Below are 288358 nucleotides of genomic sequence, written 5' to 3'. Positions count from 1 at the left end.
TGTGTTTTATTTTTCAAACTACCTCTGCTATAGGGGAAGGACATTTTCATGTTTGAAAAGCTGCCTTTCTCCACAGAAAAATCATTAAATGAAAACATCTTTTTTTAAGAAAAAAAAGTAAAATCTTTACCAAGTCTGACCTCCTATTGGGACTGTGGAGGCCAGACCCTCCCCAATGATTTAAGCTACACTACAGTAGGATCAGAGGTTGAAGGAATTTCAGCTGATGAATCCATGTAGTCATGGTTCAGCTGGCCCGAGCCCTGAAAACTTCCCTGGCCTGAACAAGTCCAGCAAAAATGTACCCTTTCTTTTTTTACTTAATAGTGTGGAGTACCCCATGGAAGGCAGTACAATTCTTCACCAAATGATCCTACAAATCATACTCCTGTCCATAGCTCTGCCTGTATATTAGAGTTGGTTAAACTGTTTGTTATAAACAATCTCAAACTTTCATCCATTTTTCGGTTTATAAATTATTTACAAAGTTTTACTGATATTTTACATTATTTTAAAATGTTTGATGAGCATTGTATGCAATATTCCAGGTATCAGCTTAGGGTGTTTTTTGTTTTGTTTTGTTTTTTTAAATGAACTGCTGAATATATACTAAGGGCCAAATTTTCCTTCCTGGACCTTCAAATCATTCTGTTCCTGCATCTGAAATTATGAACCCAGCTGACTGAAATCCTTTCACACGCGAACTTGGCATATTTGCTGTATAGGTTCTTTGTGCGGAAATGAATTACCTAGTAAACTGTCTTTAAAGTCATTAAACTTATTTTGAATTCTAAGGCAATTCCCTAATGCATTATTGGGGGGTGGGGAGAGGTTGGATTATTTATCTTTCTAAAAAACTGGTTTAAGGAGGAAGACTTCAATAGGAGTATTTGTGCTGTAATGTGCCATTCACTGAAAGTCAGAGTATCACAATCTGGACCTTTTGAAGAACAATGGAGAAGGTCTTTTCAAACCAAAGACATTTAAAGCTATGGCCTTCTTTTTTCTCACTTTTTTCTTCAATATGGTATTACATACCTGTAAGGGTGTTTAGATATGCCTACCATGCCACCTAAGCACAATAAATGAAGGCTGGTGACACTGAAACTAGGCAGGAAAGAACACAAATATATGCCAAGTCAATTTTCCATAGTAGGGAAAGACCATAATAAATCTGCCTCAAAATCTGCCTTGAGGAGGCCCCAGTAGGCTTGAGGAGTTACTGAAGATGAGAATATAGACGTGAATTTTCAAAGTAGTCAGGTGCCTAGATCCCATCAGGTGCCTTTGAAGATCTCAGCTGAGAATCCTAAACCTGAACTTCCTCACTTTTGTCATTGTTTTAGGATACATTTTAGAGTTAGTTGAGGAAATTTTGAGGTTTCATTATAATACTGTGGCCACTTTTTTTACAGAAATGTTCTTACATACATATACAATAAGAATATCATCAAGATCTACACTGAGTGATGTGTATTATATATGGCTTTTTTGTATATAAATCAAATGCTTTACTGGTTAAAGCCCAGATTTGCCTGTTCAATGGCAAGTTCTTCTGTGATTCACACAATGAGTGAGACAATAATAACCTCAATAATTAATAAAACCCTAACATCCTACTCATTCCAGCTTCCCAATGCATCAGGTCTATCCTGTGTCTGTGAGGTTTTTTTAGATTTGCAAGAACTATCTTGGGGAAGGGACCATCTTGAACAGTACTTAACACATTGTCAATTCTTAAAAAATAAATACTAAATAAATATGATTTCTAAGCACACCTCTGGAATTCACTTGAGGCATTATTCATTCAGGACCTGGTCCAAAGCCCAATGAAATCAATAGGCGTTTTTCTTCAATTGAGTTCAATGGACTTTGGATCAGCCCCTTAAGAAGCACTTGTATATCCATTCAAGAACTGATTCTGGGATCTATACACCAAGTATCTTATTATTGGATTAGGGAGCTATTTATTCAACTTAGATAAAGACAAATGAGGATTTAGGGTCTTTAGCTCTGTAGCCAGTAAAGGTACATCATCACTATCAGCTCAAGGTGCTATTGATCATGAGCCCTTCACTGGAATGATTCAAAGCTTGCTGCCCTCTTTCCATCCCAAAGGGCCCTGTCACAGGCTCCACTCATCATTAGGGGGTACCTCCTCCTGGCCATTCTGGGATTAGCTCCTTCCAGGTGTGGGGCCCCTTTCTATCTCCTGCTGCATGCCATAATGCTGCTCTCTCTTTCCCTCTCTGCATCTCTGGGTACTCCTGTGTGACTTGGCCCTCCAGCCAGGCCACAATACATGTTTCCCACTTCTCAGGTACCAAAGGGTTTCCTCACTAGCAGGCAATCTTCCTAGTCACTGCCCCTGGGGTGCCACCTCCACAGTGGCTGGCAGAGGAACCAAGGCTCCCCCTCAACACTGGGAACCTCTAGTCAGCAGCCAAGGTCTGCTCCTTCCTGGACCTTAATGCCTTTCCCTGAACCCTTTCCTTACTTTCTAGCTCTTCCCATCCCCCAGTTTGCAAGCCTCACAACTCCCTCCTCCTAGTAAGTAACTGCAGGCTTCTTGCCTCTAGAGACCCAAACAAACCTCCCTTCTCCCAGGGAGTGATTGCAGACTATTTCCCTGCACCTTCCCTCTGCTGTCAGCTTCCTATCTTTATAAACTCAGCCCAGCTCATTCCCCTTAGCTGGGTTCCCTTATTATTCAGTCAGGAGATTACTTGAGCCAGCTGGTTTTCTCAGCTGTGGCCTGTCTGGTTAATTGGCCTCCCTCTTAGCCTACATTAATCTCTAAAGGGCAAAGGTGGGGGTGAACACCCCACTACAGAAAAGCATCCCTACTGCTATAACCCTTCAGGGGATGCAGCACACCCTGATCCAGTGCAGAGAGGATGCAGGATGAAGATATTATGTAGGGTATATAAGGTGTGTGATGCTCTTTCTGCATTCTCCTATGCACTTACATAAGAGCCAGTCACAATTTGGGACTCTGCTTGCAAAAGATTGACTGTAAAAATGTAGTTCACAAGGATTTGTAGAGAATTTTTAAAAATAAGGGCTGAAGGAAAGCTGACAGGTTCAGAGGAGCACACAATTCAGGTGGAGACATCCCTTAAGGATGAAATTATTAAAGAAGGAACTTTATATCCTAGTAAAGAGGATAGGAAAGAAGTTGGTAAAGTACAGGTAGGAGCTAGTGAGGAACAGTCAAAAGTAAGAGAGTCCCATTTAAATATAACAAATGTATTAGATAAGTTTATGGAGGATAGGTTCATCAATGACTATTAGCCAAGATGGCCAGCGATGCAATCCCATGCTCTGCATGTCCCTATGCCTTCAACTGCCAGAAGCTGGGACTGGATGATAGGGGATAGATCACTTGATAATTGCCCAGTTCTACTCATTCTCTTCAAAGCAACTGGCTCTGGCCATTGTCAGAAGACAGGATAGTGGGAAGAATAGACCATTATGGCTATTCTTATGATAGGCTATAGCTCAAAACAGATGTTAATGGCTTGATGCAGGAATTACTAGGTGCAATTCTATGGCCAGTGTTCTAAAGGAGGTAAGTCTAGATTAATATAATGGACCCCTCTGGCCCTAAAATCTATGACTATATTAATAAAATAATTGAGACAAATGTGGGGTAGGAGAAACCTGGCTGCCTGTACTAACTTCATGACTTTATTGTCTGAGCTATTTGAGGAAAGTGGAGCAAGTGGGCTGAAGTGACTAAATCAAATCATTGCCATAACTTTTATAATATCAGTCCAGAAAATAATTTATACTGTCAACAATTCTATTTGTCTTTAATAAAAATATCTGTAACTCTGAAAGGGTCAATAGGTCTGAATGCATTTGTTGGTGCACTGTGCTCTTTTCATTATAGAAGTGCTTTAAATGAGAAGAGAAGATAGAAAAATGGTTAAAAATATCATTCAAACCTCATTAAAGTTTGAAAAAAAATGTGCTTTACACTGAACGTATTCCCTTGAACATTCTACAGTGCAAGAGATCAAAGTCTGTATCGTGCATGTTATTTCAAGAAGGCAATATGGCAGTTGCCAAGGCAACAAGACTTTTTTTTAAACATAAAATAAGGATGTTGCAGACATGACCTGTCTTAACAATAGCTTATGTGACCATGAAATGCAGAAAGATATGATAATCGAAAGAAAAATCCTAAAACTGTATCTAGTCTTCAAAAGAAGTTTCTTTTTCTTGTCTATCAATGAATTGCGAACCCATGCCTCAACAGTGTTTCAAAGTTGTAAATAAATATATTTGCCAGCAGTGGTTATTTCACTGATAATCTGCTATTGTGAGGTTTCTTTAAATCTGTACAATACTTCATATAAGAACTCAGCCTGTTTTTTTTTTTTTTTTTTTTTTTTTTTTCTCTAACTGATTTGATTTCTTTGGTGAAGCATTGTGATTCCTAAAGGACATGAGTACAGTGATGCGCAGGGAGGGGAGATGAGGGGAAAGGTATGTTTAATTACTAGAAAACTTGCAAATGGAAGCAAGGCACATATTTGTATGAGAACATACAACACCCATACAAGGCGCTCTTTCAGAGTAGTAAAAACATTTGCTTCTTCTACCAAACTTTTAGCTGTCTTCTCCTCTACAATTACTACTGTAGCTGAATGTATACTTGCAGTCACTGTATATGAAGGGTACATTTCTAAGTGGTTTACCCACTGTTAATAAATGATTAATAGATGTTATAAGCATGTCACTGACATCAGTAACAAATGTGACAAATATGTGCTAGAAGCACAACAGCAGAAGATGTTTTAGGTGATTATAAGCCATAGCTATCAGTGATCTATTGACCTTTTGGACTCAAAAACAGTCAATAACAATTGATTAACCATTTAGTACAACTTCAGTTAATAATTTATCAACTCCTCATAAACTATTTATACATGTAACCTTAATATAAAGGCTAGATGCAGAATAAAAGGCAATTGATGAGACCCTAGAATTGCTGTACGTTCAGGTGCCTGGATGGGCTGGCTAGATTTCTTTCTTCCAGGAGAGTATGTTCTTTTGGCTCAATTTGATTGTGAATATTTCTTCACAGTTGTATACTACTTTTCACCCCAAATAAGACCTAGTATAGCATGGAAATTGTATACTTAATATGGAATAAGATGAACTTTGTCATATTTTCCTACTGTTTGAAAAACATGTTTTAATCTACAAAATAAACGTTTACTGTTCTCTCTCTAAATTTGGGGCAATGTATAGGTTCTTGGTTATGCTAACTGGTCAATAAGAAATGAAAAAAAACATACTGATTTTGATCTGTACTTTAATTGATGTGTATCCTAAAATACTGGGTCTGATTTATCACTGCATTACATTGGCATAAAACCAGAGTACCACAGAGATGTTATGGAGTTTATTTAAGAGAATGCATCAATTATTAGAAAGAATGAGGAACAAATTCTATTGACATCTCTTAAAGTCTTCAAATCAAGGCTGGATGTCTTTCTGGAAGACATGCTTTAGTCAAACACAACTTACTGGGCTGATTGATCAGGATACACAAATGAATGAGGACAAACACAGGGATGTATTTTAAATGGCTGGCTGCAACTTAATTAAAATTTAACATTGGAGAGGGAACTATTTGCCAATCTCCCTAGACTAGGCATTTAGATTGGTCTAGGGTAGAGTTTCTATAATATAGCCCAGGGGTGCTCAGACTTCATTGCACTGTGACCTCCTTCTGACAACAAAAATTACTACATGACCCCAAGAGCAGGAACTGAAGCCTGAGCCCACCCATCTGAGCTCCACTGCCCTAGCAAGGCCAGAGCTTCAGCCCCAAGTCGGGGGCCTGTAACTGAGCCCCGCCATTCACAGCTGAAGCCCTTGGGCTTTGGCCTCAAGTGGTGGGGCTCGGGCTTCAGCCCCGGTTCTAATTCTAATGCCACTCCTGGTGCCCCCATTAAAACAGTTTGAGAACCACTGATATAGCCCATAACTCAAGGTAGACCCTCTGCTGCCTACCCCTAGGATTAAGCATTCGCTGCTCAATCCTCTCACCTTCCCCTCTGTGAAGGGGACAGAATAGCTCAGTGGTTTGAGCATTGGCCTGCTAAACCCAGGATTGTGAGTTCAATCCTTGAGGGGGCCACTTAAGGATCTGGGGCAAAAATCAGTACTTGGTCCTGCTAGTGAAGGCAGGGGGCTGGACTCGATGACTTTTCAGGGTCCTTTCCAGCTCTATGAGATAGGTGTATATCTCCATATATAAAGTATGAAAGAAGGCACAGGTCTGTATGACATTGGGTTTCCTTTTTTCCATAGATCTGGATCCACCAGTGAAATCTGCATCTCTTAATTTCTTGTTGCTGATCCTTTGGCCTTAAATCCACAGTGGACACTAGTTACAATGAACTAATGTGTATATAATACCTAAATTCTATGCCTATGTTATGAGGAAGGCAAAAAAATCTATTAGGCCCAGCCAATTTGGTCCTATTGGGAAAAATTCCTTCCTGACCCCTTGAACGGGCAATCAATCAGACCCACAACAACCTGAAAACACAGTTCCTGTACCATATAACTATAGGGCTGGAGGGTAGGTTCGAGTAAAAAGGGGGCAAGAGGCAAATGGTTGTAGGAAAAATCAGCCAGTCAGCTCACATCTCTCGAGTTGGCCAAAGGCAACGGGGCACTCAGGAGTAGGAGGGGTCCTATCCCTGTATATGCTTCCCATTTATCCTAAAGCTGTCCAGCAGCTTGCAGATCAAATCACTTTTCCCAGCCCTTAAATTGGTGGATAGCAATACAAAATAACTGGATGAAATACTGTATAATAAAGGGGTTCAGACTAGGTGATCTAATAGTCCCTTGTGGCTTAAAATCTAGGACTACATTGTCATTTACACTAATGTAAATCTGGAATAACCAAGTTGCTGGTGTTACTCCACATTTGGACCAGTACAACTGAGAGCAAAATGTGGCTCACTATATTTATCTTTGAAATGACAATGGCCTTCCCCACCCAGATTGATAAGTAGAGCCCTGCGAGGATACAAATGTATATCCACAGATGCGGATATCCACAGATATAAATCGGTATTTGCAGAGCTGCAGGGCTGTACTACGAACCACAGTGGTGAAAGGAGCAGCACGTGGGGCAGCCACTCCCAGGAGCCAGCACCCCATGCTGACAACTCCTCTGGCATGGCTGTATCATCCGCAGCCCCACCCACTGGGGTGGGCACCAGGCTCACTGGCAGCTGGCCCTAGTCCCACTCCTGTGTTCAAGTGGCACACATGGCCCCAGATAGGAGATGCAGACTGCTGCATGGAAGGGACTGAGGGCAGTACAGTTGTGCTGGAGGAGCTGCCGGTGCAGGGCGCTGCTCCTGGTGGCTGCCCCACATGCTGCTCCTTTCACCACTGCGGTTCCTGGTACAGCTCTGTGGATATCCGCATCCGTGGATATCAATTTGTATCTGTGCAGGACTCTATTGATAAGAGCTTGAATATTAAGCAATTGATGCTGGTAGTGACACAAGTACAATAATATTACAAAATAATCCAATTATCCACCTCTAAGACTAAAAGACTAATTTCTTAAAAGTTATATGCATTAAACGGAAATGAAGACAGAGAAAGAGAAAGCATCTTAAAGTTTACGTAAAATAAATTATGTGGAATTCATCAACATTTAGGCTTAATGAAATAAGACATTCACAGTTACGTTTTATGGTAATTATGGTAAAATAAGACTAAAATTAGTGTTAATGGAGAGGCCTAAAGACATCTTCATTAATCAACTCTATAGGTGTTCTGAAATAAAGTAATGATACTCCACTGTATGGTCATCCACTAAAACATTCTATAGCTCTGCCATTCCCTTTTCCAGATGCAAACAGGGTACAACTTGCTTGTATTTCCCATGTGCGTAATAGTAAGTGTTGAAGTTTATATTAGGAGGAAGCTGAATTTTGTCCATACACATCTAATTGACACATTTCTTACATTTCTTTCTCTTTTAGGTCTTGGACCAGGAATTATTTGATTAAAAAATAAACAGCACTACCATTGAAGGATTTCCATTAATCATTTTCAGTAGCAGCAGTTATATCTTTTTTCCAAACCTACTATGCCATGATATTATAGCTATGATGAACTTTATATTTAAGCCCCTGTTTTCAGGTGCCTATAACTTTATGCAAATTGTTTGACTATTGTTATTTATGCTTCAAACACAATTTCATCACTGAATATTTTGGGGGATGAAATTTATTAACACTTCAGTTGCTTTTCTGGAGCTTTGAGCATACCCCCCCCCCACACACACACACACACCACCACCACCACCACCATCACCTTTCTTCATCTTCCAAAAAAAATTCAGTTTTTATCTTGTCCCAGATAATGCAATGAAAATAAAATCATACTCTGCTTCATTCGAAACGAACTGGCTGAGAAATAAAGGTACAAATGAGCTAGCACGCATTTTGTGTTTTTTCTATTCTAAGTGTACATCACAGGCGTGAGTTCTCTCTTGCAGCAGTGAAAATCAAGAGGAACTTCACTGAAGTCAGCAGAGTTACTATACTGTAAAACTAATGGGGTGTCAAATTTAGACATTGTGTGGATAGGCAGATGTACACAGGAAAGAGCCACTATAAATCTGGATATAATGAATTCAATTCTTAAACTTCAAGGGCATGTCTATATTGCATCTGGGAGTAAGCCTCCCAGCCCGGGTCCGCAGACTTGTACTAGCAGGGCCTGGGCTAGCACTCTTAAAATATCTGTGTAGATGATGCTTCAACATTGCGGCTCAGGAAGGAGCCTGGACTTTGAAGCCTGAGAGGGAATGGGGGAAGCCTTGAGAGCCTGAAATCCAGCCTAAGCTGCAGTGTTGAAGCATGGTCTACACAGCTATTTCTTAGAGCGCTAGCACGAGGCCTGTAACCCAGGCTGGAAGCTCACTCTCAGGATGTATCTACAGGGCAAAGAGAAACCTCCAGCTGCCTTGTGCTAGCCTACTCAGACTCGCAGAGCTCATGCTTTGGAGTAGTTTCAGTGTAGACTTCCAGGCTTGGGCTGGAACCCAAGCTCTGGGATCCTCCCACCTTGCAGGCTCCTAGAGCCCGGGCTCCAGCCCCAGCCCACAAGTCTACACAGCAATGAAACAGCCCTGCAGCCTGAGTCCCGCAAGCCCGAGTCGGCTGGCACGGGCCAGCAGTGGGAGTCTAGTTGCTGCGTAGACGCACCCTCAGATTCAGTGTAGACAGGCTCCAAAATATCCTGTGCCAAGCCATCATCTTCTGTAAAACCCTTGGGGAAAAAACACATTGATCTTTAATATGGTGGGCCAAATTCCGCTCTTACAGATATAAATCTGTAACTCCTTTGATATAGTTTGACTTACTCTGGAATTAAACTGGTGTTAGTGACAGGGCAGCAGACCCAATAGAACTCTATTATCTCCCGGTCTACCCAGTTTCAAATGTTCTTCACAGTGCAATGCATTATATGGCAGATAGCCCCAAAGCACATGAAATTGGAATGGATATGCCAACCGGGGCACACACATCACTATATGTTTTCATTTAACTATGTAGAGTGGACAACAGAAATATAATGCAAAAAAACTGTGTTATGGTTTAGATTTTAATCACATACATAAGGAAAATCAAATATAACCTGCATTACCTTTTATCTTCAGAGGATTTGGCTTGTTGGCTGCTCTGAATACTACAGATGGGGAAAGCAGGGAAGCTGGCATCCCCCAGAAGCCAGAAGAGGGGGAAGTTATTGTACTCTGTAGTCATTAAAATGTGAGGAGTGGATAAAAGGACTCACACTCTGAAGATGGCACAAAAGAATGGAGCATGGAGGCTTATCGGAGGGAGCCTGGACTAGTGGGGGTAAAAGGATCTAGTTAAGCCAAATCTAAAACCAGACAAAACGTGCCTGTGTAGGACCCAGCTCAAATCCCCTCAAGAAATTTTGCTGAAACGATTGATCCTTGGTGAATTTTGCCTGTTTTCACATTTCCTTACCAAAAATATCTCACAAAGCTCTAGGTTTACTATGTCATGTCACATTACTGATTTGCAGGTAGTTGTTACCATCATCATTTCAGCTTCATGATGGACAATGACTTCATGGTGATATGATACCTGTAATGTTGTAACATTATGTTACATGGCACACATCCTTGTCATCTCTTACATAAGTGAAACGCCAGGAGAGAAAGCATCTGAATTTAAATTCTCTCTCAATTCTGTTCACTCAAATTGACAGTGAAAAAAATGGCAATACAAGAAATTTCCATTTTACATTTACTGTGTAGACACTGGCCATCATTCTAAATGTGTTGTGAGCAATATTTCTTTATTTATGTAATTAATAATACTAATAAAACTAATCAATGGAAAAAGCCAAAGCTCAGAGTGGCTTTTAGAAAGTCAATAAAATTATGAACTTGTGTATTTTAATCAGACTTACATCTATTGAAAAATCGAAAATGACATTATTGGTCCTGAGTTGTTTGTTGTCTCTCTATAAAGAGTATCATCTAACATAAATACAACTTTTGCTGTTGGCTCAAATTTTGTATTTTATTCTATCTGTCTTCTCAAAGGAATGGGAAAAAGTTCAATAGCTACTTTTGTATGTGCATTTTTGGAAGGGATGACTGTACTTCTTCAAACAAAATAGAAACCATTTTGTAACTCAGACTATATTGAAACTTTAAATGAATAGTACCTTCCCTCCTACTTTTCTTCAACCCTCAAAGGCCCCTTACATTTGTTGAAATCCAACACGGAGGTCACCAGGTCTGACAATCACAGCTGATCTGGCTACTGTCTTTAAAACTGAACAAATTTCTGGACTTTCCTGGTGCTATTAAGCTAAGAAAAAATTATCCAATGGCATTCCAAGAAAATCAAGAAACATGCAAGATTTGAATACAGCAGAGCAGCAAGAAGACAATACTAAAACTGAGACCACTGACAAAAAATGTCACCAAGGATAAGGACACTTTTGGGAGTTGCTATTTAGCACAGGGAGCAAAGTGAAGAGAGGGAATTACAATATTTTGGTCAGTTTGTGTGAGGGGGCTGCTGGCCTGAGAAAATCTGGACAGATGTAGGAAAGGAAGCCGTGGATTGGATTGCGGGGTTAGGGAATGGGAGGATGGGACTGATCAAACATTCAGAAATATAAGCTGCTCAGCTTCTTCCTTAAAGTTCAACTTGCAGTATATTCTTATAGTTAGAATGGGAAATAACGGTAGCATTGCATCATCCTGTGGTAACTGCTACCATGGTACAGTAACTTTGGTAAATTTAGAATTTTTAATGGCAACCACTTTAGTAAATACTAGAGCAGGATAAACCTACTCAGACCACGGATGTAAATCTTGAGAGTCAGATTTCTTGTTGGAATGTGAGTTCACGATTTGCTTTCTGTGGCTATTTAGCAATGTCTGCCTGATTGGCATATAATAAAGTGTCAATTTTCAATCATTTAATTAAGGGTGAGGCCTCCTCATCTTGCATAAATTGCCATAATGCAGCAGGACAAGCAGTTTGTGTACAGGTGTTATTAACAGGGCCGGCTCCAGGCACCAGCTGAGCAAGCTGGTGCTTGGGCCGGCAGATTGTTGGAGGCGGCATTCTGCCCAATCCTAGGGCGGAAGGCCGCTTTTTTGTTTGTGTGTTTGTTTGTTTTTGTTTCGCTCCGGCCGCCCTGTAGGGGGCGGCGGCGCGGAGAACCAGAGCGCCCTGCAGGGCAGTCCTCTTCCTTCCCTCCCCCCGACCAGAGCAGAGCCCTCGCAGCAGGCGGCAGGAGGCAGCGCAGCGGGAGGGGCCGCGAGGCAGCGCCCCGCTGTAGCCCTGGTCGCCCCCGTCTCTCTCTCTCCTGCCCGCTCCCTCTCTCTCCCCCCCCCCCAGGCCGGTCCCCCTGCACCCGCGCTCCAGCCGCGCCGCAGGGTTTTTTTTGTTTGTTTGTTTTTTTGCTTTGCCATTCTGGCCGCCCCGTTTTGTTTTGTTTTGTTTTTTGCTTGGGGCGACCAAAAAGCCAGAGCTGGCCCTAGTTATTAATCATCTATTTGGAACAACATGAGTCTAAGGGGTATTACAGCAGTATGGCAATGTTGTTTGCATCCAGCCAGAAATGTAGGAGATCCATTTCAATTCTGGTATCAAAACACTGTGCATCCATCTTGAGAGTGAGTCCTACAACAAAGTTAAGCTGGATCCAGTTCTGGTCTTCCAATTACTCTGCCACACTACACAGTCCGAGCCTGGGCAGAGCTGGTTGAAAAATAGGAAATTGTAACTTGGGTTTTTTTTGAAAATTCAGCCCACTTTTTTCCTTGAATTTTAAATTTCAATGAAAAAATCACATTGAAATTTCAAAATTTGAGCATATCTGACCACCTCTGTGCATGACTTTGTAAGTTTCTCACCGCAGTGGCTTTGGCAGAGCCAACATCATATTACTCAATGAATGTACTGTTAGCTTGAATGATGAATTCTTAAGATCAGTTTAGAATCAGCTGAGATCACTGTGATACTATTTCAGGTTCAGCTCACGTGACTGGTCACACTCATGATTTCATATTGGGGATGAGACGGCAAGTTAGGCAGCTGGAAATTAGGACAATATTGTTGACAGATCACTATCTCCTGCATATTCAGATTGGGGTACAAGCAGTCTTTTAGGGTGAAGGTCCTATTTTGATGATCTACTCTAAAAAGTATCCGAGGGGTAGCCATGTTAGTCTGGATCTGTAAAAAGCAACAGAGTCCTGTGGCACCTTATAGACTAACAGACGTATTGGAGCATAAGCTTTCGTCAGACACATGTAGTGGAAATTTCCAGCGGCAGGTATAAATATGCAGGCAAGAATCAGTCTAGAGATAATGAGGTTAGTTCAATCAGGGAGGATGAGGCCTTCCTTTAGCAGTTGAGGTGCGAACATCAAGGAAGGAGAAACTGCTTTTGTAGTTGGCTAGCCATTCACAGTCTTTGTTTAATCCTAAGCTGATGGTATCAAATTTGCAAATGAACTGAAGTTCAGCAGTTTCTCTTTGAAGTCTGGTCCTGAAGTTTTTTTTGCAGCAGGATGGCTACCTTTAAATCTGCTATTGTGTGTCCAGGGAGGTTGAAGTGTTCTCTAAAAAGGTTAATGAAACCAGAGTACTCCCCGAAGGTACTGGGGTAAGACACTGTTCCATCAACAGACTGGTCTGCTGTGGTTTTGATACTTGAGCGGGAGCCTTGGTATAAAAGAGGAAGAGTAATCAGAAGAATGTTCTCCAAGAGTGACCCTCAACTTTGGAACCTACTCCCTGCTTGGTCCAACAAAGCCAGAATTTACTGTCCTTGAAGGAAGGCAGTCACGGCCATCTCTATACCCAGGCTTTTGGGAGGGAGAAGCTTGATAAGAGCTGAAGTTTGTGGGGAAGGGTGTATTGTTTGGAATTAATTTAAATGTGTTTGGAAATGTTTTCCTTTTTTCCTTTTCTTTTGGGCCAGGGCAGGAGGATTGGAAATAAAGAGCTTCTGCTGAGTTTATTTTTGAGGTGATTGTATTTTTCTTGTTTTTTGTTTTTATTTTGGGGGGGGGGCAAAGGCATGTAGATTCTAGGATAGGAACTTTATTAGAAATCAAAATAAATAAATATTCACTTAAAGTACACTATTCTAATGAATGTTGCTCCAAATAAACTTATTCTCTAGAGTGGTCATAAAAAATTAAAAAGGGGTGTGAACCTTTTTAAAAGTCAAAGGAATGCTCAGAAATAATGTTTTGTGATGGAAGAGAGGAAAAGTAAAAAGGAGGATAAAAAGAGGGCAGAAAGGAGGAAAAGATAATAAGGGGAATAGAGGCTGTAGAATCAGCTGATGGTGGAGAACTAGTGAGCAGAGTCTCAAGGTTACAGGACACCACTAGTTTGCATAAGAAATGGAGATTGTAATATTATTAAGAAATAAATGAGCTTGGTTGTTGAGACACACAAAATGTATAGAAGTTCAGCAATCTTCACTGGAATTACACATTAACATTTGAAAGTGCACCTGTAGTGTAGTCATCCCAATTCTTTACTGAATGCAGCCCTGTGTGAGAATAAAAAGCTGCAATCAACAGCCAGTTTTATGTTCAACTGTCTTTTTTTCTCTGCTGTATATCAAATAATATACTGTATTGTAAAAGACACAAGCTTTCATAAGCTTGCTTATATCTTTTTGTGTCCCCCAGATCCCAGCTGGGAAATGAAGGCTAGATTCTTTTTGAGTCACATGCACTCAGTGAGCCTTCAAACAAGTTAGTGCCGGGGTCGGCAACCTGCGGCACGTGTGCCAAAGGCGGTACGCGAACTGATTTTTAGTGGCACTCTGCTGCCAGTCGGGGTCCCGGCCGCTGGCCCTGCTCAGCCCGCTGCCTGCCTGGATGAACGGATCCCCAGGCCGGCAGCGGGCTGAGCGGGGCCGGCGGCCAGGACCCCGGCTGGTGGGAGCCAGCAGATGGAACCCCAGACCGGCAGTGGGCTGAGCGGCTCAGCCCGCTGCCGGTCTGGGGTTCCAACCGCCAGCCCCTGTGAATGTAAAATGTATTACTGGCACACGAAACCTTAAATTACCGTAAATAAGTGAAGACTTGGCACACCACTTCTCAAAGGTTGCCAGCCCCTGAGTTAGTGCATCCATGCTGGATACCATCTGAGTTCTGATTATTGTCACCTGCCATCTGTCTCAAAGAAGAACTCAGATGTTCTAGGTTTTAAATCTGGTATATGGCATAGGCACGGGAAACAGGACAGAATGGAGTTTAATCTGAAAAAAGTTAATATAAATTTAGATAAGTCCCCAAAAGTTTAATTTTTTTATTTGACCCTTATGTAATTCTTTTAAAACATGCTCTTTCTAATAACTTTCAAGAACAATGATTTCTGTCTAATCTTTCATCTCTTGTCTGTTCCAAATTGGAGGTATCAATACCAAGATGTTCTTTTCCAAGCCTAGTCATAATCTCTTTTTTCGCCACCCACCCAGGGCCATTGACCGTTTCTCCAAGGCATCTGTAAAACTAGACTACAAATCATGTAAGATCTTTGGTACTTTCTGCTGCTGGTCAGACCAAAGTATAGCCAGAATGAGGAAATACAGAATCACATATACATTAAAAATCATTTTAATAAAATGCAGGAATTGTCACAAAACTTTGGTTCAAATTTTTGATCAAAGCTGGTTTAACTGAGCAATTCTACCTTCCCTAATTGTGGGGTTTCTCTGAGATACATATTTTTTAAACAAAGAGTACTTAGCATGACAAGACAGTCTGACAAAAACTTTAATTATATGGACAGCTGCATCACACATTTTCTGCCATTTGTTCATATTGTTAAGTGAATTTTAATTGGTTTGTGTTAATGTAATGGTTTCCTCTTTGAATACCTCCTGCCACTCCTCCGCATGTCACTTCACAAGGAGATTGCCTTCTCCCTTTCCAATCTAACCTCAAGCTAAAGAAATGGTTGAGTGACTTTTAACTGCACTGGGCTGATTTGGGAGTGCATCTAATTCAGCCTTAGAAGTAAAAATAAAATGATAAAGGATCTCAGATGGTAATGAAAATACAGTTCTGTGCTTGTTTTTTTCCCCCTTTCAAGAGCTATACATTTTTCAAAGCTAACTAGCTCTAATTTAAAAATCAATTCTCCAATAATTTGGATTGGTCTTCAGATCCACTATAAATTGTATACAGCAGGGGTAGTCAATAGACGGATCACCAGCTGTTTTTGAACAGACTCTGAAATCTTTTTTTTTTAAACTTATTATTGTTATTTTTTTTATTTTCCTCTCTGGAGTCTGGACCTTGACCAAGAAATTTGGACCTTGACAAAAAAATAATTGATTAACCCTGCTTTACAAGATTATTTAGGAGCAGCATGCAGGGCCGGCTCTAGGTTTTTTGCCGCCCCAAGCAAAAAGATTTTTGGCTGCCCCCTATCCCAGCCCTGGGCTCCTTGCCGCACCCCCCTGCTGCCCCAGCCTTGGGCTCTCCTCCCCTGCCGCCCCAGCTCTGGGCTCCCTCATTCCCCCCACACCATTGCCCCACACACACACCTCCTGCCACCCCAGCCCTGGGCTCTCTCCCTCCCCCACCTGCACCCTCCTTCCGCCACAGCCCTGGGTCACTGGTAACTCGCTCCCACGGCAGGTCATTCAGCAGGGATTTTAGATGTGCACAGAACACAGACAGGATTGGTTCCCATATGGTTACAGAACTGCAGTAAAGAGGAACAATTTTCAGCTTGAGTGATTGGAGGATATCTGGATGCATATTATAAGACTGTCCCACATAAATGAGGAAAAGTTGAGGTGCCTTTATTATTCTTTTGTTCCACTCTTTCTTTCTATGGGGAATTTGCCAATGCATATCACTGTCTTCCTTTTAAACAAACAAACAAAAAAGGCAATGGCTGTTGAAAATAGCAATTCCAGTCCTAATAACCAGTGGGAAGCATTTCTTGTTCAATTTTATCCTACTTTTTCTACAGCAAGTTACAGTGGATCAGTATATTTGATTTGGGAGAAATAAAGTAACAGCTGCCCAAACTGAGCTTGAGCACTGCTGAATTTTGAGGTGTTCAAATCTGGAAGGCAGGTGCTGGGGGGAGGGGAGGTCTGTGGCTCCGCAGGGGAGCATGGCAGCATGTATGCAGCAGCGTGTCTGGTGCTGCGCGGAGCCAGACACGCTGGTCTGAGTGGCACGGTAAGAAGGCTGGGGGGTTGGATGGGGCGGAGGTTCAGGGGGGCAGTCAGGGGCAGGGAGAAGGGGGGGTTAGATGGGTCAGAGGTTGGGGGGGCAGTCAGTGGTTGGATAGGCATGGGTTTGTCAGGGGACAGGTAGGGGGTGGGGTCCTAGGAGGGAACTTGGGGGGAGGGTCTCAGGAGGGGGCAGTAGGGGTCAAGGAGAAAGGAGGCTTGGATGGGGGTGGGGTCCCAAGGGGCAGTTAGGGGCAGGGGTGATCAGGGGACAGGGAGAAGGGGGGGTTGGATGGATTGGGGTTTCTGTGGGGGGCAGTCGGAGGGAGTAGATGGTGACAGAGTGGGGCTTCCCTCCCTCCCTGTGGAGTGTCCTATTTTTTGAATGTTAAAATATAGTATCCCTACTCACAGCGCAGCTTTCCATTCACAGCAGGCTGCAGCGTGAGGTCTCAGCTACCTCACTCTCTGTCCCTCCCCCTCTACTACGAGTATGAAATACACAATCTTCCTTGGTCTTCTTGATTGACCTACAATATGTGAGCGCACTGTTAGCCTAGGAAGATGTGCATATTTGTTTTAGGATCCATGGAAACTCCATTGCCCTTTCCTTCCAAGACCGTTAGGAGGGTATCCTTTAATGGTAGTTCTGTCTGCTCTGTGAATCTGTTTGCACATGTGTGCTAATGATGTCTCTCGCTCCCTCTCTATGCAGTGTGCTGGTTCTCTGCTTCTCCTCTCTAAACCATAAATAGCTCAGTGATTTTAGCATTGGCCTGCTAAACCCAGGGTTGTAAACTTAATCCTCAAGAAAGCCATTTAGGAATCTGGGGCAAAAAAAACCCTGTCAGGGATAGTACTTGGTCCTGCTAGTGAAGGCAGGGGACTAGACTCATAGACCTTTCAAGGTCCCTTCCAGTTCTATGAAATGGAGATGTACCTCTTTCCCCAAGCCACTCACCCACCTCTCAGATTGACTTATTGAATTCATTTTGACTTACACTTCTTTTTTTACTTCTCCAGAGTTCTGAAATGTGTGAAAAGAGGCAGTAGGTTCAATTAGAGCCAACCTGGAGCTAACTGACCACAGGAAACTAGGACCATGTGATCCAATTGCCTATGAAAGCCTGAGCAGGGTGAGGATAAAGCTACGACTCTATTAGAGCTCTATACATGCTTACAGTATCTGCCTGAGAAATCACCAAGCTTTTGGACTGAATTCTAAAATTCTTTTATCTTTTCCTTAGTGCATTAAATAGAACTGGTTGGAAAATGAAAAGCTACCTTAAAGGAATGTCATTCAGGCTGCTATAGAGCTGTTTTGCAGGAAATTCTGCAATTCTGACATTTATTTTCTTTTCTAATCAGAACAAAACGTCAGAATTTCCCACAAAATATTTTTAAAAAAATCTAATATTTCATTTCAATCAGAATATTCAGTTTTGATCAAAATCAAAATGTTTTGTTCTTTCACTTTAGTTTATATTACACGCAACCTCAGTTCTTCCCCTTTTGCATATGAAGTCAGACTATTGAAATCAATGGGAGTTCTGGCATTACCTTCACACCTTAGCTATTTCTATGCCCCCCGCCAGTGGCTGTTCCCATCACCAGCCCTTGATGCAACCCACCACATACATGGCCGCTGCTCTGGCAGCTTTGTCTGTGGAGGGAAGAGGGAGATAGAAGGAGGGGGAAATCACTGGCTGCCATCATTGTCCCACCTGGGGTTTCTCCCTCATCCACCCCCGCAGCTACCATGACCAATGCCTCTGGCAGCACCATCACCAGGGCAGAGGCAGCAGACACATGCAGCAATGCTGCTGCTAAGTCTTCTTGGTCAGCAAAGAGAGACAGGGTAACAAAAAGGGCAAAGAGCCCCACCCAGAAGGCTCCTTTCCCACCCCTAGTACCTTCCATGCCTTCAGGGTTACTCGTTCATCTGCCTCCAGGGCATACACGCAGGTGGCCATAGCCCTACCCAGTGCCCCTTTGTCATCTGTTTCAGTCCCTCTGTCTGCTGCTACTTCCACCTCTTTTTCCATTGAACGGTACCCCTCTCAAGCCCATGGAGGAACCAGGTGTATGGGTGTGGTGCTCACCTTCATCCCACCCTTCCTTCCCTTATCCATCTTGGGGAAACTGGTCTCTACTATCAGCCCTCTTCTCCTGGGCTATAAAGACCCCAACCCTCCATCACATGCTTTCCTTCACAGGCAAGTCACCACTCAGCAGCCGGTGGCAGTGAATGGTCGAGTGGCCAAGGCTGGCCTACTAGTATTTTGGCAGCTTGCTGCAGGATGTGAGCTTCATGGCATCCTTCTGCGAATTCTGTCTGGCCATACAGAGACACGCCTTTTCCACATCACGGAAGGTATGCACCTGGCTCTTCTGCTGCAACTACACTGGGGGGCCAATAGGAGGAGGGACATGGCAATGGAACTGTTGGTTTTGGAGTAGGAGACGTGCCTGGCTGGTCAACCCAGAGATCCATCCCTCTGCAGAGGGACTCAGGAGAGCTGGGATGAGCTCCAGGCCCTCAACCACCATTAGACCCAGGGTGCTTTTTGGATCCCATATCCAGCTCCTTCAGGAGATGTATCACAGCTCTTGCTTCTTCTGTGCCCTGGAGAAAAGGGGGTGGAGGGAAATCAAAAAGTACATCACCTGTCTTCTGGCAGAGGATGGCACCCATCTTACAGATCTAGCGGAGATGTGGGAAAAGGCAGGGCTTTCTACACCAGCCTCTTCTCCCCAGACCTGACCAACGCTGATGCTTGCAAGGTTCTGTAGGATGAAGTTCCTATGATCAGCGAGGGCAACTGAGACTTTCTAGATGACCCTCTCACTCTGACCAAGTTTTTGGAAGCCCTGTCTGATGACCACTAACAAATGGGCTGACCATGGAGTTCTACCATGCATTCTGGGACATTGTTGGCTCACACCTCACCACTATCTGGGCCGAGTTCCTTGGTGAGTGGGGAGCTTCTCATATTGCAGGTGGGCTATGCTTGCCCTGCTGCCCAAGATGAGGGACCTCCGCGATCTAAGTAATTGATGCCCAGTATCGCTCCTCAACACAAAGTTGTAGTGAAGGCCCTATCATTGCAGTTGAAATCCGTGCTGGTGGATGCTGCTCCAGTGCCTTTCAAGATTCTCTTTCTCACCCCACCCAGAAATAAAACTGTAGTCAGGCCAGTGTGTGTTTGCAACAATGCACACAAAATAGCAAGCCTACATTTCTGTGCACAGATATCGCAATTGCTGCAACCATTGGAGATATTTAGACAAGATATTTAGACACAAAAATACCCATCTACATGATATGGTAAATGCCTATGCAAATTTAGTACTACAATTGTATATGAATTTTTATAAATTCATATACAATTGTATGTGAATTTTGGCGCATCTGATGAAGTGGGCATTCACCCACGAAAGCTTATGCTCCAGTACTTCTGTTAGTCTTAAAGGTGCCACAGGACCCTCTGTCGCTTTTTGTAAAAAAAATTGATCTTTAAGAAAAAAATAAGAAACTGCTGTAAAAGCTATTGTGATAGAAAGCCTGTAACATTTAAGAACATAAGAACTGCCACAATGGACCAGACCAATGGTCCATCTGGCCCAGAATCCTGTCTACAACAGAGGCCAGTAGCAAAGCTTCAGGGGATGTGTAAAGAACAGTTAGTTGGAGTGATCCACCCCATCTTCCCTCCTGATTTCTGAAAGTCAGAAGTTTACGGTTCCCCCAAACATGGAGTTGCATCCCTGACCAACTTGGTTAATAGTCACTGAGGAATCTATGCTCTGTGAACTAATCTAGCTCTTTTTTTTTAACCCTGTTATACTTTTGGCCATCACAACATTCCATGGAAGTGAGTTCCACACATTAATTGTACATTGGATTAAAAAGTACTTCCTCCTGTTGTTCCTCCTACTGACAATTAACTTCAATGGTTGAACCTGGATTTTTGGTAAAGGGTAAATAATGTTTCTCTATTCACTTCTTCCACATAATTCATGATTTTTATTGACCCCTATCATATCACCCCTTAATCACTTCTTTTCTAAGATGACCAGAGATAATCTTTTTAATCTCTCCTTGTATGGAAGCCGTTCCATACACTCAATCATCTTTGTTGCCCTTCTCTGCACCTTTTCCAGTTCCACTATATCCTTTTTGAGACAGGGCAACCAGAACTGGACACAATATTCAAGGTGTGGGCGCATCATGGATTTATGGTCTTTATTGTCTTATTTTCTATCCCTTTCCTAATAGTTCCTGACATGTATGTAGTTGGGATTATTTTTTCCAATGTGCATAGCTTTACACTTATCAATGTTGAATTTCATATGCCATTTTGTCACCCTTTGTAACTCTTCACAGTCAGTTTTGGCCTTACCTATCTTGAATAATTTTGTATCACCTACGAGTTTTGCCACTTTCCTGATCACCCACTTTTCCGGATAATTAATGAATATACTGAACAGCGTAGGTCCCAGTGCAGATCCTTGAGGGACCTTGCTATTTACCTCTCTCCATTGTGAAAACTGACCATTTATTCCTACCCTATGTTTCCTATCTTTTAACCAGTTACTGATCCAGGAGAGGACCTTCCTTGTGGTGAAACAGACACATATGAGATTTTATATCTACTTCTAAAGCAAGATTCATTCATGTACATTTTTAAACATTAAGGAATATTTGTTTCCATAGTACAGATTAAGAACTTTAACAATCTTAAATGGATAGTTTGTGTCCTTAGTGCATTTTGAGACAGATTTTTAAGTTAAAATTCTCTGCTATGTTATTAACTTCGAATAAGGACAAACTACTACTAAAATCTTTATCAAAGGGTCAATAGCAGATAAATATTCTGGGCTAGATCCTCAACTGGGGTAAATCAGAATAGTTCCATTGAGGTCAATGGCACTAATTTGATTTACATCATCTGAAGATTTAGCCCAAAGATTTTTCCTTTGTTACAAATATGTATCATGTTTTTAAATGTTTTTTTAAGCTTTCCTACTTACAATCTAAAGATGACTGCAAATCAGAATGTTTCAGTCAGCTCTCCAACCAGGAAAAATAAAAAGACTTAAAATAAATCTATAAGAAAGATTGCTGCTAATGTTCCTGGAGAGGAAGAATGAAAAGAGGTGCCTCCTGCCTTCAGACTTCAAAGGGATAAGAGAATAAACCACAAATGTTCTCTACCATACAAAGGGAAATGTCTCTGAACTGTTTTGGTTTACTACTCCCTTAGGGATGATTTTTTTTATTTGCATTTCTTTGCAAGTAGTGTCTCACAACTGGAGATGCTCTGAAACAAACCTCTGGTCTCAGTCATCCACCAATTTTGGTGTGTGTTTGAAATTCAAACTGAAATATAGATCTGATTTTGCCAATGGCTCCTACTTATTCTAGGGTGAATTGAAACGCAATTTCTGAACTCCTCCTAATGGTGGTGATATGGATACTCATCTCAAAATATTAACTTTGCAAATACTATAGGTTTGTTTGTTTTGTTTTTAAAGATACCACCTCCTCCCTTTCTCCCCTGTGCTTTCTTTCGTTTATAAAACCAAACATAAACCTTTTCAGATTGTGAAGTGTTCGAATAAGGTGTCTTTTTTTCCCCTTGTTTTTGATTGGGGTTTTTGAACCTGAAATACCAAAAATAATAAAATTCTGCAACACAAGTTGCTCTCAAGATCTTTCCAGGTCAAGAAGCAGACGCTCCACAAACCCCATAATAAAGTCTATTTTCAGTTGGAAATCTTATGAGCATTGCCAAAGAGGTGGGAATAGTTAGAATAATCTCAGATTAGTAACAAAAAGGTAGGTTCCTTTATATAAATCACACTCAAATATTAAGAAACACCCATGAGTACTTAAGAATGATTTTAAGTAGAAGGAGTGGCATTCTGGGTCTATCTTGTAAGGTGACTGTTGGAGGATGAGCACTGCAAAACATGGGACACCTAATACTGTCTTGAGTTATGTATATGACAATACATATACATGGGTGGGTAAGCTATGATATTGATCTCAATGGGAAAAAAAATGAACACAGAAGTGGTATGTAACATCTTTGAAAAAAGAAGTGAGTGATTGACTGTATTATATGGGGCAGTTTGAGAGCATCAGGATTGCGATTTCAAACCAAACAGTGTTAGGAAGCTATGGACAGATATTCAACCAACCTCAAATTTGTCTCTAAGTTTGCACACACAGGTGCCAATTCTACTTTCACATGCACTGATGTATGAAAAAATGTTATTGATTCCATCGGAATTAATGGAGTTACATCGGAGTAAAGTGAGGTCACAATGCATTTTGCATGTGTACTCGTTTGCCTGTGTAAATAAGGCAGTCAGATACAGATGCCCAGTCCGCACCCACAAATGTCCATTTCTTAGTGTAAATGTGAGATTTAGTGAACAGAATGTGTGACTGAGCAATTCTGCACTTTCCCAATGAGAGAATACTTCTGAAAAATTTGGTCCTAAGAACAAAGGCCCAGGTTCACAAAGGTACTTGGGCAGTGCAACTCTCAATGTCTTGGCACCTAACAGATCACAGGAACAACCCTGCAATCCACAAAGCCTGAGTTAAGCACTCTATACAATGAATGGAGAGAGCCAGGCACCTTAGACTGCACTCCACAGAAGCCAGCATACTAGGCAGGGAGCCATCTAAGCAAGCCAATGGGAGATGCTGATGAAAGGGATATGTACCAAGTCCCTTTCTCAGAGACAAGGGCTAAGTCTGAGCTGCAGAGAGGCACCTATCTCTGTTTAGCAATCCATGAATAATCCAATGACTATTTAAGTAGTTTTCCACAGCTGTATAGGCCAGAGAGAAAGGGAAAGTGAGGGAAGGAGAACAAGTTTGTGACCTGGTGGTTAAGGCATCCACCTGGGAGCTGAGGGACCATGTGTCCAGTCCACTTATCCCAATCATACTTATTTTTTTATCCATAGTGGAACAGCTTCAAACGGAAAGACTGAGGGAGCCTCTCATCAGAATATTGCATAGTTCAGTGGTTAAAGCATTCTTCTGAGAGATCGTTGGGCTAAAAAGGTATAAAGGTGGGCACCACCTCTTCCTCCAGCCAGGCATTCTCAGAGGTCACCTATAGGATTAGGCTCTACACATGAGATAAGCATTTGCTTATCTATTTTCTCCCTGTTTGTCGATTGCTCTGGGGTGTAGGCAAGAGATAGGTGTCTGGATGCCTAGAGTGAGATGGTGGCAGTGCACATGCCTGGAAGCAGAAATCTAGGTGCTGAGGGAAATTTTACCCTGAAAACTTAGATGCTAAGAGAGTTAGATCCTACAAAGTCTGGATGGAGTTTTGTAGACCACAGTGGAGCCCAAAACTTGGATTTAAGCATCTAAACCATAGACTTAGACACTTAAGTCAGAGGTTTGGGTCCATAAGCCCCTTTGTAGATCAGGCCCCAAGAAACTAAAATAATTGGGGCTTGGGCTAATTGAAAGCTTCTGAGCACAATATTCTAGGCAAAACTGAAAAACTCAGTGCAAAAAGGCAAGTAGGAAAAATAAGTGAAACAAATATGGCCACATCACATGCTTTTTTTAAAAAAGACCTAGAAATAAAAAGTTAATCTTTAAAATAAATTGAGCAATTATATTGGGGTAATAAATGTATAAATATTGAAATTGTTAAAAAAAGTGATCAGAAAAGAACTTTTTTGCGAGTAGGAAAAATATGAAAGAATATGCAAGGCAGGAGCAAAATAAATCAGTAAAGTAAAGGTACACAGTAGGGTACTATTTATAAGAATTCAGAAAGGGACAAGAAAGTGTTGCATAGATATATATGAAGCAAGAGGCTAATAAAGGAAAATATAGGTCTGTTTTTTAACAGGAGAGAGAAACTCACAAGTGACAAGTAGGAGACCAGAATGTGTAAGGGTTGCTTTGCTTGAATTGTCTCTAAAAAAATTGTATAATGGTAACAATGTGCTTAATACTATAATAGCTGAGGAAAGTTACATGGCAAAATCAGAAAGGAATGTGATTAACAATGCATAGATATATTAAAATCAGTAGGGCCATGTGACAGGATGGTCCACTCACTACTAGGATGGCATCTCCTCCTGGTCACTCTGGCAAATAGGTCGTGAGGTCAACACCCCTTCCCACAGTTGCATGTCGTCCTTAGCCTCTCTTGCTGGATCTGCAACCCCTCACTTGCTCTACAAGCTGCTGCTGCCTCTTCAGGACTTGGCCCTCCAGGCAGGTCACCAAATGGTTTTCCCTTCTGGGGCTGGAAAGTCTTTTCCCACAGTCTCAATCAGTTTCCAATTCATTGTCTCAGTGCCACTTCCTCAGTTGCTGACAAGGGAACCCACTCTCTATCCTGGGCCAGGAGCTCTGAAAGTTCCATAGAAGTTGGGGGGGCTACTGTTGTCTGAACCATGCCCCCATCCCCCTACTCCCCCCAAGACCCTGCCCTCCCTCCTCTTTGCCACTTGCCCTTAAAGCAGGAAAAAAGTGATGGGGCCTTGGCCGCCCCGTTCCAGCTCAGGGACCCTTTAGCCAGCAGTCAAGGTTTTAGACCTTACTGCCCTCCCCTGAACCCTTTCCTACCATCTGGCACTAACCACTCTCTGGGATTTGCCAGCCTCCTAATTTCTCACTCCCAAGGAGTAACTGTGGACTATCTCTCCCTGTAGCCTCCAAACACTTCTCCCGGAGAATGACTGCAGACTTTCCCACCCACCCCTTCTGCTTCCAATTCCCTGTCTTTACAGTCCCAGCCCAGCTCATTCCTCCTCAGCTGGGCTTCCTCACTCAGTCAGGGGATTACTTAGCCACCTGATTCCCCTCAGCTGTGGTTTGTTGGGTTAATTAGACCCCTTTTTAATCTTCATTAACCCTTTCCGGGCAAGTGTGAAGTGAACACTCCATCACATACCAAAATAATTTATTCCAGAGTGCTAAAAGGTAGAACCATTGCTAATATAATGATCCAATCTAAAAAAAAAGAGGAAATTTGGACCTAAAATGCAATTATCTTCTGATTTGCTACATGCTTTTCATTTTGGATATATTACCTGAAAAAAACATGTTAATGTACATAAATTAAAGCAATAAGTCCAGACGGAAAATATCATTGCCATAAATTTCTTTACAGCTAAAATTGGAAAGAAGCAAGCCTTTGGTGGAACATGTACTGAAAGTGAATTATTGCATATTCAGCCTATCCAATCTGAAAAGCCAGAAATAAATGACAACATGAAATAATCAAATGTAATAGGCCAAATTATGCCTTGACTTGTGCAGTGGCAAAAGGAAGTCATCTTACTCCCCTGCACCAGCTACCCACATCACAGGTATGAACACAGGAGGGAAAACAGGCTCTGCAGAGCTGTTACATTCCCCTGACATGTAGGTGGGTAGCAGGGTGCAGAGAATGAACATAACTTTGGGTCTGCCTCCCCAGCACATAGGGGAGAATACATGATGTTGGATCTACATCTGGCCTAGTTTATGACCTCCTGGAAGTAGCAGGGAGTCTGGGAGGAAGATTTCCTGAGTCAAGGTCTGCATCCCAGCATACTCCAAGGCAGTGCAGCAACATTCTGCTTCTCACTCCAGGTGAATCATTAAGTCAGATCTAGTCCAGTATTTACTGTGGACTAATTGCTTGTTTTTCCTCGTTTTTTTCCCCTTTTGATGTCATTTTAGAAATATTTACTTCAATTTGCACTGTAATCTCCTGATTGCAATCAGTCAGTTGCATTAGGGTTTTTACAAATGGATATCGACATCACAAAAGCAACCACACAGGCCCACTGAGATCATTAATAACAATGCAAACTTAGAACACTTTTGAATGCTAGTTCATGATGAAGAATTGTAACTTCCTCTACTCCATCTTCCCCTAAAGTTATGCAATAATGCCAAGGATGAAAAAAATCACTTCACCATGTTACCATTGTTTGTTTGTAGACCACAAGGAATTAAATATCCCTACCTTACCTTGTTTAGTGAGCAACAAAACATTGTGATTTATGTCCACTGAAGAAATTCTACAATGAAAAAATCTTTCAAATTGTCCCAAAGAAGGTCATTGTGTTCCCTTAGCATGCTATTAACGTATGTTTCTGATTAGTGGTGCTTGTTATTAATGCTCTGCTGTTATGCTCATCTGATGTTTCTTTATTCAGAACAATGAAACAAAATAAACGAACCCTTGTTCAGCAGGAGCTGTCAAATTAGAAATGGTTACAAAGCAATAATTAGGGGAAATGGATCACAGTGTTCACGTTTTGGCAATGATTGTCCCTCTGTGGAGCCATTAACAAAATCTAGTCATTGGCTCAGTATACAATTTTAATGAAGCTACAAGTAAACAAACTGCAAAATGATGTGGGCTGGATTTTTGCTTGCTTTATTGGACAGTCAGCCATTTTATACTTTTCCTTTCCTTTCCTACTCCTTCAGCTCCCGTTGCCTGTATGTGTGGTAAAGGGGAATTAATGAAGACTAGTTATTTAGTGGCATGGTATGTGAAACACTGTGTCTACACTACGAAATTAGGTTGAATTTATAGCAGTCGATTTTTAGGAAGCGATTTTATACAGTCGATTGTGTGTGTCCCCACTAAATGCATTAAGTTGGCAGAGTGCGTCCACAGTACCATGGCTAGTGTCGACTTTCGGAGTATTGCACTGTGCATAGCTATCCCACAGTTCCCGCAGTCTCTGCTGCCCATTGGAATTCTGGGTTGAGCTCCCAATGCCTGATGGGGCAAAAACATTGTCACGGGTGGTTTTGGGTACATGTTGTCAGTCGCCCCTCCCTCTGTGAAAGCAATGGCAGACAATCGTTTTGTGCCTTTTTTTCCATGCAGACGCCATACCACGGCAAGCGTGCAGCCCGCTCAGCTCAGCTCACCGACACTGCCGCTGTTGTGTCCTGCATGCTGCTGTCAGCAGACAGTGCAGTAGGACTGCTAACCGTCATCATACACCACTTCCACTGCAACTCTGCTCTGCTGCTCTTGTCTCAATAGTGAATTTCTCCATGTTGTCTGTCATGTGCTCCCGGGTATGTGTGTTCTTCCTCGGGAAATGTGCGCAGTGCTAACCGTCATCCTCCACCGCTTCCGCTGCAGCTCTGCTCTCCTGGTGCCGTGAATCCACCTCGCAGGTCCTCTCGTCATTCTGTATAAATATCTATTCTCGTGGCGTCCGTCGTCATCCACCGCTTCCGCTGCAACTCTGCTCTCTTGCAGTCGACATACCATGGCAAGTATGGAGCCCGCTCAGCTCACCGCTGCTGTTGTGAGCATTGTAAACACTTCACGCATTAGCCTGCCGTATGTGTAGAACCTGCAAAAGCAGGCAAGGAGGCGACGACAGCGTGATCACAATAGTGCTGAGGACATGGACACAGACTTCTCTCAAAGCACGGGCCCTGGCAATTTGGACATGATGGTGGTAATGGGGCAGGTTCCTGCCATGAAACGCTGACTCTGGGCCCGGGAAACAAGCACAGACTGGTGGGACCGCATAGTGTTGCAGGTCTGGGATGATTCCCAGTGGCTGCAAAACTTTCGCATGTGTAAGGGCACTTTCATGGAACTTTGTGACTTGCTTTCCCCTGCCCTGAAGTGCAAGAATACCAAGATGAGAGCAGCCCCTCACAGTTGAGAAGCAAGTGGCGATAGCCCTCTGGAAGCTTGCAACGCCAGACAGCTACTGGTCAGTTGGGAATGAATTTGGAGTGGGTAAATCTACTGTGGGGGCTGCTGTGATCCAAGTGCCAACGCAATCACTGAGCTGCTGCTATCAAGGATAGTGACTCTGGGAAATGTGCAGGTCATAGTGGATGGCTTTGCTGCAATGGGGTTCCCTAATTGTGGTGGGGCGATAGACAGAACGCATATCGCTATCTTGGGACCGGACGATCTTGGCAGCCAGTACATAAACCGCAAGGGGTACGTTTCAATGGTGCTGCAAGGGATGTTTCACCGACATCAACATGGGATGACGGAGAAAGGTGCATGATGCTCACATCTTCAGGAATTCTGTTTGAACAGCTGCAGGAAGGAACTTACTTTCCAGAGCAGAAAATTACCACTGGGGATGTTGAAATGCCTATAGTTATCCTTGGGGACCCAGCCTATCCCTTAATACCATGGCTCGTGAAGCCATACCCAGGCATCCTGGACAGTAGTAAGAAGCAGTTCAACTATAGGCTGAGCAAGTGCAGAATGGTGGTAGAATGTGCAATGGACGTTTAAAAGCTCGCTTGCGCACTTTACTGACTAGGTTAGACCTCAGTGAAACCAATATTCCCATTGTTATTGTTGCTTGCTATGTGCTCCACAATATCTGTGAGAGTAAGGGTGGGAGGCTGAGGCAAATCGCCTGGTGGCCGATTATGCACAGCTAGACACCAGGGCGATTAGAAGAGCACAGCTAGGTGCCCTGAACATCAGAGAAGCTTTGAAAACCAGTTTCATGATTGGCCAGGCTATGGTGTGACAGTTCTCTTTGTTTCTCTTTGATGAAAACCTGCCCCCTTGGTTGACTCTACTTGCCTGTAAGCCAACTGACCTCCCCGCTTTGATCACCGGTTTCAGAGGCAATAAAGTCATTGTTTCCAAATTATGCATTCTTTATTAATTCATCACACAAATAGGGGGAAACTCGCAAGGTAGCCCGGGAGGGGTGAGTGAGGCGGGAAGCACCGGGTGGGGTGGTGGATGAGGGGAGTAGGGAAGGATAAGGCCACACTACAATTCAAAACATATTGAATGCCAGCCTTCTGTTGCTTGGGCAATCCTCTGGGGTGGAGTGGCTGGGTGCCCATAGCCTTCCTCCCCCCATGTTCTTGGGCATCTGGGTGAGGAGGATATGGAACCTGGGGAAGAGGGCAGGCGGTTATATAGGGGATGCAGTGGTGGTCTGTGCTCCTGCTGACTTTCCTGCAGCTCCACCAGATGACTGAGCATGTCAGTTTGCTCCCCCATCAGCCTCAGCATTGCATCCTGCCGCCTCTCAGCGTGCTCCTCCCTCCTCTCATCTCATTCATTTAACGCTTTCCTGAACTCTGCCATTGTTTGCCTCCATGCATTCTGCTGAGCTCTTTCAGTGCGGGAGGAGTGCATGAGCTCTGAGAACATGTCATCATGAGTGCCTTTTATTCGCCTTCTAATCTGCGCTAGCCAATGGGACAGAGATGATAGGGGGAGGGTAGAAACATTTGCAACTGTGGGAGGAAAAAAAGGGAGAGTAGTATTTAAAAAGATACATTTTAGAGAACAAAGGGAAGACTATTTCACACTGAATCAAGTGATTCACATTACATAGCACATGTGCTTTTGGTACAAGGTCGCACTTTGCCTCTTATATTGAGTGCCTGCCGGTTTGGTGTGAGACATCACATAGGCTTGGCTGGGCAACAGAATTCAGCTTGCAGGCAGCCATGGTAAGGCAAAGGGTTTCGGCTTCTTCAATCTTCATAACATGTGAGAACAGTTTCAAACAGCAGCGCTCTCCTTTCCCATACCAAGCAAAGCCCATTGGGTTGGCCATTTAAAAGGAGGGGCTGCGGTTTTAGGGTGAATGTGCAGCATAATCCAATCCCCCGCCCAATGCTCTGGGATGATCGCTTCACCCCCCCACCCCCCACCATGTGGCTTGTATCAGGAAAGATCCCTGTCAGCCAAATGCGAACAGCTCAGCATGAACAGGCCTCCCCACACCGCATGGCTAATAGCAGGGATGATTTCTTTTCAGCCAAAGGCAAATGGCCCAGCAGGAACGAGCACTTCTGAATGTCCCCTTAAACAAATTTCCAGTATTTCAACCAGGTGACCATGAATGATATCACTCTCCTGAAGCTAACACAGAGAGATAAAAAACAGATGTTGCTTGAATGCCACCAAAGCCCGGGCCCATTCACTGCAATGTTTTGTTCTGCAATGATTCCAGACTACTTGCTACTGGCTTGGCATGGTAAAGTGTCCTACCATGGAGGACGGAATAAGGCTGCCCTCCCCAGAAACCTTCTGCAAAGGCTTTTAGAGTACCTCCAGGAGAACTTCATGGAGATGTCCCTGGAGGATTTCCGCTCCATCCCCAGACATGTTAACAGACTTTTCCAGTAGCTACACTGGGCATGAATGCATCCCCAAGTCTTCAGGGAAAATTAATCATTAAACACGCTTGCTTTTAAACCCTGTATTATATTTACAAAGGTACACTCACAAGAGGTGCCTTTTCTGGCTTCATGGTCCGGGACCCCACCTTGGGAGGGTTGGGAGGGTATTGGCTCCAGGGTGATGAACAGTTCCTGACTGCCGGGGAGAAGGGATTCTCCGCTTGCCTGGTGTGCACTATCCTCAACCTCCTCCTCCTCCTCATCTTCCTCATCCACAAAATCCTCATCCCTGTTGCGTGAGACTCCCCCCTTGCAGGTGTCCACAGATAGTGGTGGGGTAGTAGTAGGGCCCCCCCCCCTAGAATTGCATGCAGCTCATCATAGAAGCAGCATGTATGGGGCTCTGACCTGGAGCAACCATTTGCATCCTTTGTTTTTTGGTAGGCTTGCCTCAGCTCCTTAACTTTCACATGGCACTGCTGTGTGTCCCTGTTGTAGCCTCTGTCCATCATGCTCTTGGAGATTTTGGTAAATATATTGACATTTTGTCTTTTGGAATGGAGTTCTGCCTGCACAGATTCTTCTTCTCATACAGCGATCAGATCCAGTGTCTCCCGTTCAGTCCATGCTGGAGCTCTTTTGCGATTCTGGGACCCCATGGTCACCTGTGCTGATCAGCTCTGCATGATCACCTGTGCTGATCAGCTCAACATACTGGCCAAACAGGAAATGAAATTCAAAAGTTCGCGGGGCTTTTCCTGTCTACCTGGCCAGTGCATCTGAGTTCAGAGTGTTGTCCAGAGCGGTCACAATGGAGCACTCTGGGATAGCTCCCGGAGGCCAATACTGTCAAATTGCATCCACGCTACCCCAAATTTGACCCAGCGAGGTCGATTTTAGCACTAAACCCCTCGCTGGGGAGGAGTACAGAAATTGATTTTAAGAGCCCTTTCATTCTGAAGCAAACCTAAAATCCCTGGATAAAATTATCAATTGCTGTGCAGAGAATATCCACAACAAATGCCAATAAGGAATTCAACGCAGCTTGTACATTAGTCCACTCATGTTTTCATCCATTTCAACTCTTTGTATTTGATGCCATAAGAAACTGTGGCTGTTTCAACTTCTAAATCCTGTAGAAAGTCAATTTGTTTGTTTGTTTAAGAAAGCCTTCACAACCCTGTCAGTTCATTTAAACATCCCTTGTAACAAGCTGGCAATGTTTACTTGAAATAACCCTCCTTGTTAGCAGGTGTTGATTCTGTAGAAAAAGGATGAAGTGGGTTCTCCTAATTCATTGAGGGAGAGTACTCATTACCTCGCCAGATGGAAGTGGTCTGTGGAGGAGACCAGATTTAGGGAATAGGCTGAGCAGACCTGAGGAAGGAATCCCTAAATTCATTTACGAAAACTCTGCAAGCTAATTGGTCTTCAGGGTTCAGACTGCTAGGATATTCTTGCTTGCCTTCAATGAGTCTTGATTTTGCTGATGTGACTGGATTACTCCATCCTGTTGTTGAACAACCAAAAGGGGGGGAGGCTTACGCCTCAGTCACTTGGTTTCTGAAGCAATGATAATATGGTCATGGAGACAATTTATTTTAAAGGCTCATAACATGTCTCTCTATTCCTCCTGCTATTTTCTTCCAGAAATTCCTTAACAAATCTAAATAGGGCACTACCTGGAGTTGGTAGACCAGTCATCGAATCCATTTTGGATATTTAATTTATGAAAAATGGGAATTTGGCAATATAGCTTTCTATCAAGAAAATGTTTTTTAAACTATTGAATGTTTCACAGTGCCCAGACTGCTTGTTTTGTGATCTCCAAAAAATACTTAGGGTCCCAACAACTTTGAGGAAGCCGACTTGAGTTCTCTTTAGTGATGGGTTCCATTGAGATGTTATGACAGGCCACCTTAAAATAATAAATCCAATTTAAAATTCTAAAATAAATAAAAAGGCAAAATTGACAAAAAGTTGGAACTAAATTTATTCATACTTGAGACACTTCACACTTACTCTCAGACAAACAAAATTATTCACAGATTCACTTCCTCTAATCTCAGATTGAATAGATGTTCTTTCACATTATATAAAAAGTTTGAAGTTCCCTTCATTTTCTGCTGATGCCAAGAGAACCATAACACTTGATTTAAATAATATTTTAATGAAAAGGATTTTTACTTTAAGAAAGGTCTGAGTCTTAAGCCCTAAACCTCTATAGGATGCACAGCTATGAAGTAATCTCCCAGAATGTTTTCTTCCTGAACACAAGGTGACACTATAAAATTGTATTGAGAAAGACTCACACTTTGCAAAGTAAGTGTGGATATATAAAAACACCAAGGGGAAAATGAAAATGAAATCCTCAAAGAAAACCTGTTCGCCTTCAAAAGGTTATTCTGGAAACTTAAATTCATAACTCTGTAGACACCAAAAATCATGTATTCAATAGGGGTACTGGTTTTATGGCTCGTTACAAAAAATTGTAACACACCACCCTGCCTGCTACCCCTTAATTGTCCTCTTCAGGTCCCTTATGTGTAACAATTTAGCTTTCAGTTGCCCACTTCATTTCAGTGACTGCCTAAACGTGATACCTCTGATGCTTAAAAATCTGTCCCAACTTGTATTTAGCCCAGACGCTCAGATTTCCTTTGGCAGACCTGAAGAAGAGCTCTGTGTAGTTCGAAAGCTTGTCCCTCCATCAACAGAAGTTGGCCCTATAACAGATATTACCTCATCTATGTTGTCTGTCTCATATCCTGAGACCAACATGGCTACAACAACATTGCAAACAATGCTTATTATCCACATATTTGTCAGCAGTTCCTGTCAAGAGCTCAGACTAATAGAATCCACTCTACCAGAATTTTTAAAAGACTTGCTCTGTTATTTTAATATTAACAAAAAAGTACAACTAATGGACTGAATTGGGCTATCACAATAACATCCAATTGTATAACTGTAGCCCCCTGCTGGAGGACTCCTGGTCTCCAAGCATGGTAGAGTTCACTTGCTCCGCCTCTCTAATTGATTCTATGGCCTAATTTAGGACCAAAAGATCTCAGTTCTTTGTGTGCCTGTCAATTTCTGGTCTTGTCCCTTAGACCTATTCTACATTAGGAAGTTGGACTGGCGAAACTCACCTTTTTTCAGCACAGCCAGGTTTGCATCCACACTTCATTTTGTCTCCTACCAACAAAACTCTGCACTTTTTCTGGAAGTTATTCTCCTTTCCAGAGTGACATAAGCCCCCTGTCAGAAAAGTTCTATTGAGACAGTATCAGTGTGGGGGCACACATACCTGTACCACTACAAGCAGTCCTCAAGCTGCAGTGTCCCATTAACAAGACTCTCTTCAGGTGTGACCACTCTGGTAGCACATTTGAATTCTGCTCCACAAGTATCGGGATTCACATCAATTTTAAATGCCCAGCCACTTCTCTTCCTGTTACCTGCTACCTTTTCGCTGAAAGCTTGGCTCCTTGCGCTTCGTCTCATGACGCTGCCTGGTCCAGGAGGTAGGGACTCAATTTCCTTGTACTTTGGGGAGAGAAGAATGTTCAGACCCACCTACAGCACTTCCACGGTAACAGGAATATTTATAGCAATCTGGTGAAGGAGATAGTGAAACTTAGGTAGTCCAGAGAGGATTCCCATTGCCACAGAAAAGGAAAAGAACTGAGGCAGGGGTACCAGAAGGTGAATGAGAATGACGATAATTCTGGAGTGACCTGCATGACTTGTGCTTTTTATAATGAGCTGGATGTGATATTCAGCCTGGATTCTGACCCCCTCCCATGTAACCACTGTGGACACTTCACATCCTGGAGTGGAGGAGAAAGCTCTCCCCCACCCCCTTCACCCTCAGGCCCTCCTCCTGGAGTGATGGATGAGGAAGACGTGTTCATTGGCTAAGAAGGGGAGGATGAGGCAGAGTTACACTAGCATTCCTGGTGAGTGTTCTGCCATTCTCAACACACCCAATTAACTTTAAACTCCCTCAGTTTACATCAGAAGGTGAGTACAAACCCAGATCTAGTGTTCACATTAGAATCAAGCCTCTTTCCTCCACCCCTTCTTGTCAAAATGGTCAACAAACACACAGAAAAAAATCTCTTTTTAAATAGAACTTTATCCCAAAGGCCCTGGCTGCATCAATAGCAGCACTAGGTATTGTTCCTAGCAAAGTAAATGAGGCAGTATTAATAATACATGATTTCATGAGACTGGTAAGATGGGGTTACATATACAGAAAGTCTTCATATGCAGGCAGTTTCTCACAACAGAGTATGTGCATTTTAGGCATTATATGCAGCCTGGCCAGGCACCATAAATCATGAAAGGACCATAAATCATGAAAGGAAATTCAAGGCCAGAAAATGTATGTTTCCTCTTACAGTTAGATGGCATTGCAATGTTACACTGATCTGGAGGCACTGTATACAAATTACAAAGGCAGAGTGAACTGAATCAGCAAACGTATACATAGCACATACAAGGGGTACATCTGGCACTGAGAGGATATGCAATGATTTTTGTTTGCCCCAAAACTATGATTTGTATCTGTAGATGCCATCATATGTGCTTCTACAACATCATTATTCAATGTTTGTATCCTTTTTGGTGCAACGGCCATCTTTTCTCAGTTAAACAATTAACAATGGATCACATGAACCCAACCACAGGAATTACGCACATTCTTATTAAATGTGCATAATTTCCCTGCAAGCAGTATGGGGAAATCAACAGAAAGAATTAGTACATAAGCTAAATTAGGACCAAATTAGGACCTAATTGGAATCACAGAGACACAGATAAATCTCATGACTGGAATATTGGTACAGAAGGGTATAGCTTGCTCAGGAAGGATGGACAGGTAAATAAGGGAAGAGAACACGCATTATACATCAAGAACACATACATTTGATCTGAGGTCCAGAAGGAGGTGAGAGGCAGACCAGCTGAAAGTCTCTGGGTGTAGATAAAAGAGGAAAAAAAACAATGGTGACGTCATGGTAGTGGGTCTACTATAGACCGCCAAATCAGGAGGAGAAAGTGGATTAGACATTTCTAGAACAAACAACAGAAACATTCAAAGCACAATACCTAGTACTAATGGGGGACTACACCCGGACATCTTTCGGAAAAGTAATACGGCAAAACACAAAATGACCGATAAGTTCTTGGAATGTACTGGGGACAACTTTTTGTTTCAGAAGGTGGAGGATATCACCAGGGGACATCAATTTTAGACTTGATTCTGACTAACAGGGAGTAATTGGTTGTGAATCTGAAGGTGGAAGGCAGCTTGGGTGAAAGTGATCATGAAATGATAGATTTCATGGTTCCAAGGAAAGGAAGTGCTGAGCGCAGCAAAATAAGGAAAATGGACTTCACCATACTGAATAGATTCAGAGAACTGGTAGGTAAATTCCTATGGGAAGAAAATCTAAGGGACAAAGGAGTTCAAGAGAACTGGCAGTTTCTTAAAGAGACAATAATAAGGGCACAACTGCAAGCTATCAAGATGTGAAGAAATGAGAGAAAGAATAGTAAGAGGCCAATATGGCTCCATCAGGAGCTCTTTAATGACCTGAAAATCAAAAAGGAATCTACAAAAAGTGGAAACCTGGACAAATTGCTAAGAATGAGTACAAATGAATAGCACAAGCATGTAGGGACAAAATCAGAATGATTAAGGCCATGTCAACACAAGCACTTATGTCCGCAAAACTTTTGTTGCTCAGGTGCGAAAAAAACACCCTCCTCCCCAAGTGACATAAGTTTTACCAGCATAAGCGCTCATGTGTACATCTCCCAACATAGCTACCACCACTCATTGAGCTGGTTTTATTATGTCAACAGGAAAGCTCTGTCTCCTGTCAGCATAACACGTCATGTCAGGTGATGAAACCTCCAGGAACACATCAAAGCAAAATGGCAACCCTAGCAAGCTTGTTGGTGTAGACATGGCCTAAGGTACTAAATGAGAAACACCTAGAAAGGGACAGAATAGGTAATAAGAAGAGTTCTATAAATACATTAGAAACAAAAGAAAAGTGTAAGTCTTCTACTTAACCAGGAAGAAGAGTTAATAACTGATGACATAAAAAAGGCTGAGGTGTTCAGTGTCTATTTTACTAGGGTTACCATAAGTCCGTTTTTTCCCGGACATGTCCGGCTTTTCGGCAATCAAACCCCCGTCCGGGGGGAATTGCCAAAAAGCCGAACATGTCCGGGAAAATGCCAGCCGGGCACTTCCCCTCCCGCGGCTGCTCTGCTCTTCCCCTGACTCTTCGGCTCTGTTTAAGGGGCGCTTCCCCTCCCGGGCTCCAGCTGCGCTGGGGAAGTGCCGGCTGGGGGCGCAGGGTCTGGGGGCTGCCCGGCAAACCGTGAAGCCGGTAGCGCTCGGGCAGCCCTTTTCGCGTGGCTGGGAGTGGGAGGGAGGAAGGGGCAGAGTTAGGGCGGGGTTGGGGCGGGGAGGGGGCGGAGTTGGGGCGTGCTGGGGGTGGGAAATGGGCGGGGCCAGGGCCCCATGGAGGGTCCTCTTTTTTTATTTGTTAAATATGGTAACCCTAATTTTACTTCAGTCTTCACTAAAAAGATTAATGGTGACCAGACCCTTAAAACAAATTGTATTAACAACAAAGGAATGCAACCCAAATGGGGAAAGAATATTTAGATACATTCAACATATTCAAATCCTCAAGGCCTGATGAAATTCATCCTAAGATACTTAAGGAACTGGTCAAAACATCTCTCAACCATTAGCAATTATTTTCGAGAACACATTGAGGCCAGATGAGGTCCCAGAGGACTAGAGAAGAGCAAACATAATATCTTTTAAAAAAGGAAAGAAAAGAGGACCTGGGGAATTATAGACCAGGCCACCTAACTCTGATATCCAGAAAGACATTGGAAAAATTTATTAAACAATCAATTTGTAAGCACTTAGAGGGCAATGGTGTTATAAGAAATATTGTCAAGACCAATCCAGGCCAAACCAATCTAATTTCTTTCTTTGACAGGATTAGTGGAGTAGTGGATGGGGGTGGGGAGCAGTATTGAATTTAGTGAAGCTTTTGACACAGTCCCACATTGGCACTCTCATAAGCAAACTAGGGAAATATAGTCTAGATGAAATTACTGTAAGGTAGCTGCACAACTGGTTGAACGTTCATACTCAAAGGGTGTCAATGGTTTTCTGTCAAATTGAGAGGATGGATCTAGTGGGACCCCACAAGGGTTAGTCTTGGGTCTGGTATTAGTCAATATTTTCATTAACAGCTTGGATAATGGAGTAGAGAGTATACTTATAACATTTGTGGATGACACCAAGTTGGAGCATTTGTAATCACATTGAAAGACAGGATAAAAATTCAAAATAACCTTGACCATTTACAAAATTGGTCTTAAATCAGCAAGATGAAGTTCAGTAAAGACAAGAGCAAAGTACTACACTTAAGAAGGAAAAAACAAAGGCACAACTACAGAATGGGGAACATGTGGCTAGGTGATAGTACTGCTGAAAAGAATCTTGGGGTTATAGTGGATCAAAAAGGCTATTATCATTCTGGGAAGTACTAACAGGAATGTCATATGAAACACACTGGAAGTAATTGTCCCTCTTTACTTGGCACTGATGAGGCTTCAGCTGAAGTACTATGTCCAATTCTGGGTACTGCACTTTAGGACAGATATGGGCAAATTGGAGAGAGTCCAGAGGAGAGCAACAAAAATGATAAAAGGTTTAGAAAACCTGACTTATGGGGAAAAATTTAAAAACTGCGCATGTTTAGCCTTGAGAAAGGAAGACTGGGTGGGGATCTGATAAGTCTTCAAAATATGTTAAGGCAGGGATCGGCAACCTTTGGCACGCGGCCTGCCAGGGTAACCACCCTGGCGGGCCGGGCCGGTTTCTTTACCTGCTGCGTCCGCAGGTTCAGCCAATTGTGGCTTCTACTGGCCGTGGTTTGCCGCTCTAGGCCAATGGGGGCTGCGGGAAGGGGTGACCAGCACATCCCTTGGCCCGCGCTGCTTCCCGCAGCGCCCATTGGCCTGGAGCAGCGAACCACAGCCAGTGGGAGCCGCGATCGGCCGAACCTGGTAAACAAACCGGCCTGGCAAAGCAGACAGTGATCAATTGTTCTCCATGTCCACCTAAGGTAGGCCAAGAGGTAATATGCAGAAAGGGAATTTTAGGTTAAATATTAGGGAAAGGTTTTTAACTATAAGAATAGTTAAGCACTAGCATAGGCAGCCAAGGGAGGTTGTGGAATCCCCATCATTCAAAGTTTTTCAGAACAGATTGGACCAACACCTGTCAGGAATGATCTAGATATACTGGTCTTGCCTCAGTGCAGGAAGCTGGTTTAGATGACCTCTCAAGGTGCATTCTAGCCCTACATTTCTACAGTTCTATTAAATGTCCTTCCACACTGCATTGTCTGGAACTAGATTGCTCTGGGCTATGTACATAGGGCTATCAACTGAAAAAAGTGTGGCAAACTTAAAATCTTACTATCGCTCAGTTTTCCCTCCCATCCCCAATACCCTGTATGACACACAATAAACAGCTGTGAAAGAACCCAACAGTCCTTAGTTTAATCCACTATACATTTAACACCTTACCTTATATCTTCAGCAGTAACTTGCTATTTTCTTGCTGGAGGGTTCATTGGTAGCTTGTAAATCATTCAAGAAGTTTTCCATTCTCTAGGAAATAAAGAAACAGTACTTCAAAAAGAATTTTCCTTCATCATTTTTTTAAAAAAGTGATAAAGAAGTCTCCTACGATGTGGGTCTGCATCAATGCATTGCATCTTTATAGGTTTACTACATGTTGGGGGATTGTGCTGTGAAAACAAACGTAGAAAGCCCTTGAATTGAAATGATTCTGGGGGTGGCTGTTCCTTTTGTGATTCCTTTTTGCTTTTGTGTTTAAACCACAGACTTCAATGGTAACACATGCCAAAGTTCTCCACAGGAAAGTTAGAACAGAGGCAGGGGTTTAGAATAAAATATTTAATGAAACTTGTCCTTGTTGCTCTCTAGTGGCTACAGTCTGTGTTTTTCAGCTTCACACACACTTGTATGAAAGAAATCTTTTGTTCAAGATTTCAGTGTGTGCTGCCTGTCTCCACTATGCATTTTTTAAAAAAAATTGGCAGCTAAATAAACCATTAGGTACCACTGCTAACTTAAATCCTGCTGGTGATCAGTTGGTAGGAGGCAAGTAAAATTTTACATGCTGCTATTTTCAAGGAAGTAAAGAATTTCCCACTAAAATTCTCCCTATAGTGTCAATTTAGCATTGTGTACCACACAGAGAACCAGCTCTGATACTGTCAAATGTTTTGTCTTATTTAGTCTGTTATTTACTGGGTTATTTTATCTGCAGTATATTTAAAGCCAAATGCTGCTTTTATCTATGACAGAATTCCCATTGAAATCAATGGATAATGCATATGTAGATAGAGGTTGGTTGCTCACAGACAACTTGCTGTCAACCTGATTGATGATTTCATAACAGAGAAAAATGCTACAGGACCAAACTCAAAGGTGAGTTTCAGTAAGCCAGGAGGTGTCCAGTGTAACATAATACACACCTTTTAAGAGATGCCCTGCCCCAGATAGATTACATATACCCTCTGCCAGAGGTTTCTCTTTCAAGTGTTCTCCCCCACAGCTGGCTTTTCCTAGGGTTCTCTGAAAGACATCCTTATTTCAAACTCTAATTCTGAGTGTTATGCCCACTTCTCTTACAGGCAGATTGAATTAACAAGCCCCCTGCCACAATTAGATAGCAAAATGTACTCGGCTGCTACAGGAAGGATAATAACATGAGCTGGTTGAAACATATTTGAGGAAACGAGGAGAAGGAGAACCCAAATGGTAAAGCTGACCTTTTTGATCCACAGATGGACAGCTTGACACACCCCGTTTCACAAAAAAATTCAAAAGCTTTACTTTTCACTCCAAATCAAAATAAAAACAAATTCAAAACCTCAAAAGTCTTTGTGAAACAGAATTGTCTGTCTCCCAGTCAGTTCTAGTTATAATTACTGCTAACTGTGCAGGTTAAAACCTTGTTACATATGTGTTACGCTAGTTTAGATGCCATATAGACAGACTGAGACTTAACTTTGTAGTGTAGACATAGCCTAAGTCAACTTAAGTTATGCCAACATTCATCCATCACTCTAATTAAACCACTTTTGCATGTCCACACAACACTCCTTGTGACAATGGAGCACATTCACTGTTGGTGCTCTTGCATCAATAGAGAGAGCAGTGCACCGTGGGTAGATATCCCACTGTGCAACTCACCACCATCTGCTGCTGGGTATTCTGGGAAGGGATCGTAGTGCCTCATGGGGATGGGCTCAGCATCCCATAATGCAGTTTTCACCATCCCATCATTCCATGGGCTTCCAACTACGTTTTGTGCCACTTTTCAACAGCCCCTGTAAACTGTGTGCCTGCTATCTCTGTCTGAAAGCATGGATCCTGCACAGCTCTTAACACAACGTGGTTGATCCTGCAGTATTTCATGAGCTGCAAATTTGATAATGACACTGTGATGTCTGCCCTGCAGGGTGCCCTGGACAGAAACAATTCAAGATTGCGTTTGGCATTCACAGAACAGCTGCCCATGGTGGACTGTCGATTCCAGGTGCAGGCAACAAGCACTGAGTGGTGGGATTGCTTCATTAGGCAGGCATGGGATGATGAGCAGTGGCTGCAGAACTTTCAGATGCGCAAAGCCACCTTCCGGGAACCGTGTGCGGAGTTTCCCCCTGCCCTCCAGCACAAGAACACCAAAATGAGAGCTGTCCTAATGGTGAAGGCTGGAGTGGAGCTCTGACTGCACAGTCTCCTCTCCCCACAGATCCAGCAGATCCACCATCCCCGAGGTACTCCAGGCAGGAGTCCGTTTGCTGGCATGGTCAGCTGGGCAGATGCTATGTGAGTGGTCCACAGTAAGCAAACAGGAAGAAGAATTTCAAAAATTTCCAGCACTTTAAAAAGTGTGGGGCCGATGCCTGTGTACCTGGATGCAGGGCAGCAGAGTTCAAACTGGTGACCAGAACGGTCATGATGGGCAGGGGCGGCTCTAGGCACCAGCAAAGCAAGCACATGCTTGGGGCAGCCCATTTGCAGGGGCGGCAGGGATCCAGCATGGGAGCTGAGAACCAATAGGGGGCCCTGGGAGCTGTAGTTCCTTGCTTAGCTCCCTGCCTATAAAGCCAGCCCTGGAGCAGGGAAAGAACTACATTTCCCAGCATTCCCTTGGCCACTACCAACAGGAAAGAGGAGGAGGGAGTGAGGTAGCTGAGACCTCATGCTGCAGCCTGCTGTTAATGGAGAGCTGCACTGTGAGTAGGGATCCCACTCAGACCAGTGTGTCTGGCTCCACGCAGCGCCAGACACGCTGCTGCATACATGCTGCCGTGCTCCCCTGCGGAGCCACAGCCTCCACCCCTCTCCCCCCAAGCACCTGCCTTCCAGATTTGAACACCTCAAAATTCAGGAGTGCTCAAGCTCAGTTTGGGCGGCTGTTACTTTATTTCTCCCAAATCAAATATACTGATCCACTGTAACTTGCTATAGAAAAAGTAGGATAAAATTGAACAAGAAATGCTTCTCAGTGGTTATTAGGACTGGAATTGCTATTTTCAACTGCCATTGCCTTTTTTGTTTGTTTGTTTGTTTGCTTGTTTAAAAGGAGGACAGTGATATTGCATTGGCAAATTCCCCATAGAAACAAAGAATGGAACAAAAGAATAATAAAGGCAACTCAACTTTTCCTCATTTATGCAGGACAGTCTTATAATAAGCATCCAGATATCCTCCAATCACACAAGCTGAAAATTATTCCATTTTTCTGCAGTTCTGTAACCATACGGGAACCAATCCTGTCTGTGTTCTGTGCACATCTAAAATCCCTGCTGAATGACCTGCCGTGGGAGCGAGTTACCAGTGACCCAGGGCTGTGGCGGAAGGAGGGTGCAGGTGGGGGGGAATGAGGGAGCCCAGAGCTGGGGCAGCAGAGGGTGGGAGGGGGGGAGAGCCCAAGGCTGGGGCGGCAGGGGGGTGCGGCGAGGAGCCCAGGTCTGGGACAGGGGGCAGGCAAAATTTTTTTTGCTTGGGGCGGCAAAAAACCTAGAGCCGGCCTGATGATGGGTATTGTGGGACACCTGCTGGAAGCCATTTAGGGTGACATAAGCAATGCAGTGTTTACACTAATGCTTTACCACTCTAACTACATAATCCTAAGCACTACGCCTCTTGTCAAGGTGGTTTTATGATGTTGGTGTAGCAGGAGAGTTACCTCAGCAGGAGGAGCATTTCAGTGGCTACACCTGCATAGTTAGGTCAACATAAGCCGCCCCCATAAGCTGACCCCTCTTCAGCATTAATCTTGTTCTCTGTAGAGCAACCAGAATAAGAAGTAGGTGATTTTCTGGTATCTAATAGATAAGATGCCTTATGTTGACTTAACTGTGTAGTGTAGACATGGCCTTAGACTTCCTCTAGGCTAGATGAACTTGTACCCACTTACTAACATGTAATTTACTGATAGTGGCTATATCAAGTTGCTAGCTGCACAGGGTTTGGCATACCTTCATACAGCCCTGGCAGCAAGTAATGAGCCATTTTGCCTAACACTGACTAATTACTTCAGGAATGCAGCCAGGTAAAGATCAGTCCTGCAAGAGCAAGGGCATCACTGTTGGCTTGTGCAGAAAAAGATTTCCCTCCCCTTCTTTTCCTGCCCCAATTTAACTTACATTGCTTTCATTGCTTTCATAGTCTTTGCTCTGTGGAGGGTTACAAAGAGAGAGGAGGGCAAGACTTCTTTCTCTCTGCCCTCTCTTGTGTTTTATCTGGGAATGGACCTGAATCAAAGTCCCAGATCTAAATAGCTTTTTTGGGGGGTGGGGTGGGGTGGGGGGCGGGAGAGGTTGGTATTTGAAATCAAGTCTGGATCCAGATCCAAATTTTGCCAATGGTTCACATCTTCACAAACAAAAAGTCTGGGTCCAAACAACCCTTATTTTAGTGGTGTTGAAAAATCCAAATCTCAATTTTGTAGACTGAGTCATCTCTACTCTTATCCATTCAGCTGTCTAGTAGGAAGTAAAACTTCCTTTTTCTAAAATGCAAAAAAATCCCATACCCCCAACTAACTGGTACAGTATGGTTGCCTGGCAACATGAATGTATCTTTGCAACTCAGGGATCCACAGGTTATAACCAGATGTCAACACAAAAGTTTGAGAGTCCAGTTAACATTACTATACATTAATATTAACAAGAAAAAAAAAAGACTTCAGAGAGTATTTGTGACCCCTCTTCAGCATTAATCTTGTTCTCTGTAGAGCAACCAGAATAAGAAGTAGGTGCTTTTTTGGTATCTAAAAGCTAGAGATAGCTGTAGGTAGTTTACTCCTTCCAAGGATCTGAGTTTTTCACATCAAAGAGGTCTCCAGTAACTTGCAGGGTGAGCAGATATTTGGTAACTGCAATGGAACCACTTTAAAAATACCCACAGGGCTTATGTCATGTCCCTCATTGAATTATTCCAGAGAGAAGAGGCACTATACTCCTCCACAAACATAAGGCATTTCTCACTCTCTGACAAGATCTGTGGGTTTTCATGACATCAACTATTAACTTTCAATAGTTTTAGCCCTTAAAATGGAGGCTTTGTGAGGGCAAGGGGGTTAAAAAAGTCAGAGTAATTCAGAAGATTGTCAGAAGACTATTAAACATAAAGGGAACGGGGCTTTGAAGAGAGTGTGTGTGGAGGGGTGTCTGAAGTGAACTTTTCAGGGTTCCTCACTCTCACAGGTGATTCATTACACTTCACCCAATAAATGAAGTATGGCAATCTCTCTGATGGATGATGTGCTCCTGAAGTTTCATTGTTCCATTTTTTGCACCATAAAAGTCACAAATGTACAGAAATGGTCACTAATTTTGGGTGCCTTGATTTTTGCATACCCAGCTAAAAGAATCTTAGGCCCAGATTTTCAGAGCTACTGAGCACCTGCTGATCCCATTGACTCAACTGGAGCTGAAGCATTTTACTTCTATGTTATTAAAAATCTCCATATGTTCCTGAACAAATACCATGGAAGGTCCAGAGGAAGTTTCCATGTTAGAGAATTTTTGTTTAGTCACTAAATTGAGATGGTGGCTTAGAATTTTGCAGAAATCATTTATTTTGAAGAGCTATTTCAAAGTGGTGGTTGTGAAGGGCACGGTTTGGGGAAGGTGACATCTGTTACATAGGCATAAAGAATTAGAACCTGAAGTAGAGGCCAGCACAGACGACAAGAAGATAGAAAGATTAATAACAGCAATAGCAATGAGCATGTTGGAATTAATTAATGAAGAAGTGAGAAGTGAGACATTTCCCAGAGTACAAACTGGACTGTTGTACAGCTGTGCCCCCCTGAATTTTCAACCTGGGGTGCCTTTTTCCTGTGAGAACTGACACTCCTGGCCTGTTCACACACTCCTGTTCACTCACTCTCTGGCATACAAAATCACTCCCAGCTGAATGATATGAGTGCTTCTAGCTAGCCACTTCTGAAATATGTTGCAGAGCAACACCAGCAAACTCCCAGTCCCAGACTTGTCCCTAGAAATGCGCATCTTATACTGCCCAGCTCTTTCCTTCTGGACAAAACAAGCTCATAGAAAGTCCATCATTTCATTAACAGAAAATAATATACGCAAACCCTGTTATCTTAAATGGAGGTTTCCAAACACTTCAATCCAAATACACACTGGTTTAAATAAACAATAAAACAAGTTTATTAACTACAGAAAGATAGATTTTAAACTATTACAAGTAATGAGGCATAAAAGTCAGAATTGGGTACAAAGAAATAAAAGGTAAAATGCAAACTAATACATATCTTAAACTAAGTGAACTTAAAGCAACAAGATTTTTCTCCCCATGTGTTCACAGCAGTCTGGCTGGATATTTCAGCCAGGACCCATCCCCCAGTTCAAAGATGCTTCTTTTGTCTTTCAAATGTTGTTGATGCCATGAGTAGAGATGAGGGGAAGAGAGGTAATTTGTGTCCTGTGTTCTCCCTCTTATAGAATTTCTCTTCTTTAAGAATCATCTCCAACTGTGGTTCAGGCGACAGCAAGTCTGTTTTGGATGGGAACTCCAACTGTTCCATTGCCAAAATGTAAATTTCTTGCACACACCCTTTTTCTTGCCAATGAATGGCTGCTTTAGCAGATGATAGTCTATTTGATTATGCTGACATTTGGCTGAGATGCTGACTAGCCTTTTGTCTCTGAGGAATTGGTTTGGGCTGCTTCCTCAGAATTGGAATATGCCTTAGTAACATCATGCAGTAGAATCTTATAACTTTACATACAATGTTGCGACATATATTTTACCAAGACAAGAATGATCAGTGAATGATGAGTTTTCACAAGGCATACTTTGTACAAAATTTATCATAGTTTTGTAAAAGTGGTGAACATATATATTTCTATAAATACATTAGAAATAAGAGAGAGACCAAAGACAGGGCAAGGCCATTAATCAATTGCAAGCAGGGGAGGAAACAATAATAGAAAATGTGGAAATGGCAGACATGCTAAATGACTTTTTTATTTTAGTTTTCACCAAAACGTTTAGTAATGATTGGACATCTAACATAGTGAACACCAGTGAAAATGAGGTAGGATCAGAGGCTAATCTAGGGAAAAAAACAAGTTAAAAATTACTGAGACAAGTTAGATGTCTTCAAATCACCATGGCCTGATGAAATACATCCTAGAATATTCAAGGAGCTGACTGAAGAGATATCTGAGCCATTTGCAATTATCTTCGAAAAGTCATGGAGGATGGGAGAGATTCCAGAAGACTAAAAAAGGGCAAATATAGTGCCAATGTATAAAAAGAGGAATAAGGACAACCTGGCGAATTACAGACCAGTCTGTTTAATTTCAGTACTCAGAAAGATAATGGAGCAAATAATTAAGCAACCAATTTGCAAACATCTAGAAGATAATAATGTGATAAGAAACAGTCAGCTCATAGATTTGTCAAGAACAAATCATGTCCAACCAACCTAATAGCTTTCTTTGATAAGGTAACAAGCCTTGTGGATAGGAGGGAAGTGGTAGATGTGGTATATCTTGACTTTAGTAAGGCTTTTGGTACTGTCTCGCATGACCTTCTCATAAACTAACTAGGAAAATACAACCTAGATGGAGTTACTATAAGGTGGGTGCATAACTGGTTGGAAAACCATTCCCAGAGAGTAGTTATCAGAGATTCACAGTCAAGCTGGAAAGGCATATTGAGTTGAGTCCAGCAGGGATCAGTTATGGGTCCGGTTCTGTTCAATATCTTCATCAATGATTTAGATAATGGCATAGAGAGTACACTTATAAAGTTTGCAGACTATACCAAGATGGAGGGGTTGCAAGTACTTTGAAGGATAGGATTGAAATTCAAAATGATCTGGACAAATTGGAGAAATGGTCTGAAGTAAATAGGATGAAATTCAATAAGAACAAATGCAAAGGAAGGAACAATCAGTTGCACACATACAAAATGGGAAATGACTGCCTAGGAAGGAGTACTGCAGAAAGGGATCTGGGAGTCATAGTGGATCACAAGCTAAATATGAGTCAACAGTGTAACACTGTTGCAAAAACAGCAAACATCATTCTGGGATGTATTAGTAGGAGTGGTGTAAGCAAGACACAAAAAGTAATTCTTCTGCTCTACTCCACGCTGGTTAGGCCTCAGCTGGAGTGTTGTGTTCATTTCTGGGTGCCACATTTCAGGAAAGAGATGGATAAATTGGAGAAAATCCAGAGAAGCACAACAACAAAAATATTGAAAGTCTAAAAAACATGACCTGAGAGAGAAAATTAAAAAAAAATCAGTTTGTTTAGTCTGGATAAGAGAAGACTGAGGGGGGACATGATAACAGTTTTCAAGTACATAAAAGATTGTTACAAGGAGAAGGAGAAGAGAGAAAAACTGTTCTCCTTAACCTCTGAGGGTAGGACAAGAAGCAATGGGCTTAAATTGCAGCAAGGAGGCTATACATTGTATATTAGGAAAAGCTTCCTGTCAGGGTGGTTAAGCACTGGAATAAATTGCCTAGGGAGGTTGTGGAATCTCTGTCATGGAGATTTTTAAGAGCAGGTTAGACAAACACCTGTCAGGGATAATCTAGATAATATAGTCCTGCTTTGAGTGCAGGGGACTGAACTAGAAGACCTCTTGAGACCTATGATTCTATGATAGGGTACAGTCTGTCACAGAGTTGTAAGATGTAGCTGAGGTAGCGTTTTTCAAAATTTTGAGGGTGAAGAATATAGACGCTTGAATTTGATGCAGGTGTTAAGAGGAAGTAGGATGACCAGAAGTTCTGATTTTATAGGGACAGTCCCAATATTCAGGGCTTTTTCTTATATAGGCACCTACTACCCTCCACCCCATCCCAATTTTTCACACTTGCTCTCTGATCACCCCAAGAGAGGGATTTAAAGGGTGAAGTGGCATGAGCTCAGCTGTGGACAAGAACGATTATTTTATTCACAGCAATCTGAACTGACTGGAAAAGAACAAGATGAAAGCAGAAAAGTCAGAGAGGAGAAGAATATAGTAGTTGAGATGAAGTCAACCAATTCATGGGCAAACATATTAGCCACAGAGCAGAGAGCAAGATGCATCTTTATATTTAATAAATCCTACATGAATTCTATTATCAGGAAACAAAGTAAACCTTATGAATAATCTGTTTGTAAGTTCAAGCATGATCAAATATGGTTTACGGTAAAAATCTACCTTACTGAAAGGTGGTTAGAAATAATCATGCAAGCTCAAAAAAGCTATTAAACCCTTGATAGCACCAGAAAAAAGGGCAATAAGGGCATATTCAATTTAGATTACAAACAGTGAGAACCATCATATTTTAGACTGCATTACACACTGCCCGAGGAATGATTTATCTCTTTACAGTAAGTCAGTAGCAGAACAAGAAACATTGTGTAGACCAGTGGTGGGCAACCTGTTGCCCGCAGGCAGTCCAAAGATTGCCCACCACTGGTGTAGTCAATAGTGCTGTCACTGTATATGATGACGATGTTTTCACATTTCTTTAATTTCCTTATCAATAACTTCTTCTGTGTAAGCATGAAAGCTTGTTTCTTTCACCAACAGAAGTTGCTTCAATAAAAGATATTACCTCAGTCACCTTCTCTAATATCCTGGGACCAACACAGATACAACACTACAAACAATAATGTATTGCACAATTAGCAAACATTATGAGGGAGTGTATAAGAGACAACCCCAGACATCTTTCAAAAAAGGTTAAAGGTCAAAGAAAAGAGGTTCTCGTAGTCCCAATCCTGAAAGCCTGTCCATCAACTTGGGCAAGTGGTCTAATTTCATTGTCCAAGTTCCATTCTGCAAAGTAGCAGCACAGCCACTCTGTGTCCACTGCTGCAACCTGAAAGTTGTATCAACATCTGCAACACATGTGCTTCCTTACCCCTATTGGGGAATGGTTACAGATCCACTAGCATACATCATCTCCTAGCATTGAGACACAGTGAGAACTTCCAAACTTGGAACTCTGGCAACTAGACTTGAAAATCAGCCCTATTCCCCTCTGTACAGCAAAACCTCTCTGAACTGGTCCAGCCACAACACTGGAGGAAGGAATAGGATTCACACTTATATAAAATGGTGTCATGAGTTCATGTGCTATGCTCTTCGTTCAACAAATCCACAATACATGCTTAACTAATATCTGTTCCAGTGATGTGCCATCATGGTGTGTGTGTGTGTGTGTGTGTGTGTCTGTGTGCTCAAGAGTCCCACACTGATTGATCAACAAGTTTCTTTCAAAAACCAACAGAGGGTCCTGTGGCACCTTTAAGACTAACAGAAGTATTGGTGTTAATGTGGCCATCGCTTATTTGTACGGTGGTGTCTAGGAAGTGGACCTCCCATGTAGATTGGTCCAGGCTGAGGTTGATGGCAGGTTGTCCTCGCCCACAGACAACCCGCCAACCTTAAGCATATTCTCACCAGCAACCATGCACCACACCATAACAACTCTAACTCAGGAACCAACCCATGCAACAAACCTCGATGCCAACTCTGCCCACATATCTACACCAGCAACACCATCACAGGACCTAACCAGATCCGCTACAACATCATCGGCTCATTCACCTGCACGTCCACCAATGTTATATATGCCATCATATGCCAGCAATGCTCCTCTGCTATGTACATTGGCCAAACTGGACAGTCACTACGCAAGAGGATAAATGGACACAAGTCAGATATCAGGAATGGCAATATACAAAAACCTGTAGGAGAACACTTCAACCTCCCTGGCCACACAATAGCAGATGTAAAGGTAGCCATCTTACAGCAAAAAAAACTTCAGGACCAGACTCCAAAGAGAAACTGCTGAGCTCCAGTTCATTTGCAAATTTGACACCATCAGATCAGGATTAAACAAAGACTGTGAATAGCTTTCCAACTACAGAAGCAGTTTCTCCTCCCTTGGTGTTCACACCTCAACTGCTAGCAGAGCACCTCACCCTCCCTGATTGAACGAACCTCGTTATCTCCATACTGATTTATACCTGCCTCTGGAGATTTCGATTACTTGCATCTGAAGAAGTGAGGTTCTTACCCACGAAAGCTTATGCTCCCAATACTTCTGTTAGTCTTAAAGGTGCCACAGGACCCTCTGTTGCTTTTTACAGATTCAGACTAACACGGCTACCCCCCTGAAGTTTCTTTCATACGCCTTTGGCATTTTAAAACTAAAACAAAGCATTTAGAAGCTCTTATAAAGCCTGGAGGATGCATTCACTAGCACAGCAAGTCCAAAATGGAGGCAAGTGAATGGCCCTACAGCTATAAAATTTTGTTTTAGCTTTTTAAACACCTATGCTTTAGTTATGAATTGAACTCTGGGAGGATTACAGATCACCTCAGCTACAAAGGCCAAAATCACAAAAGGCTCTTGTAGATTAAAAAGATTTTTAAGACAGCCAGAGAATCAAGTAATAGGATCTCTGTAGTGCGACCATTTGAGAAGGAAATTCATTTATAAGGCAGTACCACATACTGTTGGACTGCAAGGCAGCAGTGGCATGTTGCCTACCCCAACCCACATCCACATTCATCACATGCCTTCCTGCTTGGCAGTTCTGTAATGACCTATGTCATTTTTTGAAGTGGAGAACAGGATTGGTTGAAGGGGCAGGTTGACATCAGGATAGAAGGGATTTCCCTCTGTATTTTTACCTGAAAGCAAGGAAATACACATATGCAGAAAGCTCTGTACATTTACAGGGAAGCTGCTCTTAAGCAGAGCTGGATATATGCGTTAATATTTGCTCAACTGTTTAAATAAATTTGCTTCTTCCATATTTGCCCCCTTCGTGTGTTCACTTTCTGCAAATAATCATGCAACTGAGTTTTACTGGCATGAACATTTGTGGAAAGCATGAACAGTCACAGAAACCAAATTCTGCATTCACCTGTACAGAAATATTCCTGCTCACACACACATCCAGCCAGGGAACAGAAATAATGCATGTGACTTTTCTGGCCATAACCAATACAATTCAAATATTGAACATTCATAGAGAACTGTTGATAAGCAATCCAAAGAATTAGAAAAAAATCACCAAAAATATATAGAACATATTGAATAATGAATACATTTGAGGAAACTGAATTGCAAAATTATTTTTCTTAGTGGTACCGCTGGATGGTAGTATTTCTGGGAAAGACTTAACAGTGAGGACATGACTGTTCAACGGATAGGAAAAGAGGCTCAATTCATTGAATAAATTAATGTTATAAAATATTATCTCTGTTCAACCATTTTATTTTAACTTGACAGCAGCAACTATTACATAATCCTTTCTCCCTCTATTGAGTGCCAGTTCCATTTCAACAGATACAAACCAGTCACTGTTAATTGCATAATCTCTTGGCTCCATTGTGTATAATTCACTTGAGAGATGGCTCTCTTTGTTCAGACTAGTGGCCTTACTTTAAGCATCACCGTGTGTCTCATTTAACTAAAATGTGGCGAGCACACACAAAATACCATTTTTCTCTTTTTAAAAACAAAAAAGCTGCTCCCAGATTTTTCACACAATTCTCTCCAAATGGAAATTTCCTTGAACTGTCAAAGAAACGAAGCAGTTCTAACAGAAAGCACAAAGAAAAGGTCTGTAGTCTGTGATCAAAGGGCTCAATAATACAGAGGGCTAAAGTGCTGGGAACACCTCAACTGCCATTGCTTTGCTATTACTAAGACTTGGGCATACTCAGCATCTCACCGACAATGCTCAGCACCTTGCAAGATGCGGGGGTTAAATATTTTGTTTCCAGGCCAGATTAAGGAAATAAATATTTGGTGATTTAGCCCACACTGTTTTTAATGGAACATGTAACTATGAAAACCAGGCAGAGGAAAAGACCATTGATAGACAAGGACTGTTCTCATGCAATGGACTCCACCTGAGTAAGGAGGGAAATAGACTTCTGGGATAGAGATTGGCACAACTGATTAAAAGAGTTTTAAACTAGGAACTCAGGGAAGATGGGAGATTCTCATGTAATCTCCATGCCTGATTCTAACACTGAGTGAGAGGAAAATCAAGTAAGAGAGGATACAGCAATGGGGAAAGGAATATCAGTGGGTAGGAGAATGTACATTAAGAGGAAAGATAGTGCCGATACCACTGAAGCTAACTGTCAGGTAGGCAATACTGGCAGTAGGATGACTGTATCCAATAGGGTGAGGAATCTGGGCAAAGCCAAGAAGAAATATTTGTACACCAGTGCAGGGAGCGTGGGTAACAAAATGGAGGAACTAGAACTACTGGTGCAGGAAATGAAACCATATTATATTATAGGGATAATAGAAACATGGTGGAATAGTAGTGGAATAGTAGTCATGACTGGAGTACAGGTATTGAAGGATATATGCTGTTCAGGAAAGACAGAAATAAAGGCAAAGGTGTTGGGGTAGCATGGTATATTAACAATGAGGTAGACTGTAAAGAAATTAGAATTGATGGCATGGAGTTTGTTTGGGTCAAAATCACTTTGGGAAGAAAGCTACTAGACGTTCCCCTGGGATAGTGCTTGGAGAATGCTTCAGACACACTCCCTCCCTCCCCTCCGCCCCCGGATCCAATCTGGGTATGGATAGAGATCATCTTAATGTTTTTAACAAAATAAACACTACTAGAAATTGTGTGATTATGGGAGACTTCAATTTCCCAGATATAGATTGGAGGAAAAGTGTTACTAATAATAGAAGGTCCCAGATTTTCCTGGATGTGATAGCTGACAGATTTCTTCACCAAAATAGTTGCCAAACCAGCAAAAGGTGATGCCATTTTAGATTTGGTATTGGTGAGTAGTGAGGACCTCACAGAAGAACTGACTGTAGGGGACAACCTTGGTTTGAGTGACATGCACTAATTCAGTTTAAACTAAATGGAAGAATACACAAAAAATAGATTTGTAACTAGGGTCCTTGATTTCTAAAGGGCAAACTTAAAAAAATTAAGGGAATTTGTTAGGGAAGTGGACTGGACTGAAGAACTTAAGGATCCAAATGTGGGCTTGGAGTTGCTTTAAGTCAAAGTTGCAGAAACTATCTATCTGAATCCTGCATCCCAAGCAAGGGGAAAAAAATCAAAGGTAAGGGTAGCAGACCAGGCTGGATGATTAAGCATCTCAGACAGGTGATTAAGAGAAAGCAGAAAGCCTACAATGAATGGAAGATAAGAAGGATCAGCAAGGAAAGCTGCCACTTGGAAGTCAGAAAGTACAGGGATAATGTGAGAACTGCCAAAAGCCAAGCAGATTTGGACCTTGTAAAGGGAATTAAAACCAATAGTAAAAGGTTCTGCAGCCATATAAATAAAAAGAAAAGGAAAGAAGAAGTGGGACCGCTAACCATTGAGGATGGGATGGAGATTGACGATCATCTAATCCTGGTCCAACACCTAAACAAATACTTTGCCTCAGTTTTTAATAAGAGTAGTGAAGAGTTTAGGGGTAGTGGCAGGGTGGCTACTGGGAATGAGGATATGGAAGTAGAAATTACCACATCCAAGGTGGAAGTCAAACTCAAACAGCTTAATGGAACTAAATCAGGGGGCCCAGATAATCTCCATCCAAGAATATTAAAGGAACTGACACATGAAATTGCAAGCCCAATAGCAAGGATTTTTAATGTATCTGTAAACTCAGAGGTTGTACCCTATGGCTGAAGAATTGCTAATATGGTGCCTATTTTTAAGAAAGGGGGAATAAATTATTCAGGCGACCAACGTCCTGTAAATTTGACTTCAATTGTATGCAAGATCTTGGAACAAATTTTGAAAGAAAAAAGTCTTTAAGAACAAAGAGCTAAATGGTAATTGGGATAAAATAACAACAGGGTTTTACAAAAGGTAGTTCATGCCAGACCAACCTGATCTCCTTCTTTGAGCTGATAACTGATTTTTTAGACAAAGGAAATGCAGTAGATCTAATCTACCTGGATTGCAGTAAGGCATCTGATACAGTTCCACTTGGGAAATTATTCGTTAACCTAGAGAAGATGGGAATTAATATGAGAATTGAAAGGTGGATAAGGAACTGGTTAAAGGCGAGACTACAGTGGGTTATACTGAAAGGTGAACTGTCAGGCTGGAGGGAAGTTACTAGTGGAGTCCCTTATTTAACATTTTTATTAATGACTTTGGCACAAAAGGTGGGAGTGTGCTAATGAAATTTGCAGATGACCCAAAGTTAGGTGGTACTGACAATGCAGAGTAGGACTGGAATATCATGCAAGATCTGGATGACCTTGAAAATGTGAGTAATAGAAATGTGATTAAATTTAATAATGTGAAGTGCAAGGTCATGTACTTAGAGACTAACAACAAGAATTTTAGCTATAACCTGGGTACTTATCAGTTGGAAGTGACAGAGAAGGATAAAGACCTGGGGATATTGGTTGATCACAGGATAAATATGAGCTGCCAATGTGATGTCGCCATGAAAAAGGCTAATGCAGTCCTAGGATGCATAGGGGTGAGGTATTTCCAGTAGAGACAGGTAAGTGTTAGTACCATTATACAAGGCACTGGTGAAGCCTTAACTGGAATACTGTCTACAATTCTGGTCTCCCACATTTAAAACAGGTTAATTCTAACTGGAACAAGTGTAGAAAAGGGTTACTAGGATGATCAGAGGATTGCAAGGAGACTCAAAGGCCTTGGCTTGTTTAGCCTAACCAAAAAAGGCTACGGGGAGGTATGATTGCTCTCTATAAATACCTCAGAGGGATAAATATCAGGAAGGGAGAGGAGTTATTTAAGTTAAAGACCAATGTGGACAAAAGAACAAATGGATATAAACTAGCCATCAACAAATTTAGCCTTGAAATTAGGTGAAGGTTTCTAACCAACAGAGGAGTGAAGTTCTGGAACAGCTTTCCAAGGGGAACAGTGTGGGCAAAAAACCTAACTGACTTCAAGACTGAACTTGATAAGTTTATGGAAGGGATAGTGAGATGAGATTGGCTACCATGGCAGTAACCAATCTGTGACGGCTAGTAGCAAATATCTCCAACAGTCAGTGATGAGACACTAGATGTGGAGGGCTCTGAGTTACTATAGAGAATTCTTTTCCATGTTTCTGGCTGATGGGTCTTGCCCACATGCTCAGGGTCTAATTGATCGACATATTTGGGATCAGGAAGGAATTTCCCCCCAGGTTAGATTGGCAGAATCCCTGTTTTTTTGTTTTGTTTGTTTTTTGTTTTTTTGTCTTCCTCTGCAGCACGGGGCATGGGTCACTTGCAGATTTAAACTAGTGTAAGTGGTAGATTTTCTGTAACTTGAAGTCTTTAAACCATGATCTGAGGACTTCAGTAACTCAGCCTGAGGTTATGGATCTATTACAGGAGTGGATGGTTGAGGTTCTGTGGCTTGCAATGTGCAAGAGGTCAGACTAGATGATCATTATGGTTCCTTCTGACCTTAAAATCTTTGACTCTAAATGAAATGTCTCTATTTGCCTTTGTCTCTCATAGTAATATATTTTAGAGGCAGTAATGATAGATATCATTAAGATTTAGAGATTGTTTTAGCTGTGGATTATTCCTAAAAGATCCTTAATGCCAACCAAATCTTCCAGGAGTGATTTACACAGCAAGATGTTTGTTAAAATGAACATTACAGGCTGGCTTTAAAGTCAGTTTAATTAAATATATATGGAGTGCCTTTTGTAGCTTCTGTGTATGTAGCAGGGTGTTATTCAGTCATTTAAAAATGGCTTAATCTTCAAATTATCAATCATAGAAAAATGTAAAATGAGGTATATTGTCAATTATGGCAACTTTGTCAAAGTTAATTAAACTTTGATGAACTCAGAGAATCTCCCAGTATAATTATTCATCTGTGTGTGTGTGTGTGTATGATTCTGTATGAACAAAGGGTGTTTGTTCCTAATTCTTTGAAACTGTAACTCGTATGTTATGATTACCAAGTGCAGTAGCTGTAAAGTAGTATTCCATTACTTTTAGACTGTAAACTCTTTGGGACAGAGACCATGAGTTCCTATACATTTGTAAAGAACCTAGTATGTTGTGGCACTACTGAAATATAAACAATAAATTAAGGCCGTTCAAGAGACGAAAAGAGGAGGAAGCATTTGGATAATAGATATACATCAAATAGGCCAGACAGTTTTATGATGCTCAGTCCACTGTAGCCCTCCCTCATATTGAGGCAAATCTGTAGAGATTCATCATTTGGAAAGGCATAATTTATCACAGAATTGAGGGAGAAAATATATGCATATATGCAAGGATTATACAAAAAGGAAATGTGTATACCGTTAACTGTATTCTCCAGAAACGAATATAAATTCTTGGGGCCAGACTAAAACAAAGCCACCAACTCTAAAATATACAAGCATTAAATTACACACACATGGAAAAACACAAAATAGGGCAGGCAGAATCAAAAATTAAAGTACCACAGAGATATAATCAGGGAGATCAAAGCTGAAGACAACTGGTCAGCAAATGACATTATTCAGCTTTGGCCTCATAACAGATCTACCTTAGACAGTAGCTGCAGCCACTGGATAGACTCCTATGTTTCAGTTAAACAAACTGAGGGCCTGGCTTGATAATATATTATATACACAGGCAAATCTCCTAATGAAATGAATGAGAATCTTTGCTTCTGTAATGAGTACAGCATCAGTGTCAAAAAATTGTAACTACTTGTGACATTCCCCTGGTGTTATCTGGACCAGTGATCTGCTAGGTCACTCCAATCCTCAACTTTGGGAGCCAGCCTTACCCTGCTCTGCTGAGAGAACCCCCACTCCCGGGCTGTTCACGCACAGCCTCTAGCATGTAAGCTACTTCCAGCTATGCGAGTGAGCACTTTTGCCCAGTCGCTGCTTGGATTGTGCAACCGAATGAAACTAGCCAAAATCTCCGGTTCCAGACACAATCCTAGGAACCTCCATCTTGCAGTTTCCAGTTATGCCCGCTGGGTGCTGCAAGCTTATATGAGTTCGTCAATTTAACAAAGAAATTAATATGTACCGGGCTTGTTATTCCAAGGGGAGTCTCTGACACGCCTCAAACCAAATGCACTGCTGCAGGTAGAATAAACAGACAAATTTTTTAACTACAAAAGATAGATTTTAAGTGATTATAAGTCAAAGCACAATAAGTCAGATTTGATTAAATGAAATAAAAGCAAAACGCATTCTAAGCTGATCTTAACACTTTCAGTGCCCTTACAAACTTAGATGCTTCTCACCACAGGCTGGCTGGTTGCCCTTCAGCCAAGCTTTCCCCTTTGATCAGCGCTTCGGTCGTTTGGTGGTAGTGTCTGTAGATAGAGGTGGAAGAGAGAGAGAGCATGACAAACGTCTCTCTCTTTTATCATGTTCTTTCTTCCCTCTTGGCTTTGCTCCCCACCTTTCAGAATCAGGTGAGATTTACCTCATTGCAGTCCCAAACTGACCAAAGGAAAAGGGGTGACTCACTTGAGAGTCCAACAGATCCTTTGTTGCTGCGTAGGCCAGTGTCCTTTGTTCCTGTGAGGCTGGGCTGGGTTTGTCCCATACATGTCCTGATGAGGTGTGAACTGCCCCTCTGCTCCTGGAGAGTTTTGCCTGGGGTTGTTTTAAGCCAGAAGGACATTTTTTCAGCCTCATAACTATATACATGAAATTACAACCTATAACATTACTAGAACAACAATATGCAGTGCATCATGAGCCTTCCGAAGACACCAACATGACAAACTTTGCATTGGATACCACACAATCATATTATAAGGATGAACATGGGGGTGCAGGGTGTTCCCCCTAGCTACAGAGCATCACACTACTGTTGCACTATGTACAATTATTTCTGTCATTGATACAATGAATCTCAAGAAAATATCAATGAACTGGAAATAAACCTAATTTTAGACTTGTTTTGATGATTAACAAACCAATTTCAACTTTAAAAAAGGCAAACTCTTCCAAAACCTACTAGGCTAGACTTATCAAAGTTTCATAGACGTTTTATGGTATACCAGTGCACCCCCACTGGCATCAATGAAGTTGAATGGATGTGAGGGCAGACTGTGGCCTTATATTCTCTATATGAAGCAAGGTGGAATGGATAAGTAAGCTGTAAACATGTAACTGATGTTTGGGGCAATGGCTTCTTTCATGTCAGAATACTGTATATTCTCTTAGGTGGGGCTTCTTATCTATCCTAGGTACTTAGAAAGCCCCCATCATGTAGTATCTATGTGGGTCTCAACACCTCTGTGAGATAGTACTTCCCTATTATCTCCTTTTTATAGATGGGGAACTGAGGCACAGAGAGGCTAAGTGACTTGCCCAATGTCTTATAGGAAATCTATAGTGGAGTGGAGAATTGGGTCTTAAGCTAGTGCCCTAACTACTGGACCATCCTTCCTCTCTTACAGGTTTTCTGACTAATGTATCCTACCTTATTTCCTGTTAGTAATTATTTTATATTATAGAATGTCTCCCATTTTGAGTGACATTACTGCAAAGGGACAAAGACGTTCAAGCTACATGCCTGAACATTTCTTGGGTAGCATGACCCACAATCTTTTGGAGGCTAGAGAGTAGCATTGGAAGTTCCAAGTGGATAGCACAGTTCTGTCTTTGTACTACTTATCAAAGGTGATATTTGGAAGATTAACTTTACAACATGACAGGTCAGTGAGGGGGCACAAACAACAGGTGCATGTGGAGTTCATAGCTTTGCACAGATCCATATCTTGATAAGAAACATGCAAAAGACAGCAGCTATCAATTGATGTACAAGGGAAAATTCACTGAAATCCATCATTTGTCAAACAGTTTATATCTGCTACTGTTGTGTGACTATAGTGAATTGCCTTCACAAATTATTTTACACATTGGCTACAAGTAAGTGATACTGTTTTGTTCTCCTAAGGCACCAACAGAGAGAATGAGGAGAATAATAGACTTCACAGCTAGGTTGCAAATACATTTAAGATGAAGGATTTTCTTTATTACTTGAAATTTCTTTATATATTATAAAAAAAAATCCCTCATCTTAGATTCATCTTCTGATTTCAGTATGGTTCTACTTTTTAGTACATTTTCCAGGTGGATTGATAGAGGAATATGATGTTAAAATGGCCTGCCCCAGGCCACAAATTGAGTAAGTGGATCAAACTGGGTTAGAATTTAGGCTCCTAGTGTCTTCTAATTCGTCACACTAACTAGGCCATATGAGTTGTTTTGTATTTTTGGCAGGAGATTAAATAGATCTATATACTAGTTATCATTTCTTGTTTATCCTTATAAATGGGCTTGGAAGTATTAGATTTTTATCGGTACGTATTCACAAATGATTTTACGATACACACACAGATCAATAAAAATATTTCCATTGATAAGGAAGAAAAATACTGCTTGAGAACTTTTTACAGTTTGATAGTAAGGATATTTACTTTGTATATTTTGACATGTGATGTCAACAATTTGTGGTTTAACAGATATCGAGATTTAACTTTTTGAATCACAACTTCTACTGACATTAAATAATTATTGTTTGACTCTTCCCATCATCTGACCCACCCCATAATTTCCCACAACTGTAAAAATTGAAATAAATAGAAATAAAAAAGCTTAAAGCCCATAATTTTGTGTTACTGTGAAAATTTAAATTGATAAAAATAAAATTAAAAAATGCTTAAAAATAAACATTGACATCTGTCAAAATTTACGTAACCTTTGCAACTCACACCAGTGATATTAGCTTGCTTCACTTTATCTTTCTCATTTTTTGCAAGGTAAAATGAGCCAAGTCAGCAAAAGCTGTCACAAACAAAATTATTAGAATTCCCATCACCGGAAACAACCAAAGCTTTGTTGTTGTTTACTAACTCCTGACTCCTCAACAGTTCAGCCATGTAATATACCTTGTGTTGAGGGATTTTATAGTATTGGGAAATGTTTCCATATCAACTCACCGACCCATGTGGATGGTTTTCAATTTTCAAAAGAAATGGGCCAAATCAAAACCTTTTCCTTAATCCCTTCCTATGCCCAACACACTCAAAATACATGTGCTTCAGATTAAGACAAATCTGCAAATGAATTATCCCTAAATTTTCATTTTGCAAAACAAAATCACACCATTTGCTTTTCTTGCAAATATTCTTGCAATAAACTGTGGGTGGGGTTTTTGTTTGTTTTTTTAGCTGGCATTAAAAGTTTCAGTCCCTGTTCCCAACCTTAGTGCTTTTCAGGGAGGAGCCTAGCATCATGCAGAATCAGTCAATTAATTTACATCTGTTTCCCATTTAAACCATATTTCTGCAGTTGTGATAGCTTCAGCCCACTGATCTGATGATATTAGTACTCTCCAATACAATTAATACTAAAATTTCTTTAAAATTAGACAAATCATTAAGATAGTATATCTAAAGGGACTGAATTCAATAAATATGGGAGTACAATATACTTGAACTGGTTGAAATTTTTCATTCAGAAACGCTTTTCAAAGAACCATAGACAGTTTTCATATACATTTTAGTTTTGTTTGAGCTTTTTGATTTTTTTTTTACAAAAAACAACCTCTCTAACCCTCCCCCCACCTCTGCATTTTTCAGTTTTGGAAAACTAGAAATAGATTTATTTCCTCTTTTCCTGTTTTGCCACTGGGAAAAATGAGGAAAAGGGAAAAAGAGGGGTCTATGGAGAAAAAACTACTAAAAAAGTGAAAACCAAAATATTTGCATTTCTGAAAATCAAAAATTCAATACTGATTTTGTTTCTCATTTGGAAAAAATAAAAAAGATGGAAAATTTTGAATTTTTTTTTTGACAATTACTGTGTTTTGACCAGCTCTATAACTTCCAGCTTATCTGTGATCAAAAATTAGTTTGTTCTTAATTTCATTACTTTATCTAATCTTCCAAGAGCAATGGCCAGTGAGAATGCAAACAATGACCCAGGCCAACAATTAAATTATTCAAGTCACTTTTTTCTTTACCATTGAAGGAAAGCATCAATGAAAAAAATTGTTCCAATCCACAGCTACATGACTGATCCTAACTCTATGAATTGCCCTCTTCCTTAGACAATCAATTCCAAGTTCCAGTTCCCCTAAATGATTTACCAGGACCACAGTTAATGCCCAAGACTATACAAAAATCCTGCCTTTGCCTTTATTAGTCTGGGAGACAGGTGGATTAGAATGGCATCCATTTTACAATGACTGCAGGGCATGTTGGCTCACATTTGGGGACCAAACAGAGGAATGCCATTTTCAAATCAAGCAGTATGTAGATCCCCTTACTTATGCTGCACACTGTGATGTTCACTGTGCAGGTACTAGGAAAATGGACACATGAAGACCATGACCCCTTGTAGCTGTTATATGCTAGCTGGGTCAGTAGTTAGTCCCCATCCTACTGCTTTTGGGAAAGTTAGGTTATGATCCTCTTCTGCTGCTGTGTGTGAACAGGAGAGGGTGTTCACTTGCTAGGATCACAGAATCATAGAAATGTACAACTGGAATGTACCTCGAGAAGTCATCTAGTCCAGCCCTCAACGCTGAGGCAGGATCAAGTATACCTACACCGTCCCTGATAGGCGTTTGGAAGTTTTTAAAAGAACAGGTTAGACAATGATGTGAATTCCACAACCTCCCTTGGAAGCCTATTTCAGTGCTTAATTGTCCTTAGTGTTAGAAAACTTTTCCTAACATCTAACTTGAATCTCCCTTGCTGCCAATTAAGCCCATTACTTCTTGTCTTACCTTCAGTGGTCATGGAGAACAATTGATCACCATCCTCTTTGTAACAGCCCTTAATATCTTTGAAGATTGTTATCAAGTCCCCACTCAGTCTTTTTTTCGCCAAGACTAAATATGTCCTTTTTCAACCTTTCCTCCTGGGTCAGGTTTCCTAAACTTTGTATCATTTTTTGTGGCACTCTTCTCTACTCTCTCCAGTTTGTCCACATATTTCTTAAACTGCAGTGCTCAGAACTAGCTGTGGCTTCACCAGTGCTGAGTAGAGCAGGCCAATTACCTCCCAAGTCTTACATATGACACTTTGTTAAGACACCCCAAATGATATTAGCCTTTTTTGAAACTGCATCACTCTGTTGGCTTGTATTCAATTTGTTATCCACTATAACCCTCAGATCCTATTCAACTGCCTAGCCTGTTATTCCCCATTTTGTATTTGTACATTTGATTTTTCCTTCCCAAGTGCAGAACTTTCCCCTTGTCTTTACTGAATTTCATCTTGTTGATTTCTCCAACTTGTCAAAGTGATTTCTCCAATTTGTCAATGTTACTTTGAATTCTAAACCTATCCTCCAAAGTGATAGCAACCCCTCCCAGCTTGGTGCCATCTGCAAATGTTATAAGCATACTCTCCACTCATTATCCAAGTCATTGATGAAAATATTGACTAGTACCAGACACAGAGCAGGCCCCTGTGGGACTCCAGTAGATATATCCTCCCAGTTTGATACTGAACCATTGATAACTACTCTTTAAGTATGGTCTTTCAACCAGTTTTGTGCACCCATCTTATAATAGTTACTTTGAGACCATATTTTCCTAGTTTCCCTATGAGAATGTCATGAGGAACTATGTCAAAAGCCTTACTAACATCAAGTTATATCACACCTACAGCTTCCCATATCCACTAGGCTAATAACCCTGCAAAGAAGGAAATCATGTGGACTATTACTTATTACCCTGTTATTTTCTAGATGCTTACAAATTGTTTAATGATTTGTTACAATATCTTTCCAGGTATCAAGCTTAGGCTGATTGGTCTATAATTCCTAGCTCCTCTTTGTTCCCCTTCTTAAAGACAGCACTATTGTTTGCCCATCGCCAGTCAGATCCCATCCTCCCATGAGTTCTCAAAGATGATTGCTTCAGCTAGCTCCTTAAGAACTTTATGGTGAATTTAACCAGGCCCTGACGATTTGAATACATCAAACATATCTAAATATTCGTTAACCTGTTCTGTCCCTATTTTGGCTTTCATTCCTTCCTCTTTGTTGTTAATATAAACCATTTAAATGTTTGGTAACCATTAACTTTTTTAGTGAAGACTGAAGCAAAATAGGCACTGAATACCTCAGCCTTCTTGATGTCATCAGTTATTAGCTCTCCTCCTCCTCCCCTAAGTAGAAGACCTACACTTTCCCTTGCTCTTTATAGAATCTCTTCTTATTGCCTTTTATGACCCTTAATAGGGGTAACTCATTTTGTTCATGCTTGTGCTATTCTTTTGTACTCATCCTTAGCAATTTGTCCACGTTTCCACTTTTTGTAAAAAAAAAAAAAAAAATTGTTTTTCAGACCATTAAAGAACTCCTGATGGAGCCATATTGGCCTCTTACTATTCTTCCTCTCTTTCCTTTGCATTGGGATAGTTTGCTGTTGCACCTTTAATATTGTCTCTGAGAAACTGTCAGCTCTCCTGAATACCTTTTTCCTTTAGATTCTCTTCCCATGGGACCTTACCTAGCAGTTCTCTGAGTTTGTTAGTCTGCTTTTTTGAAGTCCACTGTCCTTTTTCTGTGGCTCTCAATACTTCCTTTCCTTAGAATCATAAAATCTATTATTTCCTGATCACTTTCACCCAAATTGCCTTCAGATTCGCACCTTGTTCCTCCCTTTTAGTCAGAATCAAGTCTAAAATGGCTGTCCCCCTAGTTATTCCTCCACCTTCTGAAACAAGAAGTTGATCCCAATACATTCCTAGAACTTGTTTTGTGTTTTCCAATAGATGACTGGGTATTTAAAGTCCTCCATTATAACCAGGTCTCGTGTTTTGGATATTTCTGTTATTTGCTCTGGAAATGCCTCATCCAACATCTCCTCCTGATTTGGAGCTCTATAATAGACCTATACCATTATGTTGCTCCTGTTTTTTCCCCTTCTCTCTTCACCCAGAGACTGTCAATTGTCTGCCTCTCACCTCCTTCTGAGAACAAGTGTGTATATTCTTGATGTATAATATAACTCCTCCCTTTTTTCCCCGCCTATCCTTCCTAAATAAGGTATGCCCCACATACCAATATTCCAGTCACTATAATTTATCCCACCAAGTCTCACTGATGTCAATTAAGTAATAATTTAGCGTATGTACTAATATTTCTAGTTCTTCCTGTTTATTCCCTATAGTCCTTGAGTTTGTGTATAGGCATCTAGGATGTTGAGCAGATTCCCCCACTTGTTTTCCTTGTTGCTCCTACAAACTTATAGTAATTTTCCTTCCCCCTTATCTCAACATCAGCCCTCTGATAAGATCACCTCTTTTTACTGTCTATCTGTAGGTTTTTATCACCTGCCACCTCCTTTGATCATCTGCCTTTATCTCATTAAATCTATTCCCTGCCATTGCAGGGGCATCAGGCATTGGTGAACACTGGTCCCTCCTATTCTCTGCCTATGGCAGTAATAGTTTACTCTCCTGAGAGAGGTAATATTTTGGTCTAATTCTAGTTGCTGGGCTTGGTGCAGGGATGGCTGAGTGATATTTGGTGGTTTATGCTATACTGAGGACCAAATGAGGTGATTTAGTGATCCCGTCTTCCCTTAAACTCTAGAAGGTCTCAGATGTCCTCTTCTCTCACTAACACAGGGGAGGGATGATTTGATACTCAGTCAGGTCCTGCTGATAATCTAAGTTTAGTCGTTATCTAAATATTGATTATCCAGTTCTTTCTGGCACAATAACATACCACAAAATATGAGCAAACCAACTTTAATTGTCCTGTTCCTATTTTAAAGTGCATATTCTTGCCCATCAAGCCTGATCAGATATAGCAAGATAAAAGGGCTCTCACCTGTCCTTTTACAATAGCATTGTCCCATTATTGTCCCATTGAATGAGTTTCCTAGTCCTATATCTCTCCCTTCATGTTCCCCTTTTATCTATTATATAGATATACCGGAGCTATTTGATCTGGCAATTCCTGAATCTTCAACTCTCGGTTCTGACTCACATATACCATAGCTTGGATTTGCAAGAAATGCTCCAAATAAATTAAAAGAAGATAGGGCCAGTAAGCTATTCTTAGATGTACCATGAAGGCACTGAGTTTTGAAGTTGATATTTAACTATGATTTGCCATTAGTAACCAAGTGAAAACTGTCTACTTAGGTGCAGAAATTGTCAGAACTGTCTATATGCTAACTGGAAAAATAAAAGTCCTGAAAGTTCTTTCTTTTCCAACATTAAAGAAAAGAGATTATTCTCAGTGTCTGCTATCTTTAGTACTGTCCTATTATTGACAATGTCAAAGGCTTCTCTTTTTCTTTTTGCTTAGGCTGTTCAGTTACTATGGCCCAATTTTACTGGGGATATTAAACATTAGTATACATTAGAGTGAGTCTGCTTATCCTATTATACACACACCTCTCTCATTTATCTCATTAGAAGTTGTGCATGAAGGGCTGATGGGGCACTGAGCATAGTCAGAACACAGGTGTAATAGAAAAGTACAGGTGGTTAAAACTTTCAAACTCAAATTTATCACAAATTCAATAAAGTTTAAAAATTCACAGAAAAGGAACATTTTACACAGAATTTTTGGTATCTTTCCTCCCTTTTTAAACTAGCTATAGCATCAAGGAAGTAGGAGGGAATGTAACTTGCACCAATATGACATTCAATTGTTGTTGATTTACAATATCCACCAATCTGCCATTCTGTAGGAACCAAATTCAACCTCTATTCACTAGGTCCCTTACAAGATGTTACTTGAGTGAGTAGCATGCTGATAACTCCAAGAGCTTCCCAAATGACATGGGTTTTTATATACACCATAGTCATTTCAAACATGTCCAGCCAATTGACCTGTACTGACCCATGCCAAACCCCTTATCTGGCTCCCTTTAGGATGTCCAATCTGCTCTGACTTCTTTTTTAGTATAATTTGTATCTTAGGGCAATTTTAATACAACACTTAGCTTTCTATTCCAGTGGTTGCCTTGCTGGAGTATCAGCCAAGAGAAGCCAACACTCCATCCCACTAATTACCTTCCTTTTTAAATGGTCATTCTTCTCACAGCCCTTTATAAGTGATGTCGACTAGACTGTGTATGGCAAGTGTTTGGGAAGACTCACTCTCCAGTCCAGGCTATACCACAAGTGGTTCATTTACAAACATTACCCTTTGAACAAACAATAAAACACCTACAGCTTCAATAAAACACCTACAGTCTAAAAATAAAACACCTACAGCTTCATTGTTTTGCACGTAAAAATTAAGAAAAGTTCTATTCAGTACCTCGTTTGCCCCCTGTATGTGGTACCAACAAATTCTTTGGAGGCCTATCAGTAAGGGGAACCTACACCCATCACAATAACTAGTATTAGATACATTAATAATCTGCAAAAAGAACTAAAATTACTAAAACCAAAGCACTCATTGATTTTTTTTCATACAATATGCAGGATAAGACAGGAAGAACATTTAAAGTTGGTGACCTGAACATATTTCTTTTCTCTAATTTATGAGTTAAAGTCTGATAGTAAGTCACTTCCACATCTTAAATATTGATATTATTCAAATGTGGATGTTTGTAAATCATGGGACTCAAGACCATGTCAAAGCAACATCCTAGAGATTGCCAAATACACACTTTTTAATTTGAAAAAATGGGACAGCCAAGACCAGCAGCTTCATTTACCTTATTCATGCATGTAGTCTTGTAGAAGTCAATGGATTTGCTGACATGAGCTGGGTGAGAAGTATTTGACAGTTAGTTGCTTAGGCTAGTGTACATAAAATATTAAGAACTAAGCTGTCTCTCAATTATTTGTCAATCCATGACACATTTTTGCTCCTCTGAAGTCTTTATTTTCAACTGCAAATGCTTCACTTACAGCTGGTAAATATTCTCCTGGAGTAATATTTGAACAAATACTCATGATTTAGCATTATGAATTAAACTATAATCCATAATTAGCATTGAAACAAGACAATGGTGGAGGTTAGTGGCAGCATAGGAGATGCATAAGGTAAAAAAGTGTCTAACAGGTACTAATTTTCAACTGCAAACACTGCATTTGCATGGACTCTCAAGTGTATAATTTCTTGGCAAGTCTCAGAAACACTGAGCCAAGTGTGAAGCTTCAGTGAGAATGATTTTTTCAGTGATAATTTTGCTTTCCCTTTCTTGTATAATTTCACTCTAAAGCTCAGTATTATAGATACAATGTATAGCTCATACTTAAAAGGATCAAGGGATTCTACCAAACTGTGACAGTCCTGTGTGATCAACCCAAAAAATCTAATAAAATCAGCATGCACGCTTGACCTCATGTTGATCACAAGGAAATCAATCACTGTAGTCATCATGACATGGCCAGGTCTGAAATCAGATTCAGAGGGATCCAGGAAACTAAACAAATCTGCTGTGAGTGGATTCACCTTCTCAATAATTTTCACTGGAAAAGGAATGATTGAGATGGGACAGAAATTGTTGAAATTGTTCACATGAAGAAGCTTTTTGTTGATCAAGGAAACCACTTTCTTTAAATGAAACCACTTTCTTTAAAGTTGTAGATAACTTACCCTCACAAATGGAAGTATTAACAATTCTCATTGGTAATGATTCTCAGATTCTCCTCTACTACTATCCCACAACTTGGTGAGTATAGCAACATCTCAGTGAAACTAGATGAAACTCAACAGAGAAAAGGATTTATTGGGTCCTTCGTATTCTGGAACTATATCCATTGTGTTGATGGATTAACTCCGATCCAATCAATCTGAAGTACATGGAAAACTTTCAGAGCAAGAAATATTCAATTCTGTTTCCATATGGAAACAAATCCAGCTCTACCTGACTAGCCCTAACACAGAATTATTTTGATCTAAACCTAAATCTCCATTGCATAACACCAATTTTAACTACTGTAGATACATTTAAAAATCAAAGGAGTTAGACCAGCATCAAACCAATGTGCCAGTGTAGAGAATTAGGCTATGATGAAGGAAAAGGTAAACATATCACCCTCCACCAGTATCAACATATAGGAAGAATCACTGACATTCTAGCCTTTTACCCTGCTGCTTAATTTGTGGCAGGACAAGACATGTGAAGGGGACAATTAGGGGCCAGTGTGTCAGTTGTCTATGTCAGCATACAAATGGAGTAACGCAATCCTGTATTGTGGCAATCTCTAAGAGGCTGGCACTGACTTTGCCTATATACCTGATTTATGCACCATTTCAATAATGCAGATTACATACGAGATGTAAATAATTGTTTCTGTTAAGTGAGGATTTGAAGAAAAAATTGGGGGTGTGAAGGTTGATTCTTTTTAAATGCCTAAATTCAAGAAGAAAAGAATGATGAACATGACTCTAATAAGCATTTGTTTGATGTAAGAATGTACTGCCTGGATACTGAAGTAAAAGGGAACACGATCAGCTGGGAAGAAATTATGTGAAAAATGTATGAAAGTCCTATGTTAAATTACTGAAGTACACCAAAGGGAAGAATAAGCAAAGAAAATAGTACTTATAGGACACCACTGTCAGTAGGAGGTTGGGAAGTATTTGAAACAAGGCTAAATAGAACAGACTTCATTGTTGTCTTTAGCCTTCACCCTGTCATCAAAGAAGAGTATTCTATGGTGTATTTAAAGTCATTACACTTTTAAGAGATACGAACTGAAATGTTATGCATTTTGTGTTACTTCTTGTGGTCATTTAAGGAGACTTTGTAAAGTAGTGATTACAGCAAAGGACTAAGATGAAAGTTCTGAGTGATAAGTTTACCTGAGGAACTGTACAACAGGATCATCAACAGAACATCATGGGCCTGATTATTGTTTACCCTCCCCCCTTTCCACGGTTCTGGCAGTGTAAAGCAACCTTAATGTGGGTATAAATTGTTTTCACTCAATTTAAGATAATTAGGTGACAAGTACATGGGAAATTATATTTTTGCAGCATACTTATGCCGTGTGGTTCAGATTATTCAAAAAAGAGAATTTCCTCCCAAGAAGTTACATCTAAAAGTTTGTCATTTAGAAAAAAAGGAAAATAAACATTTGAGACATTGACATTTTTAAGGTTGATGATGATAGTTCCTTATTGGAAGAGTATGGAAACACTATGGTTACCCTGGCATAAAAAACACAAGAACATAATAGTCTAAAGGAATTGTAGTAGAAAAAGAACTTGAGACATGAGTCCTAGTTATGAGGGGCCTAGTGTGAGGCCTAAGGCCCATACTAAAGTCAGGCCCTGCTGATATAAAACAAAGTTAGCAAGAGTCAGGCTATGTGCAAAAGTCAGGCCCTATTATAAAATATGCCTGCTTGCAGGTTCACCGTACGGAACATGAACTTGGCAAGAACAGGGTTAGTGTTGCAAAAAATACAAACACTCCTAAGAAGTGCTAGGCACAGGATATTTGCATAAATACATTCCAAAAAGGTAGTACCAGGACACCTTTTTACAAATTATGGTATAAACACATTTCCCGAAGATGATGCAGTGATACACTGACCCTTCCAAAAGATAAGTTCAGGATGACAGGATGATGGATAGAGATGTTTTGATCAAACCAATATATACAAAATAAAGGGCGGTAATAAAGAGGGGTAATACTTAACTTGTTTGTGTATAAGAGGGGTCACAAAGGGGGTGTCTTAGTCTGGCCTAGAGGGGAGCAGAAAGTCCTGCTGCTCAGAGAACTAGTCCATTGTAACGGGCATACATGTGTCAGGGTACCTGTAACCATTGAGCCAGAGCACTAGGACCATGCTTCATTGACAATAAACCTGGCCAAGCGCCTTCGATGCTGAACCGAGTCTGTGGTATTCTTGAGCAGTTGGATCGAAGTCTGTTGTATGGGCTATCTGGCCAGGGCCAGTGCAGCACGCAGAGAGAACACAAACACAGCAAACAACTGACAACAACAGGAATTAATAAGAAGATCCTATTGAGACCAGAAGTCAAACATAACACTGCTCTACAGCCAAAATGCTTCTGAAATAAATGTAGTCAAACTTTACTAATTCTGGATCACTGAGAACGAAAATGATGCTTAAAATTGTTGATTGGCTCTAGTTTTCAAGATATGCTATTGGGTCAGTATATACGACCCTTGACTTGGGAATGGCGGAGGATAAGTGAGTTATAAAGGGAAGGGATCTCAATTTAAACCAGAAATGACTAAAATACATCTTTGACTGGATCTATGAATAAATCTATGACTGGGTTTGGACAGTACTTGCTTTTTAGGCAAAACAATGAATGATGCAATCTGAAGCTGGTATTGCGTCATACATGATATGAATTGCATCATGTTATTCCTAGAAGTCATGGATGATGCAATCATAACGAAGCTTACATCACTCTGCTGAACAAATTGCCCTATATCAGCTCTAGAAATCATACAGTGTCGTGCTCTCTTATTTGTCAGTGTTTGATTTTGCAAAGGGACACATTTCTGTTTAGCCAAAGTGAGCAGAGATGCCTCGTACTTGTGTGAACAGTGCAGATAACTTCTGCTATGTTTGTGGTGAAGTGACTTTTGCATCACAAAAGCGCAGTATAATCACTATGGTTAAGAAAGTCTATCACCTTTATTTTGGCTGCAAAATTGGAGATCAGGACAAGAGGTGGGCCCCACACATATGCTGCAACACTTGTGCAACAAATCTTCGCCAGTGGTTCAACAGGAAAAGGAAATCTATGCCTTTTGCAGTGCCAATGATTTGGAGAGAGCCAACAGATCATACCAGCAATTGTTACTTCTGCATGGTGCCTCCAATTGGGAAAGGTGTGTCAAAGAAGAAAAAGTAGACTGTGCATTATCCAAACATTCCATCAGCTATACGCCCAGTACCCCACGGAGAAGGACTGCCAGTTCCTGATGCACCAGAATCATTCTCACTTGAGTCAGACGAGGAAGAGGATGAAACTTCTGGTCCTGAACCATCAATGTCACAGGACCCACATTTTCTCCCATCCTCCTCCTTTGAGTCACACCTCATAACACAAGGTGAACTGAATGACCTTGTCAGGGATTTGGAACTACCCAAGAGTAAGGCAGAGCTGTTGGGCTCCAGACTACAGCAGTGGAATCTCCTGGCAGGTGATGTTAGGGTTTCCATGTTCTGTGACCGTCAAAAGGTTCTTGTCCCATTCTTCTTCATGGAAGGTGATGTTGTAGCCTGCAACAACATCAATGGTGTGATGGCACCCTCAATATTGTTCACGATCCAGATGAGTGGAGACTGTTCATTGATTCATGGAAGTCAAGTCTTAAAGCTGTTTTACTGCATAATGGCAATGTTTTGCCATCAATTCCAAGTGGTCATGCAGTCCATATGAAGGAAGCCTATGACAACATGAAACAACTTTTGAGGTGCATAAACTATGACCAACATCAGTGGCAGCTTTGTGGCGATTTAAAGGTTGTTGCTCTCTTGCTTGGTCTGCAGACTGGATACACAAAGTACTGCTGATTTCTCTGCGAATGGGATAGTCATGCAAGAGATTCCCACTACATCAAGAAAGATTGGCCACTCCGACAGTCATTGGAGCCTGGGAGGAAAAGTGTTCAGCATCCACCACTTGTTGAATCAAGGAAGATTTTGTTACCACCCTTACACATCAAGCTGGGTCTGATGAAGAACTTTGTCAAGGCCATTGACAAAACACAAGCAGCTTTCAAGTACCTCCGTGGAAAATTTCCAAGGTTAAGTGAAGCTAAGATAAAGGAAGGTGTCTTTGTTGGTCCTCAGATTCGTGAACTTCTTCGAGATGATGCATTGGACCATGCACTGCGTGGCAAGGAAAAGATGGCATGGAAAGCCTTCCAGTTAGTGGCAATAAATTTTCTCGGAAACAACAAGGCAGACAACTACAGATTGTTGGTGGAAAACCTCCTCAAGGCATACAAAAGCCTTGGTTGCAACATGTCACTGAAGATACATTTTTTGCACTCTCATCTAGATTTTTTTCCACCGAACTGCGGAGCAGTGAGCGATGAGCACGGCGAGTGATTTCACCAGGACATTGCAACAATGGAGAAACGCTATCAGGGCAAATGGAGCCCATCAATGCTTGCAGACTATTGCTGGACAGTGACAAGAGATGCTCCATTTAATGAATACAAGAGACAAGCCAAGAAGCGCCAAGGAGACACTGAATAGGACTAAACTATGTACATAATAAATTTTATTTATATAACCCTTTTGCTGATTTTTAAAGTGTTACATAAACAGGACAGGTGAAATATTATCATGTAAAGCAACCATAAACACATGAAAAGACCTAGGTTTACAATTTATGATTAAAACTCTACTATCTACACAATATACATAGACATAAAATGTAAAAACTTAAATATCTTAGAAACAGTAGCCAATCAGTTGTTTTAATTGTCATATTTGAATTCAGCACATCAAAATACATAATAAATAGCATATTTTATCTCTGAAGCAGACGACTTCTCAAAAATTGTAGACCAGTGGAATCAAGGCCTGGAAAATTGATGAGGAATAGCCTGCTTTTACCAGTCACTAGGAATTTCTCTTAATGTAAACTAGCCAGCCACACAGCTCTCAACCCGAAGAAACTCTCTCTCTCCTCCCAGACTGTCATTAAGCCATGGACCATATTAGTTATTGCTTAAATAAAGTTACCATACAACCATGGAATTATAGGGTGGATAATTCAGGCTACCATTACTATGTATTGTTTTAGATCACCCAACTCCCCTCAGGTTTTATGTGTGTCTTGTAGCTCAAATCTATAGTTAGTGTTTTGCTCTTTTGTGATAGTGTCTGTAGTGAATTAAAGGTTTGGCAATTTCCCCAAGTTATGCAGATATATTTCCTTTGTTACTATATTCTTCACCAGACATTAGGTGTCAGAATGCAGAGCACATTGCAGGCAAGCAAGATGAGAGTTGTTTCTACAAAAATAAAAATAAAAACTGTGAAATTGATACTTTTAATGATTTAGAGTTAAGCATATTTTTGGATGTTGCAGATAATCCATAATGAGTTTGTTTTAAAAATAAAAAAGCAACAAGTTCTAACTTCTTTTTTCTACTTATGTTGCAATGATTTAATTTCTCAAAGCATATGGTGAGACTCAAAATTATCCCTTCTCCACCTACTACTGGCAATTTCTTGCTTACTGATTTCAGCACCTATTCTATAGTGCTAAAACCAATTAGAGATACATCAAAGCTTTCTCCACTAACAAAGTTTGGACCGATACACTAATATGTGTGTCAGGTCCTCATTATAGGCACGAATGTATATGATCTCTGAACTGTGTGATAAAGGAAAAATTCATAAATATGTTTTCTTTGGCAAGCTTAGTCTCCTAATTGAAAAAAAATTGCAAAACTAATTATAGTCTCTTGCAAGGTTGGAATTTGCTGTAATAAGGATTATACACAGAAGCTAAATAGTACATGACAAAGGTCAATTTTATGGGTTGTTTTCTTCCTTTTTTCCCCTCTCTCTTTCTTGGCTGCCTACTAGACTGAAAGAGAAAGTTATTTTTCAAGAAAGCAGGTTCTGACAGATGGTTTGAGGTTTCAGGAGGACTGCTAGATTAAGTTTGTTCCTGTGTTGAATAAAGCTCCCATCCTGCAAAGATATACATGCTTAACTTTTGGCACTGAGATTGGTCCTATTGATGTCCCTGGAAAACAGCTGGTGAGGGCCATACACAGGTGTGAGAGCCATTTGGGATCTGGAGTCTGATCAGGTCCATTTACCCTATATGTGTAATATTATCATCCTCATATTTTTATCATCATCTGCTACTACTACAGCAGCAAACACTGATGTTGCTACCCAGGAACAATATTATAAAGACAATAGTGAACTGGTATCATAGTGAAAGAAATTTCAACCAACTGGTCACTAAGGTTTTGAATGAACAGGGTTAATTCTTCATACTATAGTGATTTATTATTTCTCTAGGCTGTAACTGAACAGATAAGAAAAAATTAAAAAATATATATTATTAAATAGCTACATAATGGTCATTGCCTATAAACAGATCTAATTTGGCTCCATTGTAGCTTCAGTCTCAATGTCAAAATAGACAATCTCAAGCAAAATGGATTGGTTATGTTTTTCAATCCAAGCTTGATTGATATTTAAAATGATCAGCACAGAAACTAGCTTTGTCTAGCTGCACTATGTCCTGGTATGGATCTGAACATAAGAACAGCCATCCTGGATCAGACCAAAGGTCCATCTAGCCCAGTATCCTGTCTTCCGACAGTGGCCAATGCCGGGTGCCCCAGAGGAAATGAACAGAACAGGTCATCATCAGGTGATCCATCCCCTGTCGCCCATTCCCAGCTTCTAGCAAACAGAGGCTAGGGACATCAATGGCTATTGGCCAGGATGGGCAGGGATGATGAACCTTATCCTCCATGAACTTATCTAGTTCTTTTTTGAACCCTGTTATAATCTTGGCCTTCACAACATCCTCTGGCAAGGAGTTTCACAGGTTGACTGTGTGTTGTGAGAAAAAATATTTCCTTTTGTTTCTTTTAAACCTGCTGCCTATTAAGCACACTTCGTGCAAGTGTGTGGCTTCAGCTACAGTGCAGATTGGGCGGCGGGGGGTGGGGTGTTGCAGTTTATTTGCAAATTAAGGGCCATACAGCCCTGCAATCTTGAAGATCCCACCTCTCCTGCAGGGAAGGGGGTGCCATTGTTACAAGAATCCCAGCACAGTCACCCTGTAAGCTAGAAAATCCCCTGCGGGAGAGGTACAGCTTTGGGGCTATAGGACTGTATTGTTCTTGATGCAGGTCAGATACTACATGAAGAGTCTTTGGGAGGGAAATATGGGATAGCAGCTCCTTTCTCTCGGAAATTAATTCTATCTTGTTAATGAGGGAGAAACTGACCTGTTATAAAAAGAGTATGAAGGAGATTGATAAAAATTGACAATGCTTAAATGGGTTTACTACTAGCCAGGTGGCAGAAGTGAGCTCTGGGAGTTGAGTCATGCTTTGAAATCCTGCCCAAGCCAGTGTAGAGAGCATTATGTCCCAAGGGGTCATCTACACAGGGGGTAGTATTTCTCAATACCAAGGTATCCTGATTAGAAGTGTTGATTTCCTCTACTGTCCCAGATACTGCAGCTCTCCAGCCTGTTGAAAGAGCTGCATACTTGTTTAAGATTTAAAAACAAAATACTTTTTAAAGCTGGCAAACCATTAACTTTTTACACAAATCAGGAGAGTCTTAAACAAACACAGAGCTGTTCAGCAGAATTTGGTTCAGGTAATGATTTTGCTGATGGGGCAATCCTGCCCCTTCTCTGTAGGTGAGTTCCACACAAACTGCACTGTTCCACTACACACATGCACGGGGACTTAGTAAGATTGCACAGGGAGCGTGCTTCCCTTTTGCAGCATGGAACTGAGCTCTAAAGGGACATTTTGTGCACTGTTGTAAAAGAAGGGTACTGAGGAGCTGACTTTGGCCCTAGATGCACCAGCACAACCCAAGTGATTTCCAGTTTAACTGAAAGCAGAATTTGACCTCCTAAAATTTAGAGGAAAAGACTTATTAAGCCTCTTAAACAGCCCATCTATGTCCCCTACAAAAAGTAGTACTTTGTCTTGACAAGTCTGAAACGTCGTCAAGAATAAATCTTCTGTCACTTCCCTGAGGAAACTTTTCTAGACAAAACTTTTAGGAAGTTGCTGCTAATATTTGTAGGGTGTCAGCACAATAAAAAAAAATCCTGATGATAGTATATTAAATAGTTTTTCCATTTCCCACATGTTTAGTTCATTGATGACAAGACAATAGAAGCAATATCAGAAATTTAAATTTGAATTAACAGTGTAGCAAGTTATCCCTGTTTCTTTAGAGCTCTTATAATACAAATAATCTGTCTATGCATAGTTCTTTTTTAAAGTATAGTACTACCATAACAGTGACTGTCAAAATAGTATTGCAAAGTTCTTTTTATTAGATCTCATTCACTTTCATATCCAGTTTGCAATTAAAAAGATGTTATTCCAAGATACCTGATCCCCAAACCCACCCTGTTCTGTAAAAGTAAAGCTACGGTCTTGTTCTCTGACCAGTTATAAAGGTTCTGCAGCCCAAATAATACTATCATCTACACCTGTGCAAACCCACTTACAGCTCGGAGGGTCACACAGGTGTTCTGAGGGCCATAAGCCTGATTCTCACTACCTTGCATCTTGGTTACAATTTACACCTGTGCAAAGTGAGTGTCAAATGCTTCTGTAATAAAGCTGCAATTCACAGGAATGCTATTAAGAAAATGCACTTTATTTCCTGGTCCAGTCCCATGGCCTCCTTCAGGATTACACATTACAATTACATGTTTACAATTACCTCTGTCACATGGGAGAAGGAGGGGTGTATGTCCATTGATTCCAGCGTTTACTATGACAGCATGCAAATCAGAATGCTTTCTGAACATTAACTGTAAGTGGGTGTAAATGAAAAATTAGGCCCAATGGGTTTGCCCAGGGGTCACAGAGGATGTAACTTGGCCTACAAAATCTTTATCAATGAAGGTGTAAAGGTGAAACGCTAAGCTAAGGAAACTATATTGAAATTAGTGAGATACAATTAAAATCTGATTCTACACTGTGATCTTTCACAGTCACTTTTCAGGGCAAAGCTGTCCTTTAAATGTCAGTAGTTCCTTAAAAGAATACTTTCACAGCTGTATTTAGGGCCAAATTCTGGCCCCACCCCACAATGAGTAAACATGGTGCATACTGGAGAAGGCTATGATGGGGAAGGGGTCAGAATCTGGTTACTTCTCCTAGGCTGCTCCTCCTTTGTTACTGAAACTCTCAAATAGGACTTCAGAAATATCTGCGTAAAAGCACAATTAAATAATCTAATCTCTTTCTCTGTCTCTCATGCAGAGTAGCACAGAACAAATCTAATTCAAAAATGATTTCTCTGGTGCAGAAGCAGGAGCTCAAGTTTTTATAGTCCTCCTTTTTCAAGACACCCACTTACTGTAAATTTAATTTTCTTTCCATGCAATCAAAAATGAAATAATATTGATTTCTTTTTTATTGAATTCCTTTTTTTTTTTGGTATACGACAGTGAACAACTGTGTGATATAGCAACAAAACAAATATATAGCACTCCTAGATTGATTTGTTATTCCATACTACTTGAAACAAAACTATTCACATGTACATGACTGGAAAGCACTAATACTTTGTTCATCTAAGGATCAGAAAAATAATTACATACATTAACTAAACCTAACAAAAACCTTGTAAAACAGCTAATTATTAAATATATCCATTTTCAAGATGGATGAACTATGGTGGTTAACTAAGATGGTTATCTGACATTGTCACGGTAACAGAGCATATTAGTTGTACAATCTGGATTTGAACTCAGGAAACCTGACTTCCCCCTTTAACCATTACAATGTTCTCCCTAGTACCATATATTTGTACATGTGACACATGGTTCACCTGTGCAACAGATGTTACTTTGATTTTTTTTCTCTTTTAATGGTAGGTGTCATATTCAAAATTGTAACCTTTATCTTTTTTTCATTCAGCGTGGAACATATTTGCAGTTACAAAAAAAATTATATAAAAGAAAAGGTAAAATTCTTCTCTTACTCAGAGTTAGTTTACTTGATGACCTTTTAAGGATAATCTGAAATGAGACAGCAAACTATGATTAACTCTGTTGTGGCCAAAAATCCGCCCTTAATGGAAACTGAGGCAAAGAACCTGATACTAATTTCACATGTCCCAGTTTTGATACTAGTGAAATTTTACTAACTTCAAATTTAATCACTCATAGAATCACAGAAACGTAGGACTGGAAGAGACCTCAGTAGGTCACCTAGTCCAGTCCCCTGCATTGAGGTAATATTACATATTATCTAGAACATCCCAAGCAGTGTTTGTCTAACCTGTTCTTAAAAATCTCCAATGCCGCAACCTCTCTAGGTAATTTATTCCAGTGCTTAACTACCCTTACAATTAGGAAGTTTTTCCTAATGCCTATCCTAAATTTCCCTTGCTGCAATTTAAACCCGTTACTTCTTGTCCTGTCCTTAGGGGATAGGAGAACAATTTATCACCCTCCTATTTATAACAATCTTTTAGTTTGTTGAAAACTGTTATGCCCTCGCCCTCAATCTTCTCTTCTCCAGACTAAACAAATACAAGTCTTTACAATCTTCCCTTATAGGTCATGTTTTCTAGACCTTTAATATCATTTTTGTTGCTTTCCTCTGGACTTTCTCCTCATCTTCCCCAAAATTGGGTGCCCACAATAATCCAGCTGTAGACCTATCAGTGCTGAGTAGAGTGGACAAATTACTTCTCGTGCCTGACTTACAACTCCTGCTAATACAACCCAGTATGATGTTTGCTTGTTTTGCAACAGTATTACATTGTTGACACACATTTAATTTGTGATCACTATAACCCCTAGAACCTTTTCTTCAGTACTCCTTCTTAGGCAGTGATTTCCTATTTTGTATTTGTGAAACTGATTATTCCTTCCTCAGTGTAATACTTTGCATTTGTCCTTATTGAATTTCATCCTATTTATTTCAAACTATTTCTCCAGTATGTCAAGATCATTTTGAATACTAATCCTGTCCTCCAAAGTGCTTGCAACCCCTCCCAGTTTGGTATCATCCACAAACTGGTTTATAATTCCCTGGGGTGTCTTTATTTCCCCTTTTTTATGGATAAGTACTATATTTGAACCACTTAACTTACATAATGGCAGCTTATCTGTTTAGTCGGTCCCTTGCAAGAGGGAAAGAAAAAAAACACCAGTGATCTGATTTCTCTATAAACCACAGTAGGAAAGGATTATTTATTCAAATGATAAAGTTAAACAAAACACTATTACGTAATTAGAGTTAACTCAGTTTATCTTCAAGAACTCAAATTTGAAAAGCATCCAAATATAATGTCTTGTCTTAAATTTAAAATGTACAAAACAAACAAAAAATGAAAAAAATTACTAATCCAGGTCAAATAAGGTGCTTAATGTACTATGTTTCACTGATACAGGGATAAAAAAATAAGACAAGGTAGTCCTAAATATTGCATAGTTTAATTGCAGCCATAACCACTAGGCAGGAAGTCATGGTAGCATTCTACATGGCTGGAGACAGATGAGGATGGGCAAACTGTTGCCACCAGAGAGATGAGGACCAGGAGAAATTCCACACAGCTAGAAGTTTTAAAGCAATACCAGGTCCTCCATGTGGAAATTTTGGAAGATACCTCTCAATATCTGACAGGTACAAGGGAATGGAGACAAGTATAGGACACACCTATGGATGACAGCTCAGCCCAACCTGTAAGTAAATCAAGCTTGTCTGCAAAAAGTTGTTTAATCATCGAAGGAAGATAGACAATCCTTGTTGGAGATTCAATACACAGAAGAACATTCTGAAAGAGACAGGCAGACAACAGGACAGTGTAATGCCTTTTTGGAGCCAAGACACGGAATGTCATTCTAAGATGGGGTAGGTTTCTGAAGTCAATGGGCAAGGATCCATATTGGATCCATATTGGTACATATTGGCACTAAGCACACTCCTTTGAGGGATATCTTACAAATAGTAGAGGATTTCAGGGAACTTGCATGAATATTGAAGAAGAATGTCCAAGGAATCTTCTCTGAGATCTTTCCTGTCCCACAAGCAAAGGAAGACAAAAAGGCAGAAGATTCTGGTAGTGAACCGCTAGCTAAGTAAGTGGTGTATAGAGGGAGGGCTTTGGCTGTGTGGAATGTTGATCCACCTTCTATAGGGAGAAGGGATTTTATAGTGTGGATGGTCTCCACCTCAGTAGAAGGGAGAGAAAGCTCCTCAAGGACAGGCTGGCTAGAGCAGTCAGGAGCCAAAGGACACAAAGAGAAGAAATTCTTTACTTGCCTGTACACTAATGCTAAGAGTCTGGGTAATAAACAAGAGGAATTGGAATTGCTCATTTATGAGCATACATTTGATCTAGCTGGGGGTCTTACTGAAACCAGGTGGGATAATTCACACAATGGGAATCTTAAAATCAATGGTTATAATATATTTAGGAAGGACAGAGTGGGCAAAGAAGAGGGGGAGTGGCACTCTATGTCAAAAATGGCATTACCTGTTTCCAAGTCTCAGATAACTCAGAAGAAAATTATCTTGAATGCTTATGGATCAATGTCCTAGCAGATAAAGCACAAGATGGGATATTGGTATCTGCTACAGACCATTAAATCATAATAGGGAACAGGATGACCATCTTCTTATGCAGCTATCTATAATGTGTAGGGGAAAAAACTGCACATGAGGCTCTTCAATTTGAGTGACCCAGGCTGAAGGTCTCAGGTTGACAGTACTAAAACATCTTTGGAATTTCTAAACATTACTGATGACAAATTTCTAAGTCAAAAATTGTTGCAGCCAATATGGGGGAATTCTTGATTAGACCTTGTCCTAACAAATGAAGAGGAACTGATCACAGAACTAAAAATTAATGGTGGCTTTGGTACAAACCATGACTTGATTACATTTATAATGTGCAAGCAGAAAATAATACAGATCAGTAATACGTACACACATATCGGGCTTTAATAGGCCCAATTTCAGAAACAGTTATTAGCCAAATCAGCTGGGAGGAAGAATTTAACCAGAAAAATATGAATGATAATTGGGAACCATTTAAGAACATGTTAATAAATGGTCAAAAATCAAAATATCACAATTAAGGATGAAGTCCATGATGATTAATAAAACTGACCTAATTTACAGGGAAATAAAGACAGCTATAAAAATTATAACACAAATGGAAGAAAGGGGAAGTTGATAATAATGAACATAAATCAGAAATTAAGAATTGTAGAAAATTGATAAGGGAAGCAAAGGAACACAAGCAGACATTTATGGCCAGCAGAGTTAAAGATAATAAGAAGGAATTTTAAAAAATATATTAGGAACAAAAATGATCCTGACAATGATATTGGTCCACTATTAGATGGAAATGGTAAAATTATCAATAATAATGCAGAAAAGGCAAAAGTGTTCAATAAATACCTCTATTCTTTATTTGGGGAAAAAACAGATGATATAGTCTCATCATATGGTGATGATAACACTCTTTCCATTCCACTAGCATCTCTAGAGAATATAAAACAGAAGCTACTAAAGTTAGACATTTTTAAATCATCAGGTCCAGATCACTTGCACCCAAGAGTTTTAAAAGAGATGGCTGAAGAGCTCACTGGACTGTTAATGCTGATTTTCAATATGTCTTTGGAATACTGTAGAAGTTCCAGAAGACTGCAAGAAAATGAGTGTTGTGCCAATTTTTAAAAAGGGTAAACAGGATGACCTGGGTAATTATAGGCCTGTCAGACTGATATTGATCCTGGGAAAGATAATTGAGCAGCTGATACAGGACTTGATTAATAAAGAATTAAAGGAGGGTATGTAATTAATGCAAATAAGCATGAATTTATGGAAAATAGTTCCTATCAAACCAACTTGATAACTTTTATTGATCAGATAACAAGTTTGGTTGATAAAGGTAATAGTGCTGATGTAATATATTTAGACTTCTGTAAGGCATTTGACTTGCTATTGGACAACATTTTAATTAAAAAATTAGAATGATATAAAATGAACATGTCACACATTAAATGGATTAAAAATTAGCTAACTCATAGGTCTCAAAATATGATTGTAAATGGACAATCATCATTAAGTTGGTGCATTTCCAATGGGATCCCACAGTGATCAGTTCTTGCTATGTAACATTTTTATCAATGGCATGGAAGAGAACATGAAATCATCACTGGTAAAGTTTTCAGATGACACAAACAATTGGGGAGCAGTAAATAATAAAGAGGACAGGTCACGGATTCAGCACAGTCTGGGTCACTCTGTGAAGTGGGTGCAAGCAAACAATATGCATTTCAATAAGGCTAAATGTAAATGTCTACATCTAGGAACAAAGAATGTAGGCCATACTTACAGGATGGGGAACTCTACTCAAGGAAGTAGTGTCTCTGAAAAAAATTTTGTGGTTGATAATCAACTGAATATGAACTCCCAGTGTGATGCCATGGCCAGAAGGGCTAATGTGAGCCTACGAGGTATAAATAGGGGAATCTCAAATAGGAGTAGAGCGATTATTTTATCACTGTATTTGGCATTGGTACGATTGCTGCTAGAATACTGTGTCCAGTTCTGGTGTCCACAATTCAAGAAGGATGTTGATAAATTGGAGACGGTTCAGAAAAGAGCCATGAATGATTAAGAATTAGAAAACATGCCTTGCAGTGATAGATTCAAAGAGCTCAATTTATTTAGCTTAAAAAAGAAAAGGTTAAGGGATGACTTGATTACAGCCTAAGTATCTACCTAGGGAACAAATATTTAATAATGTGCTCTTCAATCTAGCAGAGAAAGGTTTCACATGTTCCAGTGGCTGGGAGTTTAAGCTAGACAAATTCAGATTGGAAATAAGGCTTTTTTTTTTTTTTTTTTTTTGAGACTGACGGTAATTAATCATTGGAACAATTTACCAAGGGTCGTGGTGGATTCTCCATCACTGACAATTTTTAAATCAAGATTGGATGCTTTTCTAAAAGATCTGCTCTAGGAATTATTTTGGAGTTCTATGGCCTGTGTTATACATCAGATCAGACTAGATCAGTGTTTCCCAAACTTGGGATGCCGCTTGTGTAGGGAAAGCCCCTGGCGGGTTGGGCCAGTTTGTGTACCTGCCGTGTCTGCAGGTTCAGCCGATTGCGGCTCCCACTGGCCACGGTTCGCTGCTCCAGGCCAATGGGAGCTGCTGGAAGCGGCGCGGGCCGAGGGACGTACTGGCCGCCACTTCCTGCAGCTCCCATTGGCCTGGAGCGGCAAACGCGGCCAGTGGGAGCTGCAATAGGCCGAACCTGCAGATGCGGCAGGTAAACAAACCAGCCTGGCCCGCCAGGGGCTTTCCCTACACAAGCAGTGTCCCAAGTTTGGGAAACACTGGACTAGATAATCACAATGGTACTTTATGGCCTTGGAATCTACGAATCATTGACCATTAAAAAGGTAATATCTTTTATGGGACCAACTTCTGTTGGTGGAAGAGAAGCTATTGAGCTCCACAGAGCTCTTCTTCAGGTCTGGGAAAGATAATCAGAATGTCACAGCTCCTTCAGCATGGCTGTACCTCCCCCAGTCCTGCCCACTGGGGCAGGCACCAGGCTCACCAACAGCTGTCCCTGGTTGTGCTTGTGTGTTCAAGGGGCTTGATTGCTCCCAGATGCAGACCGCTGCATGGAAGGGACTCCTGTCCGGGGGCATTTTGCCGCTGCAGTTCCCGGTAGAGTCCTGCAGCTCTGTGAATACTGACTTATATCAACAGATATAAAACATTCTAATAGGATCTGAACTTGCCTTTCATATGAGTTCGACAATGGAGTAATTCCACTGCCTCCAGAGACTCACTTTTGATTTTCACTGGTGTGAGAGGGGAATCAGGACCTAAGGCTGCTTATATGAAATTCCTTTACTGCAGTACCTGTGGCAGATCCATAGCAGATGCATTCTGATGGAGATTTCAGTCCCTTCTGCCATGGCAACTACACCACAGCAGCTCTTTAGTGATATCTTGAAAATCTGATGCAGATGTTTTCTCCACTCTCACATATATAAGTTTTGTTTAATAAAGCTGGGTGAGCTGTTCACAGCAAAAAGATTATTCAGCCAGGTTAGCTCCTTTTCCTGCTCTTTGAAATTATTCAGGGCATGGTTTCGACAAACGTATCAGCCTGTAGCCTGTTTACAAGCTATTTACTTTGACTATTTTTTGTGTATTTTCTATTCCTCAAAGGGCTTTTAAGATGGCTGCAGAAGAAGTCCAATACACACTCATGCAAATAAATATCCGTGCATATTTTTGTGACACTCTTTCCATGAAGATTTTTGTGATCAAAAATTCACTTGTATGAATATTTACAAAACCCTAATAAGACAGGTTACAAACAGAGCTGGTCAGATGCCAAAATTCCAATAATTTTTTTGATCAGAATTTTCCAGTTTGTAGAAATTGAAATATTTTGTGGAAAAGGTTCGATTTTGACAAAGTTCTGCCAGAAACCAGGTCTCCCAGACTGGTTTCCTGCCAGCTCACTCTACTGGTTCCTTGGCAACCTGCCCGGTGGGCTGTTGGGATCCCAGGGTCCATGGGGGTAGGACAGCCCTCCAGGCAGACTGCCTCGAGGGCTAGGTCTACACTTGGAGCTAGGGGTGTGATTCCCAGCTGGAGTAGGCATACTTGGGCTATCTCTCATAGAGCTAGCATGCTAAAAACAGCAGTGTAGCCATGGTAGCATGGGCAGCAATAAGTGGCAGCGCTGGCTAGCCACCCCAACTACAAACCAGCTTGGACCCCCTGGCAGCTAGCCCATGGTACCACTCACTACTGCCTGTGCTACTCCAGTTACACCACTGTTAGTATGCTGGCTTGATGAGCACTAGGGTGACTATGTCTAATGGAGCTGGGAATCACACCCCTAGCTCCAAGTGTAGCCTTAGTCAGGGACCCCAGGGCTTCCAGGAATATTTGTGGATAATTTTTTGGTTTTCATTCTTAATCAGAACAAAATCTAATTTCAAAATAGTGGCAACCTCCACAAAAGAAAGTACCTTTCTCCACCCAGCTCTAGTTACAGATAGCGCAGAAGCAAATCCACAAGTTTTAGTCAAACAAATGTTGATGATTAACTTTTTTGCAGTATTCAACCAACTCCATTATTAGTTTGGCCAGTAGAGGGCTTTGCTGTTGTTCCTGGAATGCAATAGGAACACAGTGAGATGAAGGGAGGAAAATATATATTTGAATAGAAGAGCTTTGAGGGTTTACATGTATTTTGCACCCTACCAAGTTCTACATGCATACAGATAAAAATTCACACTTAATGTTGGGTTGGGGGGGGTTTCTTTTTGCATCTTCATCAAAATGTTGTTTGGCTATTTTGCTAAATGCAGTATTTTGGGATAATAAATGTGGAAAGTATAAGCCCTGATCTTGCAAACTGCTCTGCATGGGCAGATCACTGCATCTGCACAAAGCCTTACTGATTTCAGCTTTTGAGGTTATTTGACCTTTAATACATAGCACAAGCTTTTAGAAAACAAATGTGTTTGTTTTAAATTGATTCACTCTTGGACAAAAACACACAAGTTGAAATTAAAGAGAAAGAAGTCAGTTTTGTGAACCTGTGCAACACCAACATTTCTTGCCATGTGAGCATATCCTTGAGCTCATCTATCAAGTTTGCCCATCCCTATTTAATATTGTAGTAATAATATTTTTGAAACAGAATTACCGTGTGGTGTATGCCATCATTTTCAAAAACACACAAGTGACTTAGTCACATAGGCTCTTAAATCTCTCAGGCATTTTTGAAAATTGCCCATATACTGTAAATAACATAGACATAATTAATGCAGCTTTTAGTATCTGAGCTTTATGATTACACAGACAAAAGTCTGAAAATATTTAAATTGTTTAATACATTTGCAAAAAAAAATATTTCTTTATGCTAGACCATTATCTTAGCTCAACAGTAAGGGAACTTAGCTAATTATTATTGTGATACAATTCCAACTGGCAACAAGAATAAAAAGATTTTGTTTCTAAGTTGTGTGCTCTGTAAGTGGTAACTTGAATTCAGAAATCATGAATCTGTTAACCTTCAAGAAGAAGATGGGTTTGCCAAGAGGTCACTGACAGATTGGCTGAAGCAGCTAACTCTGCAGACTCTCTGAGTGCTAAGTTTGTGACATCCTTAGAGCCACAGAAAAACCCAGAAGGAAATTAATAATTCTATCTTCAGAGCAGGGTTTGAACAGTGTGTAATAAATAAGGCCTGGGGCCACACATTGAACAATGAGGAGAAAACAAAATATTGATTACTTGCACCTAAATCAGCATGGTCTCTCCTGTGCACTCATTGAGGCAGGGTTCCCATAGAAAAAAATAGTGTGTGATCATGTAATTACATGATTAATTAATTAATTAAATTATAATTAAAGACTGTATCATAATGCAGTTACTCAAGGGGCTGTATTAAGGTTGCACAGAAAACTGGAATTCTGGAGTTTTCTAACTTTTGAGTGCTTGACTATGGAATCTTAATAATGTTCTTTTCCATCATGTGGCATCATATTGACACCTGCATCCATACCAGAATATCCTAGAGCCCAGTACTTAGGGAATTTACATGAGCCGTAGGAAACCCATGTTCAAATCCATACTCCTCATCAGGTAGCAGGGGTAATTGAATCAGGCTCTCCCACATTCTAGGTGAGTGCCCTGGACTAAAGGTTTTGGTTAGTCCTCCTCCCCCAATCCCAATATAGGTCTCCTTTGCTTTTGTCAAAATGTCCAGCATTAAAATGAAAGATTTTGGGTCGGGTCAAAACAAAACATGTTTGTTTCAATCCAACAACATTGTTTCAATTTTTTGAAAAAATTCATTTTTGGTTCAGTCAGAAGCAATTTTTTTTTCTTTTTTTTTGGAATTGCCAACAAATTAAAAAATCCATTATTGGCCCATCTCTAACTGAAACCACAAAACAGCCAGGATCCCTGATCTCAGTTCTGGTGGCCAGCACCCTGCTGTCCTGCTCACAGTGGCTGGAATCTTTAAGAATTAATCTGCAAAGCTCAAACAAGTCTGAGCATGTGCAAACTGCTATTTTTCAAAGGCTTATTATGTGGCCAAATTTGGGTGGATTTTTACAGGGTCAGCAAAAGGCATGTCCTTGACACAAAGGCTGCCTCCCTACCAAATTTTCAAGTCCCTGCTCCAAAGCATGCGGGGCCGGCTCCAGGCACCAGCATTCCAAGCAGGTGCTTGGGGCAGCAATCTTCAAGGGGCGGCAGTCCGTGTGTTTTTGCTGCCCCAAGCAGCGCGCCCAATTGCCGCCGTGGATGGCGGGGGCAGTCCGTGTGCTCTTAGGGCGACACACGCGTTTCCGTGGCAGTGGCAATTCGGCGGCAGCTTCTGTGTTCTGTCTTCCAGCTGAAGACAGAAGCTGCCACCAAATTGCCGCCACCGTGGAAACGCGTGTGCCGTGCTAAGGGCACATGGACTGCCCCTACCGTCCATGGCGGCAATTCGGCGCGCTTCTTGGGGCGGCAAAAACAGTAGAGCCGGCCCTGAAAGCATGGGATCTCTGGAGCGTCTCAAAGAAAAGGTCATCAGATTTTTTTAATATGGGCAAAATAAGGTATTTTTCCTTAGCCTTGTTCTCAGAAATAGTTAAAATGTTTTGGTTAAAGATTTCCAGAAAACTTCAGCCTGAGGCAAGCACTTGGCATAGGAAATGGCAGCCCAAATGGTTAAAGTTTGGCAAAATTATAAGCAACTGAAAACAAGGTCTTATAATTGGACATATTAAGCAGTCTTAAAGATGGTGCTGTCAGCCCCACCTATAATATACATACATACAGCGTATGCTATTAGGGTATGTGTTTTGTCTTTGTTATAAATAAAAAGTAACTCCACTGAAGTCCATAGAGCTACACTATTGTAAAATCAATATGAAAGTAGAAAATGACCTTCGTATATATTCACCCACTCTCTCTCTTTCTTGAGCAAATTGAAGGAAATGCAGTGGAAGTGTATTTCTCTAAAATGACTTTGCCATACAGGATTATTTTCATAATTATTTCATAAACCAATATGGAACAAAATCTCTTCTTTCACCCAAAGTAACAATTTGTTCTGTTTGTAGGAGGCAGGTTGGCTGGGGATGAGGGAGTTCAAATTCAACAATTACAAAATGGAAATAGAAACTGGGAGACACAGGGCAAAATCCTCTGCTGATGTTAATCAGCATAGCTCCATGGAATTAACTGAGCTACCTCCAAGTGCTTTGGAGGATAGGATTAAAATTCAAAATGATCTCGACAAACTGTAGAAATGGTCTGAAGTAAATAGGATGAAATTCAATAAGGACAAATGCAAATTACTCCACTTAGGAAGGAACAATCAGTTGCACACATACAAAATGGGAAATGACTGCCTAGGAAGGAGTACTGCGGAAAGGGATCTGTGGGTCATAGTGGATCACAAGGTAAATATGAGTCAACAGTGTAACGCTGTTGCAAAAAAAGTGAACATCATTCTTGGATGTATTAGCAGGAGTGTTGTAAGCAAGACACGAGAAATTCTGCTCTACTCCACTCTGATTAGGCCTCAGCTGGAGTATTGTGTCCAGTTCTGGGCACCCCATTTCAGAAAGGATGTGGACAAATTGGAGAAAGTCCAGAGAAGAGCAACAAAAATGATTAAAGGTCTAGAAAACATGACCTATGAAGGAAGATTGAAAAAATTGGGTTTGTTTAGACTGGAGAAGAGAAGACTGGGAGGGGACATGATAACAGTTTTCAAGTACATAAATGGTTGTTACAAGGAGGAGGGAGAAAAATTGTTCTTCTTAACCTCTGACGATAGGACAAGAAGCAATGGGCTTAAATTGCAGCAAGGGCGGTTTCGGTTGGACGTTAGGGAAAAACTTCCTAACTGTCAGAGTGGTTAAGCACTGGAATAAATTGCCTAAGGAGGTTGTGGAATCTCCATCATTGGGGATTTTTAAGAGCAGGTTGGACAAACACCTGTCAGGGATGGTCTAGATAATACTTAGGCCTTCCTTGAGTGCAGAGGACTGGACTAGATGACCTCTCGAGGTCCCTTCCAGTCCTATGATTCTATGATTTACACCAGCTGAAGATCTGGTCCATATTGTATAGCACATTGGAACCCCAATGATGACAATGATATTGTAATTAAGAAAGAGCTGGAAGAGACACAGGGTGCAATTCTGTGCTGCAGCACTAAACAGCACAAAACGGAATATGCAGGCTAGGGACAGAGGGGACTTAGGTGGCTATAAGCCACCTTTGAACCATTCTGAACCTGGGCTGCATGAGACCCTGGGCAGACAGCCTCTCTGGGATTCCCTGTGAGACACAGTACTTTCCAGAATCTCTGTAGTGCTGTGTGAGGTGGCCCCAGCCCCAACATGTCCTTCCCGCCCCCCGAAAATACTCTAATGCCCGGACATGACAGGGATGTCAATAGAAGGCAGTCTTACAGCTGTCCTCCACAGTTCCTGTGGGGGATTCTCCCACAGGCAGATATGGGGTTTGTAAGGCCCCTTTATGCCGCTCCAGCCTTTTTATGAAAAATAAAGGGGCTGGAGGTGGGTCTCACCTACAAACTATTTGCTTCAATGTACAAAATACAAAGTATGACAGAGGTACTTTCTAAAGCTATCTAAATAAGAGAAGAGTTCTGAGTAAAGAAGAAAATGTCTGTATAACTTGGGGACATAGGAAAGAGAATGTAGAACTAACCTTACAATATGTGGCAGCCTGCCACTAAATCAGACATGAACACTATTGACAAACGGACTCACTGTAGAAAAGCCAGCTACATCCTTCCTAAGGTTAACCAGTCAGATATTTTGATGTACTTGTATTGACACCACTTGTATTATTTATCATGTCAATTGAGCTATTGCAACTGAAATCTAACAGTTGAAACTAGTCAAAAGTATTACTATATAGTATACAATGCAAATTTAAGCCTCAGATTCATACAGTTCCAAAAGTTCGTCTCATAGTGGATCTAAAGTAATTCTTTGTGGAAATGCCTTTCTATAGCACCTTTCCAATATCATAGTGTATCCCAAGAGGTATTACTGCTTCGTTGCTGTGCTTTAGTATACAGGGATCAGTAACCAGAACAAAAATGCCCTTCATGTATTGTAGCTTATAAAAGATTAATGCTGATCCATGTAATGACAAAAAATAGGGGTCTCTCATAACTTGGTCTGCACTAGAACTTGTAGGAAAATGCAGAATACTTTTGGCAAACAATCTTTTAAATGAAAAAAATGTAAAGATTTCATGCACTCTATAAACTGGTCAAAACAACATCAAAATATTTTTGCCTTTTTGGGGTCTAAATTTAGAAATATTCATCCTCCTTCTTGTGTTCATTGGCTCCCTGTGTCTTTCTTCATACCCCTCGTTCACTTTGCCAGCTCTATTTTTCCTGAATCCCATTTCTCCCACTGCTCCCCACGTACACTCATCCTTTCCTTGCCTTGCTGTTCCCTTTGTCTCATCCTCACACATCTTTTCTCACCTGCAGTGACATACTCACTTCCCTATTTCAATCTATTCTTATCTTCCACCTTCCTTTTTAACAGTTATTTCCACTGTACTCCTAGCCTACCTCTGTCTCAAAGTATATGAGATTACAATATAGTTTCACTACAGCTGATTGAACTATTGGTAAATAGCAACTTAACTGATAAATATAGCCCTTTATTCTGTGTTTGAATTATCTGTGAACAGACTAATTTTTATGAATGTATTCGTTATTTTTAATTGTTCAATTAACTTTACATGAACATCTTTAGGTGAATTGGTTGTTAATGAACTATTTACTTTGACCCTGTCTCACCATTTACTCATAGTTCATACTATGTGAATGGTCATAGAATCATAGAAATGATTCTATGAACTGGAAGGAACCTTGAGAGGTCATCTAGTCCAGCCCCCTGTACTGAGGCAGGACCAAATATACCTAGACTATCCCTGAAAGTGTTTGTCTTAACCTGTTCTTAAAAAGGCTCCATGATGGGAGTTCTACACCATCCCTTGGAAGCCTATTCCAACTTTTAACTACCCTTCTTGTCAGAAAGTTTTTCCTAATGTCTAACCTAAATCTTCCTTGCTAACGATTAAGCCAATTACGTCTTATCCTACCTTCAGTGGACATGGAGAACAATGCAACTTTTGTAAAGAAGGGCTGAGCAGTTGCTTGACTAGCAAGTACCCATATTCATGTCTGATTATCCAGGTTCATGTATGGATACCAAAGTTCCTGTGAAGAATAAACATGCCCCAACATTTTTATAAATAAAAAGTTAAAAACCCCTTCACGCAAAATGTTCAGAGAAAAGTGGACAAAAGGAGGGGGGTAGGCATGGCTGGATAGATTTTTTCCTCTCCATTCATTAAGCCCTAATTATGACTAACATGTCTTCAAGCCCTTCTCCCTCCTTCTCCTGCCCCCAGTAACTCTTTTCTATGTTTGTCCATTTAGGCCACAATCCTGCAAGTGCCCTCTATAAATGCAATGATCCACCTATGTGAAGCCAATAACAAAACTGGGGCCTTGACTGTACACTCCTTAGGGCACGGACTGTGCTTCTTTTTTAAATCTATATAAGTCACCTTGCCACTAGTGTTTAATAAGAAATAGGTAATAATAATGAGTACACTCTTCCCTCCTCCTGTCCCCCTCCCCCATTGTATATATTACTTCAGCTAACATAGATTTAACAATGTCCCTGCTGAATTTGGACCCTTGCTTTCCTAATTGTCTGTAAAGTGCCATCCATACCCATGGCACTGTAGAACTATTAAGTAGCAAAAATAAAAGGCATAAAAGGCCAGGTCAAAAAATTCAATGAGCTATAGCATTCTAAACATATTCCATCAATAAACAACGTCTTTACTGTTCAAATCCATGAGCTTCAAGTCAGACTGGTTACAGATTGTCTTCTCTCTAATTTTCTCTGCAAGCTGAAAAAAGGCTGAACAAAATGTTTATTTGTAAGGGTACTTTCGTTCTAGCATGTCTTTTATTAATAGCTTTCCTTCCCCCTTAGTTTTTCACAGCATCTGCTGAGACAATATATGTCTTCATTTTCTCTCTCAGAGCTCTCTTTGGAAGAGTAAATTCTCCATGAAATATAATAGTAAAGGATATACATTTTTCCCTTAGCCTGAAAAGATATTGCTAGTCTCATGACATTCCTTTTACCTTTACACAATCTGCCAAAAGAAAAGCCTTAGACTTGTATGTTTAGTCATACTCAGGGCTCTATGAATTCTGCACTTCCAAAGCTGTGGAATTTGTATCCACTCCTTGCAGAAGAATTATGCTCCCTTAAAAATGTGAATCAAGGGGTAAAAGATGCCATGATGTCTGCCTGAATTTGCCATCGGCCTGCAAAAGTAGAGTGAAAATTATGAACTGCCTCTTCATCTCCTCTGAATCTCATTGGTACTTACAAAAGTCAGTCTTTAACTATTTCACTAACGATCATTTTAGCAAAAACATGCAGCTCATATGCTTATTTCACAAGCAGCCTCCCACAGCTTCCTAGATGCCAGAAATGTCCACTAACCACTGCTAAAACCTCCCCCAACAATGTCTAAAATGTAGTTACTTTGTTGATGCAAAATATATGAAGCACTCTGGAGATCAAAGTATAACTATGGACAGAGTGGAATAAATGGAATTTACTATGAAAATATGTAACACAGGGAATATTGTGCTGATTAATTGGATTATTTATTTTTAAATTTAATTTAGCAGAAACCTCAAATTTTTAATTTACCTGCAGTTGGCAGAGAATTTCCACTCTGCTACAGAATCCAGGGGGATTTGCCACAGTATTAAGGCCCAGATGGCAGAGTACGCAAAGCTTTGCACATAGCAAAAATATTCTCATATATCAGGTGAAACAGCTTCATTATCTGATTACCAACTTAACACAATGGACATTAATAATAAATAAGAGGAAAAATGCAACAAGATACCAGTCTGTGATATATATCAGTGCATGATCATCGAGTTCCCATTCTTCCTTCATCAACTGCCCACATTTACAAACAGATGTAGTGAGAAGAGACTCAGAAGTCTGTAATTCTTATGAAAGATTCCTTACAGCTGGTCTCTGTCAGAATAATGACCAATAATACAGGGGCACTCTTAATGTTCTCTCTTTAATTTCGTACCTTCTACTGCACTCCTCCCCCTGAGTAATTTTTTTGTTAGCAGCTCCAGAATCGCACTTGCAGTTAGTGACTTTGGCCACAAGGCAATCACAAATCAGTCTACAGTGTCCGGGTGGCACCTTCAGATTCATATTCAAAAACATATTATGCGCTTACAAAACATATTAGTCCCATTTTGATTCATTGCAGCATGTAAAGCCTGGCATAGCAACTTAGTAATGCAGCTCATTTAAAAAAAAAAAATCTAATTCTATATCAACATGCCCAAGAAAATGTTTGTTCTACCTCCTCACAGCAGTGGTGTTTCCACCATCAAATCACTCTGGCCTGAAATCCAAGAAGAGCAAGAGTCAGTCCTGAACCATTGACAGATTTTCTGTATGTAGAACTGTCACAGATGTTCCTCATTGTCTGGGCATCCAGCATGAGACACCAGAGATCTGATTTGCAGAAGTGCTGAGAGTTCACAGCTGCAACTGAAGTCAGTAGGAGTTGTGCTTTGGACATGAGGTGCTACAAGAATCTTAGATATGCTGAAAAATCAGGGCATATATATTTCAATTTGGAGACACAAAAAGCAAGTTTGTGAACATCTGTGGACACTCCAGTAGCATGGTGATGAGTGTAGAAAAGCCCATGAGGAAATTAATGAGAGATGAGACGGAAAAGCCCGTGAGATCATTAGAAAAGCCCATGAGGAAATTAATAATAACGTATTCAGTACAAATTGTAAATAGCATGCAGTAAATTAGGCATGGGACTACATGACATAGATAAATAAGAAATATTGAATAGCTCCCCATTCAGTAAGCTGTAGCCAGGTTGCACAGGGAACCTTAATTTGGCATGTCTTAACTTTTGAGCACTTTACTTTGCAACCTTAACGTTCTTTTACGTAAGGAGAGTTTTTAATGTAATTTCTTCAGCTTTTTAAAAAGCAAATTGAAAAAACAGAAATCTGATCACACAGAACCTCCTGGTGTGATCAGATACTGACCTCCACATAGATCACCAGTAGGATGAGAGCCTGGAGATACATAGCACAGATCTCTTAGCATGTGTGTTAAGAGGCAGCTGTAGAGATGTTATTCTGTATATGGGCCAGATGCTCAAGAGGGATGAGACGTATATTTTGCCACTGTGCTTCACAGATATTTGCAGACAGCAAAAAATATTGTAACTCAGGAATCACGGAATTGCTCTCATAGTTACAGACCTCTTGGCTCCCATCACCCCCCAGCCTGCACCCCGTAGCCTACCTCAACCACCTTTCCCCACTCCTCATCATCGACTTTCAAGCAAGCCAGGACTTCTCCTCCATGCTGCCTGGGTACCAGCAATAGGAGCATTGAGAGCACAGAACGGTCTCCTTGCTGCTCAGTGTAACCATGACCCAAGCTGCTGGGAGGAACAATTGAATGAAAAGTCTGACTCAGCCCCGGCAGCCCTGGGATGGTGCTCAGTGCAGTCAGCATGTAGGAGCTGTGCAGAGATGGAGTTTGTTCAGTACAGACTCTTCTGGCCTCCAAACAAACTTCTAATGAGGATATAAGCAAGCTGAGTTTCAAAGGCTTATAACAAATGTGGGTGAATTTTCCCAGTGATGGCAAAAATTGCATCCATGATACCAGGACAAGCCCCTCCCTCCCTGCCCCCTTGCCAAATTTCAAGTTTCTGCTCCGAAGCATGGAAGTGCTAGTTTCTCACAGAAATGGCTGCAAGAATTTAACTTTGGCAAAATAACATTTTCCCCTAGCGTTATTCTCAGAAATGGTTGAACTGTTTTTGATTAAATTTTCCACAAAATAGAAAAAAGAAAAAAAGAACATACAAACCAACAAAAAAAAACAGCCTGTGGCAGACATCCAGCATGGAAAATTCCAGTACCAACAGTTACATTTTGGCAAAGATAGAAGCAACTGAAAAAAGGGTCTTCTAACTTCAAGCACTGCTACTTTTAATATTTATTCCTAGTAGCCGAGTGTTGAATGGTTTAATCAGAAGATGTTTATCTTGTACTCCTATTATCATATTATTTTTTTCTTTGAATAATTCCTGTATAGTGAACATGTTCTTCTCCCTAGCTGTTTAAAATCCATTTGATTAACAAGGAATATCGACATAAGGGACTTCTCTGGCCCACGCACATGAAACAAGGAGAATTTGCAGTATTCTAATTTTTCTTCTCCAAAACTCACAGCAACTTTGGTCCCCAGAGAAGTAAACGGCACCAGCTAGAGTAACACTTCAAACACTGAATATTTTTGACAAGCTTTCTGAAAGACAAAACTAAAGATTAAAACAAGCTGCAGCAGCTTGTGCGCCAAACCAACTGGCAGTGTAATGTAGGCGAAGGAAAATATGCACATCCTTAACAATCAGTGTGGAAAATCCACTGAGGAAAACCCACGTTCTTTTGTGTTTTGCCTTTCTATTTGGGTCATCAGTGTTCGTGATTTCTGGATGAGGCAACAGGCTTCCAGAGAAATTGTCAAGAGACAGAGCTTTAACACAAGATATTAGAAATTCTTCTAGAGCAGCTCTGAACTGTCAAGCAGATAGACCATGGTAAATCCCTTAAGCCACATCAGGACAGGGTAACACAAACACATGCACCGCAACACAAGAAACATAAAGGTTCTGAAATTGCACTCTCAGATCCTTCTGGCTTACAAAGAGATGAACAATAATTCATCTTATTACTTTGAAACTGATATTTATTCTGCTGGCAAAATGCAGTCGTATCTCTCCTTAATGGTATGTGTGTGTTGTTAGCAAAGCAAAAAATCAAAATCTCAATGGCAAAATACAATTAAAAATGTATATTTTTTTACACTTTAAAATATAACAAAACCTACAAATAGAAAAGTGTAAATGTGTATAAAAGTATTGTGAATGAGTTGCTCATTGATTTTAAGGCCTCAGTTCAGCTAAAACTCAGTATGAATGGTTATTTATTTATAAGACCAAAGCCTCATTGTGCATGGTGCTGTACAACGATGTAAATAATAGTCCCTGCTTCAGAGAGCTCACAGCCTAGGATTATGGCAAGACATAATAAGTGGATGAAACAGACAAAAGTGGGTTGGGTGGGTGGACAAGGTAACAGTAAAATGAACACATTATAATAAGCAGTAGTCTCAGCTTGCTACCTACTTACATGACAACTGTCTCGGTGGAAGTGACAGGCAGCAGTGCATCATTATCTTCTTACAGTATAGGCCCTAAGGCTGGGTATTCAAGGTAAGATGGGGTAGCTACTCTGCATCGCATGTCTGACAAAGGGACGCAGAAAGAATGGAAGGCCAGTGACTGGAAGGGTCTCTTCATCCAATCAAATTTCTGGAGAGTGCAAATGAGACTCACTCATTGTTTTCTAGCAGGCACTATGAGACGTGTTAGCACCCTCACCTTGATAGGGCAGAACTAGCTGATCTTTGTAAACCATATTAGCCAAGCTTTCATGAGAGGAGATAAACACAGAGAAGAGTCCTTCAAGGCAGGGGAGGAGTACTTTCAAGACAACAAAGGGCCCAAATAGCAGGGGAAATAGATATGGGTATAGGATGTAAAAGGAGAATCAAATAATTAAAGGAAAAAAGGTAGAGAAAAAGACAAGATGGAAACTATGAATTGTAAGGACCAGATTCTGAACTCAGTTATTAAATGTGTAAATCCAGGGTCAGCCCACTACCCCTTAATTTTTTAAATATGTAAAACGTTTTAAAATGCTACATATTATCATCATTGTCTCACTAATAGCTGTTCTGAAATAATAGCTCCCAGATAGGTGTAGACATTTATACACAGGGTCATATCCCAGCAGGTATAAATCAGCATAACTCCATTGAGGTTCACGGTACAACACTGATTTACATGAGCCGAGGAGCTGGCACACTGTATCACCACCTGCTAAATAGAGGTTGAGTCTTAGGTGTGGCTTCTGGGCATGTCAGGGATCTTGAGAGGTTGATACGTAGGTATTTTTATAATAGTGTTGCTCCTCTGGGAAGCGCTTTGCGTGAGTTCATCACACTTCTTAGCTCAGAGTCCTGGTACAGAGCTTCAGTGAACACCAGGATATAGCAGCTTGGAGACTCCTCCACCTTTAGCAAATTGAGGTGCAATCTCAAATCTTTCTCAGATTGTCCATGAAAACTTGGACAAGGCACTTAGGTCTATTGATTTCAATGGAAGTTAGAGCCTAAATATCCTTGAAGATCTGGGTCTTAACCACTCAATGCCTCAGTGTTTCTATTTGTAAAATGGGATAATAGGATAATAATATTTACCCATGTCAAAGGATGCTCTGCGATTTAATTCACTCATGTTTGCAAAGTGCTTTGAGATCCTTGGACAAAAGTTTACTCCCAAGGATGAGCAACATTACAGGAAACTTTGTTCCTGAAGAGATCAGAATCAAACCCCAAGATCTATGTGCAGGTAAAACAAAACGAGCAATGGACAGCAGTCAATCAATAACGGGTGAACCAATCATTTTGTCAGTGTGGTCCTCGTACTCTCTTCCTATCCACTTTGATTGTGTTTCCAAGTTAATTGCTCAGTGCTTTAGATGGTGTGGTTCACTCGACATTCTGAATGAGCACATTCTTCATCCATAATTCACTAAAATGCATTTTAAAGAAATCACAGTTCTCTCTTCATATTTGTGTAATCTGTTGTCATTTGGGGGGAGGAGGAAACCATTGTTTTGTCTCAAGAATTTTTTAGTCCTTGCACTACGAAGTGAAGCAATTCATTTAGTCACTTAGCATTAAATTCCCACCTTCAGACTCAGAAGAGTGTGTAAAATATTTAAGTGAAGACTTTTCAGGGAGAGCTCTGAAAGGAATAAGCAACAGTCCCTCCAGTTGAGAGAAGATTGGAAACTGATAGCCCTGGGTCACAAGGAGAGTGAGAATCCCATAAAAGAGCTGAACTTGTCATCACCTTGTTACTGCTGATATAGGAAAAGACTTGTCAGGACAAGTGCAAGAATTCATTCCACGAGTAAAAGCAAGAAAAGCATAACTGCAATTACAGCAAACCAGGAAAAAGATACTACTGACAAACACTGTACATTTTGGTGACGGAGACCCGTAAAACCATTCAATCTGAATCAACAGGAGATGATGAATGCTACAGGCACATAACTTGATAAGCTAAATCTTCCTATGAGATAGGATCTCATAGCAGTAAAAAATGGAGCAAAGGAATGAGGGCCAACAATAGAATATAAAAATGAAGAGATCGAGAGTGTAAACAGAAACATATAAGCACTCCCAAAAAGAAGAGAGGAAAGCATTTAAGTACATTAGAACTGCTTTGTGTACATGATTTTATTAAAGGATATTTATAAAATGTTAGTTATGCAGAGAAAAAAATGTGCTAACAAGTTAAATGTCAGGATAAACTACTTGCATCAGGTTTTAAATTAAAGTGCTCACACTAAATCACTTTTTATCTGCTTTAGATATATTTAGATAACATTATCTCCATATTTTCAGTATTATAGCTGGGGCTCATACAGGACCGGTGCAAGGAAGTTTCGCGCCCTAGGCGAAACTTCCACCTTTTGCCACTCCCCTACCCAGCTAACCCTGCCCGCCGCGGCAGCTAACCACGCCCACCTGCCCCTCCCACCAGAGGAGCCCCCCCGCCACGGCAGCTAACCCAGCCCGCTGCCCCCCTCCGCCCGGGGAGCCTCCCCCCTGCAGCAGCTACCCCCTCCCCCCGCAGCTAACCCCGCCCGGGGAGCCCCCCCCTCCACGGCAGCTAACCCCACCCGCTGCCTGGGGAGCCCCTCCCCCCCGCAGCAGCTAACCCCACCCAGGGAGCCCCCCCCCACTGCAGAAGCTAAACCCACCTGGGGAGCCCGCCCCAGCTCACCTCCGCTCCGCCTCCTCTGCTGAGCACGCCAGCGCCGCTCTAATTCTCCTCCCTTCCCAGGCTTGTGGCGCCGATTGGAGGAGAATTAGAACGGGGGCTGTGTGCTCAGCGGAGGAGGCATAGTGGAGGTGATCTGGAGTGGAGAGCGGTTCCCCTGTGCGCCTCCCCCCCGTTACTTCGGGCAGTCCTCCCTGCGCGCCCCCACCCCAGCTCATCTCCACTCCACCTCCTCGCCTGAGTGGGCTTTTAGGCGCTCTCAACCACTAGGCGCCCTAGGCGGCCGCCTAGTTTGCCTAGTGGTTGCACCGGCCCTGAGCTCATAGCACCACCTATAGTTAAGGTTACTCAACACTTCCCATTATAAGACCCTGTTTTCAGTTGTTTATAACCGTGCCAGACTTCAACTGTTCGGGCTGAAATGTTTCATGCTGGATGTCTGTTTCAGCCTGAATTTTTGAAGCCTTAAAAGCCAGGGCTAAGCTAGAAGAACTGACTGCCAGGGAGAATTTTGTTTCAAAATTTCTGAAACAAAACTATTGGATTATATCAAAACTAATTTTTTTGAATTTGTACAGGAAATTTCAACATTTCTTCTTTTTGTTCCCAAATTAATTAAAAATTTTCAGAATTTCCCACAGAATGGAAATGCCAGTTTTTGACCAGCTTTACATACAATTTTTTTCCACAAAACCTCAGTATCATTCAGGGCACAGGATTGACCTGCTCTGGGGGTGAATCAGGATTGTGTAGTGAAGGAGGCTGTTGTTTGTAGGATCCTTGTCTCATTTGTCACAGAAGTTAGAAGGTGTGTAGTGAATGAGGCAGGGGATTGCAGGAAGAGAAAGGAGGGTCTCATGGTTAAACTAGTCAAAAGCTGCCCTGGAGAATTGAATTCTGTTCTTGCCTCTGCAACAGAGTTCCTGTATGATGTCTAAGCAAGTCACTTCAACCAAACATCTCACAGTCATTAACTGTGTGTTCCCTATTTTCTGGGTGCCTGACTTGAGACCCAAGGGTTTGATTTGCAGAAGTACTGAATGCTCACAACTTCAACTGAAATCAGTGGAAACTGTGCTTTGAACACATGCAGTACAATGCTACATACTTCGAAAAATAAAGTCTTAGTGCTTTAAACTGAGCATCCAAAATTAATGGATACTTTTGACCTCAGTGTCTCTGTATCTCAGATCCTTGTCTGTAAAACCGGGATAATAATACCCACACATCTCACAGATTATTGTAAAAATAAATGTATTAATGTTTGTGAAGAACTGAAATACTCTTGCCAAGGGTGCCATAGACTAGCCATAGAAGTTAATAATTCTGTCTTCAGAACAGGATTTGACTCGTGTGCAGTAAATAAGGCATAAAGCCACACGTTGAATAATAAGGAGGAAACAAAATATTGAATTGCTGGTCATTAAGTGAGGACTGTCCATTTCATGCACTGAATGAGGCAGGGTCCTGTGGAAAAAAAATAGTTTGTGATCATGTAATTAAAGACTGTATCATAATACATGAGGAGACCAAATTACATTTGCATTGGCAACCTGAATTCTGGCATTCCTGACTTTTGAATGCTTGACTTTACAACCTCAATAATGTTCTTTTTACATAGGTTTTTGTGTGTATGAATAATACTTAATTGTTATGAAGTACAAAAATTACCCCTGAGAATACAGCAAATATTAAGGCAATGGGATCTAAATATGTCTAAAACTTTCATTATGCATTAGATCAGGGGTTGGCACACACTCAGCCTTCTGCCCTGCACCCCCTGCAACCTCCCCCAGCCCTCTGCCCTGAACCCCCACACCCCAACACACACCCAGTCTTCTGCCCTGCACCCCTACAGCCCCATCCCTCTGCCCTGTACCCCCATGTCCCCAGCCCTCTGCCCTGCCCCTTGAAGTCCCCCACACACCCAGCCACCTGCCCTGCACCCCCCATGTCCCCCAGCCCTCTGCCCTGAACCCCCCACACCCCAACACACACCCAGCCCTCTGCCCTGAACCCCCACACCCCAAGACACACCCAGCCTTCTGCCCTGCACCCCCCACCACTCCAGCCCTCTGCCCTGATCCCTGAATCCCCCCCCACACACACACCCCAACCTTGTGCCCTGAACCCCCCCCAGCCCTCTGCTCTGACCCCTGAACCACCACCCTCCCAGGTCTGGGGTCCCGGCCGCAGGCCCTGATCAGCCCTCTGCCGGCCTAGGTGAACAGAACCCCAGGCTGGCAGCGAGCTGAGCAGGCTGGTGGCGTAAGATCAGCATTTTAATTTAATTTTAAATGACGCTTCTTAAACATTTTGAAAGCCTTGTTTACTTTACATACAATAGTTTAGTTATATAATATAGACTTATAGAAAGAGACCTTCTAAAAACGTTAAAATGTATTCTGGCACGCGAAACCTTAAATTAGAGTGAATAAATGAAGACTCGGCACACCACTTCTGAAAGGTTGCCGACCTCTGCATTAGATTATGTTAACTCAATATCTACAATATAGTGTAGTATTTGCAGTAATTCCTAGGCATTCCCTGTATTTGTGGTACTGAAATTCAGTGGAAGTTGGGTACCTATCTTCACTAGGCGACATTGAAAATCCTTACTGTTATCTAAAGGGTAATCAGAACATTTTTAGGTGTGACCACTGTTTGATGGATGAACCTCAAAGATTTAGGCCCCTAACCAGCACAGCACTTATACAAGTCTTTGATTTTAAGTTCATGAGTAGTCCCATTGACATGAATCGGACTACCCCCAACCTTAGAGTAATACAAGTGCTTACGGCCCAGATTCTCATAGGAGAATTTAGGCTCCTAACTTACACTGAAATAAGCGGAAGCTAGGAGCCTAACTATCTTTGAGAATCTGGACCTAAGTGCTTTTTGCACTGAGTGCAATAAAATGAATGACGTCCATGGGGGGGTTGTTCATTTTCAGTTTGGGGCTTTTTCATTTTCTTCTTTTTTGCATTCTTCCTTTTGTCACTCTGTCACTTTTCAAAACTTTCTCTTAAAAAAAATTATGGTGTCAGAGTTACGGAATTTCATTTTTCCTTTTGCTACCTTGCAACTTTTCCAAAGATAAGGTCCCCCCAACTTCCTCTCCCAAAAAATATCTAGCCATAATTCGTTCTATTCCATTCAGTGGCAGAAAGGAATATAGGGTGAGAAAGAGGTAAAAACAAAACTAAAAAAAACCCCAGACAATTTAAAAAAACTGAAAGTTTTTCTCAAAAGTTTTTAGTTAAAAAAAAAAGTCTTTTTTTTTTCTTCTTCAAATAAGAATGAAAAATTTCGACCAACTCTTCCTCTAGTACTTCCTGCTGAGTTGACAACCCTGCAAGAACCTTTTTCATGATATTTAGTGAGCTCTTCCTCCAGTCCAGGCCAGAATCTGCAAGTGCAGGGGCATGGGGAAATGACTAACAAAGAGAAAAAAATAACAGAAATAGTTTTGACTTTTAAAAATGTTCAGATTGATTGTAGCTTGTGCTTTGGCCAATGGAGTGGCACTTAATCTCCATGAACATCTGCAGTTAAGACTGCTGATATGTGATTATATTAAACTTCATTGCACATTTTTAAATGAAAGATTAAATGAAATCATTGGAGGATAAACTACCAGATAAAGGAGTGTGTGTGTAGTAACAGCCACTCACCCCACAAAAGAGAAGGAACACATCACCCATAAAGGGCAATGTAGGGCTGAGGAAGAGGAATAATTCTTTTATTTGAAGACTCAGCGATCCTGCATCTTTGGACTGTGCACAGATTTCAGATCTTCCCCCTTTAACTGTGCAAAATTCTCTTTTTATTCAATGTATCTTAAATTCCAGTTATTTTCATTGGCCACTGTTCTATGAGCATAAACCTCAATAGTTGCAGGCATAAGTGTGGGAGTGAGCTAAAAGAAACGGAGCTAATTACAACTAAGACAGATATCAAGAGGATGAAAATGGACTTACAGGCTAAATGGAAGTAAAACTCTATAGCTGTGGCAAGTTCTTTCATGAAAGGATTCAGTGCAAGGACTGTGATGTTTCTGCTGTACCTGAAGCTGTGCATTCCTAGTAAAAATCCATCCGTGCTGCAAAGCCTGGCAGCAGTAACATCCAGACGTCACTGTATGTCTGCCTCTCTTTGAAAAAATACCATCATTCGCATACTGGGGTTGCCATAAATACAGACTCTAGTGATGCAAAAATAAGAGCAAGAAGGAGTCTCAGGGACACAGGTTACGTGTGTAAAGCCGTATGCGTGTGTATATGAAGTTCACAGGGAATGATCACAAGTTGCGGAATATGCATCTTCCCATAAACGAGTGGAAGTTTTGGATGTGAATATATCTGGTATTTCAGCAAATGCAAATGCAGCAAAATCAGAGGTACTATAATTAGATATGTGATATCACTGGAACAACATCAGCAAGAAACGGCACCGTTCCTTTGGGGCTTGTAATGATTATTTGAGACAATGGTAAGCGAGAGTTCTGATACCACTATCCCTTCCACTAGTTTTATACTGGGTAACTCAACTTCTGTAGAGTTATTCCTGATTTACATTGGTATGAGCAGGAGCAAAGTCAGGCCCCAGGCATTACAGTACTGCAGCAAATAGTAAATGATGACTGAAAGAAAAATTCTCATTGCCCAAAATAATATAGAAATCAGGGCTTTGAAATAATTTCTGTGCTTGAGTATTACTAAGTCCTGGAATAGTAAAAGTTCTGATAGAGCCAATAAAAATGAAACATTTTATATTAAAAAGTACGTAAACACTATTTAAAAAATATGTTAGTACATTCTTTTTTTCAAAAATGCTGTTCATCTTACATGCAACTCACCCATTCTCCTCTCTCCTAGGCAACATGTCCTGCCTTTTGGAGAGAGTCTGTCCCTCTGTAGAAAGCCCAGCTGCTTCATAAATAATAACAACTGAATTCTTTTAAAAATACTTCATGAAATGTTTATAAGGTTGTGTAATGCCCACCACAGATGAAGTGCTGCTTGTCATACAGCCAGAGACAATCTGAAGCTCTGCTGTGGAAAGAGTTGTAAAGGCTTCTTGGGATCACATGATTGAGGAGAACAGGGGCCTTAGCGATTCCTTTCTTTGCTAATCAGTTTGCATTATTTGATCAGTAGATGAGTTAGTGAGAAACTAGAAGGGGTGGGAGGCTGTGCACACATGCAGACAGGTGCCCAAACGTCTCCTGACTACCTCACTCCCTAAAACCAAACATTGCTTTGAGTTTCAAAATGAAATTAAGATGAAATTGCCAAGTTCTTCTTGATTTTACACTGAAACCATGCATAATGCAATGATTTACTTAATGGAGGATGGTTTCCATTACCGACTGCCTGCTGTTGACAACTAACATTGTTACTTCTTTAGCTCAAGAGATGGGTGCTTGAACGTTTTATGGGTTCTAGCCTTGCTGACACCCAGGGTGCCTGTAATGTGTGCAGAAACTTGATTATAAAATGGCCATGAGAACATTCTGACCTGCTCTCATGGTTAGGAAATTCCTGCTGTACCCAAGGAAGGGAATAGGCATACACACAGAATTACAGGACTTTTGCCACACCAGCTCAGTCCACCAACAGATTTTTATCTTCAACATTTCTTAATGTTGGAGGGAGGTAATCCAATGGTAACCTCAATAGGAGAATCAAGTACTCAGTTGCTACTCTACTTGCTAATTTCCCAGCGAGTGCCCCAAAGATCCTTGGTATTGTGAATCACCAATTCTGGAAGCACCACTTCCACCTCCCCAGGAAGAGATCTCTGTTAACAATTTAGCATGCAATCCAACGTGGAGAGAGAGAGAGAGAGTCTACTACAAACTGCCTTTCCCATTCTGATTCACTCATTTTGTGAGCTTCCGCCCCCCCCTTCTTTTATATTATTTATCTTTCCCTCCCCCCCCATCCCAGGCACTTTTCTTAATGGTTTGGCATGCATTTTGTGCAGTACTCTTAAAAAAATGTATGGTTCAATTGTTCCCCACCAAAACCCCCTCATTTACAGTGCAGGATCACTGGGAGGATGCACTCCTGGATTGGACAGTTCAATGCATTGAGTCAGGTTACCCACAAGCTGTGAGTATTTTTGTAGTACTTGTGGGCACAAAGAAGTATTTCAGTAAATGTGCATCTCTAATCTGCATTTGTTTTTATTAAACAAAAAAATCCTATCATGAAAACAATATTCTACGTAATTAGACTTTCCCATGTTTTAGCTTAAATTCTCAGCAGAAATCACAAGTTCCTAAGCCATTCTGCTCTCACTATAATTAGATTTGGATGATAAGGCTCAGGTGAACTGAACCTTATTCAAATGTAAATTAAACATGAAATAGCAGAAGAAATTGGTTGGTAGGTGTCTGCTTGCTCCTGATGTTCTATGTTGTGTCCTCCTCCTACATAGATTCCAGCCCTCATAGCTTCTAGAGTTATGTGAACATAATAAAGAGGTTTTACCATTGAATTACGGATTCCAGGTAAAACTTTAAATAAAAATATGCAGATTACTGCAGATTTTGGAAACTGGTGATTATTGCAGCATCTGAATTTTATTTTGCAAAAGTACTGCAACCTAGTTTGTTGCTCATCAAACAACACAGTTGAAGATTGTTTCCAGTATGTTCATTGTTTAATTCCTGCTGATTGTCTAAAAACATTAGCTCCATCAAATTGCTCATAACAACATCACAGTCTCTATACAAAACGGCATACATCCCTCATAGTCTGCAAGCACAAAGGACAGGGCTTTTCATCCTGTTGACCTATTCATGATGGCAAATGATTCCTGGTCTATGTTATGGGAAAGACACTGGTGAGCTACAGAAGTGGAGAGAGCAGCAGGGTCCAGTTTTACAAAGGATCCTGTTAGGCCTACTTAGGGAAGTGTAATAGGATGGCTAATTCACGTATGGGCTGTTTGGACTCTGCTTGCATTTAAGAAAGCTTCATGGTGGGAGCTGAGGAAGAGCAGAGCTGTGAAGGGAAGGAGAAGAGGAGAGATGAGATGAGATGTTGGTGCTTAGAGTAGCAGTACTCAAACATTCCCCATTTCCTGATTTTGTCTAGACAGGCATTTCCTGAAAGGTGTTTCTTCTCCCTCCCCCAAAGGAGAGGGAGGTTTTTATTTTTAATGAGTTTTACAGATTTTATCTATCTGTGTATGATTTGTGACACTTTTTTTTATGAAATAAACACTTCACTACAGAACTCTGTACCCTTCAGACTACCTAGTTCACACAATACAACAATCTGATCTAGAGCTTGCCACAAAAATGTGTGTGTAGTGATCCTGAGAAACACAGTTTCCATGCTGAAATGTGAACTGAGAAAACTGGTGATACTATTGAACAACACCAATAACAGCCTGTGATTTTTCTCTGCCTCCACCGAGTTAACTGTTAAAAGACCATGAGCAGAAGATGACAGAAAACAAGAGCTAAGGAAATACACACTGGCAGTGATTGTTAGCATCTCCTGGTTCTCACCAACTTCACCAGGGGCAACTATTATCAGATATGCAAGGGATTCATGAAGAGAATGGTGTAAACAAGTCCTCACTCAAGCTCCAGATATGTTCTGGATTAGCTGACACTTCTATATGATCTACAACCCTGTAACATCCAAACAAATCTATGGCATTGTTGCTGATTACATAAAAGTACTGTGTGTCTGTTAATTATTTCTTTATCCAGCTCCAGAGCAAGTCAAATTCTCATTTTTTCAATGTACAGGAGAGTGAGGATGAGAAAAGAGGAGAACACATAATTTAAGCACAGTTATCTTTCTCCGTGTGCAGAGACAGTAAGCATGAAGGCATCTGTGCCTGTCTAATTTCAGCCAAAACCATCTGCCACCAAGTTGTAGCAAACGGGTAAAAAATCTATTCGTGACTCAGAGGAATCAGTAAGGAATGTGGGAGTGAAGGCCCAAGGACTGAGCCAGTGGAGATGTGTATCATGGAGTCTACTGCAAAAGGATGAGAAGCAGGAACATGAAAGTCTAATGAATGGAGGCCTTGGGTTCCTCCCATACTTAGAGTAATTATGTGAATCCAATAATTAAATGAACAGTTACAGCATGTGTCCATCAAAACACCACGCAACATTTTTCAGACTAATGTATGTGTCCCACTCTTCCTCTCCACCCCTTTCCCTCCTTCTCAGCTCCAAACCAATGTCATCATTAGGAAATTTCCAGAACAATACATTTAGTAATTATATAGTACACAAGTTGCCTGAAATTGATTCCAGCTCTGAGTTATGGTGGCCATCATAAACTTTGATCCACTTAATGGAATTATTTATCACTGCAATTATTTATTATTTATCACAGCAGCTCATAAGGTATTGTCTGCTATTGATCATGTAACCCCATGCACTTTATTTATCATTTATGTTGTCTAAACTAGCAGCAACTTAAGATGGCAAGCATAGATAATGCTTCTATTTTCCATATCTACAGAGGAAGTCCTGGGATACAAAGCAACCAAAATGGAAAGTGCATGATCAGGGAGATTAACAGACTATTAACAGAATAAGCATATTCAGTTATCTGGATTCATAACAAAATGAACATGAGGTCTCAAGGTAACCCCTAAATCACGACCCCAACTATCTGTGGCTTAGCGTGGTGGTGCCTGTGTGACTTAACTGGAGATTCCAAGTACAATCTTAACTCTGACTGAGCACATAGGGGTTTCTAAGTGGTTTTGAAAATGTCAATTGGGCACCCACCCCTTACCATGTCCTAGATTGGTCCTCTTGGAGTGCTCAAACAGGAGTGTGAAAATGCCAAGTGTCCAAACAGTTGTAGCCACAATAGGCCTCTTGTGTCTACTTAAGCTTTTGAAAACTCTGATGACTGTGTAGTCTGAGAAGCAGAGTCCAGTGGCCAGGGTACTGCTCTGGTACTCAGGAAACCCGGGTTCTTTTCCTGCATTTACCACTGACCTGCTCTGTGACCTTGGCCAAATTACCTCAACTGTCTAAGGCCTTGGCTACACTGGCGCTGTACAGCACTGCAACTTGCTGCGCTCAGGAGTGTGAAAATGCCCCCATCCCCCGAGCGCAGCGAGTGCAGCGCTGTAAAGCCCCAGTGTAATCAGCACCTGCAGCGCTGCAAGCTATTCCCCTCGGAGAGGTGGAGTACTTGCAGTGCTGCGAGAGAGCTCTCGCAGCACTGGCGGCGCGACTACACTCGCGCTTCACAGCGCTGCCAATCCCCAAGTGTAGCCAAGGCCTAAGTCTCTGTTTCTCCTCCCACCTTTAGTATATCCTGTCTGTTCAGACTGTAAGAATTGCAAATGCAAATGGAGCCCTGATTTCTGTACGGGCCTCTAGATGCTACCACAATACAAATAATAACAGACGTCATCATGAAAATTTTGATGACAAACTCCCTCATCTGAGATGCTGTTTCAATAACGTTTGTTATCAAGGCTGTGGTCTAACAGTTTTCTAAAATAAATGGTATTCACCAAGCAGAGAGGAGGTCTGAAAATGTAACTTTGAGATTCAGAATAAAGTATCCAAAGTTACATTTTAGGGTTCATCTTTCAGCCTTTTGACATAACCTGTTGCATGACTAAGGGGAAAGGAGACATTCTTCTAGAAGCATGAAATGTCAAAGGATGACAAATGTATCCCATAGAGTAACTGGCTGTGTTGGAATACTGGAAGTTCTTTCTGGAAGTAGAACAAACATGACTAAATTCTCCAGATGTGAACGGAGTTTTGGGAAAAAAATGAGTATAGGGAAAGGTCTTCATTCTAAAAGTCTAGGGAGGTGACATTTTTAAAGGGTATTCTGTGCCGGGCAGCAGTGCTTTTAGAAATATTAATGTTTTTTATCTCTTCAACTGCATATCAATTATAATAAGGAACTTTATTCAGCAAAAATCAGGATCTTTAAGAAACTCCAGTATGACACTTTTAAGACAGGAATATATCTGGTTCCAAGCATGTATTTTAAGAGACATTCTTGTCTCACTAGATAGTCTCCAGGTAAACTTCACGGTTGGATAAAGCAAGAATGTGTCTTGACAAAATATCTTCAAGTACTTTTTTCTCTTTTCTATGCCATTTCCTTTCTCTGGAAGTATCTCATGATGTGTGGAATCAAAACAGACATTACATTCTATGATCTGGATGAAGTGTTATGGTGGGGCGCTCCATCTCTGTTCTTAAATTTCTCCTGAGAATTATTAGACTTCTGGTTTCCAGCAAGTGAAAAAGATCCTCATTAATATTTAAGGAAATCTAAACAGAGTAGCCTTGAAGAAATTTTCTCTTTTTCTTTTTTTATTTGCTGCATCATAAAACAATTAGACACTAACTGATAGGACACTGAGTTGGTATAATTAGTCATCTCAAATGGGTAATCTTTGACAAATAAAACCAACAAACCAAAAAGCAAAGGAATTTAAATATGAAGAGCAATGTTAATACAATGTTATGATTCACTGAATCATAGAAATTAGAGATGTGCATTCCCTTAATCATAGAAATTAGAGATATCAGTCATCTAGTCCATTTTCCACCAAGTTCTGGACTCGATAAGTTTTAGTTGGAGGAGCCTTGAATCAAACACCCAAGCTGTGACTTCAAGGATAGTTACACACCACCAACTCTAGTTGAAAAATTAAGTACACCAGAGAACAAGACATGCAAAGTTATGTTACTGATTTCTACAACACAATGTCAGAAACTCCCACCTTGATTACATTTGACTCTGTTAGACAATAACATATTTCATCTCTTCAAGGCTGAATAGCATTGATATAGCCCATCCCACTATTAACAGTGAAGACTCAAGTGGCAAGCAACATTTTTAACCCACTTAACTAGACCCTACACTTTAAACCAGTGTGAGACGCAATGGGAACCGGCCTTTGTCTAGCAGGTTGCCAGGTGCTCTAGGGTCATGCTGAGAAAGCAACAGTGTTGAGCTAGACCTGCATGAGGTTGGGTCATCTCTTCAAAAGACTACCAAGAAGCCATCCAGGAGGGGGCTGAGGAAGGTTTTAGACAGAAGTGGATTAAAAAAAAAAAGACTTTTAGACTTTTGAATTAGGGTGTGATAATTCAGGAACCCCTTGTTCAATTCACAACAAGCTTGGCAGAGAACATCTATCTTTTCCCCAGACTAATTTGCTAACCAATAAAGGGGCTAAAGTCTTGATTTAACAAAGGCACTTAAGCATGTGCTTAATTTCAAGCATCTGCTTAAAACTCGATTAAAATAGGACTTATACGAGTGCTTAAGAGTTTTGCAGAACAAGGGTGCACTTAAGCGTGTTTTTAAATGCTTTGCTGAATCAGGGCCTAAATTAGCAACATGACAATTTTATTCAGAATGTTTAGTCTGACCAACTCCTGCACTGCACATGGAGAGAAGCCACCCCCCTAACCACCTCATCCTTTCCGCTGATTATCATCATTTTTTAATTTATTTATTGAATTTTGAACTACTTTTCCTGCCACAAACCTCCCTTCTTCCACTTTCTAATCCACACAGAGTTGTTAAGATAGCCAGAAGAGTGCTTCCTGCTACGACTTTCCACAGAAAAAAATTATTATTCGGCCAAAATATTGTGAAAGTTTCAGGATCCCCCCGCCACAAATTTTCTTAAGTGGATAGTAGCTGCCTGAAGCTTCTGAATACCAATAATGTAACCCCGTCCATAAAGCATAGTGAACTGAGCTCATTGCTTTGATTTGTTATTCTTTTATTCAGCTGGTTGTACCAAGCTCCACCTTGCAGTATCTGCTCCATAACATAATCAGCCTTGATGTTGCAAACACTTATACACATGCTTAACTTTAAGCATGTGAGCAGTCCTATGACTTCAGTGGGAGTGCTCCCATGAGAAGAGTTAAGCATGTATCTAGTGCACCAAATATAAGCTACTTGTTTTCACGTTCAAGGCCCTTCATGGCCTATCCTCATTCTGCCTATCATCTCTCATACTTATACTCTCATCGAGACAGTGACTTCCAGCTCTGATCAGCCAGTGATGTCAGCCTTTATCACCCCCATTAACAATCACCTTCATGATTTTTCCTGCATGGTCCCTCACACTTGGGAGGACCTCCCTGTAAACCTCCACAAAACTAACTCTTTATCTCCTTTCCATGATGCCTACAAAAAACACTGACAACAGCTAGGCTGCTGATGTGCTGAGAGAAGGAGCAGCACCAGGGTTTTTGCTGCCCTAGGCGGCAGTGCTGCTTCTCTGAGCATTCGGTGGGGCGGGGGTCCTTCTGCTCTGCATCTTCGGGGCACTTCGGCGGCGGGTCCCGGAGCGAGTGAAGGACCCGCCGCCGAATTTCCACCGAAGACCAGGAGCGGAAGGACCCCCCGCTGTCGAATTTCCGCCGAGGGCGGCAAAATGCCACCCCCCAAATCCTGCCGCCCTAGGCAACTACCTAGGGTCACCTAGTGGAAGCGCCGGCCCTGTCTGAGAGCACTGCCTGTCATGCTAACACTGTCTCATTGTTTATTTGTATTCCCCTGATGGTCTCTCTGTATCTATCTGTTGTTTCTTACTTTATACTTATAAGCTCTTTGGGGAAGGGATCCTATTTCTGTTTTGTGTTTGTACAGCACCTAGCACAATGGGGTCCTGGTTCATAACTATGGCTCCTAGGCACAATGCTAATGCAAATAGTAACAAAACTGTGCATGAGTATGTGCAGGATTGAGGACTTAGTCTCTTCTTCTTTGCTCTAAATTATGGTAATTCAAAGAATATTTTATTAGCCTCAGCACAAAGCTTAACAACATACCTGTCGTCACAGGGTTTGGGATTGGGAGATGGCTTTTAACATGGTATGAGATTCATATGGGGATAAATATAGACTCCTAGCAGTCTCTGTCTATCTAAAGTAAAAGAGGCTATTGAACTGATGATGAAAGATCTAGGAATTAGAGATATGGTAAATGACTCCTCCTATTGCTAAGGTGCATACTTTTTTTGTCTACAAACCATTTAATTTCTTCTAATATAGATTACATTTGTGTCCCTTGGGGCCTGATATGTTGCACAGAGAACGCAGAGGAGAGAAGTGTGGCATGCGTAAAAGATCAGTCCCAGTAACACTTGAGGACTGCCTTAGAAAAAAAAATTTAATAGATGCCAGCCACGTAATGCCTAAGACATCAGAAACTTTGTGGAAGACCAGATGAAGGAATGGAAATGGACTCACCACTTAGGACAGTGCTAGGTGCTGGAAAAGCACATATATTAGAAAAGAGATTATTTCATTTTGTTTTGCTTAGAAAAGGAAAGATCAAATATAAATATGAATCCAGAAAAAAATAAATTAAGCCACTTGCTTCTCTTCATTTTTTACAGCCAACACCAAAAGCAGAATACACTCCAATTGGGAATAAAAGTACATCAATAAAAAAAGGGAGTAGGAGTGGAGGAATAATGTTCTATCAGACCAAACAAATAGAAAGTAGTGTTTTAAACTCTGCTGTAATTGGAGATTACTCTGTGTTCCTCTGAGTATCCCAGAATGAAAAGAAACAAATATTTGTTCTATTTAGTCAGATTATTATTTCTGTTATTGTCAGTGGTGCTGGAACAATTTTTACAGTAGGGGTGCTGAAAGCCAGTGGTTCCCAAACTTTTTACCTCACATCCTCCTTGCCCCTGTCCGTGCCCCCTCTCCCCAGAGCTGGGGCCAGGACTGGGCCATGGCTCTGGGGGGGCAGGGAGGGGAAGAGGGGAACATGGACAGGAGTAAAGAGGCTGAGGCTGGGACCACAGCTGGGGGCGGGAGCAGAGCTCCACGAGTGGGGCCAGTAGCGGAGCCCTGGGCGCAGGGTCAGCGGCCACCCCATGCAAAAACTGGAGGTGCTGCAGCACCCCCTCCACCCCTAGTTCCTGTACCTATGATTATTGTTGTTGTTGGATGTAGATAGTGGTTTAGGACTGCTCCCTCCATGATATGAAGCCTGGAATGACAGTTTTGGTGGTGGAGATTAGCAGAACTCCCCTCCCCTCATTATACACACTTTCCCAGATCCAAGATTAGTGGGAGACCATTTCGGGGGTCGTGATGTTCCCCACGATAAGCAAAAGCCCCAGGAGCTGTGAGCCAGATGAGGAGGATGGAAGCAGCAGGCAGAGAAGAACCATGCTACTAGCATTGATAAGTAGTATGATGATCTTGCCATGATTTACGATGCAGCAAAAGAGAAATTCTTCGAAGGCTGAATAAGGTACTGTGACAGGGTGACTACCCCACACAAGACTCAAAAGGGTTAAGGTGGCCAGGTAGGCCAGGCTGCACCTGGAGGAGGTGCCAGGGAGCAGTGATTAATTAGAGAAGGCCCATCAGGATGGGAACAGGAGAGGCCTGTCTAAAGCTCAGGAGCAACTGGGAGGCTGCAGGGAAGTAGTCTGCAGTCGCTCCCTGGAAGAAGGGAGGTATGTTTGGAGCTACAAGACACAAGTGGTCTACAGTTACTCCATCGGAGGATGGAGTTTGGGCTGGCAAACCCAAAGAAGGGGGAAAGGCTCAAGGGAGAGGATAGGACAGAGCTTGGCTGCTGATGAAAGGGCCCTGAGCTGGAACCCTGACTAAAGGGCAGGCCTCGATCCCCCTACCCGCCACTGGGGAAGTGGCACAGACCACACAATGGAGAGCAGACTATCTTGGACAGTTTGCCCTGAAAGATTTTGATACCCCAGAAGGGGGGAAAAACACACAGAGTGACCTGGCTGGAGGGCCAAGTCATGAAGAAGGAGCACCTGGAGTTGCAGAGATGGGTGTAGAGTCCACCAGAGGAGAGTCCAGCATGAGTAGAGCTAGCCCGCAAAGCTCCCAGAAAGAGACGCCCCATAGCAATGAGTGGATCCCGTTTCAGAAACAATGATGATCTTGTCTATCTCTGTGAGACACAGAAGAGGCGGGTTTCCTCCTGGGGGAATATACACAACTTTTAAGACTTTTCTCTGCTTTACAACAGTACATCCAGTTTCATCTCTACTATATTGTTTACATGTCAGGTTTGCATGTATATGACAATATTCTACATTAGTGCGTGTGTTTGTCTTTTCACAGTATGTGTCTATACGCTGTCCTCTAGCAATCACTGCTCTAGCTACTAGACAACACTTTCCTCCTAGAACTGGGACTGGAACCCAGTCTGGCCCTCCAACTTTCTACTACTGTCTAATAAATAGTTGTGTAACCACTGGCCCACTGCATTTCATATCCCCTTCTAGTAGCTGGGCCACATAAAGGACAGTTACTACTCTTTTAGCTCAAATGGAAGAGATCCATGCTTGAACCCTAAGGGTCTATGATTCAAACTGTACAGTTGACCTACGTAAGGACTCTTTACGCTTGCATATAATGGAATTTGTTGTTCCAATTTTTTTGCATTAAAACTGGTTTATTTAATTGGCACAGTGAGAAAATATGTTTAGCAATGGGGTTTATTGTTAAAAAACATAATCTCGTATGCGTGGTGCAACCCAAAAGTGATCCATAGTTTGGTCGTTTGTCACACATTTGGGTTGCTTGTGACATACGCTGGCATGTTTGGAGTTTGAGAGGTATGCCATGATTAGTCCCATCAATTTCATTTTGCAGGATTGGGGCCCAATTTATGATCTTCTTTATAAAATAAACGTTAATAGAATAACTGCAGAATTCTACATCAACCCACAGTGTCTGAAAAAAACAGAAAATTCTAACCTACAAAACATTCTGTTTGTGATAAAGTGCATGAGAGCTCCAGCTCTGCTATGGCCCAGAAAAGTGTAGGCACACTCATTAAAATGCCAAGCAATTATAGTTGAAAAATATACTTATAGCTTTTAGGCAAATCTAGACAAAAATACATATTACACTTGCTTTACTTTCCACATTTCCAAAATGGAATGACTATTAATAATACTAGAAAGCAAAGAAAATGATCTAAAGTCCTGCAAGGACACTACCAACTTGTTTACCATGCACTTGGAGTGAGATCCTCGTCCTGCTCGACACTTTACACCAAGCAAAAGGTTGGTGTGGTATAAAACAGCTCTAAAAAACTCCAGATCCAGCCATGGAGGATTCATCTGGTCACAGGCACCTCAGAGGATAGCTGTAAGCTGCCTGGGGACCGCTTCACAAGCCCTGGTATAGCAGGCAGGAGGGACATGTCAGGGTGAAGCTACAGCGTATTGCACTATGGAAATTAAGCAGCACCGCTCTCCCGGACACACATAGGGCAGCCATGGGTAGGCTGTCATCACATAGACAAGCTGCCGGTGCTTTCTAAATTATGTTGGGAGCAGCTCTGGCCCCTGGAGCAGCATGAGATTAGAAGGGCACAAAGGTATGTTTAAGCCACTTTTGCCTCCACTCTTCCTGGGTTTCAAGTTCTGTGCTGCACCTCCTGTGTTTCAATTCCACAAGACAGTGCAAGGTCCACCACAAAAGAAGCCGTTGGGGAGGGGGAAAGGATTACAGCCATGGGAAAAGAACGGATGGTGCATTTTCTAAAAACACACAGTTCAAGATCAAACTGGCAAGTTGGAGAAGAAAATAAATTAACCTAGTAAGTCAGTGACCCTGGAAGAGCCTTAGATTTCTGAGAATCTCAGGTTTATAAGGGCAAGGACCTCATAGGTTTCATCCACAAGGTCCTACCCTTAATTATAAAACCTTAACTATTACATGTGCTCTCTGAATCGCCAGAGATTGAAACTGAAAGAGATATTCCTATCTGCAAAAGAAAAAAAAATAGAGATAGACAAAGTTGAGAAAGCATGTTCCATTAATTTCAGGTTTCATCATTTCATTGAAAGTGCCACAATCTTGGGAGGTGTAAAAATAAAACAAAACATAAAATGAAACAACTTTCCTTTACTTGTATACTGAACACACATTTCCTTTCAGCAAATCACATCAGAAAATACTCTTTGTTTTCATCCACATGAAAAAGGATTTCTTCCACACTGGCTAAAAATTCTGCTTCAATTACCCTGACACAATAGGAAATATATTTTCCTTCTTTTCTTGTGTGCAACATCCACAAGCTTTAATGGATAAGATTAAAGCAATAATCCATTATTGCAGAAATTAGAGATGGGAAAGACCCATTAAGCTATATCTCTAGTTCATCCCCCTGCAATTAAGGGATGACCCCGACTGTTTTTCTTACAGTGGTTTCCTCTAGTCTTCTTTTAAAATAGCTCAAGGGATGGGGTTTATGTCACTTCCAAGGAGGTCTAGCCAAATTATACAATTGTATGTTTGGTAACTGAATCTGTGGTCTAGCCCCAATGCTGTGGTTTGGGGTATAGTTCTGTTGAGTGTCCACACAGAGAACTCTAGTCAAATGTTGCAGTGGTGCAGCCCTCTGCATAGCTATCCCACAGTTCCAGGCACAGCTTCCCTAAAGCAGTTGCTTTGGAGAGATTTGGAAAGGCCTTCAAGTAGCCCAATGTAATTGTGTGCAAAGGGGTCAAACACCTTGGAAGAGCACTCCAGAATCACAGTCAGGAAACTTTTCTTCCTGATTTACTGTGAAAGAGCTGGAGATGAAACTTGACACTAACTTCCCTCTTAACAATAGGCTTAACCCAATGCCCACTGAAGTCAGTGGATGTTGTTATTTTATTGGCTTCAATGAGTGTAGGATCACGTAGATCATCAATTGGCATAAGTGCCAAATTGGTGCTTAACTGGATATTGGAAAGCATAGCTTTTGTACGGCTATTTTATCCAGTTATATTAGTAACCTACTATTGGGGAACAATTATATACCTAGGCCCCAAAATGGAATAAAGTACCTCAAAATGCAACAAGCAAAATTACTGACAAAGTTTTTTTAATAATGTACAAGCATGATGCTAGACTTTGAGCAAGATGTCCCTGAAAACCCATGTTTGGAATAGATAAGGAAAACTGACATTAAGGTCACATTGTTCTCCTTAACTCTCCTGCATAAATAAAAATTAAAGGTTATATCAATAAATAATTTAGGATAAACCACATATACTGAACTAGGATATTGACATATGAAGAAAATTGCTGAATGGTAAAATAAGGGCTATGTTTTATTAGTTTAATATTAATAGTAATGATTCTGTATAGTGAATAGTATTGGATGGACCAGGATAATACTTATGTCAAGGCTTTGGTCTAGCCTTTGACTGACATGAGTATTGTCTCATTTTCTCTTATATAGATTTGTTTAGATAATGCTCACAGCTGACAGGAGAAAAGTGGTGTTTTGTTCATGGACTGTGTTGTGTTGGAGGACTTAGCCCTGGTCTACACTATGAGTTTAGGTCAAATTTAGCAGCATTACCTTGATTTAACACTGCACCCATCCACACGACAAAGCCATTTTTGTCGACTTAAAGGGCTCTTTAAATTGATTTCTGTACTCCTCCCCAACGAGGGGATTAGCGCTGAAATCGACCCTACTGGGTCAAATTTGGGGTAGTGTAGACGCAGTTTGATGGTATTGGCCTCTGGGAGCTATCCCAGAGTGCTCCATTGTGACCGCTCTGGACAGCACTCTCAACTCATATGTACTGGCCAGGTAGACAGGAAAAGACCCGCGAAATTTTGAATTTCATTTCCTGTTTGGCCAGCGTAGCAAGCTGATCAGCACAGGTGACCATGCAGAGCTCATCAGCACAGGTGACCATGGAGTCCCCGAATCGCAAAAGAGCTCCAGCATGGCCCAACGGGAGGTATTGCATCTGATCGCTATATGGGGAGACGAAGCCGTGCTATCTGAACTCCATTCCAAAAGACGAAATGCCAGAATATTTGAAAAAATCTCCAAGGGCATGAAGGAGAGAGGTTATAACAGGGACCCACTGCAGTGCCACGTGAAGCCTACCAAAGAACCAGAGAGGCAAACAGCTGCTCCAGGTCAGAGCCCCAGACAACCCACTTCTATGATGAGCTGCATGCTATTCTAGGGGGTGCCCCTACAACTACCCTACCCCTGTGCTTTCCTCCTTCCCTACCCTTCCCAGGCTACCTTGGCAGTTATCCCCCCATTTGTGTGACGAATTAATAAAGAATGCATGAATTTGAAACAACAATGACTTTATTGCCTCTGCAAGCGGAGATCAAAAGGGGGAGGGGAGGGTGGTTGGCTTACAGGGAAGTAGAGTGAAGGGGACGGGTTTTCATCAAGGAGAAACAAACAGAACTTTCACACCATAGCCTGGCCAGTCATGAAACTGGTTTTCAAAGCTTCTCTGATGCACGGCTCTTCTGTGCTCTTCTAACCGCCCTGGTGTCTGGCTGCGTGTAATCAGCGGCCAGGTGATTTGCCTCAACCTCCCACCCCACCATAAACGTCTCCCCCAGAATTAAGTCAAAGACTAGGGTTTATAATTTTAAAAAGGCCAATTTTAACAAATTAAGGGGACTGGTAAGGGAAGTGGATTGGGCAAACGTATTAAGGGACCTAAAGGCAGAAGAAGCCTGGGATTACTTTAAGTTAAAGATGCAAGAGCTGTCAGAGGCCTGTATCCCCAAAAAGGGAAAAAGATTACTAAGCAAGAGACTTAGACCGAGCTGGATGAGCGACCGGCTGAAAGGGGCGATTAGGAAAAAACAGAAAGCGTACAAAGAGTGGAAGAGGGGAGGGATCAGTAAGGAAACTTACCTTAGCGAAGTCAGAGAATGTAGAGATAGAGTGAGAAAGGCCAAAGGCCAGGAAGAGTTGGACTTAGAGAGGGGAATTAAAAGTAATAGTAAGAGGTTTTACAGCCATATAAATAGGAAGAAAGCAAAGAAAGAAGAAGTGGGACCGCTGAAGACTATAGCCGGAGAGGAGATTAAAGATAATCTAGGCATGGCGCAATATCTCAATGAATATTTTGCATCGGTGTTTAATGAGGCCAATGAAGGTATTAGGGATACTAGCACCGTTACAGAGGGGCATACGGGATGGGGGATTACCGCATCCGAGGTAGAAACAAAACTAGAACGCCTTAATGGGACTAAGTCGGGTGGACCGGACGATCTTCATCCGAGAATATTGAAGGAATTGGCGCGGGAAATAGCAGGCCCATTAGCGACTATATTTAATGAATCTGTAAACTCGGGGGTAGTCCCGTTAGACTGGAGAATAGCCAATGTGGTTCCTATTTTCAAGAAAGGGAAAAAAAGTGACCCGGGTAACTATAGGCCTGTTAGTTTAACATCAGTAGTGTGCAAGGTGCTGGAGAAGATTCTGAAAGAGAAACTAGTTGAGGACCTTGAAGTTAATGGCAAATGCGATAAATTACAGCATGGTTTTACGAAGGGCAGATCGTGCCAAACGAATCTGATCTCCTTCTTTGAGAAAGTAACGGACTTATTAGATAAGGGAAATGCGGTGGACCTAATATACCTGGATTTCAGTAAAGCGTTTGATACAGTACCCCATGAGGAACTATTGGTTAAAATGAAAAACATGGGGATCGATATGAAAATCCAGAGGTGGATAGGGAATTGGTTAATGGGGAGAATGCAGCGGGTCGTATTAAAGGGTGAATTGTCGGGTTGGAGGGAGGTTACTAGTGGAGTGCCTCAAGGTTCGGTTTTGGGACCCATCTTATTTAATCTATTTATAACTGACCTCGGGACCGATTGCAAGAGTGGGCTGATAAAGTTTGCGGATGATACGAAGGTGGGAGGAGTTGCAAACTCGGAGGAGGATAGGGATACTCTGCAGGGAGACTTGAATGAGCTTGTGAATTGGAGTATCAGAAATAGGATGAAATTTAATAGTAAAAAGTGTAAGGTGATGCACTTGGGGACGAATAATAACAATTTTAGTTACAAGATGGGGACGCATTGGTTAGAAGTAACGGAAGAGGAGAAGGACCTAGGGGTCCTTGTGGACCGTAGGATGACTATGAGTCGACAATGTGACGTGGCGGTGAAAAAAGCCAATGCGGTCTTGGGATGTATTAGGCGAGGTATATCTAGTAGAGATAGGGAGGTCCTGCTTCCATTGTATAAGGCGCTGGTGAGACCTCATTTGGAGTACTGTGTGCAGTTCTGGTCTCCAATGTTTAAAAAAGATGAACTCAAACTGGAACGGGTGCAGAGAAGGGCGACTAAGATGATCAGAGGAATGGAAAACCTGTCGTATGAAAAGAGATTAGAGGAGCTTGGGTTGTTTAGTCTGACAAAGCGAAGGCTGAGGGGGGATATGATTGCTATCTTTAAATATATCAGAGGGGTTAATACAAGGGAGGGAGAGGAATTATTCCAGTTTAGTACTAATGTGGACACGAGAACGAATGGATACAAACTGGCCGGGGGGAAGTTTAGGCTTGAAATTAGACGAAGGTTTCTGACCATCAGAGGGGTGAAATATTGGAACGGCCTTCCGAGGGAAACGGTGGGGGCGACGGACCTGTCTGGTTTTAAGATTAAGTTGGATGAGTTTATGGAGGGAATGGTTTAATGATAAAACATAGTAGCCAAGGAAAACCAAGCAATGGTACATGAACAGCATAATGACCAACAAGGGTCAGGCTAGAGACTCTTGCCTATATGCTCGGGGTATTACTGATCGCCATATTTGGGGTCGGGAAGGAATTTTCCTCCAGGGTAGATTGGCTGAGCCTCTGGAGGTTTTTCGCCTTCCTCCGCAGCATGGGGCAGGGATCACTAGCAGGAGGGTCTCAGCCGATTGAAGTCACTAAAACACAGGATTGGGGACTTCAACGGTAGAGTCCAGGGAAGGGTCTTGCGGCCTGCAGCATGCAGGGGGTCAGACCAGATGATCATAATGGTCCCTTCTGACCTTAATGTCTATGAGTCTATACTCTCACAGATATTGTGGAGCACACAGCAAGCAGTAATAATGTTGGGAATATTGGTTTCGCTGAGGTCTAACCGAGTCAGTAAACTGCGCCAGCGAGCTTTTAAATGTCCAAATGCACATTCTACCACCATTATGCACTTGCACAGCCTAAAGTTGAACTGCTCCTTACTACTGTCTAGGTTTCATGAGCCATGGGAGCAAGGAGTAGGCTGGGGTAGGTGTGACTGCGCGGTGCTGCTGACTGGAAGAGCAGCCTGAGGCAGAAGCCTCCCAGCTGGCATGATATTCCAGGCAGGACTGAATCTCCATTAGATGAAACTTAAAGAAGAGAATGACCTGGAGTCATTCCAATTTTTGTCCAAGCGCCCCTGACCAACCTCACCAAGGCCGGCCAGGACACCCATGTCTGTCCAGGCGCCCCTGACCAACCTAACCAAGGTTGGCCAGGAGCACTCACAGGATGACGATGACGGCTAGCAGTCGTATTGTACCATCTGCCGTCCGCAAGGCAAGGCAAGGCAAGGGGATGCTGCTGTGTAGCACTGCAGTACCGCGTCTGCCAGCAGCACCCAGGAGACATACGGTGACAGTGAGCTGAGGGGCACCACGCTTGCCGTGGTATGTCATTTGCACGGGTAACCCAGGAAAAAAGGTGAGAAATGATTTTTTGCCATTGCTTTGTGATTAAGGGAGGGAGGGAGGAGGGCCTGACGACATGTACCCAGCCCCACCTGCAACAATGTTTTTGCCCCATCAGGCATTGGGAGCTCAACCCAGAATTCCAATGGGCAGCGGAGACTGCTGGAACTGTGGGATAGCTACCACAGTGCAACGCTCCGAAAGTCGACGCTTGCCACGGTACTGTGGACGCACACCACCGACTTAATGCGTTTAGCTGGGACACACACAATCGACTGTATCAAATCGATTTCTAAAAAGTCGACTTCTATTAAATCGACCTAATTTCATAGTGTAGACATACTCTTAGATAAGAGGAAGTATAATAAAATACACAAAATGTAATGTTAAAAGTCCCTATATTGGGAAAAACAGGAATAAGGTCACATAACAATATAATGATATGAAAATAGTGTAGACAGCAAAAGTTATGTAAATTGAAGCTTGTGAATGCGTATTATATGGGTTCTCTAATACACAATGCTTAACACTGGTTGGAGGAATGCTAATGAATATGTAATATGGAAAGATATAGGAAACCAAGTGAACAGGGGCCCAATTTGGAGAAATACCAGACCAGGGACTGAGATGACCATCATGAAGTGTAGGAGAGCTTCCTAGTACCCTGGACATTGGTAATTTGGGCCCCTTTCTGATCTGTTTTGTCTGTTCATTATCTGTCATTTGTATAAAGATCAGAAACCATCCGAAGTGAAAACAATTCTGTCTGAAAATTAATAAATAAATGCAAAATTGATTATGCCTAATTTGAGTAAATGCATGTGGGTTGGGTTTTAGTTATTTACCTCAATATTTAAACATAAATGACCTAGAGAGCATTTTCTGTATAATGTGAGAGTGAAAGAAGCAGCATGAAATGAGAACAGGCCTTGAAGGAGAACCATTTACATGCTAGTCAGATTCACTGTCTCATTTTCATATGGGAGCCATTAAGCATCTAGAGACTGGAGCTGAGGGCAGAGAAGTAGGCTTCAGAATCTCGACACAGACTAAGATCATAACGGAGAACCCAAAGAAGCTTGGAACTGGGAGAGCCTGTGCTATGTTGTATGATGCGATTTGTCTCCACACCACCCACACCCAATCTTCACTTCACCCACTAAAGTTTGCAAAAGTTATATCCCAACTTCAAACCATCATAATACCAGGAGATTATAAAATTACATTTCCTGTGCAGGGGATCTATTTAATAAATAACAGAAACAAACCAAATTAAATGTATACCCCAAACCTGCCTCTTGTCAGCAGGAAAGAGAGACTGAGCAAGCACTAAGAACAGGAGTACTTGTGGCACCTTAGAGACTAACAAATTTATTAGAGCATAAGCTTTCGTGGACTACAGCCCACTTCTTCAGATGCATAACTGTCCTTACCTTTGTGCAGGACTCAGCTAATACAGCAAAGGGGAACTTTATATAAGGACTTAGATAGGTATATAATCTTCTGGCTCTCAACCCTGCAGTGGTCTCTGAGTACATGGACTCCTGTGCTCTCTCTAAGCCTCATTGATTTAGGTGGTGTTCCCCAGACAGAGCTCGTTGCAGGATCAAAGCCCTGATATTTTATATTTACATTTGTGTTTACTTCTAGCAAATTTTAATGGGTGAAGGTAAGATCTGGTGGGTGGTGTAAACTGGGAGGACGGAGAGAAGATGATGAAGAGTTGTAAGGCTGTAGGGAAAAATGACCTAAATCCCTTTACTGTTCATTTCCAGACATTCCCATCAACAACCTCTTTCAAAGGAAATATTTGCAGGGATGACAAAAGCCACACAACCAAAGAAAAAAGGCAATGCCCACTATGAGTAAACGTGGGTAGCAAATTGTGATCAGACTGCTGAAAAGCCCTATGTTTTAAAGTGCCTAAGATTTACAGAATGGATGAAGCTTCTTTTTCTAAGAAATGTTTCTTCTGTTTTTCTTCATGTGGTTCAGCTGCATGTACACAGGAAGTCTCCTTTCATCTCTGTGTTACAAAAGGCTCCCTAAGATATTAAAAAATCCTATGAAAAATGTAAACACAAATGCTTCTAGAAAGCTCCCTCAGTCGCCTTATGACAAATTTCCACCTTAAACCCAGCCTGTTCTGTGACAAATGATTAACTGTCACTCCATTTTAGTATTATATTATCTTGTATTTTCACAATGGAGATGCTCCTATATTGCAACCCTTTTGGACAAGGGAAGCTATATTTTGTTTCACCTGAAAATCATTTAAACCCTTGAGAACTGCCTGTCCCATATATGTGACCACATATTATATAATAGTTGTACACCTCTACCCTGATATAACGCTGTCCTCAGGAGCCAAAAAATCTTACCGCGTTATAGGTGAAACCGCGTTATAACGAACTTGCTTTGATCCACCAGACTGTGCAGCCCTGCCCCTCCCAGAGTGCTGCTTTGCCACGTTATATCCGAATTCGTATTATATCGGGTCGCGTTATATTGGGGTAGAGGTGTATTACAGTAGTGCCTGAAGGCCTCATCCAAGATTGGAGCCACACTGTGCTAGGCACTGTACTTACAAATAGTAATAGGTATTCCCTGCCACAAAGAGTTGACAATCCAAATAAACAAGACAAACTTTTGGAGAGAGGGAAGTATATTATCCCCATTTTACAGATGGGGAAACTAAGGCAAAGAGGGTTGTTGTTTTTTTAATCTAATTGGTCCAAAGTCACCTAGGAACTTTGTGGAAGAGCTGCAACTCAACCCAGATCTACTGCAACCCAGTCCAGTGTTTTAATCACAAAACCATCCTGTTTCCTCTTCACTGTTTTTAACTGAAATTAATGGAAATTTGTACATCATATATTATTGAAACTCTGTCACAGCCAGTCCCAAGACGGGTTGAAAAAGGAGGAGGGTTGGCATCAGGTTGGCAGATGGCCATAAAACTTTGCCAAAGGAATCCATCTGTCAACCTCACGTAGATGAGACTACGGCTAGAAGAAGGAGGAGATACCACACATTATTTTCCAAAGTCCTGTCTTAAGCAGAAAGTTTCTTGGTAAGAGTAACATTTTCTAAAACAAGCTTTGTAAGAACTAATTGGAGCTGTATTTGCTTAGCTCCATTGAATGCCCTCTCTCTCTCTTTTTATCCGAAGTTGGGATGTGGAAAAGGGAAGGATAATATTATTATTTAATGTCTTCCTATTCCACTACCACAGCAAATGGCAGAAATTAAATATTGTTTAACTTATTTCCTTTTCTAACTAAGATATTTGTCTGTCACAAACGAACAACACCCCCCAAAAACCAACAACAAGAAAACCAGAATGGAGTTGAGAATAAAATAGTCCTCCTGAATGTTTTCCAGATGCTGTATAATCCACACAAATTAGTGAAAACATTAGTCCAAAAGCCCATCAAGCCTCAAAAACAAACAAACAACCTTGTACAATTTCCAGTTTATGTAAGAGTTCTTTAATTAAAGCCGGATTGTTTCCAGGTGGTGGGAAATTACACTTTGAAGGAAGCAATAACTCTTCAGAAGTCTAGCAGCAAATTGGAGGGGGAAAAAAGATACTGGCAAATCTAACATCCCTGGTTGTGCTAACTTTTATGTTTTATGTTGTGCTATCATCCATGATTCTATTCAGATGGAATACAATAGCAAACCTTTAAAGTCTCCACTGGGAAATGTAAAGTAATTTTAAAATAAGAAAACAGAATCTAATATCAGCTCTTGGGGCTTACTGCTTAGGGTCTTTGAAAATTATATGCACACTAAGTGTGTTGGTCTAGTGATATTAAACTAATATTTCATTTTTATTTTACAGTCCATGTTTTTGAAAAGCTTTATGAACTCTCAATAGTGTTTCAAAGACTTGTTACTTAGGAGGGTAACTCATGGTGTCTCATTACTACAAACAAATGGACAGTTTTTGGTAAGCTATTTCTAACAGCGTTTTTCTGTATATTATGAGGAAAACGTAACTGACAGAGACACTGTTTGGTTAGATCTTCATTGTGATGCCTGTGATTGCTGCTACTAATTGGCCATGAATTGCACACCAGTATGTCTGTGCTAAAACATCCCGTTGTAAGTTACTTTGTCATCTTCCCCATCTCCCACTACATGTTAGTCTCATTCATCTGTTACCTCTTGTTATTTTAGAGTGCAAGTACTTTGGGGCAGGGACCATAATTTCATATATTTGTACAGTGCACAATGAGGCCCCAACCCAATTGAGGCCTCAAGGTACTATCACAATGTTACTGCTAATAATAATAGACTAGGGGCCTGCAAAACGTGTTCAGAATGGGAAAAAAAATCCTTTAGAGCAAAGTACACACCGTTTCCTTTCTGCTTTCTTGCTGGGATCATGTTAGCGGATATTTCATTTCAGCGTTTAGTCATTTTCATAACAAGTCTTAGTCCCAATGGGAGACATAGGACAACTTAGCTTGGATCTGTGATAAACCCACACTCAGTCAAGTGGCAGAGGCGAAAGAGAACAAATTCAGTAGTTGTCCACTGACCCAGCCAATGAGACATGAAAACTCATACAAGAGAATGACACCGGAAAAAAACTATCAGGGATCCACCATTATCAGTTGCTTTCACTTCTGTAGAGAGAAGGTGGCTGGAATATTTGCCATCTAATAGATCAATAAAAGTGAGCTCACCTCTGAAATAGTGAGTGCCAACCGGGAGCTGGTTAATGGCACTTGCTCTTATGTACACAGACTGTCTAATCAATGTAAGAAGGCACATTGTGGACTCAGTAAGCAATAGCACAACATTTAATAATATGAATGCAAACAAATCCAGAAAGAAAAATAAATAATTAAACTGTCTTGTGGGTTTCACCATCATTTATTATTAAACCATTGAGTACAAAGAAAGCACATAATGTGCTAAACAGATAAGGGTGCACAGTCCTTTAAAATAAAAACTCAGACAGTATGAATCTTAAGCATCCAGGGTTGAAAATGTTGGCCTTAACTTAGGCTACTACACTTAGGCACCTGAATAAAAAATGGCCTGATTGTCAGAGGCAGAGCACCTGCACCTCTTTATCTTCCAAATCACAGGTGCAAGAGTCATTGGTTCCACTGAACCAGCTGACTAGAGAAGTAGTTTGTGTCTGAAATCTTGTGTCCTTCTCTTTGAACCTGTAACATCTCTGGAAATGCTCTCACCATCTGGGCTGACCACTTTAGTGGAAACATCCAGCTACTGTTGGATTATGAGCAAATGTTGGAATGGTAGGCAAAACTTACATAGAGCACAACCACTTTTTTCTTACTTTGAACCGGGGCATGTGTTTTGTTGGGTTTTTGTTCGCACCCGTTTGTTCACATCTCTTATTGCTGGATCTCCATATTAGGAAAGGTGTGTCAAATAGTTTGTCATTGTTAGACTTCAAAGTTTACACCTATGTCCATGAATGGGAGCCATGCACCTTTCCCTTAGACCAAATAGGCCAAATTCATCCCATGTGTAATTCTATTGGCTTGTTACACCAGGGATGGTGAAACCTGGTTCTGTCTCTCTCTTAGTGCAGACCTGGACAGGACTTAATTGCCTCCACAACTATGAACACAAGTAACTTTTCTTTTAATGAAAGCTTAAGTCTTACAAAAATCTGAGGGGACCACAAAAACATTTCACTACATATTGGCTCAGTCAAAACTTGTCTATAATACCACAGCAACAGAGAAAGAGAGATTTCAAGTGTCATCCTAACACAATCCCCTGGCACACATATCCACACAAATCAAAATGTGGCATTCTAAATACATACAGAATCACAAAACTCCTCTTCAAAACAAGTCAAACATTTCCCCCCTCATGCTTGAGGGAAGAGATACATGGGGGCTGATTCAAAGCTCATGGAATTCAATGGAAAGGCTCCTATTCACCACAAGATCCCATTTCCACAGCTTGTCAAAACATTTCCAAAAGAACAGGTTTCCACTGCAAAATGCACTTTTGTCAAAATTGAAGAGTTTCATGGGAACATGTAGATTTCAATGACATTTTCACAAGTCAAAATAAGTCATTTTGACTCTCATTTTGCTTTGATAAGGCAAAATGTTTTCTTTTGACTTTATACTTTATTATATTAAAATATTAATTTACTAAATTCAATTCAGATATATGATTTGTAATATTATATTTAATATCTGAAATGTTCAAAACATTTTAATATAAATGGTTCCAAATCAAGTTCTTTAGACTTCCTGTTGCACAAAAAGTTCTGAAACTTTGACTTTTCATTCTGATTCAGAACAAAGATAAATTTGAAAATGTCAGTTTCCCAGGGAATGGAAATTCTGTTTTCCAACCAGCTCTACCCATTTCCTGTTTTTATAGGCCAAGGCATATATTTTATAACAACATAAGAACGGCCATATGGGGTCAGACCAATAGATTGCTGAGACATGATTTCCATTTACAAAAACCATGTTGACTCTTCCCCAAAATATCATGTTTATCTATGTGTCTGATAATTTTCTTCTTTACTATAATGTCAACCAATTTGCCAGACACTGAAGTTAGGTTGACCAGCCTGTAATTGCCAAGATTGCCTCTGGAACTTTTTTTTAATTGGCATTATATTAGCTATCCTCCATTCAGATGGTACAGAGGCTGATTTAAGCAATAGGTTATATACCACAGTTAGTAGTTCTGCAATTTCATATTTGACTTCCTTCAGAACTCTTGGGTGAATACCATCTGGTGCTGGTGACTTATTACTGTTTAATTGATCATTTTATTCCAAAACCATCTCTATTGACACCTCAGTCTGGGAAAACTCCTCAGATTTGTCACCCAAAAGGAATGGCTCAGGTGTGGGAATCTCTCTCAGGTCCTCTGCAGTAAAGGCCAATGCAAAGAATTCATTTAACTTCTCTGCAATGTCCTTGTCTTCCTTGAGTGGTCCTTTAGCACCTCTATTGTCCTGCTTCTGATGTACTTAGCATTTCTTTTGCTGCTAGTTTTTGTATCTTTTGCTAGTTATTCTTCAAATTCTTTTTTTGGCCTGACTAATTATACTTCTACACTAGAGTTGCCAGACTTTATACTCCTTTCTGTTGTTCTCAGTAGGATATGACTCCCAATTTTTAAAGGATGTCTTTTATATACCGCAAGGAAATGTTACACCTTTGTTAGATTATGCACCAGAGTGATCTTGTTATGAAAATGACTAAACGCTGAAATGAAATATCCGCTAACATGATCCCAGCAAGAAAGCAGAAAGGAAACGGTGTGTACTTTGCTCTAAAGGATTTTTTTTCCCATTCTGAACACGTTTTGCAGGCCCCTAGTCTATTATTATTAGCAGTAACATTGTGATAGTACCTTGAGGCCTCAATTGGGTTGGGGCCTCATTGTGCACTGTACAAATATATGAAATTATGGTCCCTGCCCCAAAGTACTTGCACTCTAAAATAACAAGAGGTAACAGATGAATGAGACTAACATGTAGTGGGAGATGGGGAAGATGACAAAGTAACTTACAACGGGATGTTTTAGCACAGACATACTGGTGTGCAATTCATGGCCAATTAGTAGCAGCAATCACAGGCATCACAATGAAGATCTAACCAAACAGTGTCTCTGTCAGTTACGTTTTCCTCATAATATACAGAAAAACGCTGTTAGAAATAGCTTACCAAAAACTGTCCATTTGTTTGTAGTAATGAGACACCATGAGTTACCCTCCTAAGTAACAAGTCTTTGAAACACTATTGAGAGTTCATAAAGCTTTTCAAAAACATGGACTGTAAAATAAAAATGAAATATTAGTTTAATATCACTAGACCAACACACTTAGTGTGCATATAATCACTTTTTACCTTGCAACATTTAACCTTGGGATAGAGACAATCGCTCCAAAAGCCAGGATTCAGATCTTAGAGGCTTCTAGGTAAACTGCAACACCCTTCAATTTCACCCAGAAATCAAATGAGGAAAGCAGAGCTAGACTTCTGAAAACTCTGGGGAACTACACAACTGTTAAATCAAAGACAACAGAATTCTTCAAGTCACTGAGATTTCAGCAGTTTCTAAGGAATTATCCAGGTTGGAAAGCCAATTTTGAAGTGTATGAGGCTATTTTTGAAAAAAAAAAAACAATAGTTCTGTGGATAAATAATTAATGGCACATCGGGAACTCTACCTCAGTTAACATTTAAGACTCCATTTTGACTTAAGCCAGAGTCAAAGATAAGGTCTAGAAGGACACTTCCCTTATGGAAGAGCCTTGAGTACCTTTGTACTCTTCAATCAGCTTTTGTCTGCCAGCTAGTGCAGACCCCTGGGGTAGTCTAGTGGCACTGGGGGCACCTGATCTTCAAAGTTTTAGCATGTTCAGAGTGCCAGCACAGGGCCTGATGCAGATGTGAAAGAGGAAGACATGCACAAGGAGCCCTCTTCCTTGCCCACCAGTTCCCACTGAGGAAGACAATCTGGCCCTCAATCTGTAATTTAAAGGATGCAAATCAGGAAACAAGGTCATATCCAGTGTTGCCAACATTTGGCATGTTATCATGAGTTTCATGATATTGGTCTTTTTTTCTTAAAGCCCAGTTCCTGGAGGAATGGGGTTAGGTGAGAATCTTAGCTTCTTTCTTTAAAAAAAAAGAAAAATACATTCCAGCCCTCAGAGATGCAAAGAAAATCTTGAAAACTTGACCTGAGTGCACTTTAAAGACTTAGAAACCAGAAGGCAAATAAAAAGAACATCAAATTTTAAAGAAAAAACATCACGCTGTGATTTTTAAGCCAATCTTGATCTTTGGGGAGCCTAGCATGTGTTTTTTGAACACTTGCAGAGGTAGCAATATTGCATATCTGGACTTTGGATTATAGTAACCTAACCTATATCAGTAAGAGGCTCACAGGTATGGATTTTGTACTACACAGTACCCCTACCAAATAAGTTGTGTGGTAGGCTGAAGTAGCAGTTAAATTATTATTATTTTTACTTATTGGTATGGTGGTAATAGCAGAGACCCCAATCAATGACCAGGGCTCCCCATTGTCCTTGGCACTGTGCGCACACATAACAAAAAATTATTCTTGCCCCAAAGAATTTGCCATCTTAATGGCAAGTCTATCCTCTGCATTTGAGATTAGGTGCTATAGTACAGATCTTGAAAATACCCATGAGAAGCATGAAAACCACCAGCCACTGTTTATCAGCAGTGTGGTAGGAATGAGGAGCTCTGTGAATAACAGAGTAGGTTTCTCTACTGAAAAACAAATAATGGGGAAATGTCTGGTAAAGTCACCACCAAGCAGATCAAGGCGCAGCTCACCCTACTCAAACTGGGGGTAGGAACAAATCTTAATTATTGTACTGTATTAATAGTAATTAGTTGAGAACCAACACAGTACTAGGTCCTTGAAAAAATGCAGAACAGTGCTTCCCAACCTGGCAGCCAGGCACCAGACTATGCCAGGGTGGGCAGAAGACACAGGAGAAATGCAGAGGAGTGGGAGAACTTGTTCACCCACTATTAAAAATAAACATACTTGGTAGTCACACATCTACCCTGACTATTTCTACAGCTGGCTGTGCACATAAGTGCTGGAACTAAGGGTGTGGGGGGTGCTGCAACACCCCCTGGTTTGAAGTGGTTTCCATCATATACAGGGTTTACAGTTTGGTTCAATGACTCTCAGCACCCCCACTATACAAATTGTTTCCTGGCTGCGCAGGTTCATTTCATGACCCCAAGGCTAAAGCATACTAGCCCAAGCTTCTCTTCTCTCATCATGTGGCTTTGGCTCAGATGCCCAGCTGCACCCAGAGTTCCTCTTGCCCCCTCCTTCCCCACTGAGTAGCGCATGACCTTCTGCAGAAAAAGGGACCAAGCAGGGATATGACAGAGCTAAGGATAACTATGGCTAGGCTCACATTGGCTAGGAAAGAGCAGTGCCTCCTAGCTGGCTGAGGTAGGCAAAAGGCATTCCTGGCTGCCTGTCTTCTGTGATGACCCCAAGATCGTGCACTGCCTAGATAACCGGGGGATAGATGAGGTCAAAGCTCCTGCCAGGTCATCCAGTGAGTTTCCCTTCCAAGTAATATAACTCCTGTCTTAGCCAGCTGAGCTTGAGCAGGCTGTTTTCTTTCTTGTACTTATCTCTCTCAGGGCCTGGATGTCTGAATGATAATTCTCTCTGTGTCTGAGGAGAATGGGAAGCAGAGTTCGTATGGTTAACACTGAAGACTGTAGATTCTCAGTCTCCCCTAGCGGTTTAACATATAAATTGAATCATAGCCAGGCAGCTTCAGCAGCAGAAGACTTCAAGGCAGCAGCTTGTATCTGAGAAGAAGCAGAAGTGGAATCAGTAGGGGTATCAGCCGGAGTCAATTCTGTGCTGTGTTTCTTTGGCAGATGTTACACAAGGTGGATTTTGTGAAGATTCCTTGCAGCAAGTCTAAAGTAGCTGTTTCCCTACATTCATATTTACAGTCACTGCTAAAGTATTTATTACAGTCTGACAAAAGCTGCCAGCAGTAGATACTGACATAACCCTATTTCAGAAAGTGAGGATTAATTAGCATGCAGCAAATTGAGAAGTGGCCTAGAAAAGATGTGATTTGATGAGAAAAGATACTGAAACAAATAATGCCTTTTTAAAAATAGCATACTAACTTCATCTAGAGTTGCATAAAAATCAGTTTTGTATTTTATTATTAAATAATGTTAATTGAAAAATTATTTGCTTAAGAAGAGACACCACATTTTAAAAATAAGCACAAGGGGACAAAGTTAGGTCAATATTTTCTAACTTTTTAGTTCCTGATTTTTCATTCTTTACAATCTATTAATGTGTATAGATATTATCTAAATATTATATATGCCTACCAGGCATAGATATATAAGCATGCATGAACTTACATATACACCTCATACATAATATATGCACATTTCAAAGAATACAGGTCTGTGCCTTAACAGTGCAATTTGGACCTTTTGAAAAATAGACAATGTGTATATCCATTTCAGTGCATATATTTTTAACACGATGACTAATTTTTGTTCTAAATTTCCCAATATTACAAATTAATTTTCTGTAGTTCTTAATTCTAGCCTTTAGTTGGGATGGACAAAATGGTTCAGCTAAGAAACCCCATTCGAACTTCATAATGCAATTGTACATTTTGGATGAGGCAGAATAGTTGATCATTTTCTTGCCTTTACATTTTCATGCACTTCTGTATATCTTGGCTTCAGTCTAGACTGGAACGAGCATACTAAAATACTTTGTGAGAGGCTCTCAGGATATATCAGAAGTGGGCAGAAACAGGAAGCACTGAAAAAATGTGCTGTCTTGAGATTTCCAGCCCAGCTCCTCAGACCTAAAGTTCATATGCACAACTCAGTTTATTATTTGAACTTTCAGTGTCTCTCTGAACTGAACCAAACTTCTCAATCTTTTGAGATTCAGCCATCATTATTCCTTGTCATTGATTAATCCCCCTTTGCTGCCTGTAGCATTACAAAAGTTGTTCACCTCTAAGTCCTATTTGTTTTCATAAAGCATGTTTCCTTGAAGAGTTCCTAGTATTAACTGTGTATAGTGTTTTCTTCCTCAGATCCTTTTGGTTTTGACCTGAAAATTTAATGCTCATCTATTTGTTTTTAATCTTTCAGGCAACATCAGCTGGAACATCCTCCCACCCTTTCCTCAAGAATTTTTGTAGCTGTGTGGCTTTGATCTTTTTTGTGATTGTTATAAGATCAGGGTCAGGCAAACTTCAAACGATCTCCTGTAGTTCAATGGTTTGAAACAGAGCTAAATCAAACTTTGTTTTTAAAGACACAGATTGCTTAAGGCTTTTTGTTGTTGTTGTGTGTGCTACTGCATCCATTCATCTACTCATGGAAAATGTTATTGAAAACCAGTCAATACTTAAAGATGTAATAGACCAAGGGTAAAGAACTAAAGGTCATATCACCCCCCTCCACATCAGAGTGGGGTGTCTTGCCCATTATGCATAGCAGTGGTGACCCTGATTAGCCTGCTGATTCCTTGGGGAAGTCTACAAAAGCACAGACATTCTTAACAGAGTCCATCAACAGCTCACCCAGTACCTAGATGTGCATGTTCTACTCAGCAAGTTGCCCACGCATGAGGAGTCTTAGGGTAGAATATGGCTGCCACTACTGATGCTACCATTTCCCCCACACTCATTCCACAAGAATCATCCATGCATCACCAGAAATGAATGAGCCAGATGCTCCTGACCCAGCTTCAAGGAGAGCTTGTAAACATAAGGGCCCTGCTAGTGAGGGCATCATCCTAGAAAGTCACCATCCAACAGGCCAAGCAGCAGAGGAAGTGACCCTCCCCCATCTCTTTCACTTTTGAGTTCTATTGCTGGTATTAACTCCCTGCTCTGTACCCCCCACAACCTGAACTTCGTTCAGATAAATTAACTTTTGTAACACACACTTTTCTGTGGTTTCCTTGCATTCAGCCTTTTCCCACCACCACTCCAAGTAAGTTCCCTGCAGGCATCCTTTCCAGCATTAATCTTCAACCAAAAAAAAATCTGGATGAGAGCCTACTATCTTGGTATGCTATGGATTAGCCAGACTTTTCAGCATCCAAACTTACCTAGGCTTTCCCCACTTGCTTTGCTAACCTCTGTTGGTCACCTAATCGCTTGAACATACCCGCATTACACAAATACTAGGAACATCAACCCCAGTGTGCAGAACAGGCATGCATATGCTTAGATCACCCTTCTGAAAATTCCACAGTCACTTGCCTGCCACTCACATACGAATTAAACCCCACTCTGCCTATTTAGGAGCAGGACATGCTTCAAAAGTTGCATCCTACTGCCATGCAATTAGTCATTGTGTCTGATGTATACACAGCTGCTTTAATTCCACTCTTCCACAAGCCTTAAGCTGCCTTTGATGACAGAAACGGAGAATGAGAGTTGCCTATATTGTGTGAGAACAGAAGTTTATGAATACTGCTAAACTTTTAATGATTTGCTAGGAGCTCATCGATTCAAAAATAGATGTGCACTGAGCAAAGAAAAACAAACACCATCTACTGTACTAGCCATGTGACATGCAGTTTATCTGCCTAGATTCTGCAGGATTTAGTGCTTTATAAACATCTTAAACATATGTATTATACAAACACAAAGAGTCCATCCCTCAAGACAGGGCCTTAGAGTGATTTAAGGCCTTGCGCTAACCCTCTGCAAAGGGTGATTTTCCCCCTAATGTTGTAATGTGCTTTAAGTTTTTTGTGTAAAAGGTGACTGAGAAAAAGAAAGTTGTATTATCCATTAATTTCATATGACAAGTTAAAATAATAAAATAAGGATATTTATATTTGACTAGTTCGTTAAATTTACATTAATTGTGAAAATAGTATATTCCATATTTATTTGATTGGTAGTTAAGAAAAAGCCAGAAAATCCAATGGACTCTCAGACCTATTACAAACACAATAGATGATACAAACACAAATAGATGATAGTTGTTTGTACATTGGCCATGAATTTTTGACCCTAGAACATTAGGCTGTGTAATTAAAAATGGTCCTGTAAGTACCTTTTCTTACTTTGCCTTTGTTGTTAGAGCTTGTTAAAAACGGAATGTCCATCCTTCCGGAAATTCTGAGACTTGTAAATCTGGTTTCATAACAAACCGGGCTGAAAAGTTAGAATTTTTCACCAAATGAAATACTCTGAAGATATTTCATTTCAACTTCATCTAAACACTCAGATTTGATAAGGTCAAAACTTTACATTTTGACTGTATTCCTTTAACGGACAGAATAGAATTCAAAATGTTTTGATAATTACCTGCACAAAATTGACAAATTCACCCCCTTCCTGCAAAATGTTTGTGTTGTTGAATCATCATTTTACAACAGTAAACTGTTCCCTTGGAAAATGTACAACCAGCTCTAGCTGTTATGTTCTATAAGGTACTTTCTGTGCTTCCTTGATTGCACTCAAAAAAATCCAATAGTACTAAAAACAATGTCTAACATATAGGCAAGTTAGTGTGTGTGTGTGTGTGTGTGTGTGTGTGTGTGTGTGTGTGTGTGAGAGAGAGAGAGAGAGAAGAAGAAGAAGAATCATCTTGTGGCATTTGCTCCCCCTGCCCCTCAAAGGAGCAGCAAGGATACTCTCTGACCCCTCCTCGCCTGCCTATTCCTGAAAATCCCCCCAAATTTGCTGTTATGTTCATAGCATACTGTAGTGAGTCGGTGTGGTTCCCCTCCTGCCCAGAAGAGGGAGCCCACGTGCAGGCACCAGAGTGGGTGGAGCCACCACCACCTGTCCCCGCCCCCCGGAAGTCAAGGGGCGGGACAGGAAGTATAAAGGCCGGCCGCCAGAGCTCAGTCGGCGGCCAGCCACCACAGGGAGCAGACGTGCGGCCGGGAGCTCCCGGCCAGGAGACCGCCGAAGACCGAGGCCTGGACCCTAACTGGCCTGAGCTACCCCGGGCACGCTACGAGGAGGAGCCGCCGGAGCCCGTCCGCTCCTGTCACTGGGAGAATCCCTGGGAACCCCACCCCACCAACCCTGAGGGTGAGACTGCACCCGAACCCCTCCGCCCCTGCTGCTACCCAGAGGAGCCGCCCGAGGACCGTTGGCCTGACTTCCCGGCAGAGCTACCGGACCTGCCACCGAGCCCTGGCCGAGAGGAGCCCATGCAGATGGACTGGCCCGAGCCCGGCGCGACAAACGAGGTAGGCTTTGAGGGGGATCATGGAAGTAGCCCGGGGGTAGCCGACCCCGGTCCGGCTGCAACCGAGTGTGAGCCAATGTCAATGTGTTGCGGTCTGGATACCCCACTGACCAGCAGCGGCAGTAACCGCTGCTAGGGCCCCGGGCTGGAACGCAGTGGAGTGGGTGGGCCTGCGTTCCCCCCTGCCACCCCTGCTCACGGGTGGCAGGCTTCCCCCTCACCCAACGCTCGGCTACAGAAAGCCTAGGCGTGCCATACCTGAACTGCTTGCTCGCTCAGCCCCCTGCAAACAAGGGCCTGAGCTTAGCTGTGTTTGCCCCGCCCTGATCCAGGGCCTGGGCCCCTGAACTGCTTGCTCGCTCAGCCCCCTGCAAACAAGGGCCTGAGCTTAGCTGTGTTTGCCCCGCCCTGATCCAGGGCCTGGGCTCCTGAACTGTTCATTCGCTCAGCCCCTGCCAACAAGGGCCTGAGCTAAACTGCGTTTGCCCCGCCCTGATCCAGGGCCTGGGCTCCTGAACTATTTGCTCGCTCAGCCCCTGCAACAAGGGCCTGAGCTTAACTGCGTTTGCCCCGCCCTGATCCAGGGCCTGGGCTCTGAACTATTTACTCGCTCAGTCCCCTGCAACCAAGGGCCTGAGCTAACTGTCGGCTTTGCTCCACTCTGCACCAGAGAGCCGGAGCTTTGGGACTAACTGACTGCTTGTTCCCCCAGTAGTGAGTCGGTGTGGCTCCCCTCCTGCCCGGAAGGGTCGAGCCCGGCTAGGACCGATTACACATACACACAGAGAAGTTATTGTATCTGATGTTTCATTATCCATCTGGAAGATAACTACATATATTCTTAGAATCCAGAACAATAAACACACAGTAACCAAAAACAGAGAGACAAAGCAGGCTGCTCCCTGAGGCAAAACTAACTCTCTCCCACATAGCTCTACACTGGCTCTTCTCCTGACAAACTCCGATTGTTTGCTTTCCTACAGAGCCCCCTAGTCTGCATGACCAGGAACCCCTTACAAATTAAAGTGACAGCTTACAATCACAATACAGTTTTTTAATACACCACACCTGCCTAGAGATTCACATGGAGTCTCTGGGGCTCTGTTTTCCCTCCTATCTCTGTGTCATTTCCCTCTAGCTCCCAAGGCTATGCGGACAGGGCTTTCCCAGCAGACAGCTTTCCTGGAACCTCTCAAACTGTGGGTTCCAGAGCAGGAAAGAGATTCTTCTCCAGAGTTACTGTGTCACAATATTTGGTATTTTTCTGATAGCTCCAGCTCAGAGTCCTGTTGTCACACTGTACGGAGTGAGTCACAACTGTGTGTGCCTATCTCATGGAGATTATCAAAAGCAGGGCAGACACCCCAAACTGGTGGTATAGTCGATAATTAGATTTCACCAATTCAGTAACAAATGTGAACACCTGGATTACTGTAACAGTCTTACCATGGAGCCACAGACAGTCCCCTTAGACCAGGGATGGCCAACCTGTGGTTCCGGAGCCACATGCATCTCTTCAGAAGTTAATATGTGGCTCCTTGTATAGGCACCGACTCCAGGGCTGGAGCTACAGGCGCCAACTTTCCAATGTGCCGGGGGGTGCTCACTGCTCAACCCCTGGCTCTGCCACAGGCTCTGCCCCCACTCCACCCCTTCCTGCCCCCTCCCCTGAGCCTGCCATGCCCTAGCTCCTCCTCCCACCCCCCATAGCCTCCTGCATGCCACGAAACAGCTAATCAGGAGGTGCGAAGAGGGAGAGGTGCTGATCGGCGGGGCTGCCGGTGAGTGGGAGGCGCTGGGAGCGGGGTCGGGGAGCTGATAGAGGGCTACTGATGTATTACTGTGGCTCTTTGACAATGTACATTGGTAAATTCTGGCTCCTTCTCAGGCTCAGATTGGCCACCCCTGCCATAGACCCTCCAGTCTATCCTGCCACCCAGGCAAGCTGGACTTGGTGATAAATAGTCACTTACATGGAAATAAATAAAATAAATAAATAAAATCACAAAATATTCAGGTTGCTCCCAGTCCCAAGAGACCAGTCACTTACTCCAGATCAATTTGTACCTTAGATCTCACACCAAAGACAACTCTGGTAGCCAATCCTGTAATTAACTAAAGGTTTATTAACTTGGAAAAAGGAATCAGTGTTATTTACAAGTTAAAGCAAGCAAGCATATACACAAATGAGGTTCAGTCTGTGATTCAAAAGATGACAGAGTTGTAGCAATCAGTCAATTCAAATATTTTTAAGGGCTAACTGATGCCAAGAAGCATGAGGATTTTTTTTTTAATCTTTAGGAATCTTTGCCCTCAGACTCCGGATAGCATGAAAGAGATTCAGTTTCTTCTTGTTAGAGATTTTTATCCCCTCCCCTCCAGAGTCCAAACTGATGGGATGAGTTCACCCGTAGGTCTCCCCTTCCTAGAGGGAGTTAGGAATGCAATCAACAAGGCTTCTTTCTTTTGATGCTACAAAATACCATTTTTTCTATCAGTGGATCATCTTCAGCACTCTACCTTTATTAATGCTTCTTTTCCTGTTTGAGTTACACAAATTACTGAGCTTTACAATGCAGACACTTTATAACTTTATACCATGGGCTATACAGGTTATTTGTGAGAACAATACAGCAGTAAAGTCTAAAACCATTCTTATCAACTTAACATCTAATATCTACGTTTATAAGGTTAACACAGGGAAGCAAAACTGGTTTCCAGCTATGCATTTGTAAGTGTTCAGTGAGGTCTGGGGCCTTGGCATGAGCTGGCACCTGGCCTACCTGCATCACACATGCAGGGGTGAAAGTAGACCGGTACAGGCCCGTAAGAAGCCGGTACTGGCCCATACGCAGCAGACGTTAAAGCGCTGCCATTGCCCCCTCGTTGGCGGCCCTGCTGGTAGGGGCTGGGGGACGCCAAAGGGGCAGCTGCTCTGGGGCCGGTGATTAAAAAGGGCCTGGGGCTCCTGGCCAACACCACCACTAGCAGGGCAGCGGCTAGAGCCCTGGGCCCTTTTAAATCATCGCTGGAGCCCCTGGCGGCACGGGCCAGCCAGCGCAGATGGGCTGGCTGGGGGAGGCTGACCTCTCCCAGCCGCGCCCCTTCCACCTGAGGCCACTCCCCTTCCAGCCCCCCATACCTGTAAATGTTTCATATTACTTTCACCCCTGCACACATGTGATAATATTTTTTAAAAATAGATTTATAGCCCTCTTGGTGGTGGAGAAAATCTTGAAAACATGAACCCTAAAGGCTCAAAAATGAGAAGTCAAATAATAAGACCCCAACATGTAATATAAAATCCCATGATTTTTAAGCTGGGGCGGGGGGGGCTGATTCATGATTTTTTTAAGACTTGGAGCTGGGGATACTTCCTTACACATGGGTCCCTCGGCCCTCAGAGACCCCCCCACAATTTGAGGAAAGGGGGGTACCATACTATAGTAGAAACTTAGGATCCTCCCCACACAGCAGATCTAGCTGAAATGATCGGGTCTCTCATTTCTAAATCTTGCAAGTTTGTCTCTTCTTTTTCTTGCTGAGAGCTTTTGCAGCTTCTTCTAAAGGGTGCCTATATATATATAAATAATAAAAGATTACAATGTGTCCACCTGTGTTGTTTCAGCTTCAACATAGCTTGGAAATTCCTATGGGCAAGGACTGTCTTTTTTGGTATATGTTTGTACAGTGCCTACCCCAATGGGGCTACCACAGGACGAATAATAAAGAACAACAAACAGCCAAATAGCTTTTATAAAGCTCTGTAATTGTGTACCAAAAATCACTACAGACTAAAACACTGAATTTTGACCTGTTGTACCTATGAAAATAAATTGTACATTATAGTTCAGCCGTGAAGTGGTAAAGGGCTATTAATCTGTATTCCCACATACACACTCCATATTCCAACTTGCTGCTTCTGTATCAAAATGATACACTGTATCCAGCATCCAAGGATGGACTTTTTAGAATCATTTTTCACAGAACTCTGTTCTTTAGAGACTGGATATTTATAGGGATATGCAAGTGGAAGTGATATTTCTTGGCAGATACTCTTGATATATTGAAGCCATTATCCAGACTGAACCTATACATTTTATTTCTGCATAAGAGCACAGCATAGTGGCCAGCGCCAAATCCATTAGGATCTAGAGATTACATAGAAGTATCCATGGTAAAATCCTGAATTCCTTACCCGGGGACAATTCCTGCTCCCAACCCCCGGCTGGATGAGCATGGTGCAAAACATATCAGAAATGTCGCGTTTCTACAGTTGAGGGGATCTAGCCATTGGAAAATGAATGCAGCATAATCTCCCACACTTCTGTGACAGCTTTAGGGAGGGGCAGATCTGTGCTGTTCCTCATGGAAACAGGGGGATGTGTATAGACTAGAGGTGTTAAAGGGCTACAGTGAGTAGGCCTATGTACAGCATGAATCCACAGGCCATGAATATTGTCAGGAGGAAGGAAGATAAACAGCATGCATAACGCACTGCTCCTGTCTATGTTCACTGCAAGCAGCCACAGCCCAGCTGTATAGATACACCAGTCCCTATACATACAATAGGGGAGAATTTTATCCCACCATCCCTGTAATTCCTATAGGCAAAGCCTCTTTACTCAACCTTTTCTTGTGGGATCAGGGTTGGTCCCTTAGTCCATACTCAGGCAAAACTCCCCATAAAGGGATTTGTATTTGCAGTTTGCCCTGGGTTAGAGCAGGCATATGGCTGCACAAGCTGAAGGTGGAAGGCAATTTGGGTGAAAGTGATCATGAAATGGTAGATTTCATTACCCTAAGGAAGGGAAGGAGAGAAAGCAGCAAAATAAGGACAATGGACTTAAAAAAAGCAGTTTAACAAACTCAGAACTGGTAGATAAAGTCTCATGGGAAGAAAAGCTAAGGGATAAAGGTGTTCAGGAGAGCTAGCAGTTTCTCAAGCAATATTAAAGGCACAACAGCAAACTATCCGGATGCAAAGGAAAGATACAAAGAATAGTAAGATGCCAATGTGGCTCCATCAGGAGCTCTCTAACAACCTGAAATTAAAAAAAGAATCCAACAAAAATGAAAACATGGATGAATTGCTAAAGAGGAACACAAAAGAATAGCACAAGCTTGTAGGGACAAAATCAAAAAGGCTAAGGTACAAAATGAGTTACACCTAGCCAGGAACATAAAAGGTAATAAGACATTCTTTAAATACATTCTGAAGCAAGAGAAAGACAAAGGAAAGTGTAGGTCTTCTACTTAGCATGAAAGTAGAGATAACATCAAGAAAGTGGGGGTTTGATGACTATTTTGCTTCATTCTTCACTGAAAACATTAATGATAATCATATACTAAACACAATTAATATAAACAACAAGGAGGAAGTAACACAAACCAAAATAGGGAATGATCAAGTTAAAGAATATTTAGATAAGTTACATGTATTAAAGTTAGCAGGGTCTGATGAAATTCATCCTAGGGTATTTAAGGAACTGGCTTGCGCTATTTCAGAAGCATTAGTAATGATCTTTGTGAACTCATGGAGAATGGGTGAGATCCCAGAAGATAGGAGAAGGGCAAAAATAATATCTATTTTTAAAAATAGGAACAAAGATGACCCAGGGAATTACAGACCAGTCAATTTAATTCAGTCAGTAACTTCAATACCTGGAAAGATACTGGAACAAATTATTAAACAATCCACTCTTAAGCACGTAGGGGATAATAGGGTTTTAAGGAATAGCCTGCATGGATTTGTCAAGAACAAATCATGCCAAACCATACTAATTTCCTTCTTTCACAGGGTTACTGGCCTACTGGATAGGGGATGAAGCAGTATAAGTGAAATATCTTGAAGTTAGTAAGGCCTTTGACAGAGTCCCACATGACATTCTCATAAGCAAACTAGGAAAATGTGGTCTAGATTAAATTACTATAAACTGGGTGTACAACTAGTTGAAAGATCATACTCAAAGGATGGTTAACATTGGTTCACTGTCAAACTGGGAAGGCCTATCTAGTGGGGTCCCACAGAGTCAGTCCTGAGACTGTTACTATTCAATCTTTTCATTAATGGCTTGGATAATGGAATGCGAAGTATGCTTATGACATTTGTGGATGACACCAAAAGAGGAGGAACTGGTAGCACTTTGAAAGACAATTCAAAACAACCTTGACAAATTGGAAAATTGGTCTGAAATCAACTAAATGACATTCAATAAAGACAAGTGCAAAGTACTTTATTTAGGAAGAAAAAACAAATGCACAAGTACAAAATGGGGAATAAGTGGCTAGGTGGTAGTACTGCTGAAGGGGATCTAGGGCTTATAGATCACAAACTGAATACAAGCCAACGGTCTGATGCAGTTGCAAAACAAGGCTAATATCATACATTAACAGGAGTGTCATATGTAAGACATAGGAGGTAATTAGCCCACTCTATTCGACATTAGTGAGGCCTCTGGAATACTGTGCACAGTTCTGGGCACCGCACTTTAGGAAAGATGTGGAAAATAGGAGAGTACAAAGGAGGGCAAGAAAAATGATAAAAGATTTAGAAAGCCTATAATCTATAAGGAGGGGTTAAAAAAAGTGGGCATGTTTAATCTTGAGAAAAGGATCTGATAAAAGTCTTCAAATATGTCAAGGGCTGTTATAAAGATGACTCCGATCAATTGTTCTCCATGTCCACTGAAGGTAGGACAAGAAGTAATAGGCTTAATCTGCAGCAAGGGAGATTTACATTACCTATTTGGACAAACTTTCTAACTGTATGGGCAATTAAGTTCTGGAATAGGCTTCCAAGGGAGTTTATGGAATTCCCAACACTGGAGGTTTTTAAGAACAGGTTGGACAAACACCTGTCAGGCGTGGTCTAGGTATACTTGATGCTGCCTCAGCCCTGAGGGCTGGACTTGGCTACATTTTTATGACTGGATGAAGCTCTGGAGCAGCAAGGGCCGGTGCTACCATTTAGGCCAACTAGGCGGTTGCCTAGGGCGCCAAGATTTGGGGGCGCCAATTTTTTTTTTTTTTACAGCCGCCGCTGCGCTGGGAGGGAGAGGGAGTCTGAGCCACTGTCGGCAGCCCAGGGGAACCCCTGGGTCAACGCGCCGCTGGCAGCCCAGGGGTTCCCCGGGTAAGCGCACCGCCGGGAGCCCAGGGGAACCTGGGTCAGAGCTGCCGCACAGATCCCCAGGCCAGGGGGTGGGGAGCTGCCGCGGGGGGAATGGGGGGCGCCTCAGGGTGGAGGGGGGGCGGGGAGCTGCTGCAGGGCTGGGGGAGGGAGCGCAAGGTGGAAGTTTCGCCTAGGGCACGAAACTCCCTTGCACCGGCCCTGGGAGCAGCATAGGGAAGGAAGATTGATTCTGTCTAAACCCCTCCTTGTGCTTCAGGGGGCAGCAATCTGCTATTGGTCTTTACTGGTAACAGATTTTTATCCCCCTGGTGCTGATTTAGCTATGCTGGCCAACATGTTGACTCCACCTACTTCCCCCCTAGGTTCCATCCACTCCATGGGGAATAGGGGTGTAGTTTGTGTACTGCACCTCCTTATTTCTATGCACCCAAACCAAAGGAGTATGTGAATGAATATACTGGGGGAGGGTCTAACCAGGGGCGGCTCTAGGCACCAGCAAAGCAAGCACATGCTTGGGGCAGCCCATTTGCAGGGGCGGCAGGGATCCAGCATGGGAGCGGAGAACCAACTAGGGGCCCTGGGAGCTGTAGTTCCTTTGTTAGCTCCCTGCCTATAGAGCCAGCCCTGGAGCAGGGAAAGAACTACATTTCCCAGCATTCCCTTGGCCACTACCAACAGGAAAGAGGGGGAGGGAGTGAGGGAGGAAGCTGAGACCTCATACTGCAGGCTGCTTTGAATGGGGAACTGCACTGTGAGTAGGGATTCTATGTTTTAACATTCAAAAAATAGGACACTCCACGGGGAGGGAGGGTAGCCCCACCCTGCCCCCATCCACTCCCTCCAACTGCCCCCCACAGAAACCCCAACCCATCCAACCCCCCCCTGCTCCCTGTCCACCCCGTCCTGGGACCCCTGCCCCAACTGCCCCCCAGGACCCTACCCCCATCTAAGCCCCACTGGTCCTTGTCCCCTGATTGCCCGCTCCCGGGACCCCACCCTCTATCTAAGCCTCCCTTCTCTTTGTCCTCAACTGCCCCCTCCTGAGACTCCCCCAACTTCCCCCCTAGGACCCCACCCCAACCTGTCCCCTGACAAACCCTGGGACTCCCATGCCTATCCAACTGCTGCCTGTCCCCTGACTGCCCCCCCCCCGAACCCCTGACCCATCTAACCCCCCCTTCTCCCTGTCCCTTGACTGCCCCCCCGGAACCCCCTTCCCCTTTTCCAACCCCACAGCCCCCTTACCGTGCCACTCAGACCAGCGTGTCTGGCTTGGCGCAGCGCCAGACATGCTGCTGCATACATGCTGCCGTGCTCCCCTGCGGAGCCACAGGCCCCCTGCCCTCCCCCAGCACCTGCCTTCCAGATTTGAACACCTCAAAATTCAGCAGTGCTCAAGCTCAGTTTGGGCAGCTGTTACTTCATTTCTCCCAAATCAAATATACTGATCCACTGTAACTTGCTGTAGAAAAAGTAGGATAAAATTGAGCAAGAACTACTTCCCAGGGGTTATTAGGACTGGAATTGCTATTTTCAACAGCCATTGCCGTTTGTTTGTTTGTTTGTTTGTTTGTTTGTTTAAAAGGAAGACAGTGATATTGCATTGGCAAATTCTCCATAGAAAGAAAGAGTGGAACAAAAGAATAATAAAGGCACCTCAACTTTTCCTCATTTATGTAGGACAGTCTTATAATATGCATCCAGATATCCTCCAATCACACAAGCTGAAAATTGTTCCACTTTACTGCAGTTCTGTAACCATATGGGAACCAATTCTGTCTGTGTTCTGTGCACATCTAAAATTCCTGCTGAATGACCTGCCCTGGGAGTGAGTTACCAGTGACCCAGGGCTGTGGCGGAAGTAGGGTGCAGGGCGGGGGGAGAGAGCCCAGGGCTGGGGTGGCAGGAGATGGGGGGGGCAATGGTGGAGGGGTAGGAGGAGCCCAGGGCTGGGGCAACTGGGGGGTGCAGGTGGGGGGTGAGAGTCCAGGGCTGGGCCAGCAGGGGGGTGCGGGTTGGGAGGGGAGAGCCCAGGGCAGGAGGTGCGGGTGGTGGGGGAGAGCCCAGGGTTGGGGCGGCAAGGGGGTTGCGGCGAGGAGCCCAGGGCTGGGATGAGGGGCAGCCAAAAATTTTTTTTGCTTAGGGCGGCAAAAAACCTAGAGCCGGCCCTGGGTCTAACCCTCCCTTGTGTTCCTCACTGGCCACACAGCCTTGACCATGATCTGGCCCAGAATTAAGAGTTGTTTTGCCTGAGTAAGAGCTCAGGATTTGGCCCTACATAACTTGATATCAGGTTTTGCCAGAAAGGTTATTTCCCTACAACAATGCAAAACTCATGTCTTTATAGAAGTTGCTTGCAAAACAAAACCCCATCACTTTGTTACAGTGTAGTTGTTGAATGAGGGGTTATGAGTAGGGAACATACTTGGGAACAAATTTCTACCCATATGGAGAGTCAGCATTACCTCTGAAAGCTTAGTCAAAACACCTGCATCTAAATTTTGACCTCAGGCTTTGCTCCCAGTTATATTTCTCCAGGCTTAGCCAAATGAGCAAATAAACAATCCAATCTAACTGCAGGGCTTCTCCAAGAATTCACTGCCCATCTGTTTGTAATTCAGTCAGGCAAAAATCAAGTAAACAATAAATACATGAAGATATCAGTAACAAGATTTAACTCCAAAACCACATCTCCTCTAATTCCAGGAATGTGATCTGTGTTCTAAAGCTGGTATTCCATTACTTTCATTCTGGGAGAAAGAAATAAGTGAACATACCAGCAGGCTTTCTGTGATTTCTAAACAGGTATTTTATCCTTAATTGTTTATTCTCTTTATATTTCTTCCAAAGATCAGAATGTGTTTAACATGGTGTAAAAACACTCTCATGTTCATTTTTATTTTCTCTTTGGGAGTTTGAACACTCAGAATAAAGGGGCAGCTCAACTTAAAAACGTTTTGCTTCTGCCTGAAAAGTTTTTACCTACTACTGTCTCAAGAAACACCTCAGATTACACTGCTCTACAGCCAAAATGCTTCTGAAATAAATGTAGTCAAACTTTACTAATTCTGGGTCACTGAGAACAAAAATGATGCTTAAAATTGTTGATTGGCTCTAGTTTTCAAGATATGCTATTGGGTCAGTATATACGACCCTTGACTTGGAAATGGCGGAGGATAAGTGAGTTATAAAGGGAAGGGATCTCAATTTAAACCAGAAATGACTAAAATACATCTTTGACTGGATCTATGAATAAATCTATGACTGGGTTTGGACAGTACTTGCTTTTTAGGCAAAGCAATGAATGATGCAATCTGAAGCTGGTATTGTGTCATACATGATATGAATTGCATCATGTTATTCCTAGAAGTCATGGATGATGCAATCATAACGAAGCTTACATCAGTCTGCTGAACAAATTGCCCTATATCAGCTCTAGAAATCATACAGTGTCGTGCTCTCTTATTTGTCAGTGTTTGATTTTGCAAAGGGACACGTTTCTGTTTAGCCAAAGTGAGCAGAGATGCCTCGTACTTGTGTGAACAGTGCAGATAACTTCTGCTATGTTTGTGGTGAAGTGACTTTTGCATCACAAAAGCGCAGTATAACCACTATGGTTAAGAAAGCCTATCACCTTTATTTTGGCTGCAAAATTGGAGATCAGGACAAGAGCTGGGCCCCACACGTATGCTGCAACACTTGTGCAACAAATCTTCACCAGTGGTTGAATAGGAAAAGGAAATCTATGCCTTGAAATCTATGCCTTTTGCAGTGCCAATGATTTGGAGAGAGCCCACAGATCATACCAGCAATTGTTACTTTTGCATGGTGCCTCCAGTTGGGAAAGGTGTGTCAAAGAAGAAAAAGTGGACTGTGCATTATCCAAACATTCCATCAGCTATACGCCCAGTACTCCACGGAGAAGGACTGCTGGTTCCTGATGCACCAGAATCATTCTCACTTGAGTCAGACGAGGAAGAGGGAGAGGTTGAAACTTCTGGACCTGAACCATCAATGTCACAGGGCCCACATTTTCTCCCATCCTCCTCCTCTGAACCACACCTCATAACACAAGGTGAACTGAATGACCTCGTCAGGGATTTGGAACTACCCAAGAGTAAGGCAGAGCTGTTGGGCTCCAGACTACAGCAGTGGAATCTCCTGGCAGGTGATGTTAGGGTTTCCATGTTCCTTGACCGTCAAAAGGATCTTGTCCCGTTCTTCTTCATGGAAGGTGATGTTGTAGCCTGCAACAACATCGATGGTGTGATGGCAGCCCTCAACATCGTTCACGATCCAGATGAGTGGAGACCGTTCATTGATTCATCGAAGACAAGTCTTAAAGCTGTTTTACTGCATAATGGCAATGTTTTGCCATCAATTCCAGTTGGTCATGCAGTCCATATGAAGGAAACCTATGACAACATGAAACAACTTTTGAGGTGCATAAACTATGACCAACATCAGTGGCAGCTTTGTGGCGATTTGAAGGTTGTCGCTCTCTTGCTTGGTCTGCAGACTGGATACACAAAGTACTGCTGTTTTCTTTGCGAATGGGATAGTCGTGCAAGAGATTCCCACTACATCAAGAAAGACTGGCCACTTCGACAGTCATTGGAGCCTGGAAGGAAAAGTGTTCAGCATCCACCACTTGTTGAATCAAGGAAGATTTTGTTACCACTCTTACACATCAAGCTGGGTCTGATGAAGAACTTTGTCAAGGCTATTGACAAAACACAAGCAACTTTCAAGTACCTCCGTGGAAAATTTCCAAGGTTAAGTGAAGGTAAGATAAAGGAAGGTGTCTTTCTTGGTCCTCAGATTCATGAACTTCTTCGAGATGATGCATTTGACCATGCACTGCGTGGCAAGGAAAAGACGGCATGGAAAGCCTTCCAGTTAGTGGCAATAAATTTTCTCGGAAACAAGGTAGACAACTACAGGTTGCTGGTGGAAAACCTCCTCAAGGTATACAAAAGCCTTGGTTGCAACATGTCACTAAAGATACATTTTTTGCACTCATCTAGATTTTTTTCCACCAAACTGCGGAGCAGTGAGCGACGAGCACGGCGAGTGATTTCACCAGGACATTGCAACAATGGAGAAACGCTATCAGGGCAAATGGAGCCCATCAATGCTTGCAGACTATTGCTGGACAGCGACAAGAGATGCTCCATTTAATGAATACAAGAGACAAGCCAAGAAGCGCCGAGTAGACACTAAATAGGATTAAACTATGTACATAATAGTTTTTTGCCTTTTGTTTCATTTTATTTATATAACCCTTTTGCTGATTTTTAAAGTGTTACATAAACAGGACAGGTGAAATATTATCATGTAAACCAACCATAAACACATGAAAAGACCTAGGTTTACAATTTATGATTAAAACTCTACTATCTACACAATATACATAGACATAAAATGTAAAAACTTAAATATCTTAGAAACAGTAGCCAATCAGTTGTTTTAATTGTCATATTTGAATTCAGCACATCAAAATACATAATAAATAGCACATTTTGTCTCTGAAGCAGACGATTTCTCAAAAATTGTAGACCAGTGTTGTTATAACAAAGAGACTAGAGGAACAATATGTTTTTCTGTTTATGTTATGAATGCAGGCCCTTTGTGTATAGTAAATGTCACTGTTTTCTCTCTATAGTCGGTTTCATCCTACTGCTCACACAACCACAAGGAAGAGCTGCTATTCTCACATTTGGTTGCCCCTAGAAGTGCCACTGGATGGACCCTGACCCACCTTTCTTTCCTCCATATCCCAATACAGACACTCTAGCAGCTCTGAGGTGTTCCCAACACAGTGTGCTGCTGCTTTTGGCAGTGGCATCCTTAGAAGGTTTACATTTGGTTAGTATTTTGGCATGCCGCAAACATTTTCCTGAGAAACACCAGTGAGAGCAGGGAAATGGTGATGTTTAACGGGTTATAGCTCAGCCAAAAGCGAATGTCATGTTATGGGACAAAGCAAAAAGAATTTCTCTAGCACTAGGGCATTCCCCTGTGGAATATCAAAGGCCTGCTTCAAACAATGAGGTGAGAGAGATTTTCAAAGAAATGTTTCAAGAATCTTTTCTAAAGGAAAATGTAAGGCAACCTAAATAAAGGGGTCACAAGCAGCTCTCCCTATGATAATGAATCTAGTTATTTGGAACTGAGTACATTTGTTCCATAATTACAAATACTAAAACTAAGTATTGCAGGAAAGTATTCATTCATCTGCCCCCTCCCCCTCACACATACACACACACACACACACACACTGCAGGTTTATGTGGCCTGATGGGCATTAGAACCCGTTAAATTTACTGAGCAGGGAGGAAAAGTAGCAACGCTAGGCCAAATAATCACCATATTAATTTGTGAGTATGTTATAACCCCATCCTCTACCCTTTGTGTTTGTAGAGACTGTAAGCCCTCCCGCATAGGGCTTATCTCTTTTCTATCTATGTAGCACCCAGCAGGCTAGGACGACAATATCGACTGGGGCCTTGGGTACCACTGTAATAGAAATATTTCTCATACAACTAACAATATGTTGACAGCCTGTTCAACTGGGGTGCAATAGCCTGTCCACTGCATAGAGAGCAGAGACATGGCTAGTGAATCTAGGACTACTCACATCCATGATTCAACCCTCTCTGAAAACCGTTGCTATGGAGACTATTGAATCCCAAGGCTAGAATAATAGCCAGAGTGGCACTGTTGGCATTCCATGCCCTGGGGAGAGAATTCATCCCCAGGGAGCATCCCTTCAGAAGACCCATTTGTTCATGCCTTGTACAGGAGAGAGTACACTAAATGCCTGGGCCTAGATGGTTTTGAGGCAGACTTCTACTAAACCTTCTTAGAACAGATTTAAACAACCCAACCTTCAGAGGGTGCAATTACACACATTCTATCCATAGAACATCTCCCTCAAAACCCTTACAATTCTGCCAAAAGAAGGCAGGCACAGATCCTGTGTACTTCCTATAGACCCATCTCCCCATTCGACTGAGCTACAATCCTGACAAGAATAACCAACCACCTAAATCCACTCAATGGATGTCCTCATAAACCTACACCAAACTGGCTACTTCATACAGCAAGACAAGACTCAGAAAACCTAAGAAGATTCTCAAATATTTTCATTTAAACCACTTTCTGCAGCTAGCTTCTTTGTCATGTGGTTGGATATGAGAAAGCACTCAATAGATTCAAACATCTATACCTGTTTGTGATGTAAGATCACAGGGAAGCTGGTGGGCTGGTTCCTCCCAATTTCATCACATCTTAGCAAGCTGGACCTCTGGTTATGTACATACAGATATGTATGGCTCAGTTGTCAAGCTGTCTGAAGTGACTCACAAATGTGGGTGCCAACCTCAGAGCAGACTGTTACAAACCAGGGCACAAACCCTGCTTTCTTTATAATTAGATTTCAGCAACCAAGGATCAAGTGTGAAATCTTTAAGCACTATAACAGCCTTAGCATGGAGTCACAGATGATCCCCTCGAGCACTCTGGTCTATCTTGTCAGCCAGGCAAGCCTGCCTGTAGTGGGATGGTCACCCTGCTCCAGTCCTGAATCGGTTAAAGCAGCCCTGGAGAGGGCTGTGGCGGAGAAGCTAGGCTAATTGGGAAAGCAGCCACAGCTGTAGCCAGTGCAATCAGGGCCCAGCTGGCCCTTATAAGAGGGCGGTGGGCCAGAAAAACACACTCACTCACTCACACTCTCTCTCTCTCTCTCTCTCCCTCCCCCCCCTTTTGAGAGAGAAGGATCTGGCTGCCTGGGAAGCTGAGAAGGGTATCAAGGGTGGAGCAGTGCTGGGGAAGGGCAGAGGGAGCTGGGGAGCTCCATACTAGCAAAGCCCCAGGCTGAGTTAAGGGTCCACAAAGGTACTGTGGCTGCAGAGGGGCAACCCAGATATAGGCAGAGGCTGCTGGTCCAACCCTCCTTGCTGATGACGAGTGGTTTACAGATTGGTGTCTGCCTCAGGGAGCGGGGGCTAGATGATGGCTGGCAGTAGCCACTGAGGCAAGGTGGGGATAGGAGGTTGGAGTTCCCTGGGGTGGGAAGACCTGAGTTGTGGGTTACTGCTGGGGGCAGGACCCTGAACAACTAACCCTGAAATGCAAACTAGAAAGGTCAGATTTTCACAAATATCTCCAGTGGTATCATTACCTCCATTTGTCCTCCCACTGGGATTACCTCAGCCAGCTGATGTTTGAACCTGAAATTGAACTGAAAGAGCCTAGACACGTAGGAGAAGGAAAAGATTAATCACCATACTATAAGTGAATGAATGAAGTTGAAAGAGTGAGATGGAGTGTGATACAGCACATTGAGCACTAGCCTGGGACTCAGGAGAGTCTGTTACAATTCCTGGCTCTACCTCTCACCTGTTTCATGAGCTTGAGTACGTATGCCTCTGTTTCCTCGATCATTTTTAATGCATCATGTGTTTTTGATGTAAAAACATCAGGGCAGGGACTGCCTCTCACAGTCCATTTGTACAGTGCCTAGCACAATAGGGTCCAGATTTCAACTGTGGCCTTTAAGTGCAAATGTAATACAAATGAATAATATTACACACAAGTTACAAGATATAAAAGATTTTTAAGTAGAATTTCACTATAACAGGAGAATCCTCCTGGCCTATTACTTTCCCAAAAAAACCCCATATAATTACCACCTTTCTCCATAATTGAGGGAATTCTAGTGGAAAGTTCTCCTGTTTTTTTTTCTACACCAGATAGAGCAAATAAAATCCATCCAAATGCTGTGAGAGAATGATCGTGGGCAGATTAGTTACCACACACACATTTTCTGGGACTGCATTCAGATACAAACCTTCTGGCCACCCATACATGATAGCTTAGATAAACATTCAGCATTTGTTTCATAAGACCCAAGTTTACTACATTTCTTGAAGTTAAAGTAACAAAGACATCTCATAACATAAATATTAACAATAGCCGCTATGAAATGCATTACAGTACTCTGGCTCACAAAAGAAACTCCCACACAGATGATGTGGCTAAATATATAGCAAGATTCTGGGATATTGAACACATTATAATTAGAAGCAGACAATCCCAGGCCAGCTTTGATGGCAGATGGGACTTGGCCAGACCAGTTACTCATTATTCCTGAGAACTGTAAAGCAACCTAGTTTGTGAGTGATATCTCCTATACAAATTGTCCCCACTTATGGGGATCATCTATTAATAGAAATTATATTCCATATACCAGATAGTACTCCCTGTTTTATAATGCAAGAACAAAGGGGCATTACATGGTATTAAAAGGTGGCAAGTTCACAATTGATAAAAGGAAATGCTTTTCACACAACTCACAATTACACTGTGGAGCTCATTGCCACAGGAAGTCACTGAGACCAAGAATTTAGTAAGGGATTTCAATTAAAAAAAGAACTGAATATTTATATGGATAAGAATATTCAGAGTTATCATAATTAATGCTAACAATTGGGAAGGGAAGAGATATAAAATTTAGGAAGGGGTATTAAAATGAGTTATGAGTTCACCAGCTCATTAAAAAAAAAAAAAACCTTTGTTTTCAGAATTTTCTTCAACTGAAACAATTTGGCAAATTTGACACACATTCACAAAATGTTTCAGTCAACCTGAATCTGCATTTTGGGGGGGGAAAAGTTCTCTGAAAAATTTTGCTTAGCTTTATATTAAACCTCATGTTTCAAGGTTTAAAACCATTTCTATTAGAGATCAGGTGGATAGGGTATGTATGAGAGGCAGATTTATCCCACATCTGCCTACCACAGAATTCATACACCTTTGTCTGAAGCATCTGGTGCTGGGCACTATCAGAGACAGGGTACTGGACTAGGTGGATCTCGGGTCTGATCCAATATGGGAATTCCTGTGTCCTATGTTATTTCACTGTATACACTACTTATGTACCAATCAATACCCAACTACTACGACTATAAATTAGTAACGTATAAGGTAACTGTTCCAAATATGCATCCCAGTTGTGTACCAACATATACGTAACACTTCTGTACTTTGAAACTCTATAATTACCTGAATATTCAGGTGCATCACTTCAAGTACAACCAGCTTAAATGTATAGTTTTCCTAACTGCAGGCTTGAAAAGGGACCACACATAGCTGTAATTCATCTTTTGAAATGGAAGTAGACATTTTAGAAAAGTACATTTTTTTAAAAAATTGCCCATTACCATAATAAAACTAAACTGAATTCTTTAAGGTTCAAGCCTCTAGGGCTGATACAAAATTAATTTAATAGAAGACTGAATAACACAATAAGAGATAAAATTAAAAACTTTAGTTAATATAAAGTAGTTAAGCAAACAGGCATTACAATATAACAATACACTGCATTGTTAGTCACTTTCTAAGATGAAATGATGCATTTAGGGTTATCAGTCCCAAAATGAGGAGAATGGGTATAATTCTTTCTCTAACACCACTTAGTTAATTACATTAAATACACTTTTTTCCATAATTAAATATTTTTGACTTTCTTACTGGCTATTTAACAGTAAGCATCACCTTAATCAATATCTCTGAAAATGCCATACCAATAACTATCAATATCGATAGCATTTTCCAAAACATTAACATTTTATCTAAAACTCTTGTAAAAAACAGTTACGACTAACATATGTTTATAGTGTGACCTGGGGTTATGTCCTAACTTATCTTCAACTTGCCTCTTAATTGTCTCACTTCACTTTACTCATATTGTTCCAGGTCTGACTTGACTATTGTCAGTTCCATTTTTAAAGAAATAGATTTTGGGGCCTACTTACATTTCAATATCTATATAAACATAAGCAAGCTCTATAGGCTACAAAACCCTCCAACCTGAGGAAATGGAGAGATCACTTGCTATTTTTACACAAGAGATGAATATTTATTTGAAGGTTCTTGTTTTAATGAGAGTTTTTTGGATGAAGTTGTTTAGAAAAAATATTGGAACTGGTTAACACATACATTTGCAGTGGGTTTGACTCTCATCTCCTGCCACTGTAGATAGGGTGGTTGTGATGGGGGTTTACAGACCTAACACTAAACTGGAGCAAGGCATGGATCAGGACTGGGCCAGGGAGGCCCTGCCCCATAACAGCTGTAGAGCATGCTCCAGCTGGTGGGACAGTTTAAAAAAAGCACTGGCCACCCTGTGAGAGGGAAGGTGGTTTCAGGTTGCAGCAGAAATTGAGGCTGATGCCTGGAGCTGTGGGCAAAGTGACTTCAGCTTTGGTAAGGCCCCTCTGTGAGCAGTGATCCAGATGTCCCACTCCCTTTTGGAGCTGAGAACCCACAAGAAGCCCTGAGGAATGAGATGTTGTCCTCTGATAGATGAAGCAGATACTACTAAGATTGTGACCATGCCCCAAACAGAGAATTTACAGCCCAGTAGAAGACTGGTAAGACTGTAATGGGGTATACAAACCCCACACTGGACAACATGGATTAATGAGCCAATGTGGGCTCAGATGGCTCTGCCCTGTTGCACTTATGAGAAATGCCTGGATTGGAGGGAAGACCTTTAAGAGAGAGAGCCCCAGCATAGTTGGGTGGCAGGGCGGGTTGGGGGCTCTGACTAAGGCTGGCTGAGCTATACTTTGTGTGGGGAGGGAAGATGTAATGGAGAATACTGGAATTAATCTATAAGGGGAAGGCTGATCACAGGTTAGGGAAAAGAAAAGGGTGGACATGCTAATTGCTAATTTATACTTAGTGCTAATATTTTATCATTTCTTTCACTTCCCTTTTTATTTAGGATGGTTTAACCATAGAAACCTCCTTTTATGATGGAAAAATCATGGGGGTTTTGGGCTTCCAATAAATCATAAACAATGTCTCGTTCTCATTCATATTTGTATGCTTAAATATTCCCACACACACACATTCACTCAGGTCTGCTTATGATTGTTTTTAGCATTTGAAAATTGGCCTCTTTAAAGCACAAGGTACTGTGTGGGAAGAGAAGAAAATAAAGTTTAAAAAAACCTTACATTTTATGTGTGTTATTTAATAAATTCCTGAGGCAAATGGGATTAATAAAATGTACTTAAAATAAAAACATAATTCCAAACGCCTTCCAAAAGTTATGACTATGTACATGACAGAAAAATTGTTCAAGTAAATGGCATTCATTATAAATGCAAAATTCTTCTTTGTAAAACTAAGAAAGAAGGTTTTAAAATGTACTCAAGTATAATGTATTACAAGTTCTGATGATTTTATCGTGAGTTATGATATTTTGTGCTTCCCTAACTTATCTCCTGGAGGTATGAATCTCAACTTTCTCTTAACAATTTTTTTAAAAATTTCTCGCTATATCTGGTCAGAAAATGATCCTCCCCACCCCCCATGGAAAACTTTGAGTTTTTATTTAAAAAAAGGTTTTGACCAAAAGCTTTTCAGTTTTAATTTTTTTTTATTAAAAGTTTAAATTTTCCACAGAAAGTAGACCAAACCCATGAAATTTTCATTTGGTTGAAAACTTGATTTCCACCCCACCCTCATCAAAATTCAGTGTCAATGGAAAATTTTCAACAAGCCCTATTCTAAGCCCTGCTGGTTGTGGACAAAACCTTGAAAATGTGAATCATAAAGGCTCTAAAACAGAAGGCAAATAAATAGAATGCAAAATATATTTTAATAAAGATTTAAGTAAATCTTATGATTTCTTGGGGCCTAACTCATAATTTTTTAATGTTTGGGGTTGGCAGTACTGCAGTAGCTAAAAAATAAAAAATAACGAACCCTCTCTCTCTCAATACCTGAAAATGTAATGATAAACCTACTTTTTTTACCTAAAAACCATAGAACATAACTTATGAAACTATTTTGATTTCTACTATGATGGAGGTTAATCAATTTAAAGTGCAGTGGTATGTGTACTGAGGCTTCACAAGAGCCACACCAACTGCAAATTGGGCCCTGAGAATGTCAGGATTAATTGTGGACAAAACTATGACATTTGTTTCATATGCAAAAATGAAATTCCATTTGTTCTGAATACCAGAGTATCTGCTACCTCTGTTGATTGCATTTTCTATATGGGAAGAGAATTCATAATAAAAAGAGTGAATTTTACATTTTATAGAATTCCCTGAGACTAGGACCAGCCAAAACTCTCTAGTTGCTTTCCCCAGGGACATGAGAGCTCAGTTCAGATGACAATAATAAAAATGAGGAACTGTTAGAATTTATTCTCAGAGTCCTGAGGTAAAACCCGTAGCAAAGACTCAATTAATTAAACCGTGATAAACTTGAAGAGAGCCTTATTTTGTTGCTGTCTGATAAAACCAGATAACATGACACTCAACGCTTGTTTTTAAACACAAACCAGAAACTTTAAACTCAAATGTAAAGAAAGCAGGCTTTTTTAAAACTAAATCATCTCTCAAGTAGTGAGAGACTGACCAGTTTTACCTCAGGAGCTCAATTCATTGTCCTACACCTTAAATGCTCACGTAGCTATATCACCTAGTGAATTAAAAAGCCACAAATATAGAAGCCTTCATTTCCTCTTTAAAAAAATATCATAGGCACACAATACAGGATAATGCACATAGGTTTATTTCTGATGGTAACTACTGTAAATCAAACACCAAAATAGTCTAAAAAAATTTTTGTACAATATATAATTGAGAACTAATCAAATGCTACTCTTAATCAGAAGAAAGCAAATCCATAATTTATATGAACAGTAAAAATCAACACTGTACCAGGGATTAAAGGAATTCTCTCTCTATCCACAGAGTGTTTAGATTAGAAAGAGTGAGTGGGAGAACATGCAGTTTTGAAATACATTTTTTTTAATCTTATGCATACTCCTTGGTATGACCTGTTCATTCATTGCCTGTGGAACTCAATCAACAGGCATGTATCAATTGGGTCATCCCTGATTAATACAATCAATTTTAAGTTTCCCCTTTGAAAACATTAGCTATTTGGAGGAAAAGATGGTAATTATTAGCCAACCACATCAACAGTCAGATAAAATGAACAGGAGAAACTTATCTGGCTGAGAGGTGGTATTGGTCTGTGACAGTTCAAAAACTGTGTCAGTGAACTTAGTGTAAGAATCTAAAACACACCCCAATTTACATGCTATTAATACATACTATCTTTTCTTTCCCATATGCCTGCCTGCCAGTCTCCCTCTCTCCCTGTCCCTGTAGCTTTCTGTTTCTTTTAGAAAGGGGGGAGCATGGGAAAACTGAGCTGGCTTGTCTGACAGACAGAAAATATAGATTTAGACCACCATTATATTAAAAAAATCCACTAATTTGTGATTCTAGTTTGGAAATCCAATTTGACATGACAGGGTCTTGATTCTCAGAGATGCTGAATGCTTGTAGTTCAATTTGCTTCAACTGGAGATGTGCAGCTGAGATCAGTGAGAACAGGATCAGGCCCTATCTAGTTTTGTTTACTTTTTCTCCCCACTGTAACCTAATGATGGCTAGAATTAAATTGGAGTTGCTGTACTTTGAAAGACTTGTGTACACAAACTTCTGCAGAAAAAAAAGTATAACATTACAGTTTTCACTTGCATTGCCTATGGCCTATTACTCACTTCTACATATGAGTAATAAGATGCCTCTATCCATATTAGATTAGATTAAGAAAGGGACATAACATAGCAGCTGTGTCAGGTCTTTCTTTTAAATTACATTCTTATAGAGACCCTCCTTCTGGTGGAATTAAAGAAAAAACCTAAAACCAATATTACACAAGAGCTATTAAAAACTTAAATCACATGAGTCACCATTGAGACAGTTGCCAGTCCTGACAGGATCCCTAAAATATGAAAAATGTAGATTCCAAAAACACCCTTGTTACTGCAAATTTATATAATTACTTTTGTTTTGTCATCCACATTTGCAGAGTCCCAACTCTTTGACTTCCGGAATGACTCATATTTTGTTGAAGTTTGGAGGCTGTGGTTTTTGGGTTGTTGTTTTGTTGTTGTTGAGGTTTTGTTTTTACTATTTTAACCAGAGTTCACTTGTGGGGTAGAAGTGATCATCCATCACGGTCACCATGCCTCAGTGGGTCACAGCTGAGAATACCAGATTCAGGACAAACTGTTGAGAAATCCCAAACTGGTGGTTATTCTTCCATAAGATATGCCAAGCCAGTAACAAAAGTAAACTTCTAGCTCACTACACTAACTAACAAGAAGTCAGAAATGCAGTCTCCTTAGGTATCCCAGCTCTTGTTTCACCACCCAGACACTAGACTTAATGATGAGTGGCTATTTAAAACCAATTTCAGCAAACAAAGGTTTCTTCTAATCCCAAGAGATCAGCCACACAGCCAGGCCAATATATAACTCAGATCTTACCCAATAATTATGCTGTTGCCAATCCTTTACTCAGCTCTACTTATGGATCCTGGAGTCAATAAGGAGTCAATAAGAGCATTATCAGAACAGCACAGTTAAATGGCACATGATTTTTTCTCCCGATAAAGTAAAATATGTAAAATACTATGCATGTACTAAATATTATGTTGTTATTTTTATGGACTATGATTCCATTAACCAGATCATTCTTGGGCCCATCATCTTTGACACCTTTAACTCATATTTCGTATGTGGTTGTTGGAAACTCTGTGCATCTGTTGGACTGCAGCCCAGCAAGAAACACATCATATGGCAGATGATCCTTCTTTTGACCAAGAATCCTGGAAGTGCCAAGCTCCAAATACCCTTCAATCAGTTTTTTTCCCCTTCACTTCCCTATCTGGAGTTGGCGACTTTTATAGCCTTCCTCCAAAACTCATAATTATATGGTTGTTGTGCAAATTGATGTGTATAAGGTTTGCCGATAACTGGTCTATGTACCTAGTCTTTGGCCAACCCATTGGTAATCTTCCATCCAGGATCATTGCAAGGGCCATCCTACCAATATAGCTCTCAAATCTCCACTGGACACGTCCATACCAACTTAGCCTAGCCTCCCTCATCTTGGCTTCTATTGGGTCAACCCACTTTTGGCCTCTCACAACCTCATTTAGTTTCCAACCATTTGACCATCTCAACGTCTTCATTTCCATAACGGAGAGCCTACTGATTTCCTTTCCTGTGGCTGTCCAAGTCTCTGTTCCATATATTAGGATGGGTCAAATTGCAGTTTTATATACTCTACCTTTTAACTCTGACATCTTTTTATCACAGAGAACTGGGGTCATCTCCTGCCATTTGCACAAGGCAGCTTTGGTATGATGCTGGGCATCACTCAAGAGGGCACCACCATCAGCAATTATTGATCCCAGGCATTTGGATTCTTTCACTCCAAGGTCTCTGCCTGTAACATCCTTTATAGCAGGTCTTCCTCCTTTATCAAAGCCTCAGTCTTACCCGTGTTCACTCTAAGTTCTGCTCAAGACTGTGTTGCCATTGTTCTAAATTGGTTTTCAGAGTCTCACAATCTTTTGCACTTTTCATTAAGTTATCAGCAAACATATTCCAAGGTGGCTCCTTTTGTATATTCTCATTTTTCACATACGTGATAACTGCAAAGAAAAACTGGCTCCACACTGATGCAGGTCAATGCTTACTGGAAATTCTCTGCTGTAGCTCCATTTGGTTTTGACCATACTAGTCACTCCTCTTACATATCCTGGATTAGACTGACATATCCTTCTGGCACACCTCTCCATCACAAACTACACCATACTAAGTCTCTTGGTACATGATTATACACCTCAAAGTCCACACAATTGCAGTCTCTTTTCTCTGAACTTTTCCATGAGGATTCATAGAGTAAATAGGGCATCAACTGTACTCCTTCCCAGCATAAATGCATATGAACTCATCCATATTTCAACTGTTTCACACAGATACTTTTCAATAATCTTCTCCCATATTTTATAGAATGTGACTTCAGCTCCCAATACCCTTCCTTCGCTACCTCTTCTTATAGCCTGAAGGTTATTTCTCCCAGGATGGTCTGTGTGAAGTTCCCAAACAAAATCTATGACTCAAGTGATCTAATTAAAACCAAGATTTCTTAAGAATATGGAAAAGAAAATTGAAACCAAAGAAACTGTCTGTATAAACAGATCTAGTCTGAAACTGAAAAACCCCATCTAAATGGATATGGCATAGGGTTGATTACTATGAATAACATAATACCTCACATTTTCTCTTTTTTCCCCTCAGAGTCTTTTGGCCTACAGGCTTATTAGCCATGTCCCTATCTGCCCCTGTTGGCTATGCAGCACCTCAGAGATAGAGCCTCTGGTTTTAGGTGTCTTCAGTTCCCTTTTCCCTTTGAATCCCACACCTTTACAATCCCCATTTTTGATGGTCAAGAGTTCATTGTTATACACATGCTGGCCAGAGTTACAAGAGCATCTCAACTATGCAATGTCGGGGTGTTCCTTCTGTTCTTCCTAAAATGGCTATGATCCTCCATATCATCACATTCCACCCAATCTAACTCTGGAGGTGTTTCCCAACTTAATACCTGGCATTTGAAATGCCATTCTGACCTACTCTGCATTTAGTCAATCTAAACCGTCATATGCCTGGATCCTGGCTGCGGGTGTTAGACTGAGTAAAGCTGTCTATCTTTACATTTTTTGGATACTTTCCTCTCACCAGTCTTTCTAATCTGTATCAAATATGAATTGTTGACACATTAAAGTCCACTTTTCATATGCTGTAAATAGCTCTCAAGGAAGTTATGGGCTGGAACCTCAGCTGTATCAGCACAACTGACTCAGCACAGCCTGATCCTAGGCCAGCAATGGGCCAAAACAGCCCAGCAGAAGTCTAAAGAGTTCCTCTAAAGTAAGCTGACTGCTGCACAAACCCAGGATCAGCAGAGCACCATGTGCTTTTCCCCATTCTTCTCTCTCCCCAGTGACAGTCTCCCAACTTGCTTTAGACAACTTGACAAAATTCTCAGTCTGCTGTTAAAAAGCTAGAAATTGTATAATATCTAATTTCTGAGACACTTACTGTACCTGATTGTTCTCAAGTAAACTGCAATGACTTTGTCAGTCCCTAAACTATTGGTTCTCCATTTCTTCTGTCACTCATCATTACCCTTTGTCACCTTATTTGTTCTAGCCAATTTAATTCATTGATGTTGGTTGCAAAGGATATAAAACTCCCTGTGATTCTTGGCAAGTATGAGTCAGCCTTCTGCATGATAAGTAGGAGTGGAGTTAGTTGATAGTCAGAGATGTAAGTTATAATATCCTTTTGATGCTCTTGAGGCCTGGATGGGGAAAGAAAGCTGCTAAAAAAATTATCAAAGAATTCTGAAATTTGAGATCCCTCTCTCCAAAATGCAGTTTAACATGTTGACGACATTGCTGTTTTATGTTGAAGACCACCGGAAACTCAGAGTGACTTTCTGAAATAACTATGATAAAAAGGGTCAGGTTGATTTAAGACCAGAGCAAATGAAAAGAGCAGTAATCATGCAAGTCATTTAATATTTTTCTTTATAGTAGTTGTAGTTTGAAACTTTCATTTACAATCCTGAAAACAGGTGAAACTCACCAGTTTTCAGATTGAAGAACATACCTAAAACTCATCCAAGGATCATCATTGAAGCATTCGATGAAGTTTGCTAGTATTTTAAGTAAATCTGGAGCCAGATTCAAATAAATCTGGGACAATTTTTGCCTTTGCATCAAAACTTCGTGGTTTCAAGTTAGTTTCACTGTGGGCTAGATTGTTGTCAAAGTCCCTACTCAGCCATGCCAGGGAGTAAGAGGGAACAAGGTTTCCTTTGCATCCCTGCTTGGCCCTACCCAGATTGTTATGCCAGTCAAAGGGAGGAGAGAAGAAAATACTCACCTAATACTCCCCTCTGTGAGCAAAGGGGACCTGACTCCAACCACCATTCACCAACCAACATAACAAACGAGATTTGCAGTGGGGAGTAAGTTGCTTCATGGAAAGGAATAATAACTTACTTCCCTGTAAGAACAAGGTGGGAGCAAACAAGGTACTGTGGGTCTAAATCCCAGTTCATTCTCTCGTCTGCTCTTGGGATGCTATAGCTGTGCACTCCCCCTTAATGCAGATTGTGAAGTTACAATATAGCCTTTGATATCTTAGGATTTGAATGGAACCTGAGAGCAAAGTCCCAGGAGAGGTAGTATCTAGCTGCCTATGAAACTAAAGAACCTTTCAGCATGAAACCCCCTAGTGAAATGAAACAATTAAGTTGGTCCCACTTCATCTGACACAAAATATGTAAACCATGGTGATAGTCTAGAGCAGTGGTTTTCAACCTGTGGTCTGTGGACCCTTGGGGCTCCATAGACTATGTCTAAGAGTTCCAAAGGAGTCTACATCTGCATTTGAAATTTTTAGGGGTCCACAAATGAAAAAAAAAGGTTAAAAACCACTGGTCTAGAGTGGAAATGGTAGAGGAAGCCGTCATCAGGGAGGTGTTTTTGCAAGGGCAGTGGTTAGAGTTTCATCGGCAGCAGTCCCACCCGATGGCTAGAATTCAGAGAAGTAAGGGAACCCTGCCCCCGCCCACACTCCACTGGGTTCTAACCCAGGGCTCTGGGAGACTGACTCGCCTGCTCACTCTCTCTGTAGGGTGTCCGGACTCTTGTCAACTTCTCTGAGTCACTTCCTACTCAAGTCCAGGTCCCATCTGACCACACCCGACTCTGGGGAATGTCACCTTTGGGCACCCATCCCTGCCAGGTACTGAGTGTTCCCTGCTCGCCAGCATGAGGCAGTCTCCACTCCAGTCCTCCCTGGGAGCTCCTAGGGTATGTCCTCCTCTCTGGCTGGTCAGCCCCAGACTGAGCTGCCTGGCTGGCTTTTAAACCCTGCCTCCAGTCCAAGCATGCTCAGCAAGGGCTAAGGGTCGGGGGTCTCTTTAGCCCAGAACTATTCCTTAACCCCTTCCTGGCAAATCTATACACCCTGTCACAGAAGCATTCAGAGGTTCATTCTGAGGACTGGGTTAAAGTCCAAGCCACTTCTTATTTAAGTTAAACTAATTTGTTCTGACAAGAAGGAGAGAAATTGTTCAGCTAAAAGAACCACCTCCTTGGACTTTTGCCCAAACCATAACCTTTCCTAGAACACACTATAAATGAAAGGTCCATCCCATCTCACTGAATAAAGAGTACATGCAAATAAAGTTACATTGCACTCCCTGTTCCTGAGTCACCACTGCATTATTCCAGTTTTAGGGCAGTGTAACTGCATTGAAATGACTGGAGTTATGTTGTACATACAACTGGAGGAACACAGAGGTCCCCATATCTTCAGACACAAAACACGACACTGCAAACAGTCTGGGCTGACACACAAGGGGCTATCCTACAGCAGGAGTGACCAGTAGGAATTCTGGTTTGTTACAGTAAGAATTATTCCTGGTGACTTTAGGGCTCGTTCACTAGAATTTCACCTCTGCCACTCAGGGAAGGGTTTCAGAATGGCCAACTCCATAGGGCTCCAACCAGTGGATGAAGGATGGAAGTAGATTGAAAAAAGGAGGGTGGAGAGCTTACTGTACAAGCCAAGGAGAAGGGGGGAACTGCCACACAGCCAAGCCAGACAGAGATTTGCTTTCTTATCCCTCAATCCCCTTGACTCTGCCCCTTGGCTTCTCCCCTTTCCTTTTCCCATTGGGATGCTCCAGATGCTTCCGAACCATAGGAGAAGCCTTTCTTCCCATCTCTTGTGGTTCTGCTCAGGGACCAGTCATATACGTGGAGCCTTTATTCATTATGCTTAATGAGGCTAGTGACGACCCTTTCATACACAACATGGAGCTTTGCACAAGTGTTACTTGGTGTTACATTCTTGCTTCTCACTTTTTAAAATGACTCCTTTAAAAAAAAAAACAACCAACACCCTGCTCTCGTGTCATCTCAGGGAGAAGCTGGAACCTTTCCCTAGCTTCATCAAACTCAGCTCCTTGGAAATGTAAATGGGACATATTCTAGATGTGTCTCCAGGGACAAATGTAGTCATATCTCAAAAAGAATTAGTCTGTTTACAGCAAGAGTCTCCTTTTTAGATATATGAGGTCCCAAGCCTGTGTAACTAATTCACTTGCCCACCTCTATATTGTATTCAGAACCCTGGGAGTTTGGAATAGGTCATACATTTTCCAGCACAGGTTTTATTTCCCTCTAATTTAAATGTTTTCTGAACCATGAATTATTTATAAGTGATTCACTAAAGAAAAAGCCATTTACATTGTATCAAATGTGTTTTTAAATATGAATTGCAGGAAGAAGCACCACTTTATTGTTTAAATGGTCTTATGAAAAAAATATGACTTATCTAGATAATAACCAGCTTATGGTGAGAGATGAGCTAAATAATCTCAGAGAGAGCCCCATATCTAAATAAGTAGGTAACCTCTACTTCTAAGCGTAAAATCCTATAACAATAATTACCATCAACTTAGTGGTGAAGTTGTTCCTCAGTAGTGAGGCAAAAGCTGAATATCTTCACAGCATGGTCCGAAAGGTCGGCATCCATTTCTGCCCAGTGTATGTTATGTGATATGTTCTCCAAATGTAGAGCAGCCAAATGTTAAAAAATATTGATTCACAAATTAAAGCTGCAAGTTTGGGTCACTATGATTTGTTGGGTCATATTATTTGTGGTTTGTGGGTATTTGGCAATAAGGTATTCATAAAAACAGTACTGAATGTCAGAAGCTGCGAAAATGAGTATACATATGGAAGCCCATACCTAAAGTGCAATATGCATTATTCCTCATTTGTTGATTATTAGTCTTCTGTTTTAAACGTTTTAGTTTTGCAGTTAAGGAACAGAAACAATACCATGTGACATACGTGCAGTGTGTGAATGGTCACCTATCAGAACATTTTGCAAGCAACCCAGGACTTAAATTTGTTAGCATAAACTATCCAAAGAATACTGGCAAATAACTCATACATTCACACAAAAATCAAGTTTGTTGAACAGAAAATGGTTTAAATTATCATTGAATGTTATGCACATTAAGTAGTTACACCAGCTAAAGCATCAACTTCACCATCCTCAACAGAAGCTGGAATGCTACACACCACATGTTGAGCCGCCTCTCTAAGTAGTGCATTGCTATCTAGGCTTTTTACCTATCTGTCCTTTCTCAGGCCCAGAGAGAGGGTCACTTGCCCTTTTCATCAGGAGATTAACCACTGATCAGACTCCCAGGGCTCTATGATGATGCCACAAGGCTTATGAGTGGGAATGATGCTGGTTGTTGCTAGGTCATTCCATTGATCTGTGTATTGGAACAAAATAACTTCTGTGGTTAAGCTGTAAGAGGATAATGACGTGGCAGAAAAAAATGTGGGCGGGTAATTGCCACCTCAGAGAAATATATAAAAAAGATTATTATATTGTGGCTACATTTGAGGATCCCATATTTAAAAATGGCACTGGTTATTTTCTTCTGCCTTGGACGGGGAGGGGAGAGAGAGATAAACCATCAAGACTAATTGACATAGAGGCTGCTGCCCCCGTCTCTGGCAGTGACCCTTTGATATCACATGCCTGAATGGCTTCAGAACCAAATATCCCACAGAGACCCACTTCATTGTGGCTTTCCATTGGCACTGAATCCACCTGTGGACATATCAGTCCATGTTCTGGGTCTGGAATGCTTGCAAAGGTAAGGTGTCTTTCTGCTGCTCAAGTATCTCCCCGCAGTCCCCCCTTTTCATTGCTCTTTATTCTGAATGATCATTCAGTTGTTTGTGTGTTTGCAAGTGAGGTGACTCAGGTAGGACTTTCAAAGTCAGTTTGTGAGAGAGACAAGGTGGGTGAGGTAATATATTTTAATTGGACCAACTTCTGTTGGTGAAAGAGATAAGCTTTAAAGCTACAGAGAGCTCTTCGTCAGGTCTGAAAAAGTTAATCGAAGTGTCACAGGTAAATACAAGGTGGGACAGATTGTTTAGCATAAGGGATAAACACATGTTGCCAGTCAGCATTTAAGATGAAGTGCACAATTAACACATCTGGAGTCACCAGCATCAACTTCCAGGACACTACAATCACTTTCAGCAATTGAACCCTACAGACAACCATATACAGGAAACTTACAGAGCTACGCACATACCTCCACACATCCAGTAACCACCCAAGACACACCAAGAAATCTGTTATCTACAGCCAGGCACTCAGATACCACAGAGTACACTCCAGAAAGAAAGTCCAGGATACACACCTTAACACACTTAAACCTCTTTAACCAAACAAGGACACTGAACCAGAGAAGTAGATCGCATCATGAAATGGGCCACCCTAGTACCCCTAGAGAACCTGCTTCAGTACACAAGACAAACAAACAAAAACCCATCAACCACACACCCCTAGTTGTCACCAACCACCCCCACTGAAATGTGTACAGGATATCATCAAACACTTACAAACCATACTTGATGGGGACCTGTAGTGAGCCGGTGTGGCTCCCCGCCGCCCCGAAAGGGGGAGAACCCATCCGGAGGCTGGAGTGGGCGGAGCTAGGGAGCTCTGAGCCTGCCCCTCAGAGGGTCAGGTGGCGACCTGGAAGTATAAAAGCTCGCCCTCACAGCCCAGTCAGGCCCCAGCCGCCAGAGAGACCAGACGTCTCCAGCCTAGCTCATGGCTGGGAAGACACTGCGGCCCAAGGCAGCCGCCAGGACTGGCCGGGCCTGCCCTGCGCCCGCTATCCGGAGGAGCTGCCGGACCTGCCGATCAATCCCTGTCCTGCCGAACCCATGATCCTGGATTCCCCTGAGACTGACACCAGCCCCCAGGTAGGTCCCGAGTGGGAGTGTGGAAGTAGCCCAGGAGCAGCCGACCCCAGTCGGGCTGCAGCACTGCCAGAGCCTATGTCAGTGTGTTATGGCCAGGATCCCCACTGACAGCAGCGGGTCTTCTGCTAGGGCCCCAGCTGGGACGCAGTGGAGTGGGTGGCTCCCCCTCTCCCAGGCCTTTTGAGACTTGGGCCTTCTACTGTTGCTCAGCCCTGACTGAGGGCCTGAGCTTCTGACTCAGCGTTTGTTGCCCTGCCCTGAGCAGGGCCAGGCTTACCGTGTTCTTCCAGCTACAGCAACAGCTGCCGAGGGAGACCCCACGGCCGGACAGATTTCCCCAGCTCACCGGTGTGTAGTGAGCCGGTGTGGCTCCCCGCCACCCGCAGAGGGTCAAGCCCCAGCAAACTCTTGTACAGGACCCCATCCTTAAAGAAATCTTTCCTGACCCCCTGTCATTTGTCTTTCATTTGGCCCCAATCTCTCCAAACTCATCACCAGAGGCAAGTTTCCCACAGACTAGGAAACACCGATTCAAAGCAGCACCAGACTGCCAGAACAACAGATGCAAAACCGACAGACACATCTCCACTGCTACAATGATCAATTCTCCCTCTTACAACACATCTTTCAAGATCCATGGGTCCTCCACATGCTTATCACAACATGTGATGTTCCTCATCCAGTGCATCAAATTCTCCAACAACTACTGGCGTGAAACCAGACAATTGCTATCGTCTTGAATGAACTCACACAGAAAAATGATGAAGATAAAAAACACCCCATCACAGAGGGCAAACATTTTTCACAAAGTAATCACTCCATCTCTGACCTCACAGTCCTCGTCCTCAAAAGAAACCTGCACAACACCTTCAAAAGACGAGCCTGGGAGCTTAAATTCATAATTCTGCTAGGACGTTTCTACACGTACAGTGCTGCAGTGGCGCATCTCGCAAAGATGCACGCTTATGAAATGGTAACTTATGTTGCTCGAGGATGGTGGTTTATTCACATACCAGGGTGACATAAGTTATGTCAACATAAGCTTTAGTGTAGACATAGCCTTAGATTCTAAATATCATGGCCTCATCAAAGGTACTGGTTTTATGATTCATTATCACAAACTGTAACCTGCTGTCCCTTCTTTGTCTTATGACTGCAGATGTGTTAATTGCCCACTTCATTTTAAATGCTCTCCTGCATCATGTGTTTACCCCTTATGCTAAATAATCTGTCCCACCTTGTATTTAGCTGTGACACTCTGGCTATGTCTACACTACAGCATATGTCAACATAACTTCTGTCGCTCAGGGGTGTAAATAAACCACCCCCCTGAGCGATGTACGTCATACCAAAATAAGCGCCGGTGTGGACAGCACTGTGTCAGCAGGAGAGCTACCGCTGCTCATGGGGGCTGGAATAATTAAGCTGATGGGACAGATCTCTCCCATCAGCTTAGAGCAGCTACCCTAGAGAGCTTACAGTGACACAGTTGCATCGGTGCAGCTGCAGCTCTGACTACACTTTCTAGAGCTGAAGAAGAAGTTTGTAGCTCAACTGCTTGTCTCTTTCACCAGCAGAAGTTGGTCTAGCAAAAGATATTACCTCACCCACCTTGTCTCTCCCATAGCCTGGGACCCACATGGCTACAATACTCCAAACAAAAAGTCAGTTTGTATTACCTACACAGTTAAATATGAGTACATTCGTTTACATGTAAATAGATGCGTTTGCATAGGTAAAAGTTCTTCCCCAAACACCCATGTGTAAACAAAGCTGTTTACACAAATTTTCTCAGAGGCAAATAAAAAAAGATGCAAAAATGGCTGGATCAATTTGCGATTCAGTATTTGTGAACACGTTTGTAAAGACTTTCCCCCCCAACTGTCTGCTCTGCTCTATTGTAAGTACAAGCAAGTCAAACTGAAGCCAGAGCTAATTTTCACAGCTAAATTTTAACTCCCTGAAAATGCTGCTTAAACACTATACAAACTCAATTTCTATTACACTAATGGTTCCAACATGATTAAATTAGTCAGCACAAATCCATGGAAGTTATGTTGTCTTAATCTGATTCCTGGATAAAAATATAGACCTTACACCTTTGTAGAGATCTTCTGTGAGTAGAAATGGATGCTTTTATTCATGTATAACCTGCTGTCACTTGCCCTGACCTTTAAAGGAGATGCCAAATGATGCACATACTGACCGTAATAAGATCGAATGGAAAAATGTAATGCAGGTGAACAACTGTGCATGTTCCCTCAAATAAGTGAAAGATAAGTGAGAGAAACACGGTCTTACATACTCTTTGTTTGAAGATGTCTGTACTCAATATCTACAGTCAAGTACAGAGAAACAAAAGAGTATGCCCTTTAATAAATGTGTGTTTATATACTGCAGCTGTTAAATACTAATGTCATGAAGAGATATGATTAACAATCCCTTAAGACTGTGTTTTGGATAAGCAAAAAATCTATCAGTTACAATTTACCAACTAATTTTAATTTAAACCAAACTATTTTCCATACTGCTTTGTAATGAATACAACCGTTGGCCACTTGGTGGCCTGTGTCCTAATTATTGCTTATAGCAGCGGTTCTCAAATTGGGGTCTACAGACCCCAGGGGGTCAGCAAAGGTACTCCAGGGGGTCTGCGAGTCATGTCCAGCTCCAGGGGGTCCGCAAGTCACATCTGGCTCCAGGGGGTCCACGAGTCATGTCTGGGGCTGCCTGCCCTGCTGATCAACTCCTTCCCCTCCCTCCCAGTGCCTCCAGCACACCGGAGAACAGCTGTTCAGCGGCATGCAGGAGGCACTGGGAGGGAGGGGGAGGAGCAGGGATGGGGCACGCTTGGTGGAGCGGGCAGAAAGAGGTGGGAAAGAGGAGGGGTAGGGCTGGAAGGGGGGTGGAGGTGGGAATGGGGCCTTGGGGGAAGGGGTGGTGTGCGGGTGGGGCCTGGGGCTGAGCAAGGGTTTAAACCTCTCATGGAATCACCATGTTTCCTATATTCCATACAGTGCCAAGTATCATCACTCAACAAACAATTATGACAAGAAATCAGGTCATCTTGGAACTGAATGACTTACGGTCATAGCTTGGAAACTGCAGAGTAGCATCAGGCAAGATCATCACTATGTTCCAATCTTCCGGGCAGTAACCAGAGCATTCTTACTTATGCACTGAAATATTTCTGACACCTCCAGGAGAGAGAACGTTAGTATGAGTCAGATAACGTGTGAGTCATTTATACAACATTATTTCATTCAGCTTCGACTCACTTCATTACAACTAGAAAACAGACAAAGGAAGCTTTCTGCTTCCAATTAAGATATCCCCAAAAGATCAGTCATTTACTGTACATATATCTCCACTATTGCTTTGTGATGGTAAGAAAGAGAAGTTTGCCTTTCCAGCTACTTATCATGAATGTTGCTTAAAAATCATAAGGATTTTTTTTTAATTTGGTGGCCCTCTTAGCATATATGGGGGAAAACATCCCGGGAATTTGAAATTTCAGACTCTATCTTTCTTTCAATTTACTAAACTCTTAGTTTTAATACATCTTGATTATAAGAGAAAATTCTGGCTGAACAAAAGAAAGGAAGTTATATATATAATGTTGGTTTTACATTGCATTTCTGTGTGTTGTTGTATAGCTGAAAATATTTTTTTTAAAAAGTCAATAACCTTGGAGTTTTGAGGGAGAGAATGGATTGTACTCTCTGGTTAACCAAATATGGCACTATTATGGTTTGTTTTGTTAGTGCAGCTGTGTTGGTCCCAGGATATGAGAGAGAGAAGGTAGGTGAGGTAATATCTTTTATGGGACCAACTTCTGTTGATGAAAGAGACAAGCTTTCGAGCTTACACAGAGCTCTTCTTCATGTCTGGTTATGTTATGGTTATCAGCAGAAAGATGTCTTAGTAAACTCACATAAAAGACATCGCCAATACAATAAAAGACCCACATCACATGACATGGAACAATGCAAGCCCATGACACTTTAGTAAGTTGTTTGCAGTGTTGGAGGAATCTGGGTCCCAGGCTATTGGAGAGACAAGATAGGTGAGGAAGAAGAGCACTGTGTTGCTCAAAAGCTTGTCTTTTTCCCCAACAGAAGCTGATCCAATAGCAAATATTACCTCATCCACCTTGTGTCTCGTTTTAGTTAGTTGGCAGTGTGCCTGAATGTCTGAGGCAGGTGACTCCTGCAATGAGCAGGTTTCCCCACATTTCTGTTCTTGAGTGCAGAGCTGTGTGATAAGAGTAAATTTATGGTGCCATAAACTTTTTTCCAGCTGTGATCACAAAGTCTGAGAACATCTAAGTCAATTACCAGCAAGCCATATATAAAAATCACATTTTTACATGCGCATGAGAAGTATACAAGGCATGTTGACAGTTTGGTGGCAAAAGTACATTCATTCGTGGCTGCAAAGATGCAGCTAATATATAGTTTCGGAGGTTTTTTTAATTAGTAGCTCTGATAATAAACAGGTATCTACAACCCAAAAGTATATAACTGGGCTAGAGTAAATTACACTATGGGCTATGGCATGGCAAAGGTGGAGCGTATTACAGGTAAAAGCACCGGAATTCTAGGAACCACGAAAAACCTTAAATTCATATAGGGGCTTTCCCTGTCCTTCTCCCCTCCCACCCCATTTCTGTTGCTTACAGACATTGCTTTCCATTTCTGGGTGCATTTTTTTCAACACAGCTCTGCTTAATTGTTCCATTATAAATTGAGATGCCAAAGTCTCTCTCTCTTTTTTTTTTTCTTTCAACATCCTGCCTTCAGCATTAAAAACGGGTATGTCAGGATCAGTACTTCCAGATACCGCCAACGCTCTGAGGTATGCAAGAGCAGCAAGGGAGTTATAAGCAGATCAGTTTGTATGGTCCTCTCTTTTAGCCTCTTAAATCATTATATCTTTTAGACTCTTATTCTCATTATCTCTATGGAGGCAGCGGGTTTTTCCATTGAGATTAGAAATGAGTCTGAGCTATAAAAACCTGCATTTTGATTCTGATCCCTCTCTGCTTTCCCAATTGAAAGTCCATGGTGTTCTGAGATGGTGGTTTGGTTCGGGCCCATTTTTAATTTAAATACATGAGGACATGCATAATAATATATAGGACATGCACTTGAGTGCTTATCTTCAAAGAATTTTAGAAACACTAATTAAGTAACAAGCGTTGTGGATGGGGGAAGTGGTAGACGTAGTACATCTTGATTTTAGTAAAGCTTTTGATACTGTCCCGCATGACCATCTCATAAATAAACTAGGGAAATGCAACCTAGATGGAGCTACAATAAGGTAGGTGCATAACTAGTTGGGAAACTGTTCCCAGAGTAGTTATCAGTGGTTCACAGACAAGTTGGAAGGGCATATTGAGTGGGGTCCCGCAGGGATCAGTTCTGGGTCTGGGTCTGTTCAGTATCTTCATCAATGATTTAGATAATGGCATAGAAGGTACACTTACAAAGTTTGCGGATGATACCAAGCTGGGAGGGGTTGCAAGTGCTTTGGAGGTTAGGATTAAAATTCAAAATGAGCTGGACAAACTGGAAAAATGGTATGAAGTAAGTAGGATGAAATTCAAAAAGGACAAATGCAAAGTACTTCACTTTGTTCCTTCCTATAAGTTGCACACATACAAAATGGGAAATGACTGCCTGGGAAGGAGTGCTGCGGAAAGGGATCTGGGAGTCATAGTGGATCACAAGCTAAATATGAGTCAACAGTGTAACGAAGTTGCAAAAAAAGTGAACATAATTCTGGGATGTATTAGCAGGAGTGTTGTAAGCAAGACGAGAAGTAATTCTTCTGCTCTATTCTGCTCTGATTAGTCCTCAACTGGAGTATTGTGTCCAGTTCTGGGCAACACATTTCAGGAAGGATGTGGACAAATTGGAGAAAGTCCAGAGAAGAGCAACAAAAATGATTAAAGGTCTAGAAAACATGACCTATGAGGTAAGATTGAAAAAATTGGATCTGTTTGGTCTGGAAAAGAGAAGACTGAGGGGGGACACAATAACGGTTTTCAAGTATGTATATTACAAGGAGAAAGAAGAAAAATTATTTTTCTGAATCTCTGAGAATAGGACAAGAAGCAATGGTCTTAAATTGCAGAAAGGAAGGTTTAGGTTGGACATTAGGAAAAACGTCCTAACTGTCAGGGTAGTTAAGCACTGGAATAAATTGCCTAGGGAGGTTGTGGAATCTCCATCATTGGAGATTTTTATACAGCAGGTTAGACAAACACCTGTCAGGAATGGTCTAGCTAGATAACTAGTCCTGCCACGAGTGCAGGGGACTGGACTTGATGACTTCTCGAGGTCCTTTCCAGTTCTATGATTCTAAGTACCAGCCCCTTACTTATCTTTCTTTCCTCCCAGGGGGTTAGAAAAACAAATTTTTAACAGATGGGAAAACAGTCCATTAAAGCATTTAAGCACCTGTTTAACTTAAAACATGTTAGTTTGACAGACTGAAAAAAATGGGTTTGTTTAGGCCGGAGAAGACAAGACTGAGGGGGGACATGATAACAATCTTCAAGTAAATAGAAGGTTGTTATAAAAAGGAATGTAATAAATTGCTTCCCTTATCCACTGAGGACAGGACAAGAAGGCAAGGGAGTTTGAGTTTGGACATTAGGAAAAACTTCTTAACCGTAAGGGTAGTTAAGCATTGGAACAAATTACTTAGGGAGGTTGTCATTGGAGGTTTTTAAGACTAGGTTAGACAAACACCATTCAGAGTGGTCTCCATAATCTTTAATCCTGCCTCAGTGCAGGAGATGGACTAAATGACCGATTGAGGTCCCTTCCAGTCCTATATTTCTATGATTCTGTGTGAGTTAACCCACTGATGACTCACATGCTTAAAGTTAAGCAGGTGCTTAAATACCTTGCTGAATTGATGTCTTCATGAATTATCCAAAGTTTCATAAAGTATCAGTGTTGGTGGTGGTGATGGTGGGATCAGAATACAGCAGTCATGGCCCCTAGTCCTGTGTTCAGACTGTCTCATGTGAAGGAGTCAACTCACTGCTGGTGCCTCCTAATGTCCGGGCAGGGTATAGCAGCTCTCTCCCCACTGGTGCCTCTGCCAAAGGCTGCTCAGCATCTATGACTTGGCCCTCTGGATAGGTCACTTTAAAGTTTCTCCCCTTCTGGAATAACAAAAAGCAAGGGGAATTAATGCAAATAAACTGAATTAGTAAGAGACAGAGGGGAATGATTTTCAGGGAGGGGGCTACTATCTGGGAAGCACCTGCCTTCTTTGGCTCCTTTCCTTAGGAGCTGAATGTGTGTTCTTTTCTTGGTCTGCAAACAAGTGAAATGTTCTGGTCCCCTTTTAAGCTCCTCCTCCAGCCCATGCATGCCTTGCAGGTGTGGCGGGGCAGAGTTGGCTGAGCTTAGAGTTGCTCCCTAGCCCCGTGTTGTCCAGGGTGGGGTTTGTATACTCCATCACACTCATTCTTTGATATTTTGTTGTGTGGGTTCAGACAAGTCTGTATCACTGATGAACAGAACAAAGAAAACAGCATGGCTTCATAGAATGACTGCATCATATCAAGAGGAGGGACCTCAGCTTGGCTGAACATATTGCAACACATAGATACATGAAACTTAAAAAGTTAATTTGGAATTCTGTCAAAAACGTTGCCATGAAAGGAGTTAACTATGGGATCACCGAACAGAATGTCGAACTAAACAATAATATTGGAGAGAATATACTGTAAGAAAGGTCCATGGTAAGAAATTAGAAAATGTCTTCAATACAGAATTACTGGGAGAGGGGAATCTGCACTATGCAACTATCCCATGTACAGCAACAATTGTGGATTGTTGTATACAATTGTCGGGGGAGGAATAGCTCAGTGGTTTGAGCATTGGCCTGCTAAACCCAGGGTTGTGATTTCAATCCTTGAGGGGGCCACTTGGGGATCTAGGGCAAAATCAGTACTTGGTCCTGCTAGTGAAGGCAGTGGGCTGGACTCAAGGACCTTTCTGGGTCCCTTCCAGTTCTAGGAGATATGTATATCTCCATTTAAAAAAAATTGTCAAATTGCAGCTGTGCAATAATCTCAGAAGGTCATACTATCAAAGGGTTTTGTTAATAGTGTGCTTCACACTTGACTATCTTATTTAAAGACTTGCCATCATTTGGTGACATAAGCAGTTCTAGCTTCTTCAGACATCTCAGTAGGTATGTATGTCTCCATTTGGTTCCCTCTGATTAACTGGCCTTTCTCATGAGAATGTTCCTTGAAGTCCTGCAAGAGTTTGTATATTTTTCTGCGTTTTGAGGTTTTGACGCTTCTGTAGATTGGCTGAAGATGGAAGCAAAATCATGAAATCTAATAGTTCTGACATTGTCTCTTATTGATCCTTCAGTGTTTACTGAGAGGTGGCTAATTTGAGACATTCTTTTCCTTCCCTCCTGTTTCTTCAGACAGTTCTCTACTGCACTAATGCAATACATTTATAGAATAAACATCTCAACAACCAGGCCAACATACAATATTCATATACTACCACAGAGTAGCTCCAAATCCACCACACAGCACATTGTGACAATAGTGGTCAAATTGCCTATGATTAGAGAAATCATTGTTGTATTCTGTCCAGACCTCAGAACAGAATAGGACCCATCACCATCACAGCAAGGGAATTCAGAAGCATTATCTAAATATTGTAATGAGGAAGATGGAGGTATAATTGAGGCAGCCCCCAGAAGACTTGTAAACCGTTTCCTAAGAGACAGACATGTTTTACTGTACTTGACTCAACAGAAACAACAAAATCTTAAATAATAAACTCTCAGTAGGAATCTTGGAAATCCTCTGTTGATTTCAATACTACCAAGACCAAGGTATATTATTAGCAAAATGCTATGTGTGGTAGTAAGAAAATAAGATAAACTAGCATTTAGTATGCTTGAAATTTTCAGCACAAATCCTCTTCTGAGCTAGATCTTTTTCTAGAATCTTTTATTAAAATCAAAGTTGATCGTTCACGCCATGTTTTTGTACCAACACATAATGCAAGACTATTTATTTTTCTAATAGTTAATACCTAAGTCTCTGATCCTACGCACACTTATGCATGTTAGTAGAATTATTGTAACTAATAAGACTAAGTATGTACATACGTATTTGCTTAAATCTGGATGAGTAGTGTAGAAAATGTTCTGCAGATATTGATATGAATTTTTCAAGGAATTCACTTCATCCATATTCATGCTCCTGTTGTGTTTACTGAAAATTAACATTCAAACCCATAGATTTTAGTAACATGAGTATTCACAAAAAGTTAGTTTTAAGTTCATACTTCCACAGGCTCTCAGACAGCTAATTTAAATTTTACCCTCTACAAGAATTTGCACTACAAACTGGATTGTAAATTACATTTATCCAATCAGAGAAGTGATGTTATGTGATTTACTGAACCAATCAAATGAAGCAAATCAGTTTAAATTTTAAGTGGCAAAGCACTACATTTAAAAAATAAATGGAAAGAAATAGTTTGTAAATTAGTTAAAATAATTAATAAATCCAACCAAATTGCAGTCTGCTCACAAATGGACAGTACATGCATGAAAATACATTGCATGTATCATTTGTTATCAATTATTCACTCAGCTCTGGTAAAATCCTTCTTGAATTAGCAAAAGCAAAGAGATAAATGTGACTTAATTCAGACATATATCTGATTCAACAACAATGCATTATCTACAAGATTTACTAGATTATACATGGTTTTAAGCAATTAAATTAGCATTATTATCAGGTGTGCATATTTATATATTCTAATGACTTCTCAATTCATATTTACAAAGACCATCACTGATGACAGGGATTCATTAAAAAGAGGTTACTTTACACAGCCTGGCTGCAGCAGAAACTGGATCTGAGGATGTGATGCCAGAACTTAACTGAAACAGATATAAATATATTATGGATGGAATAACTGAATTTATGGGAACCATACCACTGGAAACATACCATTATATAAATACAGTTTGCTTGAACTGTGCCAAAAGTTTGTTTCTGGCCAATCTATTTCTGACTGAATATGTAAATTATCAGAAGGAAAATACAGTTTCTAAGCTGTATAAATATTTGGTCTCAAAGTCAGGACTGAACAAATGGTTTCTAATGTGGAATTTAAATGCAGAGCCTGATCCAATCCCCTTGATTTAAATGAAAGCAGATCAGGCTCTTAGTTTGTATCTTATTAATTATTAATTAAAATTATTATTACACAGGGAGGCAATAAAATGCACCTGAGTGGTATGGGCTAGATATTGGTTGGTTTCTTTTTGTGTCCATTAGAAGCCAGAAGACACCAATAGTTTCAAGTAGAGGATCAGGAGCACCAGGCAACAGTGGAATGTTGCTATGTTCTAAAATCGGATTAGTCAGCTACAACTAATAGAAACCAAATGAAAGTGTTTAACTGGAATTTCCACTAGGGTACCAACTGTTCAGTCTAATAGTTCCAAACAGGACTTTCCATCTGAAGAAGAGCAGTCAAAATCTTGTCTATCTCACCAACAGAAGTTGGTCCAATAAAAGGTATTACCTCACACACCCTGTCCCTCCATCATTTTCCAGGAGGTTTTCAAGGAGACAAGAGGCCACCAGGAAGCATATCAAATACTGTTTTTAATTATTTTTGTGGGGAAACTTGGTAATATTGTGAAAATAGATGTAGTCACCAGTTAGAGAGTTGGCTAAATAAATGCAAGTGTTTGCCTTAGGATACATGTGTTTTACTGTAATTAGTGATAAAGCAGATGAGCGGTAGCCAGGAAGTTTAGAGTTTGGGCCTTTTGAAACTGAGGTGGTAGGGAACTGCTGGCAAAAATAGTAAAGAGAGACCAGCCTTAGATTAAAGCTTTGGAAGCCAGACAAACAGTCGAAGGCCTGGGATAGATAAGATAAGATGTATTTAAGAGACTTAGCACCAGATTGAAGCCAATGGAACTGTGCTGATTTACACCAGGTGAAGAATTGGCTTATATCTTTGTCCTAACACAAACTTTTTATCTGCATACAGTAGCTTTTATACAGTTGTCACCATTCACAAGTCTAATAACCATGTCCCAGTGTTGTGACTAGAATAGGGTAAGGGGTTTCTCTGCACTACACAAGAGCCTTCATTAGTAAGCTTCATTTTTTCTGTGGTGTTAATTTTAATATTTTACTATTAATTTAAGGTAGAATTTTCAAAAAAGGCTCAATATTGGCCTAGCTCCACTCCCAGTGACGTTAGTAGGACTTTTGCCATTGACTTCAGTGGGAACAGCTAGGCCAAAACTGAGGGCTTTTGAAAATCCAAACCTTTATTTTTACAAACATATGGCTCCAGCTGCCTTTTCAATGAATTGCTCCAATGGGGACCAACTGAAACTCCCTGCAACCAAGGTAGCAGACGCTGCACTCCCTCTAGTGGGAGGATGGAGCTCCTTACTTCTATCTCCTACACCACATGTCCATATTAGAGAGACCCATGATGTAGCCCATAGTGCCCACACTATGCTAGATGCTTTAATGTGTGTACATATGGTCTGATCTGCATATTATATCAGAGGACAGAAAACAAGGCATCAATTTTTTTAAAAAGAGTGAGAGCGAGAGAGAGAGATATTTCCAGACAGATTCACCAACTGCTTATTTTAAATCTGGCTTCTTCCTTCCATTCTACCTATATGCAAACACCACTTAAAATTAGTTGGATCCATTATTATAATGGCAATCATGGCATCAGTATATCAAAATTCAAAACACTTCAAGCTTTTATTTGCTGGTATTACCACTGTAACACAATGTCCCTAGGTGGGTCATTGTTAGCCAGGATCAAACATGGGACCTCTGGATCTAAAAATATGAGCCTCAGCTCCCTGAGCTAAAGGACACACCTCTGTCCGGGCAAAGGCTATAACTGACTTGTAAACCACTTTGTGGGCCAGCCTATACTGGGGGACAAAGAGCTGCACTACAAAGGGGATTATAGCACTGTATCTGTTAGCTCTGAACTTTAATCAGGAAGACAGAGAATAGTTATTTATTTTCGGTGAAAGACATTGCTCATGAAAAATACCTTGTTCAAGTCTACCTGGAGAAATATATAGAAGCAGTTTATCTGTTAAATATGTGAGTATGTGAATGTGGAGAGGTAGGGTGCTTTATTCTGTACAAAAGTGTGAATATGAATACTTCAGCTAAACTATTTCACATCACATACTGTGTGAACAGAGCAATCAGATTTTCAGTAATACAAAGTGACAGTCAAGATAGTTCACAAGTTTAAAGTATTTTATGCAACATTTCTTTTTGGAACAGCTGACAATCATGCTTTGCCAGTGTTCTGGCTAGGGAAGCAAAGCTATTCATTAACTATATATATATGCTCTGCAAACAGAAAAAAAAGATTGGCAGTGATATTTCAGCTAGTGGAAGAAAACAGAAAATATCAGTTGCCAGTATCTCTTTTTTAGTTAGCACTTGTTTTCTGCTTTCATAATAATGGTGATTAGCAGTCACAAGCAAAACTACATATATTTTTATATTTGATAATTATGCATGCATATACTAATTGTATTTATTTACTGTGAGGGGGTGGACTAGGCCCAGAGGCCTAGGGTCCTGCCACACCCCATCCCAGGAAGGAACAGAAGAGAAGTCCTCCAAGTGGTCTAGAGTGATTGCAGGGATGCAGCCAATCAGGGTCCAGCAGGGCTATATAAAAGGACCTGCAGAACAAAGCAGCAGTCATTTGTTGCCTGAAGCTGAAGAAGACAGGCTGAAAGAGCAGCAGGACCATGGATAGCTCAGTGCCACCAGGGACTGGGAGAGCAGGAGAGCTCTTGCTGTCTGCTAGAACTGAGCTTAAGACAGTTGCTGGCAGGGACCAGGGACCAATGAAGGAGCTCCTGGCTGGTTGCTGGGACTGAGTAAGGACTGAGCCTGGGAAGGGATACAGGAAGACAGTATCTCCAGGGAAGAAGCCCTGGGGTTAGAGCCCCATACCAGGGTCAGGACTACTTAAAGACTGAGTTTGAGGAGGACTAGAGAGATGCCAACTGAGGGGTACTGAGATAGGCTTCTCATAGCTTGTATACCGTGGAAGGGGTCTAGTCTGATCCACATATAGACAGTGTGAGAGACTCAGCCGGAGGGCTGAGTCACTAAAAAACACCTGAGAAACCACTGCTAAGGGTCACCAGAACGGAAAGACTGCAGATATACCTGGCCAAAAGGGAGCACTCATGAGAGGTGGGTTCTGCCCTGTTATATTTAGTCAACATTTAGCATCTCTCTGGCTTTAAGATTAAGCTAGATAAGTTTATGGAGGGAATGGTTTAATGGGATAACATGATTTTAGTCAAATGAACAGCGTGCCATCGCTGGTAAATAGTATCAATGGCCAATGAGGGTCTGGCTGGAGAATCTTGCCTACATGCTCGGGGTTCTACTGATCGCCATATTTAGGGTCGGGAAGGAATTTTCCTCCAGGGTAGATTGGCAGAGGCTCTGGAGGTTTTTCGCCTTCCTCCGCAGCATGGGACAGGGGTCGCTAGCTGGAGGATTCTCTGCTACTTGAAGTCTCTAAACCACAGGATTTGGGGACTTCAACAGTAGAGTCAAGGGAAAGGGGTTGGGACGGCTTTGTGGCCTGCATCATGCGGGAGGTCAGACTAGATGATCATAATGGTCCCTTCTGACCTTAAAGTCTATGAGTCTATGAGTAAGCGTGGGGCTGTGGTATCTGAGAGCTTCACAATGTTTAACGTAGTTATCTGCACAACATCCCTTTGAGGCAGGAATTACTATTATCCCTCTTTTACAGATGGGGAACTGAGGCACAGAAAGGCTAAGTGACTTGTCCAAGGAAGTCTGGGAGAGAGAGCAGGGACTATAAGCCAGATCTCTCAAGCATTCAGGTGGTGCTCTAACCACTGGATCATCCTTCCTCTCTACATGTAACTGCATGCAAATACAAATAAGCTATAAACTAAATGGTTTTCTGGTCATTTTTGTTTAACCAAACCACCCCTTCGCCCATAATCTCTCACTTCTATAATATACTGCTAACATATCTCCTGCAACTCATAAATCCAGACTGAATGGGTCAAAATTAATCATGGTATAACTATTCACTGTGGTGGAGTTACATCAGGGATCAGTTTGGCCTAATGTGTATCCCAACCCCTCCTAAATGTCACAAACTTGGGTTGGAAATCTAGTTTCTAATTTTAAGAAATGCAGCTTGTTAGTGGGAGGCAAAAGGACAGGATTCAAATAAGGGAAAAGAACACACAGGGCAGCATATTATGTTGGTAAAAGAAGGAAAAACAATTGGAATAAGTGGTTTATCTTTCTCATTTCATACCTGACTCACAAACCCATTGAGCAAGTAACTTATAAACCCAGAGATGAACAGTGTTCACCTGACAATACATTTTTGTATTTGAGTGAGAATATAAAAAACCCAATATAGAAACATTCTTTGCTGGTGATATTGGGAGCCAGTTATAAACTTTGCAACTGGGCCCATCATTATAATGGACCTGAACCAAAACCCCAGATCCAAACCCTCAGACCCATCTCCAATTTAGACCATAAAAGACTTCCAAACAAGTTTTATTTTTATTATTTACTAACCCCCAACAGTGTGCACTATGTTGTAAAATATACAACTTAATATATAGGATGAAATCCTGGCTCCATTGAAGTCACTGGCAAAACTCTTGTTGACTTCAATGGGGCCTAGACTTCCCTTACATGTTGTTTACAGTCTAAATGTCATGGTTCTTCCACCCTAGGGAGACAAAAAATTTAGATCCTGATTCCTTTATGCTCACTGATATTTGCTGCTGAAAATTTTTTTCTTTTATTTCAGTAAAAACAAAGTCCAAATTTTTCACTGGGAAGTATTGGTTAATAATGATATAGCCTCATATTTGTTTTTTCAGTAACAGAACAGCCACTGACAAGATTAAATGTGTATGGGTAAAAGTGCCTATCAAAATAGATATACACTCTCACTCACATGCATACACACACTGTAGTGGTAGAATGCCAAGGTACTAGACTATGACTAATACTGACAGACCATTCAGTCCAATGGATAATTGTTAAATCAATGACTTTCTCAACTACTTAAAGAGCTAATCCACAGTTCTTTGATTAGGAACCTATGGTGTGTAAAATATAAAGTTACAAACAGCATCTGGCTACCAAAACCCCCTCTTAGCCACTCCAAGCCAGCCCCAACTCTTTTCCCATTCTTCTTAGAAACGCAAACACATAGCGGGATGCCTGCTACACAAGAGAATTCTACTTCAGTGTCACTGGCCTGGAAGAAGGAACCCCAGATCTCTTCTTCCCCATTACTATTTTCTGTGCTGCTGGCTAAGTGCAATAGGTGGGTTGCTCCAAGGCTCCTTGTATTCCCAGCTGCCTCTAGTGCTGCAGTATGAGGGAAGTGCAGGTGGGATAGGGCCTCCAAGTCTCTGACTCTACCTCTCTCTGATGGGGTAGATAAACCTCACACTGGAGAGACAGGGGTGCGGGCACAACTCTGGGTCCAGGAAAGTCCCACTCCAGAAGATCTGATGGGCATGCTCCAGTTGGAGCAGAGGCTTAAAAGGAATCTTCAGGACAGTGGGGTAGTGGGTAGAGGAGAGACAGCTGCACTCACTACCATGGTGGCACTATGTCAGAAGGGTATCCCCGGGGGAGTACTGCTGCATAAAGTTTGGACTCCCAAGCCAGCAAGGATCCATGGGCTGGATTGCAAGGGACAACCAGAAGCCATGACACACCTCATGGAGGGTCAGAGGAGTAGGAAGAGAGCCAGGGGAATGTGTTAGCTCAAGTGCAAGTAGAAGATGCCTTCCTTACAGTGCCCAAGAGGGCCCCAGGGTCAGAACCCAGTGGAGCAGGAGGGTCCAGGATCCCCTGCCTCCATAAGCTAGATTGAGCTGCCGCTACAGACTCTAACAGCTAGGTGAGAGCTGATCCACTCTCTCATCTGCTCATTCTCTTTTGCTCTCCCCGTTCCTGAAAAAAGGCAGCTGACATTACTCCCAAAATTAGCTTGGACACTTGATCTTTGTTCATTGATGGAGGGAGAATGACTAACACAACTAGCCCAATTTCTGTATTGTATTCAGACCCTAAAACCAGGCTGACTGGGATCAGGGAAATCTGAGGCCTACAAGTTCCACCAGCGCTGCCTCCTGGCAACAACGAGAATTATCCATGCTTTGCTGCTGCTAGGGACTTTGCAGATGCCTGGTGGAGGCAGAGATTTTTTTTTCTTATTTCCTGCACAGCAGGGGTACAAAATAAACCTTTATCATACTTGGTCAGACTCAAAATGAGACTTCACGGATAGCCCCTTAGCCATCCAACTTCCCACTTTATCTGTCAAAGGCTATCATGGTGACTTATGAAGTTAAAAACAGGGGAAGAGGATATTTAGGACCAGATTTTGCCACCCTTACTTCTGCTTAGTAGTACCTCACCCCATTAATACATCTATTGACTTGAATCACTTGTCAAGGACAAAAAAGAAATGTAGTCTCCAAATGGGCCACTGATAGAGTGGTCATTAGAGTAATATAATGTATTTTTATATAGATAGCATGCATATAATGTGGTGTAATAAATATTTTGAGACTTCACTGAAGTTGCTGAACTGAAAAAGCAACTCTTTACTCTTCTAATTAGCAAAACTCCAGAATCTCAGGAGACCGTCAGTAATTGCTCTCAACATAATTTAAAAATGACATTGGCACTAATCAAAGATGAAATCTAACAGCAATTATGTCTTCCAGACTTAAAATTATTGTGTCATTTGGACTAGTTGTGAAAATGAGATAAGCCCTTCATTGTCAGCCTGAGATCCACATCACTCTGTATACACCCAGCTGAAAAAAGCTAATAGAGATGGAGTGGTAGCTCAAGTAACCAAAACACTTCAAGGACTGGGACATTCAAAACATATTACATGTATTTGTATTGTGGTAGCACATAGGGACTTTGATCAAGGATCAGGATCCCTTTGCCCTAGTCACTGTACAGACAAATAAAAAAGGCAACAGTCTCTTCAGAATCAGATGCAGTCATTTTTATGTGTTTATGTCCATATTTATCACAGCAATTACCTTAGGCTCGACTCTCTATATTAAAAATATAATTAGAAATATATTAAGGCAGAGCTAAAAAATGTCTCCTCCCCACATCTTCACCCCACTGCATAACCCTGTTAAACAATCCCCCCTCATATAAAATCCCTTTCTTCTCTCTCCTCCAAAATATGGCTGTGCCTTTAAGACACAGACTAATCAAATGTCAGTACACCCCGTTCATGGCACACCAAGGAGAACAGGGACTGATCAATCAAAACCACAGAGGCATAAACAGTATGTTGTTTATCAAAATGTAATCCAAAAAGACAAATGAAAAACATCTTTTACTACTAGACGTGCAATAATTTGTCTTTGATTATCAGAAAGGAGAAATACATTTTTATGACTTGCTTTATTTAAGGCCTGCCTTTTATAAGAATGATCTTTATCATTCTGGTGCCTTGTGCTTTTTAACCTGTAGTTTAACTGAAATATTTATTAGGGTTTCATTTATTTATATCTTGTGAATTCTCATTCTTTAAAGTGATTGGAAACCTCAAAAGGTTTAATTATGATAAGTTCAGCAGTATTAACAAGAATTAAATACCAGTATATAGTACAGTGTCTGTTTGCATTCAGCAGCAGCTCTCATACATCCTTGGACCTGTTGCATTGGCAGAGAGAATAGCAGCTAAAAAATCAGGGTCATCCTTTTATTAAATAGTTTAGCTGTGAATCTCCATCAGAGAGATTTAAACTTGATCCCCAGGAATTTAGCCCCATTACCTCAATGTGCCAAGGGGAAAACTTTCTTTGTCAGCATAGAATGGTGATGATGAGATGGACTCTCAAAGCATCTTTCATATGAGAAGTTCAAAGTGTTTGAACTTACAACACATCTGTGAGGGAGATGTGTGGCAATGAAGCCTGTCTCATTTTCTTCTGGGGCCAAATGTCCCAAGAAGGCCCAAGAAACTGGGGTGTACACTGAGGAGATCCTTAGTGACCCAAGGGGGGAATGGAATTCTTCTCTACCCCTCAGGATTTGAAGAGGTAACAGAACTGCTCAGGGTTGCAACAGACCCTTTGGCTGCAACTTGCCCCCTCTCAGGGGCAGACACGGAAGAATATGACTGAAGCAGCAGAGCTACTAGCTTAGATTTTCCACTCCTCACAGAATCAACTTGCACGGTAGGCTACAGAGCTACTGGGAGCTTTGCTGCACAGCATACAGGGAGTCCATACCCCTACATATGCTCCTGACATCCTTTAGGGGCATAGACACCTTTTGTTATTTAGGGGTGGGACTAGAGGTAAAAAAAATAATAGCTGTTGAATATTGTTTCAGTGAGTAGCTTTGAACCGTAACTAAACCTCTCCACTTTTAATAAAGTGAGATAAATGAGCCTCTGTTCCAAACTAAGTGTTTCTTTTATTTATTGATACAATCCTTAAATGTGGAGGGAAACTGGAGCCCTCCTCTACCCCCACCCCCTAGTTGTCTAAATTGCTCGATTCCTGTAAGCCCTTCACACATAGGAAGTGCTCTGATTTTATGACTATCAGGTGCTCCACAATGAGGGGAAGAGGGCAGCATTGCCCTATGGTAATTAGACTACAATAGAAAATGGAGCTAGAAACAGAAATTCAAACATTTCAAACTTTCCGCATCATTTTCTCCCTCCCCCCTCCCCCCCCCGCACCCTATACTCTGTGCTAAGAATTATTACAAGGGTCCTGGGATTCTAATGAAGCAATCCAAATTTAGGCAATCATCCCTCAGGTTAACTTACTAGGAGCCCACTATTTTTTCTAGTACCAGTAAAAAAAGTTTTCAAATAAATGGTTCAATTTATAAAAGGCCATACTTTCCATAGGCTTAAAGATCTTAAGGCTAGAAGAGATCATTATGATTTTGACAGATATTGCAGTCCCATGCAGTATCTTCAGGGACGTTGTATTAAGTACTAATACATTTGTAATTTTATGTATCATGTTCTGCTCCATGGGATGGGGGGGTTACCATAGGTCCTCCAGGAACTAAAAACAGTAGGGGGTGATTAAGGCAAATCATTCAGACTGTAAACAACTCCAGGGAGGTAACACCCCCTGGGGTAGCTTGCATATACTGGTTCAAGCTGGGTTTTTCCAGAGAACAGGAAACAAAGAAAGGGTTTTTGTATAAAAGGTTTATCTCAAATTGACACAGGGCCTTCTTTCTGAGCCAGCAAATGGGCATGAACTTTTGCCCAAGGGAGCCCCAATCCTGCTGAAGGGATGGAAGGACTTTGGCCTACTAGGGCCCCAAAAGAGTGAGGGGGGTTCTCTGCTATGTTTAGTGTGGGTTTAAATCTAACTTTTATATATTTTTCTCTGTAATGCTTTTACCTTAAGAATATATGTGCTTGCTTAGAAAAAGCAGTTTGAATTAATGGTTAGTCACTCTGGTCATAGCCCTCAAAGAGAAAGCAATGCATAGGAGCTAGTTGTTAGGCAGGCTGGCTTGCTGGGGACATCACAACATAAGGCGGGAAGTAGTGCAGCCTTAAAAGTTCAGTTAGAAGGGAGTGGGACAAGGTTCCCTACCCAGAGACAGGTGACAGCTGGATATCTGAGACCTGATTGAATACAATAGGAGTGGACTACAGAGGTGGAATACTTGTGCAGTTTACCTGAACCTGTGAGAGTGATAATCTAGTCTGACTTCCTGCATAACACAGGCAAAAGGCTCTCACCTTACTTTCATATCTTCAAAACAACCAGGCTGATTTCAGTCACGTGTGATTGAGTAAAACAAGTTACTGTTCAGTATACAAGCTGCTGCCAGGTTGGGTCTCTGTAAACTGAAAGGGGCATTTTACGGTCAGATTATGAACTATGTTTGCATACAGTGGTTGTGTAGCCATGTTGCTCCCAGGATATTAAACAGACGAGGTGGGTGAGGTAATATCTTTTATTGGACCAACAACTTCCATTGGTGAGAGAGAGACAAGCTTTCGAGCTTACACATAGCTCTTCTTGCCTGAAGAAGAGCTTTGTGTGGCTCAAAAGCTTGTCTTTCTCACCAACAGAAGTTGGTATTGTGAAAGGTATTACTTCACCCATCTTGTCTCTCTGGATTATAAACTACTGATAAAAGGATTTATAATGAAAATACTGAAGGAGCTTTACCTAGAGTGACGCTAGCTGGCACCATCGCTATATAACAACATTGATCAAGTCCATATGTCATCTGTCTAATGAAAAGGAAGTAATTATAGGCATCTGTAGATGATTCAATTGTTACAATGATTTATCTGTTATATTGGATAATGGCCTAGTTATATGCGGGTGACCCTGACATCTGAGCCAACAATGAAAAAACAAAACAAAACAAGTGCGCATGCCCAAGTCAGAAGAAAGGTGAAAAATGTAAAAGAGTGAAGATTAGCACATTGGTGGAGAGAGAAAATTGAAACTGTCTACTTGGTAAACTAATGCTTCTAATAAAATTTCATGATAAAACAATTTGGATGATTTGTGACTGTTTATCTACATTAAATCTGGTGAAAGTCATTACATGGCTAATTTCTAGAGAACCAATGAGCCCAGGCTACCATGGTGAAAGGTGCCTCGAAAGTGGTTGCAGGCGTGGCTCATGCCCTGCATGACAGCCCTCACAAAATGACATCGGCGGGTAAACATGAGTAGCTTAGCTGCTAAGTGGTTTAAAATGCTCCCTGTTCTTTTTAGTCAAGTCACGTTCAACTCTTTTTTTTTTTTTCTATAAGTTGTAGACCACTTCTGAAATGTACCTGGCACAAAGCATTTCCATGGACTTAAGCCCCATTAATACAAACAAATCAGCCAGATATTATTAGAGGAGCATCTAGTGGTCTTATTCGAGACCAGGGCCTATCTGTGCTAGGCACTGCACAGACACATAAGGGAATCTCTGCCCCAAAGAGCTTACAACATAAATTGATAAGGCAGAGGCACTAAGAGGTGAAGTGACTTGCCCAAGACTACAGAGCAGGTCACTGGATAGAGGCAGGAATAGAGCCCAGGTCAGTCACAGTTACATTCTCTAGCTCATAGGTGGGCAAACTACAGCCCGCAGGACTGTCTTGCCCAGCCCCTGAGCTACCAGCCAGGGAGACTAGGCCCCGGCCCTTCCCCTGCTGTCCCCCCTCTCCTGCAGCCATGCTGCCGCGTGGGCAGCACTCTGAGCGGCGGGGCTGCGTGCTCCTGCAGGGCAGTGCGGCAGCGTGTCTGGCTCTGGGTGCAACTGCCAGACATGCTGCTCTGAGCGGCATGGTAAGGGGGCAGGGGCCGGGGGGTTGGATAAAGGGCAGAGGGTCCAGGGGGGAGTCGGGGACAAGGAACAGGGATCGGTTAGATGGGGCGGAGGTTCTGGGGGGGAAACGGGGAGGTTGGATAAGCGTGGGAGTCCCGAGGGCCTGTCAGGGAACGGGGGGGGGGGTGGATGGGGGGGGGTTCCGGGGGGCAGTTAGGGGCTGGAGGTCCCGGGAGGGGGTGGTCAGGGGACAAGGAGCAGGGGGGGTTGGATGGGTCGGGAGTCATGAGGGGAGGAATAAGGGGGAGGGAAGTGGGATGGGTCGGATGGGGGCGGGGGCCAGGCTGTTTGGGGAGGCACAGGCTTCCCTATCCAGCCCACCATACAGTTTTGCAATCCCAATGTGGCCCTCGGGCCAAAAATTTTGCCCACCCCTGCTCTGGCCACTGGTCCATGCTACCTCTTTAAAAGCTAAAATATAATCACAGCCTTATCAAAAAAGGATTCACCAGAAGGTGATAGAGTAGGAACGGATGAACCTGAAGAGGTTCCAATTTTAGCCTGCCTTCTGCAAAGCTGAACCTGGGTTGTGTTCCAAGGTAGTGATTTGCACCAAGGATTTTTTAAAGGGTGGTTTTCTTTTTATCTAATGGCTAATGCAAGGGTTCCCAAAAGCATATTGAACAGCAAGAGGAAGGAGAGGGGCAGGCAGACATTCTTGTCTTAAACCCCAGTGTATTTAAGAGAGGTGTAATAAAACTCCATTAGTAAGAGATGAGGCTCCTATAGCTACAGAAAGAATTTCAATGCGGTGATGACAAATGTTTTCAAGTCACATTTGTGTAGCAGTAGCAAAAACGTTAACTCAATGCATTTCTGACAAAGGCTTTCTCTGCCTCAAGAGTGAGCAAGCAGAGTCACAGCTGTTGTCTGATTGGTTTAGGCTTATTAATGCCTGAATATTATTTGGATGTTTACATCTGCCAAAACCACATATGTTAGGGTCAATACTGCTAAGGAGAACATTCACTGATGTTCTAGCTAGTGTCTTGATTAGGTTTATACAGCCTGTGGTAATTAATTTACTTTTTGTCAATTTTATATTTGTCACTAACATATGTGAAACGATATAATCATTTAAATTATATACATATTTATCCTTAACGTTAACCTAATACATTTGCATTTCTATGCAAATATAATAATATTATCCATAACTATTAAACAGTTTCTGTACTTTGGGGCAGGTTTAAGAATTACAGTGATGATAGTTTTCCTCTGGGTTTGGGTATTATCTTAGCAATAAAAATCTTCCTTCTACATTCAGTGTAGCAAGGGGACATAATGCTTCCTCAAATGACTCCTACAGATCTACAGGGAGGGAACTGAAACTCACTTTTTCAAGTTTGAATTGTCTTTACAAATTTCGACACCTGTAAGTCCTTTTCCAAAACATTTTTCATAATATATTTAACTGGCCCTTATGGAAAATGGAGATGAAGTCAATACGATTCCACAGAAATAAACTTACAGGTTTTTAGAACCTATAGAATGTAATAGAGAATATTTTTTTAAAAAACTCTATTCTACAAATTCTTTTCAATTCTCTAGAATTTTCCATAAAGAGGGTAACCTACATGTATTAAAGAATGTTTCCAAATTGAGCTATCAATATTCACAACTGGGTAAAACTGTGTCTATATAAAAAAACTGTTGAAAGAATATATAATGGCTGCCTGCCTAGTTTCAATCAACACCTTCAGAGATAGATAATTCCACTCAAATGACACACACACATATATGCAAAGTGTTAATAAAACTTTGAGAGATCATGGGTAAAAAATAAGATCTTTCATTTAGTAAAAGAACAAAAATATGTGCAAAGTATGTGTTTTCACCAGACCACCAAAAGTTACAACCTAGGGACCATGGCTGAAATTTTCAAAATAGACTAGTAATTTTGGGTGCTTCAATTTTTGTGGGCCCAAGTTGGGACACTGAAAATGAGCTGAATTTTAGAGGCTGGGTACTCAGCAATTCCTGCCAGATTTTAAATGTCCATGCCAAACCACTGTGGTGAGAGAGATGTTGTTATTGCCATTTTTTAAATAGCAAACAAGTAATTTTATTTCATTCCTTTGTTGCTTTAAAATGAGTGAACCATTTGGTTCAACCTTTCCAAACAATTGACCAAAGACCAGATCTAGAAAATTTCAGACCAAAAGTTGAAAGCACAAGAAAGTTATAAGTAACTGAAAAAGGCCCTTTAGAATGGAAATGATTAAGCAACCTTTACTACATGTACCATCTACAATCAAACACAGCAGCCATGTTAAAGACAATCGGTGCTAAATTAAAGGAAGAGCATACTGAATGCCATAGAAACAGTGCTGTAGCCTGATAAAAGCATTTGTGGCCTTCTAAAATGACATTGTGACTCTTTATAATCTGAGAATTGTGCATGAGCGTTCTAAATTTGATAAGTGAATGGGAAAATGTGAATGTATCATATGGACACAGTATGAGGAAGGAGACATGCAAAATTCTAAAAAATTGGGAGGAAAGAAAGATATACCACACTGGTCAGATACTGGTGATCAGAATAGTGATTACCCCATTATTATGTATATTTAAATTACAGTGAATCCACTCTTCTTCCTATTGACATCAGCTGGAGCAGGAGTTTGCCTATGAGGAATTAAAAAAACCCAAGCATATTATTATAAATTTTACTATTCTGTGATTAATATATGTGTATACATATACTCTGTGTGGACATACTCAGTGGAAATATGCATACTGCACATTCAGTGTGCACATATATATTCCTTTGTTTTTAATAGCTATATATATAAATTTCCCCATCATTTTTACTTACACCATTAATTATATGAAAAACAAAACCCAGAAATTTTTATCCAATTCTTTTCTAAACTGTTATGCCAGTAAACTCCCACTGTGCATCATTAACACATGTTCTCTGAATGTCTGAACCTGCAAACACTTATTCAGCTGAGTAACTTTTACCTCATGCATAATCCCAGTAAAATCGCTGGGACTACTCACCTGAATAAGTATTTTCAGGATTGGGCCCTAAAACCCTTTCCTGATCCTGGAATCCTAACTGAACTAATTCATAGATTCATAGATACCTTGAATTATCACATCTCATAACCTATGATTTCCAATACTTTTCATTTCTTGCTGCCCGTAGCCCCATTGCCCTCAGAAACAGAGGCATTAGTTTTCCAAACCTCAAATATAGACATTAGAACATGAGGTCTCTTTCATTTCACATTCATGCATTAATTCCAAATTAGATACTAAAGGAATATCTTTTTCTAAGCTATCAGGTTTGGCACAGTGTAATGGGATATAGAGGTCCACTGTCCCCACATCAAGGCTGTGGTGAACTAATTGTCTCAGTTGTGATAGATTAGATATTGGACTGATGTTTTATACCACACTCATTCATGCTGTTTGGCATGTTACCATCTTAATTGTTCAATTATTGGCCACAGTATCAGCTATCTGGATTGATATTAAAAAGGTCATTCCAAACACAGTCCCTGAGAAGCAGCAAAAGGCACAGACATGAACCAAGACCATCCCGATATGAAAGGCTACCCAGTGGACAGAGACAGGTCGTGAAATCTAGTTCATACACTTTATGAGTGATACAGTTTCAGCCTGAAGCCGTCTTCTTTTGATCTCAGAATTTCCAACGCAATGGTGTAGCTACGGCATTTATTTGTTTTTCTGGCAGGAGGGAGAGTCACTAACTAAGATTAAAAAAAGGGGAACAGAATATTACAAAACAAACTGCTGAAGGGTACAACCAAGTACTTCTTATTGTGTAAAGAGAGCAATGGAGTTGGTGCTGATTGCATAGGTGAAGCCCCTGGTACTTCGCACAGCCTCTTCTCCTCCATTCCCCTTCCCATCTTATTTTCCTGCACACTTCCATATAGAACTCGGCTGAAATTAAAATTTAAATAACTGGTCAAACTGTTGTTGCTGCTGTTGAGTTACTGCTATCTGTAATTCAGAGAAACTGGCACTTTTAAGTTATTGATATTTTCCAACTTCTTTTTTGATTTTCTCTTAAAGCAACATTGAGACAGCATATTAGCATCCTGGGGACAGAACCCCCTCTGTGAATCTTACATGGTGACTAAGGTTTTCTTACATAGCTCTCAATAACAAAATCAAGGGGACAGCTTGTGTCCACTCCCTTAAGCAGTCTCTCTGCCAGGATGTGAGGGGAGAGACCAGGCACAGTTGCACTTACCCAATCACCAGGGAGTCTAAATTATGGCTGTCTGCAGTAGTTCCCAAGGACTCTGAGGGGGAAGGTATATAGCTGGCATAGTCCATAACAGGGGAAACCACAATTGATCATCAATAGCCATCAGTGGTTATTAGCCAAGATGTTCAGGGAAGTAACCCCATGCTTAGGGAAACCCTAAACATCCAACTGCCAAAAGCCAGCAGAAATCCACCCCTGTCTTTTCCACCATGTTGCCATGTTCTGTACACTCCCCAGAAGCTCTGGTACTGTCCATTGTTGGAGACAGGATGCTGAGCTAGATGGACCATTGGTCTGACCCAGCATGGCCACTCTTATGTTCTTATAACCACTCAGGCCAGATTTAAGTCTGCTTTGCACCACCGTAGCAGCACAAATACGACATCTTGGGACCTAGCTTCCCAAACTCAAGCCTTTCTGAATTTCCTATAATTCATGAATTCTCATCACCCAAGAACACAGAAATCAGTGTCATGTAAGAGAGCATGTTCGGTGGAATTTTGAAATATGCATTAAAGAAACAGTTCTGAATAAGCTACTACATTTGTACAGCATACAAGTTGTAAGGAACTTTATATCTACATCAATCGTTAAGGGAAACATTTTCAGAAGTGTCTGAGAAGTCCCATTTTCAATTGAAATTTATGCACTTAAGGCCAGAATTTTAAAGGCCCTCGGGCATATCTGGCTCTCCTGGTGCAGGGTCAGACAGGTACCAGGTGTTAGCTGTGTGCTGAGCAAGCTACAGGATCAGGTCCCACCTAGTTTGAGAACTCTGCTTTGGGGCCTTTGGGGTTTTGGCTTGAGCTAGGGCTTGGAGCTGCTCATTAGCTATGGGATGGCATCAGGGTCTAAACAGCTTGGAAACTTAGAAGCCATGGGGATTTAGGTGCCAGCTGAGCAGCAGTTTTGAAAATGTCAGTAGCACCTAAATGGTGGACTTAGGCCTCTAAATACCTTTGAGAGTCTGGGTCTAAGAGCCTTTGTTTCATTAAAAGTAAATGGTGCTTATGTCACCTGTGGAAATGGGAGTTAGGTATTTGGAAAGACATGCTGTCAGTCATTTACCTTTTTGTGTGTTGTTTCTTTATGGAAAAAAAATCAATAAAAAGTGAAGAAAATGGAAGTTAAGCTCCCGAGTCATTTAGGTGCTTTTGAAAATTTTACCCTAGTTGCATATGAACATGATATGCAAAAAACCAGAGCCTTACATTAGTCATTTGCTGGTAGTCAACAGAAGCCTATGGAAAGAGCAGTGCTTTGCAGAATGTCTATTTTGATATTTTCAGCTATACTTAACATCAGGGGGATGGCATGTTTTTGATGACTTCCCTCCCAAAAGATTACCTCCCGGTAACAGTCCTTGTGAGAAAGGATCTCAAATTGTGGGTGTGAATGAAAATGAAAGATATAGGTTACCAGTCATAGTGTGTTATATAACATTTCCCTGGCTCTAATTTATGCTACTTGCAAAGTTAGGTTTGCAACAAATGATGCATTATGCAACCTACACTCAGTTCCTCAGACTAATTTCAGAACATTACTATGTGTAGTGTGATAGTGTTAGTTTATTATTATGAATGGTATGAAATCAGGTTTGGAGCAGAAAGGAGAGTCATTTCAGGGGAAAAGAGCAGGGATGAGAGAAGAGGAGGAATCACTAAAGTTCTACAAATACTCTGAAAAGGAGACTGGAGTTTATGCTCTACAGTCCCATGTAGCACATGTATTCTCTATCATTCCTTCTTTAGGAAAAACACAGCATTAAACACATTTCCAAGATAAAACTGGAATGATTTTGAAGGCAAACCCCATAATCTTCCATACACATGTAATGGAGGCCACAGAGTTATACCTCTAATAATTCATAGCTAAATTCTGCCCTTGGAGCTGTATACCTGGCTCCCACTGATCTCAACTAGAGCCACATAAGTGATTTTGTAGGCAGCATTTGGCCCTCAACATTCTCCATTTATTCTCCTCCACAGATAATGTTGAGTAACAGACGGGAGAATTGTAATTACTATATATTGTTGGCATTTTGTTTAATTAAAAGAGCTTTAAGGCTATAAGATATGGGTAAAGATCTTGAGAGGCCATGAAATGTCTGAGTGCATCCATTTTAAATTGCAAACCCTGTAAAACTACTTTAAATCCTGAATTAGTTCCATTCATTGATCTAAAAAAATACTCCCTAGACTTGAGTCTCTCTTCACTTATACCAGTGTAAATTGGAAATAAGTCCAATGATGTTACCACGCCATACCATAGTACCCAACACCTCAGTTTTTTATGTATTTGTTCCACTATACCATATGAGGTAGGGAAGTCCATTTTACAGATGGGGAGCTAAGGCACACAGACTGAAGCTGAAAACCTGTTTCCCAGCTCACGTAGACACACACTAACTCTGCTTGAGCTAGTATGCTAAAAATAGCAGCATAGCTCGGGTGGCAGCTCAGACTAGCCACCTGAGTACAACCTGCCAGGACCCCCTGCATATGTACTTAGTAGAGCTAGAATATGTCTGTCTACCCATTCTGGGAAGCACACTTCCAACTTCAGTGTAGCCAGTCTGTGTGTGTCTCAGTTACCCATCTGTAAAATGGGGATGATAGGACTGCCCTAGCACATCTGTCTGCCCAAACTGGGAAGCACTCTCCCAGCTGCAGTGTAGATGTACTGTAAGTGACTTATGCAAGGTCACTCAGGAAGTCTGTGGTACAACAGGAAATTGAACCCAGGTCTTCTGAGGCCCAGACTAGCACCCTAACTACTGGACTACCCTGTCTCATCAGTTTTACTCATATAAAACTCTCATGAGCATGTAATGCACCTCACTTGCCACAAGAGTGCCTCCTCCTCACTAGACATGGCATAGCAGCTTTTTTATCATATGGCACCGATTGCCAATGGTCATTCCATCACTGTAGCAGTCCTTCAGCATGACTCAGTCCTCCAGCTAGGTCAAAATATGGTTCCCTATTCTGGGGTATCAAACTCTCACCAGACCCCCAACAGTTCTTCACCACTTCCCATTGCCTGGTAGGGGAATCCAGGCCCTCTCTCTACACTGGGATCCAGGCCAGGGACACAATAACCAACAACCACGGCCTACTCAGTCCCCCTCCTTGTGCAGTTGCCCTGCCTTCACAACTCCTATAGAGTTGATCCTTCTTCCAGGGCTTGGCTTTCTGGATGGTGGCCCCTTCCACCCTCTCAACTCTCTTTAGCCCCTGGCTATTACAGATTTCCTTTCTTTATATTCCTTACCCAGCTTCTCCTCCAGCTGGGATTCATCAGCAGTTAGAATTTATAAATCCCTGGGCCTCCATTCAGGTGCAATGATGAAGGTTAATTGGCCTCTTCAGTGCCATCTTAACCCCTTCAGGCCTTGTGTGGGGTGCCTCACAGAGCACTATAATAGTAGACCACCTCAGAGGATCCACATCTGGATCTCTTCTTGTGCACGAGGAAGGGTTAGGGGTGAGGGGCTAGAGTGGCATTTAAGTATTATCTCTCTGGGTTTAGGACCCTAGACACACACTCCAGGTGCAGGCCCCATGTCTGATACCTCTCTTGGCAGTGAGGACCCCTAAGTCCAATTGCCTAGGCCCTGAAACTGGTGCTGGCTTTCCCAAGTCTTATCAGTAGCTGCTGCCTGCATTAAGAGTCGCACCAAAGTTGTGGACCCTCTGCTATGGGCCTCAGGGACTGTGTGGTAATGTAAGCAAATAACACAGACTTTGCAAGGGCATTTCTAAACACATGCTCATTTTACCTTAAGACAGTACAAGTCCAGAGAAAAACAACAAAACCTGCAAGCATATCGCTGCCTCAGTTTCCTCACCACTCCAAAATCCCCATCGGATTTCGTCAGTGTGTTTTCAGAGTCCCAGGAACCTCCTCTCTTCCTTCACCTCTGGCCTCCTGCCCAATCTTACCTGCTTCTAGTTTCTTCTCCCTCCCCTTCAATAAGCTGCCCTTAGCTTGTTCAGGTCCAGCAGCCAAAAGGTTCCTCCACTCAGGCCTTGGCTACACTTGCAGCTGTACAGCGCTCTGAGGTAAACCTGTCTTCGTACAGCTGAGTAGGGAAAAGCGCTACAGTCTGTCCACACTGACAGCTGACAGCGCAGTGGCGTGGCCACACTTGCAACATTTGCAGCTGTGTTGGGAGCGGTGCATTATGGGCAGCTATCCCAGCATTCATGTGGCTGCAACGTGCTTTTCAAAACAGGGGGGGGGTGGATTGTGACAGGGAGTGTGGGGGGGAGAAAGAGTGCTTTTTGGAGCGTGTCAGCTCTCTATTTTGCAAGTTCCGAACTCCTGGCCCCCTGCTCATTCATTCGCTCACTCAAAGCAAACAGCAAAATGTTTGCTTTTTCTCTGTTGTATGAGCTTTGAAACTGGCACTTCTGCATTCCTGCAGCCGGTCACAACAAGGGAGAGGATTGGCCACTTGACAAGGTGATTAGTACAGCGCTGCAAGCGTTTACACTCACACCCGTGAGTCGTAGCCACTCCGCTGCAGCTGTTATTCCTCTCGGCGATGTGGAGTACTTGCAGCGGTGTACCCAGGGAGATACAGCGCTGTAAGTGCCCTGCCAGTGTGGACGGGGAGTGAGTTACAGCGCTGGGGGAGGCTTCACAGTGCTGTAACTCGCAAGTGTATCCAAGGCCTCAGAGAACGTATTCCTTTTTAATAGTAGCTCCTAACACCTCTTTTTTGTTCCTCTTTTCTGCTGGGGATTTTCCATTGCTGCAACCCCACCCGATGCAGACAACCTGGGAGAACCATCTTCCTTTAGGTTAGTCACTGTCTTCAGCATACCTGTTGTTCTACCAGGGCAGAGTCATGCAATGTCAATGCCTTTTTGATTGTTCTATAGCAGTTTCCAGCCAGGGTTTGCGAGACACATGATCAGTCTTTGCTAGCAAAAGGCTGATTCGATACATACTGAGGGTTAGATTTACACTTAAGGAATACTTACACTGCAATTAGACACCCGCAGCTGGTCCATGCCAACTGGCTTGGGCTCACGGGGCTCAGGTTGTGGGGCTGTTTAATTGCAATGTAGACTTCTGGGCCAAGGCCTGCACCTGGGCTCTAGGACTCTGCAAGGTGGGAGGATCCCCAAGCTCAGGCTGCAATTAAATTGCCCCACAGCTCAAGCCCAAATCAACTGGCACAGGCCAGCTTGTTGCCTCTCCTCCCCAGGCAGGAGAAGAGTAGTGGTTCCGCTAATTTTATAGCCTTCTATGCTAGCAGAAAGGAGTGTGGGGTCAGTATCTGGTCCTTATAAAGTTAGACAATGTTTAAAATATTCTAGAAACGATACTTTTCAGTGTGATGCATATAAAGAACAGTGCTGACATTCTTCAGACTTTGATCTGTTCTTCCTCTGACTCACAAAATAAAATTATCCCTGCAGATATAAAATATAAACCTATAAAAGCAATCCTTTTCTCAGCAGAGTATTGTGACAGAGCAATCACGCATATAGTTAAACACACCTAGGAATGAATTATGTTCTGCTGAAGCTCTTGGTTTTAAGGCACCTGTCTGAAGTTAATCTGCATGGCTGCTCCATTGGTTTAAACATTTTACCTCCTGTTTTGCATGTTATTTGTAGGGCTGACAATTAATCGCAGTTAACTCACGCGATTAACTCAAAAAAATTAATCGCGATTAATCACACTTATGACAATAGAACACCAATTGAAATTTATTAAATATTTTTGGATGTTTTTCTACATTTTCAATATTGATTTCAATTACAACACAGAATACAAAGTGCACAGTGCTCACTTTATATTATTATTTTTTATTACAAATTTATGCACTGTAAAATGACAAACAAAAGAAATAGTATTTTTCAATTCACCTCATAAAAGTAGTGAAGTGCAATCTCTTTATCGTGAAAGTGTAACTTACAAATGCACTCAAAAACAAAACAATGTAAAACTTTAGAGCCTACAAGTCCACTCAGTCCTACATCTTATTCTGCCAATCGCTAAAACAAACAAGTTTGTTTACATTGACGGGAGATAACGCTGCCTGCTTCTTATTTACAATGTCACCTGAAAGTGATACCAGGTGTTCACTTGGCACTTATGGAGCCAGCATTGCAAGGTATATGCCAGATATGCTAAACATTCATATGCCCCTTCATGCTTCAGCCACCATTTCAGAAGACGTGCTTCCATACAGGTGAAGCTCATTAAAAAAATAATGCGTCAATTACATTTGTAACTGTACTCCCTGGGGGGAGAATTGTATGTTTCCTGCTCTGTTTTACCCGCATTTTGCATATATTTCATGTTATAGCCGTCTCAGATGATGACCCAGCACATGTTGTTTATTTTAAGAACACTTTCACTGCAGATTTGACAAAGCTCAAAGAAGGTACCAATGTGAGATTTCTAAAGATAGCTACAGCACTCGACCCAAGATTTAAGAATCTGAAGTGCCTTCCAAAATCTGAGAGGGACGAGGTGTGGAGCATGCTTTTAGAAGTCTTAAAAGAGCAACACTCTGATGAGGAAACTACAGAACCCAAACCACCAAAAAAGAAAAGCAACCTTCTGCTGGTGGCATCTGACTCAGATGATGAAAATGAACATGTGTCAGTCCGCACTGCTTTGGATTGTTATCAAGCAGAACCCATCATCAGCATGGAAGCATGTCCTCTGGAATGGTGGTTGAAGCATGAAGGGACATATGAATCTTTAGTGCATCTGGCTCATAAATATCTTGCAATGCCAGCTACAACAGTGCCATTTGAATCCTTGTTCTCACTTTCAGGTGACATTGTAAGCAAGAAGCAGGCAGCATTATCTCCTACAAAGTGTAACCAACCTTGTTTGTATGGGTGATTGGCTGACCAAGAAGTAGGACTGAGTTTTACATTGTTTTATTTTTGAATGCAGAAATGGATTTACTGTGAAACACAGGGTGCTCAGGCATGGGGCCCGCCAATGACAGGGGCCCCCAGGACCGGGCAGCTGCTGGGGCAAAGGCTTGGTCCTGCCGGCTCCTGGGGATCCTGCTGCAGACTCCGCACCCACTGGCAGCCAAGCTCCCCACTCCCCCTCTTCTTCCCCACCTCCTCCCCCGAGCGTGCCGCGTTCCCGCCCCTCCCTCTCCCTCCTAGTGCTTCCCCCACTGCCAAACAGCTGTTTGCCATGCTCAGGTCTCCCTGGGAGGGAGGGGGAGGAGCGGGGCCACAGCGCACTCAGAGGAGGAGGCAGAGAAGAGGTGGGGGCGGGGCCTTGGGGAAGGGGGTGAAATCGGGGCAGGGCGGAGCAAAGGCAGGGCCCCCGCATTCCCCCTACACATACACATACCCCCCCCCCCGCCGTGAGCCACTCAGGGCAGGGGGCTGGCAGGGGGCTGAGAGCACCCCCACGAACCCAGGCCTGACTCCTGCACCCCCCCTCACACACACCCAGCCCTGTCCTCTCTGACTCCTGCCCCCCCCACATATACCCAACCCCCCCACACCCCATGCCCTGACTCCTGCACCCCCCCACATCTCCACCCCCACCCTGAGCACCAAATGGGAGCTCCTGCACACACACCCCACATTCCCACTTGTACCCCTCGCACCAAATGAGAGCTGCCCCAGGTAAGCGCTCCACACCCCAATCTCCTGCCCCAACCATGAGACCCCTCCTGCCAGACCTTGCACCCCAGTCCTGACTCCTGTACCCCCTCACACACACACAGCCCCCTGCCCTCCCTGACTCCTGCACCCCCTCACGCACCCCCAGTTCCCTGCCTTCCCTGACTCCTGCACACTTCCCCACCTGCACCCTTCACACCAAATGGGAGCTGCCCCAGGTAAGCATTCCACACCCCAACTCCCTGCCCCAGCCCTGAGCCCCCTCTTGCACCCTAACTCCTGGACAGACCCTGCACCCCAACCCCCAGCCTGCTCCTGCACCCTAACTTCCTCCCAGACCCTGCACACCCAGACCTGAGCCCCCCCCCACACCCTAAGTCCTGGCCAGACCCCACACCCCAACATTTTTTACATGTTTTTTATAAAGCGCTCTTATCCAAAGCACTTTACAATAGTTAGCTAATGGTACAAACAATATTTGGAAAGATTATTAACTGGTCCACCGAGATCCTCAGCGATTTTCAAGTGGTCTGTGGAAAAATAAATTAGACTACAAAAACAATCAAGGTACCTCACTTTATTTTCATTTACTTCCTATTACTTATAGGAGGAGGATGAAGAATGAAAAACACGGGGGCAGGGGGAGATAAGAGTGAACATTCTTTTTCTTGGCTGGGTCCCAAGGAGGGGCCCCAAAAATGAAGCTGAGCACAGGGCCCCACTAACTCTAAATCTGCCACTGTTTGAATGCAGTTTTTTGTACATTATTCTACATTTGTAAGTTCATTTTTCATGATAAAGAGATTGCGCTACAGTACTTGTATGAGGTGAATTGAAAAATACAATCTTTTTGTGTTTTTTTTACAGTGCAAATATTTGTAATAAAAAATAAAGTGAGCACTGTACACTTTGTATTGTGTTGTAATTGAAATTAATATATTTGAAAATGTAGTAAACACCCACAAATATTTCAAATAAATGGTATTCTATTGTTGTTTAACAGTGCAATTAATTGCATGATTAATCACGATTCATTTTTTTAATCACTCGACAGCCCTAGTTATTTGTTATTATTCTTCATGCTGCAATAGTAGTGCCCAGAGGCCTGGATCAGGCTCTTGTTGTGGCACTATACAAACACATAGGAAGAGATGGCCCCACCACCTGAAAGCTTTATAATCTGAAATTCTAATCCTGTAATCTGATCCTGTGCATACAAGCATCTCCTCTCTAGTCAAGGTTATGGACCTTCCTTTGTTAACAACGTAAATTGGGCCCAAACTCAATAGTGGGAAAGTTACTGTACATAATGTTAATGTTCATGCTCAGGCCTGCTCTGTATTTGGTGGGTGATACTCCCAAACACTCTCCCTTACGGTTATCTTGTATAAAAGGAAGCAATGAAGCAGGGACAGTAGCAGGAGCCACTAATCAGAGATATTCTGCAATAGAACATGTGGTTTGTGTACCATTTCATAATTAGAGATATTTGTGAAAGTCCCTTCCAAGAGTTAACAGTAAGTTATTGTTAATGGGTGGGAGAGGAGGGGGTTAAGGGACAAACCAACATGTCACTCCATTCATGTTAAAGATTAAGCAGTGCTGGGAGTGGCGGGTTCAAGCAGAGCCCCTGATTTAATTCTTCCTTCGTTATCCCCTGCATCCCAGGTACACTGCGGTTACTGAGACGGCTAAGAGGCTGTGAAGCAAATTGGATAATCTCATCCTTTGCATGTGCAGACACGTTTTCAGTAAGAGAATGGGGAATCACTGTAAATGAATCCTTCGATCCCTTGTACAATTCTGCCACAAACAATTTAGAATAAGATTTATGGGATGTCAAGTGCAGCAGTTGGCGCTTGAGCAGTGATATAATTGAGGACATTTTTAAGTGTTAGGGGGAAAAATTAAGTGGTACTGTTTCTACTAACAAAGAGGGGGAAAGCACCTGCGGAGCAATAAAACCTTTATTGTCCCCGTTGTTCCTACTGACCTTACTATTTTAGCCATAAATGGTCTTTATGCTCTATTAGATTACAGTCAAAATAATCATTGGTGTGATGGGCTGTGTCAGCACCACATATGCACATGGACATTTATCTGCCTTCAAAATTGGACTTTTATACAAATCTCTCATATGGCACAGCATCAAATCCAAAATATTTCATAAACCAAAAAGCTAATGAAAAGCAATTCAGCCATAGTGTCAAAAGATGTGATCTCTATGAAGACAGCCATCAAACAGGAGGGTTATTCATTCATGTGGTCACTAAACAAACCACTATAGGCTAAACCATGAGTTGTGTTGCTATAGGGGTGGAGGGAAGGATAGCATAGGGTTGCCTCATTCCTCAGCTCTAGCACACAGAAGTTGTATATTTTAGCATATAACATTTCAGAAAAAGGTTGTGTTTTTTTCCTCAATTTTATTTTTATATTATTTCATGAGCTATCAGTAATGTAATATGATGTCATGTCATATGACAAGTCATGTCATATATGTCAAGTCATGTCATGATATAGTTTAGTTGAAATATTTTAATTTTTTTAATAAAAACATGAAGGGGAGCTGTTACATAGTTCATATTGAAACATGTTATCTTACTTTCTAGATCCAACGGTCTCCTGTTTGTGTTGTAATGAAAGAGTGACACTGACACTTTATCTATTTAAAGTTGTGTTTCATTACAACACAAACAGAAGCCACTTGGATCTAGAAAATAAGTAACAGCTGCCCTTAGGTTTTTTTAAGGAAAATAAAAATGACATATTCTGACTATATCAATAGGACATAATGCGGACATGTTATGTTTTGCACTAGTGCTATTGATATGAAATAATGTAAAAATAATATGTACAAATGAGAAAAATTAACTTCAAAACAAAAATTTTTTTTGAAATGATGTTTTCCAAAATGGAAGATTACAAAAATCTGGAAAGTGTTATCAAAAGCGATATGATTTCATGGAAAATTTCAGTTTTGTCAAAACTATTCAATTAACATTTTCTGACCAGCTTTATCTATTAGTAATAATCCTTTGGGAAATAAATGGGGCTTAACAAACATAGCTAACTTCTGGTGATGTACTGCATTTACTCCTTAGTAATTTTAAATAGTCATGAAGCTGTCCCATCCCTTCATTTTAGCTGATGAACCTACTCAGTTAAATGTGTTTATGAAAGTGATAGAAAATGGATCCATATATATTGCATTCTCTTGGTAAACTGTTGTTTATTAAAAGAAGGTATTTGTACCTATAGATTGTTTCTGTAAAGTCTCCTGAAAAGGCTTCTTACTGTTTAAATAGTTTAGTCAGGGTCAGTGTACGCTTTTCAGATAAATATTTTCATATACTGGCTAAGGTAACAACAACCAAAATTACAGCATCCTTTCTGTACTCAGTTAGGAATGACTGACTCATTTCCTCTCTTCTGAGTTTAAGTATATTTGGGTGAGGATTGACAGAAAGGAAATTAAGTTGTGTAACTATTATTTTATGCCACTTTTTTCAGGCTACTGCCTGATCTGTATTTTCAGTAGTATTTTCTATGTGAAAAGACAACTGGAAGATTTTAGCTGTATTGTACACCCTCCAGCAAGCCTTTTCAATCACTTCTCTGAAGTAGTGTGTGTCCCAAATGTTTAAGGGGCATAGTTCAAAATAAAATTTCCTGTAATATATATTGCTAAACACAAACTTTTAAAGTCTTACTTGTAGCAGTTCTTCTAGTTTTGTTTTTTATTGATATAGGGTTTGATGTCAAATTTTGTTTTGTTTTCAATATACTATAAAAAATAGTTCAACCGACCCTCTTTTGTGGTCAACTACAGAAGAAAGCCTACCCAATAGGAGAAAACGAAACAAAGTATAAGTGAAGTTTTGGCAGTTTTCTGTAAGTTGTATATCAAATTCAGATCTAACGTAACTATATTGATTTTAAGAGACTTGTTGTCACTTAATTCATGAATGAACTTGGCTCTGAAAAGGATGAGAAATGCATATCTTATTCTGCTATTTCAGTTCCTTAAGAGCTGTATTTAGAGATATGGCAGTAGCTGTATTTTCATATTCAAATGTCTACTAAATATGACATATGTGACATACAAACATATGGGTCTATACTCCGGGAACATTCTTGGATTAAATACTCACAAACACACACAACCCTCCTCCAGTATTAAATTAATCTCCTTCTCCATTCAAATGTAAGTCTCATGAGAAATGCGTAAGACTTTTAAAAATCTCTCTTAAATATACAACTACAGCTACAGTAGCAATATTCTTGTACGTTTGTCAAATAAGCATGACGTAACATAGGCTGGCAAAGAACTCTTTTGAAGAAAGCCTTGTGATTTATTGCCCTGGTTCTCTGCTGAGCTAAGCTTCTGTTCAGTGCATCAGGAGAGAAGAGGAAGGGGCCAGGAATTCTGGCAGGGATCCATACTCTTACCGAAGTCTATTACATCACACACTGTTACCTTTATCAACCAAACTTGTAATCTCAGAATATATCAAGTTAATTCAACAGGAGCCATCTTCCATAAAGCCATGTTGATTGGCATTATGTTACCCTTCTTTAATTCTTTATTAATTAAGGCTCTCAAATGTGTACTTTGTTTATGTTTCATAGCTACATGGTGAAAATCTTAATAGTACCTCAAACATAAGACAATCCTTCCTCCCTGTTACTGGAATATTAAACACTCAAAAATAAAATCAGTAAAATCAGTTCTGTGCTTTCCTACAACACACCAAAAGAGAGTATGGGAAGTTTCCATATTGAATTATATTCCAGTAATGCTGAATAAAAAGTTATGTTTAATGATCTTAGTTCTCTTCAGTGGTTGAGGTATAAAGCTTGGCTTGTTTAGCCTAACCAAAAGAAGGCTGAGGGGAGATATGATTGCTCTCTATAAATATATCAGAGGAATAAATACCAGGGAGGGAGAGGAATTATTTAAGCTCAGTACCAATGTGGACACAAGAACAAATGGCTATAAACTGACCATCAGGAAGTTTAGACTTGAAATTAGATGAAGGTTTCTAACCATCAGAGGAGTGAAGTTCTGGAACAGCCTTCCAAGGGGAGCAGTGGGGTCAAAAGACCTATCTGGCTTCAAGACTAAGCTTAATAAGTTTATGGAGGGGATGGTATAATGGGATAGCCTAATTTTGGCAATTAATTGGTCTTTGACTATTAGCCCAATGGCTTGTGATGTAATGTTAGATGGGGTGGGATCTGAGTTATTATAGAGAATTATTTCCTGGGTCTCTGGCTGGTGAGTCTTGCCCACATGCTCAGGGTTTAGCTGATTGCCATATTTGGGGTCGGGAAGGAATTTTCTTCCAGGGTAGATTGGCAGAGGCCCTGGGGTTTTTTTGCCTTCCTCTGCAGCTAGGGTGACCAGACAGCAAGTGTGAAAAATCGGGACAGGGGCTGGGGGGTAATTGGAGCCTATATAAGAAAAAGACCCAAAAATCGGGACTGTCCCTATAAAATCAGGACATCTGGTCACCCTATCTGCAGCATGGGGCAGGGTCATTTGCTGGAAGATTCTCTGCATCTTGAAGTCTTTAAACCATGATTTGGGGACTTCAATGGTTTAGACACAGGTTTGATACAGGAGTGGGTGGGTGAGATTCTGTGGCCTGCATTGTGCAGGAGATCAGACTAGATGATCATAATGGTCCCTTCTGACCTTAAAGTCTATGATTCTATGATTCTATGCCAATCTTAGAAGCAGCCTTTATTAGTATATCTTTAATATGGCTCTCCTCCTCCTGCTGTTGCTGCTCTTTCAGCTTTGTATTCTCTTCACCAGACTGCAAATGATTCAGCTAAACATTTCACAAGCACTAGTTTTACAGCTCAAATTGCTACTATTCTTTATTGGCTCCATGTTTATCAATGGCATCCTTTCTAAAATGTAAGTGCCTTGAAAGCTGGCCCTGTCTAAATTATCCAGACGATGTACAATATATTGGCTGTTGTACTACGATGTACAATATATTGGCTGAATATTTACAGTTTTCTATCTTAGCTACTAAGCCTTCTTATCCTTTACATCTAGGATTCCTTTCTATAAAGAAACATGGTCTACTATTCTATAGTCTACCAATCAAAAACCTGCCTGGATATATATCTACGCAACTACTTCAATGGAGTCAGGTACCTAGTTCTAAGGCATGAATTTTTCTTCTATGACCAAATTCTGGTCTCAGTTACACTTTGAGTTTAATGGGAGTTAAACCCATGTAAATGAGAACACGATCAGGTCACAGTGCTTTTAAAAGTTGGGTTGAAAATTATCTTTTTAATATGTTTTATAATAAATCTATTCCGATTATATTGCTTTGCTATGAAGATACGGTGGGAAGCCCATATGAGGTACCTTGTTATTTTTATTGAACCTGAATTATTTATTGATGCATTACATTATCCTACATTAATAAACATGTCTTTGTTGATTTAGCTCTCGACCTCCATCTATGTTATGTTGTATCACATTTTGCTTTCCAGCACATAATGTTTTTTGTGTATAAAATACACTATACACAATCTTAACACCACAGTGTGTCTTCTACCATCTGAGTGCTTTGCTAATGTTGCTTTCAGAATATCTGCTTGCTCCCTGCAGCTAAGTATTTCCAGAGTTTGTCATTGGGATACTCTGCTTCATTTTAAAATAAACAGATAAAATAATAGAAAATATATTTCTTACCAGGGGTGAGGGTAGGATAACAAATTCTGGAATAAGTTGCTACAATGGTCAGAAGTAGTTAATAGATAATGTATAGTTAATAGAATGTCATGTTACTTTTGCATTATCTTTGTGGTTATGTCAAAGGATCCTGGAGGTACAGCAAAGTAAAGAGGAGGCCTGTTTATGAGAGTTCTGTAAGAAAATTGGCCCTGCTCAGTTCAGTCCAAATAAAGCAGAAACACCAGCGGACTCAATGCTTCCACAATACCCACAACCCAGCATTAACATACACCTCTTCCCCATACATCTGACTCCTCACCTTTTAAGAAGAACAGTACTTGTGAAGTTACACAAACTTTGACCACTTCACACTCCAGTGGAGTGGGTGATAATAGATCTAACGGAGTCTGAGTGAGATATAATTTATTGTAAGAGCATCTAATTTGCTACCTGACACACAACCTCTGAGTCTGAGTTTCATAATTCCCTTGACGCTCCTCTCCCCCAAATAAGAAGACAGTCATCCTGCAAGTTGATCACGTTCCATGGTTTTTCATAGAAAGGGGCATTGGGAGGGTTATGGTCTAAGAACAGCAGACGACTCTTCTGCTTTCAATTTAGTGGCAGAGTAAATCTTATTTTGGAGAAAAACTCACTATGCTGAAAGCAGGATCCTTTGGAGGTAAATAGGAAGCACTGTCTTTCTTCAGCACACTTAACATGCACGTTGCGTGTGGGTGTGGAACAGCAGTTCTAATGTGGTTTGACATCTACACTCTGTGGCCCATTACTATCTACTTTTATAGTTTATATGAAAGTTATAAAACCACTTCAGAAAAGAATGCGGTTGGACTTGTATCCTCTGTAGCCCATTAGTATTCTTACTAAAACCAAAACAAAAACAAAAACACACACCCACAACCAGTTTCAGAGCTGAAGGGGTCACATCTTAGCCAAGGCTCTTTGGGATTTTAAGTGACTATTAAAATAACGAATAGGCAAACAGAACCAATAGTGATGTAATATTGTTGATGAAAGTAGTAGTGGAGAGTAACAGCTGCATGCAACATGGCCACCTAAGCAAGTCAGATCAAGTTGATTGGTAAAGCTTAAGCCTTTTGAGCCTTCTCTATTAAGTCACATTTTGAAAGGAATTAACAATGTTTACTCACTGCTCTTAGAATTGCTTTTGACATCAGTACTTACCCAGCTGCTCCTGCACAGAATCTGCCACTACTCCTTCTTTTTCTGCCCCACTTGCCAGAATTAGTGCTATTATCACAGTGACAGATTTCCCTTCCTAGTAAGATAGCCTGCCTTCATCACCTGAATAAATGCTGTGGTGACTTTTATTCCTGGGAACTTTACTGCTAAGGTATCTTCCTTTGTATGAGATCATTTCCTCTTGGATGCTGAGGATATTACCGCTGCAAGTCTAAAAATTAACCATGGCAAAAAAATAAGGCTCATCTGTCAATTTCAGGATTCCCAGATTTGATTTAAAAACACCACACAGGCATTTGTGCAGGTAAAACACAAAGCCCCAGATTTTAAAAGGTACTTAGGCATTGCTGCACTCAGTCTAACTGATGATGGAACCTAAATTAGTTGGTTTCAGAGTAGCAGCCGTGTTAGTCTGTATCCGCAAAAAGAACAGGAGTACTTGTGGCACCTTAGAGACTAACAAATTTATTAGAGCATAAGCTTTCGTGGACTACAGCCCACTTCTTCGGTATTGCACTGCCAAATACCTTTAACAATGTGGGCCAACGCAACCATGATACACACCAGGTGCCAACAAAACAAGCCAGCACAGTCTGTTATTAACTCCAAGTCTCGTTAGCCAATGTCAGCATGCTGCAGACTGGCTGCTACTAGTTCTCTTAGGCCATAGTCCAACTGCAGTAGTGAAAACACAATAAACTTTGTACAAGTTTGACACTGAAGATATCAAAAGGCCTTTTAGTATTGGTCACTTTACTCAAAGAATCAAATGTAAAATGTATATATCTCTATGTTCCCCTATTTTCTGGGTATCTTTTCAGTCTAGGCTCACAGTACACATATTGTGATCTAAATTTTCAAAATTGGCCAGTGATTTTGAGTGCCCAGCTTGAGACATCCTAAAGTGACTTGTTTTTCTGAGTTCAGTACTTTCTGAAAACCAGTCTCCTGTAAGGTATATCAAGCCAGGAACTTAAAAACTGAGGCACCCAAAGTCACTAGTCACTTGTGAAAATTCCATCCATTAACTATATTATCAGCTTGCATAGTGTAAACTCTATTATTAGTTGTCGGTAAAAAGAAACGGTCATGTAAAACAATTATTAATAGCAGGCAGTTTCATATCAAACTTTAGGTATTGTATCTGAGAAAAAAAATTTCACCAAGGATTAGTTTGTAGGCAATTCAAGAATGTGAATAAGAACATAAGAACGGCCATACTGGATCAGACCAAAGGTCTATCTAGCCCAGTATCCTGTCTTCCGACAGTGGCCAATGCCAGGTGCCCCTGGCAAACAGAGGCTTCTGGCAAACAGAGGCTAGGGACACCATCCCTGCCCATCCTGGCTAGTAGCTATTGAATATATTTACATAGGCACTAAACAACATCAACAGGCAAACTTGTTTTTAAAATTATTATTTCTGAAACTTCAAATGATTCAGTTAATTTTTAAACACTTCAGAAAAATTCATTATAATCCTGATTTGTTTTTTAATAACTTTCTGCTCTTGATTCACTAAGTAAATAACATTGTGAACAGGGTTATATTGGCAATCCTGGTGAACATTTGTCTATAGCAGTGCTACTGATTTTATATATATACACACACACACACACACACACACACACATACATGCACACATAGGGATGTTTTCTGTGTAATGCATGGGGAATTAGATATGCAACTTCTGTTAATTAATAGGAATTGTATGCCTAACTTATGCACATGCTGAACTGCAAATGTACCCGTCAGTGTTTGTACATTCAAACAAGCTGCCAAGTGCATCACCAACACCCTGAGTCACAACATCTGTTGAGTTTCTGAATCATGGATCTATCCCTGGGTGTCGTGAGATATTTGAAGTGATCTATGACTGCTATGCTATTGCTATGATTGCTATTACTTACTTTCCAAATTGCTCCATACTGTATGTGCAATACAGGAAATAAATGTTATATTAGGAGAATCAACCTCATCTATCCAACCAAAGGACCCTGGTTGGAGCTAGGGAGTGGTTTGAATCATTGTATCAGCTATATGAGGATATTGATCCCAGACCTTCACAATGGGCCCTGAAACTGCTATTCGCACCCCCAAAGAGTTTCAAAAACAAGTTGGCCCCTTGCTTGGTGCACCCTCTCCCACTGCAGTGCCCTAGTCAAGGGCAGGTATTAACCACTGATCCAGCCTATTTGACTTAATCTGACCTTTTCAGCTTTGGGGCTTTAGCAATTAGAGTGCCCTGATCATATCCCTATTTGTTAATGTCTTATTTCTTACTAACCATTAAGAACATAAGAACGGCCATACTGGGTCAGACCAAATGTCCATCTAGCTCACCATCCTGTCTTCCGACAGTGGCCAATGGCAGGTGCCCCAGAGGGAATGAACAGAACAGGTAATCATCAAGTGATCCATCTCCTGTCACCCATTTGCAGCTTCTAACTAACAGAGGCTAGGGCCACCATCTCTGCCCATCCTGGCTAATAGCTCCTCCATGAACTTATCTAGTTCTTTTTTTAACCCTGTTATAGCCCTGACCTTCACAACATCCTCTGGCAAGGAGTTCCACAGGTTGACTGTGCGTTGTGTGAAAAAATACTTCCTTTTGTTTGCTTTAACCTGCTGCCTATTAATTTCATTTGGTGATGCCTAGTTCTTGCGGTATGAAAAGGAGTAAATAACACTTCCTTAATTACTTTCTCTGCACCAGTCATGATTTTATAGACCTCTGTCATATCCCCCCTTAGTCTTTTTTCCAAGCTGAAAAGTCCCAGTTTTATTAATCTCTCCTCATATGGCAGACCCTCCATATCTCTAATCATTTTTGTTGTCCTTTTCTGAACCTTTTCCAAATCCAATATATCTCTTTTGAAATGGGGCGTCCACATCTGCACGTAGTATTCAAGATGTGGGCATATCATGTATTTATATAGAGGCAATATGATATTTTCTCTCTTATTATCTATCCCTTTCTTAATGATTCTCAACATTCTGTGCCGCTGCAGATTGAGTGGATGTTTTTAGAGAACTATCCACAATGACTCCAAGATCTCTTTCTTGAGTGGTAACAGCTAATTTAGACCCCATCATTGTATACATATAGTTGGGATTATGTTTACCAATGTGATTTACTTTGCATTTATCAACATTGAATTTCATCTGCCATTTTGTTGCCCAGTCAACAAGATAAAAGATTAAAGATAAAGCCTGCCAAAAAAACACCACCAAAACACACAAGCTTCTTAACCCAAAGTAATGACCATTACTAAACATCTGTGCATGCGTGAAGCGCCAAGGACCAGTGCAGATCACACCACATGTAGAGAGACATGGAGGCCATATGCTCTGGCCTAGAAAGTTTCTTGCAGCCAATTATGTGAATATGGGGGAAGCGTTTGGTTTTTTCCCCATCTCTGCAGGAGAGTGAATATGGCTGAGACTATTGTGCACAGTTTTCAGTGTGTACTAGTGCAAAACCCAATTATTTGTAAAGTATAAGTATGGGCTCATAAGTAATTTCCATCAATGCCTTACTCCCTGTCTAACATAGTGAAAATGAATGGGAAATACATGGATAGAGTACACAGCGTGATCATGCATATTGTGAACTGTTATGATTTGGAAACAACCCACCATTAAAGCATGTTGTTATCTATAACAGGTGCAAGGGAAAGCCCCAGGGTGCTCCATTTACACTCCAGCTGGCTGCCTGAGGCGCACCAGAATTGAACATGTGATTTCCCCATGAATAAAATATATTTATAAGTGTTATTTTGTTCTGAAGGTTTTCATTTGTGCTTTGATGTGAGAGAAGGCAAGTAGCACAGTTTGGACTCGTAGCATATCCTATAATATTTAAAAAATATTATTTATTATCGGTATTACCATAGTGCTTAGGAGCCCCCAGGGGCTTCTTTAAACGTCTGAGCACAAGTCTTGGAGTATTTATATTTGTTAGTGAGACACAATGATGTTTTCGGGTACTACTAATGCTGATCATCTAAAAAGTTTGACTACTCAAAATTAGCGCTGAGAGAAGGTGGCATTATTTTCTTTCTATCTTTGCTTAACTTTAAGTCCCTGTGGGGAGATAAGCACACCCCCAGCGGCTATCTCACAGTTACTTGCGATCCTGATTAGGGATGTTTTGCTGAAGCAGGACATTAGTAGACTATGTAAGCAAGTACCTAACTCTAAGCTCATGAGTAGTCCCAATGGCACAACTCTTATGCTTAAAGATATATAACTTTCTGAATCAGGACCATAAGGAAAATACTCTGTGAGTAGCTTATTCTAGGTCCATGTTTTTCAGGCCAATAAGTTGAATTCCAGTAAGAACTGTGTGTCTCTGAGACACATAGAAAGTGTGAGGGAGAGAAAGAAACAGAGGTAGGAGGTTAGACTGTGCTGCTGCTTATCTTTAAACCTGACAAATCTACACATAAACACCTTTGCCAAATTATGTCCCCACGTGCGAATGCAAAAGGGATAAAATGGCCTCAAATCATTTCATTTACTTATATTCCCATTTTACAGACTCATTCCTGAATTGACTTATACAGATGTAAAATTCAAGTATGATCTGTCCAGAATTTTGTTTTCCTTAAAATATTTTCCAGATGTTGTCTCCCTTTATGTGCTATGAATAATTCCTGTGTTCAGAGACAGTGCAGCTGTTCAAATTGAAGCTGATTTCTGAACGGTTTTGCCAGGAAATTTCCCCTCTCCCCCTCTACAAGTAAACTCTAAACAAGCAAAACTGCAAAATATAGAAATCTAATCAATGGTATTTTTTTAAAATTAGAAGACATGCTTGCTTCAACTAAATTATGGTGTACTTCAGTCACAGTTTAGATGCTAATAACTGATTAGGGCCCACTGAGACAAGAGGTTGCTTTTGGAAACATATTGGAGCTCCTATTATTAGTAGTAATAGTCATATTACCATGGCACTTAGGAGCCCTAGTCACAGATGCCATTGTACTAGCTGAAGTACAAACATAGCACAAGGAAAAATGCCCCCTGCCCCAAAGAGTTTACAATCTAATTAAGGATCCTGTCTCTACAAATGTTTCCCGCTTTCACTAGTGACTAAATAAATAGTGAATAGAGAAGCAATATAAGTCTTAGCATTTACCATCTTTGCTATGATTGATTGATCAAAACAACCTGTCTGACTGACCCTCTATTTTATTCCTTAGAATCTATCACCAACTGGGTACTCCCTGCCCATCACCAGATCACCTGGAGAGACCATTCCACCCAGAACATCAGGTCTGAAGTGGCCCCCTGTGGGCAGGAGGGGTGGGGTGGCTAGGAGCCAGGGCCGGCTCCAGGCACCAGGCACCCGAGCACATGCTTGGGGCGGCACCTGGTAAGGGGCGGCGGGGGGAGCGCGGCGCGGCATTCCGCGGGGGGGGGGGCGCTCCGGTGGTGTGGCGCTCGGCGGGGGGGCGGGCTCCGGCGGCGCTCAGCGGGGGGGGGGTTCGGCGGGGGAGATGGCACAGGCGCAGCGCTGGGGGGGGCTCTGGCGGCCCGGCGCTTGGCGGGGGGGGCGCGGCGCGGGGCTCGGCGCTGGGGCGGGGGTTCCGGCGGCGCTTGGTGCGGTGGGGGGGGGTGCGGGGCTCGGCGCTGGGGGGGATCCGGCGGCGTTCGGCAGGGGGCAGGCTCCTGCGGTGCGGCGCTCGGCAGGGGGCGGCACTGGGGGGGGGGGGGCGGCGCTTTTTTTTGCTGCTTGGGGCAGCAAAAAAGTTAGAGCCGGCCCTGCTAGGAGCAGGGCAGAGTCAGACGTGAAGCAAAGATTCTTCCCAAAGCAAGAGGCCAGGGCAGCTCAGGATGAGCAAAATGGGGTGAAGATACAGCTTGGCCACCTGCCATTGCCTCCTGGACTGTGGCCTGGTTGGGGCACCTCTCCCCAAAAGCCACTAAGTGCTAAGCAGCCCCTACTCCATGTCTCCTTCACGTTAGACTCTGGACATTATTTTCTGTCTAGTGGTTGGCTTGTTTGCTCCGATCTACACCTAGCAGTCACTCCCCACCCTCCCAATTTCTTTCCTCTCCTATTCCCTCCCTCAGTAGCCTTACATTCCTTCCTTTCTCTTTCCCACTTCCCTGCTGTAATCATCTGCCTCCTGCTTTCCCCCCCTCGCTCCCCTTCCCTCATAGTGCATTAAAAATAATCATATAGAACAAATTTTATTTCTTCAGGTGGGTTTATATATAAAGATGGAGTTTGCAACCCAATACTGTGATCACTCTGCTACTATGTTACATCCCTTCCCCACTCCCACCATCTGAAGATGGAAATATAGGCGCTCAAAGGTGTTAATATGATCCTGTCACTGTCCAACATTGAACAGTGTTAAACAAGGTTTGGGGTTTGATATACAGAGACCTCATCCTGCTTAGTACCATGGCAAACACATCATTAAAAATCCTTTTAACCTCTTACCAAAGATAAAGAAGAGAAGGAAAGGCAGGTAATACATTTGAAATGTAAAGTATTAAATAACATTTAACAACATCCTTTGTTCCCTTTAGCTGGAGAGAGGGGTTTGGGTTTTTTTGAAGGAACCCTCCCCCTCCCCACCCTCCCCTGCTGACAGTCTCTTAGATGTCTAATAACTGTCCCTTTGGAGAAAAGAGAAGTTAGTTGAGATGGGCTGGAACTGTTGTTGTTAAAGCCCAATCCGGTGTTATCCCAGATAGCGTTGGAGATTCAGCTGTAGCCGCTAAAGGTGGCAATGTCATCTGGGTCCCTCTGGACTGGTCTCACATCTCTCAGGATCAGGATGAAGAAGGCCCGAGGTACCAGAAAATGGCAAGGGTTGCAGCCATGATGGTGAAGCTTGCTCCAGTGGCCAATTTTTCTCCCCAAAATCTCTTTCTTTAAGGACCCACAAAGGGAGTAGTGGGCAGAATAGTCCATCCCTTCTTTATTTTGTCTATCACTTAGGCCTAGTTTCCAATTTTGCTTCACTGATTCCTGGTCCCAAACTTTTCTTGTTTACCAGGCATGATCTTAACACAGTCCTTGAATTATATCAGTAGGCCTTTTTGTTTGGACTGATTCAGTCTGTTTTTACCTTTTGTACCTTTTCTGATTTGTTATCTTGGGTTATTGGGTCCTTTTATAACCCTTCGCTCTCTTTCTACCGTTAAGCTCACAATGAGGGTAAATTTGTAGACCCAGTTACTACAACATACCCTCTCTCTTGACAATGGGGACAGTAAGCTCTTCAGAGCAGGGATAGTTCTTTTGATAAATTTGTACAGTGTCTAGCACAATGGAGCCCTAAGGCTGGTTGGTGTCTTTGGGGGCTATGGAAATACAGATAGTAAATAATAACCACTGCTAAAGCTAAAGGATCGTTTTTGTTTGTTTGGCTCTTTAAAGGAAATTTGTACCTCAAACTTTTAACAAGGAAAAATATTTAAATGTACAAATCAAGCTACAGCCTTCTTATGAGAGGCCAGAGAGAAACAGTAGTTCTAACTGAGAAAATCTTTGCAAGTTTCATCAGCTTCTGAGCAGAATTCCTTAAATGTGGCCTGCCTTGCATACACAGTGTATGTAATATGTCATTTAAACGATTCACTCTCACACAACCATCTGTTACTGGGTCAGCAAAGAAATGCTTTCAACTATATTGTGCTAACAATTCCCGCATGACCCTTCGCAGATGTCTGATTTACTTAGGGTTTTTTTTAAGATAGTGGGCCAAATCCTCCTATTTTACTCACATAGGTAGCTCCACTCTAGTCAGTCAGAATATTTTCATGAGTAAGGCAAATAAGATTTGGCCCCTTGTATTTGACAGTCTGCTGAATAACTGGACTGAAATGAAATCTCAGTTAAGGATAGTCTGGTGGCTCTACCTTATTAGTATGCTTCTGTAAATACAGGAAGAAAATTCAAGCCTCATTCATTTAACAGAAGGACATCCTGAGGATTTTTCTTTTTAGTAACTAGTTACACGGATGTACTGCAAGTTTTTTTCCTCTATCTGAACAGAGCCCAAAAAGAGATTTGAGTTACACAATTTGAGTCTGTTTTGTGACATCTCTTCCCCTCTTAACATTTACATATTTATTTTCTGAGGAAAATCAATGAAAAAATATTTTTCTATCAAAAGCAAAGATGGTGATAGGCAAACAAGAAAGAATGTAAGAGAAGGGGAGGGATAGCTCAGTGGTTTGAGCATTGGCCTGCTAAACCCAGGGTTGTGAGTTCAATCCTTGAGGAGGCCACTTGGGAATCTGGGGCAAAATCAGTACTTGGTCCTGCTAGTGAAGGCAGGGGGCTGGACTCAATGACCTTTCAAGGTCCCTTCCAGTTCTAGGAGATGGGATATCTCCATTATTATTATTATTATATTATTATAGAACCTTGTTCTATTATAATTGTTCTATTCTTTAGGCCAGGGCCTTTGAATTTTATAAGTGACGTACATGGCTATTGCACTGTATCAATAATTACACCAGATTTAGGGATTTAACTAAAATCTAAGATGCGAAAATGAATACCAAATGATATAACATATTAAAAAAAGTTAGCATGTTAAGAATACAGAGCCACATACCCAGTTCATCATTTAAACAGCTTCGCAACAGAGACTATTGTTTTTATTATCCATGGCCCATTGGTGCATAATGTTATCTTAAGTTAATACATTTTTGACCCATATTTGTTCAGTGTTGTTCTCCATGGGGAAAACTCATGGAAATGGAGACGGTCCTCATTAATACAGCTACATTTAGGATGATGGTTAATTTATATTATTTAGAATTGTGCCATGGGTGCTATGATAATTTCCCCATGGGGGGCATTATAGTATACTTATGTGTAGGGTAATGTCTAGGAACTTAGAAAATCTACTTTCAGAAAGAACTTGATAAGAGAGGACATGTGGGGGAAGAAATAATGCCTAAGTGTTGCATTGTCTTGGCTCACTCTTTTCTGGTGTTTGAACATGGTGTCATAGGTGACTAAGTTCCTACAAATACATGAAATCAGAAACTAAAATATTGCAAAATACAAATACACACCATCTTGGCAGCATACCAGATTCCTGTTTCTGTGCATATAGATATGACAGGGGATGTGTTGAGCAACTGGACATTTTTAGATCACAATGGGAAAGCTACAAAATTGCAAAGGGCCTGGATAAAAAAAAAGGAAAACAAGTTAAGAGCAAGCATGCTATTAGCTGAAAAGGGCAAAGATTTCCACGTACTCCAGCACCATCTGGATATGTTAGCAGCAGACCAGGAGGACCCATGGAAAAATCTTATAAAGGGCTTCAAAAGTATTTTTAATAACCGTGATCTGAGGAATGGAAAACCTACCTACTCAAAGAGCTTGGCTTGTTTAGCCTTACCAAAAGAAGACTGAGGGGAGATATGATTGCTCTCTATAAATACATCAGATGGATAAATACAAGGGAGAGAGAGAAGTTATTTAAGTTAAGCACCAGTGTGGACACAAGAACAAATGGATATAAACTGACCATCACAAATTTAGACTCGAAATTAGGTAAAGAAAAACCCTCAGAGGAGTGAAGTTCTGGAAAAGCCTTCCAAGGGGAACAGTGGGGGGGCAAAAAAATTAACTGGCTTCAAGACTGAGCTTGATAAGTTTATGGAGGAGATGGTACGATCAGATTGCCTACAATGGCATGTGGCACATTGGTGACTGCCAGTAGCAAAAATCCCCAATGGCTGGAGACGGGACACTAGATGGGGAGAGCTCTGAGTAACTACACAGAATTCTTTCCCATGTGTCTGCCTGGTGGGTCTTGCCCACGTGCTCAAGGCGTAACTGATCACCGTATTTGGGGTTTGGAAGGAATTTCCACCCGGGTCAGATTGGCAGAGCCCCTGGTGGTTTGTTGCCTTCCTCTGCAGCATGGGGCATGAGTCACTCGAAGATTTAAACTAGTGTAAATGGTTAATTCTCTGTAACTTGTAATTTTTAAACCAGGATTTGAGAACCTCAGTAACTCAGCAGAGGTTAGGGGTCTATTTCAGAAGCAGGTGAGGTTCTGTGGCCTGCAATGTGCAGGAGGTCAGACTAGATGATCATGACGGTCCCTTCTGACTTTAAAGTCTAGGAGTTTATGATCAAAAATCTAGAAAACCAGTATATCCGTCTATTGGCAAACTATCTGCAATATGTCTGACTCATGTGATTATCAAATCATAAAAGAGGAACAAATTTGTGATAGATTAGTATTAGGGATGCAAGACGCAGGACCTCGACTGAAAACGCTCAGGAGAGTCCACACTAACACTATCAAGAGCTGTAGATATGTGCAATGCTAGTTAACAATTTCACATCCAAATGAAGAGAACAAATGAAGCAAAGAGATAATTCACCAAATAGCATGAAAATGAGGTAAAATATATCAAGATTTGTGCCAAAGAAAATGCGCAAATACAAAGCAGAGGAAACAAACAAAATACAGAGGATGACTTGTGGACACTGTGGCGAAAAACATGATAATGGAAAAAGGCCTGCACACGGGGTCATATACAATAATTATGGCAAGAAAAAGCATCATGCTAAAGCTTACAAATAAGAAAAGCAAAGAAAAAATGCACCAGATTCAGGAAGCAAGCAGTGACTCAGAGGAGGAGAATTTGCATGTGTATGACGACATTAATGAAGTGCAAAACATCAAAAATAAATGGTTTATAAAGTTCTGATTAGCTCCAGATGCAAAGACAAGCAGAAGCACATAAATAGGAAATTGAATGCTAACTAGACAGTGAGGCATCAGTGAATGTGCTAGGCTACGAAAGGCTTCCTCCCCATTAAAAAAGAGAAAAAGCAAAATTACAACCAATCAAAGCCAAACTAAAATATACCGTGTCATGATCATAATGAAACTAGGATCATATAAATTACAAGCAGAATACCAAGGCAGAGTATGCAGGTTGAAATTTCAGGTAGTACAAACAACAGAGAAGCCACTGCTTTCAGCTAAAACAAGTGAATTTACTAAACCTAATGACACTAAACATGAGACAAACAATTCATTCAACTGGCACACAAGCAAAACAAAAAACTTACCCAGAGCAGACAATGCACTGTGCCATCCCTGCAGCAAAGCTTCTAAAAGATTAGCATGATGTATTTGAATGGCATGTTTTCCAGGCATGTTACACCTAGAAATAGATAAAATGATTCACCCAGTACAGCCCCTGCCTCGAAGAGTACCTGTTAAGAGGGAATAAAACACAATGGGAGAAATAAAACAAATGGAAAAAGAAGGCTTCATTACCAAAATCACAGAGCTCACAAGTTGGATAAGCAGCACGTTAGCCATTGAGAACCCAGCCAAGTTGTGCATTTGCATAGACCATAGCAATTTAAACAAAATTCTAAAAAAAGAGTTCACTACAAAATGCCTACAACTGAAGAAATATTACCTGACTTAGCAAAAGCAAAAGTATTCTCACTACTTAATGCCAAAGACAGATATTGGCATATGCTACTGGATAAGAAAAGCAACTTTTTCACCACATTCTGGACTTCAGCAAGTAGATACAGAAGATTGCGAATACCATTTGGGATCAAACCTGTAGTGGAATTATATCAATGTCATCAGCAAGATGTACTAACACAACTCACAGGGTTTATGTCATTCTGGAGGTATAGACACAAAAATAGCATGGCAGAAGTTGTGGGCAGATCACAACCACAATCTCATGTGTCTTCTAGAAAGAGTTAAGTAAGTTTAAAATATAATAAAAATGATCTGAAATCGTGACTGACCACAGTACCATACATGGGACACTTGTTGACTTCCCCAGAGTGTGACCTGACCCTGAAAAGGTCAAAGCAATCAGAAGCTGTAATGGGGTGATGGGCTTACAAATGGCATCACCTAGTGGTTAGGACACTGGGCCTCCACTTTCTCCCATCTCTAGTGCCTCTCATCAGCAACATCGCTGATACTGTGACTGCCCACTTTTTGGTGAGTGGCAACCATAGGTGCCAACTCCGTGGGTGCTCCAGGGCTGGACACCCACAGAAAAAAATTAGCAGGTGCTTAGCACCCACCAGTGGCCAAGCTTCCCTCCTCCCCCCAGCACCTCCCATCCACCTTCAGGAGGCGCTGGGAGCGAGGGGGAGAAGTAGGGACAGGGCATGTTCGGGGGAGGGGGTAGGAAGAGGCGGGGCAGGGTGGGGCCTTGGGGGAAGGGGTGGAATGGGGCTGGGCTGGGAGCAGAGCAGGGGCAAGAAAAGGCGAGGCAGGGCAAGGGTGGAGGTTTGGAGGAAGGGGTAGAGTGGGGTGGGCCTGGGGTGGGGGGTCAAGCACCCTCCAGGTAGAGAGGAAGTCAGCGCCTGTGGTGGCAAAACAGTCCTTTGGCTGGGTTACCAATTTGATTTGCCCCTTCCAGAATAGCAGAGTCCAAAGGATTACAAAGAATCCCATGTCCTCATAATGGGAAGGGCCTTCAGCCCACCTCCATACCCTTGTTGGTGGCTCACCCTCACCCTAGAGCTCTGGGTGCCTCTATCCTCTTCTTACTCCTGAGAGGAGGGGTGGGAGATGAGTTTTATGCCCCTTCAGTAATTAGATTGTTGGTAGGGGAGCCTGGGCCCTCCCACTCCATCAGTCTCTGGCCCAGGACCCTGTGAGAGGCAAAAGTATCTGGCACCCTGGAGTGCCTCAAGGCAGCCTCCCTGGGCCACAAACCATTCACCGATAAGTCTCCAAAGTCTAACATAAGATGACAAAAATAATGAAATAATAAATAATACAAATAATTAATAATAACCTTCAGCACTTCAGAACTCAGCTGCTAGCCCCTTCTTTGTAGCAAAGGTTCTGCAACATCCTTGTTCAGGAGCTCTCAGGATAGGTCTGCCCTCTGACCATGTCTGCCTCCATCTGAGCTGTCTGGCTCCCTTTTAAATGTCCTTCCTCTAGCTATAGCATGCTCCTCAGGTACAAGGCGGTAGCTGGGGGGAGTCACTTGTCCCAGAACTGCTCCTTAATCCCTTCAGTTCTTGTGTGGGGTTTATAAACCCCATCACACATGCCCACATCTAAATACATTAAATTAATTCAGAAACTATTAGAATTTGTATACGATCTCACAAAATTTCTTCCAAGCCCCTCAGATGTGTAAGCACCTCTGAGGTGACTATTGGACAAGATGCAGTATGCATATGAGTGCCTCAATATGATGCAGCCATCACATGTATCAAGGAGCTGGTGACCAGCTAGCCTATCCTGAAATACTATGATGTGAAAGAAGAGGCAACCATACAAATGAAATGGGGCTTGGGGCATCAATCCTATAAAGCGGGCAGCTGGTAGCTTCCATTTCAAGTTCACTGGCATCAACCAAAGATAAGCCCAAATAGAAAAGGAATGTCTTTCAATAATGTTCATATACTAAAAAGTCAACTAGTATGTTCAAGAATGGGAAAACGTTGGAGTACAAAGTGGCCATAAACCACTACACGGCATTTTTAAAAAGCCACTGCCAGCAGCCCCAGAATGCCTTCAGTGTATGCTACTTAAATTGCAAAGCTACAATCTAGATATGTACTAAAAGAAAGGAGCTGAGATACATAGCTGACTTCTTTTCCAGAGCAGCCTTGCAGCATGGAAATACCGCAACTGAAACAAAATGAGATCTTAAAACTGACAGAAATATGGAAAACAGAGAAAGACATAGAAAGCATCAACCAAGCCAGTTATGTGCCGGTTTTAAGCCAGGGGCTGGAAAGAATCCAAGAATAAACCATATAAGATGAAGACTGACAAGTGCTCATGTCTGTCAGTCTATTCAGGATGGCCAGACACCAGGGGAGAATTTCCCCTGCCTCTGAAGAATACTGGCACCATTGAGATAAACCAAGCATAAAAGAAAGCATCACTGGCAGTCAAATCATAATACCCAGATCACTGAGAACAGAAATTCTCTCAAGAATACACGCGATCAATTCTAGAATAGAAGTCTCTATCCAGAAAGCCAGAGGCTCTGTATTTAGAACAAACAAGGATACCCAAGATGCGGTGTGCAGGCTAAGCAGCAAAAAAGAGACAATGAAAACATATAATATCCCCAACAGACCCTGGAGGAAAAATAGGAATGGACCTTTTCACTGCGAACCACACAAACTAGCTCATTGTTGTCAACTACTATTCTGACTTCTGGGAATTAGATGAACTGTCAGACCCTACCACAGTGACCATTATAGACAAAGCAAAGCAATGAACCATTTCAGCAGGCATGGATCTGACACAGCATAGTTTCAGACAATGGACCCCAGTTTACTTGAAGTGTTTGTGCAATTTACCTGGGAATGGAAATTCAGTCATATCACATCACCACCAGATCACAGCCAGTCAAATTGCAAAGCCTAATCAGCAGTCAAAATTGGTAAGACTCTGATTAAAGAAAAGCTGCAAAAAGCCAACAAGCCATTGTTGAATAGAGAAACATTCCCACAGAAGACCTTACTAACAACTTGGTGCAATGCTTGATGTTCAGATGCACATTTACCTTGGTGCCTATAGCCCCAGCCTTACTGCAGTCAGAAAAGGTGGAAGGATTAAGAGACTAAAAGGAAGAGACACACACAAAGGCCCAAAACCTGCTATGACCAACAAGCCATAGGCCTCCCAGAACTACAATCCAGGATCAAATTATTTCCTCAGGACAAATCATGCCCTTGGACGATAACTACATGTGTTGAAAAGATAAACCCTTGTTCATAGAACATAGCAGTGGTGGGCATATATTTCATTAAAACTGCAAATACATTCGCCTACTAGGAACACAGACAAAAACATAGGCATGGGGGATGGTTAATATTCGGTCTGCTGAGACTTGATCAGCAGGACATAGAAGAAACACTGACAAATATTGGAACAGATCCTTAAAACACCACACCACCAGAGGAACTAAATGCAACACAGTCTCCTGTTGTCACAAAACAGACCCGCAATAACTCCAATATCAAACTTCCTGCAAGATATACACAATACATTGTACTATACTAAGGTGTGAAAGAACAATCCTCCAAAACCCAAAAGAAAATGCCTTGGTTCTCAAGTAAGTTAAGAGTTAATTTAAACAAATGTTGGTGCTATGTTAAATTATATATGACGATATAAGGTAGTATAATAGAATGTTAAATATGTAAGCAGGTTATGGTATTTGTGTTTAATTTTGCTATCTCAAATAAATGACAAAATGATAGTTAACTTCAAAATAGGTGGTTTTATAGTATGCTTATGTCTATAGGGCAACATCTAGGAACTCTGGGTCCATCTACCTGTGACAGCGAGCTTCCCAGTCCACGTATATGGACTTGGGCTTGCAGGGCTCACACTAGCAATCTAAAAATAGCTGTGTAGACAGCACTTTGAAGTTGCAACTTGGGTTCTGAAGCCTAGGGATGGAGCTTCTGCTCAAGCCACAACTTCATGTGCTGTCTACGCAACTATTTTTAGAGCACTAACACAAATCCCACAAGCCCAAGTCTGTCAATCCAGGCAGGGGGACTTGCTGCCACAGGCTGCGTAATACCCTTTGACAACTCAACTTTTAGGAGGTGTTTGATGACAGAGGACTGTATATGTGGAGGAAGTTATAAAGCTTGAATATTGCACTGGCTTTACTCTCTCTTCTAATACTTGAACATGGAAGAACAGGGTCCTGAAGTCCTTTCTTAGAAGAGGACATGCCTCCCCTTCCCCATTTCAGAGCTATGTGAATGTCACGTTTGGGAGTGCAATCCAGACTATTCCAGAGAAGTTGTGACACGAAATGCCCTGTAACTCTAGGTGCCTTAAATGCTCTGCAGCTGTGGCTCACAGCCTGCCTAAAACACAACAGCCTCACCCTGGTCTCCACTGGCCTTGGTTACTATATACAAAGTGACTCAAACTGTCTGCTCAGAAGTGTCCAGCCCTCTCCAGGAACACTCAGAGAATTAATATGGTTTGTTGCTCCTTTAAAGAGACAAAAAACCCACAGGTCATCACTTTAACTAGAGTTAATAATCTTTTCATTTCAAACATGGCACTGAGTTCAATTATAGTAAAAAAAAGCAAGTTTATTAACAAAACTTAAGGTTAAGTGATACCAAGTAGAAAGGATTGACAGTAGAATGGGTTTCAAACAAACAAAAGCAGAAATATACTTCCTAGTGGCTACGACTTAACAAGTTACAGTCTTGGTTCAAGGTAGATTTCGTACCAATCTTTTTCTTTCCAGCCATGGCTGACTTTCTCTTAGTCAGAACCTTCCACACAAGTAGAAGCTGCTGGTTTCCCTGGTCTTTGTAGGTGAAAGATCTTTGCCTAAGCAGGTTACACACCTATATTCAGTTCCCAGAGACTTCACACCCCTTAGTTGAAGGGCCCATCTTTTTCAGCTTGAAAGTGCTCTGGCCCCTTGTGGCTGCCCAATGATGGATGCCAAAATGGCTTCTTCTCCCTCCTTATATCTTCCCAAACTCACTATTGTGTCCCCAGACTCAGGATGACCTTATGCTGTTCTTCCCTGACAGTGGACATCCTACTCCCATGCTGATTCCTATGTAAATAAGGTTTCCATTGTTTATGTTGCAAAAAAAGCAAACATGTTGCAAAAAAGCAAACATGATTCTGGGATGTATTAACAGGTGTGTTGTGAGCAAGACACGAGAAGTCATTCTTCCGCTCTACTCTGCTCTGGTTAGGCCTCAACTGGAGTATTATGTCCAGTTCTGGGCACCGCGTTTCAAGAAAGATGTGGAGAAATTGGAGAGGGTCCAGAGAAGAGCAACAAGAATGATTAAAGGTCTTGAGAACATGACCTATGAAGGAAGGCTGAAAGAATTGGGTTTGTTTAGTTTGGAAAAGAGGAGACTGAGAGGGGACATGATAGCAGTTTTCAGGTATCTAAAAAGGTGTCATAAGGAGGAGGGAGAAAACTTGTTCACCTTAGCCTCTAAGGATAGAACAAGAAGCAATGGGCTTAAACTGCAGCAAGGGAGGTGTAGGTTGGACATTAGGAAAAAGTTCCTAACTGTCAGGGTGGTTAAACACTGGAATAAACTGCCTAAGGAGGTTGTGGAATCTCCATCTCTGGAGATATTTAAGAGTAGGTTAGATAAATGTCTATCAGGGATGGTCTAGACAGTATTTGGTCCTGCCATGAGGGCAGGGGACTGGACTCGATGACCTCTCGAGGTCCCTTCCAGTCCTAGAATCTATGAATCTATGGTCACACCCTGCTTAGTTTCATTGGAGACAGCTAGATAGCTGCTTTCCCTCCTGTCTTGGGGAAAACCTGTTTCTCCCTGTGTTTAGACACAGACTTTAATATCATTAAGTATCCATAATTCCTCAGATAGCATTAATACATACATTTTACAATTATATTAATCACCAGCGTGTCACAGGCTTTCATAAAATATCTTATTTGATATACTTTTATAACACAGTAATATTGCATACAATCAGTTGATTCAATAACTTATCATTTGAGGCTAGGACCCTGCAAGAGGTTATCTTCCCACTTGCTAAGCTGATGGCTTTGTTTACCTTTTATGTAAATATACATTCATTGTCTCTGCCTCCTGCCTGAGACAATGAATGTATGCTAGAGTTTGGTGTTGTCATGATATACACCCAAAATGTGGCATGCAATATATGACTAGGCTAATCAAGCAAACAAATATACATTTCTTTGTCTAGGGCAGACTGGGCTTTTATGCATTGCTTACCAAACACATTTTAAAAACATAACTCTAGCACATATTCATAACTCTGTACATACCCCATACATACATCAAGCAAGAATATTAATGATCAGTGAATTAATAGTTTTCCAAAGATATATTGCATGCCACATTTTGGGTGTATATCATGACAACAGTGTGTTAGGTGCAGTGAGTATGTCAGGCCTGACTAGAGTTGCTGACACAGAATAGTGAACCACCAATGGGCCTTAAAAAATAACCGAGAGTGAGAGCACACAATGAGAAACCCCTTTATATTTCCTGATGGAATGAAAGGGTAGCAAGAGCCATGTTATTTGAAGCCAATGGGAGTTCTAACCTACAGAATCAGGTCCTAAGATTTTATACCGGTACTTGATAGAGACTGTTACAGACTGGCTAGCCCTTTAAGGCAAGCCAAGCTCAGCCTTGTCGGTGACATAGCAGCTTGCTCCCAGCTGATGGTGATATGGCAACTTAATGATAATTAAAAACCCCAGCTGTGAAAGAGTTAGAACAAAGACTATACAAACAGAGTGGAGAACTCAGGGAGGAGGTATGAACAGATAGGAAGTCAGGCAGGAGGACCTACAGGGGGCAGTATAGCCTCCTGTAGGGGAAAACCTGAGCTAGGGCCTACAAGGAGCAGGGATATCCTAGCAGAAGTTGCCAGAGTCCCTGGGGAAGGTAGGCAGTAAGGAAAAGCCTATTAAGACAAGGAGCAACACAGGAAGAACTCTGCAGGAGCTGGTTAGACTCCTGTGGGTAAGGCTCTAAGGTAGGGTCAGTAAAAGCACTTCAGTGTAGTCTGAGGGGGGTGGAAGACTTATTAGTTGAGCAGAGAAGTGAGAAGCCAGGAGCCTCCGGCTATGGCTACACTAGAGAGATTACAGCAGTGCACCGATGCAGCTATGCCACTGTAAGCCCTCTAGTGTAGCGCTCTAAGCCAAGAGGAGAGAACTCTCTCCTCAACCTAATTAATCCAGCTCTCTTGCTGACATAGACCTGTCCTGTCCACATTAGTGCTTAGGTCAGTGTAACTTATGTCCTGCAGGGGTGTGGCTTATTCACACCCCTAGCTCCATAAATTGTACCGACATAAGTAGGACCCTACCAAATTCACGGCCATGAAAACCATGTCATGGACCATGAAATCTGGTCTCCCCCCTTGAAATCTGGTCTTTTGTGTACTTTTACCCTGCACTATACAGATTTCATGGGGGGTGACCAGTGTTTCCCAAACTGGGGGTCCTTACCCAAAAAGGAAAGTCAGGGGAGTCGCAGCCAGCCGCCACTGCTCTCCTGCGCAGCTCTGAAAACAGCACTGCCATCAGCAGCGGCACAGAAGTAAGGGTGGCAATACTGCAACCCTCCTACAATAATCTTGCGACTCCCCCACAACCCCTTTTTGGGTCAGGACCCTACAATTACAACCCCGTGAAATTTCAGATTTAAATAGCTGAAATCATGAAATTTACAATTTTTAAAATCCTATGACCGTGAAATTAACCAAAATGGACCGTGAATTTGGTAGGGCCCTAGACATAAGTGATAGTGTAGACATAGCCTGAAACTCAAAGGCGGGCTCTGTTAAGCACAGGCTCTGAGGAAGCAGTACAAGGGGGTTTAGAGGTAGGAAGGTGCCCAGGGAAATAACAGCATATCTGAAAAAAAGCAGTCCTAGCTGCTTAATCCTGGGCAACAGGCCAGACCCCAGAGTAGATTGTGGGTCTGGGTTCCCCTACCAGCCTCTGAGGAAGGGGTATGCAAACCCAACTGCAGGAGTAGATTAGACCCTGAGGTGGGGCCTGTCAAAATACTTCAGTGGAACCTGAAAGGGATGAAAGAATTATTATTTGGATGGTTAGCTTAGTCATTCAGATAGACCTTTTGTTACCCTGGAAGAACACTAGTATCAGAGGGGTAGCCGTGTTAGTCTGAATCTGTAAAAAGCAACAGAGGGTCCTGTGGCACCTTTAAGACTAACAGAAGTATTTGGAGGATAAGCTTTCGTGGGTAAGAACCTCACTTCTTCAGATGCAAGTAATGGAAATTTCCGTGACTTGGCCAGAGTGCTAAGCAATGGAAGACATGGCAGGAGGCGCCAGAAATGAGGACCCCCGCCCCCTGCAGCTTTCCCCCGTGACACCAGAGGATGCTCCAGCCGGTGAGTAAATTACTTTACTTTACTTTATAACCCTAATGAAAAACACAATACAGCAGAACCACACCCTCAAATACAAATGTATTATATGAAATTGTAACCTTTGGAGAAGATATAGATACAAATTTAGTCCACTGAATTTTGGTCCTTGAGACCTTCTGCCGAACAAGCCTAGAATCAATTAGGGGAAAGGCAATAGCATTCTTTAGAGTTTTCTGCACATAGTTCTCCTATATGGCTTTTTTAATGTCAAAAAGCACTCTTCCATTAATGACTTATTCTTACAGTTTCACACTGTCTGTAATGAGAGAGAGTTAGTTCTGTTATTACCATTAGATATGCAGACTACTTGATTGTACACAATGCTTCAGGATGGGGGGGAGGGATGCTTGATTTCAAGTTGAATTCACAATACTCCTGGTGTTAATTAGTGATTCTGAGCCACAAAATAATGATCCATCCTGCCAGACTCTTGCATCTGTTTGTAAACATAATTGCCAGGATATATTTATGTATTTCATTATCATGTACTGCCTGAAAACAGTTTAAGCAAAAAACAATAAGTGGGGGAAGAGGCTGAAAACACTGTTGCTTAAAGATGTGTGAAGTCTGCTGGGAAAATCACCATAAAGACAGACTGTCAATAGAGTTAGATCAAATCACATGAAACAGAACCTAAGATCTGTAATTATCCTGAATTTTGCACATTTCTCCATACCTATATAAAGATACAGAGAAATCATATTTTTATTCTGCTGACATTTTTTCAATTTCATTTAAAACCACAACCCTTCCTCTCTGTCTGTATTGCAAATATATTGGTATGTTATGTCCAACTTCGTCTAATTCTCTTGCCTACCCAATTCCCATCTTCAACCCCAACTTCACTCGATTCAGAAAGTGTTGCTGAACTCATCATCTTTATCTGCCATTTGGCCCATGTCAGACAGGTCCCTTATCAAATCCATCCACTGGCTTCTTCTCACCTCTTGTATCAAATTCAGTTTTTTTATCCTCTACTTCTAATTCTCTGCACAACTCTGCTGCTTCTTTCTGCATCTCACATCTCTGCTTTGTAACAAGGTGGCAAACTCTGAGAGGACTTTTCTGTTGAGTCACTCAGTGTTCAGTTACCAAAACCCTGCATGAAAATGCAGCGCAACTACTGCTGAGCCATGCTCGGAGACAGGCTTGTTTGCAACCTTAGCTATAGTGATGGGAACCCCAGCAACCACTCTATTGTATATTTACTTTTCTGAACGGTGGAAAATCTTTACAAATGTTCAATGCAAAAAGTAAAAAGATTAATAATCGTAAACATAATAATGAGAGCTACAAAAGCCACTTCTGTGACACATGAATAACCTCTCAGAATTTCAAAGACTCATAGACTTTAAGGTCAGAAGGGACCATCATGATCATGTAGTCGGACCTCCTGCGCATTGCAGGCCACAGAACCTCCCCCACCCACTCCTGTCATAGTTGGTTTGACTACTCTAAATCTATCTTTCTGAAGCTTGCTGCAGCCAGTTTTGCAGACAAATGCTAGCTTGATGTCCTCAGAAAATAGAACATGGAATTATCATCTAATAATCACCTATGTTTTAAGCAAGTTTAATTTATTTTAAATATAATTTTTACTTGAATTCCCTTAACAGGTGGAATGATTAAGAAAGTCGTGCCCTTTTATTAAAGAATTTTAAAGCCTATTTTTAAAGATAAGTTTGTTAGTTCCTGGAGATATTTTCTAGGTCTGATTTTCTTAAGAAGCGCAAAGTACAGTCATAATGTGAATGGAAAAACTAACACAGATTCTGCTTAAGCCAGCAAAATGGGACATTACAGGATGTCTGTAGCAAGGACCATGTATCAAGATAAGCTAGATGGAAACACTTCTGTATGCATTTCTCTACAACTAGTTAATTTATGTTACTCACTTTACTGTGCAGTGCTAAGAAGAATATATTAGCTAGCGGTTGAACCTAAAATAGATACATCCTTGACTATTGTATATCTGTCGCTGAATATTTAAAGGCAACATTTTAGTTTAGGAATATCAAAGGTCAAATTCTGCTAACTTTACTCATGCAACTGATATCTTGTGTGAGTAAGGCAAGCAGGATTTGACCTCAGAAAGAACACACAAAATGCTCCCTCACAATATAGAAATGCTTTTTAAGCTTTACAGTTCAACTACATGATCAGCAAAACAGCAGAAGTCTGAACACAGTTTGATACCCCTAAGAAAAGCTTTAGTATTGTGTTGTTAAAAGACAAGGAGGAACCAAAGATCAGATTCTGTTTTTGCTAGAGTAAAATCAAATGATATAAAATCAAGTAAACTACTGTAAAAGGAGTTAGGCATCAGCTGTAAGAACTTTGAAATCAGTTTGCAAAGCCACTGATCTTGAGCAAACAAGCAACATGGTACAAAAAGAAGAAAGGTAAAAGCTGTGCAGTACTGTTTCCCTCTGGTACTGAATATTTTCACTGTCAATTTTGATTGCACTGAACTGTTTACAAGGAGAAAATTGTACTGTATGCATTAATGCTGGAGTGCAGTGCATACTGACATGTTCAGTGAGGGCAGGTGTGTTTTCCCCCCATTGGAATGCAAATATATCTGTCTGCATTCAGGAAGGACCACTGTTTCTCATGTCTTCTTTTCAGGTGTGGCACCATGGCAATTTTCCCTCTTACTTACTATTACAAAATAATAGTCCAAAAACTCTTAAAGTTATAAGATACTCCACTTGCCAGATAGTAAATATCTGTTTTAAAGTGAGTGAGTGTTATTTTACCCAGCAGAGTGCCTATTTCATGTGTTAATGGAGTCACTGTAATTCATTCATTATTTTTAAGTGCTTTCATTGCTGGTGAACGGTCCCCTATTGCCTGCTCTGGAAATGGTGGTCTTAGAACAGGCATCATAGAGCACAGCTGATGGTAAGCAGTGCACGCACGTTTACCCACACTGCCACACCAATGCCCCTTAACCTTCCAAAGGGGAAAGATGAGGTTTCAGTTTCTATGTTCATTCAATACTTGAGCTCTCTGTTAAGACATTAGTCCTATTGTTATGTGGGACTTTTAAAAGCCTGTTAATGACTAGACTGCCACCATACATTTGTTTCACACAGGGTCGAACACCCAGTATTTGTCTGATGTTAATGGTCATTGTCAACAGTGACAAAAATCTAGATTCAGACCCAAAGCTTAGAGTTGCTCTATGCTCCTATGGCAACTTTGGTGGGGGTGGGAGGGAGTGTGCATCCCACTCCTAATGACATGACCTATATGGCCACAATAGGGAACTCCTGGGAAGTAGTCTCCTTAGTTTAGTAATTTTCTTAGTCCGTGCCCCACCCACATCTATCTTTTTGTTTTGTTTATACATCACCTAGCACAATGGGGGTCCTAGCCCATGACTGGGGCTCCTAAATCCAGTAGATGTATTAAAATTACTATTTTGAAAGGTTATGTTCACACAAGCTATCACAATGACACAGAGGGACAATCATAAACTAAAGATGTAATTAAGATTTTAAGGCAAGACGTAAAAAACTGTAATTACCTAGCATCTAGGGGGAACACAGCTTTGCATACAAAACAAAGCATTTAAGAAAGAGGACTCTGTGGAGAGATGCATGGAGGGTAGAGAGAAATCCAAGGCTGGAGGAGCAGAGTGGGTGGCCAAGAGCAGCTTGTGAAACTTGCTGTGTTAATAAGTTCATAGGAGTTGAAGAGTATTCTGTCTGCAATATTATTGGCCTTCTGAAGTTTCTTGAAATTGCATTTGCTCTCCAGGAGACTTGAACTCTGTACATCAGGAACAGATGCCTTTCTAAAAGACCTACTCTAGCTCAGCCACAAGTTATTGGGCTTGATACAGGAATTACTGAGTGAAATGCTATTGCAGGAGGTCAGACTAGATGATCACAATGGTCCCACCTGAATTTAAAGCAATAAATCTGAGACCCTATTGGCTTCTAAGGGTTGGTTCAATTCTTTTCTGTACACATAAAATGTTCATAAACTAAAATGCACTAGGATTTTGATACGGGAATATACCTGAGGGAATGCCCTGAGCAATGAGAAGGTACTTAGCAGCACAGGCAGAGTAGTTTCTTTTCTATACAGAATAAGACATGATTTATAGGACACATGCCATCTTTCAGTGGGGCACACGCTGTTCTGTTCAATACATGCTGCATGCAGTTCTTACACATTTTACCTCTCATGTTGAATCTCTCTCATTTCTGCCCAGCATGAGACCACAAGAGGGATTTCAGCCTCACCTCTCTGACTGGAAAAACAGGAAATACTGGAAGACGCCAGAAGGTTTCTCACTACTTGTGCTTCTGTATAAAATGATTTTACGAGCCAAACAGGAGAATGATAGATTATTAAATGAAGGTAAGAGACAGGTTAGTCGGAGGGAAAGGAGGAAAAGACAAAGTAAGAAATAGATTCCCCAGACTTACGTTTCTATTACGTCTCCCTTTGCAGGAGGTGCTTATGGAAACTTGTGTCATCTTCATCCTGCATATCAGAAAGTGGTCAGAGAATATGGACGAGCAGCATAAAGGATTTATTCCCATTTTAATGGGAATTGGGCACCCAAATGTCTTAGTGTCTTTGAAAATCTTAGCCTACAGCAGGCATATCACCAGTTCGAAGAGTCCACCATCCACTGCGTAGCCTTGCTGTGAATTGTTCCCACACGTGACTAGGAGCTGCATGATCTACGGCAGCACACAGCTCTTCCCACTGAGCAAAAAGGCAACCTCCTCCTGGTCAACCACGTAGACATTTCTCAAGGGTTCATTTGAAAACTTATGGTCCTGGTTTTCATTGGTGATGAGCACCCTCAGCTCCCACTGAGGTCATATATTCTCACATGAGAATGTACATGAAGTCAATAGGAAATTAGTATTCAAGACTTCTCATAGTTCTACAGTGCGTTCCAACTTCAAAGCCATTTACAAGCTTGGACTAACAGCTCTTACGACATCCTTATGGGCTATGTATTACTATCCCCATCTTTCCAGATTGGGAAACTGAAGCAGAAATGTTAAGTGACATACTCAAACCACAAAAAAAATTGATGTCAGACTCTGGACTGAATTACAGGAAGCCCTGAACTCTAATATTGTACTTGTGCCATAACCACTACCATAACTAGAGTAAGAAAAATCTCTATTGTACTGTACTTCATTTTTAAAGTTTTGCAAATAACTCTGAGGAGGGTCTTGAACTCCTTGGCGCACAGGCTGCTCAGTTTGCCACACAGTGCCAGCTTTGCCCTGCTGAGAATGGTGGGGCAATACATGGCCAAACCTCCTTCCTGATATCTTTGGCATGTTCTGCGTCCCCAGTGCTGTACGTGGGCTGGGGTGAAAGTAAGTCCAGTGACTTACCGGTACGCTGGGGCCAACTCTGGCCCCCGGAAGAGGTGGGGCCTAGGGCGGAAGGGGCATGATTGAGGGAGTCAGAGCCAGCCCCAGCCCACCCTGTAAGGTAAGTGCCCCCCCCCACTGGGGTAGCGGCAGCAGCCCGGGGCTCCGGGGGCTATTTAAAGGACCCGCGGCTCCCTGGCTTCTACTGCCCCGGCCCTTTCAATAGCCACCAGAGCCCTGGAGTAGTGGCGGTGGGGCTCTGGCAGCTATTTAAAGGACCAGGGCAGCAGAGGCAGCTGGAATCCTGGGCTGTTTAAATAGCCCCTGGAGCCCCCTGCTACCCCTGGGCTCCGGGGGCTATTTAAAGGGCCCGCGGCTCCCCGGCTTCTACCGCCCCGGCCCTTTAAACAGCCACCAGAGCCCTGGAGTAGTGGCAGCTATTTAAAGGGCCGGGGTGGTAGAAGCAGCGGGAGCCATGGACTTTTTAAATAGCCCCCAGAACCCCGCAGCCCTATCCCAGGACTCCAGCAGTGGGGCTCTGCTGGCAATTTAGAGGGCCTGGGGCTCCAGCCCCTGCTGGGAGCCCCAGGCCCTTTAAATTGCCCCCTGGGGAAGTCGGGCCACCCCGGTACGGCAAACCGGCTCTTGCAAGTACACCGTACCGGGGCATACTGGCTTACTTTCACCTCTGCACATGGGGAAAGAGTCTCCTGTGCTACCAGGAGCACTGAGTCCGAGATGGTCCCAGCCTCAGTCAGGGGTGTGCAAGTGGGAAGAAATCTCTTTGGATGCACGCTCTCCCACACACCTGCCCAAGGCCTAGGTACTTTCTGGCCCATGGATTTTTTTTTTCTGTGGGATAGGGCAGTGCTTCCCGAAATGATGTCTCAACCTTTGCAGTGCTGAGTTGTTGTTTCTAAAATAATCACAAATCTGAAAAATAGCATCTCTCCCTAGGTTGCAAGCAGAGTTGTCTTTTTAAATAGGGTGAATGCTGCAAAAATATATATACAGTGTTCTAAATAGCTAATTGTACATCCTTTTCTCCTTACTGCCATTCTCAGGTAAGAGTATTTGCTTCTCCCAGATTTGTATATAAACTATGAGAGACACAACAGACATATTTTGCACTGGGTAACTAACATACACTTTTAAACCACATTTCTTTGTATGATGCAGTAGGGAATAATGTTCTTTCCTTATTTGTAATTAGAGAATTGGAGGATGTAACAATGGTGAAGGCTTACTGTCATTTCGTGGTGTCCATTAAAGTAATCCTGGCTGCCAACTGATTGTTCATTACACTAAGCATATTAAGGTGCACTGAAAAGAAAAAGGATTTCAGAAAATATTCTTTAGCACAGGAATTTCCTGCTAGACTGATAATTACCTTTATTTTCATTTAATTTGTTTTCCTTTCAGTAGTCTCCAGATCCAGGACTATTGTGCTAGGTACAGTAACTCCTCACTTAAAGTCATCCTGGTTAACGTTGTTTCATTGTTACATTGCTGATCAATTCGAGAACATGCTCGTTTAAAGTTGCCTAGTGCTCCCTTATAATGTCGTTTGGCAGCCACCTGCTTTGTCCACTGCTTGCAGGAAGAACAGCCTGTTGGAGCTAGCTGGTGGGGGCTTGGAACCAGGGTGAACTGGCAGCCCCCCTATCAGATCCCTGCTCCCCTAAGTTCCCTGCGCAGCAGCTGCCCAGCAGGCTATCAATTGCTGGGTAGTTCAGCTGTCCCTGCCCCCACTGCCATGTGCTGCCTGTAACCTCTCCCTTGGAGCTGCTCCCGGGAGCCTCCTGCTTGCTGTGCGCGGGGGGAGAGGCGGGGAAAGAGGAGGACTAATGTCAGGGTTTCCCCCTTCTCCCCTGCTCCTGCACCCCATTTACCCCATCTTCCATAGAGCGGGGGGAACACATACACAAAAGGGCTCAGGATGGAGGGAGCTTGCTGGCAGCGGCTGCTGGCTGAACTTGCTGATCTACTTAAAAAGGCAATGTAGAGTGCGGTCAGTGTACTTAAAGGGGCAATGTGCATCTCTCTCTCTCACACAGAGTGTGTGTCTCTGTCTCTGTCTGCCATGCTGTCTCCCCTCCCTCCATTAGTGCTGCCTTGTAGAGTGTGAGGCTACATTAATAACAATGGGTTAACCCTTGAGGGCTCAGCCGAGTGCTAGTTCATCATTTAGCAATAAGGCATTCCCTGGGAAATATCCCACCCTCTGACTCCACCACCTCAACCAAGCTTCACAATCATCATTCCTGTGTACTATAATTGATTGTATAAAACTTATACTGTGTGTATATATATAATATAGTCTTTTGTCTGGTGAAAAAAATTTCCCTAGAACCTAACCCCCTCATTTACATTAATTCTATGGGGAAATTGGATTCGCTTAACATCGTTTTGCTTAAAGTCGCATTTTTCAGGAACATAACTACAAAGTTAAGTGAGGAGTTACTGTACTGTAAAAAGAGAGGTAGCCTTTGCCTCTGCCTCAAAGAGTACACACTTGAAGAACAATGGCTATAGCATGTTGGGTGGGGGAGGATTTACAAGGAGAAAAATATATGTGTACACAAAGCTTGATGCAGTGAGGCAAAAATATGCTCTGTGGACGTTCAGCAGAAATGCAGATTACTTGCCTCCTAAATGTAGGTTAGCTTATCTATCATCCATATACAGTGCTCTGACTGATATCAGTGGAAGTCATTTCACATATCAAGGACCAGATATAGCTTATAAAGACTCCTCTTTTCAAATATATTGCAATGATGTATGTCTATTTATTTTGGATGCAGAGGCCTGTCACGTACACTAAAAATATATACCAGCAAACCAAACACAGCAACTTCTCCAAACCAGAAACAGATGAGAAAGGACCACTACTGCTGCTTCTAATCCCAAACCCCAACTCTTCAAATCCAACAGTTGCTCACTTCACTCTATCAATCAGTAAGGGCAGTTTTTCTTACTTGTGATCACATTTGTAGCCAATACTTGTATACAGCTTTATTTTTAAAAACTTTCTACTAATTTTCTTACATGGAGTGGTTTGAAATCCATTCAATGTCGTAGTTTAAACTAGCTGTCAATATTATTTAACCTTTGTGACATGACTGTATTTCCAAATCAAAACTTGCTGCAAAGATAAACTATAATTTACTGCATCATTGATTCTTCTATCCTAATGGATCAACAGTGACTTTTAACCTTATTTTTATTGCAATAACATCCTGAGGCCTCCAGCCAAGATTGGCACAATATGTCCAAATAGTCACTGCCCCCAAAGAGTTTACAGTATAACTAGGCAAGACAGACAAAGAATGGGCAAAAGGAAGTTGTATTGTCCTCATTTTACTGATGTAGAATTAAGCTAGACACTGTAAGACTTGCAAGGTAATACATGGGGATTCTGTAGTACAACTTGGGTACTGAACCCACATCCACTGTGTCCTATCTCAGGGCCTTATGCAGAGGATCATTCTCCCTCTCAGTTGTTTCTTTAGCCAAATGCTTTTTGGTTCATCGTTTTTAAACAGATATGCCTTTTTAAGCAGATGATTCTGTTTTCCACTTTCATATTATATCATAGGGCTTGTCTATACTTACGCGCTGGTTCAGCGGCAGGCAATCGAACTTCTGGATTCGATTTATCGCGTCTTGTCTGGACGCGATAAATCTAACCCAGAAGTGCTCCCCGTTGACTCCGGTACTCCTGCTCGGCGCGAGGAGTACGCGGAGTCGACAGGGGAGCTTGCCTGCCACGTCTGGACCACGGTAAGTTCGAACTAAGGTACGTCGACTTCAGCTACGTTATTCACGTAGCTGAAGTTGCGTACCTTAGTTCGAATTGGGGGGTTAGTGTAGACCAGGCCATACTCTCTTTCTGAGGGGCTTCAGCAGATTACGCAGAGAATACACAGAGACATGAAATGAATGGTGATTACTGCCTGCCATGTTCCTTGCTTGGAATAAATAAGAAATTCATGTCAAGGGCGAAAAATAATCATTTTCTTCTGTATGCGAGTCACCCAATTTACTGTTCCATGTATACTTCCATGCCCAGTAAAAAGGGGTTATAACTGGAGGATTTTCAATATTTCTGGCTAGGCTGCCATATAAGTGCACACTGTTTCTCAGAAAGAACAGGAGTACTTGTGGCACCTTAGAGACTAACAAATTTATTAGAGCATAAGCTTTCGTGGACTACAGCCCACTTCTTCGGCTTATGCTCTAATATATTTGTTAGTCTCTAAGGTGCCACAAGTACTCCTGTTCTTTTTGCGGATACAGACTAACATGGCTGCTACTCTGAAAACTGTTTCTCAGGGTGATGGAAAGTAGAAACCAACATTAATCTTCCCCTTTTAATCCAATCATTATAGCACTCTGCTCATAATTTTTCCCATAATATAAGAGGAAAAGCAATTCTCTCCTCACTTAAAGTGTATACGGAATAAAATAAAGCCTCACAGACATCATGTAGTGCATTCCCTCAATCTGGTGGCCATTTCACTATGCTTTAGTGAACTTTGTTCAAAGAGACACAAGTTCTGTGATCACATTTGCATTCAGTCCCTCCCCAAAGAATAGGGACAAACATGCATATGCATGTTAAATCAATATGTAATAATGTTCCTGTGGAACAACTCTTAATCTCTTATTCCTGATTACCTTCCTATCCCTTAAGAAAAAGAACACTAGCATAAAAATCATGTATAGTGAATGCCTGACATGTCTGAGGTAAAGAAGTAGCTAATGAAGGAATTTACATAGTAAACCAATGTAAAGGTTCACAATTTAAAATGACACAATATTTCAGTTCAGCTTGATTAAATTAATATAACAGTTAAAATGTTTCAGTGTCTTCTGGGCACCAAATCAAGCTGACATTATACATACAGCAAAATTATTACCTCACTAAAGAAATACTATGAATAAACAGCTGGACTGTGTTTTAAAAATCAAGCCTGTTACACACAGTATTCAGAGTGATAAAAAGGAAGGTGGTGTTTTTAACATCATTTTAATGAAAAATACCTGAACTCACTGCCTTCACTAACTATTCCTTACTGGCTAATAACAACTTAGATCAGAAGACACTACGCAAGGAGAGGAAGAGAAAAAAATGTAGTTTTAGATTGCCTTTCAGTACCAGAAAGCATCAGTCGTCTGTTTTGTGGGGCTTTTCCTACACACCGATATGTTTTCATTAAAAGAAAGGTGGTTGCTAGTCACTATGCCAAATTAAAGGTTGACTATAGATAAAGCTGGAGGTTAATATTCTGGAAGCAATGTTGATGGATGTCTAGAGCAAAGCGCTAGGAGTCAGGACACTTCGATTCTCTCACAGCTCTGCTACTGATACTTTATGTGACCCTGGAATTAATGTGCTGTGTTGGTGGCCTAGAATATCAACAGAGGCTTATGAAATGTGAAGGTTATATGGCTGGGTAGGTTATGTGAAAGTATATTGTAAATTTGTGTTTTAACTATACTGTGTAGCAACTAATGCGTAGGGTTCTTTTCCTTTGTTTTTTGTTTCGTAATTAGTATATGTTAGCGTTATAGTGTACTGAAAATGGATCTCTAAATAAGAAATGGAACTTTATAATATAGTAATTTGTTATTTTGACAGTTTATTTTTGCAGAATTTGGAGGTAAGGTTAACATTTAATTAATGGTGTAAATTGGGTGAAGTGATAGTGAGTGACTGATTATATGGCAGTGGGTGCTGCTTGGATGCCTTAAATGGTCGTTTCTAAAACTACTAAGCCTGATCCAAAGTTCACTGATTTCATTAGGCCTTGGATCAGTTACTTTAACATATACGGTTGTTTAGAAGTGATAGCACTTTTATAGATAACTGTGGCATTGTTGCATTGTTAGCTGGAGTCCACTGACAAACTCTTTCAACCATACATCTTAATTAAATGAATTTTTCTATGTAGTAATAACTATCCATTATTTTCTTCCAACATTCCCTTATTTACTACTGGATTAATTCATTCAAATTCAGAATAATCACAATCTTTCCTACATTTTCAACGATAATGGTGCTTGTTGTTTCTACATTTGCTACAATGCATTATTAACAATGATAAGCTTCCATCCATTTTCATTCAATTATTCAACTGTGAAAAAACACTTACATTATCATGAATTAAGATACTTCAATTATTTGGAAACTAAGAGCATCCTTATGGCCAATTACAGTAAATTGTAAAAAGTCTCATCAAACAATCATCAGTATCAGGGGATTATATTACAATACCAGATAACTTTTGTTTTTGCATTTCAGTCAAAACACTTTAGTTTTCTGAGAATTTCTCAGAATTGCTGCTGCTTACAAAGCTCTGAAATGATTTCATCACTGGTCTGGGGTTTGTTTGGGATTTTTTCCCATTTAGAAAAGTCAAAGATATTTAACGTTACATAAATCACAATATTCCATATTTTCTCTCTAAGGGATGTGTAGCACAGATATGCCTTGAATGATTAATAACTACTGATTCGTTCTGGCCCTCAAAAATTAGAAAATCTATCCACCTCTATTTATGTCAAAATAGGATCCACCTAAGAAGTAAAGACAAAAAGAAAATGAGTCACATCATGTGAGATACTTTGTCTCGGGACCTACAGATCAGCCAAGATCAGGAGTTCCTCTGCTCGAGCACAGAAACTAAAATGGATTAAGGAGAGTGTCATTAACCCCATAGGCAAGAATCTCGCATATTTTGCTTAGGGATAAAACCTCTTTCTCCGAGATGAAAAGAACTCTATGTAACCAGCCAGGGTCACACGCTACTTTCCCAAGCAAAGTGGCTCATTGCACATTCAGTGCATCAAGAGATGGGTGGGGAAGCTGGAAGTTAAGTAAATTAGACATGTGGCTATAAAACTGAAGGTCAAATAGGGTAAACTACCTGTTATCCCAAGAAATCCATGCCATATGATTTCACCCCAAATTATAAACTATACATGTTTTTTCTTGTAAATCAAATATACCAGGGATAATCTGTCTTTCACCACCCCAAATTAGAAGCTATACATTTGATTGATTTGTGAGTCAGATCTAGATCCTCCTATATTTGGGAAATCTCTCGTTCTACTATAAATCCTAAATAATGTTTATATACTTGCTTATATAAATGCTTATATATAGTAGAAGAATCTATGGAGTAGGAACTCCAAATTTAGAAGATTATAAGGGATTTTTGTTGGTTTTCATTGTAAATAATTGTTGTATTCTAGAAGTAATAGGAATTGTCTGGCACAAGGAAGAAGGAATGTTGAAAGTTATAAACCAGTGTATAACTTTGGGATATTAAAAGAAACTGATTAAAAGGGGTCAATCCCAGTTAGTAGTAGGGGCTAATAATGAAATACAATCCTTGAAATGATTCAAACTTAAAAAGCCTCCGATAAGGAAAGATTAACGAAATTTGTTATAAGCCAGTGCTGTCAACTGGATACCAATGAAAGCAGCAGAGAAAATAAGCTGAAATCTGAGGCTATGCCTACACTTAAAATGCTGTAGTGGCACAGTGCTCCACTGTAGCGTTTCCGTGTAGATACTTGCTGTTCTGAGGGGAGGGATTCTCCCATTAGCGTAGGTAATCTACCTCCCCAAGAGAGGATACCTAGGTCGACGGACGAATTCTTCCATTGGCCTACCACTGGCAGTGCACTGGGTTAGGTCTGATTAATTATGTCTCTCAGGGGTGCAGATTTTTCACACCCGAGTGACATAGATAGGCTGATGTAACTTTTCAGTGTAAACCAGCCCTGAGCGTCCACTAGGCACATGTCCAGTAGGAAGCAGCAGGTGACTCTCTCCAACAAGCCCTGAAATGAGGTTATATAAAACTGAAGTCACCATGTGCTGAGCAGAGTTGACTGAATCCAACAAGCTGAAGAATCCTAAGTGTGACCAACTCCTGGATCAGCCACATGGAAAGGCTTATCCTCCATCCCAGTATTAAGAGGATAAGAAGTGGTGAGATTTCATTTCAGAGATCAGATTTTCCCTTCTATTTCTTTAATATAAATAACTGAAGGTTATCTTGCTAAGTCTAGACTCTAGTGAGACCTCAGTGGATCAAGAGATGGGAGTAATCATGTTTGAGATGATAACTCCTTATAAATCCAAGCAAAGTCCAAGAGAGATTGAAAACAATAACTTTAGGCAATTGCTTTTAATACACCTCTACCCCGATATAACACTGTCCTCGGGAGCCAAAAAATCTTACCGCGTTATAGGTGAAACCGTGTTATATCGAACTTGCTTTGATCCGCCAGAGTGCGCAGCCCCGCCCTGCCTCCCAGAGCACTACTTTACCGTGTTATATCTGAATTCGTGTTATATCGGGTCACGTTATATCGGGGTAGAGATGTAGTCCAAACCTGTCCCTTTTGGACCAATCCATTCAAACTGTACTAACCACACTCTTCAAAGTGTCTTTAAAAAGTGTGATAAATGTGTTAGGTACTAAAGAACTGAAAACTGATGGTCATAAGTAAATGTAATAAGAAATCTTGGTAATTTGCCTTGTTCCTTGATATAGCTGCTGAGCCTCCACTATAGTCTATGATAATTGCTCGCAAAACTTGTGTGTGTGTGTGTGTCTGTGAGAGAGAGAGAGAGAGAGAGAGAGAGACAGACAGACAGACAGACAGACATACCTAGAAATCTGGTTGTGTCTTCACTTGAGTGATGACCTGTTGATTGTATATTAATCTTGTTGATTGGTTAAGAATAAGCAAGCGTCCTGATTTGAGAAATACTGCTGAAGTTAAAAGTTGATCTGAAAAGAACCCAGCTTTAAAACTAGTAAGCTAACATTCCCTGGACTCAATAAAAAAGGATTATTCTATTAACACTTATCCAATTGGCAAACCTAGTTTGTTAGATTTTAGCTTTAAAATCTAATTGGAACCCTGGCAAATTCATAAAAATTGATGCCCTTTCACACTTACATCTCTCACATAGTCATAATATAATAGGTATTGTCCATGGGGAATATATCCTTGGAAGTTAGGTTGTTGAGGGTGGTGCAAAGTCATTTGTTTGATATTGTTACAACCACCAGTTAGGTAACCCAAGACACAGCATATGATGCTACAGTGGTGGTGCATGTTTACTTCTCAGTAAAGCCAAGTGTGTAACTGAAACTGTATTGGTTGGTTATGATTGAACAATTCGATTCCATGGTATCATATCTGCTCTGCAGTTCCATAAGCACTTCTGATGCTAACACTCATATATGCAAATATAACATTTCTTTCCCTTGTACACTCACATACACATGCTTGAAATAAACTTTCATGCCAGTCAAGTCCAATAGCTCAAATGTTCATGGTAAGAATTGGGGTCATTATTTAATACTCCTGTTAATACATCCCAGAATGATGGGGGATTTTTTGCAACAGCATTACACTGTTGACTCACATTTAGCTTGTGATCCACTATGACCCCAGATCCCTTTCCGCAGTACTCCTTCCTAGGCAGTCACTTCCCATTTTGTATGTGTGCAACTGATTGTTCCTTCCTAAGTGGAATCCTTTGCATTTGTCCTTATTGAATTTCATCCTGTTTTCTTCAGACCATTTCTCCAATTTGTCCAGATCATTTTGAATTTTAATCCTATCCTCCAACACATTTGCAACCCTCCCAGCTTGGTATCGTCCGCAAACTTTATAAGTGTACCCTCTATGCAATTTGGGGGTGTGGCAGACAGGGCCAGCTCCAGGCACCAGCAAAGGAAGCAGGTGCTTGGGGCGGCCACTGGAAAGGGGAGGCATGTCCGGGTCTTCAGCGGCAATTCGGCGGCGGGTCCCTTGGTCCCTCTCAGAGCAAAGGACCTGCTGCCAAATGGCTGCCGAAGAATGAAGCAGGGCGGTAGAGCTGCCGCTGAACTGCCGCCGATCACGGCTTTATCTTTTTTCCCCCCACCCCCACTTCGCTGCTTGGGGCAGCAAAAAAGCTGGAGCCGGCCCTGGTGGCAGACTCCTTGATTCAGGATAGGATAGTCTGTGATACTTGGAATCATTTGCCTTTCTGGAGCAGTTATGCCCAGCCACTGCCTGATTCTAAACTAATGATTTTAGTCTCCTTGGTTCAAGGAACAGACACTGATAAATGACAATTAGATTTCTAAAATTACAATATCAACATTTTACTAATCTGCCCAATTGTCCTCTTAATATTTTATTGAGCAAATAATTTTAAAGGAATATCACTACCCCATTTTGGTCTAAATATTCAAAAAAGTCATTTGTGTATTCCAAAAATCCCAATAATTATGCACCTAGCTGAACACAATATTGTACTTGTCTGTGTAACCCACACACCTCCAGGGTGTGGAGTTCTGTCCCATCTAGTGGCACCAAGACCACTTAGAAAGAGATAATGAGTCTTCTCTACAGCCTTAGCTAACAGCCGTATGGCTGAAATCTAGGGGACTATTTGTGTAGTAAATTGCTGCTTCAATGGGAGTAATAAGGGTACCCAAACTGGAGCCTACGTTTGGGTGGATTGGTTTGGGTTTTTTGCTCTGGGAAAAGGAAATGTCAGCATTTTTGTTCATCTGTTGCCTAAAGCTACAATCCTTTAAAAGTCTTTAAAGGGAGCTTTAAAAGTCCACCTGGTTACAGAAGGAGGATATGTTCTTAACAGGAACTCAGGGAGATTCCATGCAATTCACCCAGCAGAGTGGAAAATATCCTACAGGACAGGTGAAATTTTAATACTTAGCACTGTTGCTGTCAAACTGTATGTAGATTGTGAACACTCGCCTCGCTGATGAGTATTTTGCTAATGATATATTTGCAAGGTAGATGCACTTTATTTTGTTAAGACAAATGAGTCTGCACTCCACAGTGAAGTGGCTGAGACAAATACAAAGAACGTCGACATCTCCTCTCCATATATGCCTGTTGTAAATTATCCATCATACAGAATGAAATGTGGAGTCTCTCTTAACAAGAGCTCACACATTCTCTAGCTCTTGTAAAGACTCATATTTTTTAAGAATTCTGCTATTGTAAGACTGTTTCATAGCCACATTATTAAAGTGTGGTGTCTTGTAAGTCGTGCTATGTGAGAGATTTCACATAGTTTGTAACTGAAACATTTGTCTTTTCACTGGTTTCGCAAAACCAAAAGGAAAATCAATCCTTAGGGGTTGAAAAGTTTTTACCATATACTCTTAGGAACAACTCAAATTATAGAATCATAGGACTGGAAGGGACCTTGAGAGGTCATCTAGTCCAGTCCCCTGCACTCATGGCAGGATTAAATATTATCTAGACCATCCCTGACAGGTGTTTGTCTAGCTTGCTTTTAAAAATCTCCAATGATGGAGATTCCACAACCTCCCTAGACAACCACTCTGAGAGTCAGGAAGTTTTTCCTCATGTCCAACCTAAACCTCCCTTCTTGCAATGTAAACCCATTACTTCTTGTCCTATCTTCAGCGGTTAAGAAGGATAATTTTTCTCCCTCCTCCTTGTAACAACCTTTTATGTACTTGAAAACTGTTATCATGTCCCTTCTCAGTCTTCTCTTCTTCAGATTAAGCAAACCCAGTTTTTTCAATCTTCTCTCATAGGTCATGTTTTCTAGACCTTTAATCATTTTTGTTGCTCTTCTCTGGACCTTCTCCAATTTGTCTACATCTTTCCTAAAATGTGGCACCCAGAACTGGACACAATACTCCAGTTAGGCCTAATCAGCGTAGAGTAGAGCAGAAGAATTACTTCTTGTGTCTTGCTTACAACACTCCTGCTAATACATCCCAAAATGATGTTTGCTTTTTTTTGCAACAGTGTTATACCTTTCCGCAGTACTCCTTCCTAGGGAGTCATTTCCCATTTTGTATGTGTGCAACTGATTGTTCCTTCCTAAGTGAAGTACTTTGCATTTCTCCTTATTGAATTTCATCCTATTTACTTCAGACCATCTCTGCAGTTTGTCCAGATCATTTTGAATTATAAACCTATCTTCCAAAGCACTTGCAACCCCTCCCATTACAGATATTTCAATTAAATTTTAAATAACTAGGTGATAATGCAGATCTAGTTATTATCCACTTGTTAAAACAAAGTAAATAAGAGCTCATTTGCAGGAAGAAAGTGCAAAATGTTTGTCCTTTCTCTGCCTGCAGATTCCTGCTTCATTCTCTATGCACATTCTGAATTTTAGGGAGCCCGAGGCAGGAGTCCTACAGACAAATGTTTTATTCCTTCTATAAGCATGGTTTATTCATTAAACACTGTCCATACTGTGCACTGTATGAGGCAGGAGTCCTGGAGGAAAATAGTATGTGATCATTTAATGAAAAAGTATAAAGTATCACATATGCATCATGGGGCTGAATTAAAGATGCATAGGCATAACCAGTGTATAATCTTACACTATAAGCATTAAAACTCACTGCAGAAGTTTGTGCAATTAAATTACTTTAAAAATTATGAAATATTTTCTTTGTTGCCTTTTCCCAAAAGCAAAATGCCTCCTCTTGCCCCCATTTCATCTCCAGTCCCAAAGTCTTAACATTTTACTTGTCCTGCAGGAAGGGAGCATGTTTTTAACAGACACAATGTTAATCAATGAAATTCACCCTGCAGGGCATGGAGTCCCCTACAGGATAGAAAGAATGTTAAGACTTCAGGACTCTGCTTCTCATATTCAGCAACAGGTACAGTCTTGGAAGAGACTGTTCTCGCCCAGCATGACCTCTGCATTACTAATTAGTTTTATAAAACCTAGACTTTGCAATAAAAGGTAGGAGTGGTAGAAGGACCTAAGCCAAAAATGAGTAGCTCACCAGAGAAAGCAACGTGCTACTTCTATACACCTTCTGAATTTCCCATTGCTACTGTACTGCAGTTAGAAGAAATCACATGGATCAAAACTCTGTATACTAGTGCCACCTCTTACAAAATATATCTGATTGTTTGGATACAGGGCCGTGTTCTGCCCCCTTTGATAATATGTGCAATGTCACTAAAGTTGCATGGAGTGTAAACTGGGCAGAATTTGGCCCTGTGTCCAAACAAGCAGAATCTAACCTCTCCTTGGATTACAAGAAGAAGTCAAAATCCAAAGCAAGTGAGGCTCATAATTAACCCAACTTTGGAGATTGGACTTTAGCATCTCATTCCGAAGGTCTGAGACAATTGCTCCCTACAGTACTTGTCCCGCTGGAATTACATGCAGCAAAGTGAGGAAATGTATCATATGGGGAGACCAGTTGCAGAGAGATGCTTATTCACAAATATCTATCTGGCCTGAAACTCTGCTGCAGTCATTCAATATGTTCCAAAACAATAGACTATCACCCTGGCAGCCTCATCAGGTCATCTTTAGGCATTTAACCCATATATGTTAGTCAATACAGCAACACTGTGATAATGCTAAAAATATAAGCTACTACCAGAGAGATCAGAATTGTCATGAACAGGTCCAAACAGATCTTGTATAAGTTTTCATCTCAGCAGTGGAGAATATGATGTATAAATTGCAAAACAAAATATCTGCATGCTGTCAATTACAGAAAATACCAGGCACTAAAGCAAAGTGAGTTATATATCAGGCAATATCCACCATAATTGATTGCTCTAATCAACAAAACTCCTAGCTCTAAACATCTAAGCATGGGGGGAGAAAGTATGACCCTCTACTTGTATGCCAGATGCTGTAAAGATTCATATGCCTCTTCATGCTTCCGCCGTTGTTCCAGACAACATGCTTCCATGCTGATGACGCTCATTAAAAAAATAATGTGTTAATTAAATTTGTGACTGAACTCCTTGGGGGAGAATTGTATGTCTCCTGCTCTGTTTTACCTGCATTCTGCCATATATATCATGTTATAGCAGTCTCGGATGATGACCCAGCACATGATGTTCATTTTAAGAACACTTTCATTACAAATTTGACAAAATGCAAAGAAGGTACCAATGTGAAATTTCTAAAGATAGCTACAGCACTCAACCCAAAGTTTAAGAATCTGAAGTGCCTTCCAAAAATCTGAGAGAGATGAGGTGTGGAGCATGCTTTCAGAAGTCTTAAAAGAGCGGAAACTACAGTACCCAAACCACCAAAAAAGAAAATCAACCTTCTGCAGGTGGCATCTGACTCAGACGATGAAAATGAACATGCGTCAATCCTCAGTGCTTTGGGTTGTTATTGAGCATAATCAGTCATCAGCATGAATGCATGTCCTCTGGAATGTTGGTTGAAGCAACAAGGGACATATGAATCTTTAGTGCATCTGGCATGTAAATATTTTGTGATGCCGTCTACAACAGTGCCATGCAAACTCCTGTTCTCACTTTCAGGTGACATTGTAAACAAGAAGAGGGCAGCATTATCTCCTGCAAATGTAAACACACTTGTTTGTCTGAGCGATTGGCTGAACAAGAAATAGGACTGATTGGACTTGTAGGCTCTAAAATTTTAGATTTTGTTTTTGAATACAGGTTTTTTTGATATATAATTCTACATTTGTAAGTTCAACTTTCATGATAAAGAGATTGCACTACAGTACTTGTATTAGGTGAATTGAAAAATACAATTTCTTTTGTTTTTTACAGTTCAAATATTTGTAATAAAAGTAAATATAAAGTGAACAATGTATGCTACGTATTCTGTGTTGTAATTGAAATCAATGTATTGAAAATGTAGAAAACATCCAAAAATATTTAAATAAATGGTATTTTACTATTTAATAGCATGATTGAAAGCGACTAATTTTTTTAATCGCTTGACAGCCCTAATATAAATATATTAAAATTTAATAAGTTAATAAAAAAATTGTCCATGGAGTGGAGGATTCATCAGGTACTCATCAGTAGCCTTATAATAGGGAAACTATGTCTGCTTACCCAATACTAATAGGAAAAAGGCATGAAAATGAATGAGTTGGTCAGCTTACTCTTGTAAACAATCAACCGGGCTAACAGGTTTATCTATGGCTGCAAGAGCAAACAGGAAATCCATTCAGCCACTTCGTATGTATATCCCTGAGATACCCACTGCACCTCTAAACAGGACAAGACAGATGAATGTTGGAAGAGGGAGTCTTTAGCAGGGGAGGCAAATGGAGAACAATGACTGACCGACAACATGCCACAGGCATATACTGGATAAATATTCAGAGAAGGTGGAGGTTCAACATAATGTTCTGGCTCTGTTTGTGATCAGATGTTAGACCGTTCTCATTAGTCAAAATTCAAGTTCCCAGTTCTGACACTGTGACTGTGAAAAGAGGCAGAAGTTTCTGACTAAAACAAAAAGAAAAGTTTTGTTTTTCCTCAATAAAATCAAAAACATTTAAATTTGTTTCTCTCCTTGTTTTATATGTTATATTAGAGTATTGTATAAAAAGCCACATAACTACAGTAACTTAGCTATGAAAGTTTCCTTAAGTATATCCACTTAGAAGTAAAAAGGCAGCAGCTAATTAATTTGATTTGCAATGTCATTTAATTCCACTTGCTTAGTTATAGAAATAGTCATGTGAATGTCTGTTATTTAAGTTTTCTAGGAAAAACAGCTTGATTAGTAAATGTGTGAAGTGTATACTAATTTTAAATGAAAATTGTTTCCAGTGTGTTTATTAAATGCAATACAACTATTAAACAGATTTTACAAAAAAGAATTTGAGTGGTTGTTTACACCAGAACACCTAATTTTTGTAATAACATGGATTTGCTCTATCATGAAACCAGTTGTGTTTTGGTGAATGAGAAATATGTTAATACACTATAGGAGATTTACTTTTATCAGGTTAAGTTTTTATGGGATTTTACCTTTAGTAGACTGCACATATATTCCCTTATCATATATATTAAAGTATCCTTAAAAAGCTGCACTGCATTTTAAATGGTTAAAAATGGTATTAATTCTATTTGTGCTTTCATAAGACAGTTTAAGACATGGATATCACATAATGGACTTTGTGCCCTTACCCCAGTTTTCAGGAAGAGAACTATGTCTACATTTTCTAAATGGCTTCAAACTGCAGAGATCCCCCAGCCATATGTGAATATAGCCAGGTTAATTAGTTTGTTAGGGTCTAAGTGGAGTTGGCTCCACAGTCATGAGCAGTGGGAATGGAATTAAACCAACTGGAAATGAATTAGCTTGAGCTGAGTAAGCTAGTGTAGAATTCGGAAGAATTAACCAGCCTACTGTCCATTGAGTTCTGACACAAAGAACAGAGGAAAGGCGAATAGGCTGGGAAAAGAATAATTTGGGGGCCACTGAGTTGTTGTTGGAGGGGGAGGGTGGAGGGCAGAGAGAGAGAAGGGCTTATTTTACAACTCTTTTTTTAGGTTTTTGATAGTAAACACCCAAGGAGTCATTTAAAATGGAGATTTTTACAGCGCATTGCTTACCAGCATGTGTTGCAGAGTCTGCCTCTGTCAGATACAGGCAGCCTGAACTGACGAAGTGTCTTATATTTATAAAAAGAACGAGGAGTACTTGTGGCACCTTAGAGACTAACAAATTTATCTGGGCATAAGCTGTCGTGGGCTAAAACCCACTTCATCAGATGCATGGAGTGGAAAATACAGTAGGAAGATATATATAAACAGAGAACATGAAAATATGGGGGTTGCCATACCAACTCTAACCAGACAAATCAGTTAAGGTGGACTATCTTACGTTTGTGACATCTGAATTTAGAAGTGAGTGAATTTGTTTTGTATAACTTCTAATCCCTTTCAAAACTACAGGTTTGAAAAAAATGACTCCCAATGAGGAGAAGCCGGAATGTAAAAAATAAACAAATACAAATTTTAAAATTAACATAATAAAATCCCATGGACAGACCAATGAATATGGAGCAGAGGGCAGCAGATAGTGAGTAAGCAGAAAATATTGTCATGGGTCTGGGAGACGGCAGACAGAGAGAAACAAATTCTAGTGAATAAGTAGGATTAAAAATATGCACTGCACAGAGACCATGCACTTTGTGCCAGTTGAGGCCCTGATCGTAGGATAAATTCTGTTTGGGTGAACTCCTGTGGGTTCCAATACAGCTTCGCATGGCTCCAGGGATTGCACATGATCAGGCTTTTCATTTTTATAGGAAGAGTTCTTCTCTCTCACACACTTAGCACTGGCTTCTCTTTAGTTAGAATAACCTCTCTCTCTCTCTCTAATTAAATCTCCCTTGATTAATACCAGGGATTTACATTTCTGGGGCATTAGGGGAAATCAATGATCTCTAACTAATTTTGAACCCCAAATTGGTGTAAGAACTTTACCAAACTGAGCTCCAAAAGGTTTATGTGAATTTCTCTCTCATCTGGTCATTAAAAGGTATTGTTTCTGCCAGGACTCAAGCAAGAGGGAAGAAATACAATGGAAATACAAAGAAAGTTACATACCACTAGTACAGTAATAATAGCATATTTAAAATTGTCTCTGTTTTGTAACTCTTCTCCTTTTTGCCAGTGCCAGATCTGCAAGCAGGGATTCTATTCAATTTCCTCTTATGAGGGAGATTTCTAAAAGGGCAAGAATTGTTAAAAATTCAAACCTTCTTGCAGCTGCTGTGCTTTTCCCTAAAGCAAGGCAAATAAATACAATAAATGGTATAAAATTCTATGTAGATTTACTGGGTAAATCTAATGAATATTTCTTCCAGTTTGCACTGACAAGGTTGCTTACGATAGAGAACGTGACTTTGTGAAAGAGGAACAAAAAATGTAAAAATGTCTCTTCCGATCCCCTTGCCAATGATGCATGTTGAAGCAGGAGATCTGCTTAAGTTCAGAAGCCTTGAGACCGACAACAACCTGTAGATTTGTACCTATTTCATTTAAAAAGTAGATGTAAGGCAGGGTTCAATACCAAAGAAACGGGTGTGCTAGAAGGCAGAGCTAGCAGCAGCAAGACGACTTTGGATCTGTTGTATTTAAAAAATACATAACTACTGAACTTGCCTCAAAGATACTTTTCACAATGTCTATTAGTCACTTGCACTACATTAGCACATCTACAACAATGTAAATTTCAGATGGAAGACCAAGGATGCCCTTTGATAATGATTCATTAGAATGTACTGCAAAATGCTACTGAAAATGTTGCTGTAACATGACCTTCTTCCTGTTGAATAATGACAGGATTGGAGAAATGTACTTGTTCTAGTCTCTAAGTGCATCAAATACAAGCAAATTTTCCTAATCCTGACATTATTCAACAGCAGAGAGATCATGTAACCAAGCACTTTATCATGGTACCTCTTTGCAGTATACTGTAGCAGATTTTCTTAAGTAGAACAAGTCAGAAACTGACATTTTAGTTCCACGGGAAAGTCTAACATTCTCCACCCATTTAAGCCCCCCAAAAAGTAATTCCAAATCAGACTGAAAAGCCAAAGTTTCCTGTGAAATGAAAATACCAAAAATATTAAATTTGGAATTACGGAAACATCTTATTTCAATAACATTGACGTGTTTCATTTTGATAGTTGAAATGAAATATTTTACCTTATATTCAAAATGAAATTAATTGAAATGAAAATATATAGTCAAAACAAGGTCTGATTCTGATCTCACATACACCCATTTCACACTGCTATAACTCCATTGAATTCAGTGGAGTTACTCTGATTTATACCAGCTAAAGTGAGAAAAAAATCAGGCCCATCAACCAATCCAAAGTTTGCTATCAACTTTGCCATCTAACCCCCAAGAGAGAAAAGCAGGAATTTCTTTTTTTAATCAGACCAGGGTAAACATGATCAAAAGTTTTCAATGATCCCAAGAAACCTTAGCTCAAAAAAACAGCTGTAAATCAAATATTATAAATTTTAACTGATCCTAGATTTAGCAGACATCCATGAAAAAAACAACGAAGTTTAAGCCAATTACTATATTGACATTTTCACTGGATTTATCAAAAAGAAAATAGTGTTTAACCATTCCTTTATACAGGCATTTACCCCACAGTTGTCAGCACAGTCCTAAGTGGTATGAAAATCTGCCCGTAGTTCCTGTAAAATGGAAGTGTTATATTGTGCCTACAAATAATATGATTCAGATAGATAGTAAATAGCAGAGCCAAAACTGTGACCCCATAAATGAGTACGCAGATAGAAGTATAAAAGTTGTTCAGAGAAACAGTGCAGCCAGTTGCATAAATGATTCGAATCAATTAAAATCCTGAAATGGCTGGACTGGATCAGGAAAAAGAGGAATAAGGATCCTGGTTTTCATTCTGAAGTGCGTTCAAGATTCAGAATCTTATAAAAATGTTGTTTAAGAAAAGAAACCCCAAAACATCCACCAATGAGATAAGTAGGCTTTATTATCACAATAAGTGACATCAACATAGCATAGCCAATCAGTGTCAAGTTTCAAAATTATCATGTTTAAAAGTTCAAAGGGTCAAGAATCTTTAAGATACTAAACAACCTAAAGTATCAGTGGTATGTTCACAGCACACTGTCTACTCATTCTGGTTGCTATCTGAATTTTTTTGACCAACAATAAATATCTTCCTTTCAACTTTATATTGAATAGATTCCACCAGATATTTTTAAAACTCCGCAGAAAAGCTCTCTAAATGGCTAAAATGCTCAAAAAAAGCTTGATGTTTTTAAAATAGTGATAAAATTCCTCCTTCCCAAAGAAGTGGATTTTTTGAGAACAGTACCACCACAAGGCTTCACAAAAGCTATAGTAGGTGACTGTGCATTTCAACGTATCATTGGTCCCATTCGTCATGCAATGCTGGGGGGAAAAAAGCAAGCAAAAGCTGCCCTCCAGGTCCTCTGCTTCTCAAATTGCAGGCATGCTGTTATAGACAGATTTCCAAAAGAGCTCATCTCCAGCATCCAGCGGCTTTCACTGGGATGCTTATGGACAGATTTTTTAAAATGATCAGCATCCAGTGTGCCACTGGCACTGGCCACTTATTCCAGTGCCTAAAGAAGAGCTAAGCTTTTTGGAGAATTCTTGCCTTGGAGAGCTTGTTGCAGGACAAAATTCACTGAGCTAGAATTTGACACCTTTACTCATCTTGAACTTACTCTTCTATTAATGGAATGACTTGCAAAGAAAAACAGTACTCAGCGAGCCAGATTCCTTTAGTCCAGTTTAGCAGCACCTTAGATTCCAGTAGGGCTATATGTGGAGTAAGGTTCCATTCAGCCTGAGTCAGGGTATCAAAATCTGACCCACCGAGTTTGCCCCCAAGCTTATTTTCAAGTAGGGTTTTGCAGCTAGCTCACATACTGTTGCACACATTGATTTCAGTGGGGTTGCACCAGCAGGGAATGTTCTGGGGAAGTCAGTGGAAATACAGCAGCAGAGAATTTAGCTCTTGATGTACAAAAGTGTCTTCTGGTTTAAGCCATTTTATATCAACCACAGAAGTCATGTTTTCTGTTAAAAAAATCCATACACTTTTATTAGCCTCTCTCTTTGGAAGATAGCTTTTCCCATTTATTTTCTGTGGCATCCTCACTTTATAAGAAACCCAGTAAATGTGTCCACAATCAAGCAATATGTCTACTGCTTTCAGCACAGAAAACCATCTGTTTTTTTGTTACAATTGGAATGCTTTTGTTTTGCCCCCTGCGGAGTGCACACACCACAAAATTTGTGCTGAGTTCATGTGTATGCTTAAACAGCATGTTGGAAAGCATGAGAAAGTCAAACACATTTTGAAAGGCTGGTGATGATTTCAGTGCTATCAGCCAGCATGGAGCATGGGCCACGTCATATGAAAGCTTTTCAATGCAGCTGGCTGAGTTACTGCAGATGAAAGTACACCTCTACCCTGATATAACACGAATTCGGATATAATGTGGTAAAGCAGTGCTCTGGGGGAGCGGGGCTGCACACTCTGGCGTGTCAAAGCAAGTTTGATATAATGCGGTTTCACCTATAACGCAGTAAGATTTTTTGGCTCCCGAGGACAGCATTATATCGGGGTAAAGGTGTACATTCTTATTCATGTAACACTTTCTGCAGCATGCCCTCCATGTTGGTCATAATGCTTCATCTCCTGCAAGCCTATGTTTTATCCCAGAGATCACCCTGCATTTGTTGAGTAGGTCTGGACTATGAATGAGATTAAATAATATCTTTGGCATCATTTGATAAATCCATAGTAGGCTTTTCTCATATTTGCCTTGATTTGCAGAATGTTTGGGCAGCTAGTGCATACGTGGGAAATAGCTCGTCATTGGGGTGCCCGGTGGCCTTAGACTGACTCCCATCTGAACCACGGCTCCTGCAAACGTTTGCTACATTTCCTTTGTCCCCCTGTTTTTGTCTGAATTAGACAATATCACCTGTGAGTGACAGGAGAAAAAGAAAATGAATATAATTATTTTTCTACATTAGATCTCTCAATTTAATGTGCATTTTGGACAAAACATGTTCTGCCTTTCTGGAAATAACCAGCGTAGTTACTCTGCAACGTTTACAGATCAAGTGCTGCTTACCTTGTTATCTCTTCCACAGTGTTCCCCAGCACATATCGTGTGCTGCTTTCAACCTCGAGGGCATTATAAGCCGTTGCTCTTTTATTAGAGATGAGTCGTGGGCTGTTCTGTTTAGAGGGAGTATATTGGAGGGCACAGTCAGAAGAAAAGCTTTAGAATCTGGGAACAAATTTCCAGTTTTTATTGGTAACAACTGGAAAGGCACAGCATGTTTTTATGGTCTTTTATCAGGACATATCAGTTTAAAGTGAAAATCGGAATATCTCCCCTTGCCTTTATCCACTACAAGTGTTTAGTTCACATTTGGATTTAAGGATTGATTGAAAATGTATTTATTTGCTGCTGCTTTTGACTGTTCTTAATCCAGTCACACCTTAGTTTTTAGGAGTAGTATGGGAGAAATTATTGATAGCTGGAGGCAGATTTTCTGAGTAGCAGGGGAAAATGAAGGATCATCAGTGGAGAGGTGTTGGAAATGTGTAGAAGCCAGAGAGGCAGGCTGTTTGGGGAGGCGAGAGGTTAAGGGGTGGGTACGAAGGTCTGAGGTAGCTGGAAGGGCATATGGCGGTAGGTAAATAATGGGAACAGCATTAGTTAGAAAGGTGGGCAGGGGAGGAGCAACAATGCAGGCAGTCAGGAAGGATGGAAAGCAGGGAACGTCAGATGATTTGGGAAGGGCAAGCCTCGGCAATCACTGGCTGATCAGCATATGGTTAGCAACTGCAGAGGAGCTGCAGCTCAGGGCAAGAACTGCAGCTGAATGCTGACTATCAAAAGGGCTGAACCAGGGTACTGGGTGGCAGAGAAGGAAATGAAGCAGAGGAGAAGAGAAGAGGAGGACCTGGCACGGGAGGAAGCGTTAATTCTGTTGTTTGCCATGTAAGAGTGTACTGCAGTTGGGCACATTTACAAGTCTGTTGATTTGTTAGCATGACATAGAATCATAGAATTGGAAGGGGACCTTGAGAGGTCATCTAGTCCAGTCCCCTGCATTCAAAGCATGACTAAGTATTATCTACACCATCCCTGACAGGTGTTTGTCCAACCTGCTCTTAAAAATCCCCAATGATGGAGATTCCACAACCTCCCTAGGCAATTTATTCCAGTGCTTAACCACTCTGACAAGAAGTTTTTCTTAATGTCCAACCTAAACCGCCCTTGCTGCAATTTAAGTCCATTGCTTCTTGTTCTATCCTCAGAGGTTAAGAAGAACAATTTTTCTCCCTCCTCCTTGTAACAACCTTTTATGTACTTGAAAACTGCTATCATGTCCCCTTCTCAGTCTTCTCTTCTCCAGACTAAAAAAATAATTTTTTTCAATCTTCCCTCATAGGTCATGTTTTCTAGACCTTTAATCATTTTGTTGCTCTTCTCTGGACTTTCTCCAATTTGTTCACATCTTTCCTGAAATGTGGCCCCCAGAACTAGACACAATACTCCGGTTGAGGCCTATTCAGCGTGGAGTAAAGCGGAAGAATTACTTCTCATGTCTTGCTTATAATACTCCTGCTAATACATCCCAGAATGATGTTTGCTTTTTTTTGCAACAGCATTACACTGTTGACTCATATTTAGTTGTGATCCACTATGACCCCCAGATCCCTTTCCGCAGTACTCTTCCTAGGCAGTCATTTCCCATTTTGTATGTGTGCAACTGATTGTTCCTTCCTAAATGGACCACTTTGCATTTGTCCTTATTGAATTTCATCCTATTTACTTCAGACCATTTCTCCAGTTTGTCCAGATCATTTTGAATTTTAATCCTATCCTCCAAAGCACTTGCAACCCCTCCCAGTTTGGTATCATTCGCATTATCTTTCCGGGTACAGAAGTTAATCTAACTGGTCTGTAATTCCCCGGGTTGTCCTTATTTCCCTTTTTATAGATGGGCACTATATTTGCCCTTTTCCAGTCTTCTGGAATGTCTCCCATCTTCCATGACTTTTCAAAGAGAATTGCTAATGGCTCAGATATCTCCTCACTTATTTAAGTGTTAGCCATTTATATAGTTTTTTAAAAAAACTTGATTTGTATTTATCTAGAGTTCTGAAGAATTGACTAATTCACTCCTGCCCTTAAAATAAGCAGATCATATTTCTCATTTTGTTGAATGCTGTTACATAATTTAATTTCTGAAGCATGTTTTTTGTAAGATAAATACCTCTACAATGCAAATATTGGAATATTACCAAATTCAGTTATCCAAATTGTATATATTGGGTACTACAAAAATATATTTTTCTAAAAGCTCAAATCAGGTACCAATGTTACTGACTGTGCAACAATCCCCAGCATGGGCTATCAACGAGGTTTAAAATTTCAACAGTAAAAGCATGTGCCCTTACCACTTGAGGTAAAGAAGTAACTCAATTTGTTGGTAGCAGTTGTAGGCTCTTAACTTCTTATGTAAACCAACCCTATATACTACAATCACTGAAACAGTAGATTATAATCAATAGAAAAAATAGATTTTGCAAGTCAAGAGAAAGATAAAACCAACTGGGAAGAATTGCCAGAAATTTGACTGCAACATAATCAAGGAAAATGGGGAAACATTTATTTAAGGAAGCAGTACACTGAAATACATCTTTTTGCTTAAGTGTCATTTATAGAATAAATAAATACCTCGTTTGAAGCCTATTCCCTGACTGACAGACAATGGGGGAAATTGAGTATATGGTATTTGATTTATTCACAAAACTATAACTAAAGCATTTAAAATAAAGGTCAGATATAACCTTCCCTGCTTACAGGAAAATGGGAAGGAAGCTTATGAACCATGTGAGCTAAAATGAAGAAAGGTTGTGTGACAGTTCTCGGGGTACCCAGGACTATGAGTCACTTTGTTACCTCCTACCATCAATGAGAGGGAGCTTTGCTTGTGCTTCACTGGGTGACAGCTCTCTGATACCACCAGCCTGTTAACTACTCACATGCTTTCCTCTGGGCTATGCCAGCCCTTACTTTGCTTTGCTTTGCAGACTAACAGTAGGTGCATCCTAGTCCCTGAGTCCTTTTCAAGCATTTCCCCAATAGTGTCCAGCTCCTTATCCACTGAACATTGACAGAAATACCAGCTCTGTTGGCCCCAAAGGGATAGTATACACACCAGCTTGTATCATTCAACTGAGGAGCAATACTTTGCTTAATACCACAGCACTAAGATATATTTATAGTGAAAACAAGGATATGTTTATTACCAAAAATTCAAGTGACAGTGAGTAAATCTACTGGAAACAAAAGGTTACACAAAATTATAACATGCTTTCTAGAGACTAAACTTAACTATCATGTTAACTTCCTGTCTAAAGAAGTTTATCTCACCAATAGAGTTGCCAACCTTCCCATTTTCATGAATGTAAATGTCCTGCCCATTTACTTCCTAGGTGCAGGATGAGGGGGTGTCTTCTTTGCCTTCAATTTATATTCCCCAAAGTTCATTGTCTGTACACAGAGACAGTATAACCACCCTTGGCTTGTTTTTCCTGTATGCTTCTTCCCCGTTGACTTTCACAGCTCTCTGTTAACTTTATATGTAAATGGGTATCCATTGTGTTAGCTTACAATGCTTAATTTATATCCAACAGAGAGAGAGGTGAATAAACATCTCTTGTCTGACAGACAACCTGTTTCTGCTGGTGACTCATTCCTTGATATAGAATCTAAGAACATATTGTCAGTATATATACAGAACGCCCTACATAGTATCTGTGCATAGATTTCACAGAGATATTGATGAACAGTGATACTCCAGATTTCATTTAAGACCTCGCATGACATTTTTTGGTGACCCAGAATGTACATACCAGAATCTGAACATTCCTGTAACTCCCTTACAAGTTGGCATTAAGGGGTTCTTGGATCACAGGTCACCAGTTTTTTTGTGAGCTTTATGGGAGAACATGTTAGAGCTGGAAACAAAGGACTAAAGCTTTTTATTCATTGTATTGGAGGGATACAATAATAAGACTAATAAGGGTTGGATTAATAACTGAATAACTTATCAAATGCTTCCTGTTTTAGAACATCCTTATGCCTAAAGAGAGTTGTCATATTGTGTAGTGAGCATTGATAAACTTTGGAGTGAGATCTTCCATTGTGTGAACTGAAGTAATCTAAGATGTATAGATTAAACAATATAGTAGAGTTTCTTGGAATAGACTCATACTGTTTATGTTGCAGGAATTCATGTACTGCTTATACTCATTTACGTTTAAATCACTCACTGACACACTGTAGTGTGTTACAGTTTTCCCCCATGTATTGTTTTCCATAGTTAATGCAATCAGTATTTCAGTCTGAGGAAATAAACTGTAGCCCAGGCTTCTTATTGTTTTGCTGTTGATTTGATTTCAAACTACAGGCACATCAAACAATATTTTGTGTTCTGTTTGATGGATCAATTTCTGGGATTCATATTACTCTTCATTGTTTGTATTTGGCTCATACTGAACTGTTGTTTATTTTCATTTCCTCATTAAATGTTCAGCTGACCAAAATTCACTCTTTAGATCTAATGAGGATCAGATCTGCATCCCCCTCCTTCACCCCAATCCCAGGTGAATTACGTTGAAGCTATAATACTAGGTGTCAGCAAAAATGCACATAAGCATTCATAATTAAGAATAATTGAACAACAAGATTAATCATATGGCCTATTATTGATACTGTACCTGCAATTTAACTTTTACTTTTTTAAATTTCAGTTGTGTAAAAATATTATTCATCTTGCTTAAGTGAAATGCTTTGTGGTCTTGCTTTAGTTTCCAGTGAGCAATAGTCAACAGCACCACAATTGGAAGCCAGCAATATAAACAGGTTAAAGAGAGAACACCTTTGTGAAGTATTAAACAATTGATTGAAAACTCATCTCATTTTGATTCTGATGCCCACACACACATATTGGGACAATGCCTAATTAATTCACATTAATGGTTGATGCTTGTGTAAATGTCTGCAAAGACAGCACACCATGGATGGCGGGGGGAGGTATTGTACTTTGTAGGCCGTACGTATATATAGTGATTGTTTTGTAATGTTGCAGGTCTTTTTTGACCCATCTAAAATGGAGAAATCACTGCAAGGCCAGACTGTATTGTCTTATACAATAAACCCCAAAATGGATCCACCTCCTATAGGCTCTAGTTTAGCTACAGTGGTAGTAATAGGGTGCTTTGCAACAACTGCAAGAATTCATGGAATTAAGGAGAGGTGCTGTCACAACCAGAATGAGGGCAGTCAGACCTAGTGGTCAGAGTAAGAGTCGGGCATCAGGCCGAGTCAGGTCCCAGAAGGACAGAATCTGCGGCAGGCCAGAGGGTGAACTGGGAGTCATGAAGCAGGCAGGGTTAGGTTACCAGGAGATCAGGGTTGGGCTCCAGTTTACAGATAGTAATCAAATAGCAAAGTCAAGGACAAGCCCGGGTCAGAAGCAGGAGACGAGGGCCTATTGCAAGCAGAGTCTGGAGTAGAGACAAGCAGACAGTGTATGTTGTTGCTCAGACAGCTCCCCTTCATATCGTCCTGCTTTATATATGGCTGTGAGGGGCCACCATTCCAGTCCTACTGGACTGTACATCCTATCAGGTCAAGCCTTACAGGGTCCTCCCAGTGGAACCCAGCCTAAGCCTCTGATGGCAATGCAGAGGCATCAGCAACCCACAGCCTGCATGGTCCAGGTTCTAACAGGAAAAATATCACCTGCTTTCCTACCCTTCTTATAATACATCAAGCCTAAAAACTTCAGATGTTCAAAGTCACTGAAATCCACAGGAAAAGATTTGACTCAGGATTTTGTAGGAGAGAATCTTACTGTAAACAACTGGAAGGGATAAGAGTTCAGGTGCAAAAATTCTCTTAGACATGTTTGAGGGTGTTATGATGTGGTGAAGAAAACAAATCTTTGTTGGCTTGACTTAGTGAATTAGAAGAGTTCTCCTTTGGAAGACCTTACAGAGATGCATGGAATCCATATGCCGGTAAGTGTCTTTTCCCTCTGTAGCTTGCTTCTCCTTGCATTGAAGGCCATGGGAATTTTTACTATTGACTTCAGTGGGAGCAGGACTGGGCCTTGAATGTAATATATTATGCTGGTTTATATATTGGAAAAGAAAGGAACATAAATAGGGGTTGCCAAAGTAGAAGCAGCAACATCTCTTTGGATAGCCACAGCAGTCATACTACTGCTCTAAATAAGTCTTCTCATTGGTTCATATTTAAATAAGAGATTGGGATCAAACTTATAGAGTTTAGATTTTGAATTGAACCAAATCTAAAACTACAAAAAATTGGGTTGTTTCAGATCTGGTCTTCTGGGTCAGGAACCATCTTAATTTAAATATAGTATTTGAGACTGAAAATCTTTTAAAAAATAGTTGCAAGATATTTTTAAAGAATAAAATAAAAATACCACTGAAGGCTGTGAAAAGTTTTGAAGGCACAGGGCCAAATAACTAACTATCTCCACTGATTTTAGTTTCAGAGTAGCAGCCGTGTTAGTCCATATCCGCAAAAAGAACAGGAGTACTTGTGGCACCTTAGAGACTAACAAATTTATTAGAGCATAAGCAGAAGTGGGCTGTAGTCCACAAAAGCTTATGCTCTAATAAATTTGTTAGTCTCTAAGGTGCCACAAGTACTCCTGTTCTTTTTACTGATTTTAGTGGAGTCACACCAAAGCTGACTATGGCACAAAGGAGTTTTTAGGCCCAAATCTTTCCATTGGTTTTTGGATGTGTGTTATGGAATCAAAATTTGATACCATCAGTGAAATTTGTCTCATATCACAGAGCATGAAGTCTGAGATACAGCTGAGCAGCAGCAGTGGCTTCAAAACGTGTAACAACCATTGCAAATGTGGATTTCTTGGAAATACAACTGTCTCCGTTACTGTACTGAATGTACAAAAAAACTTTTTTCCCATGGTAAGACACAACAGTGATGCCCTGCTTCTAATAGTGTGCAGTTCAGTAGTAATAGCTCAGCTCAGTTTAGTTTATTGAAGATATATGGTCAGTTGGATGCACAGTGATATAGTTTCTGTATTTCTTGGTTTCTTGTGTACATTCAAAGTATATAGAGTGTACATTCATAGTGTGCACTCAAAGTGAATTTGGCTACTGGATGTGGCTATAATAATTATGAAAATCTAACATTAGTAATTAAAAATGTCTTTGAAAACATTTTCCCCCCAAAGCATTTCATTTTTGGGTATGCAAAGATATCACATTGCATGTGACTGTATATAAACAGTCACTGGGCCAAATTCATCCCAGGTGGTCTATTGCATTTATTGGACTTAAAGTAGTGAAACAAGAATTGCAAACTGTTGTGTGGTACTGTAGTTACCTTTTGCTAATCTAGGTGTACATTAAATGGTAACAAAATCACTGTCACGCCACCCTTTCCAACTGGATTGCAACTCTGTTTTTCCAAGCAGGAACCCCCACATCCTCCCTGCTTGGAGATCATCTTTACCAGGGGAGCATCCCTCACTCTCCCTGTTCCTCTCACAGTTCCTCTAAGTCCAGCTCCCCAGCCCTGGAGACATCAACTGGTAAGCGCCTCCACTGTTCCCCTGCCTTCAGCCTGCTCCAGCCTTTGACCCCAGCTCTCTAGCTTAGAGCCAGCAGGTCACTCCCTTTGCTGCTACCTGACCTTCAGCCCTGGCTCATGCACCTTTCCAGCCTGACTCACTGGATTTCTCCACTCCTATGCCCCAGGTGCCTCATTGAAGCCCAGTTAATTGGCCAGATTGCAGTGTTCTGATAAGGCACAGGTGCACTGGCTCTGCTCCCTCTTTAATCCATTGAAAGAGAAAACACAGCAAAAATTCTTTTCTTGATTGTTGGCATCCGTTAGTTTTATGATTGTACTAAATCATGGCATTTTGGATCTGTTTTTTTTTTAATATTTAGTACATATGTTTGATGCTTTTTCTGAAACCACTTTCACTTTGTGCTGTCTAATTTAATATCTGGAGTCATGCATCAATTGTCGCTGTTTGAGCATTCCATGGTAAATTCATATTCACAAGGAAAAGCTGTCATATTCCAATGACAAATCCAATGAATGAAGCAATCATGTTCCTGAAGAAATTAAGATCTATGTAGATATTAGAGGTCTTTATTTACAGCAATTCTATTGAAAGCCATTTCAGGGCAGCTGCTGCCAAAACCTCCCTTTTTCATGTTTTCCCATTTCTCCAGAGCTATTTTATTTTTATTTAAAATTAAAATATTTTAGTTACCTGCATCTGTAATATATATATTAAAAGATTCACTATGGGCCTGATCCAAAGTCCATTGCAAGCAATGGGAATCTTTCCATTTACTTCAATGGACATTGGATCAGGAGAACACCAGATTTTTAGCCCTAAACAAGTATTATACAATTGTGGCAGAAAGGTCTTTGGTAATTCACAGTCAGAAGTCTATTGGCTGACAGTAGTTTGACTGTTCTCCTGATATAAAGGCTGCATAGTCTTTCATTTTTGCTCTGAATGGAGAATACAACTGTTTGTATATCATCTACCTAAGTCTAGTGGTTAGTGAGTGGAAGGAGCTAGATTTTTTTTAACATGTTTTAGGGTTTGTTTACATGGAGATTTAGTGGTCAGCAAAGCAGGGTGTGAATCTACACCGCACCAGCTGGTACGCTGTTACTGTCCATGTAGACCTTGATGGTGCACTCTAAAAAGTTCCACAGTGCTCTTTGGCATATTGCTGTTTGAAATCACAGTACATCAAAGTGCACTATGGAACTTCTAGTGTGTGGTTGCAGAGTCAACATGGCCACTTTGTGCACAGCCATTTGGTGCACTGTAGATTTACCCCGGCTTGTCACACACTAAGTCTCCATACAGCAGCACTTTCTCTCCAGCAGAAAGCTTCAACAGTAAAATATTTCCCAAGAAGGCAAGCTAGCTAGACGGTAAAATGTGACAAACAAGAAAGAAGAAACAAAGAAGTTCGCCTGTTTCTTTAACTCTAACTTCATAGATCCAGTTTCCCACTCAACCCATTTAGTAAATCATGTTTATTGTATATTGTTTTTTTCTAAACGAATGAGACGTATTTGCTAAGTGTTTGGTTTAGCCTTGTTCCATGCTTAGGTCTCTCTGGCCCTTTTGGCTTTCTTGTTTTGTTAAACTGCACATTTCAGCCTCAGGCTCCCAAGAAGTTTTATATCTTCAATAAACTAAACTGAGCTGAGCTATTACTACTGAACTGCACACTATTAGAAGCAGGGCATCACTGTTGTGTCTTACCATGGGAAAAAAGTTTTTTTGTACATTCAGTACAGTAACGGAGACAGTTGTATTTCCAAGAAATCCACATTTGCAATGGTTGTTACACGTTTTGAAGCCACTGCTGCTGCTCAGCTGTATCTCAGACTTCATGCTCTGTGATATGAGACAAATTTCACTGATGGAATCAAAATTTGATTCCATAACACACATCGAAAAACCTATGGAAAGATTTGGGCCTAAAAAATCCTTTGTGCCATATTTAGCTTTGGTGTGACTCCACTGAAATCAGTGGAGATAGTTATTTGGCCCTGTGCCTTCAAAACTTTTCGTAGAGTGCAGTGATATTTTATTTCATTCTTTAAAAATATCTTGCATCTATTTTTTAAAATGCCTTTAATAGCTTGTGACAGGGTGCAGGGCATTTTCTGGTCTGTAGTGAACAACGCATTAACTCTACTTGAACTTCCCCCAGCCCCTAGTACAGGTGCTATGGGGAAGAGTTATAAGAGTGGCTGCTTGAGAGATAACATGCCTTTGGGACAGCAGAGCCCCACTGACAGCCCAGGGCATAGGGCTCCATTTCGAGACTAGGCATATTCTGGTCAAATTAAACTATTTTCTTTTCTTGTTATAAATGCTACTCTAACCTTTAGGAATAATCCATGAGGAAGAGACTTTGCTGATTAAGACTGTCTATTTCCCGTTGAACTACTTGGCCAACTGACAGATGTTGAGCTGCATCTGGCAAATAGCAATCCATCACATAATACAACAGATGCAATCTGACCTTCATATCACATATAGCCCATCGCCAGGGAAACTGAACAAAACGATTTTCAAGAGAGAAATAATGCTTTAAAAGGGCTTTGCTGGATGTTAACAGATCTGAAGTTAGCTGTTCTCCATACAAATTCTCCTGGGCGAGTGGTATATAAATTTATGAGCTGCTTTTTTCTCCACAGCCTGTAGATAGAAAGAAAGCTGCTAATGGACACCCAACACACCTCTAAATCTAAAAGGCTTTGCAACAATCCCATGAGGCCTCCTCACCTCTCTTATTAGAAATGTTCTCCATCTCAGACAGCATTTTCCTTTACTCTCTTTGTTTTTAAATTGCTTGTCTTTAAATTAATCAGTCCTGTGAACAGAGTGATCATAATACATCACAGAACACCAGTGGGATTTCTTCAGAGATCCTGTTAAAATGACTGACCCCAGAATCAATAGTTGGAGGGGCACTATAAATGTAGTCATACATTTTGATAGGGAGACAGGGGATTGTAGAAAATAAGTTAAGTGGCTCTGCAGGATTCAGACAGATTTTCTTAAATATCTTAGGGCCGATGATTTGTGGATTTATCAAGCGTTTATCTGTGGCGAATATAAGTTGCTGCTGAGGTTCATTCAGTTCTATTTTATAGTTAGCTTGTCAGCTGGTTTTCTTCTCCTTGATGGAGTCAAGCCTTTCAGGACAAACTGAATGAAAAGGATTTGAAATATTATCTGGTTGGCCCAGAAGGAAAATGCCAAAAAGTGGATCTGAATGATCCTCCAAATGAGCTTGGACATTTCTTCTTGTAGGGCATTCATATAGCATTTCTTACCTCCTACCACTTTACATTGTTTGTGAATTGGGGGTGTTTGACTGCTACCATTCTGCAACTGCCTTCAGACATCACTATTCCTATTTGTTATTTATCTTGCTGCACATGGCATTCTAATATGGTGAATACAGAGCTCGTGGTAACTTGTGACTGTTTGTAGCTCTTAAGATGGTATTTACATAGCTGCCTGATTCATTTTCATTGGATTGCACATTCATTTCTACATTGAATGTGCATACCCTTAAATTGCCTCATGAGTAAAGTGATTCACAATGTATTCGGATAGAAAATGAGGAAATCCTTCAAATGTTTCTCATCTCTTTGGGTTTGCCCCATAATATGTATAAAAATAGGCATATAACAAGATGCCAGAATCCTCAGTTTTAATTCATAGTGACCATATACATTACAGCAATAACGGCTTATTCATCGCCATGCCTTTTTCCATCATAGTTATGTGGAACTAAATAACGCCTGCAGCTTAATTTGCATTCTAATATCCATTTTTACATAAAAAGAGAAGAAAATAAAATGTGTCAGTAAGTGGCTCAGACTAGGACTGGCATTTGTTTAATATTTATGCTGCTTTTAAATACATTCTAAAAATATCTAGGAAGTTAAAAAAAAGTTTGAAACAATCCCATGAGGCCTCCTCACCTCTCTTATTAGAAATGTTCTCCATCTCAGACAGCATTTTCCTTTACTCTCTTTGTTTTTAAATTGCTTGTCTTTAAATTAATCAGTCCTGTGAACAGAGTGATCATAATACATCACAGAACACCAGTGGAATTTCTTCAGAGATCCTGTTAAAATGACTGACCCCAGAATCAATAGTTGGAGGGGCACTATAAATGTAGTCATACATTTTGATATGGAGACAGGGGATTGTCTGAAAGTCTGAAACATGGAAAACAAATGTAGCAGAAAGATCTAACTGGGGCCAGAGAGTCAGCCGGTGAAAATCAGCATAGCTTCATTGACTTCCATAGAACTACGTCAGTTTACACCAATTGCAGATCTGGATGAATTTTTTGATCAGATGGATTAAAGAAATAAGAGTATGTTATATGCATCAGATATGAGTTGTGAAGTGAATGCAGGCTTTCAGTTTTGGATGTGTGAAAGTAGTAGTTCTCCCTTGGTAGGTGTAATCTGTGGGAGGGGGATATAAATCCATAAGATGGTGGACACATGATCAAAACAATAATAGAAGCAGTCTCAGAGTGGAATCATATTACAGTAGAACCTCAGAGTTACGAACAGGAATGGATGTTGTTTGTAACTCTGAAATGTTCGTAACTCTGAACAAAATGTTATGGTTGTTCTTTCAAAAGTTTACAAATGAACATTGACTTAATACAGCTTTGAAACTTTACTGTACAGAATAAAATGCTGCTTTTAACCATCTTAATTTAAATGAAAACAAGCACAGAAACAGTTTCCTTACCTTGTCAAATCTTTATTAAAACTTTCCCTTTAGTTTTTTAGTAGTTTACGTTTAACACAGTACTGTACTGTCTTTGCGTCTTCTTCTTTTTTTATCTCTGCTGCTGCCTGATTGCATACTTCTGGTATGAGGTTTGTGATTGAGTGGTCAGTTTGTAACTCTGGTGTTGTAACTCTGAGGTTCTACTGTACATTAATTTCTGGACATCAGCAAAGACTTGGAGCAACTGAAAACTGACAGTTTACTGGGGTGGGTAGAGATGTAGTTTGTCTTTATACAGGGGAGAAGAGTAAGATGTGATCTATACATTTATATTGATGTGTAAATTGCAGGGGGGGGTTGTTTTTCTTATTTTACCATTCTAGGTATATGAAAGTTTAGTCAAACTGTCAACAAGTTCATCTACTTTATTCGCTTTTACTAGATATTAGTGTGTTATAACTTGTACCATTTGAAGTCTACACAAAGGCATTTTGTCTTTCATTAAAATGTTCCAATCCTGGCTCCTAAAGGGAATTAAGGTTTCCTCACTCATAAAAGGTTCCTACTGTGAACATATATTTTCAAAACAGCCATTGTATCCTTCCTACCACTCATTTACCAGATTTTGTATTTGCATCAGATATATGGTCAGCATACGGATGTCTAATTTTTAAACATGGGCATCTAATTAGGATATGCAAATCTCCAGTTGGACGCTTTAATCAGCATTTAGATATATGAACTTCTAATTGTTTTCTACTTACTCTGTGTAAAACCTGTTTTGTCAGTAGAACCCATCTCGGCAATCTCAGCAAAGAGGCCAAAGAGTAAATGGCCAGCAGGCTCCCTTCGAACTTTTCCCCCACAGGCTCTGAAATGGAAGGTCTGCAGAGAAGTCCTAGTGGCAGCTTTCTGCTTTTCTCATCTCTCCCTTTATACTTATCCTTTCTTTCTCCTGCTCACTTTCATTTGGGCCCTTTTCATGCATATGTGTAGACTCATTCCCTTTCCTGAGCTCCCTCTTTTCTCATTACCTTCTCCTACTCCATCTCCAGGAAACAGGCTCTGATCTCTGACATCTTTATCTGCCACTCTGACATGCCACAAGGCAAGCAAATCACCTCATCAAGGAACACTTGAGGAAATGGGTGGGTCTTGCATTGTGCCCTAAAGCATAAATAATGGCAGGGATATAAACAAAATGGTAAGAGCAAGCTGAGTGCTTCTTATAATTATAAACACACAGTCCAACATACAGGTCCTGTGCTGCAGTTTAGGGCGTTTGAGGCATATAGAAAGCAAAGTCCAGCACCTTGGCTGTACTTTCCTTTAGCATTATCTGAACCTAAGTCACTAAATTGACAGTGGTTGGAGGGACATCTTGAGGGGTACTCGCAAAAGCAAGAGTACAGAAGTGGGTTAGTTGAGTGTCTCTAACAGGTCTCTCAGGAACCGGAGCACTCTGATGAGATCACATCAGAGAAGCCACTTCAACTCTGTACAGGAGTAAAAGTAGTGTTCATAGTTTGAGCAGTGAATCCTTCTCTCTTGGAGGACAGTTTGCATGGGCTGGAACCACTGACTATGCAATGTAATGCAGGGGTAAGACACACCTGAAGGGGAGGTAAAAGGTCTTGAATGATGGAGAATTTCATAGAACAATCATCTGAGCAATGCACTTTCCTTGACTTTCTTCTTGTTGCTAACATACCTGAAGAAACCTTTCTTGTTATTCTTAACATCTCTTGCTAGCTGCAACTCCAAGCGTTATTTGGCCTTCCTGATTTCACTCCTGCATGCCTGAGCAATATTTTTATACTCGTCCCTGGTCATTTGTCCAATCTTCCACTTCTTGTAAGCTTCTTTTTTGTGTTTAAGAACAGCACGGATTTCACTGTTAAGCCAAGTTGGTCACCTGCCATATTTACTATTCTTTCTACACATTGGGATGGTTTGTTCCTGCAACCTCAATAAGGATTCTTTAAAATACAGTCAGCTCTCCTGGACTCCTATCCCCCTCATATTATTCTCCCAGGGGATCCTGCCCATCAGTTCCCTGAGGGAGTCAAAGTCTGCTTTTCTGAAGTCCGGGGTCCGTATTCTGCTGCTCTCCTTTCTTCCTTGTTGTCAGGATCCTGAACTCGACCATCTCATGGTCACTGCCTCCCAGGTTCCCATCCACTTTTGCTTCCCCTACTAATTCTTCCCTGTTTGTGAGCAGCAGGTCAAGAAGAGCTCTGCTTCTAGTTGGTTCCTCCCGCACTTGCACCAGGTGTCCCCTACACTTTCCAAAAACATCCTGGGTTGTCTGTGCACCGCTATATTGCTCTCCCAGCAGATATCAGGGTGATTAAAGTGCCCCATGAGAACCAGGGCATGTGATTTAGTAACCCCTGGTCTGGTGGTCTATAGCAGACTCCCACCACGCATCACCCTTGTTGCTCACACTTCTAAACTTAATCCAGAGACTCTCAGGTTTTTCTGCAGTTTCATACTGGAGCTCTGAGCAGTCATACTGCTCTCTTACATACAATGCAACTCCCCCACCTTTTCTGCCCTGCCTGTCCTTCATCTTGTATGGTGGCACTCATCACTGTAGGGGTAATATTGAGCAGTCTGTTTGAAAATCTGAAGCCTTTTCTTTATTGGGGGTGGGTGTCCTGTTTTTCTTAAGTGTTTCTATTGCTCAGTATTTTTTTCTGTACATTTGTTAAGATCATACCAGTAACTAGGGCTTTGCAGATAAATTCTGTGTAGCTTTTATTTTAATACAACTACTTTTAATAGGCAATTGTTAAGTGATAAATACATTTGACTTTCTATTGTACATTTTTAAATTGTTTTGTCAAAAACTGGTTAAGAGATAGGAAGCAAAGAGTAGAAATAAGTGGCTGATTTTCATCATGGCAAATGGTTAAGAGTGGTACCTCACAATTCTGTATTGGGCCTGGTGTTTAATATATTTATTTACGCTCTGGAAAGCATGGTGAGCAGTAAGGTAGCAAACTTTGCAGGTGATACAAAGGTATTTAGGTAAGTCAAATCTAGAGAAGACTATGAGGAACTTCAGAGGGACTTAACCAAGCTAACAAATGGGTAACCCAATGTCAGATGAAGTTCAATGTTGACAAATGCAAAGTAATCTACATTGGAGGGGAAAAAATTGAAATACTCATACACCTTATGAGTTGGGGGTGGGAGCTAGCTCAGTGGTTTGAGCATTGGCCTGCTAAACCCAGGGTTGTGAGTTCAATCCTTGCGGGGGCCATTTGGGGATTGGTCCTGCTTTGAGCAGCAGGTTGGACTAGATAACCTCCTGAGGTTCCTTCCAACCCTAACATTCTGTGATTCTGTGATTCTTAGAGTTCTAAATTAACTGTATCAACTCAGGAAAGGGACTCTGATACCAATGTGAACAGTATGATAAAGCTAACAAGATGTTAGAATGCATAAGGACAAGGAAGGAGAGTAGTACAGAGAATATTATACCATTCTATAAACCAGTGGTGCAGCCTCATCTAGACTGCTGTGTACAGCATTGGTCACACCATCTCAAAAAAGATATTGCAGAAAGAATAGGGGGTTTCAAAGAACAGCACCAAAAACTATTTGAGGCATGAAAAAACTCTCATATGAAAAGAATTTGAAAAAAATTAAGATTAGTTACCTTAGAAAGGAGATAAATAAGAAAGGCATGATAAAAGTACATAAAATAATTAATGGTTTAGAGAAGAGAGATTGACAGTTTCCGTTCTTCCTGGGTCGGAACGTAAGAACAAGGGGACATTCAATGAAACTGAAAGGCAGCAAATTTAAAACTGATAAAAAGAAATACTTTTCATTCAACACAAAATTTGAATGACTGTAGAACTCATTGCCACAGGAAGTTGTTGAGGCCAACAATGTAGCAAGATTCAAAGAGTAATTGGCCATTTATATGGATAACAAGAATATCTAGAGTTATAAAAGTGGCTGCAAGTTTTGGAAGGAATAAGTCTCATACTTCCAGGCTTAAAATGCTCTCCACCTAGTAGGGATTAGAAGGAGACTAGACTATGCTACATCTGCCTCATGTGAGGTTCTTGCACTTTCCTCTGAAGCAACTGGCACTGGCCACTCTCGGAGACAGAATACTGAACTAGATGGACCATGGCTCTAGTCCAGTATGGCAATCCATATCTTCCTATGACTTAAATAGCAAACAAGTACGATTAGTCTATATACACCTCTGACAGCAGTTTATATACAGGATGTAAAAACAATGTTTTCCTTGAGTGTTTAGCTTGAGCACTTTATTGTTAATGGGCATGATGGTATATATTGATATTTGGCGATTATGCTATTTGGGATTTTTCAAAACTTTTTTTTTAATTCCCATTTTAAAATAGGAATTAGTGGAGATACTTCTGCTATGATTATTTTTAGCTAAAGGAACAGGTGGAAATGGATATGAAAAAGCCAAATACACAATCCCATGAACATTCCAATTGAATTAAAAGCTCTTTGGGGGCCGCGTTAATCCAAAGAGATCTATGGACAGGGTAAATTGAAGTAGCCCCAAGAACGGTCCAGCCATTACATTAAAACCACTTCCACTCTATTACCAGCTACAAATCTAGCAGTAAAACGGAATAGAGAACTCTTTGTTCTGAATACAGAGTGCCATTCTTTTCTATAAAGACCATGTCACTACTAGGGCCAACTCATAAAAAACAGATGAAAGTGGATCTTAGAACTATACGGTCTCAATTATTTTCTGAATCCCGTTCTGAAAAGCTTCACTAAGGACAAGATTCTACTTGGCTTTATGCAGGTGCACAGGGCAAGAAGACGACGAGGGCATAATGAGCCTTCCATTCCTTGCTATGTGGAATTATAGCCCAGGTGCTCAGAAAAGCCCTAGGACTGTTCTGTCCTTATTCTCTTGAGGGCATGGAGGGACAGAGGTGCAGCCAAGCCATTGATCTGCCCCCTGCAGTGGCCAGCTATGGGGTGCAGCTACTCGGCTTGGTGCATCAGCCCTTGTCCTACCATGCCTAGATTAATATCAGAGTTGGAACAAACTAAGTCTAGAATAAAAAAATTGAAGTCTTAAACATTATGGGCCAGATCCTTAACTGACATAATTCATCATAGCTCCGTTGAATGCCATTTACACTAGCTGTGGATTGGGCCCTTTGTTTTACTCTCACAAAAGTCTTTTTTCATCCCGAGTGAATGACTTGTGGCTGTAGATAAACAAACAGCGGAGCTGCCATTACCCATTTGTACACACCATACAGTAAATCTTCGATAGGCTCTCTCTATTCCACCAATGATACCTCCCTCGACATAATGTCGGCCCACTTCTGTTCCTTCTTCCACAAGGCCTGCTGCATGTGTTATACCCTGCCAGGGCTAGTCCACAAGGCCGCTACCTTTTCCATATTCCTCCATGATGCCAAAAAGTAACTAGCCAACTAAAAATGCCAAGCTCAAGGTGTGATGGGGTAGTCTATGCATCTTAACAACAATAACTAAAGCTATGTTATCAAAACACAGCCAGTCAGCACTTTATACTTATGTGTCTTCCTCTACTCTTCACCCGTCTATTTTGTTTCTTTTAGATTATGAGCTCTCTGGGGAAGATTATAAACTCTTTGATGTTTACACATCACCTAGCTCATTATGGGCACTACCAGAGACAATTAATAGTAGCAATAATAATAATAAATAATAAATTCTCTCCCTTTCAACAGACCTGTAGTAGATCCCCTTTCCAAGAGAAAAAAATCTAAACATCAGACACCTGGGTTCCACATTTACTGTATGAATTGGTAAATCAGCTGCAATCTATATAACTAGCTAGCAAAGCAGTTTGTCATTTGAGATTAACGAGTCACAGCTATTTTGACTATAACTCCATTAGTAGTGTATTGGAATAAAATAATATAGAAGGTCATACAATCTATAGTAGAGATAGGCATGAACCACATCTTGGATATGAAGTTCATGGTCCTTATTCTTATTTACAGGAAAGGTTCCTTGTAGCCACTTTATTGCCTTTACACTGCCAGAGTGATGTAAAGAGGAATAAGTGTAACTGAGTATCAGGTCTAAAATCTCTATAATGATTCTAATCATCATCGTTATACAATGCCAAGGCTGGATAGGGCCAAGGTAATGAGTAGATTTCAACCATGTCTCCTTTGAGCTGCCATTTAAGCCCACTGGTGTGTTGCCTGAATGGTTTTACATGCCATGTCATACCATTGTCTTCTTGGATGTCCATGGCTTCTCTCTCCATGCACTCTTCCATAGAGAACCATTTTAGACAATCAGTATGGGATCATTCTAGCAACATGGCCAAACCATTGTAGTTGGCACCTTTTGATGATTGTAGTCACATACTACATGTTCAATCTTGTGTGTGTGTCATCATTTCTTAGCCCACCTAGCCTGGTCACGCCTAGGATATGGTGCAGGCACCCCGTTTCAAATGTTTGCAGCTTTTGCTCCAGATGCTGTGTCTGAACCCCTGTACCTAGTACCCATAAAGTAATGTGGGTACAATGAGGATTGTATATAAAATCTGGTTTTAGCCTTCATGGAAACTGACAAAAGTTCCAGACATTTTTATTCAGGACTCAAAATGTTCTCTTGGCAGCAGCTATCCACTTGCCAATGTCCTCTTCATAGCGGTTGTCATATGTTTGATGGAAGCCAAGTAGCACAAGCAGTCTACTTGTTCAGTGTCTACACCGTTAACGACTAGCCTTTTTCTTGATTTTTGTTACAATTAGTTTGATCTTTTGTTCATTCATTTTTAATCCATGCTCTCTGGCTATTGTGTACAGGTTGGATACTGCTTCTTGGTTGGGAGGCATTACCATTACAATATTGTCTGCAAAGTCAAAGTGATTGATAATAAGCCCTAATATCCTACAGCCTCCACCAATGTTACTAAGGGAGTTGTACAAGAAGTTCTCTATGTATAGCGCAAAAAGTATTGAACTCAGTATGCATCCCTGTTTGACTCCAGTTTTCATTCCAAAGCACTCTGTCAGCTCACCACTGACTCAACTCTGAAGTATTTGAATCAACTGGCTGCAAAAATCATACCACTTGAGTACTTTCTACAGAGCCTCTCTGTTAACAGAGTTGAATGTTTTCTTGTCAATAAATGTGCAAAACAGGGATGCATTGAACTCTGTGTATCTCTCCAAGATTTAATGAAAAACAAATATCTGATTTACAGTGAAATGTCCAGGTCCAAAGCCAGCTTTTGACTCAAAGGATTTTTTCTGCTCTTCTTCTCATCCAGCTAAAAAGCACTCTTCAGAACACCTTACTGAGAATACTTATGAGATGTATTCCTCTGCAGCGCTTGCAAACTGTCAGGTCACCTTTTTTAAAGAGTTGTACAATGATTGAGTATTGCCAGTCTTCAGGGACTTCACCTTCTTTCAAAATAAGGTTATAGAGTTTGCAAAGGAGTATGATCATGCCTCTTCTACTATGTTTTAACACTTCAGTTGATATACCATCTGAACAAATGCCTTGTTGTTTTTCAGGGACCTGCTTATGGCTTCAGTTCCTGCTTCCAATACATATTCTTCTTCATTATTGCCTTCACAGCTATTGCCTCAAGGACAGCAGGTTCAACTTGACTATTCACGTTCAATCGCATCTTTTAAGCTTTTGAACTTTATCTAGTATATAGGTCCCCTGAGTGCTGAGAAGCTGGTTTGTTACAGGTTTTAAACTTCTTTGATACTAATCTGACTTTCTGAAAAAGCTCTCACATTACTTTTTTTGAAAGCATTGTTCAAAAGTTCTTTGACTTCTCTCAAACCAGGCTTACTTGGCCTTTTTAGTTCCTTGTTGAGCTGTCTGTATTTGTTTTTCCACTCAGGGCACTCTTCAGCTTTCAAATGTTCTTGATATGCTTCATTTTTCTTCTTGATAGGTGATCTCTAATGTCAGCCAGTCTTTTCTTTTAGGATAGAGCCTCATCCCTAAAACTCCTTGCTCATGGCATGAATGGAGTCTTTCACCTATGCCCAGAGTTGTTCTACTGTTGTGTCCTCTAGGTCTAAGAGAGGGGACATAGCAGCCACCAGTGGAGTTCAGAAAGGTCATCATAGTGTCCATATTTTTCAAAGCTTCAACATTATAGATTCTCTTGTGCGGCGGTTTGGGGGGGTATGCAAATTTTAGAGTTAAGTCTGCTCCTGACTGTAGTGATCACATCTTTTTACATCTATTTCATCAATTATACATGGTTTGAGTCTGCGTTTAGGCTTCTGAAAACCCTGTAGTCAAGTACGTTTGTTTTCCAATGTTGTCTTATTCAGATGAAGTCTAGCTGTTCTTTCCTACCTTTTATTTATTTTTTTTTTTGGCTAGGTGTTATCCAATCTACTATAGATTTTGGTTTGATTTTTGACATTTTGTTGGGATTTGGCTTACATAAGTATCTAGCCTTCCAGCCATCTCAAGTCTAGGCAGCCCCCCTCTGATTCACTACCCATTAAGGGTACACCTTGGTTGCACCACAAGGAGGTTGGAGTGGAACATTGGGTTTGTGGCCTGGTTGGGTCCCTGCTCCCAGTTAAGGTACTATGGGGTTGGCACTGCCAGTGTTTGACCCACCAGCAAGATCAGCAAGAAGAAAATGCATTCACCCTTTGCAACCCTTCTAATCATTATACTCAGATGCAAATATTTCTGTAATGTTTATAACACTATATACTGTTTTTGTTTGATTTGCATGGGTGTGCAGCAGTTTTGCACACACCTGAGATCTGATTCAATCAGAAATAGTCAGGGAACATAATTTTGCTACTGATAGGTACAGTTTCTAAAAAAGAACTGTACCACCACAAACACCAAACATTTTTCCAAAATATCTGCCCCTACCTTCAGTTAAACAGAACTACTAAGACTAACTATAACAACACTATCTAGTAATACCCAATAATAGCACGATCACTATTTTTTTTCCCCCTGCCTGAGTCTCCGTTTGGAATCATTTTTATGTACAGAGTAATCACCTACAGGATATACCCACACAAGTAAATAAAATATTGCATCGTGTCAAAACATTACAACTCCCAAACTTGTAGACTTAAATTCAATTCTAAATCTAATCTTTCCCAAACTGTGGTGTTTGGATTTGGTCCATTTATTAAAGATATTGTACATTCAAGCTGTGAACTGATTCATATCTTAGATTCAGTTTCATCTGTAATATTATTGTTTTTAAACAAATGGTACAGTAGAATACTGTTAGCTTTGCAAATGGGCCAAAAAAAGCCTGAACTACATGAGAAACTTCAAAGGCTAAATAACAAGATTTCCCTCATTTGCAATCCTTAGCCTTTTAAAACAAGTTAATTTCATATCTCCCATGTTTTTGTTTTATAACAAAAATGGGGGGGATCATTCTACTAGATCATTCTACGCTTCAACTCCTATTTTTTTACCTGTATATTACCCAGTTATACTTGCGCCCGCTACTTTGTTTTTAGTACAGTATCTTGGTTAGCAAATGGTCATTAAGAATGTTTCTTGATTTTCTTCTTTCTGTTGTTCAACTCAAGTGATCTTCAGTTGCATCAGAATAACTCAGTGCAAAAAAAAGTTTATATAAGGAAAATAATAAAATACCCTCTTGAGATATGACTCTCCTTTTTACATCTATTTCATCAATTATACATGGAATGAATCTAAGACCTCATCTCCCTAATGGAGAACACTATCCTACTGTTTAAAATCAATAATACCAGCATATTAAGAAAAGCTGTGCTCAAAAAGAGCAGATCAACTTGCATCTGCCACAGTTTCAGAGAACTTCCATGCAATAATGAATCTGTTGCATAAGTAGTTTCCAATTGTTTTGCATTCCTATCCAAGACTTTCATAACTGACTAGTAATTTGGGGTGCCCAACTTAAAATACTTTAAAGGGAGACTGATTTTCAGAAAGCGTTGAGCAATCAACACCTGGACAGTTGTGTCATAGTGGATCAGAACTGAAACTCAGCATCCGACACTAACCTGCATCTGAAGAGAATATCGGTTGAACTGGGAAACATGCCCTGTCAGAGCCTGTCATCATTTTGGTCTCTTTGACTTCCACTGACTATATGCATGTCTTCAATCCCATCTTCAGTCACTTGGCACAAATTGCTCCTTAGTTAAAACATGTAGTGATCTGAATAATTACACAAATCCTCTGCAGTTTCCTTTTGACTGCTCATAATTCCATCTCTTTCCACTTCTAATACATTAAGATTAATATGAGTTTAACGTTAGCCATCTTTAAATGTGATCTTACTTCAAAAATACAAATAGTATCTAATAATGGTAATGTAAGGATAACAGAAAAGTTATCTTGCATATTCATTACACTAGCTCTCCATCTAACATGACACTCATGGTGTTCTTCACTCAGTTCATTCCTCTATAGAAACATAGCTAGTGTTATTTGCCAAGTAGTTGGTGTTCATACATAACAGCCAAGAACAGCACCAGATGGCATAATGCCCTCTTAAGTGTACTTTACCCTTATGTTACCATAAGAAAGAAAGAGAAAGAGGAAGAAAGAATTCCTACTTCCCATAACACAGGGAGACTCTTGTGACAGACACAAGACTTGGGAAGTGTAAGTTCAAACAACTATATTGAAATATGCCAGACACACATGGACTTTTGGGATAAGAAGCTGTCATAACTATAAAGGGAAGGGTGTAACAGCTGTCCTGTGTACAGTATTATAAAATCCCTCCTGGCCAGAGACTCCAAAATCCTTTTCCCTGTAAAGGGTTAAGAATCTCAGGTAACCTGGCTGGCATCTGACCCAAAGGACCAATAAGGGGACAAGATACTTTCAAATCTTGGGAGGGGGGAAGGCTTTTGTTTGTGCTCTTTGTTTGGGAAGTTGTTCGCTCTTGGGACTGAGAGGGACCAGACATCAATCCAGGTTCTCCCCATCTTTCTAAACAAGTCTCTCCTATTTCAAACTTGTAAGTAAATAGCCAGGCAAGGCGTGTTAGTTTTCCTTTGTTTTCTCAACTTGTAAATGTACCTTTTACTAGAGTATTTATCTCTGTTTGCTGTACTTTTGAACCTGAGACTAGAGGGGGGTCCTCTGAGCTCTTTAAGTTTGATTACCCTGTAAAGTTATTTTCCAAACTGATTTTACAGAGATGATTTTTACCTTTTTTCTTTAATTAAAAGCCTTCTTTTTAAGAACCTGATTGATTTTTCCTTGTTTTAAGATCCAAGGGGTTTGGATCTTGATCCACCAGGAGTTGGTGGGAGGAAGGAGGGGAATGGTTAATTTCTCCTTGTTTTAAGATCTAAGGGGTTTGGATCTGTATTCACCAGGGAATTGGTGAAGGTCTCTCAAGGCTACCCAGGGAAGGGAATTAGCTTTGGGATGGTGGCAGCGGACCAGACCTAAGCTGGTAGTTAAGCTTAGAAGTTTTCATTCAGGCCCCCACATTTGTACCCTAAAGTTCAGAGTGGGGAAGCAGCCTTGACAGAAGCATTAAGTGGGTTTCCTGGGGAGAGGTTAATGCAAATTACACAACCCCATTTATGCAGAAATCCAGCCTTTTGAAGCTTCTTCCTGAGGAAAGAGCCATTGACAGGACATTGACCTGTTCCCAGAGACTGGAGATCAAAGGCCTGAGAAGTATAAAGAAACAACTTAACTGTCCAGTTGGGGTGTAGTTCCTGCTCAAAAACTGATATGAACTTGTAACCAAGGCATAAGTGCTGGGACTAGGGGTGCTGGGGTTTCTGCCACATCCCCTGGATTAAAGTAGTTTCCATTATATAGAGAGTTTACAGTTTGGTTCAATGGCTCTCAGCACCCCCACTATAAAAATTGTTCCAGTACCCTTGAACCAAGGGGCAAATCCAGTTGTGGGGTCTGAAAGACTGACACCTACTTAAGCCCTATGTTGAAGTGGGGAGACACTTCTGGTAAGCTTTTTGCATGAGTGTAGGTTATTTTATTGTTTTTATACATTTTATCTGTGATGCATTTGTCATAAGAATAAATGCAGATTGCTTTGTGAAGGCTGGTTGGTAACTGGGGTATCCTGGTATTGCCCCTGGAGAAAGAATTAACCTCTTAGCGATTTTCCAGCCGCTCTGGCAGGAATCCAGCATCTGTGGTTATCACCGTGTGTCAGAGGGTCACAGCTGAGAATACCAAATTCAGGACAAACTGCTGAGAAATAAGGCAGACTCACCCCAAACTGATGGTTAATCTCTCATTAGATTATACCAAGACAGTAACAAAAGTAAATTTCTGTCTCACCACACTGGTTGACAATAAGTCAAAAATGCAGTCTTCTTAGACATGCCAGCCCTTGTCTTACCACCCAGATGCTGGACTGTATGATGAGTGGTTATGGAAAAGAAATTTCACCAAGTATAGGGTCCTTCTAATCTCAAGAGATCGGTCACTTAGCCAGGTCAATATATAACTCAGATCTTACTCCATTGCTGAGGCCAATCCTTTTAGTAACTAAAAACTAAAAGTTTAATAATAAAAGAATGAGAGTTCATAATGGCTAATCGATCATATATATATAAACAATTACAAAATCCCTATATCAGGTTTGTAGCAGTCATGGTATAGTCTGCTGGCTTGTAAAGTCTCTCAGGTGACTTCCAAAAGATTGAAATGTCCACAGTCCATCGTTCAAAATCCTCCTTTCTGTTGTCAATACACAGTTCAGAGAATCAGGGCAGGAAAGAGGCAATATGGAAATGTCTCAGGGGTCTTTTATATCCTTTGCCATGTGCCTGGAAATGTACTGTCTCAAGATGGCATCCAGGATCACATGAGCATATCACATGTCCTTACATAGTTTGATAACTCACAAGTGCAGCCATTGCCCATATTCTTGCCGAGGCATCCCTGGGAAGAGCTATCTGGAGAGTGGATTCTTCTTAATGGCCCATCAAGTTTGAATAGTCCATTCACAATGGGTTGGTGAGTTTGCATGTAAACTACCTTGTGTGTGTTACCCCAGGAACAAACGTTTGAGAAACAAATGCATAGCCAATATTCATAACTTCAGATACATAGATTTAACCAGGATAATCATACTTACTAGATTGTAACTTTTTCATTACACCTTACGTGATACACTTTGTATAAGATTCATTGCAATTATAGAACAGTGGAAGCAGCCATGATACAAATGGTCATTTTTTTCACCAGACAGCATCACAGAGGTGCAGAGAGTGCAAGCCTAAACCCCCCACTCTGAAGGTCTAGAGACACGGGTCTCCACCTCAAGAGAGGTGACAACTGGGAAGCCTAAAACCTTAAGTGGGTACCCTCAAGGAAGGCCAGGAGTTGAACGGAGGAGGCCTGTCAAAGGTGCAGTTAACCCAGAAACTGTGACAATTTGCTCTAATAGAATCCAGGCAGGAATGTTTGTTTTAATGCCTCGTTCAATTTGCAAATCTTTAACTGATAGAAGCTTGCAAGAAGGGCTCTACATTATCACTCAACAGTCCTGTTTCAACATTATTCCATCAGATTGCTGCTTTGTTATTCAGCCAGTATGACCTGCAGTCATTACAAGGCAGTGAATCTCTAATGCAAAAATAAGATGTTTTTAGAGTCCAAGTCTAGAAACTTAATGTAGTTGCAGGACACAAAGTAACAATTTGTACCATACTTTTTTCCTCTCTGTTTTGTCATGATAATTAAATTAATGCTTACCTATTTCTTTGTATTGTATTATATTGTATTCCCTGTTTAGAGCTACTGATGAAAAGGGCGACATAATAGTTAAGTATGATTATTATTATCAATAAATTATTTCTGATAAATCATATTTACTTCAATAAAAAGAAATCAACTTTGGTTTTTTGACTCTTTGGGCCAAATTTTCAAAGCTCTGTACAATGAGGAATTTTTCAAAATGGGAGCACGCTAGCCGTATGCCTGACAAGCTGTATTTCACGTGTGCAAATGTGTAGGCAGGCAAACATCAGCGAATTGTAGGAGAAAGTAGGTGTTTTGTTGTACACATACCCCATTTTCATGTGCACATGCAGGCTTTAGAGCATGCATTGTGTGTTTGTCTATTGGCACAAATCCACTGTCCAGCCTGAGTATCTGGAGTAAGTTCCTTTGCTCTCCTTTTGGCTGCTCTAAGTGATGGAGGATCTCCATGGCTCCCACGCCTTCTTTTTAAGCCTGTGTGGAAAACTCACTGAATTCTCTCATGTGGGAGAAACAGACAAACACACAGGCATGGAGAAGGAAAGCAAAATAGTAGGCGGACAAATTGAGAATCTGAAAGATGGTATGAAAATAGCCATTTTTTTTATAGATTTACACTGTGGTGTGAACAGATCTGGGTGGTATTTTGACAAAAATGTAAATAATGCACCCATTTACGCAGGGCTCTGGCTATAATTATGTGAGTGGAAATATAAAATAATGGGACAGTTTCCACTAACTGGATGAAAGTAATGATGTCCCAGGGTCATTAGTTTAGTTAACTTTTTAAATTATATTTGTCTTTTCCTTTCCTTTTCCTCCTCTCACACCTCCCTTTTATGTGTGCAAAGCCAAGGTAACTAGAATAATAGGAGAATTCTAGATGAGGAGAAGGAAGAAGAGAGGAACAGAATGCCAAATGAAAATAGGATGACCAGATAACAAGTGTGAAAAATCGGCACGGGGAGTGGAGGGGGGGGAAGGAGGGAAATAGGCACCTATATAAGATAAATCCACAAATATCAGAACTGTCCCTATAAAATCAGGACATCTGGTCATCCTGAATGAAAGCAACATGGCTGGATAGACTTGGCAGCAGTCTCATCATATGCAAACAACTGATGATGTCAGAGGGTGAGGAGACTAGAGGCTCTGAAGGCTGCTTGCCCTGATGCTGCTGGGGTGGGCCATCTTCCAGCAGAACAGGAACCTTTTAATGGATGCCTCCAAGAGAGTTCACTGGATGAATTCCCACTTGTTCACTGTGCATGGGGAGGGGAGGTACTGAGGAGTAATGTTGTGGAATAGTTTCTGATAGTCCCAGTGAGTGAGACAAAGGAAGTGGGGGGGGGGTGTTACAGTTCAGGGCAACTACACCTATATTTCCCCTTAGTGGTTCAGTAAGGGCACCCAATCTCAGGCTTCCAGCTCCCCAGCTGTTGCCTCTTGAATGGAGACCTGCTCCTCTCTCCCTTCTGACCTGGGTATTTCCAGGCTGGACAGTTCCCTCCCTTCAGTGTGTCGTTCCCAGTACAGAGATGTTGCCCTAGGACACCTGCTTGTTTCTCTTCAGAGATGGTGATGGTGAACAGTGGAATTGCTGCAGTTATAAGTTACCCCACAGCTCTTGCTACTTCATTCTTAAGGTACAAAGCGTTACAGAGAAAGCATATTAAAAAAAGTAAACAAACCTATGCACAAGCTAATAAGTTTACCAGAGTTCATGCCAACTCACATGGGCTCTGGAAACTGCAATTTTTTAATACCCTGCTTTTGAAAACAACACTCTGCATGATTTCCATTGTGTGACTTGTCCCCTCTGACCAATCCTTATGAGTCTGGATGGAACTCAAAAGGTACCAAAGTCAAGTTCCAGTGAAGTACTGCTTCCTTATGAACACAGATCACCATCCAAACTGAGGATGGGCTGACACGGTGTACTTGACCTGGTTGAACAATTTTTACAGCTGTAATTTTCTAGCAATATGGATAATATGGAGGTCTGTCATATTAATACAATGCATTTGATATTAGGTAATAGAGACCAATTGTTTCTCTGGTAGAATATAGCCGTTCAGAGTAAGCTTGTATTTTGCTGTGTGTATACTAATTTTATACCTTTGCACTTTGATTTTTACTATTTAATATTATGATTTTTTTCTTTTAGAATCTGTATTTATAATACTGGAGCAGTAGCCAGTTTTTAATCCTTAACAGCTGTCATTTTAGATTTTCTTTATTCCAGTTCTCAAACAGCCATCAAACAATATTGAATCAAATATTTTTCCACATTTTTACTTCAGATCAAAATGATTAATGATTTGTATAAGAAAAAGCCTTCACGCTCCCCCCCCACACACACACACACACTTGCAATAGCAGCTACATTGTTTGGGGGTTTTTTTATAAAATCTGTAATATATTTTATGCCAGGTTTCAGGCAGTAATGGTTTTTGATAGCCAAATTGCAGCCTCCTGAAAATAGGGAAGCTGCCAATTTATCCCACCCTCCCAAAAAGTCTTTGTACTCTTTAAACAGTTTTGCAAAAACCTTGACTTGCAGCTACCAGTTATTCCCATGCTATATAAATTTCCATAGCAACACTACTTACCATGAAAAGCAAAGCCTTAATTGACTGAGCCATGTGTAATAAATTTACAAATGCTAAAGGGAAGGAAGTAACCTGCAGCCAGTAATTTTTTTATACATATAAATTATCATCACAACTTATTTTAATCTTTTTGTAAAAACATTACATTTGTAGTTTCCCTGGTTGGTTGTTTTCCTGTTTTAAGTAGGCTTAGCAGTAGATACCATTTGAGAAAGCAACTGTAACAGATTTTTGCCAACCTTGGGTTACAATACTTTTTATCTATACACAATAGAATGTATTTACATATTGTGTCAGAATGCATTTTAATATTTAATACAGTCACCTAAAAAAAAAAACCCTATATTACATAAACTAAAATAATTTCTTGGAAAATAGTTACCTTGAAAGAGAACACTACAATTTACAACTGTTCTAAAATCCTTGATATAATCTCGATGATTTCTGCAATAATTCATGCCGAGAGAAAGAAATCCTAAAATCTCTAGACCTGATTCTGAAGTCCTTATTAAGAACGCAATCCTGCAAGTCCTTACACATGAGTACAAGGTGAGCACCCACATTAAAGTACCTGTTCTGCACAGCTGGGACTACTTGCATAATAACTTTATCACATGTGTGTTTGCAGAAGCAGGACCCAAACCTTTTCTAACTCAATATTATCTGTGGAGTTTTTTCCTGAATAAGGCGGAGGACCTGCTCTTACTCTCCCTGAAGTTAATGACTGGCCAGACCCTGCTTTTAGGGACTGTAGGGTTTGGCTCTATGAATGTTGTTAATGTTGACAATTGCAAGAACAATAGAGCTGAAAAAATGATGCAATATTCTGCCCTGAGTATTATTTGCTGTCATTCTTTTCACTGCTGAGTGAAAATCTCTCTGAGCTGATGCTTCCATTTTCCTCATTTATTTTCTACAGAAACTATCCAAGCTGATCTCTTCCTTCTTTGGTTTTGTTTCCTAGTGTGTGATTTCTGTTCTGCCTGTTTTGGTCTCTTGGCATTTTCCGCCCACTGCCTTTTTCTCTTCTCTTATATGAGGTACTGATTTGTTCCCTGATCCCACTCCAGATTCCTGGCGGTCTACAGGGAGTACACAGGCTGCTCCATTCCCAATGCACCCTACCTACGCCACAGACTACTATCAGCAGAGGGGGAGGTGTCATGACCTCACACACTCCTTGGGGTGATGTGTGCCCCCAGGAGCACATTACAAGAGCAGTCCCTATTCCCTCTCAGTTGCAGGGACTGCAGTTCTCCCTCTCCAACCCACAGCACATAGAAGGTGGGAGGAAGAGGGCTCTTTTTACCCACAATACAAACCCACACAAGGACCAGGGACAATCTCCCCTAAGCAAATATGACTCAGAAGGGAGTATCAAAATGATGTTATTCATAGTATATGCAGTAGCATAGCAAAATGATATTATTCACAGTCACTCTTCTGATCATAACCACATTTTGTATTATAGTAAAATATACCTGAAAAAAGAATGTTTTCTACTGTCTTTCAGTGGAGCCAAGAGCCTTAAAACAAAAAAGCCATATGGAATATGTTTTGCAAGCAGTCTGCAGAAGGCATACATGCAAATCTCGTTAACATATAATAGGATTTGTGCATGTACCTCCCACAGACAGCTTTGAAAATGTAATGTATAGACTCGATAAGGATTTTGCATACAAGAACTTTTTAGGCAGCTTTTCCTTTTAATAATCTGTAGAAAGAAACTAAGGCTATTTATAAGTAGAGAGACAAGGAACAAATATAAAGAAATCATTGCTAACAGGTATAAGGGATGAGCACAATTCCTTGCTTTTGTATTCATGAGTCCAGTACCTGGAGCTTTGGAACTGTTTTATAAACTATTCTAAACTGTACCTCATGACTCAGAACCTTCACACATGATGAACAAGTCTCATTATCCTGATGCACCTACCACGTGTCCCTCTCCTTCCCTCTTGCTTTTCCTAATCATCTTTAATGTAAAGAGAGTTAGATATTTAAATACTTTGAAAACTACCATTTAAAATCCATTGAACTTATAGGTAATGCATCTTGGGATGATTATATAAATGACACAGAACTGTCATCACAACTACTGCCCCTGCAGCATTGTTTACTTTGCCTTTGTCCAGATTCACTGCCGTGACATGTTTATTTTATGAAGCATAATGTTTGGCTTGCTGATGTCCAGTCACTGCCTACGTCAAAAACAAATAATGTTTTCTCCAAAGTCTGTGACATTTGGGTTCCAAATACCACAATGTTCAGAATCCAGTATTCATATTTATGCATATCCCTGTCAAGTAATCCTTTGTCTGCGTATCTGCTGATCCTGTAACATTCCTTCTAGAAATTCTCTCTTCCATTCCAGGTCCACAGAGATCTATACTTCTGGGAATTACTTTGCAGTTCCGAGCAGCACATTCAAGACTGACAGCTCAGCTCTGCAAAGGGCTTCCCATCCCTACCCTGTTATGATATCTATTTGTATTGCAGTAGTGTCCAAAGGCCCCAACCAGGTTCCATACCTGCATTTTATGTTGCTGTAGGCATTGTATAAACACTTAGGGCTGGATTGTGCATTTTGCATAGAAGATAGTAAGGAGGAATGCTGGGAGAAATTATGCCTGAAGAGCACAGTCTCTCCTGGGATTGCTTGGGGCACAGGGACAGTTTGTACTCACCTCCAAACATTAAAACAGAGCAGATTGCTCCTTCTAGTCCAGGGGTTCTCAAACTGGGGGCCAGGACCCCTCAGGGGGTCACGAGCTTATTTAATGGGGGAGTCATGAGCTGTCAGCCTCTACCCCAAACCCTGCTTTGTCTCCAGCATTTATAATGGTGTTAAATATATAAAAGAGTGTTTTTAATTTAAAAAGGGGGGGTCACACTCAGAGGCTTGCTATGTGAAAAGGATCACCAGTACAAAAATTTGAGAACCAGTGTTCCAGTCCATTGTCCCTTTATGTGGTGTAGGCAAAGAGAAGGGAAGCAGGATACGACATACAAGCAAAATAGTAAAAGTGATGGGAGGCATAAACCCTGTTAATTCAATATTCACTCATTTATTTTTGCCCAACCCTGGCAACACGCAAAAGGTGGGGAAGAGGGATCCCATAAAAAATGTATAATATTTATACATATTACAGACATAAAACCACTTTTTTTAACCTAATAGCTCTTCAACCTACCGATTATCAGATTGCCAATTTCTTGATAGATATCATGGAAGCAGCAAGGCTGCAGGACAGATTTGACATGGAGAAAGGAATAGCTGATGGACTAATTTGGGCAATGCATTTCATGCATATGTGGCTGCATGGAAGAACACAGGAGATGGCTGTGGACAAACAGGTGGTATCAATGGTGAAGTGCAGAGGTGACATTATAAAAGCAAATAACTAGGCAGGGACAGAGGTGTTTTGTTCTTAGTTTCAAGAAACCAAATTATGATCCCAGTAATATTACAAACCCAGTAATAGCAAAATGCTGCCTTTAGTGACATCTGTGTAATCCCATAGGCTTCACTGAGGGCTGCACAGATTTCACTGAAGACAAAAAGTAGTTTTTATTCTTATTTATATTATAGTGCCACATATATTATTTACTATATAGTGCCTGATGGACCCATCTGAAATTGTGGGTCCATGGTGTTATGTGCGGATCAAATACATTGTAAGAGACAGTCCCCAAAGAGCTTATAATCTACATAGATATGACAGACAAAGGGCAGGAGAGGAAACCTGACTTACCTAAAGTGACACAGCTGCTCAGTGCAAGAGCAAGGAACAGTACCAAGGTCTCTTAAGTCACAGTCCAGTGCTCAGACCACTGGACTACGTTGCCTGACTAAGAACTTAAGACGACTTCTTAAGGTAAAGAGCTAGCAGTGTTGCTAAATTGTATAGTTAATTGGTTGATCACACTTTGGTTCTGTGTGAAATATATTCAAGACCAAATAACCAGTGTACATCAGGTTTATTGCTAAAAGCCAATAAAAGTATAGTACAGGAAGAAAGGTTCAGCATGGTACCAGATTCCAAGAAGCCGTCTTGTGCAGCATTGTTACATTCACCTTATATAGAAGGTGTGCCCCCAAAGTTACACATTTCAGTTAAGA

Source organism: Malaclemys terrapin, chromosome 2, assembly GCF_027887155.1.
Source record: "Malaclemys terrapin pileata isolate rMalTer1 chromosome 2, rMalTer1.hap1, whole genome shotgun sequence".
NCBI lineage: Eukaryota > Metazoa > Chordata > Testudines > Emydidae > Malaclemys > Malaclemys terrapin.
Note: the sequence above shows the minus strand (reverse complement) of the source record.